The sequence below is a fragment of the Ciconia boyciana genome, chromosome 9 (genome assembly GCF_034638445.1).
Source record: "Ciconia boyciana chromosome 9, ASM3463844v1, whole genome shotgun sequence".
NCBI classification, from domain to species: domain Eukaryota; kingdom Metazoa; phylum Chordata; class Aves; order Ciconiiformes; family Ciconiidae; genus Ciconia; species Ciconia boyciana.
This window is the reverse complement of record NC_132942.1, coordinates 14,760,412-15,048,769: the sequence shown is the minus strand read 5'-3', so window position 1 is coordinate 15,048,769 and position 288,358 is coordinate 14,760,412. Positions and strand designations below refer to the sequence as shown.

Sequence of the window (288,358 nt, the reverse complement as noted above, 5' to 3'; positions counted from 1 at the left end):
GCAGTATTACAGTAACCCACTGCCCACAGAAACAGATGATCCAAATAGAAACAATGATAAAGACACATCTGTGGCCATAAAACACACCAACTCAGAACAGCACATGCACTACCTAGAATACCTGTAAGAGCTATGCTTTTTATAGCAAAAATGGCATGTCAAGCACTTAGAGGCACAGCTACGTCTCCACAGTTGTTCTCACAGCCTTAGTAGTCGCTGAAGTTACAGTAGCAAGTGCGTAGCAAAAGCATAAAGCTTCACACCTCAACAGTCAACTCATTTTACAACTTGGAGAAGTCAGAAGTATTAAAAGATCAGAAAAAAAAAAAGATTCCTCAAGACTCATTTAAGATTCCTCAAGACTCATTTTAAGTAAGCAGCTTAAACCACTATAATTCAAAAAAAATTAAGCTCATAGTATCGAAACAAGCGCAACAATTTCTCCTGAAAGTTTCTCAAGACAGTGACTTACTGCAAACGGAAGAACAAGCAGACAGTAGCCATGAACATAATCCTGAAAGAATCCTAAAAGCACATAAGCAGAAAAATTAATAAAAACAAACCTGCAACCACTCCCTCAAGCCTACACTGCCGAAATCCCACAAGCAGTCCTCGCCCCTCTGGCGGGCGGCACCATTTTGAATTCTAGAACCATCCCCTGGCACTTGCCGCGCACTGAGCCTGCCGGGGGAGTGGGTGCTGCAGCCGCCTCGCCGGGGTGAGGAGGAGGAGAAGGCGGTGGACGCGGCCTGACAGTGTGAGGTGAGCATCTCAGTTTTTACTTTTTGCTTTCACATGTCTCCTGTGCTGGTAGTTGTGGTGCACATTATGGGGTTTCATTCTCAGAAGAGAAAAATGAAAAAAACAATCTTGCAGAGTTCATCTTTTTTAACTAATTGCTGCTATGCAGTTTAAGGGGTAAAGATGACTTAGGCCTCAGACTTGAGGATTGGTTTGTACAAAAAAGTAGCTTCATGCGGGGAAGTAATTGTAAAGCACAACTTGAATAGAAATGCTTACAACATTACAGTCTGGCCAGCAAGAAGCAGGTGGTGTGTTTATTTAAACATTTTCTCATAATGCTAGAAGCCCCCATAAAACAGTTCACTTTGTGCTTGAGAACTAGAAAATGAGACTGTCAACTATGGAAGTTACTCTGACCAATTTAATTTCCCTGTGTAAACTGGGTGAAGCCTTCAGTGCAGAATTAAAATGAGCTTTTGAAGTTATTTCAGTTTTAAAGCTCCAGCTGTTCTAGTCATAGGACATCCCTGAGGAGTGCTGGATGCCTTGCTCTAGAAGTGCTGGCGCTGCCAGTAGTAAGGCCTTAAACAGGAGAGCCCTTATTCAGGACATGCCTTAGATGGACACTGACTACAACTGCAACTGAAGATATAAAAAACCCACTGGGGTCCAACCAGGGAAGAGTGTTCCAGCCCAGTCAAAGTACTCTGAGGTGAAAATGTCCCTGCTGTGCTCTGAGCTAAGTTCAGAATTTTTTCATGTAGAATAAAAGCAAAATCATAAGTGGCTGCTGGATGTGGAAATGAAAATGAAGATGGAGGCCCAGACAGTTGTGCTGGCTCCAGTGGTTTCCATCCCTGAGTTAATGCAACATGTGGTCTTAACACATGTTCCACCACATCCTGAAATGGGTGACTTAATTACTACCAGGGTCATTGATGCCAGGTTGGAGCCCTTCCTCTATTCCTAACTTCTGTGAAAGTAGATATTAATAAGTGAATACAGGATCAAGCCTCCACTATAGAAACTGCTGCAGTGACTTGGGTTACATTAGGACAGTACTAAAGTCAGTAGGGGTTACTTACATGCCATAGAGAGAAACACAAAGCCTCAGGGGTCCACTAAGCAGTCTCTGAAAAATCAGATGGAGAATTTTTGTAATAAAAGTGTTACATGATATTTATGATATTTATGCCTGTTGTCTCTACCTGCCATAATCCAGTCCACTAGCTATCTTTTCTCAGGCTATGTTTATGGACTTTGAAAATGAGTCATCTTTTGGTTTATGTAGGATTAAGAAATTTTCCCCTCCCTCCCCATAATCCAGATAAATGATATCCACTCTCTCTGTCCTGCCTACTCAGAGCTACCAAGCACATTTATCTTGCCTAATCTTCTTTTCCAGGATCCATGCTGACTACGCCTTAAGCAATTACATATATCTAAATGTTCTCTGTGCATAATTGCTCTCCATGTATTTTCTGCCGCTGAGACCAGATTTACAAGCCTGCAGTGTTCTCAATCTTCTTCTAGCCATTTTATTCTATTAGATGCTCACTGGTGCCTAATGCTGTGCTTTGTCCTTTAATAAATTATCAGTGAAATATATACTTTTTGAAGAGAAAGTCAAAATGGCCACCACTAAGACTCAAGAAGGGAAACTTTCTAAGCTATATGTCTCTACTCTCACCCAGCCTAGAGCCTTTTCCTTTCATACAGGCCTGACAATTTGGAAAAGCCAGGTTGACCATTTCTTGACACTTCCCTGGTCAGGGAGAAGCAGGAGTGGCTGCCCACAGGGCAGGCGAGCAGGCTGATCTCCGCATCCACTGGCCATAGCCCCTCTGCACCTGACAGGGAGAGCGGGCAGTGGGGTAACCGCAGTCAGCCCTGAAGGCAAAGGCTTCCCACAGAGCCTCTCCCAGCAGCCTGATCCTAGAGTGTGCTGCGATGTGCCAGGGCTGACCCTGCACTGCAGCCAAACCCAGCCAGGGTCAGGGAAAAGGGGCTGCAGGGCCAGTGGCATCCTCAGGGCCCTGACATCTAACTGCAGTATACCTGATGTTCTAAATCTGTATCTCCAAGCCTATCACTCCATTATTGAATATATTCCCTTGCATTTTTCGTATCTGTTCAGTATTCTTTCTGTTTCCTATATTGTCCCTAGTAGTTATTGCCCTACTCTTAGCTGTCTGTTATCTCTCTCCTTTCCCTACTGGAAGTCCTCTTCAAAAATCAAACAAAAGAGAGACCAATCATAACCTGAGATCTGAAACTAAAATAGAAATAAAAGGAAGACTGAATACAGAGGGTAATATTTTGCTGAACTTCCATCCAATTCCATATGTATTGCCCCAGAGAGAGAAGGAAATAAGAGTCCTTTGCTCTGTACTGTGAGGGGCCCAGAGCGAGTATTTCCAGAGTTCCCCTCCTTTTGTCTCGACTTCTTGTTTCTAACTAGCTCTCTTCCCTTCCTCTGCATTAGTGTAACAAGGACCGCCAGAAGTGAAGCCTGTAGATCTGTGGGGTATGCAGGCACTTACCAGGAATGCCCCTGTGGTCACAGTTTGATGAATCAGGTTTCTAGAAGCTGAAGAAGCTGTACTTTTCTCCTGATAGAATAAACTAGAACAGTTCTCAGCAGGAGGGAGGAGGGTACTGTGCAAAGCTCCCCACTTAATTGCAATGAGTAGATAACGAAGAGAGGGGATCTCAAAAGTACAAGGAAAGGTTCAAATAAGTATTATGCATCCAGTTCATGTTGACTGGATACATAATATTCTTTTTGTGCTTTTAAAAGTCAGGTTGAAATGAGCAGTACCCTTATGGAGTACTCAGGCCATGTGCGAATTGAGACAAGCACTGCCTGCTGCAGAATGGTTAGAGACTTAGTGTGTATGATAGGTATTTCCACTCAGTGCCTGGCTCCCAAACAGCCTTGAAATGCCTTTGTAAAAGAAAATTGTATAACGTGTTGAACATTACTTACTTCTCAGTATTATGAAATATCTCTGTAAGGCAGAGGTTTACTCTTACAGTATTGTTATCTACATCTGGTTTGCATAGAATCATAGAATCATTTAGGTTGGAAAAGACCTTTAAAATCATCAAGTCCAACTGTAAACCTGGCACTGCCAAGTCCACCACCACATGATGTCCCTAAGCACCACATCTACACGTCTTTTAAATACCTTCAGGGATGGCGACTTAACAGCTGTCCTGGGCCACCTGTTCCAGTGCTTGACAACCCTTTCAGTGAAGAAATTTTTCCTAATATCCAATCTGAACCTCCCCTGGAACAACTTGAGGCCATTTCCTCTCATCCTATCATTTGTTACCTGGAAGAAGAGACTGACACCCACCTCACTACAACCTCCTTTCAGGTAGTTGTAGAGAGCAATAAGGTCTCCCCTGAGCCTCCTTTTCTCCAGGCTAAACAGCCCCAGTTCCCTCAGCCGCTCCTCATAAGGCTTCTGCTCTAGACCCTTCACCAGCTTTGTTGCCCTTCTCTGGACATGCTCCAGCACCTCAATGTCTTCCTTGTACTGAGGGGCCCAAAACTGAACACAGTATTTGAGGTGCGGCCTCACCAGTACCAAGTACAGGGGGACGATCACTTCCCTAGTCCTGCTGGCCACACTATTTCTGATACAAACCAGGATGTGATTGGCCTTCTTGACCACCTGGGCACACTGCTGGCTCATATTAATGAGCCAGCTGTCAACCAACACCCCCAGCTCCTTCTCTGCCAGGCAGCTTTCCAGCCACCCTTCCCCAAGCCTGTAGCGTTGCATGGGGTTGTTGTGACCCAAGTGCAGGACCCAACACTTAGCCTTGCTGAATCTCATACAGTTGGCCTTGGCCCATGGATCCAGCCTGTCCAGGTCCCTCTGTAGAGCCTTCCTACCCTCAAGCAGATCAACACTCCCACCCAGCTGGGTGTTGTCTGCAAACTTACTGAGGGTGCACTCTATCCCTTCATCCAGATCATTGATACAGATATTAAACAGAACTGGCCCCAACACAGAGCCCTGGGGGACACCACTTGTGACCAGCGACCAACTGGAGTTAAGTCCATTCACCACCACTCTTTGGGCCCGGCCATCCAGACAGTTTTTTACCCACCAAAGCGTACACCCATCCGAGCCATGTGCAGGCACTTTCTTCAGGAGAATGCTGTGGGAAATGGTGTCAAAGGCTTTACTAAAGTTTAGGTAGAAAACATCTACAGCCTTTCCCTCATCCACTACGGGGGTGACCTTGTCATAGAAGAAGATCAGGTTAGTGAAGCAGGACCTGCCTTTCATGAACCCATGCTGGCTGGGCCTGACCACCTGGTTCTCCCGTACGTGCCATGTGGTGGCACTCAAGATGATCTGCTCCATAACCTTCCCTGGCACTGAGGTCAGGCTGACAGGCCTGTAGTTCCCTGGATCCTCCTTCTGGCCCTTCTTGTAGATGGGCGTCACATTTGCTAACCTCCAGTCAGCTGGGACCTCCCCAGTTAGCCAGGACTGCTGGTAAATGATGGAGAGTGGCTTGGTGAGCACTTCCACCAGCTCCCTCAGTACTCTTGGGTGGATCTCATCAGGCCCCAGAGACTTGCGAGTGTCTAAGTGGTGTAGCAGGTCCATTTCCCCTCGGATGATGGGGGCTTCATTCTGCTCCCCGTCCCTGTCTTCCGGCTCAGGGGGCTGGGTACCTGGAGAACAACTGGTCTTACTATTAAAGACTGAGGCAAAGAAGGCATTAAGTACTTCAGCCTTTTCCTTATCCTTTGTCACTATGTTTCCCCCCACGCCTAATAAAGGATGGAGATTCTCCTTAGCTCTCCTTTTTTTACTAATGTATTTATAGAAACATTTTTTATTGTCTTTTATGGCAGCAGCCAGCTTAAGTTCTAGTTGGGCTTTGGCCCTTCTAAGTTTCTCCCTGCATAACCTCGCAACATCTGTGTAGTCCTCCTGAGTTGCCTGCCCCTTCTTCCAAAGGTCATAAATTCTTTTTTGCCTGAGTTCCACCCAAAGCTCTCTGTTCAGCCAGACCAGTCTTCTTCCCTGTTGGCTCATCTTTCGGCACATGGGGACAGCCTGCTCCAGCACCTTTAAGATTTCCTTCTTGAAGGATGTCCAGCCTTCCTGGACTCCTTTGCCCTTCAGGACTGCCTCCCAAGGGACTCTGTCAACCAGTCTCCTAAATAGGCCCAAGTCTGCCCTCCAGAATTCCAAGGTAGCAGTTCTGCTGACCCCCCTCCTTACTTCTCCAAGAATCAAAAACTCCATCATTTTGTGATCACTATGCCCAAGACGGCCTCCAACCATCACATCACCCACAGGCCCTTCTCTGTTCGCAAACAAGAGGTCCAGTGGGGCACCTTCCCTAGTTGGCTCCCTCACCAGCTGTGTCGGGAAGTTACCTTCCGCACAGTCCAGGAACCTCCTAGACTGTTTCCTCTCTGCTGTATTGTATTTTCATCAGACATCCGGTAAGTTGAAGTCCCCCAAGTGAACAAGGGCTAGCAATGAAAAGATGAGTATTACGCATGTTAATATTTCAGTTATTAAGTATATCTTCATTTACACTAATGTTATTTAACTTGTTTTCACAGTGGACTTTGTTTACGGATACTGCTTATCTTGTACTTTCACTGTGTCTCTTTATACTTTTTTTCTTCTTAGTATCTGTTGCCTTTGTGTATCACTGTCATCAGTGTACACAGTTGCATTTATATTGGCACTAACTAGCCACTAAAGACTTGAAACAGTCATGCACAGACTTGGTTCCTGTTTATTTTTCCTTTAGCTAATCAGAGAAAGTATAGTCCCCCATAGTCCAGGAAGTATGGTGCTCTAGGTCTTCAGGGAGAAAATCTGAAGCTACTGCTTCACTTGTGTGAATCAAGCAGCTCTTCATAATACCTCTTTGATGTTCACACACCTGGGAGGGGCTAAAAAATACCTGCTGCTGTCACCCGCTGGGCTATGTGTGCAAGGAACAGTAAAACTATTGCAAGACTGTTGATTTACAATTTAGATTAATTACTTTGAGAAAATATACAGAATGACACACAGAGGAACATGTTTTGCTTTCATTTGGACCCTTTTCATTTTCACAAACTCCTCCCTTCCTGCTGTCTTCCTGTGGAAACTGAGCTTGGGCAAAATAAAGCCCCCTTGTATACAACACCATATTTGTTCATTTTCGGTTCTTCAGACCTCCACCCATCTTTTGAAGCTCTACTGTTGCAAAGCATGTGCTGCTCAAAATATTTCTCTTCCCACTTCTGCTAGAATACTGAAAACCATAATTCATCTTGACCTTGTGCCTTGTCAGCTTTTAATACTTTTAATTGCCTGTCAGCTCCAGCATAATCATAAAACCTTTTAACATCTCACTTACTCTAGTTTTCAGAATTTGACCTTCTTCAGCCTTTCTCATGAATGACGGGCCAAATAAATTTATTTAGGCTACTGGCAGTGCCAGCATCATTCATCTTCATCTTTTCTTACTGTGTTTCCCCCTGGCTGTTTGCTACTTATAAATACAAAACAGTGTTTCACTTATTTCTACATTTAATTAATTCTCTTAACCTTTTTCTGTCATAGGATCGTAGGATAATTTGGGTCAGAAGGGACCACAGGAGGTCTCTAATCTGACCTACTGCTCTAAGCAGGGTCAGCTCTGAGGTAAGGACAGGTAGCTTTATTCTGTCTGGTCTTGAAAATCTCCAAGGACAGAGACTGCACAGCCTCTCTAGGCAACCTGTTTCAGTGCCTGACTGTCCTCATGGTGTGAAAGGCTTTCCTTATGTCCAGTCTGAACCACTCATGTTTCAGTTTATATCCATTGTCTCTTGTTCAACAGCTCTTCAACAGCTCCCTGTCTGCCAGAACCCTTGGGGCTTTCCTGCAGAGCTGCTCCCCAGCTTGGATCAACTGCAAAAGGCTCCTCCTTCCCAGGTACAGCACTTGGCATTTGTCCTTGATGAATTTCATAAAGTCCCAGTTGTCCATTCCTGCAGCCTGTTTAGATCCATCTGAATGGCAGCCTTGCCCTTGAGCATACCAACTGCTCCTCACAATTTAGTGCCATCTACAAACTTGTTGAGCATGCACTCCATCACCTCCCCCAGGGTCATAGATTCATCCCATTTGTTTCTTCCAGCTGTTACAGAGAAGGACACCATTTTCTTCACTGTAGAAATGGTGCAGTTGGCATTGTCCTTCCAATATTTTTCTCAGGGCTGGCATTTGCCTCAGAGATTAGTTATTCAGGGTTATTGTTGAACTAATTGAACTTACATGGGATATTTGTGACACCTTTTTATATCTCCTGAGTCAACAGAAATAAGCAGCTAGGACTGGTATACAAATCCAAGCTTCTTTTTTAATGATTCTCTTCCCTTGACTCCTATTAAGCTTTTTTTCCCACACCTTATTTGCATCATTCAGGACTTTCCAAAACTACTGTCCTGATTTTCCTATATTCTAATGACTCAGAATTGCCAAGCCACTCACTATTAGGTGATGATCAGTAAATCTGAAAATTAAAGCATTTGCTTGTTGAGTTAAAAATAAAATATGCTGGTTGAATCAACAGGCGAGAACAGAACCTGGTATTTGAAATTGGAAAGTACAGGGCTGTTTTGGATACTTCCCACACAGGCAGCGGCAACAAGCACAACAAGCTCTGTGTCTAACATATCAGGCAAATAAAGTATATATATATAAAATGAGGATCAGAAACTCCAAGCAATTAAAATTCCCACTGATGACTAAAAAGATTTGTGTGCTGGAGTGCTGGCAGAGGGAGGAAGAGGGTAGCAGGAGGTCAGAAAATGTTTTTATGTACAACCAGGGATGAAAAGTACATCAGCCCTGAAGGTTCAAAAGAAGCTTTTCCTGGACATATGGGCCAAATGAGTCTTTTCTGTCTTCTGGCAGTGGGCCAACCTGAAGGACTAAGAGCCTGTTACCACAACTGCTAACCATGTAAGATGTTCCCTTAGGTCAAATGGTAGAAGCATGTGTGTTGGTACAAGAGGGTAGAAGCATGTGCGTTGGTACAAGAGGACCTTCTTCTATAAAATGTTTCTCTAATTTCTCTGCTCTACTACTACTAACTGTGTGAGCAACTAGCTTTCCCAGATTTCTTTAAAGTAAAATCTACAAGCTGTTTAGCCCCTCCCTTTTACCAACACAACAATCCCATAAAATGCAGTGCAAGCGCTATCTGCACATATTCTTACTAGTACAGAATTATCACTTGGGTTGGGGTAGGAGCAGTGGCTTTGGGGATCCGATCAGGTCCATCCCCCTGTGCTTGCACTCACTGCCATCGCTACCAGTTCCTAGACTGCAATAAAACGATTTGGAACTGCTTCACTCTTTGATACTGATGTGAATTACAGTAACCCCAACAGAGTACTATCAAAGCTTAAAAATACAGGTAAGGGGACAATCTGTACCCTTATTCACCTCTCATCAAGATACTCCCAAGCATTGATGTTTCAAAGTTTTGTGCCTGTGCTTAAATGTAAGCACGGTAAGGAGCCCTACTGAAATCAGTGGAAAATTAAGCACAGACAGAAATCTTTTCTGTAATATTTTTCTTAATGTAATTCCTAATCCCTGCTGTCTACACACTTTTTCTTTTTCCATAACTATTAAGGACAATTTTTCATGCTGGCAAATGCCCTATAACATTACACAGCAGTCATTATTTTGGAAGCCTGTGTCACAAAACAGCCAATCCTCCTCGAGAGCCCTTTCTCAGGTTATAAAGAAGCCATTTCAGACAGAAGTCTCATTTCTCTAAGGTTTTAATTAAATACAAATTCAGGCAAATAAGAGTTATAAAGTAAACAAACAACACTGCAAAGCCACAAGTTCCCTGAGCTCAAAGCTACAATTCAAGGCCCCTCAAGACAGTGCTAAGCTTACCATTCAATTTATCTCTGAACTCCAAAATCTCATCAAAAACAGTGTATATCGTAGGAGGCTAGATATTTCTATCTTATTATACAGTTCATCTAAGCTCCCGTTACACTGTAATTCCTAGATGCTCAAGCATTTTTATATGTGAATGACTGGTTGTAAAGTTAACACATTAAACCAACAGCTTAAATAAAGATGTACCACTTAACAAGAATATCCAGTTTTGATTGAATTTTAGAGCATGTGGGAACAGAATGGTTAAAAACTTGGATCATTTATGTTATTAGTGAGTTAGTGTAAATCAACCTCACATAAATTAGGTCAGAAATCACTGATATCATCTGAAATTAAGTTATCTGACAGGTATGCACAGGTCTGTCACAGTTCACTAATCTGTTTTCTCTTTTTATTTAGGATGTAAATTAGATTTAAATTTGGATTGTCCATTTTGGCATGTTATTCCAGCCAATAATCAAAGAGAGAAAAATTCTAAAGCAAAATGAAACACTGCTTTGAAACTTTGGTTCATGCCCCCAACATACACAAAGAACACTTGAATCCTCATAGCCCTGCAGCTTCTAGCCCTGTCACTGCATGCATGGCATGTCAGTCCATGCATGGCAGCACACGTGAGCATCCACTTCTGCCCTCATACCCCACTGACTGCTTGTCCTGCTTTTTGCCTGCTCTGACAGACGCCACACAGGCACACGTCACTGTGGAGCTCCTGCAGGTACCTCAGGGTGGTTTGGAGAAAGAGTTAGCCTGCTGCTGTCATGCTTTCCACATGCAGCACACTTTCTGAGCCTCCTGAATAGATGTGCAGCTCCTCCAAAGCACATACTGGGAGGGGGTGGAAATCGTCCTGAACAGCCGTAGTTATTTCTTGTGATATTAGCCACTGAAAAATTGGTTTCAGCCAACTGTCCTAATTAGGATGTCCCATATTCACCTCTATAGCAGAAAAGACTCAAATGCAATGAGTTCAGATACATGCTTACGTGTGTGTGATGTTGTTATATAGCTGGGTGGTGTCAGGCAAGGCTGAGTGAATTATTTCAGCTGGTTTTTAAGAGCTTGAGCACACGGAAGAACTTCATTCATAGGAATTATTTTTTAATGAAGTTTTTATGTGAAACTATATTAAGAACTGAACTAAAACATCACACAAATACTGAAGCAAAGAAAGCCTGGACAGCAAGATGACTGAATTTTATTAAGTAGCCTGCTCACTGTATTTCACAGAATTTGAGATGTTCTCCGAGTGGTATCCTTCTTGTAAAATACACACATGAAAATCCCCAACCCCACTGCTTCAATTGTAGTCCCCATGCTTCACAACAGCCTTTTAAATGGATCTTCTCAAAGGCCCATAATGGGTATGGGAGGGGAAAGCTACTGATTTGGTTGCATCCTAAGCCAGCTGTAACTTGATGAATCGGTATATTAGTTTTGAGTGCACTACAGAACAACTGTAGCCTAGTGGAGTGATCTGGATATCAGAATGTCATCTCCTTTGCTCAGGGACGCAGCATTTGGTGCAAATTGCTTCTGCTTTCCTTCAGCTTTAGTAATTTAATATGGAACTGACAGCTGCATTGATCACTTGGCCAGATCCTCTTCCAGACAGCAGACAGAAGATGGGAAAAATGCCAATCTGCCATTTTGTAACTCATATTTCTTTTTGTGTGATGAGAAATGTCACCAAATTCTGACAACCTGGTTTTATTTGAAATCTACTGTATAAGATACAGTAGAAAATGAGAGAAGCTAAAAAATAGTTTTGAACTGAAATTGTGTTTTCCTAGAGATTTTCACATAAGTTTGCAAAAATGTGGCTCTTAATAACCAAAAGCATTTCATGCATCCTCTGATTTTCCTGTTTCATTTTCATGCCATAAACTATTAATCCCAGAGTACCAAAGCAGAGTGGATATGTAGAGCTATGACATCAGTTCTACTTTTCTTTCAGTGTTTAACAGAGAAAATATTAAATTTTGGAATTTAAGAGAATCTAGCACTCCAGCATCCAGCAAGTTCAGTTCATACATTTACTTTTTATTTTTGGAATTTGTTTGCAAAGTCCTTAGCAAATTGGGAATTTGTCTATTAGCAAATTGGAAATTTGGAATGCAAGGAGGCAGTTTAAAGCTTCTTTTTGAAAAAAAAGGGGCAACAATGTGTTTTATAAATCTGATGGGCATGAAAGTCCAGCTGTGCACAAAAGCCCTTGGAGATTACATCACTGGCACTTCTGCTACAGAGCCTTCTACTGGAAAGCAAACACTTCTTATACCTTAGTGCTTCCCAAAACAACCAAGAAATTTCCTCCGATGACTCAGTCCTGAAGAATGTCAGGTTTCTACTGAACTCACAGGAGCCCAACTTTATGGAAAATTGGTAGTAGACATTGCTTCATGGCTTCAAGACCACTGGTCTAATAAGAATTCTCTACCTTTCCCTAATAGCTTTTCAGTTTATCAGTTAGGAGCAGAGAAGCATGCCATTTTTGGAACGAATCCATAATTTAGTTACTTAAAACAAACTTTAACAGCAAAATGGCGTCAGTAGAGAGAATGACAACTTTGTGAAGGTTTACAGTGACAAACTTTTTGCAGTGCCTCAGCCCAGCAATAAACCAGAAAGTACAGAGTTTAAAAAGAGTTCTCTCACTGTTTGAAGAACAACATGAAACTCTTCTCTGTGTACAGATATTAACAGATATCACTGCTATGAAGCCATGCTAATAAAATTAGCTTTAGAAGGCATAGAAAGGGCACAACACTAAATCCACAAGTTACATTTCTCTTGAAATGGAGTAAATAGGTTCTATTAATTTTTTTAAATTCCAATATTATATTTCCCTAGAACAATAGTGGAGACTTAGTGTCGTGGTTCAACCCCGTGGTTGAAACTCAGCAACTAAGCACCACGCAGCTGCTTGCTCACCCTCTCCTGCCCCAGTGGGACGGGGGAGAGAATTGGAAAAAAAAAAGTAAAACCTATGGGTTGAGATAAAGACAGTTTACTAGGACAGCAGAGGAGGAGGAAATAATAATAATAATAATGATGATAAAAGAATGTACAAGACAAGTGATGCACAATGCAATTGCTCACCACCCACTGACTGATGCCGAGCCCATCCCCGAGCAGCAATTGCTGCTCCCCAGCCAACTCCCCCCGGTTCATATACTGAGCATGACGTCATATGGTATGGAACAGCCCTTTGGCCAGTTTGGTGCCCCCTCCCAGCTTCTTGTGCACCTGGCAGAGCATGGGAAGCTGAGAAGTCCTTGCCTAGTGTAAGTATTCCATAGCAACAACTAAAACATCAGTGTGTTATCAACATTATTCTCATCCTAAATCCAAACCACAGCACTATACCAGCTACTATGAAGAAAACTAACTCTATCCCAGCCAAAACCAGGACCCCTAGAAAAGATCTGAAACATTTATAAAATGCTAACTTCGTTTTACTTTCATTTTGTCTAGGGACAGTTCTGTATGGTCTTTATCTCATCTTTATGTAGAAATAAATCAGAAGAGACCAGATGATATAAGCAGCTTTGTTTCATTCATGAAAATCTGTCCTTTGGGTTTAGAAGGCCTGGAGGAGAAGAAGTGAAGTGCATCTTTGCAGCCTAAACAGAAAAGGAGACTTTGAAAACAAGTGACTTTTCTTTCTTTATGCCCTTAACTGACAAGAGAGCAATGAATAAATGAATATAAACATCACATAACCCTAGAATGAGGATTCAAGCAGGACTGACTCTATAATGCCATACTTTCATAATCATTAAGCTGGCAGAAATTGGGACTGCTTCTGTAAAAAGAAGCCATTCTTTCCGCTACACACAAAGATTGTGTCTCATGCAATCACAATGATTTTGACCCTGAACATTTCCTGTGCTCTGGTTGACCAACACAAATACCTACAGAGCCATGGAGCCAGGAACACAAAGCCAGAGAAGAAAAGGGACCAATTCTTTCAACAGCAACATAGCTTAAAAGTGATTGGAAAATTACAGTACTAGTTCCCCTGTCTCTTGCCATATCTATAGTGGTCTCTTAGATATCTATAACCAAAGGAGGGAAATGTCATGAAAGGTGTCTGTCTAGTAATAAAGTGTCTTGGAGACTATGTTGTCCAGGGCAACTTCTACTATACTTTATGGTGGGGGGATGCTGAGGGTGCAGAACCCCTCTGACAAGATATAACTGAACAATAGCCTTTTCACAGAAACGATAGTTAACTAATTTTTCATTTCCTACTGGAACCCTGGAAATAATGATTCCTTACTCTTGACTTGGTACAAAAAAAGGGAAGAGGAACTGTTGTTTCTGTATTTCGGTTTAAATATTTATGTCAAAGATGATAGACTGATTTTTGTAACTTATCATATGTAAAAGCTATGATTTTCACCTTTTAAGCATCAAGAACAATTTTTCTTGGCAGGAAAACTATGTAGTGAACAGACACGACATTTAAGAACATACTTGCCTTTCGCCTTTGTAATCTGTCACAGCCTTCAGATTATGGTAGTAAAATAAAGAAATGATAGCCAGATGGAGTTTGGTGTTTATTTTTTATAGATTACATGTGGAGCAAAATGGAAAATACATTGCTAAATAAATATAGAATGCTAAAATTTATCATTAACTTACTGAAATAAAATGTATATTTATCTGAACAGAATCCAGGTCCTAACAGACATTTATACAGAAGGATTGAATATCTCAGCTTGGGACATCCCACATATTTAATTATGACAGCTCGATGTTCATGATCACCTTGCCAGAATTTAGACAGAATTACTCCAAAACTCCTGGTCAAAAGGATTAACATAGTGAAGCTTCAATCTAGGTTATACTTTTGAGCGAAGCTGTAGAAGTTAATGAATGAAAGGAGCTACCTATTTAACCCAGTTATAGTCAGTGTGACTTACTTCAAAACCTTTTAGGTTGATTTTCCTTACACTTCAAAATAAATTTTGAATTGTCAAAACTGCACCTAAGACATTTTTTAAAAGTACTAGTAACAAGACCCTTGGACTGCAGTCTAGCTGGGAATATAGTTTTCATTGAACACAGCCATTGAACATACCAACTTTTTGTGGAAGGAAAAGGCAGTAGGAGGTGGGAAAACTTGTATTGCCTTAACATTTGATTTTTCTGTATCTTTGGTCATCCAACTATTCAAGAGTGCAGCTAAGAGAATCACATTTTTTTGGTACACCTCTTGTTGTCTTTGTATCTTCCCGTCCTACTGTCATCCTTTGAAACTTACTCGAGTTACAGTAGTTTAGTGTAACTAGCTCTAGACCCTTCTTTTTAAAATGAATATATTCTCCCTCTTTTTGAGTGGAAAAATTAAGTATGGGCTGGGCAACAATGTATACAAGGTGCAACACATAAATGAATTAAATCATATTGCCAACACCTTATCCAAAAATGCTGTCTGGAATGCTGCTAAGGAAGCAGGAGTTCCCCAAACCACCCCTTCCTGTTTGAACAATTGTAGATTTTACTAAACACAAAAAAGATTCTGCAAATGTAGAAGAACTTAAGAAAGTGCTCAGTGTGAGAAAAATTCAAAATTCCAATTCTCTCCTCCCAGTAAAACACCCAACTCATCCCTATTAGGTACTTTATGTGTCAGAGATATGTCCTTTTTCCTCCCTGGTCAAACTGCTCCATTTACAATAATGGCTGCAGTGCCAATTAACTTATACCAGTTGAAGGGAATGGATGGTTAGAGCACTTTCCTTTACATGGAAGAGACAGTTTTGCATCATCTTGAGAAAAAAAAAAAAGCCCCTTTCATTAAAAAAAAAAGTACAGAATCGGATACTGCCCTAGTCAGTACTGTAACATCCACTTTTTTTTTTGGTGGATCTAGCAATAAGCAGTTTGAGAACAGTTTAACAAAAATTAGCAATAAATCCAGAATGGCATATACTGCCTTCCAAATATTAATGTATTTTCCCACGTTTTTAAAATGGGAACAAAATAAAAAGAGAACCACTTAGAGAATTATTTGGCTACTTGATTTTAATAAAAGTGTCACTTCTGATTATGTATGCCAAGAAAAAAAAAAAAACAAACCAAAAAACCACACGCACAATGGAATAGCAAGTCTACTGTCCACCTCAGTGTTCCTTAAAATTTTTCTTCTTGTGGTTTTTATTATCCCCATCTCTGATTTTTCATATCGGTTTTAAGTTTACTGTGATTTTTTAAAAAATATGGTGTTAAATTTAATAAAAACTTAGCTGCCTGCAAGTGGAGGGGATGTACTCAGAATCTTCCTGATCAAGCATTGAGGCACAGGACATTTCAGGCTCATATTTTCAAAACCTTCTGTGCCTTTTTTTTGTGTGTACATTTATCACATCCCCAAGGCAGTGGCACATCGACAGAGAAACACTGATCCAACCTAATCTAACCCTGTAAATATAGTTCACTGAATTAAGGAGGGGTGGGGTATCACTGAAGGGGCACACAGATTTCCAGAAGAATTGCAAGTTATTTATGATTCAGGTAAACAAATCCTGATGGTAAAGAAAGAATCAACAACTGTTTCTTATGCTGGCAATATACATTTATTGTCATTTTGGAGATAGGTTACCATGTGTATATCAGGAGTTCAGACTAAAATCAGGATTATGAACTCTTAGCATATGCCAGTTGGAAATTAAATGACTGAATGTAAAGCTGACCTTTAGAAGATCTTCAGTTGGTCTATTGTTGTGTCGTCTGTCCCCCTCCCCCCCTTTTTTAAATTAAAAGCTGAACATCTTCCCCTCCCCCTTCATTTCAACCTCAGAAAAATAAATGATCATCCAAATGCAGCTTTTCCTAGTTTTACTAATGCTCTGCTGGCAATCTCAGAACATTTATATCGTTGATCTGCAACTTCAGAAGGAAGCTAACCTTTACAAACCATGTTCTTCCTCCACTTTACCTGGCTACTGAGTCCAACTTTAAGGACTAGATTAAAGCAAATTAAAGGTTTGCTTATATTAGGCTATTGCGATTACATTATTATGGTGCAAACCTTCAACATATGTGCTTTGCTGTTCCAGAACAAGCTACATCAGTGCAAGATCTGAGAGTCTGTGCAAAAGAAGCCGCAGTGCTACAAATTCTTGAAATAGCTTTCCTCCTTTCTCACATGTACTAACAAACATCTTCCTCCCACTAACTTCACCAATCCCAAATACTACCCAAAGAAAAGAGAAAGATGAAGATATTTCATGCTTTTATACATAAAACAAACCACCCCTCACTTGAAAAAAAAAAAATCCTCCAACTCCAGTCCCCCCACTCAAAAAAACCCAGGTCAAAACTATTTGCTCCCCACCCTCCCAACACTCTTCTAGCTTTTATATGTCACCATTAAAACAAATGCGTACAACTTACTGTACAAATACGAAGCTGCAAGAATTCAAGTTACAGAACATTCTGAAAATATTTCAAGCATAAAAACTACACTTGATAATTGCAAAAATAAAGTTTCACTTTTTTAAAAAGCATTTTGATCAGAGCTCAAGCAAAACAAACATTTAATGATTCATATTTCAGTTTAACTTCATAAGAACACCACCTTCAGAAGTTAAAAACAAAGAACTCAGATTTTTGGTGGTAAAGTAACTGACCATGTCTTTTAATGAAAATAAATGGTATATACAACAATGGCACAGACCTTAAGCATCAACAACATATTTCAGCTGAAAGTAAGTCTACAAGTGATCTGAGTCATTCTTAGCATCAAATGGTACTGATTACTAAGAACCATAATCCGCTAGGAATAGACATTAAGTTAGACTGGTATGAATGGAAGGAAAGATCCATGACGTCAAATAGGCTCAGTTTTTGTCACTGAACTTTTTTTAGGCTAACAATTTCACTAGTGCAAGACCATATGTTTACCTGATTAAATGAAAACTCATAAATGTCACAATTTAAGAACACTCATACAAAACTATTTTTTTCTTTTAAAAAAGTGCCACATACCATACTTTTACTAAAAAAGTTACAAACTAATGGAAGACTGTTTGCCTCCATCTCTTGTCAACAAGGAAAGGCCAAAGTGATTCTTTGATGCCAGCTCGAAATGGCGTTCTCTGACCTATCCCGAGCATCTCCAACTTGGAGCAGTCTAGCTTAGCATTCCTCGGACGAAGAGCACCCACAACTGGACAATCAGTAACCTAAAAAGTAAACAGAAAAAAAAAAAACAAAACCAAACACCAATAAGTAATCAGAAATGACAGAAAAATATTTATTCTCATATATGCTCATTTAGAAGTTTTCCTTCATAGCTTTCTATGTAGGTACATTTCCCTCCTCCCTTCCAACTATTTTGAGGGGGTTTTTTGGTTTGGGGTTGGGGTTTTTTTGTTTGTTTGCTTGTTTTATGGTTTACTTTGTTTCAACATAAGAGATGTCAGGCAGAGCAATGTGAAGTGTCCTAAGTTAAATTTTTCTCACTCAATTACTGCTCACCATTTATGCTTTTCTATGTTTTATTCCTATTTTCACCCTATGACTATAATCACAAGGTAAAAAATGCTCTAAAATGTTGACAGAACCATGTCTTGATCGATATACTTGAAGAGAAATAGATTAGGGCAGAAAAAGTTCAGACTAACTTAGTGTTCTCCATTCTTCTTCTCTCCATCTTCCCAGCCACATTTCCGTTCCAGCCTTTATTAATTCAGAATCCTTGGAATTTATTTTGGATATAAATAAAATCTTATTTACATGTTATATTCTCACAACATTATCAGTATGTCTTTAAGAGCAGTCTTACTTTCAAGTGTCAATAAAACTGCAGGACAGGTGTTTTAAGCAAAACAAAAATTATCTGAAGTTCTTAAGTGTATGTATTCAGAAATAAACCTGGACATTTTAAAGTTCTCACAGATTCCTACCCTCAAGTTAATGTTCTGTCAATCTGTAAGCTTTTTTAAGGACAAAAATACAACAAAAAATTACAGATTTACTCGTGACTAAGGGGAACCATTCTGCAGAAATACCATTACACTACAGACTGCGAAACTGGTTACTGACTGCCTGACTGGGTAATTTTCATAATTCAGCAGGTCAAAGCAGCTGTTGTTCTCCTGAGTTAGATACCAGACAGCATCTTCAGCAATACATCTGATCTGCTAGACATACTCACACAAACCGTCCTGAAGAGGAAGCTTACTTGTCTAGCTAGCATGAGACCTACTGCTTGAAACGATAAAGCACATCCACCTTTCTACAGGTCAAACAACACATGACTTACTGGTCTCAAGTGGCTGCTGGGAAGGTTGAAAGCATCTGCAATTGCACATGCCATTTCATACTTAGTCATCTGTTCATTGCCAGACCAGTGAAATGTTCCTTTTACTGATGATGGGTCCTACGAAAGAAACAGGAAACACAGGTGAAAAAAAGCAGCTAGCTAGCCCTCAGCCTAATTCCTGTGCAAGAATTGTGCAGAATAATCTTCCAGCAAGATCCTATCCTGAAAGGCATGTTACAGCACCTCACTGATGTTCTGGAAATGTCTCGTGCATGTTCAGAGAACACCTGGCTAGGAATTGAAACTGAAAAATGGTGTTACATATATCTGACCTGACTTTTCACAAATAGCTTATATTCTGTAGAATTAACAGGAGGGAGAGGAGTGAGCCAACCAACCAACCAAGGTCAAATAGCTGGGGAGGAGGAACTTGGCTGTTCTATACTATTCACTTACTCAAAAGCAAACGTCAAAGGCACGACACACATTCTGAATGTTAAACCGCAAACCGTGTACAAGTTCTATCAAACAAATGATTGCACTACGCCTACCGTATGTGCATGGTCCGTTTTTTTCAAAGTTCTATGTATGAAAAATAAAGGTGGTTGTTTGGTTTTGTTACCTTGCAAAGGTGGTAATCTGAAGGTGCTGTGGTGAATAAACACAATAAAGTATTTAAGTCCAGTGGCTTTTTTTTGCTACCTCATCGTTCTTAATCGAATAAACAAGGGCATCTTTGCAAATTGCATTCAACCACTATGGGTTTTTTTTTAGTCCAAAATGGCAATTTGTAAAAGGCACATTAGAATAAGTTAGGTATTTGCATTTCTATCCTGTAAACTAAAAGACACATGGCAATTTTCAGAAGGATCTGTCCAATCACTTCACTCACTTTTGTTTCAAATATCAGAATATCCACACGCTGTCATGTAAAGATAGTGTAGTATTACAGCTAGTTCTTTCCTCCCTCCCAGTGTTCCAGAAATGCAAAGAATAATGAAGGTTATATACAGTTCTCAGTTATTCAGAAACAAAGCCAAGAACTCAAACTGTTTTTACCTTGAAGTGGCTTGTTTCTTTAAATTCTTACCAGCATTCTCTTTTCTGCTAGTTGTCTGCAAACAGTTGCTACATCCTTGACATTAGTAGGAAATCTTTGTTGCCAGTGATCCATGTTGGCAGATTTATTACTGAACTGCACTTTATCAAACATAACAGTCACAGCACTTTCTTCCAGTCTTTCTACCTCTCCATACAAGACAGGAATCCTAAGTACTGCAGCATCTAAAAGAAAGCATATTTTAACAAGTATTAACATTGTTATGAATACGTATGAATGCTGTAGCATAACCTGAAAAGTGTTTTGGAAGCGTTAAGAAATATGTTGGCGACATTAAGCATCTACAAATCACAAAGAAAGTGCAATTAATATCTTTGCCTTCAGAATATCAATTTATATCAATCAATATATATCAAAAAGTTTATAAACACTAAGTTTATATAAACTTCTTTTCATTTATGCCATTGATTTCTATAAAGTTAACAAGCTTTCATTAACACTGCAAGAGAAAAAAGGAGGCCTGTTTGGGTTAGAACAAAAATTAAAAAAAACAACTGCACTATGCAGTTACTCCAGCATTCCCCATCCTCCCTGGGTAAGAGCAAGAACAAAAATGCCTACCAGTCACAAATCACCATATTCAGGCATCAATTACAAAGATTTTTCGCCCAGCATGCAGAAGCCTCCTGCATAAATGTCCTGGTTTCGGCTGGGATAGAGTTTATTTTCTTCCCAGTAGCTAGTCTAGTGCTGTGGTTTGGATTTAGGATGAGAATAATGTTGATAACACACTGATGTTTTAGTTGTTGCTAAGGAATACTTACACTAGGCAAGGACTTCTCAGCTTCCCATGCTCTGCCAGGTGCACAAGAAGCTGGGAGGGGGCACAGCCAGGACAGCTGACCCAAACTGGCCAAAGGGCTATTCCATACCATATGGCGTCATGCTCAGTATATGAACTGGGGGGATTTGGCCAGGGAGCAGCGATTGCTGCTCAGGGATGGGCTGGGCATTGGTTGGTGGGTGGTGAGCAGGTGCATCACTTACTTTTTTTTGTTTTTCCCTGGTTTTTTTTCTTCTGTCTCCCCCTCTCTTGTTATTTTCCTTTTCATTACGATTATTTTTATTTTATTTTATTTCAATTATTAAACTGCTCTTATCTCAGCCCATGAGTCTTCTTATTTGTGCTCTTCAGATTCTCTCCCCCATCCCACCGGGGGCAGAGGGAGGGTGCGTGAGCAGCTGCGTGGTGCTTAGGTGCCAACTAAAGCTAAACCACGACAATAAAGGAGGATATTATTACCAGAAAAAAGACACGAACCTTAGAATGAATAAAAAGCTTGACAAATAAGGAATAGGTTAAACCACAACAGTCCTTTTTGGTGGCCAATGTGGTGCTCAAAGGGTTGAGATAATGACAGATCTGATCAGAGTGTGTTAAAACAAATTTGTTACAAGTGTTTATTATACTAGTTTAGTAGTAGCTGGTCACAATGTCGATTTACTCAGAGTTGTGTTACTTAACACCTTACTTGCCATATATACTGTTTATCAGTATTTGTGTGCTGTTTATCACCTCTGGGAGGTGGATTAAGGCTATTGCTTTGCTGTATTGTGTAACATTGGCTTATGCTATGATAAAATTGTTGTTCATGAAATGGATCTTGTCTTTGTACTCAGCACTGCCATCACCTCTGTGTTTTGGGAGCCACCTGTTGGAAATTATTGATAATTTCACTTTTTACCTTTTCTCCTCAGAGAGCCAACCTATGGGGGAGACACCTTTGTATTGTACTCTCAAAAGTTTAAGGTTAAACAACTATTTAAGAATACCATCCAGAGATCTGCCCCAAGGCTGGATAGTTATGGTTGGCAGGGTGTGTGGGATAGTATGGGCAAGTATCTAGGACAGTGGGCACCTCCAGCGTTTTGCAACTTCACCCCTGAACAAGTGCAGAATCCTGAAAAATTGGTAGAATATTTGGAAAAAGTATGCTGTCACCCTGGCAATTGCAGAGACACACAAATCACTGCAACATGCTGGGGCCTGGCCCATGCCTAGTGAGCCCTGTTCAACACTATTCAGTACCTTCAAGAGGAAGAGAAGGTCTCTGGATCTGATGACAAAACAACATGCACCATGGCTACTCCAACCCCCACTGCGACAGGTACTTCAGCTACTTGAGCCCTGGCAACAGATACTGCAGTGAAACCAGGGAACCAACCCGTGTCAGTATCAGTTGCCCCTATACACAAGAAGAAATCTTGGAAGTGAAAGTCAGCTCATTTAGAAAGGGAGGAAGAAAAAGCAGGGCCATCACAAGGAGAGAAGGAAGAAGAAGAGGAAGAACTTGTGGATGAGACGGAAACCACCTGATCCCTATCCCTGAGTGAGCTGCGAGATATGCAAAAAGATTTCAGCCATTGTCCAGGCAAGCACATTGTCACCTGGCTGCTCTGATGCTGGGATAATAGGGCCAGTAGCCTGGAATTAGAGGGTAAGGAAGCCAAACAGCTGGGATCCCTTTCTAGGGAAGGGGGCATTGACAAAGCGATTGGAAAAGGGGCACAAGCCCTCAGCCTCTGGAGGCAACTCCCATCTGGTATGAAGGAAAGATATCCCTTCAAGGAAGATGTTATATATCGCCCCGGGAAATGGACCAGCATGGGGAGAGGTATCCAGTACCTGAGGGAATTAGCCGTGCTGGAGGTGATTGATGGTGACCTGGACAACAAGCAGTTATCCAAAGATCCAGATGAAGTCCGGTGCACACGGCCCACGTGGTGGAAGTTGGTACAGAGCGCACCAGCATCATACACCAACTGATTGGCAGTAATGACCTGGAAAGATGGAGAGGGACCAACGGTGGATGAAGCAGCTAGCCAACTCCAGGAATACAAAGAAAGTATCTCTTCCTTCCTCGTCTCAGCTGTGGAGAAACTGTCCCGGGAGGTCCAACGATTCAAAGAGGGTATGTCCTATTCCCCACCTGTACAGACCAATATCTCAGCTATTAGGAGTCAGCGTTCTTCTGCTCAAGAGAGAGGACACAGAGGGTACACACCACAGGGCACCCTATGGTTTTACCTGTGTGACCACAGAGAGGATATGAGGAAGTGGGGTGGAAAAATCTACCTTGACCCTAGAGGCATGGGTACGTGAGTTGCAAGGAAAAACAAGAACACAAGGGGGTTCTTCCAGGAAAATTGCTGCTCCGGTTTCCAGTGGACAGATGCCCAGAGCAGAAGGGCTAATCTTACTCCTGATCTTAATGAAGGAACTCCTGACTCATATTTACAAGAAGTGGGTAACAAATACTATGATCAGGACTAGAGGGGCCCTGCCTCCAGCCAAGTGGAGGAAAGGGACAACCGGGTTTACTGGACTGTGTGGATTCCATGGTTTGCCACATCAGACCCCCAGGAGTATAAGGCTCTTGTATACACCGGTGCACAGTGTACCCTAATGCCATCAAGCTATACAGGGGCAGAACCCATCTGTATTTCTGGAGCGACAGGGGGATCCCAACAGCTAACTGTACTGGAGGCTGAAGTGAGCCTAACTGGGAATGAATGGCAAAAACACCCCATTGTGACCGGCCCAGAGACTCCATGCATCCTTGGTATAGACTACCTCAGGAGAGGGTATTTCAAGGACCCAAAAGGGTACTGGTGGGCTTTTGGTATAGCTTCCTTGGAGATGGAGGAAACTAAACAGCTGTCTACCTTGCCCAGTCTTTCAGAGGACCCTTCTGCTATGGGATAGGTGAGGGCCGAAGAACAACAGGTGCCAATCGCTACCACAACAGTGCACCAGCGGCAATATCGCACCAGCTGAGACTCCCCGATTCCCATCCATAAGCTGATTCGTCGACTGGAGAGCCAAGGAGTGGTCAGCAAGACTCGCTCTCCTTTTAACAGTCCTATATGGCCAGTGTAAAAGTCTAATGGAGAGTGGAGACTAACAGTAGACTATTGTGGCCTGAATGAAGTCACGCCACCGCTGAGTGCTGCCGTGCCAGACGTGCTGGAACTTCAATACAAACTGGAGTCAAAAGCAGCCAAATGTTACGCAACAACTGATATTGCTAATGCATTCTTCCCAATCCCTTTGGCAGCAGAGTGCAGGCCACAGTTTGCTTTCACTTGGGGGGGCGTTCAGTACACCTGGAATGGACTGCCCCAGGGATGGAAACACAGCCCTACCATTTGCCCTGGACTGATCCAGACTGCACTGGAACAGGGTGAAGCTCAGAACATCTGCAAGATATTGATGACATCATTGTGTGGGGCAATACAGCAGAGGAAGTTTTTGAGAAAGGGAAGAAAATAGTCCAAATCCTTCTGAAAGCTGGTTTTGCCATAAAACAAACTAAGGTCAAGGGACCTGCACAGGAGATCCAGTTTTTAGGAATAAAATGGCAAGACGGACGTCATCAGATCCCAATGGATGTGATTAACAAAATAACAGCCATGTCTCCACCAACTAGCAAAAAGGAAACACAAGCTTTCTTAGGCATTGTGGGTTTTTGGAGAATGCATATTCCAAGTTACAGTCTTACATACGTAAGCCCTCTCTATCAAGTGACCCGAAAGAAGAACTATTTCAAATGGGGCCCTGAGCAATGACAAGCCTTTGAACGAATTAAACAGGAGATAGTTCATGCAGTAGCCCTTGGGCCAGTCTGGGCAGGGCAAGATGTAAAAAATGTGCTCTACACTGCAGCCAGGGAGAATGGCCTTCCCTGGAGCCCCTGGCAAAAAGCACCAGGGGAGACTCGAGGTCGACCCTTAGGGTTTTGGAGTTGGGGATACAGAGGATCCGAGGCCCGCTATACTCCAACTGAGAAAGAGATACTGGCAGCATATGAAGGGGTTCGAGCTGCTTCGGAAGTGGTTGGTACTGAAGCACAGCTCCTCCTGGCACCCCAACTGCTGGTGCTGGGCTGGATGTTCAAAGGGAGGGTCCCCTCTACACATCATGCAACTGATGTTACGTGGAACAAGTGGGTCGCACTGATCACACAACAGGCTCAAACAGGAAACCCCAATCACCCAGGAATCTTGGAAGTGATCTTGGACTGGCCAGAAGGCAAAGATTTCAGAATATCACCAGAGGAGGAGGTGACACATACTGAGGAGGCCCCACTGTACAATAAACTATCAGAAAATGAGAAGCAATATGCCCTGTTCACTGATGGGTCCTGTCATCTTGTGGGAAAGCATCGGAGAGGGAAAGCTGCTGTATGGAGTCCTATACAACAAGTGGTAGAAACTGCTGAAGGAGATGGTGAATAGAGACAATTTGCAGAAGTAAAGGCCATCCAGTTGGCTTTAGACATTGCTGAATGAGAAAAGTGGCCAGTGCTCTATCTCTATACTGACTCATGGATGGTGGCAAATGCCCTGGGGGGTGGTTACAGCAATGGAAGCAGAGCAACTGGCAACACAGGGGGCTGCAGCACTGTGGCAAGAGATTGCTGCCTGGGTAGAGCACCTGATTGTAAAAGTACATCACATAGATGCTCACGTACCCAAGAGTCAGGCCACTGAGGAACATCAAAACAACCAGCAGGTGGGTGAGGCTGCTAAGATTGAAGTGGCTCAGGTGGATCTGGACTGGCAACATAAGGGTGAATTATTTATAGCTCTGTGGGCCCATGACACCTCAGGCCATCAAGGAAGAGATGCAACAAATAGATGGGCTTGTGATCGAGGGGTGGACTTGACCACAGACACTATAGCACAGGTTATCCATGAATGTGAAACATGTGCTGCAATTAAACAAGCCAAGAGGTTAAAGCCTCTGTGGTATGGAGGGTGATGGCTGAAATATAAATATGGGGAGGCCTGGCAGATTGATTATATCACACTCCCACAAACCCGCCAAGGCAAGCACTATGTGCTTACAATGGTGGAAGCAACCACCGGATGGCTGGAAACATATCCTGTGCCCCAGGCCACCGCCCAGAACACTGTCCTGGGCCTTGAAAAGCAAGTCCTATGGCGACGTGGCACCCCAGAAAGAATTGAGTCAGACAACGGGACTCATTTCCAAAACAACCTCATAGACACCTGGGCCAAAGAGCACAGCATTGAGTGGGTATATCACATCCCCTCTCATGCACCAGCCTCCGGGAAAATCAAACGACACAATGGACTGTTAAAGACTACACTGCGAGCAATGGGTGGTGGGACATTCAAACATTGGGATACACATTTAGCAAAGGCCACCTGGTTAGTCAACACTAGGGGATCTGCCAATCGAGCTGGCCCTGCCCAATCAAAACTTTTACGTACTGTAGAAGGGGAATAAAGTCCCTGTAGTGCATGTTAAAAACATGCTGGGGAAGACAGCCTGGGTTATCCCTGCCTCGGGCAAGGTAAACCCATTCGTGGAATTGCTTTTGCTCAAGGACCTGGGTGCACTTGGTGGGTGATGCGGAAGGATGGGGAAGTCCGATGTGTACCTCAAGGTGATCTGATTTTGGGTGAGAATAGCCAATGAACTAAATGGTATGATGTTAATTGCTATACAGTACTGTATGTCATCACTTTTATGGTTGTTATATACTGTATCAACAGCACTACAGTAAGAATCACCCAGATTAATGAAGAATGAACTCTGATGAAAGTGAGCAAAGTACAATGGCAATGGAACCAGAACTGGCTTCAACATGCAACAATCCAACACCACACACCATCTCTTCTGCCCTGAAAGACTGTTATGACAGATGGAGCCCAAAGTCATGGACTCCATGAACTCAACAGACATTTTAAAGGGATGGCCCATAGACCAAGGGAATGATATCTGTGTGTATATACCAAAAGACAGGGAAAATGATGGTGCTTAATTGGAATGTATATAGAAACGGTAGAACCTGGGCATGATGTAGATGGTATAGAATAAGGGGTGGATACTGCCCTGGTTTCAGCTGGGATAGAGTTAATTTTCTTCCCAGTAGCTGGTATAGTGCTGTGGTTTGGATTTAGGATGAGAATAATGTTGATAACACAACATTAGCTGTTGTTTTAGGTGTTTTAGGTGTTACTAAGGAATACTTACACTAGTCAAGGACTTCTCAGCTTCCCATGCTCTGACAGGTGCACAAAAAGCTGGGAGGGGGCACAGCCAGGACAGCTGACCCAGACTGACCAAAGGGCTATTCCATACCATATGGCGTCATGTTCAGTATATAAAATGGGAGGAGTTGGCTGGGGAGCAGAGATTGCTGCTCAGGGACGGGCTGGGCATTGGTTGGTGGGTGGTGAGCAGGTGCATCACTTGCCTTTTTTTTTTTTGTTTTTCCCTGGGTTTTGTTCCTCTCTCTCTCCCTCTCTTGTTATTTTCCTTTACATTACAATTTATTATTTTTTATTATATTTCAATTATTAAACTGTTCTTATCTCAACCCATGAGTTTTCTTACTTTTGCTCTTCCGATTCTCTCCCCCATCCCAACGGGGGTGTTGGGGTGTGTGAGCGAGCAGCTGCATGGTGCTTAGTTGCTGACTGGGGTTAAACCACGACACTTCTCCTAACCAAAGTAAAATATGTTTTTAAAAATATGCAAAACCCCAAATTGTTAGTGGAGATTCTTGCACTATACAACAGAAATGGACAGGGAAGTTCTTCACGCAACTACAGACATTTGATAGACTTAATTCTACCTATACAATATTAGCAATTTAGTGGTTGGAAGACTAATACATGTAAAATATTTATTTTTGTATGAAACAATAGAATTGGTATTTTCAAGCATCTTACTCAGCACCATCGTGAAATTCCTTCTGCTAATACCACCACTACTTCAACCTACTACTGCCTGACAGATCATGCTCAAAAAGGTTATGAAGCAAAACTGAACTGTTGAGTTGGGGGAAGGATCTAGCAAGATACCCACATGTACTTGAATTTGGTGCAGTCTTATCTTCATAACCAATCTAGAAGAGGGAGCAAACAGCATCACAAATTCAGAGATGATATTTAAGTAAGAGGTGGAGTGAATAAATTTTTATTTAACTTGATTTTTACTTAAATAAGACTTTTCCTATTGAAGTATTTTTTAGAAAGTTTATTTCTTACTAGTAATGACAAACCTGTATTATGGCCTATCCTTTTCAAATATAGTATATATTTACTTACTGAAAGACCATCACACTAATTTATCAATTTTTCAATTCTCTGGTTAGGCAGAGCAGAATCACAGTGTGAGTATCATAGTGACATATCAGAAGCCTCTTCTGCAAGTGCAATGAGATTATTGTCTTCAAATTCTTTTGAGAAAATAGAAGTGCTTCTTTCCTTATAATCTATGAATGGAAACTGACAGCTTACCAAGTAGAAAAAACCAAACCTCTCTTTTGTACAAGACATAAGTTTTAAATGCAAGGGAGCATGTTCTGTCCCAAGCTTTTTTCCTTTATTAACTAGAATTTTAAAAATTACATTTGTATATTTCGGATGCCAATTTTCATTAAGAAAAGATTTAAATAATTTTTTTTTTTAAAATAGTTGCTTAAAAACAGAACTATGTTACTAACCCTTTAGAAAGTGTTACAAACAGGAATCTGATGTGTGTGATAAGCTACGTGGGTAAAAATAAAATGGATAGCCTGATGGCTTATGTAATGAGAGCAAAACAGGAGATCAGGAGTAACAACAAAAGCCTATATTGGTTTTATCTGCATTATTATTGAATCGCAGGTCTGGTTTTCCTTTTAACATACATTTAGAACAATAGCAGTGCATCCCCCTAACTAACAGCAGTTATATATTAAGTGTGGTAAAGCTTATACCATTATAATACGTTGATGATATATTTTATCTTTCCTTAGGAATAGTTGATTCACAGTAGACAAAGGCTTGTGAATGTCCATCAGCAGAGACTAGTAACACAAATGAAGATTGGAACAAGTAAGAATCAAAGCTTTAATCCACCTATAAGCAATAGGAATAGTTTATGAGCAAGGAGACTGATTCCTAATCACATTCTTCTCTAAATCTTGTTTCCATGGTTTTGCAACTTTACCACTGACTTATGAGTCTACTAAGCTAATATACAACTAAGTAAAAATAGAAAGCCTCTATTAAAAATGTGTGAGTGTATTCTTACCTTCATTATTTTCCAGGACTGCCTTTTCACCCTCCAGTTTGGTTTTACCATATAAATTCAGGGGATTTGGTATGTCAGTCTCTTTATATGGAGGGCTTGTTCCATCAAATACGTAGTCTGTACTAATGTAGATCAGAAACGCTCCAACTCCAGCTAGGAAGAAAATGTTTATACATAGTCTATTTTAACTCATGCCTTGTTTGAAATCCCAATAAACCTTTAAACAAATCTCCAAAAGACCTCATCTTCTAGCCACATTCTTTCCTGCTGCTTTGTCCGTTCACTGATCCTTCACACAGACATGCATGCCACCTTTATAGAAAACAGACTGACTGCACACTGATCACAGAAATGACAATCAGTACTTTGAGTAACTTACTTCTATTTATGTTCCTGTATAAATAAATGCAGTATTTTAACAAGAAACCAAATCCATTAGACTGTCTCCTTACCTGCTTCTTTTGCTAAGTTCCCTGAAGCAGCCACATTGAGCTGAGAAGCAGCATCTGGTTGACTTTCTACAACATCTGGCCTTCTCTCAGCAGCACAATGCACTATAACATGAGGCTGGAAATTAAAGACTAATTTTAAACAACAAACACTGTCAAGAGATTGCAGTTGCACCCTAACTCTAGCGACGAACTCCCTCAGGCAAAAAGGCATTTCACTAAGTTGTGAGAAGTAATAATAGTAGCGGTATTATTTTTAATCATAACATTCTGAGGAGCATGTTTTCCTTAGGAAGTAAAATAGAACCAATACTGCTTCAAGATTTCGTATTAGAATACCTGATCATTAATTTTGCAATTATGATCTTCAGTAGCTTCAATTTTACAGCAAGGTCGAAGTTGTTGTGTTTTTTTTTCTTTTTAACTCAGTATAATAATATAAAATATAATAATAATATAATACATATCTCTCTCACACACATAATGGTACTTAAAAAAAATTAGCCAAACTATTTTTAGATAAGCCATTTACACATGGCTTATTTGACACATGCAGACTAATAAGTTATTTAAAGCCATTTTATAGAATGGCACCCTGCATAAAGTATTTCAGGTTTTATATATTCCCCTTGCAAATCAGACTGAAAAAACAGTCTGAACTTCTTACTGCGTTGCATGCTAGACATGCAATTACTGCTGTTGTATTCAAGTATTCTTCAACTTCGAAAGAACTGCTTCATAGTGCTATGCCAGTCACTCACATTTATCTTTTTCTTTCAACTATCAACGCAAGTGTGCTAACACGTACATCTGTTACCTGCAGTCTAGCTATGGTAATGATAGCAAAGTTCAGAACTATCTTTATCTACAGAGCAAACCTACACTCCAGATGTGGCAGAAAAGGCAGCCATATAATTTTTCAGAGCTCTGCCAAAGCATTAGCCCCACTAAAGCCACATGAACTCAGAACAGCACTGTCAGCTGATTACTAGATGCATAAAGTACCCTAACCATGTAGTTCATAGTCCAGAAACTTACCTGAAAATCATGGATAATGTCATGAACTGCAACAGAGTCCAGAAGATTAACCTGTTCAAATCTGGGCTGAGCTCTCCTGTATCCACAGCCAACTGCATTCCAATTATTTTCATTGAATTCTTTAAACACTGCTCTGCCAAGAAGTCCCGTAGCACCAGTAATCAAAGCTCGCCTACTGGGAATATCAACATCTTCCTAGGGAAATGAGAACAAGAAGAGTTTTCTTTATACTGTTATTTATTGCTGTTTTTTCTTTAAAAGTATGCAAGGCTACAGTCAGTGCTACTATATTAATAGTTTTCCCCGCCACATTAAGTGTTCTGGAGCATCTCGTGGAACACAAACATCCGGGAGCACCAATACTGTGCCTGTCAAGTATTTACACATATTTTTGAAGACACTGAAAACAAAACTTAAATGGGAAACTCATTTACTTCTACAACAAGAGGAGAAAATAAACCGAACCACTAGTGAAGACAGAATTTTAAGTTCATTCAAAATCTGATAACTTTGTGCAATTTGAAATGAGGGAAATAATTTATTTGGAAAATGGACCCAAAATATTTAAGATTTAGGGTCCACATCCTGCAACAAATAATTTTGGATAGACCGTGCCTGTTAGAGGCTGCAGCAATACAATACAACTCACTGTCAGCCTATCTACAATGATCTTGAGAATTAAAGATTTGAATTTTATTATTAAATAGAACAGTAATTCATCATTATTCAACACAATAGTCTAATAATAAGTAAAACCAAGATACAGCTTTCTCTTTTCGGTTTTACAAAATGCATCTGAAAGTGATTTGATAATTTAAACTCTCAATCCGTACAACATACTAAAGCTTTACTTCAGCTGCCACACATTTCAGTACTTGAGTTGTGTACATCAGTTCACACCAAGTTCATTCCTCTCCACCACTCACTAGACCATCAAGTTTCCAAGACAGCAAACATAAGGTTGATGTCTGTCTGTGCAATCTTTATTTTCCTTTCATGCTTTCCTTCTGTATGTATCATGGAACAAGAGCCTGCTAAAAACAAAAGTAAAAGCATATGCTTACATGCCAGCACAGAACAAAACTTCAGGTGTGCAGAATCCATAAATCTTGGATTTCCTGACCACTTTATACACAAGGACACTCTGTGATAATTTATTATAATTTTGTAAATAGTCTCTACTATGCAATTCAAATAGTACAGTCACTTCTGAGCATTCTTACCTTTTCAGCATTCTAACACACCACTACTTTTTGATTGCAGCACAGGAAGCAACAGAAAGCACTTCCAACTTACTGTCTGTCTTTCACCCTTAAAATTAAAAAGCTTTTGTTCCATAAGGGTATATGCAGAGGTGCATTGTGGAAACAGCCTATCCCAAAACAATTGCTTAAAGTTCCCAGCACACTGCAGGCATTTTCCTCAACTCTAAATCTTCAGGCAAAGGATAATTTATTCCTATCAGTACTGGATGACAATTCGTAATTTATATCTGGACAGCTTCCTGAAAATGACAAACTACAGCAAGTAATGTTTTAAAAAGTTACCTTTATCTTTACAGTCAATTTGACCTCAGAACACAAGTTTATTTACAATTTTTTAAGGCTGCCCATGTTTTCTGAAAAGCATAAGCAAGAACATGCAAGTACTGTTTTCTTGTTATGTACTTTTTATCTTAGCAAAGTCTGGATGGAGCATCATAGGACAGATTATCAGTGCTTCTATAGCCAGAGGGTACCTGCTAATAAACATCAAAGACTTGCTGCAGAAAAGATTTGAAAGGTTCTCCAAAAATGTCATGGAATATCCTTAATAAGTAGAAAGCGACCATCACAAACACACGGGTCATTTGTAAAATCTGACTTTTAAAGCATCATTCATCTGTTTATTCTACGCATCATAAAGAGGATGTTACACTAGCAGCGCAGCTTGAACTGAACACAATCACAACTTTTATCAAGTTAAGAACAGTTTGCATACGGTTGCTTGTCTGCTAGACTAACTGATTTTAGTCACTTGTTTCTGAGAAACCAAGATAAGTGATAGATGTTTCCCATAAATTCAACACAAAGCAACTACCAGTTTAATTGTATTTCACCTTGCCAGAAGTTAAACATTCTGGTAATACAAAACCTGCACAGATTAACTCTTTCCCTGTATGTTGCCTTGCTCCTTCGCAGAACGTCACCCAGCTGCAACAGCATTTCTGGCTCAGAAACTACAGACAACAGAACTTCCGAGGCCAAAGGACCTCTGAGGTTTAATGTTCCCATCACTGCTGTTTGCAGATGCTCTCACAGAGTTGCAGAAGCTATTGCTGTTACCTCACAGCTGTCCCCACAGACAAGTGAATACGTATTAACAGCACCATATACCTCAGTGCAGCAACCAGATCGCCTTTAATAGTTAGCAAAGCTAACAATTTAATTGCTGTTACTTGCTTTGTCTTGCAAGGAATTAATCACGGTCCTCTAGAAAAGAGGATGGCAAAAATCTGTATCTACTATCTAACAGTATCAGTGCTTAACTGAAGCCACATATGGCGTAGCATCTTCTGTTTGACTTCTGTTAATTTACATATTTTTTCTTAAATATGGCTGGAGTATTAATAACGTAATGCAACTAAAAGATAAGACTGCTCTTAACTGTTAGCCTAATGAGCTAGAAAGTACACTTTGAATTTGCCATCATTTTCTAGACAGTTACTATACATAAGAATAAAAGACATTCTAGAATTCAAAGGTTATCCTTTTGCCTGCAAGTTTTATAGGCTTAAATACAAGTTCTTGTTCAGATTAGCCTATCTGCTAACAAATCTTTTACATGTGTTTCTCAACTAAGAAGCAATCACATTCAGAGTCATCAGAGGTGCAAAAAGTTCTTAGCAACTAATTTTTAATAATACTACTTAAATGCACAATTTTAAGCTTTATAATAAAGCATCCAATTTAATTTTGCTTTATCTGATGATCAATATTCACTAAGAATTAACGTAATAAGAACTGTACCCATCAGTCTCATTCATGTAAAAATATATAAGTAACAACATCATAAGATTAAAAAATAGCATTTATGAGGCTTAAGATTACTTTGTAGACCCTACCAAAATACAAAATAAGAGTATCACTTACAAAAATAGTAAAGTGTGATGCATTTCAAGGTGAAAACCAAGATACAAGTACTCTTTAAGCTTTACATAAAAACTGAACTGGACAAAATCACGATGAACTCAAAAATATCAATTTTAAGGAACGCTCACTAAAAACGGAAGCTAACACAGATTTGCAACCATAATACAGTGACAAAAAAGTCACTACAGGAAAGTCACTGCAAGACTGAGCTCCTCAGTCAGCTCTGGCATCACTTACAGCAACAAAAAGCAAAAGGAAAACCAAGAGGCTTTCTTAAAGTGACAGACTGGCAAGTGAATACATATTAACCTTAAGAAAAAGTTGTCATGCGTTTAACTTACACGACAAACACTCACAACTGCGGCAGTTAACAGCTACACCTCTTCAACACGACTGATAATAAAACGCGACAACAGAAAATAATAAGCCTACAAAAGTAGCGACATGTAGAATTACTGCAGCGTTCCCCATTATAGACAAATCTTTTCCATGAAACAGGGCCGTTAAGATTAAGCGGTTTAACAATTAAGTGGGCTTAAACGACGTAACTTCCTGCTAGAAAACAAAAATATCCTTACGGTAATTAATGTAAAGCTAATGTAAAGCGATACAAAATTATCCAAACTTCCAAGGCCCGCGGGTAATCTCCAGCAGGGGAAAGGCAACTGAAATGACTTACAAACGACAACCCCGACGACAGAGCCTTAGCGAACGTGCTTCACCTTGCGCCGAGGGCGCACCGAGGAAGGCAGGGCCGCCGCAGCGGCACTGCCGCACTGCGCGTCAGCGCTTCCCCGCCGGCTCCGCGGGACGCGGCGCCTCTCCTCCCGCCACGGCGCTCCGCGCTCGGCCCAGAGCCCCGCTCAGCGGCACCGCCCGGGAAGGGCGGCCCGGCCCGTGCGAGGCCGGGGCGGCCGAGCCCGCCGCGGGTAGCCGGGAGCCCCCGCCAGCCGTCGTTGCGCACCCGGAGAAAACGGCCCCACCGCGGGTTCCCGGCGCCGCCGCTCACCTCCACCAGCTCGCAGCGCCCCGGCGCGAAGCGGATCTTGAGCTCCTTCTCCCGGCCGACCATGGCGGCGCCGCGGGGGCCGGCGCCTGGGCCGGGGCCTCCTCCTGCTCCGCCGCCCGCTGGGCTCGCCCGGCGCTGCGGGGGAGCGGACGTGCCTTGCGCCGCGCGCCAGGGCGCGCCCTCATTGGGCCGCGGGGACGCAGCCGACGCAGGCGCCTGCCGCAGCCGCGCGCTCATTGGCTGAGGACGCCAAAGGGGGAGGGGTCCGAGCGGGGGTTTAAAGGGGCGGCGGCACTCGCAGCGCTCCCGGCCGCGCCCCGCCCGCACGGCCCGCACGCCTCGGCGGGGCGGGACGAGACGAAGCTGAGCCCTGCGGGGCCTTATCCGCGGGGGAAGGCAGCAGTTCTAGCCACCGAGTGCAGCCGCCGCTCTGAGCCGAGGGCCAGGACGCGGGGGGGGGCTGGGACAAGCCCGCCGCTTCCCGGGGAAGCCGGGACCAGGAAGCCTTCGGAACGTTTCTGTCCGCAGCCAGAGCAGGAGGGAGAGGGTGACTAGTGCCAGCGGCCAGAAACTAACCCTCTGCTACCACTTGCAGTAGGTGGAAGTCATAAAAAAACATGTAAAAGACTTTTATATCAAATACATGACCCATATAATGTGCTTTAGCATAGGCGTACTGACGGTCGCAGCACCCTCCCTCTTCAAGAGAGAATTTAAAATTACAGTCTCAAGTCGTCTTGGGTTTTAGAAAAAACAGTCCAGATAATCAAAATTAGTAATTGGTATCTCACAGGAGAGAGGGGAAGAAGTCACCCTCAGCCCAAAGACCTAGTCCAGCAGAGAGAGAAGATCCTGGCTCTGTCCTTGCGCAGTCGCAGGCCGGGCAGCCTCACCTCGGCCGGCTGCAGCGCTGGCCCTGCGGAGCACCTACATTTTAACATGTTTATGTTGCTTCAAAGAGTAATCGCAGTTAGTGTAGCAATCGCATCTCTTTCAGAGTTTTAATGTCACGTTATTTGGCTGCTAAGAGATACCATTAATATAGCTCTGGCACATATTCAATAGAAATTACTTCATTTTCCTTTTAGAATGGTGCAAAATAATGCACATTGTCAAATTGCCTTTATCCTTCTCATAAAAAAGCTTCATATAAAAACTACTGGTAAAACCCACAGAGAAGGGGGGTTGCCTTTGGGAAAGCAATCACTGCTTATATTACTCATCCTATATACACAATTTTATGTTTACAAAATAAAGTTGGGGTTTTTTAAATGCAAGTCTTTGAAGTAACAAAGCTTTTTTACTGTGATACTTCTGACACACACAAAGGCAAAGGCTGCATGCCTAACATTGCTTTTAACAATAGGACTAAAGTTAAGCAGATCTGTAAGAATTAGTGGCCAAGACTTGTTAGCTATGTTCACTTAGATCTTCACTTGATAAATATTTCAGCTCGACTCTATTAAAACAGTATTTAATTAGTATTCAAGAAAACCAGCTGATACTACAGGAATTAACACACAGTTAAAGAGAAATCAGAAAATCTACTAAAAATTGAATGGAATCATATTGTAAATGACCTTATGACAAACAACTGACATTTACAGGACAAAAGAATATATATATATATATATATATATAAACCACTTTAGCCACTTTCTGCCTTCTTGGAATGCAGATGCCCTATTTTTCCTTGTAATAAGCTATGGACATTTAATTTCCTTTCATTAATCTTCAAATTCTATTAAAAATATCAGTAACTCATAACTTGAAATTCAGAAGGAAAACCTACAAAGAAATAGTGAACTGTTCAGCAGCACTAAGGTAACAACTTCACCCACATCTCACATCACACCCCTTCCTCCTGACAGACTGGAAGAGCTCATTGTACATCCTAACAGAAACAACGAAGCGGAAATAGGAGTTTTGCCTTCCAGGCTTAGAGCAAGAGAAAAATAGGGAAAGCATTAATACTGGAGTCTCAGGCTAGAACCATAAATTGGCCTGTAAAATCTCTTCACATTTTTGACACCAGTATAAGTTACAAAAACTATGTGTAATTTGTATATAGTGTTTTTTTTCTTAAATATTTACAATGAATTCAGTAGCATTCTAGCTTATATTTTCAATTTCTTTATTATCATTACATTCACTTCGTGAAACACTATGATTTCATAGAATAGATAAAAAATTTTATTATAGTCCATATGAGAGTCATTTAAGCATAATGCACCACTGGGTGACTAAATGCACCACTCATTAAATTAACATCTCAGGCTGTAATTCAGAGACTAAAGCGTAATTAAGTGTCTCTCCCTCCTCCTGTTTCCTTTTCCCCAGATTCTATAATCAAAGTGTAGCAGCAATCTATTAATGCAAATATCCAGAGCCTTACCTGCTCCATTTCCACTAGCATTTCAGGCATTGCCTCAAACTATAGAAGGAATTTTCAGCCTAGGAAATTATTGCAGTTCAGCTGTGCATTTGTCCCTTTGTCTGCTTTTGCCTGCAGAGAGCACATGGACTGGAAGAAGCAATAGCTCTGTTGACCTTTGAAACCAAAATGCTAATCCAAGCCCTATATCACGTGTGGCTCTGAATCCTGTTAAGCTTTTGGTTTATTCCCGGTGGTACCATTTAAGCAGCTCAGTATGAACTTAAATTTTTACTTCATAACAGCCAGCAAGAACAAGTGCAGCCATTGTGTGTATAAAATCTATTCAATGCACTGGCATTGAGTCTTAGGCAGTTAGTTTTCTGTTTATAGGGAACAGGAGAAGGGCTCTAATTAGGTCAGCCAGGTTGAGGATTCTAGCAGCTCTTCATTTTACATTTAAGCTAAGTACAACCCAGATCTTGCTACAATACAGTGAGATGGATGAGCAGAGAAATAATTTCTTATTTATATTTTTTTAATAAGAAAAGGTATGTTCCACAACATGAAAGCAATTGATTCCTGCAATGAATACTTAAGTCAGTTGAGCTACCAGTATCAAGGTTTCATTTTTTGACACGTATTTCCTATGTGCATGAAACTGGCAAAACCGCTTAGATTGAAGTTGACACAAAGCACTCAAAATTTTCCCTTTACTTCTCTCCCCAGTCTTCTCTACATTATTTATCTATATTTTAAACCTAAAACAAAACCCAACATTGCTGTAAGGCTAGCATAGTTATTTGCAAGAGTTTCTCCTATTATTTTTGTCAATATAAGCATGCTCCCAATAGTCTAAAAAGGATTTAAAATGACACCTAGGCAAAACTTCCAATTAAGCTAGAAAGTTTTAAGAATTAAGGCTGCATGAAAAAGGTATGTAGCCATCATAAAAGCATAGTCCTGTGATATCTGCAGTATTTTGCTTCACTTGGTATACTTTCACCCTTTGACAAACTTGCTAATTTGATGCAGGACATGCAAAAATGAGGTTCAGTTAAAAATGTACCTTAACTCAGTGTCCTCATTTCCATGTTTGAGTTTTGTGGAACCTTCTGTTAACATTCACTTGCCCTAATCTCTCTTGAAATAAGTCACTCATTTACATTTTTAAAAACACATTAAACTAAAGATGTCTTTCATTTTTTGGCATGAAGGCTTTTCATTAGACCTTGACATTCTGATTTATGAATAGTGATTTTGCCTTAAAAATCCCCTTACGAGTAGAACAGCACAGAAAGCATGCAACTTTCATCAACCCTGCATGAAAGATGAATACCATCGTAACAGAAAAACTCCAGTATCATTACTTGTGTTCTTCCATTTTCAGTTGTTTACAGACTTCCCCCTCCCCCCCCATTGCTCTTTCCCCTGCTGCTCCCTAGATAGAGTTTGGTTTAACCAACTGCTCATTTCACATCCACTGACTAGTGGATATGCAGGCTGTGCAACACCAGGATTTCTAGTAACACCATGTTCTCATCAAATGAGTTGGACTAATGCACATTTCCTCTACAATTTTCTTTTACCCCATTTACATCTTTCAGACAATAAAATATTTCTCTTTCTCCACAAGGAGAGATAACTCCAGTACTAAATACTTTCAGCAACTTCCTTATTAAAATATGCCTCTCAACACTTCAGGCAAACTGCTAAATGAACACTAAGTATTTCTCAGTTCAAACACCTGAAGTTAATCTTCATCCTCAGTCTTCAGAAGTTCAAGTAATCCAGCAAATACACAAAGATGACATTAGCAGACAAGACCTAGCAATTTCTTTCTTGGGACTTTATATGCATTTTTAGTATCTCATTTCCTACATATTATTGATTCTTTGTAGGCTTGTAATGTCAGTAGAAATGGCAATATATTTCACATACTAAGCTTTGTGTACTGCCTCTCCGCAGCACCCATATGCAGAATATTAGTAGATGCAATAACAAGAACACAGAGTTTCACGTTTCACTTACATTGCAGTATTTACTTTTGTATTAAAAGAAATTTACAGGAAATGAGAGGATAAGGGAATTGCAGGTTGCATGTATTGTACAGTTCAGCTTAAATAATGTCTTCTGTAAGAGTAGAAAATACATAGTCTTTGAGGCAAGACTGACATTGTGCTTTGTTATGAAGATTTAAGACTAGAACAAAGAACACCAGGTCAATTACACTGTGTAATTTGATTTTGGTTTTTATCTCTGGTTTGTGAAGGAAATAGACAAATTATTTCATTTAAAATTTTTATTGTGCTAAAACATTCTTAATTTTAGATGCAGTTAAACAGATTCTTTCCACCTTGCCAAAATTCAAGTCTGTAGAATGAATGCATGTACAGTGGATATCCTCCCACCCAATTAAGACAAGTTCTGTTATTCCCATTCACATAGCATTGATCAATTACAACAGCTGCCTACAAAGACATTAGGATAATTTAAGAGTCCAGTAAGCACAGCATTCATAAAACAGACATTTCTCTTAAGATACTAATCTTAGCCACAGTATGCAAACATGTAGGTAAATGCAGTCAGTTTGAGTTTGACCAGAAAAAACTCTTCTGAAGATCAACAGCTGCAATATCTAGCCCCAGGATTTAAATTAGTATGTCCTGAATATAGATCTCATTAAGAATATAAAAACTAACTGTACAGTCCAATTTTCTACATTGGTTCTATATTACATAGGCCACAGAGGAAAAAGGGTCTCTTAGCAGCATTCCTGCCATTGGTATTGAAACAGCCATAAACAGCAAAAGTAATTTAACATAAAATTGAAAGCATGAGATAGATGCAAAAACACATCTTTCATGAAATCAGATTGCATTTGTCACCCTTATTCTCCAGTGCTTATTCACCTTTTCTGAACTTAAGCTGCTCTATCAAAAACAAACTAAGCAGCTTGAGCATACAAAAAAAGTGAAACAGTGAACACTTTTCAGACTTCAGGAGTACAACAATGTTACCAGGAGTTTGGAACATACTGTCACCTATGGCTTCTTGGTAAGAGTATGACCAAGCATAGTTTTTCATCATTTAGACAGTTTCTCTAGTATTCCTACTAATTTGTATTAGCAAATTTGTATACAGCATCCAAGTTCACCTTGAACAAGTAGTCTGTTGAAGTCTTCTGCAGTATATTAATTTATTGGCAATTTATGATATTTTTCTTAACAGCAAGAAGAGGTTAAATTTTGTTTTTATTACCTGCAATGGGAAAACATTACTAAGTTTGGTTTTTTCACTGTTGCTCCCACCACATGAAGTGATTATTTGCCTGCTGGAGGAAGGAAGGCACTACACTCCACACAACAGGCAAGCCAGAAATTCAGACCCTGAAATATACTGTAAAACGAAGGTCTGGTTGAGATCTATACCCTCCCACACTCTCTCCTATGCTGCTTCCCCTCATGCACTCTTGATGGCACTCTTGCCATCCTTCGCTCCACTCCACATTGATCTGCAGGCATTTTGCATCTTACTTCTACACCTACAGCACTATAAGGTCCTGCCAGGTAGCAGCTAAAGAACCAGGGCTCAAACCTCAGGCTGAGCCACTTTTTACCCCTACCACCCATGCAGGAGACACTGCTTATCACCTGATTAGCTGTAGTGTGCAAGCTGTATGACAGAAGGAAAACTGTAGGTGATGCACAGTAGCAAAGCAAAGTTCACATCTTGCAAGATCATGCAAACCAGCTGATGCTCTGTAACCCACTCCTTCCTCTTCCCCCCCATCAAGTGCACTTTTTGTTGTCTGACCTGACATACCACCTGCTCAGGTCAGGTTATAAGAAACTGGGCTGGAAAGCACAATAGCAAACTGCACACTGGAAGTGCCCCATCAATGCAGCCTTCCAACATCTGCCATGAAACTCAGAAGAGATGCCATTCTCCTCCCTTCCCCAAACACAGCAGACCATGCAAGACTGTCATGCCTTCTTTGGTTAAGTTTAAGAGGTACAAGGACATGGTTACATCAATATCTACGCTTACCTTCTTTTAAAGGAGTTTTTGGAGGAATATTTTCCTTGCTATCATGCTGGAAAGCTTTGGAAGGATCAAAACGCCTAATACCCTGAATTGCATATAGTTGCTCCTGAAGATCTCTGTTGGCTTGCTTTTCTTTTGCTAGCAATGCACGCAGTTTTGAGACATCCTGAAGAAAACATAATACTTGGAAGTTAGATTAAGAACAGGAGAAAAGCCTGCTTCATCATTTATTGAAGTAGCCCTCTTGACTAATGCTAAACACAAACATACATACACAATTATTGATGGCATTAAAAAACAAACCAAAACCAAACATACAGGTGTAGAGAAACCAGCACCACTGCATAATTGCTGTACAACACCACTAAGTAGTATGGCAGCCTGAAATTTTCAGGTGTTGCTTTCAGCAGATAGTTTACTAAGTCTAGAACCTCCAAAAGAGGTAAGAAAACCCAACCAAGCTAAGAGTAAGAATAGTTATTTGCACTGGTGATCCCTCTGTATATCATATATTCAGTCAAAGCTAAAACATATTATCTTGGTGTTTCTGGAGATCAGTGGTTTGTTCTAATCTAGCTCTTGCAGGGAATTTAAGAGCCATAGAAAGCAAGTAGCTTGCAGGATTAGTCTATAAGTATTTAGAGCAACAAAAAAAAAAGGAATCAAGCAAATGAATAACTTACAGATTTATAACTTTTCATTTCACAAACCTGCTTCAGGTGGGTATTCTCTTCCTTCAACTTCATAACATGCTTGATTTTTTGCTTCTGGTTCTGGTGGCCAAGTAGTTTAGCATATGCATCACTTAGTTTATTCAGTTCTTCTTGGGCTGCACCATGCTCATTTAAGAGCGCATTCTTCTCTGCTTCAAATGCATCTAGTTGTTCCTGACATACATATTGAATCTTTTAGAAATATTTAATTAAACATAGCTTTTTACTGAACTGAAATCTATAAAGTAAGATTGGTTTGGGAAGGGGAACAGCTGGCTCAAGGGATAGTAACTTAGGAAACCACTGCAGGATAAATGCCTTAGAATGGGAAAGAGCAGGTCTACTTCTCAAGAGTAGAACTTGAGTCAACTGCACAAGTCTTACGTCAACAGATACTAATAAACATGTACTTCGTAACACACCTGAAAAGGCTTAGTTTTGTTATGTAAGTCTTCATATAGATTGCGCCAGGTCTTTATCTCTTCTTTTAAGCTAGAGTTCACATCTTCATTTATGGTTTTCCTAAAAAGCAAAAAGTAGAGTTTCATTATGTTCACTGTTAGCTCTCAGCACTTCTTCACAGCACAACTTTGATGTGCTATAATATGCAGCTTTAGTCTGAGAAAAGTCACCTTGCTCTTTCCACTTCGAGTTTTCTTTTCAGATCTTCAGTTTGCTCTTCCAGTTGTTCCTGAAGTTTAGTTATTTGTGCAAGGCAAGACTCTTTTGTTCTCTCTGTTTCTGCTTCTTTTAGTGCAAGCTTTGTCTGGACTTCTAAAAGCATCCTGAGGAAAATATCATCCATCCTTAATGAACCCTTAAAATTTTTTTTTTTACACTACTCTAAATCTGAAAACACAAGTAACCATGATTGAAAAGCTGTTAGTAGAAGAACTGAAATAAAGGTTTGCACAAACAGTGCCACAAGAGAAGAACAACAATACAGAAAGCAATCGAGTTCAAGATGTACAATATTTTTAACTTCTATGAGGAAGCAAGCAGTGCTTTTGAAGCAAGGAGAGATAGTATGTTTCTTATTTATGACTATTTAATGCCAGCAGCTTTTAGTGGAAGACACTTTAGTAGTTAGACTTCACATGCAGAGGTTTGGCTCAAGCAGAAACTAGTCAAGACTGTTCACTGTGGATGTACTCAAGGGTTGAAAGATTCTACACCTAAAGTATTGCCTTCCCTCTCCAACCTCAGCTGTTTGTTGTATCATCTAGGTGGAGACTAAGAATCCCTTCCCTGCCGCACTCAACCAGCAAATCAAACAGGACATAACTCTTCAGCTGTTTTTCTTTTACCAGCTCTAATGGAAACTGGAGGCAATATTAGGCAGGTGAGGAGGAAAAAAAGGACATAATCTTAAACAGCACAAGTGTTTTAAAATAAGCTGGGGTAAGCTGTAATTGTCCTTTGGACAATCTTAATATACTGGCTATGGGTGAACAAGACAGCAGAAGCATTACAAAGCTTTACAGAGGCATTTTATAAATCAAAGAGATAAATTTGGGAAGACCAGAAATGCCCAACTCATTTTGGCCCAAACAGCATTTTAATGCAGTTGAGTAAGTCATTTAGCCACATGCAACAGTTAAAAAGATTAGAACATAGTTGTTGACTTAAATCCAGCTTCAACTTCAGAAGCTAGCTAGGAACTACATTAAAAGAAGCAGGGAAGAATATCTTCCAGCACATACATAACATATTCTGTAATGCAACTCACATACAGGCTATTACCAGTTGCCTAATACACGTGATTGTACACTGGGACCTTTTAAGACCAAACTCCCCTGCTTCCTCAAATAGTCATTTACTTGCCCACAGCAAGGGACTTTTTCATACTGTGGGCAGTGAGCTGGAAGGAGAACATACACCACTAAGTTGCTGTTAGTCAGAGAAACAGGTCCTCAGCTAGTTGCCTAAGGAAACTCCTTGGGTGTTACTACACAGCTGCACTGTGGTGCTTCATATTAGGCAGAGAGAGGACCTTTGTTTACCTCACTGCAGTGTGGCATTTCATCAATTGTTAATTGGCAACTGCTTGGGAGCAGAATTTGAGGTGACACATTATTCAGAGCAGCAAAGGGAGAGCTCTGCATTAAGTTTTTGTTTGTCTGCCCCTGTGGATCTTATTTGTGGAGCAGTCACTGTAACTGATAATTTCTGATAAAGACAATACTCCAACATATTTCAGTTAAGTATTTTCCTTTTCCTATATGTTCCACATACAGGAAAGTCAAAGCAACTGATTGAACAGACCAGTTTTCTAATGCATATAAACTTAATGAATTTTGTCTGTCAATATTTTCAACCCTCTGCACTGGGAAAAGGAAGAAACTTAAGCTTACATCAAATACTGATTTTATTTGGTAGAATACCATGTTAAGTTTAGTTAAGAAGGCAAGCCTCAGTTGGCATTCTTTAGCTTAAGGAAAAGTTTGTCTGTCTAGTACCTTGCACATTCTTCTTTTGCTTTGTTTTTAGTGTATTCTGCTTCCTGAAGCAGCTGTAGATTATCTTGGCCTATTTTTTTTAGGTTGGCAACTTCTTCTTGCAGAGAGGCATTCTCCAGTTTAAGACTGCATATTTCTTCAGCTATTGTCTTCTTGTAGCTGGTATTCCAATGCAAATAAGAAAAATCTTGTTACTTTAGACAAGATACAGATTGACATGTTCAGGCCTTACAAGAGCAATACAAGCTCACATTAACAAGTGTAACAGATTTTATAATCTGGAGATATGGCAGTGTTCCAGCACTGATAAATCCAAAGTTAAAAAAAAACATTTCCATAAAGCCATAAGCAGTAACACTACAACAAATTCTGCGATACAGATATTTTCACATTTTGGTAGATATAGTAGGTCTTTTGTGTTTTAAACTATCTGAAGCTTATTTTAAACACCAAAAGACCTACTATCTACAGCTTGCACTGGCAAATATCCCATTGGATCCTTCATGGGTGCCTTGCATACTTAGCAATAACAGTATCACTTTTAAAATATTTCCACAACCTGAATATTTTGAGAAGAAAGATCTGCAAGCACTGTAGGAAAATAATCTCTATCCAGAGCAAGTTGAGTCTAAACAAGAAGTCTTTTTGCAGACATTTTAGTGCAAAGAAGACACCATCACTAGTTACAACTCTCTCTGAGATTCAAGAGCACTTGAGTATTCTACTGGGTTACACTTTGGAAGAAGAAACATTCAGTTTCCTGAACTAGATACTGAGTGTGTCATTATACTTGACTAGCACTCAAAAGGAATAAATGAATTTAATGCCATCAAATAGTCCATCACAAAATCCTCTGCTCTAGTACTGTACCAACGCTCATATACACTGTGAAGTACCAAGGTGCATGAATAAGCAGCATATTTTATTGTAATATTAGAGATAAGCCCTGTCCTAGATCTTAGTGAAACTTAAATACCTTTCAAACTCAGCAACAGTCTTTCCAAGTTTGCGCAATGTATTGCTATGCTCTTCTTGGATTTGCAAAACAGCATTGCTGTGTGTTTCATTGATTTGCTCCAACTCAGCATTCTTCCTGAAATAAAAATTCAGCATTCCACACCAGAGGTAAGTATGTCTGAACACATTACCAAAAGCTGTTATCAATTACAGAAGGCTTGCAACGGCAGCAATATATTAACTGTGACAAACCAGTAACTTCTCTGCCACAACTTCTCATGTATTAAAGCACAATCTTCACAGAAGATTTAACTAAGCGTTTCCCCCTCCCCTTATTTTCCAAGATAGCTATAGAATAGATTGGACACCTAATAGTAAACTTTCAATAGATGAAAGGAAGAAACAGCTTGCTTGAACAATCTTTCCTAGTCATTGCCCTCTCCAGGGCAGAAACATCCAATAGGACATGCATGTAGCTTACCCTTCACAGCAATGTCACATTACTACAGTACTGGCATTTCAAGCAAGTCTCAGCATGCTAATTAAACAGTTTTAAGACAATATAAAATTGATTCAAGTCACTTATCTGGATTAGGTCTAATCACTATCAATAATCAACAACCAGCAAGAAATAAATTTAGATCTGTTCAGGTCTCTCTAAAACCTGAATTAGGCAGCAGCTTTGTTTATGCTACTGATTTAACATTTTTCCTTTCAAAGCTCTAGAATCAGAAAGTTTATTTCACAAACCCTTTCAACTTTACTTCCATCTGTGCAAGTTCAAGAGCTTGAGATTTGATTTCTTGTTCCAACTGCTTCACCAACTTCTCAGCTTTCTTCTCCTTAGCATGTAGTTTATTCAGCTCATTCATTGTATCACTCAGCTCTTCTTCAAGAAGATGTCTCTCACTTGTTACCTCATCTTGGAACTCTAGTAACTTCTGCTGCATTGATGCGGATGACTCCTGCATGCCAGAGTATCACAGATTTTAAAACTACCAGTACTCTTCTAGATATTAAAGACTAATTTGCAGTGTTCAAACTTTAAAGCACAAGAATAAGGTCAAATCTACAGGAAGAACCAAAACACCCATCATACCAGCTATGATTCTTAGAGATATTGGATCTTGGATCACATGGTTTCTGCTTGCCAGCACCTGCTTGTACATTCCACAGATTAGACCATTAATAATACAGCAGTCTCACATGTAACCAAAATCAGAACCTTTAGTGCCAGTCATTGGGATTAAAGTCTTTTTAGACCAATTTATTGTCTGTATTTACCTTCTCTTGCTGCAGCTGAGAGACCACCTCCTCATGTTTCTGAAGCAGTTTTTGGTGTTCTTGTTCTTCTAAGCCGATTTTTTGTTTCAGGTCTTCTATTTCAGCATTCATACTCAGGAATTTTCCTCTGCTCTCAGATAACTCTTTCTCTGCATAGAGGAATTGTCAATATAACACAAATGCCATTCTCTGTCTTCCAAGAACTACAATATCTATTCTTCATAGTGTTTCCATTCTAGCTTTAAAGTTAGTTAGGCAAGGGAAACAAAAAAAACACCACACAAAAACCAACCAAAACCAAAAAACCCACCCCAAACCACATCTTTAACCCATCTGGAAACTCCTCAAAATCGGCTGAAAGTACCCCACTTCAAAAAGAATTTTAACAGCAGGAATCTTTGGATCAAGCAATAAGCCTTCATCAAAACAGCAGTATGGCTAGGGAAAAACAACTAAATGATTTCCCCAAAGCTTCTTCCACAAAATACTAGCACATACAAGCCAACTGGTACACAGAGAACTGAGTACCACTCTCAGGCTGCAGAGTTGCTGGTTTTGGGGGAGAGGGGGGGAAAGAGGTGAAGAAGGATTCTGAGACACATTCCCAATACCTCTTTGAACTTGTGCACAAGCTGCTAACAGTGGATTGACACAATATTGTACGGCTTCTCAATTAAGAGTAAGGAACAAGCCATTTCTGTTCAGCTTTCACACTAAAACCATTCCTACTATGTAAACAATTTTCATTTCTATACTATTACCTTAGTAACCTTCCACAGAAATACAAGTTTAGGCTTAACAGATGTCAGATTCAAGGTAGTTTCCATGTTGTTAGAAATATGCCTAGCTGTTTTCAGTTGGAGCTCAGAGACATGACTTAATGTGGAACAAACCAGCCTAAATTGCCATTTTAGAACAAACCTGTTTGAGATGCCTTAAGACACATCAGTGATACCACATATGTGAACAGCATACAAGCACTAACAATTACCTTTTTCTTGTTGAAGCAATTGACACCTTTCATTAAGTTCTTTTATCAGTTTAAATGATTCTTCTTCTTTTGTTTTGAGGGTATCCCTCAGGATCCCAATATCTTGGTCTTTCTTTATTAATGTCTCCTCCATCTGGGCAACACCTAGTTTGTATTTCTCAACTGTTTCTGCAACACTACTGTAGGAGAAAATTCAGATATTTGTTACTACTAAATTTTGTTTGTAAGCTTACACTTCAGCACAAAGGAAAAATGCTTAGGAATGTTGGTTTCCAACAGGAGGAGAACTGCCTTCACCTGCTTTCCCAGACACAAGTTTTTGCACATTAAGACAGGTTAATTACAATTAAAAGCAATTTATTTCAATGCTGATGATTTGTTTTAAAAGAAACTTATGCAATCACACAAATAAAATATAAAGGTTTGATTAAAGCAGAATTAGTCACTATAACTGATTTACAGAGGACCACTGCATCCAGTTCTTTTACAAAGCTGAGTTTTGACAGAAAAGCATACACATCAATAAACCAGATTTTACAAGAATAAGCAGAATCTTAAGATTAATGAGGAATCTCTTAATGAGTAAATTGACAGTGGGGGGTGGTGAAGAGTGAACTCATTAAATTTAAACACTTTTGTATTTTGTAAACCATGTTCTGAGCTAGGGACACATTACTATGAAGACTGGTTAGTTTCAATTGGTTACAAAGCACTGGATTAGTCATTTTTAGAATCAGACTGACACTCATACATACATAATTCATCACAACTCTTATATGCAAATTGGAGTATTGTAAAGTTCACCAGAAGCCAGGATTCAGGGTTTTTTTTCCCTACTGTACATTGTTTTACAAGGAAGGGCTAAAACACATTACTGCCAGTACCTTAGAGGAAAAGGATTTAGCTTGATTTATGTACAAAACTCAGGTAAAAACATGATTTCAGGACCCTGATACAAAACTCTTCCATAGTATTGCTTAGCTCAGAAAAGCACAGCGGCATTTAGAAAGATAATTAAAATAAGATATTATGACTCCTTTCCACTGTGTGGAAAAAATTATGATTTCTTTTCCCCCTCTATTTTAATATTGTTAAACAGAATTGTTGCCAAGGTTCTACTTCACCAGTCATAAATGACGCTTAGTTTTACTGCCTTTTAACTTACCCAGTCCAACTCAAGAACAACTGGTTGTTACCTGAGCTCTGTGATATATTCCAGGAGTTTTTCAGTGTCAGACTTTTCTTCAACTTTCTCTCTCTCAGTAGCAGACCTAAAACCAGTAAGTTTTAATGATGGATGTACTTAAACAAATTCAGAGTTACTTCTAAGCTATTTGTTTACAGAGGAGCAAGTAGAAGTAAACCACTGCATCATGACTTAGTAGTAATAAATACTTTTCATAATCCAGTTTGGCTGACAAACTAGTATTGACTCTAAGAAGTGATTCTACTCTCTTTTGATACTTGCTCCATATGGTCTTCTCATTTGTAGTAAAGATGCTGAGCCATATTCTGCCACAAGCAAGTATGCTAGAACAGCTGCATTAGCTAGACAAATTATCGTTTCCTCCCTTTGTGAATTGCACTACCTGCATTACTAGCTTTGTGTATTTTAACTCTAATATAAGTATAAAAATTCTGCTCATATTTGAGCACTTTGATGTTAAGTAAATGCAGAAAGCATAAGAAGGATGCTGCAGTGCCAATCATGCAAAATTGACATAATATACCTTATAAGTTCATCTATCTTAGGTCACCATCCTCAGAAATAGCCTATATGTTAGCACACTGTTCCTGTGCAGCAAATGACATTACTTGGGCAGAATAGAAAGTGTTGATTTGGAACTCTGTTCCTACATACAGCTGCTTCAGCCAAGACACTTTGCAGTTGCCTTTCTTCAGAGAATGTGGCTACTATGAAGCAACTTTGAAAGCACCACAACTGCTCTTCGATACACTTAGCTAGAGAACACACAGGTGTTAATCAAATCTGTGTAAAATGCCTGGCTACTGAATTAGGATCTCCACTCCTGGTCCAATGCTTTTTCATTCTTGCTTATTCCTAACTTACTAGTCTAAAGGGCCAGACACTGAAGTATCCAATCTACATGAATGTCTTGTTCCAAGATGAACAACAATTCTTTAAGATACGCATCTTCCCTCCCCAACCCATAGCCAAGAAAACCACTCATACCACACTGGAAGACAAAGGGTTGAGATTATATATTCTGTCTTTTGGAAAAAGGTTAGATACAAAATATTGTTCCTCTAGTGTATGTTCATTTTATAAGAATACAGCAGTTCCTAAAACTTCATTCTGTCAAATTTATTCCAGGTCACAAATACTAATAATGTCTGTTCCTTCTCAGTAGGGAGATGGCCTGTATTTTTCCCTAAACTACATGCTTACTATAAGGTTTAAGCATGTAAGCACAGCTAGATGATATAATGTCATCTAAGTCAATTCCTTTCCTTACTACTTACAGTTTTTCTTCTAACTGTGCTACTTTTCCTTTTGAATGCTCTAGATTCCTCTGCACTTCCTGCAGCTTCATTTCCATATCTTCCTGCTTTGCAAGTGCAGTCTTAAAAAAAAAAAGACAAATATTACCACCAAAAAGAGATTTAGTAAGAAACCCCCATTGTCTAAGAGACAGTGGTAAACTGAAATTACTTCATAACTACAATTTAATGATGGTGCTTGCTACTATGCTAAATGTGATTCAAAGTATGCCTCTGTAAAGATATTAGCCATTTGTTAAAACAACCACCACCACCCCCTGAAAAACGCAAACATGTATAAGAGCTTCAAACTATACTTCAGACCACTGGTTCTCAAATAAATCAATAGTCTGACCAACAGATTGATACTATTATAGAGGTATTTCTAGGCTTCCTTACTTGAACTCAGATTTACTCTGCACATCAACAGCAAAATTAAGAACATCTGTTGTTTGATCTTTCTTTATTTCTGTATTTTCACTCTGCAGAAAATAAAAGAATCTACCGAGTTGAGGACAGAAGCAAAACATGATCTGCAGTTCTGTTGTAAGCCCTTCATTGTCTGTTCCTGAAGAGCTCAGGATTACTATCCTGTGCAGTGCAAATGGTCATACCTTTTCCTTAGCATCCCTCTTGTTTCTGAGCTTCATCAACTCCATGCATAGGCTGCTCATTTTCTTCTGCACGCCATCTTCAGACAGCTTAGAGATTAATATAAAACCACTAAGCATAACTCCTTATATGGATTACTCTTCACACAATCTTTTAAGTGTCCCCCTCCCAACCACAACAATGATCTCTACCTGTCCTTGAGACAGATGTTAGCAGGTCCCACCCTGTGCTTTAGACAGAAGCACACAAGATCCCAAACTGGATGTGCTCTACACTTGTGTCAATGAAGGGGCACTGGGAATGTGAAGATACTGATCAGCAACTAAAGCTTCCTCTTGCCCAGGGAGCTTAATAACAGCAAATATGCACTTATTTGTCTGAATACCTTTGACTTTAGTAATTCATTGGTTCTTGTTAGTTCCAGAAGCTGTTTTTTTAGGCATGCAACATTTGCCAAAAGAGATGTTTTCTCCTGAACTGCAGCACTCAGCTTTGCTTCAATCTTAACAAAATCCTCATCCAGAGCCTGAAGTTTTTTGTCCTGCTCTCCACGCTCTCTCACTAATGCACGAATCTAAAACAGAAGGAGGTATTTTCTTTATTTCCTACTATTATTCTTCCTAAATAGCATAATTAGTTTATGCCTGTTGTTTTCTTGGAGAGGCTAAATATTCAAACTGTATTAACTTTCATGCAGAAAATATATCTTCAACTCTGTCATTCACAGGAAAGGAAATAACAGAATTACCACAATCTTCTATTATTATGCACCACAGATTTGCAGTCCTAGCATTTCATCTGACTTATTTTATGCTACTGAGCCAGTACAACATGTTAAAAGTTAGAATAGTCTTAGCTTCAACTTGCAACAAAAACCAACTCTCCTCTTTGGATATGGAAGAGAAAGACAGAATGTGACATTTGAGACGCATGAGGCACAGATTAGTACACAGAAGTGTACTGATAAGGAAAAGCTAGCTGCCCCTTAAACTATAAAATTGTGTCAATTAAACAGAAATCTCAGCAAACAGTTGTTAACTAACAGAACCTTTTTGGGGTAGAGAACATCGGACTAGGTTCTCCCTTTTTCTATTAAATAAAAAAGACTGGCTGCACAGCTGTTCACAATCAGTAGGAATTTATGTAATTCCATTAACAAACCCAATGTTTTCTACATACCATAACATTTGATAATCTCTGCTTTGCACAGAGCTATTTGCAAACTACTTGTATGCCATGTTACGCAAGAGAGGCTAATTTTACTAGCTTATATCTTTTATTATGGTAAGTGGGAAACATAAAACAGGATTGCACTCACATAATGTATTCATACCTCCTTCTCCAGAGTCTTCTGTTTCTTTTTCTCTTTCATAAGGATAAGATCTTTTTTAGGCTTCAGAGTCCCATTAGCTGGCTTTTGAAAACAGAGGTATTAGAAATATTTAAACTGATCTCTAGCTGCATACTAGTTTAACAACACAGTTAAATATAAGAGTGGATGCCTTCACATAGAAAATACTATTAAAGATACACACACACAAAATAAAAGGCAAATGTCTCTCTCCTGCACATAGGAGAGACAAGTATCAGGTTAGGATGGGTTTTACCATTGTACTTTCTCATAAGCATTACTCTGAATTACTACTACAGCTCATAACCATTGTGACAGGAAGAAGATTAAGAAAGTTGAAGACATTCGCACCCCCTGAACTCTGTAAAAAAACACCTTAATCTCTTAACCACAGGTTTGTTTGCAGAATTTTGTCCTACATCACAAGTACTAGTGAACTAAATTAGTAAATCAGGGTTATCATTTTTCAACTTGATAAACTATGCATCTTCACATCCATAGCCTCACACATTGCACTGGGAACCTGTATATACAGTATCATCCCCTCTTTGTTTCTTTTACCACTAGGCTTCTGCTCTGCCCTGTCCACCATATGAAAGCAGAAACAGAAACACAATCTTCTTAAAAAGAAGCAGCTGCACCATAATTACATGGTAAGCAAGAGACAAAAAACCCCAGCATTGTAACAGCAAAGACAACAAGCCACTCTGTAGTCCCAAGTAATCATCACATGATTCCCAAAGACACTGCAATTTCATTTTTCCTTCTTAGTTACTAAGGAATACAGGCACAATAATGCATTTCATAGTTTACTTAGGTAGGTTAACAGTAATTGCATAAGAGGGCTACACAGAATCATACAGGTTGGAAAAGGCCTTTAAGATAATCAAGTCCAACCATAAACCTAACACTACCAAGACCAACACTACAGCATGTCCCTAAGCACCTCATCCAAACGTCTTTTAAATACTTCCAGGGATGGTGACTCAACCACTTCCCTGGGCAGCCTGTTCCAATGCTTGATAACCCTTTTGGTGAAGTAAAATTTCCTAACATCCAGTCTAAACCTACCCTTGGTGCAACTTGAAGCCATTTCCTCTTGTCCTATCACTAGTTACTTGGGAGAAGAGACTGACCCCCACCTCACTACAACCTCCTTTCAGGTAGTTATAGAGAGCAATAAGGTCTCCCCTGAGCCTCCTTTTCTCCAGGCTAAACAACCCCAGTTCCCTCAGACGCTCCTCATAAGGCTTGTGCTCTAGACCCTTCACCAGCTTCGTTGCTTTTCTTTGGACATGCTCGAGCACCTCAATGTCTCTCTTGTAGTGGGGGGCCCAAAACTGAACACAGTATTTGAGGTGCAGCCTCACCAGTGCCGAGTACAGGGGGACGATCACTTCCCTAGTCCTGCTGGCCACACTATTTTTGATACAAGCCAGGATGCCATTGGCTTTCTTGGCCACCTGGGCACACTGCTGGCTCATATTAATGAGCCAGCTGTCAACCAACATCCCCAGGTCCTTCTCTGCCAGGCAGCTTTCCAGCCACCCTTCCCCAAGCCTGTAGCGTTGCATGGGGTTGTTGGGGCCCAAGTGCAGGACCTTGCACTTGGCCTTGCTGGATCTCATACAATTGGCCTCAGCCCATCAATCCAGCCTGCCCAGGTCCCTCTGTAGAGCCTTCCTACCCTCAAGCAGATCAACACTCCCACCAAACTTGGTGTCATCTGCAAACTTACTGAGGGTGCACTCGATCCCTTCGTCCAGATCATTGATACAGATATTAAACAGAACTGGCCCCAACACAGAGCCCTGGGGGACACTGCTTGTGACTGGCCACCAACTGGAGTTAAGTCCATTCACCACCACTCTTTGGGCCCGGCCACCCAGCCAGTTCTTTACCCAGCAAAGAGTACACCCGTCCAAGCCATGAGCAGCCAGTTTCTCTGGAGAATGCTGTGGGAAATGGTGTCAAAGGCTTTACTGAAGTCTAGATAGACAACATCCACAGCTTTTCCATCATCCATTAGGCAGGTCACCTTGTCATAGAAGGAGATTAGGTTAGTGAAGCAGGACCTGCCTTTCATGAACCCATGCTGGCTGGGCTTGATCCCTTGGTTGTCCTCTACATGCCATGTGATGGCACTCAAGATGATCTGCTCCATCAGCTTCCCTGGCACCGAGGTCAGGCTGACAGGCCTGTAGTTCCCCGGGTCCTCCTTCCACCCCTTCTTGTAGATGGGTGTCACATTTGCTAATCTCCAGTCAACTGGGACCTCCCTGGTTAGCCAGGACTGCTGGTAAATGATGGAAAGGGGCTTGGTGAGCACTTCTGCCAGTTCCTTCAGTACTCTCGGGTGGATCTCATCAGGCCCCATAGACTTGTGAATGTTTAAGTGGTGCAGCAGGTCACTAACCGTTTCCCCCTGGATTATGGGGGCTCCATTATGGCCCCATCCCTATCTTCCGACTCAGGGGGCTGGGTAACCAGAGAACAATTGGCCCTGCTATTAAAGACTGAGGCAAAGAAGGCATTAAGTACCTCAGCCTTTTCCTCACCCTTTGTCACTATGTTCCCTCCCCCATCTAACAGAGGCTGGAGATTCTCCTTAGCTCTCCTTTTGCTGCTAATGTATTTGAAGTATTTTTATTGTCTTTTATGGCAGTAGCCAAATTGAACTCTAGCTCAGCTTTGGCCCTTCTAATTTTTTCCCTGCACAACCTCGCTATACCTTTGTAGTCCTCCTGACTTGCCTGCCCCTTCTTCCAAAGGTCATAGACTCTCCTCTTTTTCCTGAATCTTTTTCCCCACCGGCTTGTCTTTCGGCACCTGGGGACAGTCTGCTCTTGTGCCTTTAGGACTTCCTCCTTGAAGAGCCTCCAGCCTTCCTGTACTCCTTTGCCCAATCTCCTAAATAGGCCAAAGTCTGCCCTCTGGAAGTCTAAAGTGGCAGTTCTGCTGACTGCCCCCTCCTCACTTCTCCAAAAAGCAAAAACTCTATCATTTCGTGATCACTATGCCCAAGATAGCCTCCAACCATCACATCACTCACAAGTCCTTCCCTGTTCATGAAGAAGAGGTCCAGCAGGGCACCTTCCCTAGTTGTCTCACTCACCAGCTATGACAGGAAGTTATCTGCCACACACATGATTTAACTAGTCACAGTGAGCTTTAGCTGGAATTTAACAGTGCTACAGACACCACAGATGAGTCTTACTGTTGATCTGAGAGATACAAGTCTCCTTCCAGTTACAGAGGTAGGTGCACTCTTCTCACTGTTCAGATTTGTCTCACCTGCAGAAGGATGTAGAAAAGAATGGTGAAGGAAGCGGGTGTGCACACAAATAGTGAGGGAATTTTAACCAAACTAGACAAGGTTAATCAGCTTTTTGTACAAAAGACAGAATGCCACTTGATTATTAGACTATCCACTTCACAACCAATGCAAGCTGTTTTCTTATTACAGTCAGGCAGTTCAATATCAGTTATCTGGGCACTTAAGAGTTTAGAGAGACTATCAGATGACAGTCAGTTTTGAGAATTCAGCTTCTGCCAAGTTTCCCCCCCCACCATCCAGATCCACACTGTCCATTTTCAACTGAGGGATGCTTTATATCTGAAAAGCCCAGGAAAATATCACTAAAAACCACATTAATGAAGTAGTTAAATCACTTATTTGATCTCCAGAGGTCCCCTTAATTAGCAGAAGTCACATATAAAGCTATTTTCAGAAGATTCAGTAAGGTATGTTTTTATAGCTGCTATACCCTTGAGCTGGAAGGTAGGCAGTGAGCCCCTGCAACAGAAAACAATTTCTAAACAAGAACAGAGCAATAACAGCATGTAAGCACTAACAATAGCAGCATTCGAAGATATTATGGCATTGTGTTCTGTGCAACTTTTAGGACTACTTACTCTTCTGTTTCCTAACCCGTTGACATGTTTCAGATGACAGAGAACCTTTCAGTGCATCTGAAGGTTTAACATCATAGGATCCTTGCAGTGACATACATACTAGAAATGAAATTTTCAGAACAGCAGAGAACTATTAAGGTAAACGATTGGGTTTTCAACTTCAATGAGATGAGGCTGGTAACACATTTAAGTTAAATCCACTTTAAAAAAGAAAAAAAACCCAACCACCAACTGGAGTCTCAGTTCTCCTCATCCTCCACATAAACATGAAGAAAACACACAGCACATCCCACTCCCCCCCCGCTTCCCACGAGGACAGGAGACCGCCGCGCACATACCGGAGCTCTCGTTGAAGCGCCGGAGCGGAGCCCTGGAGAAGGCCATGACAGCGGACAAGGCCCAGCACAGCGCGGGCCTCTCAGCATTCAAAAGGACCAACGGCCACCACCACGCGCCCCGGTCAGCCAATCACCTCCTCCCCCTCGAGACTCGCTCAGCCAATCAGCGCCCTCTGCACGGAGCACGCGCACTGCTGTTCCAGTGGTGTCCTTGGGGGCGGGTGGGAAGTCACGGTAGGGCTGTGCGCATGCGCAGGGCGGGCTGTCCACGTCCGGGTGGGGGCCGGCCGGAGGCGCCGGGGCGGTACGGTACGGGGCCGCCGTCTCCTATGTCGGCTCCTTTCGAGGAGCGGAGCGGGGTGGTGCCCTGCGGGACGCCCTGGGGCCGCTGGTATCAGACCTTGGAGGAGGTGTTCATCGAGGTGCAGGTACCGCCGGGCACCCGGGCTAAGGACGTCCGCTGCAGCCTGCAGAGCCGGCATATTGCGCTCTCTGTGCGGGGCCAGGAGGTGCTGCAGGTACCGGCCGCCCCGGCGGGGGGGCGCGGCCCGGGGGCAAGGGGCAGCTGAGGGCGCCGCGGTGTGAGGGAGGGGGCGGCGAGCCGCGCCCGGCGCGAAGGGCCTCGGGGCGTCGGTGGCTGCAGGGAGCTCCGCTGCGTCCCGAGGAGATTAAAGTACCTCTCTGCCGTGTTGCGCTTCTTTTTTTTTTCTTCTTTAAATATCTAGATTTTGATAAATTAAAAGTGAAATTTGTTAGAAACATTTTGTCGAACTACACGATCTTTTAAAGATGATAGGAGAGATAAAGACAACAAATTCACGTGGATTTGCATTCTTCTGTTGTAGGGATTTGGGCAGTGTTTAAGTGCATAGCTTCGATCAGTGCTGAAAGCCAAAAAAACAGATCAAAAGCAGATTTGCTTTCGCATTGGTAATGAACAGTTCTTCATAGCATAATGTATACACCTTGCACCAGAGTTGTACATTACCCTTGGCAGAAACACTGGCATTTTCATGGCAAGCCTATTAAAAATGGTATTATTGTCTGAGAAACACAACCCCTTTCAATGAATTGAGATACTGAAACAGCAACAGGTATTTTACCATATTAAATGCTTCATTTAAAAAAAAAAAGACAAAAGTTGTCTAACAAAAAATAATTCTTTGATCATCTATGCCAGTCTGTACTGATAGGGCCAGATCATCCTATTAATTTTCAGTAGAAAACAAGAAGGTAAGTTGGGAGTAAAAGTTCACAATCCAGTATGAACTGGAACTGAACGGATTTTCCTGTTTTGTAATATTGTACATGTCTTTTGCAGGGTAAACTTTTTGACTCTACAATAACTGATGAAGGAACGTGGACGCTGGGTAATAACCTACATCTGAAATGACATTATGAGGGCAGTAGAACTTCTCAAAATATGCTGCAGAAGAGATTACCCCCTTTTTTTTTAATGGGAAAGATTACTTTCTTCCCTGTACATAGCTTTGTAAAAAAGACAATCTTTATTGCCAGACTAAGGAACTGAGGTAGTACAAAAGCCCTAGAGATTAAGGTTAATGGAAAAATGCCATAGCGTGGAAGGCAGTAGTCAGTGGATTACAAACACTTCAATATAGTGAGAAGTTTTTTGCAAACCCTTCTTAAAGCTAGACAGTTACGGTACAGTTATGTGCTCTGTGCCTCTCCATAATTGTTACTTTTCTTGTTTTTTCTGCTTCTCTTATGCATTATATTTTTGGGATAGGTGATATTATATGTGTTATATTTTTGGGATGGGTGACAAAACCTACAGTCCAAGAGAATCAATAAGCGATCTAAAAATCACACTAAGGTACCTACAGATAATGAGCAAAAAAAGCTGCTCTGATCGCTACATCATGAATACTGTAAAGTGTTCAGAATATTGTAAAGTGTTCAGAATATTCTGGGTTTTGGCAATCATATTTGTGGACTGCGCCTCTCACTTAATGTTTTCCTATGATGGATTTTTTTTTCCCATTCATATTCATTCTAAATATTTCTTAATAATTTTGTAACTCAAACATGAAAACTAGAAGTGTAAACAAACATTGTGAAGTGAAGCCTACTCTTTTCCAGTATGCAAATAATCTTCAAAATACACTTTATAATGCTGTATGTATTCAATTAAGTAGAACTAAACACCCTACATGTAAACTTTGAAATGTACTTCAAATAAATATATTGTCTGTGGACATACTGTCTGTGTTTAAATAAATTGATTACACCTCTGTATGTTGCTAAAACTTAGTTCTGGCTTTTATTTGTAATAACTCTCTGTAAATCCTGACCTCAAATCCTTCATTATTCCCTTAGCTGTATACCTTAATAGATTAAGTCTTTTCTCTGTTGTGAACCTCTTGAAAAGGTTAGTTTAGGTTTGCAACAGAAGTACTTATGAACTGTGTTTTAATCCCTTAAAATAGCTTTAGCATTTTACAGGCCAGAAAGGGGAGAGATGGCTGTATAGGCTATCTTTGCTTCAGCCTTTCTGTTTCTTGTTAATGTTTATTTATTTATCAATAACCCTGTTGGCATTAAGAGTTTAAATTACTTCACAAAAAAAATTCTGTGCTTGTTAATGGTGAATTCACCAAAACAACAACAAAAGACTAGCACATAGGACTGAGTTTAGGGTTTGTTTTATGTGTCTGTTTTCATTCAACAGAAGACAGGAAGCTGATACGAATTGTTCTAATGAAGACAAATCGAGATGCTGGAAACTGTTGGACATCTCTGTTAGAAAATGAATATGCTGCTGATCCTTGGGTACAGGACCAGATGCAAAGGAAACTCACACTGGAGCGATTCCAAAGAGAGGCAAGTTAAAGGACGATAATTACTCCTTATATTTTGTGTTTGCACACTGAGGTTATGGCCATGAAAGCTGAGCAAAATTATTCTGCTGTCCAGTGCTGTGGAAACATATACTGTAGTTCAATATATATAGAACGCTCACGAGGCTTTATCAGTGTACTTTCAAGAGGTTATTCTGTCCGTAGTCTGTCTGAAGGTTTTGTGAAAAGTTAAGATGAGTTGGGGGGGGGGGGGGTATTGCTGTTTTAGGGTCTGTTGCATAATACTAACAACTTCACTTAAGTTAGGTTACACACAATTTCTATTATTATCTAGAATTATGGCATAGCCATATTTATAAAAAACTTCCAACACCAAACTCTATTGAATATGTTTGTTTATAACATCAGATGGTGTAGAATAGTTATCTGGAAAATATTTTCCTTGCCCTTTTACTGAAATTGCTTAAATTGTTTTGGTACACCTTTAGCACACAACTATTCCTATGCAAGTCTGCAGTTACAGAATTACGACTTATTTCTTAACAGCTGAATCAGCACACTACATATTGCAATAAAGAGCATAATTTTTATGAAAGTTGTTTTCCAGCATGGCAGGTACTTATATTTTCAAATAATAATTTGAAGGGACACCAGAAGCCAGAAATTTTTCTTAAACTTTCTTTAATATTTCTTTAGTGGGAGATCTAACCGTTTGCCAAATTGAGAACAGCATTACAAAGTCAATTCAGCAGTAGGCAACCAAACTGTGACAACTCAAGGTTTATTTGTTGATGCATTTTCAGTGCGTTCTTCAGATGCACTGAAGAATTTCAGTGCCATGACAAATGGATGACAAGTTGATCGTTATATGTCTTTGTTAGAATGGCAGAATATTAACAGAAACAGTTTTGGGCTTTTGTTTGTTGTTTTGCGGTTTTTGTTTTTTGTTTGTTTGGTTTTTTACATTTTTATTAAGAATAATGTATCTATTAAACTTTTCCCTTACTTCCATCAGAACCCTGGATTTGACTTCAGCGGGGCAGAAATTTCTGGAAATTACAGCAAAGGAGGACCAGACTTTTCTAGTCTTGAAAAGTGAACTGTTTTTATCTGTGTTCCTTGAGAGGAATTACACATTACACTTAAAGATTGGAATCATGTAATTGGTGCAGACTTCAGTGATCTCTTCAGCAGGTTGTTGTCAAGTCATTACTTCAGTGCAGAGAAAGAAGATCTCTTCCAGTAGAATGAAGACAAAGTGTTACCAGCTGATTTGTAAGCTGTGATAACTTTCTAATACTAAGGGACAAACTATAGAGAAAGGTGTACACAAAAAGTAACATCTTTAAGCAGAATGTTGGTTTTGGGTTGGTTTTTTTTTTTTTTAGAAACACCATAGTAAACTAGTCAATTATAAATATACCACTTGTCTTTATGCAAGAATATTTTACTCACCGTTGAAGAATAGATCTTATAAGCAAAATATTTAATATTTTCTCTTAACTTGCAACAGGAAGGATATTAGGATGGCTACAGTTACACTTTCGCTCTGTAGCAGCCCTCTGAGAACTCATGTCATTCTAAAACAGTGGTTTAAATAAAGAAACTACAGCATCTTGACTCAAATAAGGTTTTACAATCCACTGTGCTGTGAAATATAGCACTAATGACTAGTAATTGCTACTGGGTAAGCAATACTAGAAAACTGAAGGGTCAGGTGAGTCTGGATATAAATAATTTTATATGTTAATGTAATATAGCCTTTCAGTATAAATATTTAAGATTTTCAAAGTAAGAGAATATAATGACTTTTGAAAGGAATAGGAAGTCCCTAAGTAGGCAATGGTATCTTGCATCTATTCATTACCAACATATAGCACAAGTTGTTGATAGTATATCTAAGAAGCTCTGGATTGTTGTAGATAGTTTTAAATTTAATAGCCACATTTTAAACTCAGCTATTGCATTATATAATATTTTGCATGTGCCAATTATGTATCAGGAATTTCTACTCGTTGTTAAGGATGCAGGTGAGAAGCATTCCAACCACAGCATTATACAGGATGAATGCTGCATCAAACAGACCGAGAGGAAGAAAATATGATTGCCAAATCCTATTGTATTCTGAACTCTGAAACTACTGCCCATACTTCAGTCCTAAGCAGAAGTCTCACTGGAGAAAAATTGCCAGCAGCTGTCCATCATACTGCTGAGCCTTATTTCTAAAATTGCATCATTATTTCAGTTGGCATATGACAAAAATAAAGCAATAGTTGAGGAAAAATGTTTTAATTGTAATTATATCCGATGCTTTCTTGTTGCACAAGCAAGCAAGCACTAATAATCCTGAAATAATCAAGTGTACTCCTTCTACTACCCATGTCATCTTTACAGAATGTAAAGTAAGTCCATACACTATGCTTGGGTTTTAGAGGACTTGCTTTACTATACAAAGGAGTGTGGTATCAAACGCTGATTTATGGCTATGAAGTTTTGTACCCTTACCATGATCCTAGTATAGAAGGTGGATGGTATAGTTAAGAAATGAACAAGACTGCTGCAGAACTGAAGACAGAGGAGAGAGAAAACAGTTAATACTGCATCAAAATGCTGAAGTACTCCAGTGAAATAGTATTTTTTGTTATAGCAGTTGGTTTGCACAGAACGGTTTTGTACATCTTTTGCTTATAGCAGAAGTTTAGAATGGCATCTGACAATTCAGTGCATGAACTTACATTTACTATATGCACTTTCAAAGCGAAACTTTATTCCCATATTTTCTGCTTTATGAAGTAGCGTGGGAGTCATCCTACAGCTAACTCCAAGGCTGATGTCAAGGGAAGAGGACAACTGCAAAGTATGTATTCAGGCATCACAGCTCTGAATTGTTTTAAGAGAAAAGGTTTTAACTACTTGGTTAGCTACTTCTATCATCTACTGTAAGTTCCAGACCTCCAATTTTGGAAGAATCTAGATGAAAATAAAAAGATGTTGATACTATGACTTTCCTTAGTCAGTATCTACTCAGTTCTCGGTCTATACTTTAACAAATGGTGGTTTGTGTTCCATCTCACAACAGTCTCACTGGGATTCAATCCCTTGCTTCTTAGACTAACAGTAACAGGTATTTTGCATATGCATAGATTTGGGTATGTAATATAGTATCCAGAGCAACCCCCTCTATAGGAAATAATCCTGTGCACTTATTGAGTGCTACTCTGCTACATAAATGGGTGGAGGACAGTCTACTGGCATTTTTTCATGCATCTGGTTCAAGATCAGCACAGAGTAATATCACAGCAGTGCTCTCTTTATCAAAAGGACCATAGCTGCTCCAAGTCAGTTAGGCACAGAAATGTACAGCTAAACTCATACCTAGTCAAACTGGGATGCTCAGATCAGTGCAAAACCTCACATTTTGGGATTAGAAGTCCGAGTGCCAGATTCTCTTAAGCAAGCACCATCCATGTATTTACTGCAATGTATATAAACAGGTGACACATACTATTAGATAAATAATGGAGCAGGGTTGAAGTCAAATTTGAACAGTCTAAACTACTTAAGTCAGTCTTTTCAATCTTGACACTTTCACATCTCAAAGGAATTAGAGTAATCGTGGGCCAAGTTGAAATAATTTTAATCAAGAACCTTGAGTTTTTCCTGTTGGTTCCCCAGCCTTTTGCATGCAGCTTCAACCTCTTAAAAAATTTTTTTGAAAAAATCTCCATAATCTCTTACCTCCTGTCTGGAAGTTTTCCAGGTACTGTTCAGTTACAAGTCACTTTGTACACTTCCTACTAAGATGTTTTATAACAAACAGGAAAAAAAGTTACACTGTTAAGCACATTTCAATGTTTAATTGAAAGGTACATATCTTAATATTGAGACATGACAATTAGAATTGCACACTGCATCTTCTCCATCTCTCCCAGTAGGCTGACCACACCTTTGTCCACATCACTTGCATGCTTTTCAGAGGCCAGCACAATGCACAGATAGCACTGGCAGATGCAAAACCCAATTACATGTTATGAGGTGCAATCGCGTTCATGAGAAGGCTTGATTTGTCCAGTATAGAGCTTTGGTATGAAGTCTTCTGTGAAAGGTTTAATTAGTTTGAGATACGCAAAGAATGTTTTCCCCCTCAGCTATTACCATAAAGGGGAAAGAGTTGGTTGGCTAACATCTAAGCCCACACTATATTCCGAACATTCTGATCTCTCCTTCTCCACTAAGTCAGTTCATATGGCAATCCGTTATTAACAGCCTATCACTAACAGCCTCTGCTCCACAGTGATGCAGAATTCAAGAGGTCATTAGCAACATTCCCCCACCGCCTCTATTCATCTTACATACAATAATACATTCTTACTATTCACTTCCTTCTTAGCACCAGAAGCATGATATGCCTCAAGTACTGATCTGGTCTTCAGAAAAAACAGTTGTATTTTATGAAGCCTACCATTAAGGAGATCAGAGTTGAAGCAATCTTCAGTGTTTCTCAACTAGATTGCTCCTACGTACAGGCCAAGATGGGGCATTAGCCCTGCTCCTACTGTGCCTGTAAAAATGCACCTGTTCAGGATCAGCATTTACCTCTTGTACAGTAAAACTTTGGAAAACTGATGTCACATTTGGGGCAGGTAACCCAGTACTTTCCCTCAGCCTTCATTAGGTATCATGAAGTTTTTACACTCTATGAAATAATTCGTAATCTCAGTAAACTACACCTCTTACAAAATACAGGTTACTGATGCTGTATTAGTGACTACCTTTTACAAGGCAATGAAATAAGGTTTCTCTTTTCTCCTGCTCTAGCTGCCTGACGTGTTCAGTGGGTATCGCATAGCCTAGTTTTTAATGTGTGTCTATGGTAGAAGGCCAGTGCCCTGCCCAGCAGGAACACGTGGACACACGACACTGCCCTAACAGCATGTCAGGTGGACTAACAGGCATTTGCTATTGTCATCAATATTGAGCAGGATTAGTCTTTCATTTGATTGAGACACTGCAGCACTGTGCTACTGCACATGATGTTTTCCTAGCGTCACGTAATCTTTGGAAAGTGAACCAGATTTTTAAAATTAAATATATAATTCAGCACCTGCAGTTATAGTAAACCAAGGTTAGACTACACAAGCTGCTCTACAAACTATAAGGTGTTAAAATTCCTTTTATCACTATTGTGGTATTTCACTGAACAGTAAACAGTCTAACAAACAAGACTGAAAACTGACACTGAATATTGTTGTAATCATCATGAAAAGAATGTATTTGCTGGAAGGATCTTTAGTCTGAAATGTTACATATTCTTTCCATGAGTTGAGTTCTTCATTATTAAGATCGTGTTTCAGACTTTGTTTCTCAAATATTCATGTGTCTGTTGACAAGGTCACAGGATGGTTCTCGCCTCATTTTATTGTACTCCTGAAAAAAATCAAACAAACCACAGTTAACTGAAGGGCTTTCTATAAGAGCCAAACAAAGCATCAGACTTTAATATAGCAAGACAACAGCAAGACAGCTGTTACAGAAAATACGTAGCCTTTGGAAATAAAGTCTAGATAGGGAAGTAGTTCATAATTTGTACAGAGTAAAAAACCAGTAATATGAATAACTGAATTACAGTTTTTAGACTTTACTAAATGGACAGTTATACAAGTAAAACTATAAAACTGTCTTCCTTTTAAGTGGTTTAAGTGAATAATTACAAGAAACTAATTCTAATAGGCAACTGTTTCCTCTTAGCTGATTCTTTTTAGGATAGGAACAAGCCAAGTTTTTTCTCGGCCTTTTTACCACTTTTACTCCACATTTTAGTTTGAATGAGGGCCCAATGTCTGTAGAACACATTTCTGCTCCCACAGCACACCAGAAGATCAGTTCTTTCTCCAATGTTCATGTATTAGATTGCCACTTCTTTAGGTACAGCACTGGCTCAAGCATGAACACAAGAATAGACCAGCCTCTATGACAGGCCTACTACGTTTATGTTACATGTCTTCAAGAGGTTACCTATATAGAATAAGAAACTTTGAGGTAATTAACAGCTAATTACTTCTACATTATCAGTAGCTGATTTTACAAGGAGTTACCTATTATGAGCTGGTCTCTGGAATTGTAGGAAGGTGTGTTATTCTGTAGTAGCTATGTTTAAGCTGCCGTGCTGTACGTCCAGACACAATCCATTTTAATTTCTGGACGTTTGGTTTGGAACACTTGCTCGAGGAATATTCTGTAAGGCACTTTAACACCAGTTCCTTCCAGAAGGTCAAATCTCTGTTGTTTATCTAAATAGCAAGTCAGAATCTCATATGTTAATAAGTCATTAAATCCTTATTTCATACTTTCAGCTTTCAGCTTCTTCACGTAAGATAGGAAGCCAAAGATCCCAAGCCAAATGGAAAAAAAAAACCAAACAACCAAGCCACAAAAGAAACCAGTATGCCAATGGACCTCCCCCTTCCCCACTATTTAGGCCTTTGCATGCATTCTTCTTCCTTCCTCCCCTGAAACTTTATCTATAGATACCTTGGAATGCAACTGCAGAAATTCCAGAGCCTCTGTCAACTCCATTAGTTTTTGTTCTTCTATTTCTAGTGCCATAATAGACAGTGCCAAGACAGAAGGCTGGAGAGAGAGAAAACGTTTTTAAACACGGCTTTGTTAAGTTTCAGTAGTCTCATTGTCTTTGAGCTTTCAGGATGTTTACCTTGGCTTTAGAAAACATGATTCTGCAGTGACATGCCTTAAGCTGGGTCTCAAGTCTCTCAAAATTAAGGTATTTTCTCCTATAGTAAAAACAGACAAGAGAATGTAGAAGAAGAACGCAAGCTTAATCAAGGCAGCACCACCCTGGGAACTCAGAGAAGCAGTGAGAATATTCATTATCTAAACAAAGGCCTCATTTGTCCCGAGAAGTTCTACGGTTACATTCAAACAGGTGTTCAGTTTTGGCAGTCCTAATGCCAAAAATAAATCTTGTGTTACATTGGGGAGAGTTGCATTGTCAAAATAGGCTTACCAACAAGGAATTTTAATGCTTACTAGCAAAAGGAATCTCTTTCTAAGCCAGATTTTGAAATCTTTGCAATGAGGCAATACTTAGTGCAGCATAAGCAGAGATTTATTATACCATCATTATTGAGCAAGTTTGGTTTTCGGCTCAGAGAGCAATAATCTTTAAATCACTTTATGCAAACAAAATTTAAAATTAAAATAATATTAAACTACAGATATTCACATTTATGATACTTACCAATAAAGGGGGAAAGTTTGTGGTTTTTTTAAAGTACAGAATGGCCAATTACTCGAATAATTTCCCTGCTTACTTTTCTACATAGGCTTCTTGATCATATGCAGTCATAGCAAAATAAGTATTAGATATTTTACCTTTCACAGCTTAAATTCTCATGAATGAGTGAATGATATAGTTGTAGAAACTGGAAGGCTGTTGTAGCTTTGACTTTCCAAGACAGCTTCTCCAATATGATTTTTTCCATTCTCATCATATCAGAAACAGTGAACCTATACTGGCTTATTCGAATTAAGTCAGTGGCTAAGGGAACATTTCTCTCTTCTTCTGATGCCTTCACAGCCAAGTAGAAGCAGCTGAGTCCAACACAGCCCAGATGTTTAGGCTGTACCTAAGGAAAAGTAAATTGTTGTTACTTTCAAAGAGGAAGGCCTTTGATCAGCCATTTCAACATGTAATTACCAAACTATATAGGCACCAGTGTATTTTAGGAAAAAATTATGGGGGGCGGAGGGGCTGTTCTGTTTTTTGAAGATTGAGGAATCAGTCTTTTGTCTGCTTACATTCTTATCTTTAACTAAATGAGAAGACCGTTACACAGTACAAGTTCTGCCTCATTCATCTAAAAAGCAAGATTGCAGAACAATATATTTTGATTGAGGTAGAACTGGTTGCTTAATGAGATTCTATAATAGCCTAATCAGAAGCTTTTAGGACTTAAAGTATTTGTTGTACTTATTGGCTTACGCAAAAAAAAAAAAAAAAAAATCAGTTTTTTTTCTCTCTCTCTATACACACACACACATATATATGTACACTTATATATATAAACTCACCTATTTTATTCTATAGGTATTACAGTCCCCATTTTTAGTGCTAATTTTGGATTTAGAAGTCTTTCAAATCATCATTTTCCTATCCACTCCATGTAGCTTTCTCATTTTTCTTTTAACACACAAGGAAACCAAGCTTTTGTTCTTGACCAAATAGTATAGTGGTAATCCTGTCTCGTTAGACGATTAACAATGACCCAGGTCAGCCTGCCACTTCCAGATTCTAAGTGCTGAACAGCACCAAGGCTCTTGATATACACGAGGCTTACAAGTAGGTTGAAACAGCAGTAAAATAAGTAATTTAAGGTGTTCTTGTATACATGCAACAGGCAAGACAATCTATCTTGATCTAACCCATTAATATGTCCTGCATTTCCAAGCCTACGGGCATCCTCAAGTTGAAACTGATGCCCTCTTCCTTCTCTTCTGAAAGAGGAAACAGCTTTCTTAACAATACTAAAATCTGAACAGGGAAATCCATTTTTTAGCTCTTGTGCAATCAGAATCTCTGGAGGGAGCTTAACCTTTAGCCATGTAAAAGCAAGATGTTCTAACTTATAGTAAGAACAAGGTTGCAATGAACAGAAGCTAATGACTGAGAGGTTATACTTTAAAAAGCCATACCTTCATTTTTGACAAGAATCTATCTAAGAAATTCACAGCTAGTGAAAACGTCTCTGTATGGAAGCCAAAGAACTGAGTTAAGCTGAGGAGATCTTTCACTTCAAAGTCTCGCAGCCTTGCAGTCATTCGGAGGCCATTATCATGAGCAGATTCAATTAGTCTCAGGCCAGAGGCCTTTGGCTGACATCTTAACTCCTGTTCCAACAGGGCTGTGAGCTGGTACAGCAGTTCCTGAGCTTCAGTACTTACAAGTGTTTCAATCATCTGTAAGGAGAAACAAATGTCAGCATATCAAACAGCTAAAAGGGGAAAAACTTACAAAGTTACAGCTGTCCCTAGAGCAAAGACAGAAACTTTCCTTTCTCTGTTGGTATGTGGACTACTCATTTGTAAGTCGAAGTACTTTTGCCAATTAGCAACACGCGTGGAACACTTGGAACGGATAGGCTCGGGCATCAGTACTCGGCCCGGTCACCAGCCAGTCACACAACGTGTGCAGGCAGTGAAGCTCCCCCTGTACAGAGCGAGTTGGGCCTGACCAGGCCTGTCTGCTAGGAGGCTAGGGTGGGTGCAGTCACTCTTCTACTCACAGCAATAAATTTTTCAACTCAAACTTCAGAGTTACAACGCCCACCTCGGCGACTGGGTGACACCACAGCTAAGCCAGCACCAGGCCAGAGGGCTTCACAGCCGAGGCCCACCGGACCCCGGGTAATGCCACGTAAAGGTGCCCGCAGCTGTGGCCGGCACACCCCAAGCCCCGCAGAGAGCTCCCACCGCCTGGCAGGGCCCTGCCGCGCCCCCGCTCGCCCCCCGGCCCAGCTGCGGCGCCGGGGCCCAGCGGGGCCGCGCACCGCGCACGCGCCGCCTCCCCAGGACATGCCCGGGCCTGCTCTTCGCCTCGGGGGCTTTGCCGGGCGGCGGCAGCGGCGGACGAGTGACCTGTCAGCTCCATCGGCGGGACGGAGAGGCCACGCCCGCCCTACAGACGGGCCGGGCACGGCGCGGAGGAGCCCAAATCCGCTGCTGGTGGGGCCCGGCGCCGCGCCCTTACCTTGTCCCTGTTTCCGTGCTCCTTTTTCTCGTGGGGAGGGCCCCGAGCCGGTGTGACTCGCAGCGACAACCACAGCAGCGTCGAGGGGTCACTCTAAAGCGCTGCCCGGTTCCTCGGGCACCAGCGACCACCGGGAGAACGCCATGCAGCCGCCGCCCCGCACACAGCCCATCCGTCCCACCCCGTCCCGCACCGCCCCCGGGCTCCGCTCCGCCAAGCGCGGGCGGCGGGGCTGAGAGGGTGATAGACTTACAGGCAGGCCAATCACGAGGCGCGGATGGCGGGAAGGGGCGGAGCGCCGTCGCTAGGAGACAGGTAGGGCTAGCACAGTGGTAGATTCTGGTGGCGCCTCCGCGCGGTGCTCTCCGCCACGTCCCAGCGCCGCGTCCCGCCGAATCCCGAAGGCAGGCGGGAGGATGTCGCTTTTTCCCTCGTCCTCAAGCCGCCAGGGCTGGAGAGCACAAGGGACCGAGTCCTCGCGGAATTCCCGCGCTGCTGTAGCTTCGTCCTCTGAGCGCGAGGGCCGCAGCCTGTGTCCCCCTGTGGCAACGGCCACGGTAAGGTGTGGCCCCGCTGCCTCCTGCTTGAGGTAGCTGCCCCACGCCCGGGGCTGCGAGGGTCTCGGTACAGCCACTCGTTGGAAAGCTGAAAGCTTGTTGTCTGCGTACCCAGGCCCTTGTGTAAGCGACCTTTAAATACTTGTTACAGCTCCTTGCTGGATTTTCTGGTCAGGGGAGTTGAAAACGTTTTCCTGGTGGGCTGAGGACTGGTGGGAGTTAGCTGTGTGACTCCTCCCGCCTCCTATGGTGCTGAAATCTTTTAGGTATAGATAAGTAAGGTGGGTTTTTTAAACACTTTCCAGTCCCTCAGAAATAGTTTTTTTATATTCATGGAAGGTCAAGACTAACGGACCCAATCAACCTCTTGCTTAAAACAGCCTGAGTTGGCAAGCTTTGTTTGGGATTCAGGCAGCTATCTATAAATATGTCTGCCTTCATCTTCCATGTTTGTGTGTGTTTGGTTGAGTGAAATAACCAATATTCTTTCTGCTCAGAAAACTGACAGGAGTTACTCAGGGTTATGTTAAGGTGAATGTGCAGCTGGTGGAAGTTAATGCTAGTTTGTTGTAGCTATCAGGTCAGGTTGTGTATAAACTTTCTTTTTTCATTTGAGATATGTAGTTATGTTATAAGAACTGGAAAAGATATGGTATTGTTGAAAATGCTTAAAACAGTGTTTAAAACTATTCCAGGAGCAGAAAATATTCTACTTCTGAACTGACTTTAGGCAAGTAAAGGGAGTTGCTTACTATAGAGAGCTTCTGTTCAGGGTACGCTTGACGCCCAAGACTTTTATTTATTTATTTAATAAATATTCCATTACCTGTTATTTTATCAAAAGTGAATACTAGTGTCTTATCAAGGCTGAGAAATGGCTGAGGGAGGTATTTTGCAGACCTATAATGGATGCTGCGTCTTTCAAATGGGTTAAAGGTGCTTAAGAACTTGCTTTCCTAAAACTATTGGGCTGTTATTTCTACTTCAGGCTAAAACTTTGAAGCTGTTTTGTGATAATTACTATGAATTGGTTGAAAGACTTAAAATTCTCTTACGGAGTGAACTTACATTTTCTATAATGCAAGGTTTTTAGGAAGGCAAACAGCTATATTTGATTTTCTGACTCCTCAAAGAGAATATATGTTGATATGTGACTAATAAATGAGGTGATATGCAGCCCTAAACTTTTTTTACCATTAAATATATAGATATTAATGATATATGCATCTTGCAGATGGGAGATAGTTCTCTGCATCTCAGAAGGGCTTGAAAGAGTTCAAACCCAGGTGGGCTTTATGGCTTTTGGAAATTCTCTCAGGAAGTCCAAGACTTCAGTACAGCCTAGGTGATAACTACCCTGAGAAGAATGCTTTTTTTCAGTGAAGTCTATCAGCTTGTCTGTTGTTCAAAAATCTTCCTGAAGGGAAGGCTGAATGATTTATTAAGCCTTTAGGCAGCGTTCCTGGCACCACTTCTAGCTAGCTCTACTGATAGTCTACAACTGAATGCACAAGTCAAAGAAGTCATCCTGTGTCCTCTGAGACAAGTGTTTTTCTGTCTACGTTTTCTGCTTATGAATGTGCTTGTTTTGTATTTGCTGTAAGCGTTATTTCTAATGTGCTTTATGCCTATCTTTAAAAATGGAGGGAGGATGAGTTGCACTTTAAGTGGTGGCAAATTGCAAACAGCCAACACCTGTTCCAGGCAGTATTTTACCCTCCTCTATAGCACAGTGTTTTCTTTATAATACTCATAACATTAGAGCTTGTCACATCTGCCAGGAGTAGAGGACATGTTGAGTTTAAAGCCCTTTGGGGTAAAATTAGCATAATATTTGTGAGATTAAAAAAAAGGCATGTATCTACTCACATGAGACAGTTTAGCTGACAGATGTGATAAATAATACTGCAGTTGTTCAGAACAGGGTACTTTTGTCAGCCATGGATATGTCTAATATAGTTGCGCCCAACAACAAACTATGATCTGTTGTACATAAATTCTGGTCCCTTCTATGTGAAATGAACAGGGTCATGGATTTGCTCTCAGAGGTAGGTCTTTGCATTATAGCTAAGAGAAACTGCAGTTGTTTTCATTATATGTCTTGGAGTAATGCTGTGGAGTTACTTTCATCTTAAAGCAGACTGTGTGGAAAATAAAGATTAGCTGTAATATGTTTTTGTTCAGCAAAAGTTGTTTGTATGTGTGGGTGGTTTTTTCTACTGTTTAGGAACAGTGGCGAAATACTGGCAAGAGCATTATGTTTTTGCCAGGAGTGAGGCTTCCCAAAGCAACAGTTAGCCTGAGTTGCTCTAAATACAGTGATCCAAACTCTATTTTAAAAGCACTTTGCATATCCTCCCCTTTTCTGTGTTAATGGCTGTCATTACCAGTATTCCTTGGTCTGTTCTCACACAAGGAGAGGAAGATGAGGGAGCAGCTTTCCTGGGAAGCCTCTGCAGTTATGTTCCTTCATTTGAAGGAGTGTGAGTGTCAAACAGAGGGACCATTTCATGCACCAATGAGCTTTATCATTTTACTTAGTATATGCATCAAAAGCTGTATTCATCCTACTTTCTCCCATTGTACTTATCACTGATTTATTATGGGGTTGTTTCATTTTTCCCTATGACTTACCTTTGGAAATTAATTGAAGTTGGCTTTGTTAGAAGAATCTTTGTACTTCAGAAGGCTGGAATGAATGACAGAAAAGGCAAGACCAGGAAGAAGCGTGGTTAGAGATGCAGAGATTTTTAAGAAAAATGTGTTTTGGATAGTAAGTGCTTGGATTTCTAGAAGGCTCAGTGGAAGTCGGCATAACGGAACTTGAAGGGAGTCCTTGGGCATGAAGGTAGAATGACCAAATAGTGAGTCTATCTTCCCCTCTAAAGCACCATTCACTTGCATAGAATATTTTAGGTTTCCACTTGCTGTCTATTTAACTTTCTTTTCTTCCTCAGACCTTTGCTAACTATTGGTAGAGTGAATGCATCTAAAAATCACTGTTTTGACCCTCATTATAATGACCTTGATTTGTATGTCTATTAGACAAGAAAAAGTAATTTGTTCAAAAATGAGGGTGGAAGCATCAATCCCAGATCTCATGCCACAGCCCTTCTGAAAGAAAATGAATTGGCTTTCTGTGCTACAAACTCTTAACTATAAATCAATCTGTTGCTACTCTGTGAGATTCCTGTATAATTGCCCATGAATGCAAACTCAAGTACTTCAAGTATTCACAGATGTAGAACATTAGAAATAAAGATTATAGTAAATCAGATCTCATGAATATGCATATTTTTATTGCCAGTAAATAATCTGAGTTATCTAAATTAAAATTCAAAATTACATATTGCAAAGGAAGCGTTCTTCTTTTTTTTAAGAGTTGGAAAACATTTGCAGTAGTCTTCCTGTCATTACTATGCACATAATAATCATGTGAAGCAAATGATACTTCTTTTTATGCTGCTTGTTTTAAATAGCTTTTCTTTCTTAAATTGCTGTTAAAAATAGACTGAGAACTCTAAAAAGCAGTGGGCCATGGAGCTGCATGGAACTATTGACAGCAGCCAAAACCACTGGCCTGTTTTGTGTTCTTGCAATAAGGATTCTGGACTGAAGCGATACTAAGGAAAACCGATTTATGTCAATTAAGTGTAACGTACAGGTTTTGATTTAAAAACATTCCTAGGGCTTAGATGCTTAGCAAGTGGAAGCCCAAAACACCTTCATCAGTGTATGTTGTTAACATCCCTGGGGCAGAGTCTAGGCTGCTGTTAGCCCCTTGGGCAGCAGCTGTGAGAAGTTGCTTGCTCTAAGGTACCAGACTTTGTGCTGAAGTGGCTGAAGCGAGTGCACGTATCGCCATCTGCTCTGCAGTCTACTGTGCGTGGGTAGAAGACTTTTCAAGAGGGTGGGAGCAAATGGTGAGGGCACCAGTAAGTTCTTAAGTGTTGCAGCTGTTCCCTAGTAGCTCTGGCAAATATGAGATAGAGGATTAAGACTGGATAGCTAAAGGTGTTACACCTTCTCTTCTAGAGGTCTATTCTCTCTCTTTGCTGGCTGTCATTCCTGAGGCAAGAACATCCAATTTTCTTGTGAATCGGTCTGGTGGCTGAAGGCACATTGATCCCAGTGTATATGGCTGTGCCAAGCTGAGGAGTGTGCTTGTCCTGGGACTGTTGCAGGGATGAGTGCTGATCCTGCCATAGAAGCAGAGTGGATAGTTGCGGGAGTGGTATCTTCACCTCTTTTCCATTTAATCTATGTCTGTATGTCTTGTAGAAGTCTGTGTAAATGTCTGTTTAATCCCTACTGCTAGAGTCAGAGAGCACCAGTTGGTCTTAATTACCTGGACCAGCCTCACCTGGGACTTCCACCCACACTCCCTGCCCAGGGGTCCAGGAGCCTCACTTAAGCTCAGAGGTATGGTCTAGGAAGGACTGTGGTCAGCCCTGTCCCCTGCTTGTTCAGACTTGTTGATTGGACTTCCCAGATTGACCTTGGACTTGCCTTGTCACCTCTCATTTGTCTGGTAATCACAGGACTGTCAGTGCAGCCTGTGGCTGTCACCAGACCGGTTCTGCTTACTCTGCTGTGGGGTGGTGTCTTTGTTGGTGAGGTCCTGCCCTGCCTTTGCCAGGGTTGTCCTCAGCTTCTGGCTAGTCTTCCCTGGTGGAGCGATGCTGCTCCCTGGTGCTCTCATCTATATGAATTGGTCTTCAAAACTTTTGTCTGATTCTATAGAAAATCCTGTGTCCTTTCCACTTCACTTTGTCTAGAAATGCCTTGTATTAAAGGGAAAAATCCTATATGTATCTTGCTGTAAATAGTATCATTATAAACAAAAGAGCTTTAATCTAAAGCAGGTTTTCATAGGGAAGCCGTAGTACTTCTTAGTATATATCTTTCTCATTATCCTTCTACTATACTTATGTTAAGTAACATTCACAATTCCCCCTACATGTTTATATAAAGACTTTAAAAAATTATTCTGTAAGGGTATTTGCTGAAATGAATACGGCTTCCTCTTCTGTGAGATGTTCTGGACAAAATCAAGAGTTTATGGTTAATAGGCAGAGGACAGATCCTATAGTTAAGGCCTTTGGAGACTATAAACCTGTTGTTATCAGTTAGAGGAATTTCTACTGTAGCAGAAATATGATTATTTTGTGATGGCTTACAAACAGATATTGACTTGCCTGAACAACATCAGGAAGCAATGCAACATGGTTGCCTTAATTGGAGAAATGTGTGTATGCAGTCTGAGTCCTTGGGAGTGGGAAATACTATTACTTTTTTTTTCCCTCTGTGGAAAGAGGCCTGTGTATCTATTATCGCCCTGTTCTCAAGACAACTACTGAAGTTAATGCTGGCTTTTCACACTTCACCATGTAATGTTTTATGACTATAGCATCAGAATTAACATAAAGCTTCTTGAAACTATTTTTGCTGGGAATTCAGTAAAAAAAAAAAGATTACTGTAAGAGCTGGAAAGGTTTCTCCCCTGCCCCTTCTCTTGTGTTTCATATAAAATTCAGATAGACCCCCACACACAAGGAGAATCAGAGTTTTGATTACAGTTGTCAGTAGTTATGTCATGCTTGTTCCCTTATTGTAGTAATTATATTGAGTTAGTTCATGAACATAGTTGTAAAGAAGTGCACATGAGAAAGAAAGGGAAATAAAAGGAAAGAGGTGAAGCTTCCCAAGCAAATGTGAAGCCTTGTAAGAGATTTGCTTTGTCCGGTGTTACTCCTTTACTGAAGCTTGTTATATCAAATATGTCAGAGGAGAGAGCAGAGATCTCTTGGATGGGTTTAAACACAAGCGCTTGTGAATACAGCTTGGGAGGCGAAGGAGACAAGTCTCTAAGCCGTTTGGACCTGCTTTAGGGAAAGTCTGTTCATAATTTAAAAGTCCAGCATAGGCACAGGAGAACTGTGGGATTCTAATTTCAAAGGCCTCATTTAAGCTCACAGAGATCCAGGTTCTCAAAGGTGTTTATGCATCTAACTCCCACTCTCCTTAATGTAAAGGATTTAGATGTTTAAACTTAATTGGAGAAGAAAGGCCATGGAGATCAGAGGGGGCATCAGTTAGCCCTGACATTGATACATTGAGTGATTTGCCTGAAACTTAGATTAAATTATTTCAAAAGTTGACTGTGACTTTTGCTTTCCATTGTGTTCTTCAGCTTTTAAACAGAAAGAACTCTACAGGCCAAAAAGAAAGGCACTGAGCTCTGTATTTCCTTGCTATAAACCAATTAGGAGAAGGATGCTTTGTCAGACTGAATATGGAGATTGTAACACTTTCCATAAATACCAAAACCTGGAATGGATCTAGAAGTTGGCATTAACTCTTACTTGATGTTCTTCTACTGATCTTAGTCAAACATCGGTTCCATGCTTTCTTCTCCCCTTATTTTCTCAATAAAGAAAATTTAAAAGGTAGTAACAGGATATCTGCTTTTTCAAACTGGAAAACTTATCGCAGCATACTTATGTGAAATTGCTGAGCTAAGTAGACTATTGTGTGTTTCTGCACCTTGATTGCAATGATAATGCACAAACCCCTGTTTTGGAGAGGGATAATAGAAGTCTGTTAGCTCTTTTATTAGTGTATAGAAGTAACACGTAATCTAAATGCCTCAGTCTCTTGTATGTATCTGGCATCTGTTTTGTATGCTTGCTTATGTTTATTGTGATCTCTTTGAGTTGTTTTTGTGATGCATTGATTTTAAAAATAACCTTCTTTTACCCCCAAAGTATTTGAATTGAAAGTAATTCAGGAAAATTCTTTGCTGTTTCACAACCCTTCCCTCCAGCCTTTGTTAAAATGATCAACAAGCATCATAAAGAGGACTAGTGTGTAGTTAGCTGTCCTAGAAGAAAAGGGCATGAAAGGGTATGAAAAAGGGCATGAAAGGGTATGAAATCCTAGATGCTGTGGTGGAAACTTAAAAAATCTTCTCTGCCCTTAATTTTCAGCTAGGTGTTTCCTCCCATTTTGACAAGATTCAGGACTGCTTCTCTACGAAGAGTAGTGTCAGCTGGATTCAGAACACAAAGTAATTTCCTGAATAGACAGGGAAAGCTGAGACCAGGGACTTCTGATTACTAATAAGCCTGCAAAGGTCTGTGTATTTTTGTTAATCACCCTGTGAGGAGCAATCTGAGGCCAGTGTTAGTTTGCTTCAGAGAGAACTGTTTGAAATATTTTGGTCATTACATGACAGCACAAAGTCGTGTTTCATGTTTCAATTTTTTTTTTTGCTTGCTGACTAAATGTTTCTAATAATTTTGTGAGTGCTGCACAGTTGCTCTAGGCTTACTGATAATGAGCTGATTGTTCCTGACTACCCTGGAACACCAGTTTGTGAACCCTATTAGCTGCATCTTGAGAACATGGAAATATGTGTTTTGTCATTTTCATTAAGAAAAAATATTAGGAAGCAAAGTAATGAAATTCAGAAGCTTTTTACAAAAAAAAAATCTACTTTTCAGTAAATCCCAAATGAATGCAACTTGAAAGACTAATTGAGGGCTCAGGGGCTTAAAAATGATTGAAAATAATTTGCTAAAAGCAATACCTGGGGATCTTTTGTTCCATGCTTGGTTGATGAACCCAAAGAGAGGGACTGAACAAATATTTTTGGTTTTTGAGTGGCAGGTCACTGATGGGTCATGTAGTACTTGGAAATAAGAAAAAATACTTAGAAAAGGTTGTTGGGGGAAAAAAAAACTAATGGGCTGAAGGCATTCTCCCTGCCACACCCTCCAAAAGCGAGGTAACACCCTGGCAGTACTGTTCAGGGGAATTCACATTTATTGGGTTTGTGTCACAAAGATTAGGTGCTCTCTGAAGCCCTGGAATTGAATGCATTGATATGCGGGGTTAGGTTTCCCACCATTCAGTCATGTTCTGAGCTGATCCTCCTCCCCACCCCCAGGATCTGATCTCTCAGCCAGTTTGGTTTTTTTTTTTAGTAATTAGTGCCTTGATTTCACTATAGAGTAATATTTACAGCTTAAAGCTTTTTCCTCTGACTCTAGTTCTATCCAACCTCGAGTTATTAACTCAGATGTATTTGCAAATAAATGAACTAAATGGTGAAATTATTTTAAGTTTTTTTGATTAATGTAACTGTCTCATGATTCTAATGCAAATTCCTTTTTATTACCTTTAAAATTATGGGATTGAGAGTGTGTTTCCACACAGATGTGTTGGCTGTTGTTCCTGGTTGCACGTGAATGGCCTCTCTTGGCCTAGCTTTAGCACTTCTGTGGCAAGTTAGGCTGGAGAGGAGATTCAGTTGAAACTTATTCTTTTTCTAAGTCATTGAATTAAAGTGACAGTAGAACAGTATATTTAAGAGTTGGATCCTGTGAATGTCTTACTTAGCTTGATGGAAAGGAAGAAGCCTCTCAAGTCAGGCCCATACCTGTACCTTGCTGAAGACTCCAATAAATCTTGCTGCTGTTTTTCTCAAAAGTGGAGCTCTGTTACGCTCTGCAAAGTGTCCCATAAATAATCTGAGTATACAGAAGATTGCTTCATGTCAGATTGGAATAACTCATTCTCACAATGCCTCAGTAAAGTGATACATCTTTTTTTAACAGGAAATAGTTTGATTCCTGTTATCTGTATTGGATTTTCAAGATAAGAGGGTCTACTAATTGACTGTAATCACTACTGTGCTTTACCAAATCATTGAGTTAAGTACTTCAGGTAGTAGTCTAAACAATTAAGAGTCAAATACCTTTTTCCAAACCATAGATTTAGAGTGCAGCAGCTTGCAAGTCAGTTAGCGTCCATGCTATTGTGGGAACTCGGTGGTTAGTACACAGCTCAGAACATGAAGCATTAGGATATTTCAGTTCATGTGCAGAGCTACATCCTTCTTTTCAAAAGCTGTTTTAGGAGAAAAAATGGACTGGTTTTCACAAAGGCAGAGCTGTGCTTAAAGGACAGTCTGCTTCCCCAATGGACTGTTTTGGTTTAGTAGGGGAGATCTTCAGCTAACCTAATGAAGCAAACTTTTTCTTGCAGTGGGAAACCATAGCAACCTGTCACTTTAGAATGCATGGTATATAATCTGTCTGTCCTTCAGATAGTATTTTGCAGTCCAGAAATAGTCATTGTTTCCTAATGTGTGAATGTAAAATGTCACACAAATATAGCTGGAGTGAGTGTTATCTGAGGTAAACATGAGCCCTGTTGTCCTGCTTGTCTGGTGCTCCACATTTGGAAAGCAGGTTCCAGAGGGGGCAGAGGTAGTCTATTTTTTTATTTTTACTTTTTAATAAATAGGTTATAGAGGTGCTCTGAAGATTGGTAATTGAAAGAGCTTGCTGCAGTCCCCTTAGTGCCACCCTTACCTTGCCCTCCAACCCATACATGTCCCTACTTATTTTTGGCACAGTTTTCTTAAATTACAGTATTTGGAGTTCAAAGTTTTTTGGTTACTGGTCTCTCTGATATCACTTTGTTCAGGCTCAAATAACCGTAGAAGTACTTGGTAATTATGTAGTGGTTTAAGTGCCCTGCAACTTGCTTGCAGCTGGCCAAAGCTGCTGGCTGTGCTTGTTGAAAACACAGAAAGCATTCTTCCTTGGTTAAATAAATAAAATGTGTGTGAGCAATCTCACTGACTTCTCTCTTTTTTGTCTCCCTCTCCCTTATAAGTTCTGAAACAAAGCTGAGAGAAGTATTTTCTGTAGAAACCAGCATTGGTTACTAAACAGTTAAAATTTAGCTTGTGGGTCTTAGAATCTGCTGCCAGTTTTAGAGACTGGACTACCAGTCTGGAAAGGGATGATTTAATCAGTTTCTGTGTGAAGAGGACTGAATGAGTAGTGCATTGAAGGAATAAATGGCAAATATTTAATGATATTACTAGGGACTGATTTAGACTAAACACTCTGTATTTCCTTTAAAATATTATCATGACTCCAGCTTGTTTAGGAGTGTTTAGAAATTGACTTTAATAGCACAGAATACTGTTTATGAATGTACATTTTGTGGAATAGAGCCATTTCAAGTGTTTTTTTCTATAAATCAAATATTAGTAGCTGAATTTTATTGTTTAAAATGCAAAATTATTTTGATAGGGCTGTGATTTACTGAAGAGGAGAGCAGAACAATATTTGATAAGCATTTCTTCTGTTGATCATTCTACTGTTTCTGTGTCGTAGTGGGCCAAGGCTATTAGACTCCTCCTGCTCCTTTAAACTGATCTGGCTCCTTATTGTTTGACACATCAATTTCTTTAAAATTACAGTTAACCAAATTTTTCTTGTCACTTAAGCCTCCATTTCTCTGCCTTTTCTGATACATTTTTTTAAAATCATGTCTGTTCCATAGCAGTTTTGATCCCCCTTCCCCCCTTAGGTTTGTTTTTCATCCACCTTTGAGTAATTATGCCTTTATGAACAACAGTGGAGCATATTTAAACTATTCCCATTGTCATTATTTGTTCTAATACATCTTTCTGTGTGATCTGAATCCAAGTTGCTTTCAGCTTTTATTTTGTTTTAATATATTTGGTACTTGCATTTGTGTGTAGATGGATTCAGCACTGAAATCACTTGCTTGTGATCACTCGTGTCTAAGCAAATGCTGTGGGTTTCTTGGTTTGTTTTTGGTTTAGTGTACCTAGCAGATTTTTCTCCCTGTCTTGCTCAGGGATCTAACAGAAACCCCTCTTCTTAGGAGAGGACACTTCAAGTTCAAAGAAAACATAAATGACAGTACATATGCTCAGATCTATACTATCAAAACTAATAATAAAAATAATTGTGTGGAAAACCATAGTCTTTTGAGAAACAAGAATGTGAGATTCAGACTTCTCCCGAATGAGGGCAGTAGTGGCACACGATTTGTATAGTCCTTATTCATGTTTAATGTAACACTCATTAAAGACTGTGAGCTTTGGTATATTTATATTAGGTGTTTCAGTGAATATGTTGTGGAATTACTTTTATAAATTCAGAGCTGAGAAATAACAGAAAAGACTGTGAAGGGAGATATTTTTATAAAGAGGACTTTCAACTTAACCTCCCACTAGAATGATTTTTGAGTTCCCAAGAAAAGCAAGACAACTTGCTGAAGGGAAGAAAATGCTATCACTTGACAAGTAGAGTTGGCAAATCTGCATTTAAAGTTTTCTAGGTTTTCAGGAGATGGTCAAGTTTTACAGGGATTAAACTTAGTTTTTACTGAAGGATTTTTTTCCATACACAATGTTTAATTTTATTGTTTAGTTCAGTACCCACCAAGTCTGTTTACATGTACTTAAATCATGTACTTCTAATTGTTACATCCTCAGGTGGCTGCTTTGCAGCAGCAGTTATGGAAGTATTAGTTGAATAATTACCCCTCCCTGTGCCTTAATATGAGAACTGTCATGTTCTCTTAATTGGCTTTCAGTATTGAGTAGCATTAGTAGATTTGTGAGAGAACAATATATGTTGTTGTAGGTGTCTTAATGAGTGTCATCTTCTGAAGCATGACTTCTCTACCAGTTGAGGACTTTTTGATATGGCATCTAGTGACATGATTTTTGGGGCAGTTAATATAGCAGTGAAGATAAGATTATAACTGGACAGGTATCTTGCTGAGGTGGCACAAGGACTGGCGTAGTGGATTGAATAATAGAATTATGTAATTGGGTATTATGGTTTTAAGAAATTGCTGATACAACGTCCAATCTGCTTTTGTTTGTTCTCCGTGTCTGCTCAGCATAAGCTTGTTGTCTGTGTGCTCCACTGAGTCTGGAAACTCTGCAATTGCAAGCCAATAATCATGCAGAACAGTGAATTGAGGTCTCTCTACAGAAGACTCAGTAGATCTAGTAAATGAAGTGGAAAGAGTAACTCCATGCAAGCACAACTGCTGCTGACTTGTCAGTGGCGGGGTGTTTGTATTTACATGCTTGCTAACACCAGTGCATATTACGAGAGTTTCCTGAAGGCTTTGCTGAAGCAATGTGGAAGATGTATGCCTGATCTGTGGATGATGAAAAGTGGTAAAGTGGAGTTACCGGCTTTGGTGTGCCGGGGAGCAAACACCGCAGTTCTGTTCAGAGTGTTAACTGTTAGGCAGAGCTTTTATTTTAGGGTGAAGAAAAACAAGTGTATTGCTTTGCTTGCACATAATTTCAACTATAGTTTAAGAAGTTTGTTTAGCTTAACTTTCCTTTGGATTTATCTGCTAGTATGCCAATGGAGTCTTAACGTACCATAGAATAATTCTTCCTGCTTTCTATGCATGAGAAGCAATAGAATGGATGGACCTTGGAGTTAGGAATCTAAACTAAATCTGCATAAAAACAAACTGGCAAATATAACATCATGTTTTCAAATGTATGTAGACAGCAAAATTTTGATGGGATTAGGAAAACATTGAGGGTGGTGTCTGTAGGCTGTCAAAGGTGTAACTGCAGGCTACATGTTGTGCTGTAATATGTGGCTGCTGCCTTCACAATGTGTAAAAGAAGAAAGTGGCACTTTTTAATTGAACTGTGCACTCTTGTGTGGGAATTTATTCTTAGTACAAATATACCTTGTGTTCTGAAGCTGCTGTTTTGGCACCTGTATGTCTTCAGACACTCTGTAGACCTTCTCTTTATAAGGAAAGTGTAGGTTATAGCATCCTTGCTGGTTGCTTCTTGTGCCTGAAGTAATGTGTGAGGCAGTCTGCTGCATGTGCACTGGAGCCAGGAGTGACTGGCTTGTTCCTTGAGGCTTGTAATACGTGCATGGTTACAAGGACAGAGTGGTCAGTGACAGGAGTATGGGAATCTTTTCTTAGAAAGTAGACAAGGAAAACACCCCTGCCTTGTCTTACTGAGGTTTGTGGCTGCCTGGAGAATCTGTGCTTCATTAAGCACACCAGCTGTAAATTGTCAAGCCAGCTGAAACAGAGAACCTAAATTGATTAGTTAAATACTTGTGGGCTCCTGACTGGATGTTTGTTACATTGTAACATGGTGCAGTTTTCAGGTTAAAACTGTGAAGTACAATTTATCCTTACCTTTGCTTGGGAAGCCCTTCCTAGTAGGCATTTACACCAAACTAGCAGGTGATCTGAATCTAGCACAAGTATAGGTCCAAGGAACTGCAGCAAACATGGAGAAACTAGGAAGGCTAAAGTCTTGTGCATGCTTGAGTTGCTTTTTTTTGAATTGGGGTGAGGATAAGTGGTTGGTCAGTTTACTGGAGATTTGGCTAGATCTTGCTTGTGTATTACCACAATTAAGGTAGTGTTTTGCTTGCAAACCTTCTATTTAACATTTATCATGAGGTTTGTGAATATGTCTAATGGCCAGAAACCCTTGTACCATGTTCCATGTGCGGTGGGGGTTTGTGGGAGGGAAGCCTGCATTTTGGAGCTTTGACAGGTTATCTGTGGGCTCAGAAACAAGGGCCAATACTCTTTCTTGTCATTTTGGCTGCTCTTCATTATCTCTGGGAAGTGCAATTTGCAAATTAAAAGGCTGTTTATCAAATGTCTGCTCTAAATAAAGTTAGTTTTCCATAAGGTTAAATTTCCATGATGTTATCTATCTCGACAAAATTACTGTTGCTTCTATCAATTTCTTCTGTGTCACTTCTCCCTTGTAGATTTGTTCCTTGCTTCCTGTAAATGAGCTTATACATTATGCATCTAGAAGCTATTTTCTTGGTGTTCCCATTCAGAATAACTTAAAATACATGGCAATCAATGCCGCTCAGGAGAACTGTCATATTTGTGTTCCCGGACATCTTGGAAGGTTAAAACCCTGTAGCTGGCTCAAAGGTGATAGCATTCACTGTAATGGATTTCACAGAAAATCAATAGGAAAGAACCATTGTTTGAAAATGATGTATTTTTTTAATCTGACATTAGATTGAAGTAAATATCAATAAAGCCCCTTGTATCATCTGGTGACATGAGAATGTACGGTTTATTTAGTTACTCTGTATGCAGCTTCATTTTTCTTTCAGAGTAATGAGCATCTTTAAGCGTCTATGTCTCTAGCATCTGCTTTTTTTGTATCTGATTTAATTTAATAGTAACATGAAACTTTTTTCAGATTGACAGAAGGAGACCTGTAGAGGTTGTCTTCATAATCATTGCAATGAGATAAAGGCCTGCAGCATGTTGGAAGGAGTTTTTGCTTTTCTACCCTTCTGTGCTCACCCATTGAGTGTCCCAACTCCTACTGAGGAAAAAAAAAAAACCAAACATTTAAGGAAGAGATGAGTTACCAATAACTGGGGGTTTTTTTATTATTTTTTTTAATCCTGGTAGACCTAACCTGTAATTTCTTGGGTCCTATGGTGCTACCTGTGTTTCCCTGTTTCTGGCAGGACTAAGTAGCCAAGGTGGTGTCCTATCAGCCACCTTTGCCTCTCCTGGTCCAAGACTTCTTTTCAACCTCTTGCCTATACTTGTGATTTCCAGTGCTTGTTATGCTGATGAATTTGCATGGACCCATATGCCTCAATCAAGAGCCACTTTGCATGGTAGTGCAGGCCTGCCCTGCTACTGGGAATGTGACAAGGATTTCTGCTTTGACAAAGATTTTCAGCTCTGCCTTTTTATTTCCTTTCACCTGGAGCTTTACTCAAAATCAGTGTGGCTGCTTGTCTGCTAAGCAGCAGCAGCATGTCAATGTGCTGATGGCATGCAGTTTGTAACCAGATAAATTGGCCATAGATAATTGAGAGTTTACTGAAGTGAAACAATTTTGGACACTTTTATTCAATTCTTCCCTGTGCATGGAAAGTTATGGACATCCCAGGATCCAGCCAGGAACTATGATACTTATATCTGTAGTCCCATCCTTCTAATAATACCTGTAGTCATCACTGTAGCAGGCATTGACTAGGCATAATACAAGAATTCCCATCTTTAATAACTGGTAACTAGTCAAAACTTAACTATGGGTGAAGTAAAATGGCAGCTTTTTTGTGAATCCTTAAATCCTCATTCAGTGTGTATCATCAGAAACATGCTTTGCATTTTTTTTAAACCAGTGTTTCTACTCTAGCAATCCTTGTACCTGTATCCTAGTTTACGGATTTTCATAATTAATGAAGAAGCGAGTCACTCTCACTTGGTACATCTCTGAGACAGTACTGAAAATCAGTAGGTTTCATGAAGTGCTCCAGAGAGCTTCTACGCTATAACTCATTGCAGCATTTAGTTTGTAATTAAGAAGGCTATTCTTGATGGGCAGGACAAAAGGATTTAGAAAGGAAGATGTAGATGGGGTTTGGTTTTGTTTTTATTTTAAAATAAAACTCTTTGAACAGAGAACTGTTGATAATATTGAGAAAATCAGAAGTGGTTTCCCCATGTCATAGAAATCACATATTTACAACATGTAGTTAATGGAAATATTTTTACTAATAGGTCCAGAGAACTGAACTCCCTGCTTATCTCCCCACCCCTTAGAAATTGTGCTTTGAGGCTTTGGGATACTTTAATACTTTAAAAAAAAAAAAAGCTTTGTATGGTGCCTACCATGTTCTAGATGGTCTCCTACATGCTTTAACGTAAATTCTCATGTAATAAAAATAATATTTTAAGGAAAAAACTGACACAGTCGTCACTGTATTGTGGTTATATGCAAACCAAATACTGCAGAAGTACCTTCAAAGTACGTAAGTGCCTTCTGTGTGTTTTAATGGAAACAAGAATTTCAAGAGAAGCTGGCCGTCTTTGAATGGGGAAGAAAATGTAAATCATGACTTATTTTACCCGTAAGCCAGGAAAAAAAGAAAAGGTTTTGCAGCAAGCCATTCAGAACTACATTGGCTTTTAAGGTGAGTATGTTGAAATTCCCATCTCCCCATTCATAATGTGCTTTAGTTTATAGAAAAGAACTTTATTGGATCCGTAATTATTTTTGGAAACATCTGATAGAAACAAGTAAATGTGGGCTGTCCTTCTGCAAGCCTACAGTCTGCACTTAGTTTTCTTGATTTTTTTGTTAAAGTTTTCTCGGTCACCATGCTTCTCAGGGCCGTCTTCCATGTTAAAATAGTTTTATGCTTCTGTGACTTCTGTAAGGTGATTATGTGACCAGTACAGAATTGTTTTGCATGCTAAGGACTTGCTCTTCCAGATGTGTGTTGCTGAGCATTCACAACGACAGCTGAAGTCAACACACATCCAGCATGTCTGAAACTTAAGCCCTGAGGCCCAGTCAACCTTTTGCTGAAATCAGTGAAAAGGCTGGCAGCAGTGGGAGCTGGACTGAGGACAAAAAGTCTTTTGCGGTAAAAGTCAGAGCAGGAACATCATGAAATACTGGGTTCCTGCCCAGCTCCAGTGCTGGCTATTGTCCAGAGTTAGTCTGTGCTTGCCTGCCCTCTGTGCCTGTGTTGCTTTGCTTTGTTTCTTTGAACAATCATTTTAGGAGTTTCAAATGTAACATTTGAGAGCTCCCTCTGGCACAAGCTCTGTAAAGTGCATGTGTGGCAATGTTTTGTTTGTGTCTTTTTGATGTTGTTCTGTGAAAAATGATAAAACTTAAGTGTGCTGTTTGGTTTAACAACTGTGGACTTCATAGGATTTTCCCTGAGAGACAGAAGCACACAGGCCCTTGCTATAAAGTGAGTGAATATGTAATCACGTGGAGACTGTTTTGGACTTGTTCCCCTCTGCATTTTCTCCAGGTCTGTCTTCGATGTCCTGTTCAGCACACTGTGTCTGAGCCAGGTTTTGTGGTTAGTGTTCAAAAGAAGTAATTACAGGAGATGAACCTGAGAGAATTCTCCTCAGTCCTCTTGGACAGACCTTTGAGTAAGTGAATACCCTTATGCCTCTTTTGAATGCAAAGCAGCAGGGCAAGGGTTTTTGATGCAGGCAGTGAACATTCCAGTGTAACTTTGGAGTTCTTTTAAATAGAAAACAGCTCCTGTTTCATACCCTGGGGAGCTGAGTTGCAATGGGACCCCAGTCACTTGCAGACACAAGTGTGTTTTTGTTTTTGTGTTTTTGATTTGTTTTTGAGTCAGTGTTTTACTCCAATATCTGATCTGGATAATTCCAGAGCCCCAAACCATAAAAGCTTTATAACTCTGAACCACAAATGAAAGGATATTTGGCCATTCTGAACTGATTGTCAGTTTTGGTTCCTTTTGCTTATTTAGTGACGTTTAAACTTTTAAATCTATGCTTCTTTACATTTTTGTCAGCTATCAAAAATAAATCTTGTTTTTGTATATACAAACAGCAACTGCCAGGCTCTTATTTCTCACTCTTTAATGTGAAAATGCATTATGCTCAAGTGTGTGCTGAATTACTAGGCAGTTGTGCGAAGGCATGCTAGTAAGTGAGTCTTGAGATACTTGAGTGAAATAGGAGTATTTTACTGAAGGTGTATGGAGTATCAACAGAAAAAAAAAATCTGCCTTTATGAAACTAGGTGCATAACTGGTGAGCGAGAGCTGGTTAAGAAATTTTTGACAAAACTCTTCTTAGGATAGGCCAATTTCAACAAAAGCTTGATTTGAAAAGGTCAATGTGTTGCTTCTGGTCAGAACTCAAAGGAGAAACCCTATCAACAGCTCATATGCTCTACTTCTATACTTATGGGGAACTTGCTAGGACTGTTGGCTGTTTGGACACTTTTAAAGTAGAGGTTTGAATGGGTCTTTTCTACATCCCTGCTGATAAACCAGAAGAATGTACTAATACTGGGTCCTTCTAGATCTTCAGAACCAAATTCCATTACTGTTTGTTAAATGTCTCAACTTTAATGATATGAAGTCTGTGTTGGCCAAATATAGATGTGAAAAACTCTACCCCTTGACCGCTGTATTATGTGTGAATATCAAGAGATGTTAAGCAGTACTACCTCCCGGTACTTCAGTGCCTAATGATGGATCCTTCCCTAGAGTACCAGAGGAAGATTGGGAGGCAAGTTATCACTGCTCTGTTCTTTTCTTCTCTCCTCTCTTCCTGATAAGCTTCTTGATTACCAGAAGCAAATGTAAGTAAGAACTAGTGCTGCTTTAATGCATTAAATCCCATTCATCTCTTTCCTATGTCTGGTTGTGTACTCTCCAACTAGGAGGGATCCCCCAACAAGAAAAGGTGTTCCTTGTGGATGCTTCACTGTTGGTCTTGCTTCTGGATCTTGTGGAATTCAGTGACCATAGGGATAATGTATCTGCAAAATAAGTACTGCTTGTTCAGGAGCTTAGCTAATGCTTGTTAAAGGGCTGTATAGTCCTCCTAAAGGTATTCCAAATGCCTGAATTGCTTGTTCTGCTTTGTTCAGCATTTTGCACAGTCTGGAAGCGTGATGTCGTGGTTTAACCCCAGCCGGCAACTAAGCACCACACAGTCGCTCGCTCCTTCCCCCCTGGTGGGATGGGGGAGAGAATCAGAATAGTAGAAGTGGGAAAACTTGTGGGTTGAGATAAAGACAGTTTAATAGGGAAAGCAAAAGCTGCACACACAAGCAAAGCAAAGTGAGGAATTCATTCACTCCTTCCCATGGGCAGGCAGGTGTTCAGCCATCTCCAGGAAAGCAGGGCTCCATCATGCATAATGGTTACTTGGGAAAACAAACGCCATCACTCCGAATGTCCCCCCCTTCCTTCTTCTTCCCTCAGCTTTATATGCTGAGCATGATGTCATATGGTATGGAATAACCCTTTGGTCAGTTTGGATCAACTATCCTGGCTGTGTCCCCTCACAGCTTCTTCTGTACCTGGCAGAGCATGGGAAGCTGAAAAGTCCTTGACCAGTGCAGCAACAACTAAAACATCTCTGTATTATCAACACTGTTTTCAGCACAAATCCAAAACATAGCCCTATACCAGCCACTATAAAGAAAATTAGCTCTATCTCAGCTGAAGCCAGGACAGATGAGTAAAGCTATTAGAGGAAATTGCCATAAAATGACAAAGTCACTGAGATGAAAGCAAGGATAACAAAGAACAGTGGAAGGTGGAGTGTGGGTAGGGGAAGCATGAAAATAATATTCATAGTACTCAGTGCTACTGCAGCTCAACTGAGATAGGATAAGTGTTTATGTGGGCTAAACAAAACAAAGTCAAATATGCTGGTTTAAATGGTGTTCATGATATAACCATAGGTTGATCAAATTCTGCTTTGAGTTTGTAATGGACTATAAATATGCATGTAACTACTAAACTGACCATCATAAGTCACTGAACTGTAGAAACTCTACTTGTCTGTAGCTTTTCTTGATCATGTAGTAGATCTTAATGTTCAGACATATTATCCTGCAATATTTTGAACTTTCCCCAAATTCATGTAATCAATATCCTTCTAAATCTACAGAAAAAGGAGGTTTTAATGTGTTGGCTTCTTCTCACTAGTATTGGAATCATTAACAAATTAGACCTGTATTTCAGATACCATAGAGTAAGACAAAGAAATTATTTTAAGCCTTCCAACAGCTTCTGCTTAAAAATCAGAATATGATGCCAAGTGGCATCCTGTGTCATTTGCTGCCAGATATCATTTTGCCTCATAGAATTTGAATCCACTCAAGTGGTGTGAAAGCAAAATTAAAAATCAGCCTACCACTGTTACTTAGCTTTCAAGTGTACTTGGAAAACTGAGATCAATGGAAACCTTTACTGAAATACCAAATTAAAAATAGGGATTGTCTCATTTAAAAGCTAATTTAAAATAAAACTGAAATTTTAAAAAACTAAAATAAAACACATAAAACTGAATCTTTAATGAATGGTGTTATATTCTGATAAAATCCTTTGTGTGAGAAGAAAAATATTTCTCTAAGGTATAGAAATCTATAAATCAGTGAACCTAATTGCAGGGAAGGGATCCGTGTGCCCAGAATTGCCACAGAATGCTCTTGAATGTGTGAGAACTTTCAGCCAGGAAAAATTATGGATGCTGCTACATGTCTGACAGACCAGCTTTTGTTTTATGCAGTTGTGCTTGGATGGGAGTTGGGATCACTACTCCTGACATGCGCTGCCTGTAGAGCTCTTCTGGCTCCATCTGCATGGGCACAGAAAGGAGCTGTGGGATGGGAGCGTCCAGCTGAGGCCACTCTGGCATATCTCTTTGAGCATCAAAGTGAAAATTGGGAGATATGTAACATTACCAGCAGTAACCATTGCTATCATGCTATGCATAAGAGACCAATGTCTTATTTTGCTGTATAAATTGCTCAGTTGAGAAGTAAGTGTGTGCCAAAGGAGTTGGAGAGTTTACCTTGGTGGGGGGGGCAGGTCAGGGCAGGGGCAGAATGCCATGCTAACTTCATGTTAATTCAACATTTTCTTCTGCTGTGTGGGAAGTACAACACTTGATAGTTGTGCTGTTTGATCAGTGGAGTGTCTCTGGTACTGACATATGGAGTTATCAGACTTCAGTGTTGAAAACAGGAGTTCTTACTGTAAGCCAGAAATGGTGTTTGGTTCAGTTCATGTTAGGAAAATGTATTTTGCAGAAGAACAGAGTTCCTTGCAGAGGGAGACTGTCTTTTTAAAAGCTATGAAACTAATGTAGAGCTATTGAGTTCTTAAAAGGCATGAGAATTTTAAAAGTAATCTACTTCATTGACTAGCTCTGCTTGCTAGAAAATAAAAAAAATAAAAATAGCTTACAATTTGTTCCCATAAAGTTACATAAACTTATGCCTAATAGTTGTGTTAAGTGGAGAAAGAGCACATTAGCACCTCTTTCTGTGTTGTGAAAGAGTGTGTATGGGAAAATGTATTCAGAAGAGCTTGCACAGAGAGGTGACTTTCTGGAAGGTAAAACATTCCCTGGGAAAGGTCACCTTCCTCTACTGTCTTCTGTTTTTGTTGAACTTCAGTGTCACCATAAAGATTTTACAGTCCTTGAAATAGAATTCCCTTAATGTTTTTCACAATTAAGGGAAAGATAATCGCAAGCAAGATGTAGGCATTGGGAGGGACCTCACACCCGATCGTGGATGTGGCACGTATTCTATGAGTGTGTTTGATTTAAGTTCCTATCTTTTTTCTCTCCCCCCCCTTCCCCCTGCCTTCTTCTAGCCTAAACAGTCTGTAGATACCCCAAAGTGTGGCTAAAGCTCAGATCAAAAGGGAGTAGCCATTTAATAAAAAGCTGATGTTAGAATCAGGTATTTGGTTTCCCTGAACACTTCCTAACACTGCAGAGTTCAAAAGCCTCTCTCTGCTTTTCTTAAAACTGAAGGAATAAATCAAGGGCACAGGTGGAATAAGCAGTTTTAATGCTTATTCCACCTGTGCCCTTGATTTCTTCTTTCAATATTTCTATTTTTGCTCTTGCTTCTCTTGTACAGATCTGTATGGTTTACCAAATTACATCACCTTTGTCCATCTGTGAACCAGTATTAGAAGCACCTACTTTTTTTTTCTAAAGGTTATTATGTACAAGTAATTTAGAAAATAACTTCTGATGCTGGTTAACTGAACTACGTTATTCAAAAACTTTATTAGCTTGCCAGTCAATACAAAATTTTGACGAAGGCAAAAGGAATTGCTTTAACATTTGCAGTAGACGTCACAATTTCTCAGCACTTATAATCATAGGAAGCTTAGAATTTCTTTGGCTTTCCTCAGTATGTAAATGTGAAGTGGATATATCACATATATGAATGTTTTTGTAGCGGGATGGCTTGTTGGGTTCTCATTTGTTTTCAAATTGATATGCCAGTTGCTTCTGTAAATACTGCATTTTCCTTTTGATTTGTATGGCTACTTCATTTATACTCTTTGCATCTATTCCTGAAAGAGCCCTATTATATGATGGGTGGAGCATCAGGAGTATATAGATTAGATGCCATTGGAAAATGAGCGTGTGGGATTTTTTTTTTTTTGGAGAATAGTGGTAAATTTCAGGTAAAGTTTCATTTCCTGCTCATGCCACATAGCAATATTAAGTGTTTTCATGCTCCATCACTCCTTTTTTTTCTTAACTTTGTATTTAGAGTAAGTTTTTTGGAAAACATTTTATCTTAATAAGAATAACCTACCAAGCAAGAAAGCCAGCAGACTTCACATTATCACACTCTCTATACAGGAGTTTATCTTTTTGCTGCCACTACTGCGTTCCACAGTGCTCTGATGTTGGAAAATGGATTGTTTTTAATGGTTGATATTTGACTGATAAAGGCTGAGAGGGCACCAGTGTCCTGTCACAAAAATGATAGGATTAGAACCAACTGAATAGACACACAAAAGGTTAAAGAGCTTTTGGGAGAAATATGCTGTACACTGGCACCTCTGATCAGCATTAGCATTCTCTGCCTGTTGCAGAGACTCTTTAAAATGCCATTTGCATTGATGATGGTATAATTGACATGGCTCCCCAAGGAGCTGTAGGGATTGTAGGAAGCTCAAATCTCAGGAAAAGTAATCTGTTCTTGGGACTCTTATATAGTCTGAGGTCTTGTTGGTAGCAAGACTTGCATTGTTGTATGCTATCATTCTAAAAATAAAGGGCCATCGGTATTATGGCTCTTCTCAAGTTCCCAGCAGTATTTTTGTTAAATCTAATTGAACATTAACTTGCTAATTAGCATTAATGCTTCATTCTATTGGGTAATTGACTGCATAGTTTTGTTTTGAATGGCTTTTCTGGAAGATGTAGTGTAATAAACTTTTACAATGAAATTAATAACTTAAAGAAGGTTTCATTATTTCAGCACTAAAAGTAGTAGGATGTGCAATAAAAGTTCTATATTTGCTTTCTAGAGCTCTGAAGGCTAGGTGGTAAGGCAAGTGTACAAATCAATGCCTAATAACTACAGAAATAAGTAACTTAAAATACCTGACACTATATCAGTAAGCACTTCTTTTTTGGACTTCTATATATCAACGCAGAAGATAGCTGAGGGAGCAAAAGTTGGTTGCTTACCTAGGAACTGAATACATGATTTGTATATCCATATATGTATTTAGTGAAAAGATCATTGTAATGGAAACAGTATCAGAAAGAGTAGGAGAGGTGCTGACTTAATAAATCTGTAGAGTGTAAGTGTGATTACTTGTCTTTGGAAACAAAAGCTTTCATTTGACTTCAATAAAAGATATTGGATGAAATTTTGATCTCATACTTAGGAGCAATTTTGTAGTAATTTCAATGAAGGCTTAACTTAATTCTACACTGAATCAGCACTAAAAATTAGATTAGATTTTGTCAGTCCAGATTTATTCTTTTAACCTACAATTTAGGTGAAGTCCATTGCTCTGAAAGGAGGTACTGTATGTTAAGGTAAGCTCTTTGAGGTGAATATTGGGCATACTGGTAATTTTAGGCACTCAAAAGAGAAAATGCAACAGTGAATGATTTTGCACGTTTATTTTATGCTGAGGTTGAAATGCAATTCCTGAGTAGTGAAGTGTTAGTGTTAAAATTTTCACCTTTTCTTATCAGTAAAAGAGGTTTGAAAAACAGTTACTAATTATGTTTAGAAAGCATTTGTCTTAAGTGTGCTTAAGACATAAACCAACCATGTTACACGTCAAATTGTGAAAGGGAGGTGGGGGGGGAAGATCTTTAAGAGATTGGTTTTTTTGGATGCAAGTTTTCTCATGATTTTGCCTTGAATTCCAAGTGTTTTGTGTGAATACTATCAAGTAATGAATTACTGAAGGCTTAGAAGTGGCTGTAGAGAGTAGACAGTAGAGCTTGACAGGATTTTTTTTTTCTTGCAAGTGTAACTGTATGAGGAAGACAGTGTTAGAGGAATGTGGAAAGAAAAGCAACCAAATTTGGACTAACTTCTATTAAGGTGAATGCAGTTTAAGACACAAAGGCCATGACATTCTCTCATAAGTTTCCTTTTTTAACAATCAAAAGAAAAACACTAGTGCCTGTTCACAGTTCTAATAGTGATTGCACCATTAGAAAATAAAATTGAGGATAGAGGCATAACATAAACAGTTCAAGCCCTTCACAAAGATTGCATCATCACATACATCTGACACAAGGCCAAGTGGACTACAAAGTTAAGCCACCTTGCTATTAATTCCTCTTTCTTTCTCTTTCATACACATTTGCACTGTACCATTATTTGTCTCTAATTTTGTGTCATTTCCCTTCAGGTGGAAGACATCTACAGAAACACCAGCGTGGGGTATAAAATGATTTAATGTTGGTGCTTCCTATCTAAATAGTTTTTTCTCATTTAAATACTTTTGAACCAATTTACATGCCAGAGTAGGTTAAAGGCGATACTTGAGATTGGAAAGTTTGATTCTGCTTGTTTGTACTTAAAAATATACAGATGCTAAAAAAAGATACCTGCCTAGAAGCCGTAATCTTTCAGCTTCTGAATTACACAATAAATGCAGATGGTCACAATAATCCAATGCAATGCGCTCTTTTCCCATTTTTGTTCAAGTAAATGCTGGCATTTGCAATTATAATTCTCTTCTCTCATCTTGCCCTGCATTTTCAAGTTGCTGGTGCTGAAAAGAATGACCCTCAGACCATTATTAATAATGAAACATTTACCAACAGTAGCATCTTTGTACCTTGATCAAATTCTGGCTCTGGTAATTTCATTCCCCTTGCCTCAGGTATCCATATAATTTCCTGGATTGATATTTTTTTGTGTCTCTTCTTGTTGCCTGTTGAACAGTTGCTGTATTCCACCCTAGCTGAAGAATGTATTTCAGTGGGGGATGAAGTGTTCCTGACATTTCTCACAGCAATCTGAAAGGTCATAAGTACCTTTAGGAATTTTTAGAGTTGATGTTCTGTAAATACCTAAGAAATTATTATTCAAAGCTTAGTCTTCTTCCAAAGAGGGGGGAGAAATTCAGTCATATAACTGGTACATCTTAAGCATAGAAATTGCTTACCAATTTACATTGTACAAAACATTCCCATGTTACTGAAGTTATATCTTCAGTATTCCTGCATGCTAGTATGGAAATAAAAGTAACCCCCTTTTTCCTATCTTTATGCCACAATGGAGAGAAATTCTCTGTTCTTTTTCCTTTTTGTTTTCTTTGTATAGACAACTGTTTTAAATTATACCTGATTTTCAGTAGCCTTGTCATAGGAACTATATGAATTTGTTTTTATCAAATTATGAAATGGCTCTGTTTAAAAAACAAAACAAAAAAAAACCAAAAAACCCCCAAACAACACACACAAGCCCCTAAACCCCCATCCAAACCAGCCAACCAAACAAATGCTTTCACTACTTTCCTTCTATGGCTGTGTGATTAAAACCTGCATGCTGTTGATATCGAGGGATAACCTCTTGTGTTTATGCAATGCTGGTTCTGTGTTTGTTTCCTCCAGGAAAGAGGAAATTCTGGAAATATTACAATGAGTATTTTCAGGCTTGGCCTTTGTAACAGTCTGATGACAAAACTGATGCTTTCCAGGCCGAGGATATTTTCTCCAGGATAGGATGTATCTGCAAAGTAGGAATTTTGGATTTCTCAAAGAATGCTATGATAAAATGTATTAAAGGTGTGAGAGGTGTTAAATTTGGAACTGGATGGAGAGCTTTCAGAGTCTTCACTTGAAATTTATGGGTCCTTTTTGTCCATAAGTACTTGGGAGAAGCTTGGATTAACTGTTTGCCCTAACCATGTGAATTTTGTATGTTTAATATGTGGTTTATCTGGTAACTGTGGCTCATGCAACTTTCTCGGACAAAACTAGAGGATATAGCTTATTCTTGTTGCAACAGGAAGAAAAATGAAATCTCATTACTTTAAATTAAAAAGAGTGTATAAGTATCCACATCAAGAGTCATAGTTTTCTTTTTCAATCCAAACTCCATGCTCCATGTAAGGAGCAGTGAATGCAAACTCTTAAATTCCAGCCTCTCTTTATTATTCCTTATGACAGGAAGTTGTCATGTACTTGAGAGAGCAAGGCAATCTTCTCAGTAAATGAAGATCAGGGATCCTAGCTGAACAGCTTACAGATTCGCTTTAGCTGACTTAATTTAATGTTACAGAGAAATGCGAGAAAATATTTGTTGTTCCTTTGTTGCGGTTACTGTTCCACATCTTGTTAGAGAGGAGTTCTTTATTCTTCCCTACCAGGGTCTAATTTCCTTTCCACTCTTCCCCCCTGTCAAATGCAAGCCTATGCAAGTCACTTTTCAATTGATTTGCAAGGTCCAGCAGAGGAAAAATGAAATCCTTTGGTGTTTTTTCTTTTTTTTTTTGTTCATTTAGATTGCTGCAGGCCAACCCTGATCTAGAAGTAAGTTAGTTTGCCTCTGTCCGTATTGCAAAACTGAGAGTAAGGTTTCATTGACCTTGATAGTCACCATTTTGATAATTCAAGGCCAGTTACTGTTTCCTCCAGATTCATACTAAATATCCTGGATGGTGACTGTCAAGTGTGGAAGAGCTTCTTTGTTTCACTTGGTGAGCTGAAAAAAGTTAATTACTTTTTTTGAGTAGTCTTTCTCCTTGAATTTTCCCCTTCAATTAATTTAATTGATTTAATTACTGCCTTGAACAAACAGTAAATATCACTTCTGTTACACTGCACTAGTACATCTCATGTACAGAGGAGCTGGAGGGACATATGGGATTAAGTTTTGCCAGATAGTAGCTTCAATACAAAGTATTTCCCTCAATTTAAAATGAAATAAGCATGTAAGGGCTGTGAGGTGAAAATGAGAACTGCAAGTTCAGCACCTCAGTTGTTTTGAGTTCCACATCTACAGATAGGGACACTTACTAAATGACCTGAATGCGAAACCAGGAGCTTGTCTTTTTCAGCTTTGACACTGACTCAAGGCAGCCATATGGCTTTGCTTGACTTTGGTTTCTTACTTGACCCTTCTCCCCTTCTGCTCCACCTCACCTCTCTTATCTTTAGTGACAATTCTAAGCTTTTCAAAATCTGATTCATAATGTAATGGTGGAGGTGTCACAACTGGATTATGTCCAAACAAAGGTCACTTGTGAACAACTTCAAAAAGTCAGGCAGGACATGGGTAACACCTCCCTCCTGTGTACCTACAAAGTGGTGATACTTTGTTGCATCCCCTAACAGATAGTTGTGCACCAGCGATAAACTGCTACTATTTCTGATATCTATGATGGAGATCATGGATGTCAAATACCGTACTGCTGAACAGCAGTGCAGTCTGTATAGGTGCCATTCAAAGATGCCAAAAGTGTGCAGCACACTGAAAGCTGTACCAAGCTGTGGCTTGGTGATGTCTGAGAAGAGTAGCTGCTTTTCATAGAACTGCAATTGCCTACATGCTGACCTAAAGTCAACAACAGTTTTCAGAATGGTTTCTATAAACTTAACTTTGTACCTGGTAGCTGTTTCTGGCTCTGTCTCTGTCAGGATTATTATTATTATAGTTGGATGACAGGAATGTTACTTCTCAGGAAGATGAACAAATCTGCTGTACTACACTGTAAATGAGCATGGTTAAAAGAAAACTGGGCCTGGATTCTTCCTTGAAACTTCACTTCCCTTTTTACCTTGCAAAACCAAAAATGCAAGGAACAGAGTATTACTAAGCCCCTTGGCGGAAATGCAGATGTCTTGACACTGGAATACACGTCAATCCAGAGAGAGAGAAAGTGAGCATATTTTGTTGCCAAGTTGCTAATTATTCACAGAAAAGATTAAAGCTGAGCATGGCTTTCCCAAATGATTTCATATCATACTCTGAATTAAAAATACATTAAATAGAAATGCTGATGTAGTAGGAAGGATCTTTGTCATTACAAGGCTACAAGACAGTCATGGAATTTAGATTAATAGAATCTGGGAGAACAGGTAGAATGGTTGCAAGAAAATATACTGCAGCAAAGCAAATGTTCTCATGGTGTCTATCACCTGTGCTCTGTCATAGAATGAATGGCTTATTGCTGACCAGTCCCCCTTTCTTGGAAGGTGTAGTAGACTTTGGTCTCTGATACTTGGGAGTAATTTGTATGTGTAGCCAGGGTTACTCTGCAGTTCTACCCATGTAGCTGAGGTCAGTTTGACTCAGAACTAGTTTATGTAATTTGTATTTCTCAGCCTGCAGTGCCAGAAAGTATTCATTATGATCAAACCTGATGTTATGAGCAAAAGTTTTGGTTGAATATCATCTTAGGAAGACATCTGTGCCTTTTGGCTCTTGTTACAAATTATGCAGATTGTCTAGAAGATGTTTCTATAAGTGTCCTAATAGTATGCCTTTTTTTGCTGAATGTTACATAATATAATTTTCTTCTTTTATATAGTGAAAGCTGTTGTATCTTGAAGACACTATGTTCTTCTGTAAGAAGGCAGAAGCAACATAGTTGTCTTACAACATAATGTAGTACTATTATAATGTGTAGATTGTTCCACTCTACACTGCACTGGTGTGGCCCCACCTGGAGTAGTGTGCAGTTTTGGGTGCCTCAATATAAGGACATCACACTATTAGAGTGTGTCCAGAGGAGGGTGACCAAGATGGTGAAAGGTCTCGAGGGTGGTCAGTCACTGCAACAGGCTCTCCAGGGAAGTGTCATGGCACCAAGCCTGTCAGAGTTCAAGGAGCATCTGGATGACGCTCTTAGTCATCTGGTTTAGTTTTAGGTAGTCCTGCAAGAGGCAGGGATTTGGACTTGATGATCCTTACGGGTCCCTTCCAACTTGAGACGTTCTGTGGTTCTACAGAAAGAAAATTTTTAAAAGTGGTATAACAAAGAACAGTGATATCAATCTGAACTGCAAACCAATTAAGTTGTACAACTCTCAATACAAGCAGAGGTTCTCATTCCATAACTGCCTCACTCTTCTATATCCAGCTTCAGCAAGGTCCCAAGGTCCAGGCTGTCTTCTCTACAAGAGGTCGTTGTTCCTGCTTAGACAGTTTTTCTCCATCATTTCCTTAAACAGCTTGTAAAAATCAATGTTGTTTTTTTGAGCAAGCTACCCAAAGGGGTCTGCTTTAGTCACTGGGTGACTTTAAAGATGTTTGTTATCAGAAGCAATGCAATGACTGGATCTTCTGGCAGCCTCTCAAAGATGTGACTGAAGGGTGTACATTTTTAAGTGGTCTTCCCATCCACCTGCAGGTTAGCAGTCTCTATTCATATGCTTTTGATATGGTCATTTGTATTGGGTTTGCATGGCAAGGTTTTGGTAGCAGGTGGGCTACAAGGGGTGGCTTCTGTGAGAAGCTGCTAGAAGCTTCCCCCATGTCCAATAGAGCCAATGTCAGCTGGCTCCAAGATGGACCCACTGCTGGCCAAGGCCAAGCCCATCAGTGATGGTGGCAGCACCTGCAGGGTAACATAGGTAAGAAGGGAGGAAAAACTGCTGTGCAACAGCAACTGGAGCCAGAGAGAGGAGTGAGAATATGTGAGAGAAACAACTATGCAGATGCCAAGGGTCAGTGAAGAAGGAGGGGGAGGAGGTGCTCCAGGCGTCAGAGCAGAGATTCCCCTGCAGTTTGTGGTGAAGACCATGGTGAGGCAGGCTGTCCCTCTGCAGCCCATGGAGGTCCATGGTGGAGTAGATGTCCAACTGCAGCCCATGGAGGACCCCAGCCGGAGCAGGTGGATGTGCCTGAAGGAGGCTGTGACCCCGTGGGAAGCCTGTGCTGGAGCAGGTTTGCTGGCAGGACTTGTGACCCTGTGAGGGACCCATGCTGGAGCAGTCTGTTCCTGAAGGACTGCGCCCCATGGAAGGGACCCATGCTGGAGCAGTTCGTGAAGAACTGCAGCCTGTGGGAAGGACTCACATTGGAGAAGCTCGTGGAGGACTGTCTCCAGTGGGAGGGACTCCATGCTGGAGCAGGGGAAGAGTGTGAGGAGTCTTCCTCCTGAGGAGGAAGGAGTGGCAGAGAACACGTGATGAACTGACTGCAACCCCCATTCCCCATTCCCCTGTGCTGCTGGGTGGGAGGAGGTAGAGAAAATAGGGAGTAAAGTTAAGTCCAGGAAGAAGGGAGGGGTGAGGGGAAGGTGTTTTTAAGATTTGGTTTTATTTCTCATTGCCCTACTCTGATTTGATTGGTAATAAATTAAACTGATTTCCCCAAGCTGAGTCTGTTTTGCCCATGATGGTAATTGCTGAGTGATCTCCCTGTCCTTATCTCGACTCACCAGCCTTTTGTTATATTTTCTCTCCCTGTCCAGCTGAGGAGGGGAGTGACAGAGTGGCTTTGGTGGGTACCTGGCATCCAGCCAGGGTCAACCCACCAAATCATTCCACAGAGATTTTGGGCTGTCTATTGTTCATTCTGCTGTGACATTTATAGCTATTTTACAACCACCCTTTGAAAACATGCATAGTGTTCTCTGTCTCTCAAAGATTAACCACCTTTTAAAATCTTTACCTGTTAGTTCAGATTTCTCTGTTTAGACACACACTTTTCTGTGAAGGGTAGAGTAACTGTTATCAGCTGGTATTAATGTATTCCCTTTGCTTTGTGTTGGGGCTTACCTATGATGCTCATTAGCACATCCTTTTCCAATTAAAAGGACAGGATGGCATACTCACTTGTTTGTCTCCTTTTGCTAACTCTGGAGATTGATTGTGGTATGAAGGGAACACATGACACCATCTGATATCTTCTGTACTGATTTGAATGTCAGTCCCTGTGGGCCTGCAACTAGTCTCACTGTGCCTGAGTAATAAGGAGAAAGCCCTGCCAGCTTAGCCTGCTTTTTCAAAACAGTCATGTTCTGATTCTTTTTGTGAAGGGTGTGAAAAAGAGATCCATCAATATAATTTCTTATGATCTCTAGTGGGCAAATTCCTGCCTTACTTCCACACTGTAGGGCCAACACATGTCCTTATCTCTTCGTATTCTGATCCTGATATTCAGTATCAAGATGATCAGTTGTATACCATGTTACAGATCTACCAAATAGCACTTAACATGAAACATACTCTGGGTACCCAGGCATTGCTTCTCTATTTCTAAATGTTCTGGTTTTCCTTTCTCTCCTCAGCCCTTCCCTTGCCCTTAAAAACTGAAAAAAAACCCTACTACTTGGAGTATGGCCTTGAAGGCGGAGTGTTGTCTACATTAACAGAAATTATTCACTAGATATTTTAAATTCCAGAATTCTGAATGATTGGTGGGATACCTGGGGTCTAACTGAAATCCCTACAGAAAGACCTTGATAGCTATATAGGTAGTTTTAATATATGGTGATTTACATGATCATCATTATTGCTAAGTCCTGTAATAACAGTGGAGGGTTGTACTAAGTATTTGGCCTCCTAGAGTATGACAAATCATAGCTCGCTCTTCATTCAAACCTCTAACGCTAAGTAACACTTAGCGATGGTTTTACTAATGGGATATAGTATTTCCTTAGTTTCTCTTCTGGGTGGTGTTAGGAGGCGGGTGTGAAATTCTTTGATAGAAATACTTTTATGGAATATTTATTCCCTGGAAACTTGAGCTGAGCAGGAAGTTCAATATATTTCAAGAAAAATTGAGGTGATCAGAAGCCTTGGATGTGAAGAGGAAGAGGCAGCTGGCTACCTGGGAGGAAGGGTGATTTGATTTCTTGGGTTTTTCCTCCCATTCTGAGATACAGGGAGCAGATCGTTGTAGGAAGAGAGAGAGGCCAAGCAAGCTAATGCTGAGGGAAAATGAAAGCAATTCTCAAGGAGAGGCAGGTGAGATCTCTTGGGACCACAAAGTTCATAAATCTGTGTCATGCACCCTTTGTGAATAAGGCAACACAGGCCTTTCACAGATTTGATGTTCATGGAAGTGCTTTACCAGCTGTAACTAACTGCTGTAGCCCTTGATCCCTGCCCATTATTTCCAACTATGGCTCTTGAGAAAAGAGCAAAGGTCCTTGATATTCTAAAAAATAGTAATAGAGCTGGGAGGGTGGGGAGAGGATCTTTGCTTCCTTCCTGGCAAAAGGAGAAAAGTAGAAGAAATTAATTTGCTGCTTATGCATTATTATGTAAGATAGAGTTACAGAAAATATTTGGATACTACCTATGTTGTGTTAAGAGTTACTGTCGCGTGGAAGTCTGAGGAGTGGCTGGGGGGGCAACCCTCCCATTGAGTCACAAGGTTCAGACAGGACCCCCTTGCTTTCTAAACTCCTTCTCAGAGAGGAGTCTAGGTGCGTCTAAGTCCAGTCTTAGTCTCAGACTTGGTCAACGGTTTATTGTCTAAGGACAGTATAGGTAGCCACCCATCAGAGTCAACGTTTGCCTGTCAGAGCCCTCTCAGGGCTTTCACTGAAACAGCTTTGCAAAGTTGATTAAGGCGACAGCGTTAATTTGACAACATTAGAAGTCGGGTCATGTTCAGCGTACTGAACTTCATGATTACGGGTTCACAAATAACGCGATGCACCCCCAGTCTAGTCATGTTGGCATGAACTATCATGGCCACACTTAAAGAGTTTGGTCATGTTTGGTGAGAACTACCACGGCTAGATTAATGAAGAGTGCACTTTATTAAAGCAACAGACACACAGGTTCTTTTGGATTACTGGTGATAAATTCACTGTCTGCAAAGCACGTGCAAATAACGAGAGTATGAGTAATGCTGCCAGCTACAAATATGTTAAAAGATAATAAAGCAACTCTCTATAGAGATTCCTGAGTTTCCCGGGGAGGCACTTGGTGTAACTAAGTGTTCAAATCTTACCCAAAGGCATCCCGATGTGGAGGAAGAGAGGCTCAGCCCATCGACTGATCCCAGAGGTCAGAGTGGTACACGATGGTGTCTTCCCTAACATTCTCTCTCTCTTAAGCTATTTTATACTATTTTTCACCTTTCAGGTGGAGCTTGAGTGACTCTAGTCATACATACCTTTGTTTAGGATTGGTGTAAAGTTTTTCTCGCTTCTCTTTTAGAGGTATAAACTAGGAAAATTCAAAGCGCAAGCTCAGTGAGGGGTGGTCGCACCTTGGAGGCGGGTAGCTCTTGGGGTGGAGGTGTGTTTTGGTATTATAATGATATTATAATGAGCAAAGTTCACCAAAAGGACATCATTTCATCAAAAACGTGGCAGGCTGTTGGCCCAGGGTAGTAAATATGCAGCTTATCAGTTCCATGATACCTTCAAGTTCCCATGTTATCACAGAGCCTAGCTGCAGTATCTCCGCACCGCTCCACCCTCCAAGCAGTTCCTCTTAGAGCCAACACACCAAGTTCCCCTCATGTTGACAACATCTAAGGTTGCAGGCCTAGGGAACTTCCGTGGAATGGATTCCCTGCATGTCAGCCGCACTCCACCCAGGAAGCTTCTTCAATGCTGTGCCTTACCTAAAAGTGTGAATGTAAGTTTAATTTATAAGTCACCTCCAGCAATTATTCCACAACCTAGTGTGAAAGGACTACTGACTGAAGGTGGTGCTTTTGTCAGAGTATTAATTATGTAGTCTGTGTCTCATCCTGTGCTTCTGTCATTCCTGGGTATTTTATAGTTTTTCTGATGAACACCAGGAAATAAAAGAATAGTTTAAGTTGCTGTAATGGTTAAACATTAACCACAGATTTCAATGGTTGACCAGAGCTTATTAGGTCTAGTTTATAGGATGAAGCATGAGTGCATGATAGCTGCGAACTAGAGGCTGTGCTGGAGGACTACAGCTGATGTACACACAAAATTCTGAGCTTTCCTTTTCTGTTAGATATTCACAAACAAATGGAGAATGTATTCCCTTTGAAGTTAAACAGAATAATCTATTCATGATGAGTATGAGGAAAACCTGGTCCCAGGTAGTACTGGGACATAGGCAGTCCTATGTCAATCCAACCTATTTGCAAACTCTTGCATACTTTGCTTCCCCTCTCCTCAGAAGATAACTTGCTTGGCATTGAAAACTCCTAGCATCTAGAAGAAGAATGAACTTGTTAAAGGCACAGGGACTGCGATTCAGAGATCTTTCGTTATTTTTCCTTTTCAGTTAAACCCCCCCCCCCCCCCAAAAAAAATGTTTCTTGCCTCTTGTAATTTTTTCAGTCCCTCTGAGCATCATGTCACCTCTCTCTCAAAAAAAGGGTAATATTTCTCTACTTTGAGAGATCAAAGAAAGTATCATGACTTTTCCAGTTTCAGGGCTCTGTACTGTCACTAGTTTGGTCCATCTACGATGATGTCTGTGGGATGGGTTTTCTGCCCACCACTACTTCATTCCATTATTTGTGCATCTCTGATTCTGATCAGGCTTGTCTCCTAATAACCTGTTCTGTGATTTCCATTTGCAATTGCTAGTAGCAATCACTCAGTGCTTCTCTTTTCACCTTATTTCTGCTTGGTGCATTTGGTTAGCGTTCATGTTTTCTGCTTTGGGCTGTAGATGATGGCTGGGGAAGGAAAGGAAGAAGTTAAAGTCTTCCTTCAGCCAGAAATAAAAAACAATAATGGCTGATAATGATACAGAGCTCACTTAAGGTAACTTCTTGCAACCTGCTTTCACATTGGCGATTTCTCTTGATATTGTCACTGCTCAGTTCATGGTTTTCTGCTTTAAGAAAGGCTGCTATTCAGCTGGTAAGGCTCCTTTTCCTATTGCTTTCAAAGATAGAACTTCCCTGCATTTATTTCTAGACCAGGCAGGGGCTTTAAGAGGTGATCTTGGAAAGGGCTCAGCATCACCATTTATTTCAGCTGAAGCTTTGTGTGTTCAGCAAGTTCTGTCTCTTTCATGTTCTTGTTAGTGTTTCTCTGTTTGAAAATGAGCAAGCTATCAGAATAAATGTGATGTAGGAAGAAATTCACTGAGCCTTCACTGAGCTTTTCACCACTTTCTCACTAGCCACTTGCAGGCAGGTCAGTGTATCCAGGAAAAAATTGCCCCAGTTTAAGTTCACCAAATTAAACCAGTGCAAATTCCCCCCAAAACCTAGATTTGCAGCACTTTACCTCTCTTTAAAGTGGCTTAATCTAAACTGGTTAAAACGTTATGCTGAAATACACTTGAATTTGGACTGTTTTGTTAAAATCATATTGACCATGTTATGCTTGGATCACTGGTTTGTTGTACATGATTGACTGCAGACTAAGTCCAGCAGGATGATTTCAGTGTTTCAGGTAAGCTAATGGTTGTCTGGAAACTTACAAAACAGAGTGAAAAAGGAACTAGAAAATAGACCGAGTTAAATGTCACTTTGTCCCATACTTCTTGACTTCAGAAAAAGATGTTGTCCTGGCTTTGGCTGGGATAGACTTCATTTTCTTCCTAGTAGCTGGTATAGTGCTGTGTTTTGGATTTTAGTACGAGAATAACGTTGATAACACACTGATGTTTTAGGTGTTGCTAAGTAGTGCTTACACTAGGCAAGGACTTTTCAGCTTCCCATGCTCTGCTGGGCACACAAGAAGCTGGGAGGGGCCACAGCCAGGACAGCCGACCCAAACTGGCCAAAGGGCTATTCCATACCATATGACATCATGCTTGGTATATAAACTGGGGGGAGTTGGTTGGGGGGTAGCAATCGCTGCTTGGGGACTGGCTGGGCACTGGTCAGCGGGTGGTGAGTGGTTGTATCACTTGTGTTTTCCTGGCTTTTGTTCCTCTCTTGCTCTCTTGTTGTTTTCCTTCTCATTACAATTTATTCTTTTGTTGTTGTTGTTGTTCCAATTATTAAACTGTTCTTATCTGAAGCCATGAGTTTTCTTACTTTTGCTCTTCTGATTCTCTCCCCCATCTCATTGGGGGGAGGGTGAGAGAGCGGCTGCGTGGTGTTTGGTTGTCGACTGGGGCTAAACCACAACAGATGTGTAATGTGCTTGGTGAATTGTTGCTATGTGACTATAAATTATTTTCAGAATGGTAAGATTTTTGCACATCTTTAAAATTTAAAAAAAGCTCTGTTTGCTGAAGGCACTTACATAGCATGTAGACATTTCACTTTGAATGTACCTTTTATGTACAGTGCCTGGTCCCTTATGAAGATGCTTTAATTTATTTGTCAAGCTTCTGGATTTTTAATGAGGTAGGTAGATATGTTTTTGTGGGTTGATTGACCTTTCTTCATAAAGAGGAGAAATACAGAAAATACAGTTCTCCAGAAAGTCACTGTACCATTGTAAGTCTAGAAACACCAGCTGGTTTGGTTTTGCTTCAGACTGAGTTCGAAATTACTTGATGCATTACCAGTGTACTTGCTTACCTTCATATGGTTGGAACCTGTTAAATGTAGTTAGTTTAGTTTTCAAAATCTGACATTTGTGGGGCTTGGTTTGTAGAGGGTATCGGTATCCCTGTAATGTTTGTTTTTCTTGAGCCCCAGGATATGCTCCAAGCCATGACTTAATGTAGCTCTTTGCCTTAAGGGTTAGAACTGCCCCTGTCAAGGGCTTTTCCTCCACCTTGCTTGGTCACTGAAGCAGAAAAGTGTTCAGTATTTAACTATTCCTTACGTATGATGTGTGTAGAATTGACCTTTTTCACTCCTACATGCCCGCTACTAAGCTGCGCACTGGTCATCTCTTTGCCAACTTTTTCTACAGTGTCTTACTGAGAAAAGTGTAACAGTAAAAATATTTTTCCAAACTTATGTCCACTTGAAGTAAACAGATCATATATGAAACAAATCTCTGGTGCTTTTTCCTCCTTCTGAATAATATTATGTGGAATTGGTATTCACTGTGGGTATACTGGGATATAGGCTTTTGTCTGTAGAGGCAGGCATGCTGATACTTTTTGCAAAAACCATTTCAGTGTCAGTCCAAGATAAAAGTAACAATAAAAAACTCTTTTCCTTCTGAAAATCAGTGTGGACCCAGTCAATTTTACGATAATCATGTCTGCCGTGCATGAGAGTCCTGGTGGATACGTTCTTAGCTTCTGCTTTATTACCAAAATGTGAACAGGGAAAGTAAAACTATAAAAAAATTAAAAGGCAAGAGCATATCACAATCTCCTAGAGCTATAAGAAAATGATAAAGAGCTGGGCCATGAATATATAGAAGAATTCATTGAAAATGTAATAATTTTTATCATGTCTATTTAATCTCTCTGTGCCGCAGCACATAGCCCTTAACTTTTAGTCTACTTGCGAACTGTAGATTCATGTTCTGAGTCAAAGTATTGAGACGGGAAAAAAAAAAAGGCCTGAGTTTGTATGGAGAATACAACCTGTTTCGTGCTTATTTTTCTTCAATTTCAGGCTGTTGTCCGAGTGGAGTCGTTCTAGTTCCTGAGGCCTGTAGGTGGCAATCTTGCGCTGTAGTGGAGAAGCAATTCCGAACCCTTCCAAACTACAGGTAGGACTGTGTGGGTTAGGGGGAAGGGACAGGGGATGGCAGCAGATGAAACGAGAAATTTTTTTCTTTTTTTTTTTTTTTGCTACTGTTCTTCAGTTTTTAAGACTTGCTTCCCTCAATATTTCCTCACAATTTCTTAATCCCCAGGATTTAGTGCAGCAATTAACTTGTGATGAAGTGAGGCAGTAACAGTGCAGCAGTTAGAGCAACACTTCTTAGCAAGCCCAAGAAAGCAGAGCTGCAGCAGTGATGTTCTGTTCCTGCCTGAGCACCCAGACACTCCCTCCAATAGCTTTTCAGGGCTTGAGTGGGATCACTAAAGGAGTCCTGACTTTTTTTCCATCATGGAGCATGGCCCTGATGTTCAAGAAGTTTGGAAACCAGTTTGGCACAATATAAACAACTTCCTTTAACAGCTCTGCCAAATACATAAATGGATCCACAGGAGGATGGTTGAGGAGGAAGTGGGCCACCCCAGTTCTCGGTTTTTATGATTATTCATCTTCTGACCTTTATCAGCAGGACCTAAAATAGTAAAGGTCTAGAATTTAGAGTACGCTTTGGAAAACATAGTAGTCTTCTGGATGAAGCTGAGAAAAGAGAAACTTTCGATGACCAGTTTTTAAGAGAAGCAGGACTGAACTGACATTTTTAACACTGTATGCACAAGTTATGTCCCGCCTATATTATTTTATAATAAAATATACTTTGCTGGCTTTTCTGAACTACTGAAGTTATATGAATAATTTCCTTTTTTTGATATTATGGGGTTACACTAGTATTAAAATCTTAGCAACTGTGATTGGATCTAAAGACTCCATTGCATCTGAAACTTTGTATTTGTGGATAATTTTCCTCTCCCAATTACTTCAGGGGGAGACCCCGCAAGACCCCCAAAATCTATCTTTTAAATTCATGCTCTGCAAGATGCATGTTTGCTTCATGCTGCATATTTCAGCAGAACACTCAAATACACTGGGGAAGGTGGGGAGAGAAAACCCATGACTGGAAACTGCAGAACAGTAACTCCAGTTCAGTACAGGGAATGCAATTTATGTGGCTGCAGGGAAATGAGTGAGTTCAGAGCTCAGATTAAGGAAAGCAATCCTGTCTTGATGTAAATCGTCCAGTAATATATCATCAGCCCTGCTCACATATCAGTATTTCACTTAAAGAATTTCAAAACCTGAATGGCATAAGCACGTGACTGACTTCATTTTGAGATAAAATGGGGATGTAATTCTGGAATGAAAGCATCTAATAATCTGAGCACTTGCACCAATAATCTTTAGTTGAACTAGGCAAAGCAAAGGGAATCTGACAGTATGGACCTGCAGTGGTTTAAGCCCATTTTCATTTTGTGTGGTTGCAGGTCCACTTTCCCTGCCAAATGTTCCTTTTGGCTTTGACATGCATATGACTCTAGGGTGAGCTGGCTTAACTGATCTAGAACAAGACTTTCAGTTTTCTCACTAGTAATTAGTTCTCAGCTGATCAGCTCCCTGAGCTGCTTATTGCCCAGTCACATAAATGTCACTTCTATTGAGAGAGGAAGAGGCGAACAGTTTTGTTAAATTGACTGTTATGGAAATGCACCCTACTCTTTCCTCTCATGCACTAGAGCAACACAAGTTATAACCTATGGTCACTTTGTTTTAAACTTACAGATAACCCCTTGAATGAGAGGGTGTAAAGAATTGTAATAACAAATATCTGCAGTGTACTGAACTCTTGAGTCAGAGAGGCTGGCTCACTAGAAAGGAGGAAGGAAAGCTGCATGATGCAGTATTGTTATTGTTTAGAACTTCCCTCAGGCTGACATCGTTCACTCCTGTGTTTTTTTTCCTTGACTAGCTACAGATTCAGATCTAACCCTAATCTAGCCTTTAGTGAAAGTTAGATGGCAGCTCTCCACATGAAGAGAAATCAGACCCAGTTTTAAAGCTCTATGGGAGATGAAGACGGGAGGCTTATCTTACCCTAAGGCAGACCGAAGTGCTGCTGACTAAAAGCTTTTTTGGAAGCCATGCAATGAATTATCCCAATGCACAGCTCAGTTGAAGGGAAAAAGATCTAACAAGTCCAACTAGGTAATTTTTCGTTAAGTGTTAGTGAAGTTTGACATTCTTAATCTCTTTGTTACTTCCACAACAGAACAAGTACTTCTGGCATAAACTACGTTCTAGAGGAAGGCTCAACAGGCAAGTCCAAATAAACTGTTAAGAAACTTGCTTTTCTAGAAGACCAAATCTGCAATCATCTCTGTATGAATTTGGTTTTCCCCTCATAGGAAATGAGCAAAAGAAAATATTTAGACGTGAAGTCAGGCTTTACCTGGTGTGCTACAGCAGTCAATTTATGCTATGCTAAGCAACTTAAAGCTGAAACAGTTCTTAACTGAATTTTTCTTAATAGCTGTTCTTTACTAAATAGTGAAATTTTTTGTCTTATGGAATGCTTCTGTGTCTTTTTAAAAGAAATTCTGTGTAAGAATGTTTTCACCAGAACATATAGATGACTTCTTTCTTCTTTACCTTGTTCTGTCAGTTCATTGGCTCTGAATGGTAAGAGAATTCTGCCTTGTAACTTAACAAACATAAAAAAGTGTACTTTTTAGTGTGTGGATTCTGGGGATGGAATGCCTGTCATTCTGGGGATGGAATGTCTTGCAAAACATAAGTGCAACAGTCTTCACACAGATCTCTGAGAGGGAAATACTGTCACATTTTAGACTGGGGAAACTACAGAGCCCATCCGTGTTTGTAGTCCAAATGCATCTACGTCCAGTATTGAAACAGCATTTTATATTTCTTCTGCAGTTATGCAAGGAACTACAGTATATTCAAGCTAAAGGAAAATTATGGTCCAGATCAAACAAAGGGCAATGAAATAACCAAATTTCAGGTAACTGTCCATGAACTAGAAATTAAAACTTCAGTTCTAAGAACTGTTTCAAATTCGTTAACTATGATGGTGTCTGTCCAGGAAATAGGATCTTGAACTTCTTAGATGGAGAGAGCTAATTTGAGTTCTGCTTACTGGTTGATTGCTCGGACCATGGAGTCACTTAAAAAGGGTTGGGCATCACTGCCAGCTGCAGTCACTGCATTTCAATGACAGTGAATTCTGTAGAGTCTTAGTGGGGCATCCAAAGGGTAATCATTGCATTTTTTCCTCAAAGTGTCTTTAAGTGGTTGAGCTTCTGAGAGGACTTGGTAGTGATCCTTTCACCTAAATCCTAACTACATATCAATAAGAACTGTTCAGTTTGGGACAGTCTTGGGCATCTGAGGATGATACAGAAGCACTAATGAGTTTAGTTGCCCCTGATTGGGATTTGTAAGTCCTTTGTTGGATCTGGTCATAACTATCTTATGGAAGGTCATATGCAGTATAAAATATGACAAAATGGAATTCCCTTTCTTAAGAAAGGCAGCTGTAAAGCATTGGTGAAAATAGGTGAATTATGGGTTATCTTACATATATTGAAAACCTTTTAAACTTGAAATCTGAAGACCTGGCAGATAAGGGCTATATTCCCTTATCTGTAATTATGCTTTGCCTTGTTGGAAAGATGCTATGGCACTTGCTTTTCTTACAAAAAAAGGTTTATGTGCTTGTGGACTGAAGGGTGGTTTCCTGTGTCTGAATGCTGTTATAGCACTGATACTTTCTCTTTCTTACGGTAGGCTAGAAGGCAGAGATTGTTTTTCTGTAATGCAAATCGCTGTTTTTAGATGCAAGCTTTAATTTTTGCTCAATGCCAGGCACCTGTAAATGAAACTGCCAACACTACAGGGAAGGAAGGAGTTAACTTCTGAGGTGAGGAAGCAATGTACCTGCAAACCTTCTGGCTTGGTGAGACAAGGATCTGCACTCAGCCTTTTTTCTTTTTAATAAATCCAAACTTGTGAGTGAAAGAAGCCAGTATGCTTTTTGCTCTACTCATTGTCTCATGGAGAAGAGGTGAATATAACTTCCCTCATCATTGGAAGCATGAATCTTTCTGCAGCCACATAATGTGGCTCAGAATTAAAAGGGCAAATGGGCTTCAGACTGGTCTTTCTGATAGACATTGGAAAGCCAAACTGACAGCTGCTGGGTAGTCAGTGCAACTGCTGAGGAGGTTGGAAGAGGGTGTGCAAACAGGTCTTCTTGCTTCTGTTTGAAGCAACTTTAAAACTTCAGCAGCTATGAAAAAAATATGCTGGAGCTATATTTTATTTCTGGTTAATGTTATTTGGCATATTTGTTCTTAAAACAGAACTTCATGTAATTGGATATCAGAGTTTTCTTTACAATATAAATGGATGTGGGAGGTTTTTAAAAATATTTTCTGATTCTTAGTGATAATGCCTGAGCATGGCAGCTCTCAGGAAGGTGTGTCTGGCTTTTAGTTGACTTGTGTTATTTCCATAATTTTAAAAAGCCATGAAATCTAGTAAGTGATAGAATGTGGCTGTAATGACCAGTTAATGAAAACCATTATGGCTCATTTATGAGATCTGTTAGTTCTTATAAAATACTTCTAAAGCATCTGGGTGCTTATGGTCACAAAAATAAAATGGCAGTAGAAGAGATTTTTTTTCTGTTTTGAATTATCATTATTGGGAAAACAGTGTTTTTACTAATGCTGCTGCCAGATTTTTCAGAGATGCTGTAAAGCATAGGACTTAAATATGTCTATAAAAAAACCCCTCTCAACTTCCTCCCACATGATCTGGATTGTATCTTCTGAGACTGTGTTGTCTTAGATGTAGAAAATTGTTTCAGCTGGAGCTGGTAAGCAATAAACAATTTACTAAGGCGATTTACTTCAGCTGTAGGAGTATCATCTGTATAGATAATTCATGAACTTCTGGGAGAATTTGCCTTTGCTTTTTTGATAGTTTCTAAATGCTTCAGCTATTACTACTTAAGGACTGTCTAGTTGCATCTTCTATTTAGCCTGAATTTAAGCTGCATAACACTATCTGCATTTTATGAGATGTGTGTTGATATTTGGATTGGTCACTTTTGATGGAAGTGATTAACACTTGCCAGCATAACAGTCTAGTAAGACTATTTGGTTTTGCCTTGTGGACCCATTTGATGTATCCCCATTGTGTTATCACTTCTGTCTTGTGAAGATGTTGACTGTTTGCTGGGATTTAATACCTGTTGATCAGATTTTCAACATCCTTTGCCATCCAAGTTTCTTCTATGTTGTTGTTTACAAACAGCTTCTGCAGAATTCTGTAAATCATATTGCCCTATTTGTTCTGTATTGCTATGTGTTCATACAGCGTCCAGTAAAATGGGTTGAAGTTATGTTGCCAGTTAGACAACTGTGCAAATGTTAGAAACAACCAAGAAACTTTGTGGGAGGCTTTGTCGCAGAAGTTTATTGTAATTTTGCATGGCAAAGAAAACCTCAGATGCTGTAGTCTTCCTTTTGTGTTTTACCTCCTATATCTTCAGTCTTCTTTTAGAGGGCTCTGTGAAACTGTTTATAATGTCTGTACCTTCTTATTCTGTTCCTCTGCTTCCCCTACCTAGATTTTGGCCAGATCTACTAATAATGTTTTAAGTGAAGTATAACCATCTGAATGCAGCCTTAACTGCAAGATTTAAAATACTTAAGGCAAGAAAATGATAAAGTTTGAGTTGAAGTTCAGATCATGTCTCAGTGACTAAAAGGAGGAAAAAATAGGAGACTGAAGGAAAGAAGGCTAGGCTTGCGGCAAGGCTATTTATAGGCCTTAAAGAACTTTTACCTCATGCGCTCTGTGTGACTGTGGGCAAGTTTCTGGGCTCAAGTTGTAAGTTCATGCCAAAGTATATGCTGAGGTTAACAAACTGCATTTCTTTTCCATTTTTATATAACTGTGGATGCTTTTTATCTTTCTCTATGGCATGGGAGGGGGGCCATTTTGAGAGCTCGCCTAAAGAAGTTTCACTATTTCAAGGTCCTTGACCCTGGTAATGCCGTTCCTTTAGCTCTCTGCTGGGGGGTGTTATACTGGCCCCTTTTGTCAGATGCCTCATGTTTATTGTAAGGTGCTCGAAGCCACACTGAGGCCTTTTATAAATTGAAATGTATGTGGGGTGGATGATCTGGGGACTCTTTATAGATAAATCTTATTCCTATTTTGATACAGAATTTGTCAAAAATAGCATCTTTAACAGCAGATTATTAGAAGGTTGAAATTGTTGCTATTTGTCAGTTGAGAGAAAGAAAGCAACATACCCTACCTCTTATTTTCAAAGGACTAGAGTATTATCTCCCATGAATGGTCTTTCTTAAACATGCCTATTGCATACAGCCAATAAAAATAAGTCATGAAACATCTGACTCCAAGAGGGGTATTTAGGGGGAAAGAAAATGTGAAGTCTTGCATCTTTTGGGAAGCATTGGCAAAAGACAGGGAAAGTGAAAAGCATTGCTAATTGCTGAAAATTATCAACATCTTTTTCATGTCCAAAACAATGTAGGTGAAGATGATTCAGACTCTTTTTAATTAAATTTAGGTCTATTAATTTTGTAATAAGTTTGATGAATGGTAAAGATTTATCTTCTAGGTTTTTTCCCCTAATCAGGCTTTTCTTTCTCTTGGTAATGTATAGGAAATAGTGTCTGGTGTTTTCCTTAATAGTGTTTCTTCATAAGTTATCAGGTCTTCATAAATTGTCACAATGATTTGACAATAGGTAGCAATTAAAGGCCCAGCAGTCCTCTGACCAAGTCACAAACACACCGTGGTGTTTGACATGATTGAACAAATAGCTGGTCTCTTCCCTGGAGGTCGTTGGTAGGAGAAAGCAGAGATGCTGCAGGTTCTGGTTAAAGAGTTTTGGCACAGCTATACAGACAGAGCAACTCAGAAAATTTATTATAAGAAAAAGAAAGTCTAATATAAAGTCGTGAAGCAAAACATGAGTCTGAGTGATTCTGTGTTTTCAGTAGGGAGCATCTATTTAAAAACACTAGGTCTGCACAGGTTTGGGTCTGAGTAACTGAAGACTTGAATATGTGCAATTTTCCAAAAGCAGGCAGTGAAAAGTTACTTGATGACTACTGGCACAAAGAGAATAAACTGAGTTTGTTTGTACTTATTTCTGTGGCAGCTAAGAGAGGATAATAATTTGTGTGTGGAATGACCTACTGGGCTACACTTGTGCCTGGCTTCTTTAACACCCTCTCCTTTTTTTAAATTGGCTATTTTATGAATTAGGTCTCACCTTTTTAAAGGTTGCAGCTTGGTATTTGAGGAAGGATCTATGGGAATTTGGAGAGAGAATTAAAAGGTGATTGTCCTATAATGTACTTTATAATTGTTTTCAAGAATATGTTGATGATGGGAAGATTACTGAAGGCCAACAAGTGATTTTTTTTTCTATTTATATATTTGTAGGTGGTAGAGAAATGCTAATTGAGTTTTTAATGACTTTTTAATCCTTGAAGTCTTACTGTTTCTGTATAAGTTCAAATTAATAGGAATGTAAACTTAAAATAGGGTTTCCAATAGTCCAACTTGCTTTAATGTTACTCTTTTTAAAACCCCAGTGTTTGTTCCTGGAACAGACCTAGGGCACAGTGATCTACCTTTTATTACCAGTTCTTGGTGAGCAGAGTGGGGAGTACAGTGAGAGCAAGGTAAAAATATTTTTGTGCTTTGGCATTTGCAATTAAATGTGTAAGCCTGTATTGTTACTACTGCTGCAGTAATGTCATGTTGCATAGCAGCACTAGGTTTGATAAAAGCCTGTTGTATTAGGACACTTCAATATCTAGCACTGATACGCAAACATCAAAAGACCTATTAGATGGAATCAGTTTGTGTCGGTAAATCCAAGAGATCTTCTATGACCAGCCAGTACACAGAGAACTTCAGTTAGTGGTTGCACTCAATTTTTGTAGGTTTCAAAATGCAGCTTTTGGTGCTCTGCCAGGGAGAATCTGCAACCTGATCTGGTGGAGCAGGACAGGATCCTGCCCTGTCTCCTCTTACTACATCAGTCTGTCTCCTCAGCATACTCTGTGCTCAAGCTATTTATGGCACAGCCCCACTTCAAGAATCGGATGTACCTGGTGCATATGCTTCCCAGGGTGAAGGTGTCGCTCCTCCAGAGGAGCAGTGCAGAGCAACGCAGAGCATGGGGATGTCAGTGGGAACAATTGGATGATGTAATATTGTCTGCTTGACTATGTGGACTGAAAACTAATGATGAATGAAGTTACTCTTATTTTGAAAATTATAGACAATATTTTTTTTCTGGAAGAAAGATACAAATGGCTGAAGGAACTTAACATGTCCAAGTTAAGGTTTTATTTTTGACCTTAATAAATTCACCTCTGAGAGCTGACCTCTGGATGCATTCCAGGACAACCTGCAAAGATGAACTGTATTCACTCTATAAATAGGGAAGATGGCTGTTTGAAGACGTTGTGTCCCCTTATGCTCTTAGTAGGAAGGACGTTGTGGCAGTTGATATATCAAGTTATCAGTTTCAGGGCTAGTAAGCTGATTATGAGCCCTGAATAATACAGGCATTTAAATTATGTGAAATCCTGTTCTGAGACTGGTCTAAGGAGAAGGTGGTATTTCTGCACTTCTTATTGCTTGAGGGAGTAGAGCTGTGCCATAATAGTGGTTTTAAAAAGTACTAGTACTACACCAAGTACTAGTGCATTTCCACCACAAAAATAAAAGTGGGTTTTTGTTGTGATTTAAAAAAAAAAAATTATTACACTACAGGAAGCATATTTGTTTAATGTTAATGGAAATTTAATCTCATTGTCTCTAACAAGAAGTAGGGGGGGAAGGCAGGGAATTAAAATTGGCACAGAGAAAGTACTCAGTTTTGAAGTAGCTAATAATGTATTAGCTTAATGAAGTAGCTTAATAATGGAATTAAGACTAGATGGATAATAAAAACATTTTGAAAAATATCAAACTGAGTTTTTGGTTTCATTCTCTATAAGCTTGGAACCCCCAAGTTCCAAGTGATTCTTTTATTGTTTCCACTTCCTTCCATAGTTTAAATAAGATTTCCAGCTGTTCCAAGATAAAATGTGTTTTTCTTTCTCTCTCTCTCTCTGCTCTTCTCTGAGTATCATTTACATCAAATAAAAGAAGTTCAGTGAAAACATGAGGAGAGAAAGACTCTTGGTGTGTGTATGTGCGTGTGTTCAGTGATAAGGGCTCAACTGGGATGTGGCAGTTTTGCATTCAGTTGCTGGTTCTTCTGGGATGGATGGGCCATAGTAATTTTACTTAAATTCCAGATCTTCAAGTCTTTTTTTTTTCCCTTCCCTCTTCCTTCCCCAATCAAAACATAACTTATAAGGTATTCGTTTGAGTTTCAGCTAATTTTCTATCAGAAAATTCCTGACTAGCTCTGATCGAAACTGGGGTTAGGTCTCAAAAATGGCTTACACTTAGCCTTACGCTTGTTCATTTAAAGCAATGTGTTTGTTCTTGATGTTAGGAATCATTTACCTCATGCATTGAGGCACGTATGCATTGATTTAGGTGAAGTCTCTCGCACCTTATAGCACTGCACAGTTTTCTTATTTGTTATGCTGGTCCCCCATTGGCGGCATCATCAGGAGCTGTATGCATGGACTAGGTATAGATTACAGACCTTCTTTCTAATAAATTGTTGTGATGCAAAATGAAATAATATTGTATGAGGGACACTGTGCATGGGGAATATTTGAGTATGTATGGTGACACTGGTGTATGAAAAAGAATAGAAAAAAGCTGTACATAACATTCAGGTTACAGTATTTTTGTTTCATTTTAAAAAAGTCAAGAAAGCATGGGCAGCATGGATACAATAGGACAGTGCAATACTTTCATTAAGTTTACATGTTTTCAGTGGTACAGCTACCACAGTGAAGCTTCTCTAGATAATTTTGTTAGGGAAAATACTTCATTCTGTTTTAATGTAGCTGGAATTAAGATTAGTTAGACATGAAACCATTGATCTATTAAACAGTGGCAAAGTGTGTAAATCAATTCAGTTTGCTAAGTGGGGAAATATTCTTTGGTGTTTGAATCCTGGTCATAACCTCCTAGATCTCCAAGAATGTCTATTAATATGGTGCTTATATTGGAGTTTCAATTAATATTTTTTTAAATGTAAGCAAAATCCTTCTGTTATGTGTGTGCATAGTCATGTGTACTCATCTGAATCAGCCCATAGTAGTCTGTCTGAGGAGTTTCAGAACGTGCTGAAGAAACTTATTCCCACAAATGCCTTTGAAACTGGAGTCTTTGAAGGAGCTCTAAAAGAAAAAAGAGTTACATGAGCTGTATTTGGGATCAGTGAGGGAGGGAGAAGTATGTTGGTAATAATCTGTCTGGTAATAGTCTAGCAGAATTGTTCTCATCTTTAATTGATTCATTTTAAGTGATATGGGAATTATTTCTCTAAGTATAACACATATAGTACTGTATAAAGCTAGTAAGAGAGAATGTTGCAGCTCCAAAATAATCTAGTATTTTGATCAAATTGTAAATTAGTACTGTAAGTTGAGTGACTTGTATAAGAATCAAATGCAACAACTAGCTCAGTTAAAAGTAGGTAGAACTTTATAGGTATCACTGCTTCCTTCCTACTCATATACCTGATCTTGTTTGGAAATCTCTCCATTGTGAAGAGAGGGTGCTGAAAGTTCTAGGAAGCATTAAAGATGTGGGTGTTTTTTAAATTCCAATAAATTTTTTTGCAGAAAGAAAACTTCTCTCCCTTTTCATTCATATTAAACTGGGAAAACCAGCCTTTGCTGTGAATTGCAACAGTGGTACATCTAGATGATCAAGGTCCTTGATCTTTACAGCAAGAAAAGACTGACCATTTTGAACCCTATTTCTTGTGATTCTTTAAGTAAATAAAATGTTAAATCTGTATATTTTTTTTTCCACTGGAGTAGGCTGTTTCTTCTTGTTTCTTAACTTGTGATGTTAATGTTCTGTTTGACTGTTTCTTTAATTTTTTTTTTTGTGAAGGCAGGGTTTTCTTCAAGTGTCCTTTTGGTCTTTCTTTTTGCTGATGGATGTCTGAGTTTGCAAATTAAATTATCTTATAAAGCTAAGTAGAAGTGGGTGGAATGGCTAATTTTGGATGCCATGTTTATTTCTCCTCTAACATGAGCTACAATAAATTGAAATGATTAAAATTGATAGATCAGTTAATGGCCATTTGAAATGCATTTTTCCTTTAAAATTTAGGGAACAAGAATAATCCTTTATTTTGTCCTTCTGAGAGATTAAAAGCTTCCTTAACAAGGCTGTAGCTTTGACTTTTTTTAAAATGTGGCTTTTCTTATTTTGCTAAGGAAAAAAAACCCCAGAACTGAAGATCTAGTCAATTTGAAACCATTGCTTTTTACTCCTATATTGTATTATTTTATATTATTTGGTGCTTTATCTACCATCTTGAACAATGTTAATTTCCACAGTGTGGAAATGACATTGGCAACTTAGCTGCTCACTGATTGACTGTTGCTGAAGCATCCTTTCTTTTTCTTGTCAGAAGAGCATCTAGTAAAAAGATACAAAGATAAAATGAATTATGAAGAAAATAATTTTCAGACATCACTGACTGGAGGTAAATTTTGCTTTCAGGAGGCTGGGAAAATAAATGTAAAAGGCACCTTTTGCCTTGTGGCAGTGAATCATGATAGAAAATGCCACTGTAAGTTTTCAGGGTTTATATCCTGTGGTACTCTGGGAAAAACAAACTCGGGCAGACCTCTGGAAAACTAGCTTGAACTATTTACAATGTATCACACTTTAAAATAGTATGCTGTATCAGCTTTCCTTATTCCCCAGGCAGTACACTTAACTGGGGACTCTAATAGCTCTTCTAGTTAGGTGTCACACCTGAAAATGTATGATTTCACCTTTCAGGTAATCTTTTTGCTGTAGATAATGTTGGCTCATATATCATTCTGGGATTTGAGATATAGTAATCTGATGACCTGCCTTTATGATTTTGGATGGCATGTACTGAATAGCTTTCTTCTGACTAGGTTTGCAGTAAATGACTGAAATGTTTTCCACTCCAGAATCTATCATTGGACACAGAAATCAAATGGAGAAATAATCAGAATATAAACAGGCTGTTGTAATTACATGTCCATCTGCTCTACAGGTATAGTTCCAGAAATAGGATTTAGGTCTTGATTCAGCAATAGTTTAGTTTTGTATGAGCATTCAAAGTAGGAAAACTGTGATATCCAAACCGACCATTATGAATAGGATGCTTGTGTGACTATGGGCATTATTAGGGGTCTTAATTTCTAAATTCTTTAGGCAGGAATTTTATAAAGAAGTCAATGGAGTACCCTGCTGGGTGATACTAAGTCAATAGTAATGATATGGATATTACACAGGCTTAGAGTCAGAGCAGAGATTTTTTTGGCCAATGACTATGAGCTGATGATAGCCACGAATTGTTAGAGGATGTTGAAGAGAAAAGGGGAATGAAAGTGCTAATTTCCTCCTGTAGACAATCCATGTTAGAGGGGAACTTAATCAAAGCGTCATTACTTTAATGAAATTCTCATATAAAATGCAGGACACTTGATATAATTTATCTAAATTAATTACTCTCTGCTGCTAAAAGGAAGTTGTATGACAAATTATTTGTTCTGCCTATTCATCCATTCTTTATCAGACCTTTTCCTACTCTGATGCAACATAAGGAGCAGAAGCAGCCTTTTCATGGTGCTGAGTGGATTAATTTGCATTGATCCCAGGCTAATACATGAGTTATTCACCCAAGACAGCACTCAGTGGTTTTAATAACATAATATTTTTCTGTGCCTAAATTAACAATCATTTTACAAGTAAGCAAAACACAAAGTAAATTTTTTTAAATTGTAGAAATTAAAAAACCCCAAACAAACGGACTTTATTGGTGTGCATAATAAAAGCACATAAATCTCAAGTAGCATTTTGCATTCACATTACAAATAAGAAAACTCCTAGCATATTTCAGATTATAAATTGTAATTACACTACCAATTTATCTGTAAAAATAAGATGCATCAGATGAACAGGTTCTGCATCCAGTTAGAGTAAATGAAAACAAATGCCACAGAAGCAAGATGAATCAGCTTTAAAAATACTGAATTATTGCCATGTTGGACAAGATGTATGAATCCTGAGTAGAAGCTATATCTTAAACTTTACTACACATAAATCTGTTGTTTTAAAAACTTACGGATGATCAACAGATATAAGCAAAAACTGAATAGCTTATTTCTGATCTAACTTTAAAGGTTTTAATTTTGAGCTTTATTCATGGCAACAGCAGAAGACTGCAACATGGTACCTTTCTGGATTTGAGTAGAAACGTATCCAAGTTATTTGTTTTGGATTTTGATTCAGAGTAGTATCCAGTTAGGGAATTCTTTACTCCTGAATCTGCATTCCTACTCCATTCTTGTCCAGAGATGAGGTGAACACAGGCAATAATTATGATTTGAAACTGTGAAGTCTCAAAGTCCTCAGATTGTTGGGATAATGCCTGCCGTGTTGTGCAGCGCGCACACGAGTGGTGTGTACTACAGGGCAGCGCCTCGAATGAGTGCCTCTGCGTGATGCTGGCTCAGCATGGTGTGCTTGCTACTGCCCCAACTGCCTGGCCCCGCTGGTTCTGAGGGACAGCAGTGCTGTATATCCAGTGTATCTTGATCCAGATCTGGGATCAGCTGTCTGTATGTTCCCTTTCACTTTTGTGGTTCTCTCATGAAGGTACTGAAGATCGTCTTTCGTTGCGGAGCTATAAGGGTATGTAATATGAAAATCAGATTGTCATTACAGAAATTGGCGTGTGGGTTTTAGATGCCATTGTCTGTTGAAAGCTTGCTCACAAAGCAGTGCAGGCAGAATGGATTGTGTGAATGCTCTTCATCTTGTCTGAGCAAAAAGTCTTCATTTTCTTAGTGGGAAGTGACTAAAAAATTTTTAAAAAGATGACTCACTTTGATATGTACTGAGGAGCATCCACATAATCTGTTCTGCTGGTTCTTCTTTAGCTGTTTCAGAGGCATGATAGGCATTGTAGCGTTACCTAAAACTGGCAGTGTTTGGCAATGCAAGCCTGATCTTAAGCCTGTATTCAAGTATATAACACACAGTGCACTGCTGCACAGAGAGAAAACTTACTTTTCAGCAGAGTTTATCTAATCTAAGTGGGGTGCTGTCATAGTATAACTAGTATATTATAGATGCAAAATCATTTAGAGCCAGTGTAAGTATCTTGAACTGTGTCCTTATGTAGGTATAATGCCATGATGCCAAGAAGCAGGTGGAGGGTTCAGCGTGATTTTTAAATAGGCCAGAGGTATCCATTAAAACAGTCTTTATTTCTTCAGTAATGTGGGTTTTTAAAAACAACTAATGGAAGTATTTCTAGTGTTATCTCCTGAGTTGTTCTAATACTTATATGTACTTATAAACTTACTTATTATCCTGGTTATTTTTTCCAGCATTTTCACTTTATCTGGGAAACTTCAAGCAAACTAGAAGATAGCTTATTTGTTCCTCTCACTAGCTTTGAGTATTTAAGTAGTTCTTATCAAAATGTTATGTTATTATTCAGCCTATGTTTGTAAACCTGCCAAACTTTGCTTTGCTCAGGTTTCATGAACTCTTGATTCAGAAAATGGAAAATTAATTTCTCTGTGTGTGCGTCTAGAATGCCCAAAGGTGTGCTCCCAGAAACAGGCCATACCTGCAGAGGAAGGGTTTGTGGTACATGTCAAGTCAGCCTGGTGGCTACCATGATGCTTTGTGAGTGGGCAAGCCAGTAAAAACAGAATAGTGTTTGGGGTCTTTTGAATGAATGTATTTTTACATGCACAAGTGCTGTAAAGGAAACATTTAATAGTTACTTGTGTTTCTTGAGTTGTGTGGATAGCGTCTGTAGAGTCCACAGCTATACCCAGTGGGTTTTCTCTCTGATTTAGTGAACAGGGAGGTAGAGAACAGTGAGTAGGAATAATAAACTTCAAAAAAGTCAGCCTAATTACTGTTCCAGACTTAAATTTGAGGATATCTGGAAGAGTCTGGATAAGCATCTGAACTTCACAGTGCCGATTTGAACTGTTTGAAGTTAGCTTGCTGGTAGCTGGAAGTTCCTATCTTATTTTTTCCTTTATCTGTGAGACTCATATTTTTTCCATGCAATTGGCTTTGCTTCCCATTTAATCTTGGCAGTAGCAGCTTGCTCACTGGCTAATTTAAACATGCTCTAAATAAGGTGGGGAAAGCCATTTTAGGCATACAAGTGAAAACCAAGGTTGAACTGACATGATTGTATATGCTGGAAAAATAGGACAAGCACAAATTATACCAGCTTTGTATAATCAAAGCTTCTAGGCAGACATAGTTAGCAGCTTCCAAACTTCCTAGTTTATATTGGTCACTTTTTTGTTTTGTTTTTTTACAAACATAAATTAAAATGAACACAGCAGCATCCTGAAGTCACCCTTTGGCTTACTTCTGAGACTTGATCGGAGCCAAAGATATGCAGGTGGCTCCGACAGCTGCACTCAGCAATAGATTCTAGTCTTGTGCCCACAGAAACTAGGTTAATCCACCGCTTCTGGCATCGTGGGTTGCAAGAAACTCTGAAAATACAACTGTGCACTGAAATGCTGTTTCACTTCCCACTGTTAAAATACATTTAGTGAGATTTTCTTCTCCTTTCTTAGCAATTATTAATGCTAATACTTACCTTTATTTTTACAGTGCTCTTTACTTCAAAACCTGAGTTTGCTAAAATAAATAATTATGTTTAGGTAAGTGGTTTTTTGGCAAATGGAATCAAAGTACTTTTGCAAATATTTGTAATCATTAGATCTATGTGGGAACTTTTGTAATTTATTTCTATTAAGAAAAATACAATCACTTCAATAAAAGCAGCCTTTTAATTGTTTCATTTTAGATTGTTTTGTTTCCTTTATTAGCATTTGTAAATGGCTAGCACAACTACTGGGCAATCTAGACTTCTAGGCAAAGATCTCTAGTATTTTTTAAATGTAGACTACAAACAAATATGCAGCTGAATTGAAATGGAAAAATCTTTTGATCGTTGCTTTGTCATTATCTTTTGACAACATGTTCAGTGTGTCCCTGTGAAGCCAAAAATATTTGCGGAGTATAACACAGACTATAAACTCCTCATATAGTGGTTGGGCTTGTACTGCCTGTTGTCTGGTATGAATGAGAGATGGCTATGATTTCAAATGAGATGTGCTTAATATATGTACTAGAGATATATCAGTCGAAAGTGGGCAAAATCCACATTGAACACTTTAAACATTTATGATCTGTATACTTATGTGCAAAACTGTTAAGGTTACAACCTGAAAACATCAGAGAGGTCAGCAGCCTTGAAACCAGAAGGTTGTTCCATTCTATGGAGTTTGAATTGTTAAAGTAAGCTAGAACATCACCATTCCTTCATATGGCTTCAACTCACTGCCTATCTTGCTTAAAAATTTTTTTTGCTAACACCTCATGTTTTCTGGAAAGTAGACTTTTCCTCCCACCTGTCTGTACACTAAAAATGAACATTTCACCTGCTGGTACTGCTGGTTGCATTTTAAAATGTGTTCAGGTGACAGCTAAGTAGTCAAAACTTTTTTTTATTAATGTATTCCTTGTTCAAACAAAAGAATTTTTAAGTATGTGTAACTTATGGCCTGAACCTTTTTTCACTTGCACCAGTTTCATGCCATGGTAAGGCCACTCTTACACTGAGGTAAAACTCTTCCATTGAGTTTTTTCTTGACTTAGTGGTAGATGAGGACAATGAGATTCTTAAACACTATCAAGGTCCATGAAAGAGCTTACATCTTCTTTTACTGTTTTCTTATTTTGGTGGAAATATTGATTTGTGCTTCCAAAAAGGAAAAGTGGAATTTCCTCACTTCTAAAAGTGAGGAAAGTGTTTGGGCAAGTTAGGTACCTATTTTGAGGTCTGATGAGTTGCGTAAGTTTGTTTCCACCCAATGTAAATGTAGTTTCGGATTAGAACGCATGAATAACAAAAAGGCAAAAATAACAGGCACATTAATGGGCACTGAATAAACTCAGTAAGACACGCATGCATTATTCCTAAGTTATTAACTTTCTGACACAGTTTAAATTGCCATAAATTAAATCTGCATGAATGGTTTAGACCCCCTGTAGCACAAAATGTTTGGTAATGATAACAGGGTAGAAGGAAATTTAAGTCGAAGGTGAAATCTTAACTGATGAGAGTTGATTAAATTCCTTATCTATGTTGACAGTGCAAATTCCTTGTGTTCTTTGGGTCACCCTAATGGGACTAAGCATCATCACAGTAATTAAATCACCCTCCAACACTTCTCTTTCTGAAATTGAGGCTACAGTCTGTTTGGGTTATACTTTTATTTCTGTGTGTATGGGCCCCAGAGTAAAAAAAAAAAAAAACCAACACTGAAAAGTCAACAAAGGGATGGAAAAGCGGTGCAGGCAGAAAGAGTTCTACATACTTTTTTTTTTTAAAATACATACATGCATGTGTTGTTGGCTGCTATGAACTAGACTTTCTCCACAAATGGGATCTGAGTATTATAGTGGAGTTTTAGCTAATAAGATGTTCAAGTCCTCTGTGAAAGTGGAGGAAAAATTTAATAGCTATATATGACCTTATGAGATGGAGGACTCGAGCAATTGTTATTTAATCCAAAACAATGTTGGAAATGTGTGGGTTAGGAATTTTCTGGGGAGGGATTAGCTCAATGAAGAGTGCATAATGGGTTTACTGGAGTTTGTGAGCTCTTGTATAGGATGAGTATAGGTATTATTTCTTAATACAAATATGCCTCTTATTAAACTCTGTTATACACATGGAAAGCAGGTGATCTGATTCAGCAGAAATAAAACAAACTGAAAACTATAGGGAAGCAAATGTTTTCTTCAAAGTATGTTCTGCATTGAGAACTTGCCTGGTGTGGAGGCTTGAATGTTGGTCCTCTTGCCTCTGCATAGTCTTTTCTTCTCTAGTAGAAAAGTCTGTCCCTGTTTTCTTTCCTGTCCCTGTTTTCTTTCCTGTCCCTGCAAAGAGGAAGTTGATTTCCAACTAGTATTTTGGGTTTTGTTCATCCAGGTGATTGCTCCATCAGGATGAATTTATTTGAAGTAGTTGGAGATGCTGAACCTCTGGCACTGCTGGTTGATTTACTTGCAAATTCTCATTAAGTTTTTCACTCTGCTTTTTTTTGCCAACCTAGCCTCTTTCTGGCAAAGGAGTATTCCTGTATGGCTAGAAGGTATAGCTTTACTTTCACTTTATAGGTCTTTTGTTTCTTACTAAGTGTGAATGAGACCTGACATTTGCATTTCTTCCATATTTGTGTAAATTTAGTCAAAGGAATGAAACTTGGTTGTCAGCATCAAGCTGCTATTATCCATTTGTTTGAGGTGGCTCTTGTGTTTACTAGGATAGGAAGGTGCTGTTGTCTTTGAAATGAGTAGTTTTGAAGCCTGTACTCAAGAAGTCACCTTTTGATACTGATGAAGATAATTCCATCAATGCAGTGGGCTGAGGTTCCTCACGTGGCGGATATTTGCATCTCAAAGATGCGAGAAACCTGCTGTGTGCTCTTATAACAAGCCATTTCCCATTGTGAGCTTCTATACTTCTCCCCTTTTTTTTTTCCTTGTTTACTTGATGGCAATTATTTCATTATGTGCTGTGTATGACAATTGTTTAAACTCATTTTTTATCTTATTTGATTAAAAAAAAAACTTTCTCCATTTTTAATCCACATTACAGGAAGATCACTGGGAAAACTGGTAGAAATTATATAAATGTTTGAAACTTGCATCCTCTTTTAAAATATTTTTATTAACTATTGCATAATTAATTTTACTTAGTAATAAATCTCACTAGTGGCAACATTTTCTAATTACCAAAGAAAAAGGTGGCCAGCTAATGTTCTGGAGGCTAAGAAAAAACTTTCTGATGGATTGGGTAAATGCTTATTATCAGGAGAGAGGAACAATGACTATTAATGTGGGCAGCAAGAACAAGTGAAAGCAGAGATGAATTATTCATGTGGTCTGTTTCAACACACACTTGTTCTTTTGCTTTCTCACACATTTAGCTTTGTGACTCACAGTTAATGTGTTTGGAGAAGAAAGGTGTGGAGAGAACAACCGTCTAAAAAGGCTACCAAGAGAACATTTGCCTGGTCAGTTGTAACTGTGCAAAAAATACATGTGGAGCTCCTGAAGATATTAGCTTATATTGTAACATCATGCTGAGTTGCATCTGTTCACGACCATCATATCATCAGAAAATGATGATATGACAATGCATCAGAAAATTATGATCAAGGTTTAAAATGGAGTTATATATTTGGGACACTTAGACTTGGTATTTCCAACCTAAGGAAACATTAAAGAGAAGGTGCACAGCACTAAGAGTCAGGCTTTGTGCAAGTGAGTCACACCTCTCACTTTTGTTGCTTCTGCTGTGTGAACTGTGATGGCCCTCTTCTTTAGAAGGTATCGTTGCAGTCTGCAGACATCAGATTTTCTTAGTCTGTGAAACTCAGTTACCAATTTTCAATCTTACTGTCTTTAGAAACTATGAATAAAAATTATCAGAATAGCCTATGTGGCTTACAATATTACGAAGAAATTTGTATATTTTATGCTTCTGATATTAGTGACGAGCATTGTTGATTCTTGAGCAAAGGCATTAGTTAAAGTATTTCCAATAAAATTATTGCTGAAATTATTTACAGCAAGCACCATCTATTTCAGTGGTTAGGTATGCTTGTTACAGCAAGGCTGCAATTGCAGAATCATAGATTCCTTTCTGTTGAAAGAGACCTTCTGTCAAAATAGGGTCAGTGTTGAATGTAGACCTGATAGTTCAGTCTTATGCTAGTATTGAATGGCTTTGCGTTTTTACTGCTTTGGTCAAATATATTGATTTAAGGCACACTGTAAAGGTTATTAAAGGTTATTTAATGTTGTTATTACAGTTATATAAGGTACATTTAAAAGCCTACCTGTTCCTCTGGACTTCCAGAATGCCTAAGACATGTTGAATGAGTTTGGAGTTGGAGCAGCAATAGCAGGATACTAGTTATTGCCGTATGGTTTTGTTTAACAAGTTAATTGAATATTGTCTTGAAAACCATATATATGTTCTTGCTTAAAAATGTATGTTTTTGAATAATAAGGGGGGCTCTTTTTGTTTTTGGTTTTTTTGGTGTGTTTTTTTTTTTTTGCACTGATTGGGAGCTGAAAGGAAGGTAGCTTAGGTCCTGTTTTAACACTGTTGCTTTTTTGAAGCTCTAGTCTGTACACATGCAAAGCATCAGACTGAGATGCAGGAGATGTGGGTGGAACAGAAACTGTGCAGGCCTTTCCCTTCTGTCCCATTACAGAAGCAGATGGATGGATGAGGTAATCTACCTAGCTGGACTCCAGTAACAGCCACCTTGCTGGTCTGGGCTTCAAAACCCAACTTGCTGCTATGACAACAGGATAGTGATTTGGTCATTTGAAGGAAAGTATGTGTATAGAGTGTTTATAGAATCTCTATAGTAACTAGAAATACTTAGAATATATATTGTGAAATAAATTATAAAAATGGTAATGTACATGTTATAATCAATATAAAGTTATTACACATCTAGTGCTGCTTTCTAATATATGGAGAGAGTATTCTAAATAATGTAAGGAATTAACAATTCATTAAAAGCAGCCACTGTGAACTTCAAAGAAGTCATTAAACACAACCTTTCACATTTTTTGGCATTGTGAAGTTTCAGTATTCAAATAAAATAGCTTCAAATGTATGTATGCATAACATTCATACTTCTGTATGTATGCATAACATTCTGCTTCTTGCAACTCAATCAACAGATGAAACATTAAGTGAAACATTTATTTTTTCTATTTAAAAATGTCACATTTTCTTCAGAGCAGTCTTCTCAACATTTCACATGGTGAGAAGAACTTGGTATATATTAACTGTTAGAAGAACATACCCACTGGAATTAATAAGTTTATTTTTGTTTTGACTGTGTCCCATCTGTTTTAAGCTTTATTTAATCTTGAATATATTATAGCTTTCTTTGAAAGAGGTGTATCCAGTTTCTGTGTCCTACTAGCTGACTTTTAGAATAATTAAAAATGGATCAAATGTATTTGGCATAAGTTAGTATTTTTCTCTGTCAGTTCAGACATCTCCGTGGTTAGTCTTAGGGGCAATGTTCTCATGTTCTTCTGTCCATGCAAGGTCTCTTGCATAACCAGACCCAGCTCTTGAAAATTTATGAGGATGTGCTGTTGCATCTCTGTAGTTTTCAAACCCACTAAAATTCAGCAGAATTTTTTTTTTATATGCTCCAGAATAGTTTGAGGGTTTTTCTTTTTTGTGGTAGTAGTTATCTTTTTGTCTTGTGTGTGTATATATGTGGTGTCTAGCATCTAAGACCTCTGGATGCTACTGGACAGTATATGTTATACTAATCAGAGATTTCTGTAAAGTGACAAAGGGTATGAGAGTACTGTTCTGAAGATCCTGAGGATGCCATTCTGTGTTACGAGGCTGCCTTTATTGACTTTACGTAGATTGTGCTTTTATATGTTCTCTGAGTTCTCTCCTTCACCACTTCATAGTTGAAAATCTTCCCTAGTGCTTTTTCTATTTTGGGCAAAATTGATAACTTTTATCATCTGAGACTTAGTATTGTTAGATTGGGAGTGTACTTGTCTGCTTGCAACACCTGTCTTACTGTTGGCTTTTGAAGTTGCATGGTATGTCTGAGGTTTTTTGATTCTGTAAAACATTAGTTATAAATTGCTGGGGAAACAAGGGTCTAATATTTGAGGACATGGGGAGCTGATCCAGGGGACTTTATTTCTAAACACTGAAGCAGCAAATTCTAAGCTTCCTGAGATCTTAAGAGATTCAATATCTCACTAAGAGCTTAAGCTTTTCTTAACGAAATGTTGGCCCGTGTGATGCAAGTCTGTAGTAAAATTTGGAGATGAGAGACTCCCAGCTTACAAAGGGGAGCTCTTCACTGTAAAATGCAATGTTACTTATACTTTTATATGTCAGAGTTTTTAAGATTTAAGTGTATTTTAACATTTATGTTATGGCAGGTATTAAGGACCTATATAAAATGATTTACTGATATGGAACCATTTTGGTAGAAACCCTAGCAAAAAAGTTGTTTGTGGGTTTTGGGAATTTTTTGGGGGGTTGTTTTATTGATTCTGCCTTCTGGTTTCTTGCAAAGTGAGCTAGTCTGTGACAGAGTAATAGAGAAGATGAGATGTAAGAGAGTACTGCTAAGTAACAGCTCTGCTGAAACCCTTGTTCTGAGAGGAAGTTATGCTTTCTTCTAGTTTGTCTTGTCCCACATTCCTTGAAGCTGTCTGCCATAAAAGATTGTTGAAGGACTATCCAGAACATTCAGAAGCTTCTGCTTCCTTAACCATTGTAATGTAAATAAAAAATAGTATTAGCAAAGATTTCATAAATCACTCAGGCTGATGATCTTCATTTGAATGCTTTCTCTTTCAGTATTATCCTGCTAGAAAATACTGATTTAGAGGAAAAGAATACCTGTGTAAGAAAAGAAAATTTTGACCAGCTCTGCTTTGGGCTCGATCCAGATTCTGTTGTGAAGCAGTTCTTGCAGTAGAAGAGCAGGTGAGTGATGCAGGTTCTTTACACATGATTCTATGTTTGTATGTTTTTGTTGTATCTCTGTCTTTTCCTCCCCCTTCTTCCCACTCAGACAAGTGTGTGTGTTTGTGTGTGCAATCACATCTACCTGATGCACACATTTCCTTATTTTAAGACTAGAAGATGTGCAAAGAACAAGGAAGATTCTGCCCTGGCTGCCTTCTGAGTTAGTATGTGTTCACAATCTAGCATACTGCTATATTTTTCAGTTACAAGTAATACTTGCAAACTGAATTTTAAAAATAGCTTTGATAAAGTATAAAGACTAGCATGGTCTAATCGGATTGGTTGGTTGCTTTATTTTTCTATAATGCTCTGTTATTCTAGATTATATGCTCAAAATAGGTGCGATAGTATTTTTAAAAATGGAAAAAAAAAAATCCCTTCCTTGCTTTTGTTGCTTAAAGATCACTTACAATGTAAAACTGAGAGAGGTTAGCTTCGCTGACAGAGACAGGTCTATACTAGCATTCAGAATTTCCAGTCTGACTCAGTGGGTTGTAACTAATGGCACATTAACTATATTTCCCCTGGAGAACATATGCAGTAATTATATTCAAGTGCTTCTATTTTTAGAATGTGATGGGGTGCCTTTAGGGCCTTGTGTTTAGCCCAGCTGTTGCATTTTTTTGCAACTCTGATTTGCTTTTTTTCCCTGGAATTCTAGCAATTTGTCAAATTAATGAAAGCATTGGAGTAAGTGTGGTATGTCTTACAAGGCACCATAAAGACCAAAAGTTTTTTTCAAGATCTGCTTCTGTAGCAGAGTGCTTGAAAGGGATAAAAGTGAAGGATTAATCTGAGAGAAAAAGGCACAAGAGTGTGTGAAATGCTGTGGTTTATTTTTCAGAAAATATTTTTGGTATAACCAGGCTTGAACAATGTCATGGTTTAACCCCAGCCAGCAACTAAGCACCACACAGCCGCTCACTCACTCCCTGGCGGTGGGATGGGGGAGAGAATCAGAAGGGTAAAAGTGAGAAAACTCGTGGGTTGAAATAAAGACAGTTTAATAGGGAAAGCAAAAGCTGCGCATGCGAGCAAAGCAGAGCAAGGAATTCATTCACTCCTTCCCATGGGCGGGCAGGTGTTCAGCCATCTCCAGGAAAGCAGGGCTCCATCACACATAATGGTTACTTGGGAAGACAAACGCCATCACTCCGAATGTCCCCCCCCCTTCCTCCTTCTTCCCCCAGCTTTATATGCTGAGCATGATGCCATATGGTATGGAATAACCCTTTGGTCAGTTGGGGTCAGCTGTCCCAGCCGTGCACCCCCAGCCTGCTCGCTGGTGGGGTGGGGTGAGAAGCAGAAAAGGCCTTGACTCTGTGTAAGCACTGCTCACCAGTAACGAAAACATCCCTGTATTATCAACACTGTTTCCAGCACAAATCCAAAACATAGCCCCATACTAGCTACTGTGAAGAAAATTAACTCTATCCCAGCCAAAACCAGCACAAACAAATTGTGTATAGTTACCCAGTATTTAGACAGTTGAAAGATTGTTTGCTTGCTCGTATCTACAATATGTAGTCTGTGTAAATTTTGAGGTATTCCCCTTTCCAGTTTTGAGAGAGAAGTCAGCTTTTTAAAGGAAGGCCTGAATGCCTGTAAGATGTGTACCAGGTTCTTAGTAGTATGCATATTGTATAGGTTTCTTCACATACTAAATTGTTGCAGAATGCGAGTATTTTTGTTATAGTTTGTTATAGTTATAGTCCTCTTGTTTCATACTTGTAGCTGTTGGTAGTGACAAATGCATTGAAGTACTATGTGCAAGAGGTAGAAGAAATGACAATGCAGAACTTGGATGTCAGAAGTAGGATTTAAGTGAAATATAAGGGTCTTTTATGCTTCTGAGTGCAGAATGTACTGTACTGCTGCTTAAATGGGATTTTCACTTTTGATCATTTCAGCAAAGATATGTAGTCTGTGTAAAGCCACTAATCAGAGTTAACTTGAGGGAATCTAGGATGAACCTGCTTGGTTTTAATTAGAATTATTTAATAACCAATTACCACTGCTGTTCTCATACAGAACCAAGAAGGGGGAGTGGTGTTTTAGAGTTTCTCCTGAGGAACGAGCTAATTCACATCACAACACTGTGACTCAGCTTCCTGCTTCGTTGCCATGTAAAGAAATAAGAAAATTTTGCCAAATTTGTTGAGATGGAGTGAAAATGTAACAAATGTGAGCAGTGAGAGGGTGTTATCTTACGGCTTGGTGGCATTTTGTTGGTTGATTTACAATTGAGAGAAAGTAACATTATTTTTTTTTCAGCTCTTAAAGTTAGATGACTGAACTGGGGTGAAAGTGTAACATCGGCAGGTTTTGTTTTCATGGATTAAAAAAAAAAAAGAAATGCAGGGACAGGATAGTCACACCTTTTGTCCCTCAACTTCATTTCACTTTACTAAAAAGTTATACATTCTTTGAAGGGATAACACCCCAAGTTGCTATATTTGTATCTTCTGTAGATCTGATAAACCTAACGTGACCTTGAGGGCTTTTTGCGCTTACCCTATGTTTTGTTGGATGTGTCAGCGCAATTTAAACATACCAGCTGATATTGTGAAGCTATTTGTGAAAATATCTGTATCATGAATGCATCTATCAATACCCCCAATGCTACTTGAGGGCTAAGGGTCAACTGTTAAATCTTAATATAGGGGTTTTAAGGTTAAAAGGTTTTAACTGAGCTATAGCATTTTAATCAGGTCCATCTGCCAGAGGAAAGAGTTTGAGGCAGTGAGATGTTATCAAGAGCCAGACAAAGAAGGAAATTTGACAAAGAAATGTTAACAGAAGTCTCCCTAGGAAAAGAATACTAATATATGTAGAGGCCTGTGGGTAGAAAAATCGTTGGGTTCTCTTTTGCAATAAGATCATCTGGTTTGGATGCAAGAGTGTTCAAAGTTAGAAAAAGCAAAGAAACAACCTCTTTGTTTTATGATAGATGAAGCCTTATGGATTTCCAAGAAAAGAATGAGATTTATTGAACCACTGTTATGGAATTCTTAGGATTTTGTGCTTTTTCTAACGTGTTGTAAACTGTTGTGTTTTATCTGGTTAGAAGTGTATGCTTCCTAAAGTCTTGAGCTAAAAGTATCTTTGGTGACAGTTGCAGGTGACAGTATGAGGAAAAAAAAAGAGAGGGACTGGACCAAAACCAGGCATCATTTTGGAGAAGGTCTGCTACAGAAATGTGTCCTCTGCATACTCTATGTATGTATGCTGGATGCTGAGCACAAAGGAACACGGGACATGCAGGCAGAAGTGCATGTCTTGTTACCATTAAGGATAGCTATTCTTCTTTTCCTATCCCTTCTAACTAGGTTTTATGAACTCTAAAGTAATTTTGTTGTAGGTTATGAAAAGCTTGTGTAGAAAAAACATTCGCAAAATCTACAGAAAGAGCTAACAGCTTCATGTGTAAAAACTTTACATTTCTTGTATTTGGAAAGCCATTTTGACGACTGAAACTGAAGAGTTAAAATACGCAAATGTCTGGTCAGTTTGATCATCTTTTAGATAATCCCTGCTACAGTTTCCCAAAGGCTGGGACCCCAGCTTTGAGAGCTCTTCCTTCTTCTCTAGATGAGTATTTAAGTGATTTCAGAACCAAATTCTCAGTCTGGTATCTGTTTCTAGGACTGGCTACCTGCTCTCTGGGAGTCCAAGGAACAAAGCGGGTCTTCTGTTCCTCAGACTTATTGTTATTGACTTGTTCTTAAATTAAAAAAAACCTTCCTCTTTCTTCATACTTATGTGCCTACTAAAGCTGTTCAAGGACTTTGTATCTGATTGGACAGAAATCTCTAGGACAGTTCATTTTATGAAATTATTTTTCTTTGTGGAAATTAAATATATTGTTTTATGTTGTGTTGATCCAAATACAAGTGGTTTTCACTTGTCAGATGAATTTAAGTATTTTGTTATGGGGTGGTTTGATATTAAATTGCACATGTATGAGCTGTGATATCTCACAAAAGATGCAGCTGTGGTGTGCTATGCTTGGTCTCCAGTGTGAGTTGGGCTCGCCGTATGCACTGCACTCTCCAGATGGACTTTAGGTAACTAATATTGATGCATTATCAGGAATGAATGTGCTCTGCTTATGTCATGGCAGAGTCAGTTGTTCAACTGAAGCATGGCCTTCTTTGAGACTTGCATAAATGATTCAGATCAGTAACTCATGTTCATATTGAAAACCTGAAGGCATTTCAGGTATCAATTTTGAGTTCTCAAGCTTTCTGAAATCTATCAGGGAAGTTCACTGTGTTTTAATTGGTTATGCAGATGGTTCAAGTTTTTAATGAAAAAATTGTTACTTGTTAATAACAAAGCTGAAACAATAGATAATATTGCCTACATTGAAGCAAAGATTAAATTCAGATTTGATATTGTAGTGTAACTTTACATTGAAGGTACTTTATGTGGGGGAAACATTCCTTTTTGGTCTCCCTGATACCTCACTGAGGGAAAGAAAAGGCAACATGATGAGTAAAAAAAAAAGGGGGGGGGGGAGGGGAGGAACAGGGTTATATCATCTCATTGTCTCAGGCTTGATCTTGCAATGAGATGGAAAAGGCAATCTTGTCTTCTATGGGCTTTTGTAGAAATACACAGAAAGGCAGTTACTACCATTAATATGCAATGTACTGAAGTTATGCTGGGTGCAACAATTTGCCTGCAGGCTTGCATTAAGGGTTTAGAACTTTATTGTTTGACACAAAATCATGATGCTGAAGTTTCAGAAAAGTGGAAAAAAATGTAAGGAAATAAGAATTACTTTTCCCCTGCTGGGATATTTAAGATCAATTATTAAATAACTCAGTAAAAAATTCACACTTGCTTCAAGGTACTCTAATTGGATTTACTTTAATGTACTGTCCTATCTCACTGGAAGAAAAATCAGAGTTTTTTTGGCAGTTGGAGTTTGACTGTAATAATAATAATAATATAATCATCTAAGTGATATACAGTTAACCAATATGCACATAACAGAAATGAACAACTAGTTTCATGTTGTGAGAAATACAGCTGCAAAATGGCAGTTCACTATTTACTGTTTTATTTCAGGTATCTTTGGCCACTACACTTGATGGGAGATAGTTCTATAACCTCATTCTGCTTGTAGCTTGGACTTAGTTTAATTTCCAGACTGAATTTGTTCAGAGACAGTTCTTGTGGTAATCTTACCATATTTTGTATGCTAACATGGTCTTAAATAGTTTTTACTGCTGTTTTTTTCTTTTCCCCTATGAAGAATTGTATTTCCCATCACTTCTTAGAGCTTTGGAGGGTGCAATAATACCAAGTCCTAAGGGATACGGGATATTTTTTGACAAAGATATGACTAGTGATATTTTAGACTTTAGTCAGTACTTAGCAGACATAGAAGGGTCTTTGGGTCTTTTTAGTATCTGCTAAGAGATGAGCCATCTAATAAATACTAGCTCACAGCTTCACAGTATCATGTGATGCTTTTTTAGGATGCTTCATTAACACTAATGACATTTTTATTCACTACCGTACAAGATTACTTTTTGTTAATGTTGAGAGAACTGGTTAGTGTTACGTACAGGCTGGTTTTCCTTTGTTTAGAAAATGCTCAGGTGGAATTTTGAAAGGTTTTTGGTTTTCTCCCTACTGTCTTATGTTTACGTAGAATATTTGTAGAAGGAGACTGCAAAATTTCAGCACACAGCAAGTTTCTAAGAGCTGTGAGCCTATTTAGCATACATTTTTTACTGGCTTTAAAGTACTATAAAATAATGTTAGGCTGTTCTGTGCCATCAGTTGTGTTGCCATCAGCTGCATTTCTTGAGGATTCAGTGAAAAGGCATTTAAAACCTTGTAGTGCTGTTGTGTGTGTCCTATATAAAGTACAAAGTGATGGAGATCATTCTTAAAACTTGTAACTTTACTGCTGATCACAGAAAAGAAAGCTAGCTTTTGTCATATGTTTTTCTTCAGGTCACTGATTTTTAGTGACAGTTAAAGGAGTTTCACCTTTAAAGCTCAACATGTTAGTCTTAACATTTCTGTTATTGGCCATAATTACTTTTTAGACTAAAATAAAATCTTTTTTTTATTTTGCAAGTCAGCCCTTTTATTTATACTTAGGATGAGTCTCTGTCTCTGTTGCACAAGTAAAGATATCTTACCTCAAGCAATCCCTGCTGTGCATCTGTAAGAAAACATTATTCCTTTGAAGTCCTGAAAACTGTGTATCCAGCTTTTTTCTTGTTATCCTTCTTTTAAAGTATTTTGTGTAGTTCTTTCTCATAGTTGAAGCTGATTAATTATGCAAGTTAAACACTACAAAGTGAGAAGGTGAACATGCTTGAAACGAGGAAGAGCTGAAGTTTGTATTCTGGAAATAAAATAAAAATTAATCAGTATAATGGATTGTTTCAATTTTCAGTCATGTGTCCCTCTGTGTCCTTCCCCCCCCCCAGTCAAACTAAATGTGCTTTCAGTGGTAATGGTCTGGTGGAGTCCTTGGTGATGTCTGGATAGATTTCACCTGTCCTAAGAGCTCAGTGGAATAATGTGTTCTTGGCAGTACTTTCAGACCAGTAATCAGTGACGTAGATCTTCCAGTTCAGGAAGAGAACCTTGTTTTTTCAGAAGAGGTTGATAACGAATAGTAACTTCAGGGAGTTCATGGCATGGAGGGAAAACATGCTCAGTTCAGGAAGGTTCTTTGTATCAGTAAAATTATTATTCTAAGTAATTATTCTCTCATTGTGTTAGGCCTCCTAACAGCAAAATATATTAACAATCTGAAGTAGGACTTTGCACATGGAGTCTTAAAAGCTAAAAGGGGAGGAGGAATATGGTATTTGATTTTTTCAGAAGTTAGGGGCTTTACATTTGCTGCTTGATTTCCCTTTTCTAGGACACAGACTCTCACTCAATGGTTGCTTGTGCTCTTATCTGCTCAAATGCATTTTCTTTTTATTCATTGCCCAGCTGAATTCAGGCATGCACATAGAAGCTGATCTCTGAAAGGCTAGAATATGTTTAAATGTTCAAAGGTTTGCTAAGTCAGGGTGTGAGGGGTTGCAACTTTTCTGACTGCCTTTATAGACACCTGGCATATGCTTTATATTTCTATTTTTATTTATATTCCTGCTTTTTTCTATTTCAGAAATGACATGATTAGCCTCATTAAAAATGAAAACTATCTTATCTAACATACCTTAGTTGCAAAAAGAAAGCCAAATGCTTATTTGTAACTCAAAATCTGAGTTCATGTCATAAGTACAACTACAGCGGAGAAGATTAAGGGGGGAAGATAAAGGAACAGCACTTGAGACAGTTTGATTCCAAGAAGGGAATTGAACTGCTAGGAAATCTGGAAAAGAAAATATTAACCTATATGAAATTATTATTATTTTAAATGAAAACATAGTTTGGAAGCACCAAAACACAAATTACAACATTGCTTTTGATGATTTCATATCAGCCTGTCCTTTAAAGAAAATTAACAAGTCGTTTTGATCCATCATGCAAATTATGTGGTGCAGCAGGGGAGAATGGGGAAAGAAACAAGGAGCTCGAGTTAACCTGTGAACTTTTTGACAGCCTTGGTTTTCTTATCTACAGGGAATGTAGAATTACACTGACATGGCTTTTGTCACAATAATTAATTTTCTAATTAAGAAAACTAAAGAACTTCATTTCTATCCCATCGTATGCTTTGCTAGCACTTCTGTGAGTTAGTTCTTGTATTAGGGGAATGCATTGAGGTCCCAGTTAAGATGTACATCAGTGCTGGGTTTTACAGAGCTATGTATTCTTTTCTGGAGTAGGGAATAATTTTCAACCAAAATCTTTCTGGCAGAGAACGTAGTTGATGATACTTGATGTTTCATAATTAATTTAGGTTTTGTTGAAATTTCCTTTAAAGAAAATGAAACAAAAGGGATCTGTAAAGTTCAGATATTTCTTTTAAAAAAATTAATTCAAATGTGATAGTTCAAAATTATTTTATTTCAGAAATCTCAGTTTTATTTTGTGGGGGGGAAAAAAACTCCCCCCAAAAAACAAACAACAACGTAGAACAATGTTTGAAATGGAAACAGAATACCTTCTTTATGTTAGCTTTTCCATATTCAATGGACTAGTTATTCAGAGTGCCAGCACAAGTCAAATAATGCACTCAAACAACAAAATCATTCTCCCACAGATACTTCCTAGATATCTTTGCATCAAAAAATCACTTTGAAAAAAAAAATTACTTTTTTATCCAGCTTATAATCAGGTAACAGGAAAAAAGGCATCCATCTTCCATTGCAAAGAAAATATCTGAAATATTATCTGCAAATATGGTATGGAATGTAATGCTTCAATTTTAATATTGCAGGTGTTATTTGACCTGATCCTTGTCTTTTTGTCCTCTTTTCTACTCCTGTTTTGTCCTGTTTTCTACTCTTTTACCAGATGCCTAATAAAAACTTATCGCTACTGTTGTGAAATTAACAAAAAGATCCATCTCTCTTTCAATATCTGCCCTGACAATGTTTTTCTAAGCCTTGATAGTCACTTTTTAAAAACTCTGAATTCCTCCAATTTCTTTAACTTGTCACCGCTGCCTCCACCTTAAGGTAAATGCTGAAGTCCTTTTGGTGTTCCCCTGGGTTCATGCCATCCTTGTGTCCTTTTGGTTTGGCCAAACACAGAGAATGGTAAATATGATATGAGTTAATAAATGGTAGGGTGTGCCTTTGGAGTAAGAAGTTGCAGGGCAGGAAGGACCTTCATTAGTGCAGTTAGAGCACTTGACTCACTGCTTTGTTGTTTTTTAGCTGTTTGACTTTTTTTCTGGTACTGCTCTTGGAATGGTCTTCAGCTACTGCCCAGGTGTCCAGCTCTTTTCCTGATGCATTCCTTAGCAGCTGTACCTGTTTCTACTCCAAGTCTGCTCTGCGATACAAATACAAACCATGTGTCTACAGTGTGTGATTGTTATGTGCAGTGGTTTGAGCTTTTGGTAAGAAGGAGAAGTTTTTTCTTCTTGCATAGAATTTTGGATTAGTGGTGAGATCAGAGAGGGTGCTAGCACCAATATGAATACATTATGATGAATAGCATGGGAATAATACCTGCCAGTAAGATAGAATGTTTCTTGATTTTTAGTTTGTATTTTGCAGCAATATGTAAACGTTTCTTTACAAGAACCTAAGCCAGGGTAATTTTGGGGTTTTGGTTAGAAACAGAAAATATGGGTTAGGCTTTTTCAAAGGTTTAAAACCTGAGTGAACTCAGAACTGATCTGCAGTATAGCCTAATCTACTACTGCTTGTTGAGTGAAAGTATTCAGAGAGAAATAGCATAATGTTAGAAATATTTTTGTTTTGATATATCTAAAAGTAACTCTTTCCTAACAAGAAGAGAAAAAAACAGGCAAGAGAAACTTTGACTTGTAACTGCCTCACCATATAAAAAGCTTCATGTAAATTATCTTGAGAGAAGATGATGTTTGTCGTAAAACACCTAAGCTTATTTTGAACTTTGTGACTGAGATTTTGAGCAGCTGGTTGTTGCTATGTACAAAGAATAATTTTTTGAGAATTTTGTGCCATGTTCTGTTAGTAAAAGACACAAACTTTTAGCATATTTGGACACGCAAGGTCATGTTGTTTTCTTTAAAAGTAGTCTTACGTTCAACTACTTTGTTTCACCATTAGTCCCGGCTCTTCAGATTTGTTTCTGAAGGGGCACATTTGTGACCTGAGACTAATTGAACCAAGATCCTCTGCAGTAAAATACATACTTGAGACAGGAGAGTGCAGCTTGAACTAACCATGCAAAAGATAAGAATGAGATACTAAAGCCTGTTTCTTCACTCAATAAATCAAACAAGGTACATATGTGTGGTGATGACTTTGTCTCTTTCAGTCTTTTCTCCTAGGTAGATAGTCTGTTCTGAAATATGGTTTCAGGAACATCACTGTCAGGTTCTCTGTTTTCAGTATGTTCTTCCATGCCTTTGGGAAACTACTGGAAATCTTTCCAGTAATTTCAATTATGTTTTATTTTATTAAATTTCTAATTTTAATTAAATGTGAGTGAAAGTTCCAACCTTGTTAATTCAGTAAATTTCAGTGTATAAAAGGTTGTCTTGTACATATGATCATCTTTAGTATCTGTATGAAAATTGTACCAGAAAGTAAGATCCACATCTTTAATAAGTTTATGTCCTTTTCTTAATTTTTTTTCATGCAGACTTGCTATACAAGTTGTGAAACTTTTGCTGGTGAGAGTTTTTGTTAGCCTGTAATATATTTTTACTGAAGGCAGAAGAGGAGAGATAGGGAGCAAAGGATTAGCCTCCATTAAAAAACTTAAATTAAAGAAGGAAGCTTTTGCAGTTCGCTCTGAGATGACTGTGCTTCAATCATTTCAGATTTGTATTTTGTAATGTGTTTTAGCAGGAGGGTGGAACTGAGTGATTGCTAAGTTTCTTAGGCAGACACACAGACTTCTCAGATCTCTCGGTAGTATTTAGAAGAGATGATTCGTTGTTGCATTTTTATTTTTAACTTCTTCCTTTCATATATAAAAATGAATAATAGCATAGCTTTGAAGTATTTTCTTGAATTTATTTGTAAGAGTGACTATAAAATCTAAAACATCATTAAGAAACTTTGCTCAATTGAAACTTTCTAATAAAAATAATTTTTCTTCGCAGTTTTGTTAGAGGAAAAAATATAAATGTCAAAATCTATTTCCAAATAACATAATTTTTACTTGTTAGAATGGGTTGTATAAGGGTTTATGTAATGGGGGGGGAGAGGAAGGGGGAAGAGTTTTTGTTTCATCTTATCACCTTCCTGACCCCTGTAACTAAAAGATGAGAAGTTTTGATGAGTGTTTGTCCTGGTACAAAAGACTGAGATTTAGATTATTTTTCTCTGCTTTCTGTGGGAGTTTGAATAAAGATTTCCTCCATCTTGTAAGAATGCCTTTAAGGATGCTCTTAAATGTTGCCTTCCCTCTGTCCAGCTAAAGATTTTTCAATGTCAAAATTAAAAGTTTATTAAGTTACAGAGAAAACAGAAAAACAACTTTAATCTGGCTTTCAGGGAAATCCAGTTATCTATCTTGCTCTAAAAAAATATGAAAGCGTTTAGATACAGCTATATCTATACCTACAACATATCTGAATTCTATTTAGAGGTGTGTGTCCAAGTGACACTAGCAATTACATTTGCAATTTGAAGGCACAATTGTAGGCCCTTAGCAAGGAAAGAGTAAGCAGGAGAAATGTTCATATGCAATGTATTCTCTCTGGAGAGATTAAAGAACCAAGCAGATTCATTGCAGAATGTCTTTAAGAATTGCACCAGGTTTAATTTGGGGGGGGGGGATTAGCTGACTAAATTTTTCCCTCAAGAAGGAAGGTCAGAACAACATTTTTCTCCTCTTCAAAATATTCCCTTTGTTTTCTTTTAGTGTTAGTGAGTTTGGGATTTGTGGGAACATAAGAGTGAAAGAAGCTGCCAGGAAAGGCAAAGTAGCCCAGTAATGTAGCCTTCTTGATTTGATGGGGATCTTTTAGACTGTCATAGATTGTGAATTTTCTATGGAGACTAATGTACAGTAAATGAACTCATTTGTACACTAACCAAAGGCTTGTGAAGGAAAAGAAAAGTATTTGTGGGTCACTTAGATCAGCTTTTACTCATTGTCTGGGTTCAGGAGGGAACTGAAGTAGTTAGATGAACTCATTTATACTGAATAAAAGAAAATAACTTTTATTTCCTTTTCTGCTACAGTGTCCCTACAAACTAATGTGTTTTGTGGTATCTACAGGAGATGTTTTCTTATATTAAGAGGTGTGTACTTCTGCTTTTCAGCACTTGTTCCAGACAACATGATGGCAATTACCATACAGCTCTGCTTTTCTAAAATGTGTGATGCCTCTGTGTTCTCATGAAATCGTTAAGACTTTTACTATCATCATTATTTAACAAAATATCTGGCCCAGCTTTGACATAGCTGGCCAGATCTAAACCTTTACAGCATGTCTTCCCACGAGTATCATTTCCATTGATTTTGCTGATAAAATGCTGTCACTGAAAAGAGCTGCAATCATATTTTTTTTCTCAGGAAGAGACATGTCCTGGTTTCAGCTGGGATAGAGTTAATTTTCTTCCTAGTAGCTGGTATAGTGCTGTGGTTTGGATTTAGGATGAGAATAATGTTGATAACACACTGTTTTAGTTGTTGCTAAGTAGTGCTTACACTAGGCAAGGACTTTTCAGCTTCCCATGCTCTGCCAGGTGCACAAGCAACTGGGAGGGGGCACAGCCAGGATAGTTGATCCAAACTGGCCAAAGGGCTATTCCATACCATATGATGTCATGCTCAGTATATAAACTGGGGGAGCTGGCCAGGGAGCAGCGATTGCTGCTCAGGGATGGGCTGGGCATCAGTCAGTGGGTGGTGAGCAATTGCATTGTGCATCACTTTTTTTGTACATTCTTCTATTATTATTATTATTATATTTTATTTTCTCTTCCTCTGCTGTCCTATTAAACTGTCTTTATCTCAACCCATGGGTTTTACTTGTTTTTTTTTCCCAATTCTCTCCCCCACCCAATGTGGGGGGAGAGGAGGGTGAGCGAGCAGCTGCGTGGTGCTTAGTTGCTGAGTGGGGTTAAACCACGACAAGACATTAGTGAGACTTCCTGAAAAGAGGTGCTCTGTCATTTGCTTGTCTGTATGGGAGTTAAGGCAAGGAAAATGTGGTTAAAATTTAGAAAGAAAGAAAATCTTCTGATTGAAAAGGGAGCAGCTCTAGAGCATATTGACCCCCCCTAGTACAATGAAAAAGCAAGAAAATCAGCAATGAAAAAGTATTTTTGTTTGGATCTTGTTGCAGTGTGGAAAATAAATGGACTTGGATATCGGAACTCTTTGATCAGATATATGAATTTTTATGAATTGCATGACCTTCCTGTTCTGTGGCAGAGAGGACGTGGTCCAGAGAAAAGCCAAGTGGGACAGTGTAGTGGTTCCAGCTGGGCTAGCAGGGCCTGGGGGTGTTTCTCTTGTGTCCCTGTCCCTGGAGTCTCTTGGGTTCACTCTCTCCACACGTGGCCCTGGAGAGCACCAGACATAGTACTTGGGTAGAAAATGGCCAATTCTGATTCATCTTGTTCAAATTCACTTGGCACCTAAGAACTTGCTGGCTGTTACAAGCATCTCAATACCTTCATAACTTTCACAGTGGGGTAACAGGTTGCTTATTATCAAGTTATTTCTCTATTCTTATGACTGAGCAATTACCTTATACTATAGTGTTAAAACACTGTTGTCAGCTAGACCCAATCTATTCCAACCCCTACAGATCCTTTGCAGATGTTCAAGTTGCAAAGAATGTGAAATAAAAAGAAAAAATAGTTTTGGTATAGTTTTACTAACATTTATATAATCTGAATACATGATATGGTGTTAAAACGTGGTGCTTAACAGTAACAAGCTGCTTGATAGTTTTGGTTTTTTTTTCTCGTTTCTAATTCTGCTCAGCAATGGACCTGTGTCCAAATCACTGATATCTATAATGTCCGTTAAGAATATCTATTGAACAAAGAATTTAATTGTATTCCTCAAGGACTTAAGATTTCTTTTCAAGGGAAAAATTGTTTAATCTGAAAGAGTAATCAAAATTTGATACAGAATTTTCAATATACTAACTCTTAATGACTAATGTGGCATCAGGATTCAATGGGAAAAGTAAAAGTAAATCCCCTTTATGAAAGTGAAATGTTCCTTGCTCCTGAGACAGCTGGTACTTTTAACATTTTTGTCTGTGTAGCATAATAGGCAAACAAGTCAAAGTAATACCATGACAAAGAATGGTTACCATTTCTGGTATCTAATGTACCTTGCACCTTCAGGAATTCAGGAATCCACCTGAATGTAGACATTTACTGGGAAAGTGAAGAAGATGCTGCTGCTGAGCCAGCTAAGGCAGCTTAGCTCTTTGTGGCAGTAAGATGATGATGGACTAAGGAATTTGGTGAACGTTTCCAGTGTGTCAGCTCAGTTTATACAGGAACTTTAAATGTCAAAATGGTGTACTAATGCAGCTGCTGTATTAGCTTAAATATGGAGTCAGACAAAAACCCCTCATCTTTCTAGACTTCATGTATGCTATAGCAGAGCTGGCAAGAGGAATAGTCTGTCTTTTAACCAGTTCAAAAGCAGAGGATCGGATGCTTAAACGGAATTGTCCCAGGGATCTGTTAGTATGTGCTTTCATGGCTACATCACTGGCTAGGGTTCAGGAGACTGATATTAATATTTCTGCCACAGATATGCTGTGTATCCTTGGGAAAACTGCCACACCTTTCTGGTCTCATGGTCTGTTTTTCACCTAAACTAAATTCTGGGGACAGAGGCTGATGTTTGCTTTATTTGTAAAATATGTGGCACAATGAACCACTAATTTCAATTTGGTGCTACAATGATTTGGATAGATATTGGATAAACTGTACTAGAAAATGAGCTGTGTCATGGCAAGATTTACAGTTAGGAAGACAATGATTTACAGTGGTAGGCATGAGAGGTACAGTTGGGTCCATGAACCAGTATAATTCATCAAATCAAGCTACACACAATTTTGTATTTGAAGTGTATAGGAACCATATTTGGCTACAACTTAGTCTGCCTGTCTAGAAGTAGCACACACATTTTGGGAAAAGGAACTGCAAACAAACATCTGAAAACTGTTGTCACAATATGTCTGAGTATTTACACAGGAAAATGTATTTAATACCATGCACCTGGAGAGGAGAACATGTAATAATTTCATACCATTGGCTATAAGTAAAACTTATGTAGCAAATGCAGGTCAGAGCTGTCTAGAATCAATGTCAGCCTTCAATATTATGACTTTACCAACCATATTGCAATCTTAAATATTTATGAATTTTGAGCTTGAAGACAAACAGTTGGGAATTCTCACTCAAATTTGGTGCATTTTAGGTTATCAGTATATACAGTGGATAACCTTGTACATTCCAGAGTTCTGTGTCTGGTAAAAATTTGTTTGCACTATGAGCCAATAATTTTAGACAAGGTATTGTGCCTGTGGCATAGCTGGGCCCTGAACCAGAAATGTCTTTCTCTTTAGCCACAAAGCTGCTGTTCTCCTAGCTTATTATGTTTACCTGGGGGGAAAAAAATCCTGCATCCTGTGTTTTATGGGTTGCTTTCAGTAGAAGCTATTTTTCTAGTTTTGAATGCATTTTTACTCCCAATAGGATTTTTTTAAATATTCTTTATGAAGCTTGAATATATTTTCTTCTCTTCTAATTTTTTTCCTTATCCATCTGGCAGCTCTGGCTTTTTGTGCATCTTTTTTCTGCAGCTGAAATAGTTGTGAAGTGTTTTCTTAACAATTTTTTGTAATATTGTATTTTTTGGTTTTGTATGCCAAATCAATGCTGCTAGGTCAGCTATGTTACCTGTTACCTAACTACTTCAGAAATAGAAGTGTCCATTGGGCCCTAGATTACAAAAATAATAGTTGTTAAATTTAAGGGCTAGAGGCTTTCCTGTTAGTTTCAGAGAAAACTTTTGCTGATTTCTGAGAGTGTGAAGATGCTTTTTTTTTTTTTTTTTCCTCTCAATAAATGGAGAACTCCCAATACCTCCCCCCCACCACCACCATGTGGGCCCTATATGCTTTTAAACTATGAGGTCCTGAGTTAGATTTGGCTTAGATAAAACTCTCAGAGAAGTTGAGCACAAGGAACTAGAGATGAGTGAGAAACCACTACTGTCTGGGAACAGCCTAAAACTCAATCTTGTTTGCGTATCTGGTCTCTGAGAGGATAAGACCCCACTCCTGCAGTGATGCAGAGGCAGTAGTCTGTAGAGCTTTCTTGGCTTCACTGTCAATGAGACTAAGACTGAGGCCTGGCTGTTTGCTTTTACTTTTGCACATGGCTGCTTAGCTGAAATAAGTACAAGCTATTATTGCTTTCATACACATGCATGCGCACATACACATACCTGTATAATGTATGTTTAGCATGATTTAATAAAACATTGAATACAACAAATAGTGGCAATGAAAATTACATGCTCTTATAAACATTTTTATTTTAAACTAGGTTTTGTGCTGTGATGCTGCAGAGGCATCTACAACATAATCAGCTTGGTAATAGAAGAAAGTAATTTCTTACAATGATCCTAGAGCCCTTTGTTAATGTCAAGGATAATTTGGGCTGACTGATTTGATTGCTGCTCTTTTCCGGCAAGAGGTCTCAATAAATGAAACTGCTTGCCTGGATAATTTAGGCTTATATGATTGCCAGCAAGCTAATGATGCAAACACAGCTGAAATAAAATTTCCACTTTATATTGGAGGTTAAAAAAAACAAAGCAAGGGGAAATCGACTTAAACACCTGCAGTATGGACTCTGTCAAAACAGGGAAGAGCTATTTGCCAATCTCAGGATTGAAAGTGGCTTGTGTGTATTATGAGACATGTTTCAGACAATTGGCCTTTATAGATCACTAGGACACTATTTTATGTTGTTGCAGTCAAGTTATCTATTCCCTTTTACTTTCTGCCCTGGTCAAAATGGGCTGTTAAAGTTTAAAGGTTTTAAGGTAGGGATTTTACTTTAAAAAAGAGGAAGAAGGTGAAGCTGCACAGATATTTACACTAAACTTAGTATTCTGCAGTGATTTATTGGAGATTGAAGCTACAGCTTCTTCATCTAGAAGATTTATGTATGAATTGCAGTACGTTTGCTCAAACCATTTTTTTCTGGCATGACTAGTTTGGACAAAGAGTGGTTCTGGTGCATGTATTGATTCTATATGTTACATGCAGTTCTGCCTGGGAGTAACTAGAAAAAAAAAACTATATCAGGAAACAGGGAACTGAGTCTGTTCCTCAGCTGCACTACTTAATCAAGAAGTATTACACACCTTGAGGGGTAGGGGGAAAGAAACCCAAACCTTGTTATTGTACTTGGCTCTTAAAATGCTTTAGAGGCCAATTCATCATCTAATTCTAGGTCAGCCTGTTCCTTGCTACTTGTGTTTTTTTGTATTATTATTTCCTGTTGTTGTTTTTACGTTCTTTCACAAGTCCATCAGGACTTACCAACCGTAAGCAAGTTTTCAAATTACTTAGGTTCAAAGCAGAATCATTTGTAGCAAATCGTCTTTGCACAGATTATTTCAAAGCTGTCTGTGATGAGTTTTCTTCACTTCTTCAGGTGCTTTCATTGAAGACTTGCAATTTTGGGGAAAAAAGTGCACCTCATTATGAACAGAAATCTTACATCATTAGGAGTTAGGCAAGTCAGAGGGAGATCAGCCAGTGGCTACATTAATCAATGAATGATGTAGTTCTATCTCTACCTAATTAAGTGGATATACAATGATAACCTTCAGAGTTGATCAAGCCATGTTATTTATACTCTTCACTGTCGTTTATTTTAATCTTCTTATAATGCTTCCAGTTATTGTCAAATCTTACTGTCTTACATACTGTAAAAGAATATATTCTTTTTTGATGTAGCATAGCTAAAATAAGTTGGTTTTTATTAAGGTTTAATTCAGTTCTTCATGGAATTTAAGGGGATGGCTTTAAAGAAAACAGTAAAATGCATATGGGTGATATAGGCACATCATAGACTAGACACTGTTTAGGTTAAAACAAGGTGTGTCTGTGTGTGTACAGAATGAATATCAGATGGTTTATGAATAACTTTCCAAAAGGTAGAACACATCTATTTTGTAGCTTGCTTATTGTTATGGCATACGAGGGATCGAGGAGACATTATTTTCTTGCAGAAAAGGAAAATTATAACTTCTTTTATGTTCTTATAAATTCTTAGTGTTCTTAGTTGCCTTTATCTTTGAGTTTTAAATTAGAAAGTTTGAAATAAAAGTATACACATGTAACTGAAAGCCCAATATCACAGATAACAGAATCGTAATGAGAAGAGCTATAGTAAATAATAGATTTAGTGGATACATGGGTAAAATGATATGGTGAGTAAGTCAGCATTAATCATTTGAAGTTCATAAGCAAGTGGATGAAGATGATCTGGTTGATGCGGATAACAGTTCTATTACTAAATAAAATGGCCAGGAATAACTGCCAGTTCAAGGGACTCAGTTGGCAGTTCAGTTTGTTTCCTTGGAGCTAAACCTTCTTAGCTTGTAGAGAAGGCTATCTGCCTGCCATTGTGTCACGAAACCAGCTTTCTGTTGTGTGTGGGCATTGTCTGTGAAACTGCTAGCTTTGCTGGGGCAAAACTGTGTCTGTCACAGGCTGCACTAATGATTTACCAGTGTGGGCAGTGCTTAGGCCTGTTCTGTGCCCCCAGCTGGTTTACTGGCTTACTATAAAGAGATGCAGCAACAGTTTATGAAGATTTCCAAAATGCTTTTGAAAGGGTCCTTCGGTAAAGAACGAATCTGTCAAGCAAGAGAGGAAGTTGTTCTGGATTATTAACTGACTAAATACTGGGGAGGATTTGCCAGACAAGGCAAATGTGGTTTGCACTGACAGAAAGAATGGGCAGGGTATACTGATTTTATTTTTTTTCCTGAAATATTTTAGACATGAATTTTGCTGTTGTTATTGTCATGGAGTTGTAAACACTGTGGTGAAATCATACAAAGAAGCCAAACTTCAGATGGGGGGGCAGTATCTTTTATTACTTATTTGAGCTATAGATAAATTTTCAGCCACAAGCATATTTTCAGGCTTAAACCTAAAATATGTTGATCAATTCTTCACCATCAGATTGGAAATCTGAACACTAGTCTGGATTTTCTCTACAAATTTAATAGCTGTCTTTCCAGCTGAGTATGGCCAGAGTAATCCTACACAGATTTTATTTCCTAGATGCAAGCTGTAATATACAGCTAGGCTCTCAGGTGCCACTACGTTTGTTCAGGAGAGGTAATACCATCCCAAAAACCTAGAATACCTGTAGGCAATAAGGATACTGTCTAGGGATATAACAATATTTTTGAATGAACAACTTGGATGAGAGCCTCAATGTAATAACAAAATTGACCCAGCTCCTACACCACTTTCTTTTCCTTAGAGATTCCAGGTTAAGATAGGATGTGAAAACATTACAATCTGTACTTAAGAATGAATGAACTTGATGGGTTTGTATTCTCAGAAGCATGAATATTTTTTAATGGCATCAACTGGTTTAATAGAAATTACAATGTTTCCTTAGAAACCTCACCTTGTTTGACATACACAATTAATCAGCAGACAGCTCTGGGATGAAATGCAGCAGCTTAATGAGGCCAAATCCTGATCGTGCTGATTAGTAACTAGAATTGGTCCAAAACTAGGATATCTGATCAGCGGGGTTGGATCAGAGTGTTTGCATGCACAAGTGCATGTGTACACATGTGGGGGGGGAAGAAAATCCAACTTTTTCCAAATGCCTTGTTGACTAGGAAGTGTAAAAGATTACTACTACTCTGCCAGCCCCACAAGCCTCAAGTGTGCTTTGTAAACACTGTCATTTTGAATGGAGAATGTTTCCTAAACTTTCGAGCTGGTTATGTGCATACAATGACATTTCAGCTTTACTGAAGATGTTTCTTAGATCTCAAGTCCTCCAACTGTTGCAAAAACTGGGGATCTCCTGACTTCGGACTCCTTTCTCCAAAGCAGACTGCTGGACACTGTATCACATGTGGTGGCCTTGGAGGCCTGAGATGGACACTGACGATTTCCTAGCTCTAAGGAGCTAGGATGGATCTGACATTAAGTCCTTTTCCTTTGTCTTAGCTGGCAAGGTAACAGGCGGAGATTTTAAGGAAGCCTGTGGAACCTGAGAAAAAATGTAGATGACTGCTTTGAGATCAGCAAAACACCTATATATAGATGTATTTTATTTTTCTTCCTATGAAACTTGGCCAAATCAGAAAACCTTGCATCAGCTGTCTAGGATCAGGAACAGAATTTATTTCACTATTCACAGAGTGTTTTAGGACAGGTGGTGAAAATGAATAACGGTAAGGGAAATTCATGTAAGAGAATATAATTACCCAAACTGGATTTTGGCCAGGACATTAAAGCTAACAGTTCCATTTCTGTGGAAAATGCTGTGGGATTTTTAAAGGTAATTTGTTTTTATCTCTTATTACAAATATTGCCTGGGTTTTATGGCTGTATGATTTGAAGCTTGTATTTGAGCCTAAGAAATATGTTTCAGCAGATTCAAGACTGGGGAATAGCATATAAAACCCATGGTACCTGTGTAATCAAATTTTATAAATAAAAGTGTTAAATTTTGTTTGAGCCTCAACTGCTATACGGTAATTTAAAATTCTTAGGAAGTGTGCTTTGTGGCTTGTTCACTGTAGATCTAACCCTTTTGTGCTGACAATTATCTTTTTGTTCTTGTAGCAAGGTGTGTGAGTAATGACTAATACATAAGCATATTTAAAGAATCTTGACATGGGTGTGGCTGTCAAGCAACAGTGTGTGTAGAAGAAAATCAATCATCTGCTTAGAATAAAGGGAACCACGCTGTCTAAATACCAGTCTGTACTAGACAATGAACTGCAGTGGGGCTTCCTTCCAGCAGGAGGAAATGAAAGGCTAAGAGTAAGAATGACAGCTAGTTGGTGGGCAAGAGCTATATTATAATAAAGACTGGCCTCTCCTGTAGTCTGCTCTTCGTCTGTGTTCTGTTTGTCTTAGTTTAAATTAGTAGCGATATTGTAGTCAGTAGCTCTTCTTTTTTAGGAGCTGAATTGAGCCCTTTGGTTACAGGATTGATTAAATTAAACAGAGGCACTAAGGTTTCAGTTGAGAACCTACATAAGGAAGGCTGCAATGAGAGGCACTGTATGCAAGGAGTTCCTAAAGTTCTTCCCATGTTTCTGGCAACTTTCTCTGGAATCTTAACTGTCATGTCAAATATGGTGATAGCCTGAAAAAGTGTGAGAAGACACAAAAGCATCAGAACAGTGTCAGATGGAAACATAAAAGGAAATACTGTGGCATTAAGGCCCAGTACAGGGCACAGAATTTTTGAGAATGTAAATATATAGTAATTTCTTTAAACAAGTTTGCTAAACAACTTTTCCCAAAGCCTGATTTTTATAGCACTTTTTATTGCTATAAACCACCCTCCAAATAAACCCATTTGGTTTTGTCAGTTCCCTAACACTGGAAAGTTTAATAATACATTTAACATTTTAAAAAATTTTGGAACAGTTGGTATTTGCTTAGTCTTAGTTTGGAGCATAGCATGTTAATGAACAAGTGATGCTTGAAAGGTCACAAACAAAACAAATACTTCAAGCTTTTGTGATTTATTCTCCTTATTAAACATTTTGTTGAACATTTTTTCTGAATGCAATGTTTGCTGTGTGGTGTAACGGCCTGTGTTCTTCCAGTTAATGATATGAAAATACTCTATTCATTTCTGAATACTGACAGTATTTAACTTCTTATAATAATCCTATCAACAAACATACCAGTGAGCGTTTTATAACCGTTAGGTAACCAAGCTTCTAAGTTCTTCTGTTTTGTGAAAGCATTATTTAAACTTGCTCTTACAGCTAGGTACAGTGCCATACAAATGAGTCTGTTTCATCTCTCAAAACAAAGCCCTGAAGCTTTCATGCACAGTTGTGCCAGGCATATTCTAGGCCTATAAGGCAGAGGAACATCCAATTACATTTATTCTCTGAAGATGATTGTGGCAGATCTAAGGTCAAGGGGAGTCCATAGGGAAGAGTGGTAGTCTGCATGCAAATTTTTTTTGTTCAAATCAAGATGATTTTTTTTCTATTAAAAATGAGAGGTTTTATCTTTTGGGGAGGAAGGAAGATTTCATGGTCTTCCCCTTCAGAAGTTCTGAATTTATTCATGGCTAAAATATATTCCAGGTATCAACTGAAATGCTAACTCAAAATCAAATTTGGCAACTTTAAAATATTAATTTTTGACATTTTGGGAGAGAAACACTGATTTCTTTTGAAAACAAGTTTTTATTTACAGTGATTAAAGACTGTAAGATTACATATTTACATAAATATCTGTACATAAATATCAACACTGAATGGAAATATTTGTCTTTTTTTAAAGACCACCTAACTGAAATGTAACTTGTTCTGAAAATTTTTAAATTTCCCAAACCATCCAGGATAGAGAGTTTCTTCAGAGACAATGTAACAATCTTAGTAGTTGATTTTTATTCAATGACTAAGCTACTCTTGTTCATTTATTGATCAATTGCAATAAGACACCAAACTGCATTATGATTTTTTTTAGGAAGGTTTTGAGGTTTTTAATAGCACAGCAGCATAGTTCACTCTTGTTGCCATGAGACAAAGTTTAATACTGAACAGGTGGTACCAAGGTAAGTCTGATTCATTCTGCAAGTACCCAACTAAAAGTCAAATCCTCTAGCAATGATATGTCCATTTGGGCACCCCTCAGAAATGTGTTTAAATTTGACTGAAGGGGAGAAAACCTTGGTCTGTTTCAGCTTGTTTCCTCTCTTCTCCAGATCTGATGCAGTTTGGATTAGCTTTTCATATAGCACACCAAGCAAAACTTGAGTAATACATAGCCTCAGACTTTCTGTATCTCTATACAACCCACTTTTCATTAGTTTGGTTATGTATTTTTTAGACTTGTCTGATGTTACAGCTGGTTTCTTTTTCAAGAAAATGATATGAAATCATGTGATATAATTTTTGTTCACACTGTACTGAAAATTACTTATCTTCTCTTTGCTTTTGGCTTAGCTGCTATCAAATCTTTTGGAGATCCATTGTTGAATTTTGGAAGAGCTGAGTTAGCATGGAGTACTCTTCAAAACTGAATTTCTTTTTGTATAAGCTAGACTTATTTTTATATTAAATTTTAGGAACTGATAGCATATAATATCAGTGAAATAGTGCCCTCATATCTAAGATGGAAAAAAAAATAATCAATTCTTAATTCATTTGGTTTGACCTCAAAGAACTTAGAGTTTAAAATAAAGACATGGTTGAAGCTACAACTAAGTTAGTTTGCAAATTTAGGATTTAATGCAGTAAATGTAACAGGGAATTAGATTAGTCCTATATGTTTCTATGTAACATGTATTTCTACTATTATGGCATAAAAATTATACCTTTATTAAAATGTTTTGTGATCTTTTACCTTAAAGCAGATCTTTTCACTAAGAGTGAGTGGAGTACATCACTGCTGGCCATTTTTCTTACATCTGGGAAGGATGTTATTTTCTTATTTGAGGAATATAATTAATATTTTAATGAGTGAATAATTTCCATCCAAATTGGCAAGAGAAGTTGAAGCTGGGGGGGGGGGGAGGAGAAGGAATAAATGCTTGAGTTGGGCAGAGCATCCAGGGTTTTAGGGAGTATTATCCTTGTGGGATATTAGCACTGTGTAGTATTGTGTTGCAGCTTTTATTTCTCTATAAGGTAAGTTATAAATGCTAAATATAATAACATAATGAAGTGTTATAAGCGAAGGTCAGTCATTTTGTCCTGTAACATTTCCTACAAAGGGCTGCCAACTATCATACGGTACAGGAGAATTTACCATAAAACAGAGGAAACAAAGTTGTGAAGATAACTTTCCATCGTGCTTGGAAGCGCTCTGATACTGTAAGATATTCTGATAGGGATGAGTTCCTGTAGTTGTCTTCCTCTATCATCCCCAGTACCTTTAAAGGGAAAGTTGGAAATTCCTTTCCTAGGATAAAAGAAACATATGGAAAAAGTTAAAAAGAAAAAAAGCCAGAGACAAACCCCCTCATGTTGCATTATTTCAACAACATGAGGAGTTTTAAAATTTTAAGCTTCAGAAGTGAACCAATGATATAAAGCAAAATGCAGAGGAACCACATCAGCAAGTATTTTCAGATAAAATGTGGTGTAGAGAGAGATCAATTCCTGCCTTTTAATTATTGAGCAGTAACTGCCAGACAGTGAAAAAGGCCTCAGTACATCATCCAAATCCAGAAGCTTCTCATTAAGCAGTCTGCTTTAGTGTTGTGAGCAACATACACATGCACCTTGGAGGTGGAACACATAAAAGCATTCTGTTGATAACTGAATTTTAGAGCAGAGTTGCTGAAAACTTTATTAATAAAAAATTGCAACATTGAGTGCTGAACCCCTCTACACTTTATTTATAAACATTTTTCTGTTGTTGATTTTTGGGTGATGTTGACAGAGCTACCATCAGATTGTATAATGGTCTTTCGAAGGTATTTTTCAGATGTAAAACAAGCTTAAAAATACGTGGTGTTTGACCTAACTCTGCAAAGGTAAATTATAAACTTCTGTTGGTTATAAAAGTGTAGTAAGGCGTTTCAGAAAAACCAGCCTTGATATAGTTCAGTCCTTGGGCCTTTAGGATCTTCATAAATTCCAGATTATTCTATGAGAATAACTAAGAATGGCCTGAGGGGATAGAGAGAAAAGAGGCAGCTTTTCATTTCAAAGAGGTGAATCCATTGGAAAGCTGATTTATGTTACAACTTGTCTGGTGGTGAGACTGAGCTACGAGGTTCCTGTCATTGCCCAGAGTGCTGACCCCATCTCTGCTGCACTTCACAGCCTCTCAGTAGTAACCAACTGTATGTTTATTTGACTCTGCTCCAAGTTAAATCAATGTAATGGTTTGGGTTTTTTTTCCCCCCAGCCTTCAAACCTGCCATAAAACTGTAGCTATATTCATATCATCATTCATTAAAAAGTAATTTATAAGTAGATATACAAGCTGCAGGTGCTTCTGTAGGTGTGCAATTGATATTCAAGGGCAGTGGCAGTTTTAAAAACTTGTTGGTCTTTTGGGCATGGGTATGCATTGAACCACACTGGATTTTAATTCAACAGCTGCATTGTCAGCCTGCAAAATACTGTGACTACTTGAACTGGGACATTCATAAAAATAATTAAAAAAATTGGTTTCTCAGTTCATACTTTAGTTTTAAGGCTGTGCTCAAGTTAGAAAGAGTAAACTAGACATATAACGTGCATCTAATTGGAAACACTATGGCAAAGTATCCAAATGGGCACAAAAATGACAAAACATATTGGTAAGTGTGTGAGAAGATTTGGCTGAAGGGAAGAGGGACAGAAAACTTCCTTTGTGCTCAAGCTCATGCTTGCAAGAAGAGAACTGCAGCTAATGCTTTAAATAGTTCTTAACAGAAAGAATGACAAAATGTATACTAAGATTATGGGCTACAATTTAATAAAAATACATTAGATTCCAGCATTCCCTTTCATCTTGCAATTCTTCACTCTTATGATACTGCATGCTTAAATCACAGTATATTTGTTAAAAAATGTGTTAGTTGATTTCTCTTATACTTATTGATAATTATTATTAATTGTTAGTTACCATAATTTTGTGTTATAGAGATAGTCTCTTGAAACTTCAGTTCTGTAATTAAAATTATTTTTCTTTCTATTAAATGCTCATTGAAAGTTTTAATTGAAAAAGCATAGTTTTATTATACAGAATTACCATTTGTGAAAGGATGGAATGTCAGAGACGAAGGCCTGTGTGGGAAAATACAAAGCAGTCTAAAGATTCCATGAGTATAGGTACTTTAAAGACTAATCAAGTTCAAACAAACCCCAATCAAGCAAGCACCTACCCCCTCCCCCCACATCGTTGACTATCTGCCAATAATAGAAAAGGAGTGGAGAAACATTCCTCATCAACTTTCTCAATCAAACCTTGAGAATAATTATTAACAAAGGTCTTAACATCTGAAATTTTAATATGAACAATGGATCCTTAACCACTTAAAGAAGAAATTTTTCATTTCCTTTCTATGGACCAAATAATAGCAGATAAACTAACACTATTCTGGATCACTTTTGGTTCTGCCTTGATACACTGCTAAGCAGGTCCTGGTAATTTCCTGCAATTTAGAAGTGATAAAAGGAGACTGTGATTAAGCTTTAGTTGCTTGTATAGTACCTTAAGCTCTGCTAAGGTACAATGTAGCTTGTAATTGACCTTGACCCACTTAAAAAGGAAATACTGTACTTGAGTCACTTAATACTAAGAATGATATAATATGCTGTAGCATAGATGAATCTGGATGTAATGGTCATTCGATTTTGCAGATTTTTCATTTTCTCAAATCTAATACACTATTTACAATGCCTTGACTGTAGTGCTTCACTGGGGCTGTGTAGCAAGACCTGGTAACTGGTCCTTCAAGATTAGTCAAGCTTTGTGCAAGATGAATGAAGATGATGTAAATTCATTTTTATTACCATCAAATCCCTCTTTCTACTCCACTTCTGTGGTTGGGAAGCCTCAGTGTTTTCCTGTTTTTAAGATGGTTTCCTTTAAGTTATGCTGTTTTAATCAGTGGCTTGTTTTCTTCTAGTTTTGCAAATATTGTTCTTTCTCTTTTTCCTTTTCAAATTTTATACACAAAATTAAATAATTTACTCCATTATTGGATAGCAACTTTTAACATGAGCGCTTTAGTGGTTTCTGATCTTATTTTTGCAATTCCTGCATGAAAACACAACTATTTTGATGCTAAGCAAGGACTGAAAGGAAAATGGCACTGTTTACCCTAGTTTCATAGCTTCAACTGGCTGATTCTTTTTTTATGCCTTTTTCCCTCCTGCTGTTTTGGTAAAGCCAAGCTAATTTTTGAAAATATTACTTAAAAACTTTTTCCCTAAGGTATCGCAAGTCCAGGGTGATTTTATTTTTTTCTTAAAATGGGGAGAAAGTGAACGAACATTCTCATAGTGAATGTATTTGGGTTGTGGAAAAGTGTTTCACCTGGGATTAGTAGAGTTTTAAATGCTTTTCTGGATTAGCAGTTGCCAATCTATGCTTGGGGTGGAGCTTTCAGTCCCAAAGCTTTCCTCCCAAAAATGTTGAAAGATCTCGTTTGCATCCAGACGTGGAGCAAGGCCATTGTTGAACTCTTTGTTCTCACGCAAAGATACTTGTCTCTCATTGTGTTTTACAGCTAAGTGTAATCATCATCCTTCTGACTATAGCTCAGTTCCTTTGACTGCACTGGTTTGGTTTGGGGTTTTTTTTTTGTAGTCTTTTTTCTTTTTTTTTTTTTCTGTTAGGTTGCTACTGTAGAAGCTACACAAGTTATAGTTATTTAGGAAATATATTTGTATAGCGTACCTGAAGTAGCCACAGGATGCTGTCTTTGCTCCAACCTACTGATAGTGTCTGTACATAGTTCAGTGATATATTCAGATGGTTACTGTTGTTCAATTTTGTTAGGGTCTTAGATTAAAATTATTCACGTCGTGTACATTTCTCTGTGATACTGATATAAATTCTTATAATGAATTTCTTATCTAGAGTGTGAGTTGCTATTTTCAGCCTGAACTACAGAAAATAAATGAAACCAAGTAAGTGTTTTTGTGTGTGCGTGAGCCAGACTTGTCTGGCTTTGTGGCCAGAGAAATCTGATCTCTCTGCATCTCTAACAACTGATTTCCTACTCCCCCAAACTGTCAGGAAGAAGCTAAGAAAATGTATCTTTGCTTAGATTTGTCTTGTATTTAGATCAAATGTCTGTTCCAGAATTAATAGGAGATGGCTCTAGATACCTACTTTATTGAATATTCAGAATTCTTTCTCCCAAATGCAAATCACTTATAACTGGCATTCAAATAAGATGTATAGAAGGTACCATTTAAAAGTGAAGTCAGAAGCAGCAAACTGTTGTTTTATGGCTTGTGGAGTGTGGGATTTGGATCGTGGTTGCAAGCTTGCTTCTGACAAGCTTTCTGCTTTCACTAATTCACAGTAGTGGAAAATCCTTTGCCATTTTGCGTACAATATTTTGCCTCTATTAAACCAGTTCAGTGTCCAGGACTGTGCAGAAGATAATTAGTTCTGAAACCCCACTACCAAGATTCTTCCTTGTTGCTGTTTCCTCTTGTGGAAGACACGCTGTTCTGTCTGCTCAAGGCTGTAGCACCAGTGCTGCCTAGGGGGAGACTGGGTCCCTGCTGGCACTCTGCCTCTTAGATCCAGCTCTAGCCCAGATCACTGTATTCCTCAGTTTGTTCATCATCATGATTTATGCTCTTTAGAGAGAAACAGTATATATTCTTAGGACTAGCTAGCAACTGGGGTTGCTAGCCCAGTGGTGAGCCCTAGCATAGATGGCAGAGGCCTTTCTGTGCAGGACGGATACCAGGGTGACTTTCATGCAATGCCAAGGTATCAAAAAAGGTTGCCCTTTGTGCTCTTTGTTACTAAGCGTCCGGTCTTTTACCGTGATGATGTGTGGTAGCTGTTACACCATGTATCCTGGGGTAGGGTAAAATACTTGGTGGGAGGTTGGGGGGAGGAAGAAGAGGATACCAGCCTATGGCTCTGCCTGCCGATGTAACAAGTATTTGTACTGCTGTACTTACATAGATGGCTGAAATTGCAATTATGCACAATCTCATTCAGAAGAGTTGCTGACAATTTACATCAGCTTTGAAGAGAACTTTTTAAAAAATACTGCATGTCAATAGCATTCATCTTTTACTTCAAGGTATCTCATAGCAGTGTGGACAAAATAATCAAATGACTGAAGTTTGAGTAGTATTTAAATGACTTAAGCAACCAAGTATTTTTCCTGAAGACTTTTATTCCCTAAGCTGTGCATACCAAGTTTTGCTGCAGGCTGCTGTGAGCTTTTCCTGTCACTTTTTAAGAGCTCCCTGAAGGATGCCACATTTGGAATGAAACCTGGAAGCCCAAAAGGTGCCATTAGCTTCTCTTTCTTATTTTGCTTTCCAAATGTTTGAGTGGAAATTGCAGCACAGTAATGCATCAAGCAAGCATGTTCTTCTGGGACCTAGTTTATGCATAAATATTGTAAAGGTTCTGCAAGAAGCCTATAGTCTAAGTGCTTTGGAGAAGCATCCAGAAATGTAGGTTTTGAATGTTGCTTTGCAAAAGAATCCAAAATTTGATCTTTGTTATAATATGGAATGAACTTACAAAATGGAATTTCTTTATGGATAGATAATTCATTCTGTGGACTGCTTAAATTTTCTCATTCTTGCTTTTTGGACAAAATAGCGGAGAAAGAATATTTCTCCACGAACTTGGGGAATGTAGAATTTTCAGCAAAATGTCTGTTAGGTTTTCATTTCATGAAACAAAATTTGGAATTAGCTGTGAAATAGATATTAAGGGTTACCGTGGTTCATACCAAGGATATCCTCTATGAATGATGGCAGGGGCAAATCATTCAACTAATATATTTCTCTGTAGCTCCTATAAAGTCTGGAAACTAAACAGCTACTCCAAATTTCTTCTGCAGTTTATGAAGCTTCAAGCAGACCTCAAAATAGGGATTCTTCTGTTGCATTTCTTTCAGCTTTTAATTATCTGATGTAGTTTACATCTGTTTTGCAATAAATGCATATGTTTTAAATGTGAGTTCGTGGAAATGTGAATGTGAATCTTTTTTCTTGGTTGGCTTGAAAAGTTGCACATAAATGAAAATTCCATCCAGGAAGATCAACTTAATAGTTAGCATAGTTTTTAATATCAATATTATAACTGAAATAAATCTGGTTAGCCTTTGAGGTGAAGTAGAACTGCCTCTAAAATACCATTAAATATTGCCAGTACTGAAAATGAATGTGAGAACCTCCTAAAGGGGAAATCTAACAAACAGTAGATATAATCTTCAGATATTTTTCTAGTTCAAACTAATTTATAGCTTTTTGGATCAACAACATAAAGTTGTCAAGGCCTATAGAAAAAAAGTCTTATTTCTCATGAAGAAAATCAGACAAGCTTTCAGATGCACAGCTCTTCTCTTTGTAATGGAATCCACAAATGAGCTCGAGAACAATTGCTTTGGATTTATTTTAGTTATGTAGGTGATATGAGTGAAAAAAGGGTCATTCATACACATTAAGAGGGCATGCTAGTAGGAGAAGATGTGATAGGTCATTTGTATAGATTTAAATGACTATGAGAGAGACTGATAACCTCTCATTATTCTGTAGGTGATAATTTTCTGGACATCATTTTTAGGAAAAATTGTAGTATGCCATAACCACAGTATCTCTATTATGGCCATGATTTTAATATCTAGCAGAGCTACGCGATTTAATTCTCAGGCTTATCTTTTGAAGTAGACTTAGAGATCTTCCGTAAGGATCTGGAGAAAAGGTCAGAGTTGCTGTTGTGGATATTTTTTTTTTGGTGGGGGGAGTATTTTGTGTTTGATTTTTGTGAGTTTGTGTGTGTGTTCTCCCACTGTTGTCTTGAAGTTTCTTGCTTTTATTGAATATTTCTGAGTTCATTCTGGTGTCTGCTTCTTGTTCACATAATATTAACGTGACTAGTAGGTACTCTGAGTGAACTATATCATGTTCTGGGAGGCTGGGAAGGATATTTGTTGTTATGGTTTGAAGAATTATTAGCAAGTTTTGAATGTATTGCTATGAAATGGCATGGTTGCATTTGAATACGTATTGGTCTGTGAGAAACTTGCCTCCTACAATGTGTCTGGAAATGTTAGGCTTTTTTGAAACCTGAGAAGCTAATTAAATAATAATAAGAATAATATGCTGTTAGAAAAATTATTTACGGGATATTCTCTGACTTAGAAAACACATCAACATGTTTAATTTTAAATTATTATTTAATTAGTTATTAGGAGACAGGCAATATGTTTTTCAGATTTAGGATGACTATCATACTGTTACATAGGTAACCTCACTGAAGCCAGGACTCTCTATATGTCAAGATAACATAGTGAAATGTTTTGAGTTGTTGGAACCTAGTTTTGTAAACCAGATTAAACCATAAGTAATAGTTTTATGGTCTTCAGTATATCAAATGTAAAGCACCTCTTGTCTGTAAGGAAAAATAAAAAGATGTGTAGTCTCTGTGTCAGCAGGTAATTAGTATCATGGTGAAGCTGTAAGATCAACATTTCCAAGTAAATATGGAAATATCATGTATTATTACAAATCCTTTTCTTTGGCTTTCCCAGCCATTATCCACCAGGCAGGCAGACTTAGATGAGGTTTTCTTCTCTGGCAGAAAAGATGAGCACTGGCTGAGTGCCTTATTTTTCTTGGATGCATTACTAAGCTGCTGTGCCTCTTAGGCTAACTAGTTGATGGTAGGGCTGAGAAGTGTTTCAGATTAGCAGTAATTCAAATTGTCATTTTGTAATGCTGTGCCTCTATATCTACATTCATTTTGTATCATGGCTTTAAATCACATTTAGGAGAGAAAGGTGCTGGGGTATACAATGGGAAATATTACCCATAATAGAAGTCCCCTATTAAGAAGTGCTGTGAAAATGAAATCCATATTGACGAAAAGCAATGCAAATGGGAGTGGGGGTAAATGGGTTAAAAATGAAATTATTTCTTATTTCTGATACACATTTTTTAAATGTTCAAGTACTTAGAAGTTTTTTACTGAGAAATAAACTTAACATTCTCCTTAAGAGAAATTAATGAATTAATGCAGACAGGTAGTATTCCAGCCTGTTTTGTTAAGGTTACATGCAGCAGTAACCATTAAATTGAAAATATTCTAAAATTTCATATTTACCTGTTAAAGTCTTTACTGAACAGACAGAAAAATACAGTCTGGATTGCCTCTTTCAAACTCTCTTCTGATATAGTTGGGCTGTGTTGTTCAGAGGATTGCTAGTATTTCAGTTCTTGTTGGTCTTACAGTCTGCTTTCTCTGAAGTCTCAAGCAGTAATCTGGGTGCCTGCTAGCTGGATTTTGCAACTTACTTTGACCTCCTATGCTGAAGGAACTTTGTCTTTAAAAATAATTGGTATAATTTACACTCCTCTAAGGAGTGTGGTGTGATAACTAACTCTGGAATTGTGGCATTGATTTTAGGAGATACAAGTTCGTGCTGTAAATTAAAAATAACTGTATGTTAAGAAAAGTACAACAGTATGAAACACATGCGATACAAGAGGATCATTGGCCCCACAAGTCTAAATAAGAATTAATGGCATTGAAGTCAATTAAAATCAACATAGATGAGATAGGTATCATACCCAGAATCTCTAAGACAGCATTGTAAGGAAATGCACTGGGCCATTATTGGTATAGTCTCTTCTGGGATTAATGATCTTTGCTTATGTGACATGTCCTACTGAATCTCAGGCTGCAGCTTTAGTAAAATGTAATACTTATATGGGCTAGAAAGCATCATGTTTTCATGAGCTGACTTTAAGCTCTTGAGAGCTAGGGTGGATGGTGTGCCAATGATCCTGTGTACAAGGTTAGCTATCACAAGCTGAAATGGTGTTGAGTGATGTTAACCCTCCTCCTCATGCCTGGTCACTCTTTTTTTGACCCTGCAACAGCGTCTGCCTTGTGGTAGCCCTGGCACTTGTGTGGCTGCAAACTGGCCTAAAGGAAAAAGGTTTAAGGCGTATATCAGTTCATGGTTTGCATGCTCACAAAAAATCATGTACTGGTGAGAGCTTGGGTGAGAGTGAATAGGACTGTTTCTTTCAGGAAAGAAAGAAGGAAGAAAGAGTAACTCCAGTTACACAAATACCTGTTTTCCTTCTTGTGGACCAGGGCATGGTAGGTGCCAGCTGGATAGCACCTTGTGTTTTGCATACTAGCAGGATAACCTGTCTGGTATGTGACACTACTAATGAATACTTTTGTCTTACTACTTTCCTTTGTGCCAATAGCTTCAATGATTTATTTTTCCACACTAAGTCACCAAATCCTTTTTCTAATCACTGTGCTGAATAATTGTCCCATTTAGTACACTTTCCTTAGCTTACTTGCTTGCTTCCAGGCAAATTATTTTGCAATTGTGTGTGCTGAAGTGCTTTTGCCATCTGTTGGAGCAATTGCTTAAATGATTGAAGTTCTTTTAAAACTGCTTGTGTTGCAATTCATTATTTTATCTTTCTTAAATTTTTGTATCACCTACAGACCTTGGAAACTTGTTCTTACTACCGCTGCTACATATAATCTGTTGTGAGAGCATCCCTAAAAAATGAATGAGAAATTTCAATGGTTAATTTTTGTGGGGTTTCAGCATGTTACAAAAACTTAAATCACAACATTTCATCTAAAAAAAAAATAGAAGTTTGTTTGAATTGTGATTACAGTTATGATGGAAATTATATGAGTAGTCTACACTAGTAAATGTTTTCTGAGGAATTTTCAGTCATAGACAGAGGTGGATAAAAGTAAATAGTCTTTGTCCTGTTTTTCAAATTACTTTTCTATTTTTCAAGCTATTTTTCTTTGTGTTTACATTGATAAGTCTTATAGTTAAGCAAAATGATAATAAAGGTAAGTGGTAATAGTCTTTGTAAATATGATGACTGGCATAGGATATATGAACACTTTTCAAGGGAAGAAAGAGAGCTCCAAACCCTGTGGATTTACTTCTACAATGTTTTATTGTATTAATGTCTGCTGAAGTCAAGTTACTTAATGAGATGCAGGGAATGTACTAATCACTGTATATCTGAGGCTGTATTCAACAGTGTAATAGCTGGCCCGATGCTTTACGGATGTTCTAAGAGGTAAAGCTGAAGGAAAGTTCCTTATTTAGCTGTCATGGAGGTGTAGTCTAACAGTGTAGTCTAACAGGAGCTGGTGGAAGGCCAGGGCTTACATAAAGTTGATAAGGGGGATTCAGACTAGAAAGCAGAACGTCTAAACAAGAATTACTGTCCTTGGGAGTAAAGCACATCCTGGAGAAATACGTAAGCTAATTAAGATATTTTGGGAACCATCTGAAACAACTAGTAGAAGTGTGATAAGAAGCACCCTCATGCGAACTATCCTCATTATAATACTGAAAGTCACACCCCTTGAGCTGGAGACCCCGGCCCAAGCAGAGACCCCTCACCTTTGAGCATACGCAGAATATTAAAAGTAGCACTGTAGCTTTAAGTTGAAATAAGAGAAATGTAGACCAATAGAAAACTGCTTTGTGTAATTACTTATGCATATGCATAACTAGACTGTATAAATACTGTACCTGTATAAATACTGTAACTGAACTTTGTGCTAGCTTTGTGAAGTTACCACCTAGCACCCATCTCTGTGCAGACATGAAATAAAATACCTCTGCTCTGTGTGTATATTGGCATCTCGCACACCGGGTAAACGACCTCACACTTGTGGGATAACAGAGGCATAGTTATCTGATGAATCTTCCATGCACCAAAGTTCAGGGTGTATTTACAGTACAATACGTTATTCGGAAGGAACAACTGATTACTTATAGCTAATTGCAAATACAAAGTAATATGAAGCTGTTAACTCACAATAAATGTGAGGTAGATTACCACACTTTGACTGTAAAGTAAAGAACAGTGTGTAAACTGAGACCAAAAAAATCATCTGGTAACTTGCAGTCATTGCCTAAGCGTCTGAATTGCCCATCCAGTAGAATACAGGATGTGTCTATAGAAAGATTTGGAATGATTTACTTTTCTACCTTGGTCTGGCCTGAGAGAAGCTTCGTTGTATGTTTAACTGGCCTTTAAACACGGTCTGGTTTTTTTGTTTGTTTTTCTTGCTGAGAAGCAAAAAGTGTTTACACTTTAGTATATCCTGTAAAGTGTTTTGAAGGAAGAGATGCATCTGCTCGATGTTCTGGTCATTAGGAAAGTTTCCCCAGTCTTGGCTCAAGTGTGATCTATGAAGCCTCAGTTTGAGGCTTCATTAAATACAATGTCTGTTCACTTTGCAAACAGCAAACTACTAATTATAAACTTGAAATTCAACAAAAGTCAGAATTCTTGACAGTATGTCTAAGGCTAATTAGTGAGATAAAGATTTTTAAAAAGTCTAATGAAGGACACAACTATTTGTTATTTAAACCACTTATGATTATTAAAGAATGGCCCTATTGCTAATGCTTGACTTCCATGTTTACAGAGTACTGCTATGTATACTGGTAAGTGTGTTTAAATTAGCGTACCAACTGCAGTTTTGTACAAATGTAAATTTGGCAATTATCAGATGACTAAGACTCGGGACTGGAATGATATCCAGTGCTATTTTATGTAGCTGGTAATGGAACCCTGTTCGATGACTGTTCTCAAAACGAACTTACCCAAAAGAGTCTTTTAGTATTCATAGATTTCTTCTAGTACTTAATAGTCAGTTCATCACGTAGAATGGAGAAAATTCATTCTGAAATTTCCTTTTTGCCTAATTTGTGAAGGGGAATTGAAACCAACCCAGGTTTCCTAATCAAGCTCTCTAGGTATTTTGTTGCAAGTAGTCTGTAGTAAAGGTGTTTCAGCCTGCCCAGAGGGTTGGGACAGTTTGCTCAAGGCTTTTGTTCTAGTTCCTTTCTGCCCAAGTCTTGACAGTAGTGAGAAATTAATCGAGTAGTGTGTTGCTTAGGGTATAGTCTACTATATGCACACCTAACAACTCTATTAATCTAAAACATAATAGAAATATATACTTCTAAATAGATGAAATCTGAGTAGATGTGCACAAAAAACCTGAAATGAAGGAACTGAATGATTCACTGGCTATAAAATCTCATAGCCATGCCTTCCAAGGGTGGTAGAACATTTGGGTTTGCCTGATGCAGCAGACCTCACTTTGAAGGACCTGTTTTTGTTTTGTTCTTGAACTTGTGTGCAGAGTAACTATGATAACATTTCAAGTTATAACATCTCTTCAAGATATGAAACCCAAAGAATACATTACTGAAAATCATAATTAATATTAGTCAGATTTTCTGATTGCTTTTGCAGAAGCTAAACCAGATGAGTTAGAAGCAGATCTTTTAGTCTTTGCTGTAGGATTCAACCCTTTAAAGGTCTGTGGAATATAAACTTATTTTCTACAGTGCAAAGAAAAAGAACAGCTTGCTTCAAGAGAAGAGACATTGTAAAACATTTCAGTTTATTAAAGAATATTTTTCCATTCCTTGTTTTTTTCACAAGAAAAACATCTGATATGCCCGCTGTGTGCCTGCACTTGGTGTGATAGTACAGTAAGATACTTTAAGATACTGCAGGATTAAGAGAATTACCCAATAGCCTGTTTCAATAGATCTAAATTCCTGTAACTAACATTTATAAAGGAAGAAAAGAGTTTCCAAGGTTTAAATTTGTTCAACTTGCTCTAGGAAACTTTCTTTGGTTTGAGGTCAGCCACAGCAGTGTATATTTTTACATAGGTAAGCCTCTTTTTTTAAGTACTGATCAAGCATGTGCTTATCATGAAGCATATAACTAATTCTGAAGAGGTCAGTTGTTGACAATATGTGAATACAAGAGAAATCTCAAATAATATCACCTGCTGATGATAGCTGGATAGTGTCCCAGAGGGGGAATGCCTGTTGTCAGGTGAATTGCAGGCTTCGCTCCACATGTGAGTGGGAGGGAGACCCAGGGCATGGGAGAATTGGGCTAAACTGAAAATTGTCCATTTTATCACCAGAACAACAGGAATTTGCAGATAGTCATCAAGGAGGAAGTCATGTTATGAGACAGTGTTTCTAAGAGCAAAGAGGGTTGGTTTTTTTTGTTAAGAATGTAACAACTGAATTATGGGAAAATATTAAATATTTGTGGGGTCTATCATAGTGAGATGGCTATGACTCGGCTATCAGGGATTAAAGGTATGGAAACAGACTGGGGAAGTCTGAGCTATGGTTAAGGGCCAGTTCAAAGACTGAAGAATTTGCAAAAGAATTAGAGTGACCATGAACCTTAAAAGAGCAAAGTCACCTGTAGAACCAGTATTTAAATATCCCCACCGTATGAATGCAAGTCCATAGTCATGCAGCTGACAATGGGTATACCTTGCTTGGGAACTGTGGACTGTATAAATAAACTTGAAGCCTTTCCTTTTAATGATATGTTATCTTCTGTGACAGAGAAATGGATGTAAGCTTAGGCCTATGCTTAAGTGCCCAGATAAATTGGGGCCCTATTTTTTTTTAGGTGTTAGTACTTCAGTTATGCGAGTACACCATGGTCAGACCTGGGCAGGGATGCCTATTGAATGGAGTTGTGAGAAAATGCCATCTGACTGATCTGGTGTTTTGTGTTGAATATTCAAGTTTAAACGGGAAAATTTGTCTCATGAGCTATTCTGTCATGGAGGGGAGCAAAAAGACACACCTTCCCCTCTCACCTATACCTATGGTGAAAGCATGAAAATGAGGGCAGACTGTGAGGATGGAGGCAGTGCTGATAAGCCTGTAGATTGTTGAAGAAGGTAACTCTACCATATGTAGCCTTGGATGTTTGTTCCCATTCCTTGTATTGTGTTGAAACAAGAGCCTGTGGGACATAGAATGAGATTTTGAAAATGAGTAGGTTTTTTCTTCTGTATTTTGGCTTGGCTTATTTTGGCTCCTTAAGCTCCCTGGCCTCATGAACGTGAGGGTTGGCACAAGGCAGGGGAAACAGACTGGCCGAGGACTGGGAGATGACAGGACTGTCCCTTTCAATTCAACACAGACCTTAAACTGGCAATATTATTGCAGGTTGGGGGTGCCATTTGAGGAAATTTAGCTTGGGTACTGAAGAAATTGTTTCCTGGTCTAGACCACTTGTCCTCATTCGCATGTTGCAGTCTGCTGACTGTTAGTTGTGCCAATACAACTATCCTGGGGCTGTCCTGTAAAAATAACTCCTCTGCACAGTCAATCTTGCTGGCTCCCTCAGCAGGAATGTCTGCTGGGTCACGCCAGAGCAGGTGAAAGCCTTCTGCTGGAGTTGGCTGCTTCAGCAGCCGCTCCTTGTTTCTTGTCAGTGGGAAACAGGAGGACACATAGAAGTGTTTTGTAGGGCAAATCCAACCTGCATGCTTCCGCACCTGACCACACTGGTCTGGTCACAAGAAGACCAGCCTGTCTCACAATGCTGTGTGTTTGTGCATCACACACAAAGGTGCTGCTGATTGATGAGGTGTCAATTAAATGCAGCAGTGTAAGCCAGGCTGCAGGACTTTCATTTGGGAAGGGGAAAATGCACAGTTAAGGTATGAAGATAATAACGTAGGTTTCTCTGACTGTTCAGTTATCTTGTCCACTCATAGTAGCCAAATGTAAACCCTGGGAAGCCAAGAACAAATTAAATATTGCTTTAAATTTTTTTAAAACTTAAATTTATTTAAATTTAAATATTGGAAATACTTTACAAGGAGTACTAGTCTGATCATTTAACACATAATCCAGAAAACAAGGTTTTCCAATTATTGATAACATATTTATAAAAAATTCAGTGTTAGGTGGGTTTTAGATTATCTTTTTTGTGTGTGTGTGGACACAAGACATAAATATTATTCCAGAAAGCCTTGTAGGACTGTGTTTAAAAAACCCCCCCAAACAAAAACCAAAACACAAAACAAACAAAAACAACAAAAAAACCAAAACAAAACAAAAAACCCCAAGCCCCCAAGACCCCAGAGCTAAACCCCCCCCAAACCCTTTTTTGCTTTCTGCAAGTAACTTGTGTCCAAAATATTTGGATTGGTATTTTTGAAAATTTTCTTTGGTTTTGATGGTGCATCCAAACAAGTGTCTTCCCTCACCCAAATGTAAGCCTTTGGAACTGCTGTAGATGTTTGGCAGCTGGGAAATGTTTTATTCTGACATGTCAGACTCTGCAGCTGCTTGAAGTCATCTAATTTCTTGCTGTGTTAACTGGTCTCCTACCAGTTGGGCCCAGGAGTACCTGTGGTGTAAAATACCTGTCTGCAGAGCCTTAGCGCTCAAAGCGTGTAGAAAGAGCGAAGCTGTAGACTGTCCTCTCATGCAGAATTTTGGTCGCCTAAACCAGAAGCATATAGTATATAGGCCTGCCTGGGAATCTCTGCCATCAGTCTGGCTCCCATGCTTAAATGTTCTTAAATATTTCTCCCCACCCCAAGAATGGTGCTTCACTCCTGGGTTGCCCTTGAGGCAAGCCAAGCACAGCTGACAGGACAGTCTGCTCCAGTCAGGTAGCAAAAACCTTGACTTACAAAGTTTGGCTTTGTCTGCACAGAATAGTATTTTATTCCAGTTGAAGTCTTCATACTCCAAACACCTTATGCTGTGCTGTGCCAGGCACACAGCATGCCCTTTGGTGTCACACCATGAATACACCTTTCTGGCAAGCTTGACCAAACAGCCGTTTCATTATCTTAGATCTGTTGACCTGAAAAAAATACACAGGGAAATGTCTCTGGGCTACAGGTCTCATATGGAGCCTGGATGAAATCAGGAAGAAGTGCTGTGCATAACGCACATGCCACAGTGCTCAGGGGGAGGATGCCAAGCCAGGGCAATGCCACCATTTCTGGCAGACCAGGGCTCTTCCCCTGCTGCAGCCCACAGACTGCAATGCAGGTTAGGATCAGCTGTCATGCAAGATTTCTGCTAGAAAGTTTTTTGTATGATTCTAGGAAAGCATTTAGTCTCTCTTGCCTTCTAAAAGGTGGGAAACTTAACTCACAAAAGTGTGTGCTGAGGCTAGCGATCATAAGGACTATGAGGGATTGAAGTGCATAAATGGTGAGAACTGTGCACTTACCTAAGTACCATTTAAAACTAAATGATTGGCTTAAGCAGGCTGTAGCTACTAACAGCAGAGAACTACTAAGTGAATTTTAGTACCTGCTAGCATTGTCATATGCAGTTAATGGGGATTTTGTTGTTATTGAGATCCCTCGGAGAGTAGCAGATAGGCTTTGCATTGCATGTGGAATGAGCAGAACAGGGTGAATTTCCTCAAGTAGATCTTGATTGAAAACCTCCCTGGAGGTTCGTCCCTTGTTTCAGAAGCTTTGAACTGGACAATGAGTTATTTAGAGCAAAGTAGGAAGTGCAGGTCTCTGAGAAGCACTCAGCTAACTCTACTAGTCTGAAATCCAGGTGTGTCATTTGAGAAGAGGCAATACCAAAGTATCTTGTTTGACCTGTTCTTAATGTTTAATTTTGGACTTAGAATAATTTTGTGTAAAAGAAAAAAAAAAAAAAATTTAGTCTTCATGGTTCTTTGTTTTTATATAGTCACTTTGCCTGAAGTAGGTATTCCTGAACAATTTTGTGTATTATTTACCACTCAGTTACAGGGGAGAAAATAAGGACTAGGTATAAACTTCACTGTATGCACATAACTGCATCAAAAGCTGCAACTTAGGAAATGCATCTATTGGCATTAAGGTGTATATTTTGTATGAAATCTCCCACGTATAATACATTTTCAAGCTGTTTAAATGCTGTCTCATGCCCCATGAATGTGGTAGGATAGGGACACTGGAGGGCACATTTTGCCCTTTTTCTGAAATAATTAAATTGAAATTGTTGGAGGAGCAATGGGAGAGCAAGCTGTCCGAGTAGGACTTTAAAAGCCCAGTTTTGTGTTTGAAGATCTGCCAGAGAGAGGGGGGGCAATTGAGGTATATGCTGCATAATTGGCTTGACTTAAAAAGTTCTGTAACTTGGCTTTCCAGGAAAATCTGTCCTCACCAGTAGCATTTCCCATGAGAATGAATGGGAAAAGTGACTGTGACAGATCAGTGCGTTTGAGTGAAATGTGGTTTAGGCTTGACTTGCAAATATTTTTCTTCCTTCTTTATTGCTACTTGTGTTGTTCTGTTACAGTAAAGGCATGCCCTCCCCCACAGCCTGTCTGTCCTTACAGCTGCTCTGTATGGTAAAGACTATTGGCTCCATTTTATATTGATCTAACAAATAAAGAGACTGAGAGAAGATGGAAGGGGTTTACCAGCAGAGAAATGTGCAGTGGTTGATGTGTTGCCCAATGCAGAAGGGTCCGCACAGGTCCAGATGGCCGTGTCACAGCTGTATTTGGGGCAACCCTCTTGCATATAAATAACTCTAGATAAAGCTTAGGACCTGGGGCCATTTAAGCAGTTAGATGAGGATTTTGTGGATCCCCAAAGACACTTAGGAAAATTCCCCAAGTGCTTTAGCCTATTTCTTGGTGAGGCATCTGAAGTTACACAGGAAATCTGTAGCAGAGGAGAGCTCTAACCCCAAGTTCTGGATAGCTCTCTATTGCTTAGAGAGACCTGTAAACTCTGAAGGCAAAATACAGCGTTGCTATGCTTAGCACAAACTCTTGTGCTACAGGTGAGTTCTCCAAATGATGTTAAAATTTCAATCTTGAATGTATGACAACTTTTTAATAATAATGATAAAACAAAGCATTCACTTGAATTGCCAATACACTAGTAACTGGACAGGTTTATTTTTTCCATCTTCAGGGGTTGGTGGTGGCTCACTCAGTTTTCTTTAAGTAGAAGTTTTTGCAAGTTTTTAATCTACGTCTTCTATAGTCAGCACTAGAATTAAACTTGTATCATGACAAATTTGATTCCTAGGTTTATCACTTTCATGTCATGACACTCCGCTTTAGGTAGGTAAAGAATTGGGTATTATGCTGCTTTTTATTTAGTCTGAAATCAGCTTATAGTGATATTAAGTGTGTTTTTCTTCTCCTCAGCAGGGGAGAAGGAAAAGTGTGATGTGCCAGATTTTAATTATTGTGCTATTTTTAATTTGTAATATCACCAACAATTGTAGCAAGTAATTCTGAGACAAATTACAGGAGACATGTTTTGGGAAGGCAGAAGAGGAACAGGAAATAAAGTGGAAAAATAAGTTGAGTGTACCTCTGACACTGAAAAAGCTACTGTTCTTTTTTATTCTTTATTCTCTTAAATGTTGGCCTTGGTATTTGCTTTTAGGGGCATTTGAAGACGTCAGTTAGCCCTTCCAGTTCCTGACATTTACTCTTTCTTCATGAACAATGCTGGCAGTTAAAAATGATTGTAAAGTTAATTTGCTTATAAAAATTACCAGGGATTACTAATTTAAGCAAAGCATAGAGCTGAAGGCAAAAGCCTGCTGCATATCCTTGCTGCTGATACTATTGACTTATGAGGATGAAGAATTATGTACTGAAAGATTTAATCATATGTCTCTTCAGTTCAAATATGCAAAAAAATTGTGCAGTTGTTAGGCCAAAGTCTCGCTCTTTTCATCAAGGAGAAAAATAGGAGAATTACCAGAGAAAATGAGGAGATGATCAGGAGACACAAGTGAACCTGCAGGGAATTACAATCCATTGAGAGATTTCTGTCTGTCTTGGAGGAAGTAGCAAGTGGTTGCTATTAGACAAATATTTTTCTTTATAACAGTTGGGTACCTTAGAAAAGACCATATCTCCATAGTTTAAAATTATTATTCCCGTATATTAGTATGGTGGCTAAGAGTTCCAATATGGATTTCTTTCTGCTGAGCATTTTATAAACACATGGAAATTGTTCCTGATGTAGACTTTATAATTTCTTTTATTGGTTTCATACAAGGAAATGTTAAAGATTTTCAAAGGTCTTTTTGTAATTACGGCTAAATGATTTCTCAGACTGTGCTTTCTTCTTTCTCCTGCACCCCATCTTTCTTCGTAATTCGCCAGTTTCTTCATAGTCATCCTTGCAAGATGAGGATTTCCAAGGCCAGTTCTTAGCATATCTCTTCCTGATTCAACTTTCTCTGAATATGGTTTGTTAGTAGTTTTTTTTAACACAAGGCCTCAAATCCAATCCCAGTCATACTCCGTAAAGTAAATTTACTGTCAAGGCTGGAATGTAAAGAAGAAATCAGAAGTAAAACCAACTTTACACAAAATATAAATACAGCTGGACTAATCACTGCAGTGATTGTAAGATTGTTGCAGGTGCAGAGCTTAATTACATAAAATACTAGTCTAGCAAGATGAAAAATGCAGATAATGAAGCCCTTTCTGACTCAGCTGCAGAGGTCTTGCTTAGACATCTACCATGAATTCCTTCTTTTGTTTTGGAAATGAAATGTTTCCTCCAATTAAACTCCCTATTGTTTAGAAATCCAATTGTTTTCTGAGCCAAAGCCCAGTTTATTATTTCTTTGGTGCTTATTCTGGAGATTGCACAGGTGCTTTTCTTATAAAGTTTTTTCATTTCTTTTCCTGATATTGTGTTTACAAGTAGATTGAGTTGCATGGAATCAAAGATGTGCTTGTTCTGTTCCACCAGCTACAGTTTGACTCTCAGGTACACACAGGAAAATTCATTAACTTCTTTTCTACATGTCAGGGAAAGAGCATCTCAATCCATACATATGGAAATAAAATGTTATTTTGGAGGCTAACTGTTGCTTAGCCTGAGTTTTGAGAATCGCAGCAGAACCTGAAATAATAATTTCAGTGTTTTCATTCTCAGTGGGCATTGCATCAACTGCTCAAAGTAGAAATACGTCCCTTTCAAATATTTTAGGGGCAGGGGCTAGAGGATCTCTGTAAAGTGCCACAAGAGGGCATCTGTTTCATCTCCTTGACCTACAGCTTTCCTGGTGATACTGCTTCTTTGAAATTTTCCCCATAAAGAAAATGGGAACTACGTGGAAATATGAAGTTCACAGTGTTGAACCAGCAAGTAGAAAGTTTGAAAGAGGATAACAGACTTTGTGTTTTTTCAGATCCATCTAGACTCTCTTGTAAATATAACAAATCTGTGAGCTTTGTTAACATTTGACTTGAGTGTGTTTTATTTTTCCTGCATTTTTAACTTGCTAAAGTGCAGTTTCGGTTAACAGAAAATATTAGTAGATCTGGGTAAACCTAAATGAACAATTTCAGCTATAATTTTAAAGACGGAGAGGTGCGAATGGTAACTCCCTTTCCTTTGCTGTATTGCCAAGTAAGGATGTGCAAGACGGGCTTATGTCTCTGCTCTTCTCAATGAGAGAAATACTGAGCTCTAAGAAAGTACGTTCTGTCCACTGTGCTACAGAATATCCTGCAATGGATAACCTTGAGAAAGATTACTTTCCTTGTAGCTGCTGACTTCTGCAGGTCTCATGAAGTGTTTCACCGGCCTGAGAGGAACCAGCCCTTTAGTGGTTATATGGGATGCACCATAAATACTCTGAACAGAATAGTCACCCAATTAGCTTAGTGTTAAGTCATGGCTTGATCAGCATTGGGTTCATTGTGTGAAGCGCTTGGTGCTGTTCAAGACTGTAGCTGTGGCTAAGGAGTTCAGTGTCATCTCTTTTAAAGCATAGCAGCATTCTGGATCCCAAGCTGAGATTTTTATCCTGCTACAGCTACAAATCTTTGTTTTACCCTTTGCTTGATTCTGGGTAAATCAAATATTAAGAGTTAAAGACAAGCAAACAAGCAGAAGAGTCAATTATTCAGGATTACAAAATCATATCTCTGGTATAAAAGGCATGACCAGAACAAATACAGGGAAGAAAACTAACCCATACTGATACAAAATTTGTCTTTATTGTAAAACTGCTCAGGAAGAGGATGGATGTGTAAAAATACATTTATGAAGAATGTGAAGAGTTTATACACATACACACCCCTGTATAAATATACAAATATTAAAAAAAAAGCCTGCATAATCAGTACTTTCCTGCATTAAGACACAACAGAAAATCTCCACATAACAGACATGTAAATGGAAAAATAATCAGTTTAAAATCATACTATAATTTAGGTTTCAATCCCACAATTGTAAGTAATTTTACTTACGAGTAGTCCACTGAAAGCTGGCTTATGCAGTTATTTCAATTAGCTGCGTTCTTAAGCGATTGTAGAATGAAGTCATATATTTCAACAGTCCTAAACACTGCAGTTTTGCTTGCTGAAGAGTTTTGTTCTTATATTGGGTTTTCCCTTCATGAGTTCAATTTTACTTATGCCGTAAAGTAGTCAAGCTGCTTCTAGTACACTTTGGCATAGCTGCGCTGAAGTGATAATTGCCATAAAGAAACAAACTTTGTTACATTTCTTTTCTATCCAGGGAGCGGGGCAGAGGGGAACTATTTAATATCTGTTAGAATTTGAGATTGTATCACTCTAAATGTATGCTCTTTATAATCTGGATTATGATTCAGTATTTTAGCGAGAGCAGAAAAAATGTCAGCAAAAACAAGTCCAGAGTGAAGCCCGTTTGGCAATGTGGCTCAAACCTGCAGGAGGCCAGCCTGCAGGATGAAGTGGTCAGCACTGTGAGACACTAATTTTGATAAGACTGGTTAATGATAGGTGGCTTTCTGTGGAAGCTGGGCACGAGCTCTTCTGGCTGCACTAAAACTGTTCTAATAGCTTTCTTTAAACCATTTTTTTAATGACAGCTCCAACAAAAGAATGTGGGTTATTTGGGGGGGGAGGGAGAAACATGCCTAGAAAATAGCTTTCTGAAATAAGAGGAATTACATGAGGGTGGCTGTGTCCTGTTAGATTTCTTTTCATGGAGTTTTAGCCACTGTTAAGAACTACAGCATAGCTGTTGCTTAATGTAAAATGTAGAGCAATTTTAAACAACCGCTATCTAATCTTCATTGATTAGTTCCTTGATTTCTCTGAAAGTTTGCTACAATACTGAGTGATGCTTTGAAATGTGAGGTATAAGTGATCTGTGGTAAAAGCAAGGAGTAAAAAATAGGTGTAAACTCAACCAATTGCTTTTAGCTGAACAATGTGAAGTAGTGCATACAATTTTAATGTTTAGAAAAGTGAAATAAAACCTGTTTCTCTCTTCACGAAATCCAGCAGAGCATTTAGATTATTTTATTTTATTTCATCAGTCTTTTAGTTCTATGGTAGTCCCAAGCATCATTAGGCAGGGTGTTAGATGCTGTATAAAGATGGAATTAGGAGTTTATGTAATTTTTATTTATATATATATATATAAAGTGTGTTTGCTGTATGGTGTGGAATTCCCTCAGTTATAAGTCAGTTTATTAGGTTCAAGGGAGCTATGCTTATTTATACTGGCTGGAGATCTGTCTTTGTGTGCTTTTATCTAGGTGAAGATGCAATAAAGATAAACAATTGCTTAGTGGCCTGGTGAAGATATAATATTCTCATGTGTTTCATAGTGGTTTCTGGCATGATGGGATAATTTCTGCTTAGGCTGTGCTTCTCTGACCCTTTTGGATAAGTGACTTGGAGTATTCTTCGCTGACTGAGAACTGTACATGCATCATTATGGCTAACTGATTTAAAAAAAAAATAGATAAATTTACTTATAAGTATACATGTACTTATTTCTTTATTTCAAAAAGGAAAAAATGAAGAATAATTTTAAGTAGAAAATAGAGATGTATCATTATTGTTTGGAATGTGCATCTATATTGCCTTATTATATAGGCACTTGAAATCTGTGAATTTTTTCTTTGTTCCTGCAGGTATAGCGCTGTCTGTTTTCAAGTGCATGTTTTTGTGGGCATGCCAAGTAATATATAGCATAGCTTATGGTTTTTTGGGTTCAGCTTTCAAATACCACCTGCACACAATTTGGATATGTCAGATAACATTACGGTCCAACAGAACTACTTGGCATAACGTGGTTGGGTTCCAGGTGATCTGTCTGAGCATGGCTTGAGAATAATCCAAAAAATATCCTGGAAATCTGCCCATAGAAGTCCTTAAAATGAGAAATGTATCTGACAACCTACCTGCTATTCAGTGAAGTAGAAATTGTTCTCTCCCTCTTTTGTGGTATACCCCTGCCTATTGAGAGACAAAAGATACAGCTGTTTCATATACAACATACTGAGTCATAGTATAAAGAACTCTCTGATTAGAAAACTATAATATCTGCTTGGTAAAAGAACTCGTCACAGATATGCAACTATGGGCTGCAACTGAAGCACTGATTTTTGGCTATGGATATGCAGACTGGCTTCTGATGCCAAACACTTCCATGTGGAAGTGCACCTCCTCCAAGTTGCATGTGGAGCCCATCAGCAATGCTGCCAGGATCTTTAATTTTGCATTGTTACTTCCCATACAAGTAAAACTTAGTTTATGTTTAAGTAATGAGATGTTGTCAAGAGTACAGGGAGCTTCTCTTTCTCTTTTTATTAAGGAAGCAGACAGGTGATGTAGCTTGAGGACAGCTGCCAAGGAGAAACACTGACCATGAGGACTCCAACTGCAGTCTGCCACGTCTTGATTCGGCCCCCTCTGCTTACTGTCCTCTTAGCCCCATTTATATTCTCACTCTTCTAGCTGGTAACTTTCCACTGCTCTTTGCTCACTGTACATGTTCTACTTTATTTCTTTGTCTCAAATTTAGACAGGCAGAAGTGAGTGTTACTGTTCAAGATCAGCAGGATGGGTCATAGCAGATCACTCCGGTTCCCTATGAGACACCCTGATGGGGAGGTCCTGGAGCAGCTGCAGGATGGGCAGGCAAACTCAGTAGAAGCTGGGAAAGCATGAAAGGAAGGGTCAGTCTTATTACCTCGCTGTGTTGGCTGAGGTTTAATGCATATTTGACAATTGTGTGGAAGACATCTGGTTGAGAGAACATGATTTATTTAAAAGCTTTTTATGAATGAAATCATCAGACTTGGTAATTCTGTGTGTTCTGTGTGCCTGCACTACAGTTTTGAAATTTCATATTTTTTTATTTAAATTTTTAAATTCAATGTAGAAGTTACAGATTGCATGTCAGTCTGGAAGGAAGGAAAGTCCTGTATACCATAAAGAACTTGAATTCTTGAATTCTTTTTATCTCTAGATGTAACCTTAGTGTTGTCATGCTTAGCTATATAGCTCGGGAGTGTATTACAGCCTCAGAGTTCATTATAAGGAGTTTGTGAATGGCAGCACTGTTCAGTTCCTCTTGAACTATGTTACCTCACCACACCAACAACTGTAGTGCTTCAGCTTCCTACAGCTCTGAACTGTAATCTCAGTTTGAAATGTTTCCCTTTCTGTGATCCATCAGTCTCAGAATTCTTTGAAAACTACTTGCCTGTCCCTTTGTCTGTCCAGGCTTTGCAGGACGAAAATACTATAGTGGTGCTGAGACAGAAAGCAGGTATTAGGTTTTTCTTCTGTGAGTAGTGTTGTTTAGTGTACTGTATTTAAGAAGACAATTAGGACAGTAAGGAGGAAGAGTAGTATGAATTTGATGACTCGATTCATTACTGGATCCTGCAAGTCTGTAAAGCAAGGATGAGGAGTGGTCCCACCAGAGTACAATGGGCTAATATTAGTTTGGCATTGGGTATAGGCTGGCAGTTGGTTATGACAAAAATTAAGGCGAAAGTTTGGGGTTAGGGTTAAAATTTAGAAAAGTGCAATTGTAGGCTCATGCCTACAAAGGATCTTGTTAAAGATTAAAGTTTTTTGATTACTGGGTTCTTCTAAGGTTGCAAAGCTAGGATGAGGTTAGCTGAAGATTGGGTTTATGGCAAATTATGAGATGGTTAAAATCACTTCAGGGTAATTGGGTGGCAAAGTTTGTGTTCCTGTTAAGGGTTGGGGCCACTTTGTAAATCAGGTTTCTTTGCTGGCCTCTGCAAGTCCTGTAAAGTTGGGAACAGGATTGGAACTAACAAGCAGGAATTATAGTGAGATCTGAAGTGTGTGAATTGACTGATTATGGTTGGTTCAGGGTTAAAGTTTGGAGTTGCAGGGCTGAAAAGCTGGCTTTATTTCATGATTCTACTAGAGTCACAGGGTGCATGTTAAAAACAACACAGAAGATCTGGTAATTTATCTTCATTATCTGTGCCATGGAGTGAGCTTTATTTCCTTTACTTTGCATCTATGTTCAAATTTTGTGCCCACTGTAGAGAGTTGGCGGCATTCATACTGCACTCTGGATGAAGCCTACCTTGGCAATAGGTATTGCGCAACCTTTGCCAAGGGCTTTCTGGCAAACATCAACAACCGTTCATCTCCCTCACCCACCATACAACCAGGGCAGTATAAAAGGCAGTGGTCTCTATGAAGTTTCCTAGTCACTATTTAATGGTGAAATGGAAAAGCATGCTGCTGCTGCCGCCTCTGCTTAAGAGGAGGAAAGTGGGACTGTCATAGGTCAGGCTCATTAGAAGAGGCTTGGATCTGGCTCTCCTAATAAAGTAGCTCATTTTCCTAAGTCTGCTGGGGATTGAGGCCATCCTTCAAAGGATGTTTTCCATCACTGCTGCTGCTCTGGTAGCATCTTGAACTCATATCTCCTAGTAAAAAGGAGCCTTTGTCAAAGAGAACAGGCCAGGCTGACCAAAGAGTGTTATGGAATGGCATATTAGTGCTACCAGTTGGTGAACACCAATTGGGAAACAAATTGGTGCTGGGGGCTTTGCTAGGAAGGGCCACCTGTCCTTGAGCCGGGACTTTCTGGCACCTAGTGGTGCTGAGACAGAAAAGCACAAACAATCAAAATGCTGACCAGTTTGAGCAGGCAAGTTCACCGCAGGAATACCTGGAATCACAGTCTTCAGTCCCAGTGTCCCTGAGGAGTCTGCGTGTGTTTGAGAAGAGGAGGAACTGGTATAATCTACATGTGCTTATCACAGAATCGTATAGGTTGCAAAAGACCTTTAAGATCATCAAGTCCAACTGTAAACCTAACACTACCAAGACCACCACTACACCGTGTCCATAAGCACCTCATCAAAATGTCTTTTAAATACTTCCAGGGATGGCGACTCAGCTACTTCCCTGGGCAGCCTGTTCCAATGCTTGATAACCCTTTCAGTGAAGTAAAATTTCCTAATATCCAGTCTAAACCTCCCCTGGTGCAACTTGAGGCCATTTCCTCTCGTCCTGTCACTTGTTACCTGGGAGAAGAGACCGACCCCCACCTCTCTACAACCTCCTTTCAGGTAGTTGTAGAGAGTGATAAGGTCTCCTCTCAGCCTCCTTTTCTCCAGGCTAAACAACCCCAGTTCCCTCAGCTGCTCCTCATAAGGCTTGTGCTCTAGACCCTTCACCAGCTTCGTTGCTTTTCTTTGGACATACTCCAGCACCTCGAAGACTTATGGTGGCCTTCAGGGCACAAACTAAAGGAGGGGAGTGAATTTGGGATTTCAGAGATTGAGGCACTAGCTTCATAAAGGTTTATTTGATTCTTGATGCTAATGGGAATAAACATCTTCTTACAGATCTTGGGATCATTAGCTCCTTAGACATCACTGGTCTAAAAATAATGCATATTGGAGCAGTGTGATGCCTAAATAATGAAGACAAGGGAAGGGGGGCTGCTGCTTCTGTCCTGAAAACATGCTTAAAGCATATAGATCCTTAAGATACCACAAAGAAATGCGTGTTAATGTGTTATGTTGATTTCATCAGCAAACTAGTGATCGCATTGCAAAGGAACCAAACCATAACCTCACCAGCTGTCTTAGTGTGACCTCCTGGAACCCAGCACATTGTTTTAATTTAATATCATACTTGCATTATGTTAATCAACAGCCGTTAAGTGCTAGTGATAATATCTGTCCCGATGTAGCTGCAAGACATTAGGCCATTTGGCCAAATATGTTTTTTTATTTAACTGAGTAATTACACAGAATCATATAATTCATATTGATGTGTTGTAGACAATTGGCATCTAGAGAAGTGCAAGACATTGGTTAACTGTATAAATCAGGATTTATCATCTGAAAAAATAAAAAAATCTTTAAATACACATGAAATGTTATTTACTAATAGAAAATATGTAGTATGTTAAGTTATAGTGATTTTTCTTAGTAAGTCAATAAACTAACCAATTGTTCTTCAGTGCACCAGCATAAGTAAATTGCTTCCTTGTGATTCACTACACTGAATGTCAGGTATATGATTACCTCCATCTTGTTTCCTACCTACCTGCAAATGTGTGCATAATTCTGAAAATATCACCCATTGAAGGGTTTTTATCCTATCATGCTACAAATTGCTGTATTTTCATCTCATTTGAAAATTAATTTTGTGTTCTGCAACTTAGAATAGGATTTGCTTTGCTGTTTTCATCTCAGAAGTCTTGAATTCTGGCAACAAAGGCTGACTTCTACTGAAATTGCTAAAAAGTGATATATGTCAAGCCCTTACAATGCACTGTTTCAGCTTGAAATGAGAACTTCTATCAATCAGTGTCCTTAAGTACTATTTGCCTTGTTTATATGACTGTTAAAAAGGAATAATATTTCCAAGCATCATTGCAAGACTCTATATATACAGATTTTCTGCTATGTATGGCAAAGGTGAGGCCTACAGAAGTGTCCTCTAGAGTAAATGATAGTCAGTGACACAGGCAAATGAACCCAGAGATCATGTTTGTTTGTCTTTTCATAAATTAAAACTGACAGTAGCTTAAAAACCTGCAGCCAACACATAAAAGCAATAAATCTGTATTTACATAAAGTGAAAGGAGATGGTGTTTGTTCTGTAAATTCATAATCTCTGTAGGCTGTGTGCCTGATAGCCTAGAACTGGCTGAGCGCCTAAGTAAATGAGTGGGAAGGACAATTTACCTTCCTGTGGAATATTCCGCAGAGGTGAAAACCTGTGATTTTTCCAATGTAAGTCCAAAGGCACCAGCTGTTTTTGATTCACTTTGTTTCTTTTGTTGAAGAAAAGATAGATCACGATGATGTTAAATTTTTTAAATGGCAATATTTTTCAGGGACCTTGTTTATTTACTAGCTTTTTCTTTATTGAAATTTAAAGAAATTTATTTTTTTATTTGCCTTGCAAAATGTCTGTGCGGCCTGCTGGCAAGAAATCATTAAGATTTATCTTGAATTATCCTTGGACAGTATCACTGTATATCAGTAAACAAGTGTGCTGGTTTTGGCTGGGATAGAGTTAATTTTCTTCACAGTAGCTGGTATGAGGCCATGTTTTGGATTTGTGCTGGAAACAGTGTTGATAGTTCAGGGACGTTTTCGTTACTGCTGAGCAGGGCTTACACAGAGTCAAGGCCTTTTCTGCTTCTCACCCCACCCCACCAGCGAGTAGGCTGGGGGTGCACAAGAAGTTGGGAGGGGACACGGCTGGGACAGCTGACCCCAACTGCCCAAAGGGCTATTCCATACCGTATGACATCATGCTCAGCATATAAAGCTGAGGGAAGAAGGAAGGGGAGGACATTTGGAGTGATGGTGTTTGTCTTCCCAAGTAACTGTTACGCGTGATGGAGCCCTGCTTTCCTGGAGATGGCTGAACACCTGCCTGCCCATGGGAAGCAGTTAATGAATTCCTTGTTTTGCTTTGCTTGTGTGTGTGGCTTTTGCTCTCCCTATTAAACTGTCTTTATCTCAACCCACGAGTTTTCTCACTTTTACCCTTCTGATTCTCTCCCGCATCCCACCGGGAGGGAGGGAGTGAGTGGCTGTGTGGTGCTTGATTGCCAGCTGGGGTTAAACCACAACAACAGGAGAAATTTCAGATGAAGTATTAAATAAATTGAAAAAGTCCATGTCAACAGCTGGATAGGGACAAGTAAATTAAAGGATATGTGTTGCAGTGGCTGAACTTGGATGATGCACATGTGCCTTATGCTCCCAAGCCCATTCCCTGGGAGCAGCCAGGAACTACTGTTGGAAGCATAAAGACAGCCCTGAGAGTCTTGAGGATCCCCTATTATAAGGAAAGCCACCTTTGGAAAGACTGATCATACATTTGTGCCAGCAGAAACAAAACAGAGCTGACCTTTTTTTTGGCTATGTATGAACTAAGACATTTTGATTTGGCCAAACCGAAGAGATTTCTTGGAGTCTCTGCTCATCCAAAATTGGTTATAGTGCCAACCAACTAGTATTGAGGTCAACAAGGTTATGTCACCTTACTGTGAATTGATTTTTTGAGGATAAGATTCCATCCTGTGTTAATATGCTCTAAGCATCTCCGCTGGCACAAAGGTGTGCCTATATGTGCCAATTGTAATACCCTGAGTCAGTGTATGCTGTTAAAGCAGAATGATTCATCCTAAATTAGATAAAAATTGGCATAGATCAGTAGTAAATTTAGTCTCCTGGATCGATGCAAAAATGCTTGGGTGGTTGAATCTGATCTGGCCTCCCGGGTCAGTCACATTACCCTGCTCATTGCTTGGTTGACTGTGTGGGACAAAGTGTTGAACATCTGGCTCACAAAATGCTGTATACGAGGTAATGTTGACATTTACATACTCTTTATTAGTTGCTGTTATCTTTGGAACCTTTTTCAGTGGACATACTGAAGTCAGTGACTGATTATTTGGTAGGTCATCTTTGAAAATGAAATTATTATACCAATGCTTCTCTCCTTGAACTAACACTCAAGTGATGGGGGAGTGAAGGAGAGGGGAATTATTTAGGTTACAAGAGCAATCTTCTAGAAAGCAATGGGATCGTTTCTGCTACTTGCAATTTCTCAATTTGTGACATTTGAGAGATATTGTACCCGTCAATGAACTGGTGATTAAAAATTGTACAATTTTGAGATGGTATCTATAAAAAGTATCTGTATGAACTCATAATGTAAGAACCGAAACATTGTTAAGAGAAATGACTTCTGGGATTTTTTATTTTAAGAAAAGCAAGTACTTAATTTCTGGCAAGCTAGAAAAACAAATGATGTTGTCAAAATAAGAGATAGATCCAAAAGCTAAGAATGTACCTACATATGTAAAAGGAATGTGCCCACAAACTGTTGCAAAACGCTTTCAGATTGGAGGATACATCACAGCTTTGCATCATTTCGGGGACAGATAATAGAATCTTTCAATTTGCATTTGAAACTATTAATTATCTGCAATGCCATAAATTCCCACATGCCTCATGACATTATGTACCCTTCACACCATCTGTACCCATGAAGTATCTATACATCAATATAGATAGGCGCATGAACAGTGCTCGCATTGCAACTTGCTCAAGAATTTATCCCTCACTTTCAGGACTGACAATGAACACATTACTCTCTTCTCTGGCAGGAAGAGGACTTTCTACATGGGAAGTTATTACACTGATGTGAAAATTCAGTTGTAATATTAATTATGCAGGAGAAACATGCTGCGCAGAGTTACCATTCTGTGGTTTCTTGGTCTTTCTAACTGAAATTCTTTGCTCTACATGAAACGTATAGAGAATAAAGTTTTGCCAACTTTTAGTAAATGATCACCCATGATATCACCTCATTGCCCTCTTCTGTACTCTTCTATCCACTAGCAAAATGTCATCCTTCAACAGCTTCTTGTAATGGTGATCAACAAAATAATTTATTTTCTGTCAACACAGCTGAAGTGGTGCTTTTCACTTCACATGGAAGGAAAAAGAAACCAAGCAAGATGCTACCAAGGGCTTTTTATATTCCTAAAAAGCTTTTTGCCTGTATTATTCATGTTGTTACATTATTATTTGCTGTTCAGTCCTGTATCTCATACAAGTCTAAAGCATTAAAAAAAAAAAAAAGGCCAATTTCACTTCCAGATGCTGGGAGATACTTAAAACTTGCCTGGACAGTCAGATCTCATTGGACCTGCTGTAAGCAGGGAGTTGGACTAGGTGACTCCCAGAGGTCCCTTCCAGCCTGGGCCTTTCTATGATTCTGTGTTGCTCAGCGTGAAACATTAGAGCTGCAAGCAGGCAGAATACTAGGTGCTTTAAGAAGGTGGGGGTGATCAGGACACGTTCAGGGGCATAAGCTGTCATTTGGGGGATCTTAGGAAGTGGCTAGTTGAGGAAAATTTGCACATCTGTTAGCCTTTTAAGGAAACTTCTAAGCACAAGATGCTGCTGGAAGAAACTAACAGCAGACACTAATTGCTTACAGGGTATAAAGATTGCCTCTTTCTTCAGCTTACTCAAAGACTTGTACTTGCCAACCAGTAAGGTTTTTTTTAAGTGTTGACTATAGCTCAATTTCTGAGAGAAAGGGGTGACTTTACATTTTCAATAACGCTCAATCTGTATTTGAGAAAAGCCTTGCTAGAACTTGTGAAATGAAAAGACCCTTTCCCACTGACCCCAAGGCCTCTTGCTTGGATCGGGGTCTGTGGGTGTGTGCATGTTGCCCGTCCTTTCTTGGCAGCTCAGAAGCAAATATAAGTGCTGCAATGCAGGTTGCTGCTGCTGAGGAATCCCTCGTTCCCGCAGCAGAAGCGGGCTGTGGTGAGGTGGCACATTCCCTTAGCAGTGCCAGAACCTTCATGGGAAGAGTTGATTGTCATTGTAATTCAGTTTGCAGTCACAAGCCTCATTTGAATGATCTAGTACAACAGGCTGTTTAATATAAAAATGCACATTTTTTGTATTTTCTTGGTAAAGAAGTGTACAATCATTTTCTTTTAGAGAGATGGGTATTTCCTTATGTGGTAAGCATAAACTTCATGACAGCTTTAGCTGGCATTTCTTTTCAAGGACTTTTAAGTCCTTTGAGTTTGAAAATAATAGAGCAGGGCAAGTGAATTACTATCATTGTGTAATTTGGCTTTTGAAATAAAGTTTTTGCTTTTGAATATAGAAACATATGCATATTGTATGGCACTATATGCATAATCTGTATGCATATTATGTGCATATATTTACATTTCTGGCATAATATGGTGGGATTGAAAAGACCTGTGCAACAGCAGTCAATGGACTATTATGGGGAAGTAGACAGGATTTCCTTACCAAAATCTAATCAGTTTTTACATGACTTCAGCATTTTCAAAATGCAAGACGTGTAATAATTACTTCAGATGCTACGCATAGTTAAATTATTTAAATATATTCCACTTTCCAGGTTTCAAGGTCACAGTGAGATGTTAGCTATTCCTTTTCTTTTGTTATCATGTAAGTAGTACAGATCACTTACAGAAGAAAACTTCTATTAGAACAAATGAATACCTAACCAGGCAAGCTTAAGAAATACTCATCTAAAATAATTACAAAGTAAAGCAGAGCCTGAAGTGGACACGTCAGTATTCTTTGTTTCAAGATGGTTAAAGATGTTTTAAATGCATTATTAGTGTCATATCCTTATGACACAGTAATTGTGAAATTATTTTTATAAATCTCATTTGAAAAAGTGATGCATTTTTTTAAAAAATAATATTCAAGTGAAAATAAATGTCACCTTGACTAAGCCTGCTCAATGCAGCATAGAAATGAAATGCTCATCTTATTCTCATTCTGACTACCAACGTCCTTTTTTTTTTTTTTTTTTTTTTTGTCTGGAAAGGGGACAAAACTCATACTGTCTCATGACTGCAATGCTGAAAAGAGCAAAGTCACTAAACTCTGCAGGATCCTTCATTTTCTTAGCTGTAGGTATGTTTATTGAGGTCATTTATTTCAGGATAGGTCTGTATTATACTTTGACAAACAAGTTCACTGTAATCTTTTCTAAAAATCTAATCACCCTTGTAAATGATGAAGTCTGTGCTTTCTGTTGTCTTAATATGCCCCCAAATTTGGTAACTTTGAACATTAGTAAAATGTCTTACTGTGTGTGGTATTTTGAGACAGATATATTGATAGACATTAGAAATTAATGATAGTAGCTAGAGACGTACAGTTATATATTAATCAGAAACTGAAACTGGTAGGATTGTTTATGTACTAACAAGAGATGACTGATACACTGTGGTGTTTTCTAGAAGATATGGAAAGGTGTGTGCTTTCATTGTTAATAATCAAAGATGTATGTTCCTATATTGGTTCCTAAGACAATCTGGATGCTCATCACAGACCCTATCATAAGATGCCTTACAGGAGACAATTGGAAGTGTGCTGTTTGGAGAGAAAATAGGTGAAGATCAACCACTCTGGGCAGCTCTGGTTACAGACAATGCAAAGGAAGGCTGCATACTTTCAGCTCCTTGTGATTTTTAATGGCTCTATTAAATAATGTGCTGCACCCTCCTCATCAAAGAACCATGACGTTACATGTTTCTCTACCAGAAATACATGTTTCTATTCCGAACCATGGAGAACTAGGGCTTACTAAATACTCACAGTCTCTGCTTTAATTTTTGAACAGCTAGATGGTGCTGCTTGAATATTTAGTATAGAATTACTGTTTAGCTTTATTATCACAATGTTAAGTCAAAGATCAAGACTCAGATGTATGAGAGAGAGAATGCAAATTTCCTGCATGTCCCAAAAGGCTTACAATCCAAGTAAAAGGGTACATCTTCCCTGCACTTAACCTGCGTCTTTCTTCTTTTGATGTTGATAAAAGCCACAGCTGTACTATTTCCAATATTAATATGAACTAATTGAAAACTAGTAAGGGTTTTTCTATAGTATTCTGTGGTGTACTTACTTGTATGAAAGTGATGATGACAGAGATAGACTGAGAGAAGTGTGAGTAAACTGAGCCAGAATGGAAGGCAATGAGCAGAAAAAGCTGCTGAATTATTTTTATAAGAATCACAGCAAAAGGGGGGCTATAAGTAGGATATAATAGCAGAAAATGAAATAGTTTTGGGGTGGGTTCCTCCACAGTGGGAGCAAGGTTTGGAGAAAGTATATAGAGATACTTGTTGAATAATATAACAAGTGGGTTAAAGTGCTGATATTAGGGCAGATTGGAAGTGAGGTTTTGTTTTTGAGCAATAAATGAAAAATCATAACTGGAACGAATGTGAATCATGAAGGGCTGTGCAACTGAAGTCAGGCAGGTTGTGTGTTAGAGGACAGCTATTAATGGCTGCCATGTAGTCAGAGTTGTAGACTAGGAAAATAAGAATTAGTGAGAACATACATAAGCAACTGAGACACGACAAAACCTGGATTATGTCGGAAAGTTTAGTGTAAGACTGAGGGGAGTTTTCACTTTTTATTTTGAGAATCATGATGTTAAATAAATGTTTGTGTTGAGGGAACAGCAAATGCTTATATCTGTGCACTTTATGAAAAAGGACTCTACAACTTCCTGAAATTAATAACAACTTCATTTTGTGCAGAAGATCTTGAAGCATAAAGATAAGAGGTAGTGGAATTAAAGTGAAGAAGGTGTCCTAGGCTTTGAGGTTATATCAATAGCAGGTACAGAAGATAGGGAACTGCCTTGTGAAATAGGAAAATGGTCTTTCAAGCTGCATTGTCAGGACTGGAATGTTTTCAAGGAACTTGTTTCTGTTTATGTGCAAGAATTTTCTTTCATATACACTTCTCTCATACCTTCTGATGTAAAGCCGTGCCTCAGCCTTCTTAGTGTTTAATATTTCTCCTCCAGTGGTAGATGCGTGATAGATAAAAAAAATATACTGTTATTACCATTGGCATCCCATGGAGAATATCAGATAATGAATTCTTTCTCTTTTTGAGAAGCAGAGAATAACTGAAAATGGCAGCATTTTAGTACTTTACTTTCATTATAGCATTTCTATCTACAGGGCATGCTATTTATGTCTGTAACATTTCTTCTTACTGCTTAGCTGTAAAAATGCTAGATAAGACCAGTACAATTACATGCTATAGCTTTATTTAAACTGCTGTGATTTATGGAATATATTACTGAATTATACAAGTTTCTTGTTGAAGTAATATTCAAGCAGATATGTTTTTTTCTGATATTTTTAGCATTAGAATACTGATACTTTACAAATTCTCAGTTATATAAATAAATTTAAAACTTCATTTTGTGTGTGTGTAAATATACATGTTCAGGCATGTACAAGCATATATGTAAAATGTTCACTAGTATATTTGTAAAATAATAGATCAAGACTAATAGATTTAAAGCAGAGCAAGAGCCTAGGGCAGTTTCTTTGGTATTGTAAACTGTCACACCTTCAGTGGGTTTGACTAAATTTATACTATCTGGATCACATAGAGCTAATTCAGTCTTCCTCCTACATGGGCAAGTATTGACATGTAAGTACTTCAGCTTGCTAATGCATTGCTGAGAGGTCCCTTGACTTTCAAAGGTAATTATATAGATATGAGAAAGAAGAGAAAGTTTTTCACACTTATCTTTATCATATTTCTGCTGAAATGGAAAATATCAAGAAACATTGTGTTTTCATCAAAGATTGTCCTGTTTATTAGAGGGTATATTCTGATTCTCTTGACTTTAAAAAAAAAAACAAAACCCCAACATTTTGAAAGGTATTATTAATTTATAGCTTTTGCACTAATCCATGGTATTGTTTTATTGAATTCAGCTTGTTGGAAATTAATTCTATAGTAGGTGTGTTTCCACCATACATTTTAATAATTAGGAGTTTATAGGTTTTATTTCACATATTAGAATTACAAAGAGAGCAATTAAGATGCAAAATAAGTCAAAATGTTGACTGTATTAATATTAAATATGAAAAAAGTGACATTTACTGGGCTTTAATTTAAATGTCAAAACAAGGGGATAAAAAAAGGGCGAAAACTGGTGGTATTATTCAAATGATCATCTTAAGATTCATAGATGGAAATCTAGTATTGTTTCATGAGTTTCACTTTCTGTAGGAATACAAATCTCAAAGTAATATACTCCTTATTAATTTTATTTTAAAATGTGAATTTTTTTAAATGGGTGGCATTTCTAAAAATAAAATAGAAAACTTTCCCTTTAAAATAATAGTAATCACCCAGTGAATTTGTTTGATCAGAACTGGAAGTTTGGATACTAAATAGGTTATAACGATTGCTTGCTCCTATAATATTTAATTCTACTTAAAATCTTCTGTTTAATTTATCAGTCTCAGTGCACTTGGAATACACCACGTTTCTGAGGACTTCTCACAAGTCACTCTTCTTGAAATCCAAGACATGTCCATATGATTCTCTTTAGGAACTACCCAGACAACTTGTGAAGAAAGACCCAGCTATTTCCACCGTTTTCTTCCATGAGAAATATAAATGTTTGACTATCCATGCAGTTCAACTCACTCCATTATGCTTTATCCACAACTAAGAGTTTCTTTGTTTAAAACTTGTTCACCAAACCCTGAGATTTCACCTTTTGAGAAAAACGTGTCAGTGTGGAAGACTTCTCACTTGTTAAAGGGAAGGCTCACTCCACCTTGTGTTGTGTGGCTCTAAGAAGTCTGTAGAGTAGACTCAGGTGTGCAACAGGTGTGGCTCTCTTAATTGTATGGTATTGAAATTTAATTCTAGGAGTCAAATGTAATGAAATATTCTCCTACTTCCCGTACCCTACAACCCTCCACACACAATCTGTGCAGCATTAGGGAGTTTTTAAGGCATTACTCTTTTTAATATACCCAACTCTGCCTGTAGATCTTGTAAAAATTTTTTTTCTTCACCTCTACTCTCTATTCAGTGAGGAACCTGAACATGTTAATGTAATCCATGTCCAGAAACCTCTCTAAATGTTCAGACATATAAGGGGTCTGGTGATAGCAGCTTATTATTAATTCTTGTTAGGCCGTTCTGTAAGTCTGAGTTTGCAGCCCCCATAGGCCTCCCAGAGCTCTTGCCAAACGCAGAGTTAAGAAGCTCCAAGAATGCAGCACAGAAATAACAAAAACCTATAAGAAATAATACGAGGGGAAAGGAAGTTTCATGCAAATATAGTCAGTTATCAGAACTAATGCCCTGAAGTGGTTAGAAAAGTTGATTTGCTAGGAAGATTTTTTTTTTCCCCTGCTTGATGGGAGGCAATGCAGTTTAGGCATAGTGTAGCACTGCATTACAAAAATGTTATAGTAGAAAACTTCCAGCTATGTGGATGGGCTTATGGTGGGATAGGCCAAGTGGTAGGAACACAAGTTTGGGTACTTTAAAACTGAGAGTGCTGAGGAGCTTTGTGGCTTGTGTTTAGACTTGTTTTCTTTTTGTATATTTTGCTTTTATGATTTTCTGTTGGCTTAAGCCAAAGTACATGGAAGTTGGATTGAACTTAGAAATGCCTAAGGAGTTAATGGGAATTCTGCTTTAATGACTTAGAGAAATTCCTTTTTTTTTTTTTTTTTTTGCATAGCTTTAAAAGTTCTCTCGTGAAGGGCTCTTCTTTCATTATGCATCTGCAAGCAAGATGATTATGATCTTATTTAAAGCTACTTGTTTGTAGTATGTATATTGATGTGCACATTTGACATGAGGCCATGTAACTATGTAACTGTTGTCACAAGGAGAATGTTTCAAAATATTCGTCGCAGGTCAATTGATTGCCATGATGCTGAGCATCTAAGGAGCAGTCCTCAGCCAAACTTCCTTCTTGATGTCCAGGCAGTTTTCACCCTTGGTTTCCATGTTTCTTTCCCTGGCAGTCTCCAGAGGAGCAGTGCAGAGAGTTTCCTCTTCCTCTCATTTAATGTAACTTTTTGCTGGGGAGATTAACTAAAACCTTACCTGTGCTGGATTCAAAGGAAATTTACTTGAATGTCATGAACACTGTTTAACACACTTTGGAATTGAAGGAAAAATTGGTGTGAAAAGTAATAGTTTCCAAGTTCTAGAAAAGGGCAAGTGGCTATTTTGATAGATGTTCATGCTTACCAAAAGAAAAGACGTTCAACCTGAGAATTTTGTAGTACTTCAAACTACAAGATATTAAATAGTATGTTTGCATGAAGCTATTTCTTTTATCTTTAAGCTTACCTTGTGTTTGGCATCTTTTCCGATGTGTTAATGAAAATGCATCTGATCAGAGAAAAGGGGCACATTGCCTAATAAAATTATTGTTCATCATTAATTTTATGATAAATTATTCCAGTAAAGACTGCTTCTAAATGTAATTTTTAGTATTTTGGTGTTAAGGAGGGGTAGAATAATGTTTCTGACCAGAGGAAAATTTTATGACCTGACCTCTATAGATGTGTGAAGGGAATGAACCCTGAACACAGGGAGAGCAGCTTAAGGTAAAATGTCAACAGCAGAAACAGCTATAAATTGTCTGTGTGGAGGTTAAAGATTAATGAGAGAAGAAAAGTTCTTCAGCATCCCTGAGCAATTTGTCTGCTAGGCCACAGATTATCTCAGGTGATACCGAAGGATACTACTAAAACTTCTGAGAAGTTTTATAGACCTTTTTTTTTTTTTTAATGGTAAATGGTCTTTTTTCAGTATCTTATTTGTAAGATGGTACCATTGGGTTCTCTCTAGCACAAAATGAGTTAAGTTTTCATTTGCTGCTTAGTGAAAGCTCACCTTGTCATAAACCTCTCAAGCACTGCATCAATTCCAGCTCACCAAGATTTGGCTCAGGTTTCTGTCCAGAACTGACACTCATTTTAACCTTTTTAAACTCACTATCATATTTGGAAACATGTTTAATGTTTTCACTTCTTACTCAGGGCGGAAGAGATCTAGCAAGTCTATTGTTTTTTTGCCATATAAAACACAAAATATCACTACCTTCAATGTGAACAATGAAGAAATTCAGTTTTCTTTCCTAGAATAAATAGTCTACAAATCCTTATAGTGTGTCCTATAGTATTGAATTAGCCTTTACCTGACATTTAAGTTTAATCATTTTCACTCCTTCCCAGTACATAATTTAGTAAAATGGAAATAAAATGGCTTGCTAGAAAAATATATCACTAAGCTCTGTTAAACTTAACTGTTCAGCTGCTCAGAGATATCAAACACACTACATGAGCAGTTTCTTCAGTGTGTCACAGGATAATACAAAAAATCTTTGCCACTCTATAATAAAGCTATATATTTAGATGAAATGCAAAATATTTTTCAGTGAAGTTTCTCTGAAGTAATTGTGCTTTAATGCTAAGATGTTGCTTCACTTTATTTTTCCACGAGTTTATTTACTAGGATCATAAAATCATTTCCCTTTTTAACGAGCACTAGAGCTGAGAACTTGAAACTCAGTTTAATATGAAATATTAGTTTAACTTCTGCTAAGAAATGGTAGAATATATTTTGCAACAGACCCAGTGGATCTTTTTTTTTAACTCAAATATGTTTGATAATCATAACAAACTGGAGCAAGAAAGCAATAATCCTCCAAAGGAAATTCTCATTAAGGAGAGTCACATGGAGAAATTTTCTCACAAAAGCAAATACAGCAGCAGGCACGGTACTTCTGAAGTGCTGTTGGTCTGTAATGGATATTGTAGAAATGAGCAGAATCAAGCAAATAAGGCTGTTCACAGCTGAACAACTACTGGAACCTAAACTTGTGCAACTGCTGCTCTAAAGTGTTACTCTAGCATTTGCTTATTAAAGATTCTGACTTGCTGGTATATGATCAAACACATTCTATGTATGAGTGAAAGGTAGCGTTAACTGTACTGAGGGCTACAAAAGGCTTGTGCTATCAAAGTCACTATGCTTGCATATATATTGAGTGAACATGACTTTCTTTATAATTCCTAATGTCTGTTTATCTCAAATGCCTAAAAAATTATTTCAATTAAAATTTGTCAAGGCAAAAGGAAAAAGACTTTGATACAAGTAATATAAAACTTTTTTTTCAGAATATCAAAATGACAAAGTTTATTGTCACAGAATGTGATTTTTTTCCTCAAATTAAAAAAAAATCAAGAAATTTTTAAAATCAAGACATCAAGAAAATCAAGAAATCAAGAATGTAAAATGGGCTTTAAAATTGTATGTCTGATAGGAGTGATTCATATGCTATAACAGAGCAACCCTCCCTTTGGTTTCTGAAGATTTGTATTGAAGTGGCGCTGTTCCATGGTGCCATGGAACTCCTACAGCACTTGTCCTCAGCTTGTGAAAATTGTTGTGTTAATTTGCCAAAGGAAACAGTCCGTAATGTTAGCTGGAAAACCGCTCCCCTGACTTGTAGCTGAGTGTGCCCTGTGAAGATTGAAATGGAAAGACAATGAGAACTTTTAGTTACAAGTAGGGTCCCAGTCTAATGACCAATATTTGCAAAATGCTATTTCTTTTCCTCCTAATTAGAAATTGTAGAGTCACCACTGGAGAAAGCAGCTAAGCAGCTTTCAGGTTTTCCTGATGTCTGGGTCATATACAGTATATGCTTCCTATGAGTCTTAGATTACTTAAACCAGTCCTTTCAGTAAATCAAAGAGGCAACCAAATCCACTCTAAGGCTTCTCCATCAGAAGATACTTCATGATTAATGTCAGGAAAAATTTGCATTTTATTACATAGGTTCTCTCATCATCTCCCTTTGAAAACTTAACACCCTTCTTTTCCAGCCCTCAGCTGCATAAGTAGCTGTCAATGGCACTCAAATTTAATAGCAAATCAGCTGATATTTTGTATTTAACAACCCCTGACATTGACCTGCTGTTAAAGTACCTTTTAATTAGGTGCCAAAAGATGTGCAGTCTTGTTATTGTCACACTTTTCTAACATCCTCCCCCTCCAACCAAAAGAACCCTCCAACCATACCCTTTCTGTCTCAGGAACCACCCATGGGGATCAGTATTTTGGGAGAAACTTTCTTGGACCGTCTGTCACAGTGTTATGTCCACAGATGCCGGTTAGGTTGTTGCTATAGTGATGTTTCCATACCAAAGAAACAAGACCTTTGATTTTAGCCATCGTATTAGATCTTCTCTTTTCATTCTCTCTTCCTGGTGACTTCCTGCAACCATGTGCTGCTTGCTTTCTCATACTTCTGTTGGGCTTCTTTATATTTGGGACTGGAACTCCTTCTGTGCAGGTTTTTAAAACATTTCCAGCCTCAGAAACACAGAAGCAAAAAAAATGATACTTGAGCATTAGCATAAGTGTGGGGGTTTTTTCATCAAGGTGTATTAAGGTTCCTCCAGCCTCATGTCACCAGCTGTAATGTGAAGAGGCTATTTTACCCTAAAATCATGTCAGAAGCCACTCCAGGGTGTCTGTGGTACCCCTGGATCACTTGAAGTTGTTTTCACGAGGTTGAACTGGGAGTTGCTGTAAGGCTCTTAGTCAATAATGGGAACATACTCTTGTTGTGCATATGTTCTGCCTGTCACACTGCATTGCCTCAAGCAGTGCTTTGTTGCCGGCTCTCCAGTCATCTCTGGGTTAGATTTTGATACAGGAGGAAGGAGCAGGGCTGCAGAAATCCTGGGAATCTGACAGAGTGCAAAATATTTTACAAAGACAATTTAAAACATGTGCAAGGAACAGCAAAAAGGAATACTTAATCTGCCAAAATAAAGTTAATTATTTCAATGGCAAATCTTGCAGCTTTCTATTGAACCTTTCACTTAATCTTTCTGTCCTTGTGTTTATCATTCCTCCCTACTTCTTACTCTATATGCCTTTTGAGGCTGGATCTTATTTATGGGGGCTGATTTTAGTTACATGAAGAGCAAATACAATAATATGATCTCTCTCTTTCTGAAGAACTCCGAAAGATAAAGACTTCTGCCCACACAGAAAAGGAATGCTGAATCATTTTCCAATTTCACACATCTTCATGAGGATTCATCAAACTGTTCATTTAATCTAGAGCTTGAAGCAATGAGAGCTTATGAATTAAACTCCCAGGACCAGGATCTTCCCTACCATATGTCACTGCTTCCCTGAAGAGAGAGGGAGATTGATACATGAAAAGCTGTTTATAAAACAAACTAATCCTTGGTAAATTGTGGTTTTGGCCCAGAAATAGCACAGGCAGGCTAAGTCATTGAATAATTTTCCTGTTTAGGTAGGACCTTTAAAATAAGCACATACAAAAAATGTATACATACAGACACACAAATATATGTGAGTAGAAATGTGTATGCTATCATTAACTATTTTAAAGTAAACAGGAAATTTTTCTAGAAAGTATCTTTATAGTTTGACTGCAATTCCTGAACTAAAGAAAAGTTTTATAAAGCACAAATAGAGACAAGGCTTATCCATATTTTTACCTGTCCATATTTTTCTCATCATGATTTACTAATTTTATTTTTATATCTCTAAAAAGCCTTTTAGGTTGCTAACAAATAGGTAGTTGATAGTCATGGTAGTTTCTGTCAATGGAAAACATAAGTATTTAAATGACAGAAAAATGTGTCTGTGAGAAAGAGATTCAATCTATAACAGTTTGGCTGAAGACTGTCAACTGTGATGTATTGGGGTCATGCATGATATGTTACTGAACTTGTTAAAAAGATTTGAATGGATTTATTTTCTGATTTTATGAATGCCAACAATTAAACTATGCTGAATACTCCAGATTAGAACTGAGATAAAAATTCTGGATCAGCACTTGCAAATGAGATCATCTTGCAGGTGTTTTTAAGGAATTTGAGTTTAAGATCATTTTTGTATTAGACCACAGAAATTCAATTTGTCAGATTACTTATTTTGGACCAATTGTCATGAAGAGATTTTGTATGAGAGATATATACACAGATATATTCACAGATATATTCTTAGTCATATGGAGGAAGAAATTGAAAAAAATCAGAGTAGATCCAGAAGCAATGGTGTCCTAATCTCCCCTTTCCTGTTTCAATATGCTTTTTCTTCTCTTTCTTCTCCTACAAATTCCTGAATTTCAATTTAGTAAACTGAACAGCCTTCTCCCAGTTTCAATCCAGCTATGAATCTAAATCTGTACTTCTGTAAGTGGTTTGTAGCAATAGTGAATTATAATGAATTGTAATAGTATCATGCTAATGAGTTTAGTCCTGGAAACCTGAGGTAAAACATGTTAGACCCATTTAGGTTTTGAATAAAATTGTTTTCAGGTGTTTTTGACTAGCATAGATTCAAATAATGTTTTGACAGTCTAATCTACCAAGTAATACTGCAGCATGAAATGAAGGTTATGTTGCATTGCCAATTCATGTGGTCTCAGATGAATTATTTTTTATTTGTTTTTACTTGGTTTTGTCTCCTTCCTTAATGGTAGTTTGAGGATAGTTCTTCTCAAGTATTAGCTTATTTTTTTTTTCCCTAGGCAAGCAGTCATTTGTCTGTATTTTTTCAACAGAGCTTTATTTGACCTAGCTTTTTCTAGATCTAAAAGATGGAGAATAACTTGATAATAAATTGTGTTGAGACATTTGTCTTTCATAGTATTGCTATTACAGTAATGGAGAGCACAGCTTCAGTTTATACATTAACAGCAGCTCTGCTGACAAGAAATACACATGAGACTAAAACATAGGCATGACAAGAATGGAAATGGTTGAGCAGAAAGCATTATAATCAACGATGAGTAACTTGTAGAGACACGTGCTATCAGTTGGCAAAGGTTTCCGCTCTGCATATTTACTTTGAATGGGGCTGGAAGAGATTATAATTTGGTGCCTTTTACCCTGTAGCTATATGAGTCAATTCCCTTAAGGCCTGCCCGTATAGGTAAAACAACAGGCTGACCTCATTCACACACGATTTTTTCTATTCTCAGTAAAGCAAAGTTGAGTCAACAACTAGCTGCAGTATGCTTCTAGAACTTCTATCATGGTCAATTGTCCATAGCAGGAAGTTAGCAGCAGAGTTTTGGAAAGAGGCACAGCGTATCTAAAATCCACCACAAACCTTTAAGAGTTGGTGTCTGTGTAGTCGCATGGAGTATAAATCAGGATGTTAAATGGTCTACAGTAATGTTTAAGGAATTGCAGATGGTATAAGGCAGGGCGAATGAGCTAGTAATTAAATGTTAGCTACATTGAAATTGGCCGTAATGGTATAGAATGTGTATTTATCAGATAATTTATTGATACCAGATGAGTGAAAAGTAATCTAGCTGGGAGATATGTCTGGATTCTGAGGCTATTTCAATGACAGCTGTAATATTCAGACCAAATATAGGGATAGGATTTAAGGAATAAATTTAATTTTAAAAGACGTGTAAATTCAGAGTAATTTCAATAAACTTTCAGAGATTCAGACAGATGTGAAGACTAACCTAATCTAGCCTGAGTTCTCTGTATTTGGTTTATTTAAAAACAAGTAAAGATACCTTTATTTCTTTCAAAAACTATCAGCTAAAGGGATTTATCAGAAAACCCACAGAGAAGACTCTCCAAACAGAAAAGTTTTAAATGCAAGCTTGTGCTGTGCAAGGTCATTTTTAATACCTAGTTGACTTGAAAGACACTGAATGTCAAACTGTGCTAGGAAAACCTTCATACATAATTAGAGACTCATATTGGCTGGAAGGACTCAGTGGTGTCTTTTATTGCCAAAGAGAGTGATTTAATTACTGTCCATATTCCCCGTTGGGCCTGGCTGAAGCCCCATGTTGCTTGAATAGACTTGAATAGTGGAAGTGTTTCTACAAAATGAACATCTTTACCTTCCTCAGCCAGTCTTGGATGGGGCCTTTTTCTGCATCTCCTGCTTTTCACTTTCACAGTGATATACTACAAACAGAGAGACTTCTGATTCATCTTGTTGAGGCATTAATGACCCAATAACTCAAAACTTATTTTTAATGGTTAATTTTGGATTGCATTGAGCTTTGAAAAAGCTTTTTCAAAGCTTTTTTGATGAAATAAAAATTTATCATATAACAAAAGTCTCATAAAAAATTTTCCCTGCCTATATTGATTGTTATAGATTTTCAACCAACATTTAGATGTTTCTCTTCTCAATATATATTAATGAGTATGTTGTAATTCCTATTATACAAGTAGGGAATTGAGGCTCAGGAAAAGTCCACAATTTTTGTGAGGTCACAGAAAAGACAGGACTGAAGTGAGGGCTCTGACAGATCATCACAAACCTGCCCAGCTTGTGTCTCCAAGAATCATTGTACATCATTCATTCCAGCTGTGGAAGCATTAGCCCTCTCTTTAGGTTTGAGGAAGTAGTAGCTTTGTTTGTAGCTGCTTTTAAAAATAGATTGTCATTTTTATTTATTAATTTTTCATATGCCAAACACAGGACTGTTAGGAATACTGGTTCATTAAGCTTCACAGTGCCATCTGTAACAGGTAGATACTCATATCTTTATAATACAGCTTGTAAGAGCATAAGAGGAACTTCTCGTGAGAGGTAACAGTAAATTAGTCTGGAACAGAATTCACATGGCAAACTATAGCAGTGTTTGATTAAATCTTAATATCATATGAACATAAAAAGCATTTTCAGTTTAGCACTTCTAACATCAAAAACAAATTTGAAACTAGATTTTTTGGGGGGGTTGTATGGCACTGGTCAAGGAAGATTATGCTGTGAACACCAGCAAATACTAATGAAGATGTGCAATACTGTTAGCATAGTCGTTATTGGTATCATGACCTCTGAAATGAACTGTAAAAATACTGGCCTAATCCAAATAACTATAAAGAACAGCAAGTATCATAAGGCTTGCACCTGTTGCCAAAAGACATGTCTTTTTTTACTGAATGATTGAAGTTTCCTTTTCTGCCTTTGGGTACAAGTATTGTTTATTACTTTTTGTCTGCCTTTAGTAATGGGCCACTACTTTTCTGCACTCATATTTTTGTGCAGTATAGTTTATCACCTACTGATTGCACAATTCACACCACAAAAATAAAAACCAAAACCACCTCCTTGTATTTCCATGGTTAAAGCCATCACATTAATGCCTGAAAAATAATTTGGAGCTTTCTAAAGGAAAAAAATAATGTTTCCCATTGTTATTAGTGTGATTAAAAACAAACAAAACCAACAACCAAAAAAAGAAGACAGCATTATGGTTTGTAACTTTTAGGGATTAATGTTAGAACTGATTTTTTTGGGGAGGGTGGTGGTATAAAATTATTTATGCAGTTTCAATACAATGACTTCTAAATGTACCTTTTCTAGCTACCCCTGGGAAATCTTAGGATGCTTATCTTTGGGAAGTGATAAACGGAACTGAGTATCAGAAGAGAAATCGTAGATAAAGAAATTAATAGCTGCCGTGATTGTACTGGATCACTCTCTGTGGTATATTTTAGCCTAAACCAGAATGATCCCAAGGAAAGAGGAGATCAGGAAATCAGCAATTTTTATGTCACAGGGACATTGTAATTTACTTGCGCAAGTTCAAATTTTGCAGCTTGCAATTATGCAGGCTAAAGTGTAAAACAGAGTCTAGAATGAGTCTTATTAATCACACTCTAGACCACTGGATAACACTGTGTTTGTGAACAGACACCATTAACTGGTATATGGTATGTCTGCTCTGATTAGCCAGGCATTTGACAAATAGGAAACATTCCCTGCTCTTAAGTAATATTTGTTCTGTCATTTACAATTTTCCAACTTTTTGTATTAAACAAACTGAAATAAAAAAGTTGCTTAACCACTAACTTTTTTGCCATGAGTTCATAAGACCGTAAGTCCGAAGGGCTGCTTTTAGCAAAAATATTTGCATAAATATATTACTTTCCAAATACTGAGTGTGCATTTGGGCAAATAATATGTGACACAAGAAACAGCTTTGATGGCTGTCAGTGCTTTTTGGATCCATTTGCTGAGCCTTTTTACTTCATCAAATGATACAAACAGGATGTCTGGGATAAATAAAATGGTAAGTTTGCAGGGTTATATGCTTTAAGAGATTGCATTTCATCAAGGAGTTTAGTATCCACAACCCTCAAGCTGATCTTTAAGGACCCTACCACCTCTTGTCTCTTGCACAGAGAAGTAGTGTACAGCTGCAAAGTCTGAACTCAAGACAAAGTTGGGTCTTGAGCAAGGAACCATGCAAACGCAGAATAAGCATCTCTGCCTAATTTTGCTTGCAACTAAGGATGTGATCGGAAACAACAGAGGCAGGAACATTAAGTACAGCACCTCAGGTGATGCCCCGGCTTTACGGCAGTGCTGTCTGTGGAGGGGCAGGCTCTTAAATGCTGGTTTTCTGTTCTTGCCACTAATGAGCAACTTCCTTATTGCAAATGTTTTAGTTGACACATTCTAGGTCATATTAGTCTGGCTTTCTTACAGCATTATATTGGGAGCTCATAATTGTATTGCAGACATTCTTCCTTCCTATTGAAGAATCCTCCTTCACTGCTTCCCAGCAATGAACATCTAATTGAATAGCAGAAAATTGTGTTAATAATCTTTAAATCAGTGCTGTTGTGCTTTGCAGTATAGCGTTCATCCCACCACTATTCTTTGGCTACCAGAGTCATTGGTTCTTCTGGCATGGTGCTTTTACTGGTTTCATCTAATACAAGATTTCAAGCTGGATTAATTTTAATTTGAAATTTACTGTTCTACTCTTTCAACAATGTCAACCACTTCATTCCACATATCTTCTGTTTGTCTTTCACATTGTTTATATTGATCTAAATTCTCCTTTCATGTTCTGTCCTCAGAAATTGTTCAGCAAAGCATAAAATTTATATAATGGACCACCCACACTGTCTTTTTCCTGAAATTTAAATAATGAATCTGGCTCTTTATTCATGACAGAAAAATTAGTAAATTATATTTAGCTGGGCAACCCTTTCATTTCTTCTCAGAAAATTACACTCAGAAATCATATTCCTGTGGAGCTGAGTTACAGTTTGCATATACCAGACTTCTGTCTGGATTTTCAGTTCTGGGAAACTCGGAGATCTTGTGAGGTCTATTCTGGGATAATTTCCATGAGCAATGATTGAAACATTTTCCTAAAATTTTTAAGATTTATTTGAAAAGTTCCTGCTGATAAGTCCAGCCATTTGAATGCTTGAATATGTCCTTTTGTTACAGGGATAACAAATTATCACTCAAACCCTATTTTAAGTTCACTCTTCTCTTTGTGGATAGTTTATGCTGGAAATGGTAATTCGGAAAGCTTGATCCATGGTAACTGGCTCTGAGCTTTTGGCCTAAGAGGCTCTGAAGATGAGGAAATACTAGTAGAATACAAGCATTTAAGATGAGAAGGCAGCATTGGCATTTTGCATTCTTGTAGAGCAATGTTCTGTGTAATGTGTTGTGATACAGAGTTAGACTTCATAGTTTTCTTAGAGATGTGTACTTCATATTATAATTATTGAAAAAAGTGTCTAATTTCTGGAATGATAATAGGCTTTCTGGCTATTTAGATGCTGGTTAACTACAGCTGCATGTGAAAAATGGAAATTCATGATGTTATGCCATACGAGCTTTTACCAGCATGCGTTTGAGATTGCCAGGAAATTTACAAGAAGGGGAGTAACAGAAAATTTGGCAGGTCATCCAGAGGAAGTGACAATAAAACCTTTCCGCTGTACCATAAAATAATACAGAAAAGTTTCTATGAAATGAAAATTAACTTTTTTTTGATGTATTTGAGAATGTACAGCCATAGCTTTCCACAGATTAGAAGAAATGCTGAAGTGATGTTTTGCATCTATACAAAAGTGCCTGAAGTAGATTTTATGTACGAAAACAACCTGAGGCTCACAGAAATCTTGGGCAGAGTTTACAGCACCTGCTTCCTGTTAATCCTCTTACGTGTCTTTCACCTGCTGTCTAACTTGGCATAGCACAGTCACCGTAGCCTGGGGTATTGAGTGTCTGTCCTAGGTGTTCATCAAAAAAAAAAATCAAACCTCGAAATATCTTGGAATCCAGTAAATGTAGAAAAGAAGTTGAAATGGAGAGGCGGGAATGTTTACTTCTGAACTGGTGTGTGAGAGGAAATCAGAACTCAGATTTCTGTACCAAATACTATTCACGTAAAACTTAAGGGTTTTTTTCTTTCTTTTTTTAATTTTAATTTTTGTGGTGAAGAAACAGAAGATAGCACTCCTCTGTTCAGGTGGCTTAATTGTTTTGAGGTAGCAATGTAGTAGCTCTCACTGAAAAATCTTGTAATATTATAGAGGTGGTTAGAGAGCAGATGAAGTGGTCAAAGGCGAATGATACTGTGACTGTCAAACAGCACTTTAAATCCAAGCACGTGTGTTCCTGGAAAAGTTAAAATCTGAAATGAATTATAACTATTAGTATTTATCTGTTGGCCATTTATCTTAACATTTAAATTTGTACTTTTGCACTTCAGTATAAACTGTAAAAAGATGTCCCTCCCCCAGCAAGCTCTATTCTTACTGTGCAACATCTTTATGTTACTTCACAAGCAAGAATGGGTCACCTAATTTCAGAAGTTACATGTGACTCTAGTGAAGTTCTAATATCAAATTTCATTCAATCTGGATGTTTTATGTTTACTCTTGTTACTTGCATATACTAATCGTTGGTCTCATATTATTCACTGAATTTTAATAATTTTTCATCTACTTTTGAATCCATCTATTTTTAAAAGAAATGTAAACAAAAGTTAGTATTCAAAATTCCCTTTTCATTTTTAGGAGAGCACAACATTTCAAACTCTCAGACATGTTTATTCGTTGGGAATCTTGTGAACAGATCTTTCAAGCACTATTAACTGAGCAGAAAATACAAAATTTGGCAGTGCCAGGCAGGGGTCATAACAAAATCTGTAACAGATCCAGTGGCATGGAATTTTCAAAACGATCTTTGATTAAGAGGTTAATAGGATTTATGAACCGTACTCTCTTAAATTCTTGTAACAATTTGCATCGTGATTGCCATAGATGTATCACAAAAGGTTCAGGGGTTGATTTAATTTGTGTGAGTATCCAAAAGTTCACGAGCTTATCCAGGGCACACACACATCTTTTAAAATGGCAGATTTGGACTTAGAATCTTAGGGAATGTAGAGATTTCTGGCATGTCCTGGGATAGAGTTTATTTTCTTCCTAGTAGCTGGTATAGTGCTGTGTTTTGGATTTAGGATGAGAATAATGTTGATAACACACTGATGGTTTAGGTGTTGCTAAGTAATGCTTACACTAGGCAAGGACTTTTCAGCTTCCCATGCTCTGCCAGCTGCACAAGCAACTGGGAGGGGGCACAGCCAGGACAGCCGACCCAGACTGGCCAAAGGGCTATTCCATACCATATGGCGTCATGCTCAGTATATGAACTGGGGGGAGTTGGCCAGGGGGTAGCGATCGCTGCTCGGGGATGGGCTGGGCGTTGGTTGGTGGGTGGTGAGCAGTTGCATCACTTTTTTGTTTGTTTGTTTTTCCCTGTTTTTTTTCCTCTCTCTCCCCCTCTCTTGTTATTTTTGTTTTCATTACAATTTTTTATTATTGTTGTTATTGTTGTTGTTGTTGTTATTATTTTATTTCAATTATTAAACTGTTCTTATCTCGGCCCATGAGTTTTCTTACTTTTACTCTTCCGATTCTCTTTGCCATCCCGCCAGGGGAGCAGGGAGGGTGAGCAAGTGGCTATGTGGTTCTTGGTTGCCGACTGGGCTTTGGGTCAATATTTCTATCATACCACCTCTCCCACTCCTGCCTGGGATTTTAAAGTACAAAGGGGGATATGTTTAGACAAAAAAACAAACCAAACCAAAAAAAAACCCCAAACCCACACCAAAACCTAACAAAATCAAAACATTCAGAATACCTGAAAAAATCTTCAGAATTCTAAAAAAAAGTAATTTAGATCTGTCTGTAAAAGGAACTTCTACATTGTCATGCACAGACAGCTCTCGTTTATTCTCAGAGATAATGCAGCATTTGTGTATACATATAAAATACACTACAGTTTACTTCTACAGCTTTCCATGCCCAGTGCTTTAACAATGTGGAGTGATTTATATTCTTGTGTGATTTATCTCCCATGCAGCCATAGTCCAAAGTGGATGTAAGATGTAGTTCCAGGCAAAATATTTATATTCTGGCTTCTTGAAGGAAATATGCAAATGCTAGGTAACAGATTGTTGTGCAGAAGTCCTGCCTTCTCTAAAGCATCAGACTGCAGCACTTTATAAAATGCAAACAGATGAAGCAGGCATTGTAAATTGATTGGCTTTGGTGTGCTTCAGGGGAGGGCGGGGGAAGATTGCTTAGTGATGGGGAAAAAAGTTAACTTGTATTCAGAGAAGATTCTCTGTATTGATCAGTAGCTTGTTATACTGCGATAGAAGTGAGTGATTTGAACTGGGAACGGTAGATCAAGGCAGTCAGCCAGGCCTCTAATAAATAGGTTTCATAAATGGTGCTGGATAAATGATTTGAATCTCTGTAAATGATTCCTTTCATATCCAGACTATCAGGAAAATACACTTTTACATTCTCAGATGTGTTTTAAAGACATAAAAGCTAAGGGTATCAAAAAATGAAGATTAAAAATCCATGCTACTCTTGGCCATGACGTATACATTTGCTACGAAAAAGTAGATCGTCTTTAAGTGCTTTTCCTATGTTTTCTCTATAAGCTACTTGCAATAAGGACACTTCAGTGCTCAGAACTTTTATTCTTTCTGTCAGGAGGTACTTCAACACACTTATGTAGTACATCGGACAACCTGAGTGTACTGATCGCATTTTGGGATATTGTACCTTAAAAAGGTGTAGTTGTTTTTCTTGTAGATATTATAAGATGTTCAAATGTGATAGTAGTTTCATTTAAGTACCTCAGGAAAAAATTAGTGCCCGTGGAAATAAGGGAGAGGGTGCTGCTCAGAGATGGCTGGGAGGTGTTACTAGAGCTCAGGGAAAGGACATGCAGAATAAAGGTAAGAAACCCCCTGTTTTCTGAAACTATATGGTAAACTGCAAATTCTGGAGACTGTGTGGAAATTAGCTGGAAATGAACACCAAAGGAACAAACCTATATTATTTAGTTTTCAGTGCAAGCCACTAAAGGATTGACCATCCCTAAAGTGAATAACTATCTGTTCTGCAACAGTGGTTTTCTGTAACATTTATATCTTGCTCAGGGCTACTCAGGGGAGGTTTATAAATTGTTGAAATCACTTTATAGCACATTTAGAGCTCATTTCACAGCAGTTTAAGGGGCTGCAATGAAGCTAATAGCCTTCTGCATTTCTTAAGTGTTTGTGATTTAAAAAATGATATAACATTTATAATACTTCAGAGTTATTTCCAAAAATAACATGGTAAATCTAATCATTATACAATCAGTACATGATAAAAATCCCAGTGTTGTGAAGGTCTATTTTCAAGTATTTTTCACCATGCTGTCCAAGATTTCATATATTTGGCAGGGTGATTCATGCAAAATAGCCCCATGAGAAATACAACAGACCAAAATGTTTATCAGGCCTAAAATCCTGATCAGGGGAGAAAGAACTTTACAGATTTGTGACAGTAGCCCTTCTCTTTTGCTAAGCTGATAGGTTGGAAGAGGTTACAGATTATTTTGTCTTGTCAGCCACCTAAAAGCAAGACCAATTAACCTGAAGAGACTGCTCCTTGGTCTGTACCCACATTTAATATAACTTGTTATAACTTCCTGTATTGAACTGTCAGAACCATTTAGAAATGAGAAGTGCTGAACAGTAATCAAGTCACTTATAAAACAGTCACACAATAGGAGGAGATGGAAATAAAGTTGGCTTAGATCCTTCTTCACATAATTTAGTTGCAAATTCCCATTGGTAAAACTGAGAGGAAAATCTCATTTACTGATATAAAACATTTTTATTGGAGAAGCAGCAGTTGCATCCGTGATGATATTATGTACTATCAAGTATTAACCATTATCCATTTATCCAATTGTCAATGACATGATCATGTATGTCAATGACATGCATGTAAGTGATGACCTCAATAACTGGAATGTTAGTGAACCAATCCTCTCATCTTTTTTTGTTGTCCAGGAGCAAACCAAGTCCAGGAGCCTGTAAGTTCAGTGATGCCACAGAAGATCCCACTGGGTTTTTATTGATTGGGCTAATCAGTTTTTACCTTCGTTGCCCTATCTGTGTTTAAATTACATTCCTAGTTCAGATTTGCTGAGATCTGGCTGGTTCCCACAGATTCCCAATTCAAGACCTCAGATACCTTAAGGTCTTGATAAAGGAACTGTGTCTGTGACGTTTTCCTTAATTACCATGTCAGTCAATGCAGTTATATATTTTCCCTAACCACCATGAGGTGTGTGGAAGTAAAGGATATAAATAGACACCCTTTTAATAATAAGATCCAATGACATAATGCCAAACAGAATGCCTGTTGAGTCTCTTCAGTCACCTTGAAAATTTAAGAGCTGCTGTTTTCTGGATTGTGATTACTGTTGATTCACTTTTTCCTACCATGTATGCATTCTTTGTCTTGATGACAGGCATTAGCAGTTGTTTGTTAAGGATTTTTAATTCTATATTACAATCTTTTAGTCTTATATCTATCAAAGGCTATGAATTTTCTGCATTGTCAGTGCTGTTTATTCATTAATCCTCAAGGATTGATGTTTTCCTGAGTTTGGAACTACACAGTAGGAATTTATATCCTTGAGCATATCAAGGATATAAATCAAAACTGGTAGTTAATGGCCACTGGGTCAAGATATCATATTTAACATAAATATTGTCCTGATAATTTTCTGCATAAGCCTGGACTTATTAATATCTGCAGCTGCAGTTCTTATTTTGACTAACATTTGACTAGATGTGAGAATCGGGATTTGTTTACGGCCTCAGTGATTCGTTTACAATCTAAGTGGCAATGTGCCTAATATGGTAGTGCTGGGTTTTATTGAATAAATATATTGAATAATAATGGGATGGTAAATATTACAATTCTCCGTGACTGCAGTTGTTCCACTGTACTATGGAGGCTATTAGGATTTCTAATCAGATGCATGTCATAAACTATAAATGGGAATTTTACGTCCTAACAAAACTGTTGAGACTGAGAGTATTCAAAACACCTTTCGTCTTCAGCGTGACATCGGAGCTACTTCTCATTTCAGCGGGTCCACTGTAGTTAATTGTATCATACTGTTACTAAATATGCATGAATTTATAGTAAATTATTCCACGTACAAGAAGACATCTGTTAATTCACTGCTTGCAGTTTATTAGACTAATACGTGTAAACTGCTTTGAGCAATAAATTACAAGATTAGGGTTTTTAATGTTTAGGGATATCATTAGGCATTGTATGCTGGAGGTAGATTTGACAAATGCTCTTTGCTAATGTAGTATATTTAAAGGAAAATCTGTATGAGTTAATTTTAATTACTGTCATATTAAAGAATATAAAAACAACTAATGTCAAAGGTGTACCAGTGCTGTTGATTCAGTGTTATCACGTGTGTATGATTAGAGAACCCTGTTTACAGAAATATTTCTGCAAATAAACAAACATGCAGACTTTCCTTTGAAATTGCAACTATGCCATGGCCTGAATTTTTCAGGCTTTTATATCTTTTTGAGCTCTGTATTGAAGTTTAAGTATTTAAACATTAAGAAGAAGCAACCAGTTGGGATCACTGAAGCAGCTGTATGATAAATAGCATGAGAACTCACAGGCTGAAGGCATGACAAATCCAGCTGTTACTTGTGTTTGGGAAAGGAAAATGTTTTGTCTGGCTTTTTTTTTTTGTAAAGAGCAAAGGGAAATTTTAACATGACACAATCATTTGTGTCTCAGGATCTGTCTGCCACCTAAGATACTATTCTTTATCTATTATTTTGTTTTCTAATTTACCACCAAGATTACCATTTTTAGTAAGACAAAGGCAGAAAAGGGAATGGGAGAGCTTCAGACAGCCCTACTTGCAATATTTCATAAACACTGTCAGTAACTAACTTTGCAAATATGGAAGGAAAATGACAGCAATGGAAGAGCACTAGTTAGCTTGGATTTGGTGCAGCTCGAAGAAGCTCTGATGAGCTATTACAAAACAAGAAAACTTACTGGCAACAACTTGCCTTTTCAAAGAACAATATGAAGGAGGTCTGCGATCCGTGCAACTACTTAATGGACTGCCATCCATAATGTGCTCTTTCATCTCTATCTTGGAAAGCTGAATATAGAGACCATTTCTTATACCAGCAAATACAGTTTGCTGTACAAATAAGTGGTTTTACTCATTTTATTTTGTTCATTTTTCCTTTGAAAAAGTTTCTGCTAATGAGCCTTGCTTAAGCTGTATGCTGTAGTGGTACTCTGAAGTTAGGAAAAAAAAAAAGATTTGCCTTTATCTTATTAAATAGCTGGCTGATCTGTGGCTTAATGATCTAGCAGAACAGACAGGTTAGTAAGGGCCATGGCAGCCAGTGGCTCTGGAGGAATTTATGACTCACAACTCCGCCAAAGCACACTCTGAAGTAGAAACTCCACCGACATTTGAAATTATGCTGTACACACTCTCTCGCTTCTGGGCAGTGAGTGCTCAGGTCAGTTACCCTGCCCTTTCATGCCTCATTCCTACTGTTCTGGTAGGGTCTGGAGTAGGTGGCAGCACAGAACTGACTGTTTTTTCTTCTTTTGTTTTGTTGGTTGGTTGGTTGGTTGTTTTTTTTAAACCTTTTTGATTTGCCACCCTCTGTGTTTTGAAAGTGCCCTGACTTCTGTGGGAAAGATAGAATGCATTTAATGTCTGGTCTATGCTTATGATTTGCAGTGGATGAATGATGCAGCTGTGTGGAGATGTCCTAAAATGGATTTTAGCGTTCCTGCCTTTTTTTTTGTTTTGTTTCAGATATCTAATGTATTTCTTTTTAAACTCCGTTTTCTGCCCCTTCTGTCTCCCTGAAGTTGGAAAATGTCTGGAATCAGATGCATACAAATAGGCATTAGCAAGTGTCTGCCTCTGAAAACTCCAGCATCTACCGAGGCAGGAAAAACTCCAACTCTGCTGTATTAACTGTTATACATGAATAGTCCCATCATAGTGCAGTAGGGAATAGTGACATATACACAAAAACTATTATAGCCCACCATTCATTTTCCAGTAGAATAATTCATAAACATTCATAAAAGTTTAGCTATGCCAAGTGGCAAACATCCCATCCTGCTACTCTGAAAAGCCTAAGATTTTTCATTTTGCAATGTAAACATTTTATTATGACACTTTTTGATTAGAATCGCATAAATCTCTCAGCAGTGAATTCATTGCATATATTTCGTGTTGAGAAAGTAGCTGCAAGTAAGCATCCTCTGATATTCTTTATATGTAATTTACTTAGGGAAGGTAGCAGAACAACAATAACACCACAGAAATATTGGATCAAAAATTATACAGAGAGGAGTATTTTCAAAGGGAAAGAGAGCATAACACAAAAGGAGCAAATAAAGGTTTATTTGCCGTGTGTTGTTTGCAAAATGTTTTGAACATTTTATTGAATATTTCTTCCATGTGAATTATGCATGCACTCCAGTGCCTTTGGGAAGATGCAAAACACTATAAATGACGAATGGAATACATGACCTCCTGATGGTTTCTAAGATAGTGCTTTAAATGGAAAAATGAACAATTTCATATCTACCAAGGATTATTTTAGTCCCTTTCAACATGGGTAAGCAAGAACATTGCAGTGAAGGGAAGATTTTTGAATGTGTTGAGGCTCTCACTGGAGCCTGCTGCATGGCATTGCAGGGAGATATTGCATATTGGTGCACTGAAATTGAGTTTCTGTAGGCTAAAAATTATCTTTCCAGTAAACTGCAACTGAAAGGAAAGTGTGTCCTAATTTCTTTAATAATTCTAGTGAAGTCTAGTAACTTTTTAAACGTTTATATTTCCAACACCTGACTGGTGTTGGGTTCAAACCATGGATCCTTCTGGTGGACCAACTACACTTGCCTTTTGAGACAAGCAAAAGCTATTACCATGTGAGTGACTAGCCAAGGCTGTCACAGAGACAGCTTTTCAGATATGGTGGTCTTACTCTCACTCCTGTGCTCGCTGCTTTTTGGATTATGTCTTCTTCCCGCTTTTCCATGTTAGATATGAGTTTGGGGCATAAGTATCAAATGTATATTCTTTCCTCTTCATACTTTCAAGAAAATATTTCACTTTCTAAATGTAGTCTTACCTGTAGCTTCATAATAAGACATTCATCCACTCAGTGAACCTTTACAAGACATTTCAAATAACAAAATATCAATTATTCTCTTTTGGACTGTATTTTAAGAAAAAATATGATGTAAACACCTTTTTTTCTTTGTAATTTATGTAAATCGTAAATACTTAATGAACGCTTGTGCAAAATTAGGTTAGTGAATCTCTGAAAGTTAAGTTAATTCTATGAAAAGGAAATTAAGGGTACAATGAGAACTGGCATCAGCTAAAGTGCATTGAAATACAGAATTTGGGAAACATGCAGTTCTCTCACTGCTGGTATCAGAACATGAAACCGAAGCAATATTTATTATTAATCAGTTTCATGTATAAAGGTACTTAGTCTTTTTACTGACATCATGCTTCTGTCATGTAATTCACCTTACCAAGAAAAAAAAATCCATATTGTTTAGAAACTATCATCATTAATTATATAGAATACTAATAGTAAACCTCTTCAGAGATAATAATTTCTCTGATTTATAGAATTTTTTTTTTAAATTTAAAACGCAGCTTTTGAACCTGAGTCTCGTTAATATATGGTTAAAAGTGGAACTAAGCAACACCCCCCCCCCCCAAAAAAAAAACCAACCAAACAAACAAACAAAAACCCCTAAACACCCCAAACTAACAAAAAGCAGTGACAAAAAGTTAATACAGTACTGAACTCATACACTTGCTATACTTAAAAGCAAGAGGAGTTTTACCTGACTCCTTAAAAATGCTCAGATGGTCATCTCCTACTTGGGTGCCTAACCACCACTGAAGTTCACAGGCATTTGCTAGAGCTCTGCAACAGTAAACATGGTAGAAAATTAACAATGGAACAATTGAAAAAAAAAATCAACTTTTTTTGTAGCAAGATTTTTTAAATTATACTCTTTTAATCATAGAGACCAAATTACACTTAACAATAAAAATAAAAGTTATGATTTAAAAATTATTATTAAATGTTTTCAGTCGGTGGGAAGGATTTCTTTTAACCTAATTAATTAGAATAAGGTTAATGTATGTGGGCTCTAGTAGAAGCTCATCATTTGGATGAGACAATTAGTTGCTGAAGTGTAACATACTTTCAGTAACAACACTGTGCTAGAGAGAGTCTGTTTCTAATAGCACATGGCAGCGCTGTGCACCTCTGTCCTTCTGCAGGACAGTCTCCAAGATGAGCAAGTCTCAGATAACCTGGAGGTGGAGCTGCAGATGTGAAGGCTCTCACTTGCACTGAAGGTATCTTTTCCGAGAAGAGGGGATGAAGGTCGTGGTACTGTACTGGGGGTACCTGCCAGCACAGCTAGTAGAGGCGTCACAAGTAGCAAAAGCGACCTGTAGTTTGATTTAGTCAATGGCAGAAAACCTGGTGAGGTCTATGTCGTTATTCTTGCCCTGGGAAGTGGAGGGTTAATTTGCTGCGGAAAGGTTTCTGTATGCTAAGCAGAGCCATAGTTAAAAACTGTTAAAATGGAGGAGACTGGGAGGTCAAAACTGGCACAAGCAATCTCTTGTCATTAGGACTAGAAATGCAGAGAGTATTATTGATGCCTGAGGATGGAAGGAGATGGGTATGTATATAGATACAAAGATAGGTGTAACTATTTTGTAGGGGAGGGTAAAGCATGTGGAAAAAGGGCAGAAAATAGCTGGAACTCTGCTTAGAAATTGCATGTAGTGTTCACTGTCTATAATTTTTCTGGTAAGGACAGTTGCCTGAACAGCATTGCTTTGCCTCCTGATTGTTCCGAGGGCAACCCAGAGACAGGAAATAAGTGTGGAGGCAACGGCAAAACACTGGACTCATTTTTCTGACGTTGTTCTGTTGTGATTATTCCTCTGCAGGTGCACTACCAAAAAAATCCAAAGCAATTCTAACTTCCTTCCTGTCCTCAGAAGTCACAAAGAGTATTCAGATCAGCTCAAAAAGTCAGATTTTGAAGCTAGTCATGGGAAAGAAGGGATGGAGAATTTTTTAAATATAAACATATATTCGGTTACAAAATCTTTATCAAGTGCCTAACTTAGTGAACATTCAAGCTGTTGTCAATGAAACTATAAGCACTTCAACAGTCAATACAGGGTTGCAGTTCTTGCTTTATTTTCACTGTGAAATGTGGTGGTTGAGTGAAATTTCCAGGTTACATTCTTGTTTGTTTATTTACTGTAATGTAGATTACTCTGATGCTCTTTTGCTCTGAGCTGTTCAGATTATAAATCTTCATTGGAGGAGTTAGGGGAATATAGTATCAGACTATCTATAGAAACCTCATGTAAGAAAGAGCAGCAGTGTCTGAGAGGTTTGGTTCCCTTCCCTAGAAAGAGATGAAATACATGCATATATTCCCTGAAATACATATAACGAAGTTCTTGATGTTGATCCATACTTTTAGGGCTATCAGTCTTTTCTGTTTAAGTGATTAGTGTTCTCATGTAAATTAATACCCAATTCTGACAAAAAGGGGAGTATGAGGAGTCAGATGGTCCAGAAATTCAAGCAATTAAGGTTTCAAATTTGGCTATTCATGATCTCACGTCCTCAAGTTAAATTGCTTCCAGGGCTCCAGTTGCTTGGTGTGCTTTTGTTTTTCATCCATTTTCCTGCCCTTTTGTTAGGGCAAAGGCTGTCTTCTGTATTTTTGTGGAAATCCTTGCTCCTCTGGGGCTCTAGCCTAGGTGAGGATCTACAACCAAATAATAATAATGTCAGATCTCAAGGATTAACAGGGTCTGGTTTTTAGATACTCATTTAAAGGGTGCATATATGTAAAGAAAGTTATAGAAGATGATACATCTGTTCTTTAGAAAAGTGACTACATGGCAAAAAATGAAATGAAAGATTTGGATGGTGAATATATAACATAACCTGAATTATTTTGCCAGAGGAAAATATTGGTTTTGTCATTCATCTCTTCAGTAGCCTGTTCAAGTTAATTTGAGAAGACAGACAGGCCCCTGAGATACATTATATGATGAGTCAGCCAGAGACTTAGAGACGTAGTCTAAGGAAAAAAAATAAATTTATAGGCTCCAGATCAGAAAATTTGGTTGTTATTATTATGCAGTAGTTGGAAAAGGTAAGCAAAACCGAATGTTCCTGCTGTCCATACACTGTGCTAGAAGATATCGAGTTCAAAATGTTCAGCATCACCACGAAAATAGTGCTTCATATCCTGAACTTAATTTCTCTCTTAAACTTTTGAAAGGTCAGGTAAGTAGGGGCCACACTAACAAAATCACCATTCCTCCTCCCCGAAGAGCAACAATAAGAAAAAAGTCACCTGTAAAACCAGACAAGTTCTTGTATTCAGACATCATTGGGTTGAGAGAGGTATGAATCTTACATTGTGTGTGGCTTGTGCCTGGTATTGAAGGAAAGTTTGAAAGCAACGCTTACAGGTAATCAAGAAGCATTACTGAGTATTATTGAGCCAGATCTTCCTGCCTACTTTTTGGAATGGGGTTTACAGTATAAAGAAAATACTGAAAAAAACAATTGAAATTGTGACTTACCCACCATAAAGGCACATGTATGCATTTTAGATGTAGGATGCAGTATTTTCTTTTGTACACTGATCTATCTTGATTTTTTGTTTCCCAAAAATGACCTTATCCTTCACCAGCTTATTAGACACATTGTCCAATCCTGTACTATCTAATGTTATTGAATAATTTGTTATTGAAAGAGTCAATTAAAATGAGTGCTACATCTGTGTTCCCCCTTTTCAGTTTTTCTTAATGAGGATAAACACCTCAAGGTACTCATAAAGAGATCTAAAGTAAGCACCAGAAGAAGCATTTTGGCATAGTTAATAACTAGAAACAAAGTTTATCTCACGTGGCTTTTGGAAAATGCCTTTGTATGAATGGGTCTAAATTCAGTTCTTATGTGTTTTTATCACACATTCCTCTCAAACATCCATGTTTAATGTAGCTAGTTGGTTATTTGATATTCAGACAAAAAATTCACACCTTACTTCAGGGTCGTAGTACAGACATGGCAGGAGGATTTTTAACTGGTATACAAATTGTTTAAACACCGAGGCTAATACTAAATGAAATGAAAGTGTTTGTTTTGCAGAACCTGTCACAAGAATTGATAAATTGCACCCTAACTTCCTTCTCAGATGATTACTCTTGTGGCTATGGATCTCTGAAAGAACTCACTCAACTGCAGTATTTCAGAAGAAACTGAAGTACAGATCTTGAAAGCTGAAAGTAAGTACCAGCTTTTGCCTTATTGTTATGTTTGTCTTTCCACATCAACAGTAGGGAAGCCTGGACAGGAGGAACCAACTGAAATATTCCTGATAGAGATTAAAGGGATAATTAGAAGCTTCCAGATAGCAAAGGCACTTGCCTTTTTGCCTTGATGCTTTATAAGCTTTGAAATAAGATCAAACACGAAATGCTTTAGTGTTTTTGAGGCGTATCAATAATAGTGGCTTCTAAAAGGGAGATTATCACAGTTTGTAGTGGATTCTCAGTGAGCTGGCTATGCAAGAGGTTTTCATACCACGGAGTATCAGCTTGGTGCACGAATTTGGAGCTGAGGTTTTCACTGGATCCTCCAGAGAGTGATTCAGAGTACTCCTAAAATAATTTTAACGCCTCCATGCAGATTCGCGGCCTTTTAAGAACACCTAATTACCTCCTGAATATTCAGTAACTATGTGGGGAGCTAAGCTTTAAGTCTAGACCTCTCAGTTAGATATCTCAAGTTACATGGTGTGAGCTACCATCCCATCTTCTCAAGCTTAGGCATTAATTCAGATGAGGTTACACACACACTGTACCAATCAAATGTACAAAAGACTGGGCATGATCAAAGAAGGGGATCACCATGGAAAGATTTGGATCCATTTAGAAAAGCTACAAATACCTACCTGATGTAGGTAATTATTTTAAGACTTTTAGATTGCAGGAGAAGATCAAGATTCAAAATTATCTGAATTATGAACATCCTGATTTAGAGAGTAGAGGGGTCTCAGTCATCAGAAACACCCATTCTCCAGTTCACTGAAACTATTCTCTCTTGTCCCTGTCCTCAAGATCCTTTCTATGCCCCAGCTTCTCCAAATCTTTAGTAAGCAAAGACACTATATGAGTTTTATCTTTATCTGTACCAGTTTAGCATGTTGTGTTTGGTTTGAATATCATCAAGTTCTAAGCATATCTAAGAATATCATCATCTCTAAGCATTCTCTAGAATTGTTTTTAGTAGGAATTTACAGTTTCATTCACCCAGTCACCCAAGAAAATATTTACATAAGGACCTTATATACTTTAGATTTTAAAAGATAATATTTACTTGAGGAAGAGATTAATAAAGAAATCAAACTCAATAACTAGCGTGTCATCACTGCGTCATCATTTTTTATTTCTGCTCTGTAGAGGAAGAACAGTTTTGTTTTGCAGCTGTACTACATTTACACAAGAAACTTGAATAGTCTTTCCACAGTGTTGTATTTCTGATGAGTGAGGAAAAAAAATCCTGCCCAGGAAAAAAATTAAACTACTGCAGCATCACTTATTCCCCTCCTACCTCTTCTACACATACTGATATGCCTACTTCTGTGGCATATTGTCCTGGTTTCAGCTGAGATAGAGTTAATTTTCTTCCTAGTAGCTAATACAGTGCTGTGTTTTGAATTCAGTATGAGGATAACGTTGATAACACACTGATGGTTTAGGTGTTGCTAAGTAATGCTTACACTAGTCAAGGACTTTTCAGCTTCCCATGCTCTGCCAGCTGCACAAGAAGTTGGGAAGGGGACACAGCCAGGACAGCTGACCAAAGTTTATATACTGATGTCATGCTCAGTATGTAAACTTGGGGAAGAAATAGGAAGGGGGGGACATTTGGAGTGATGGCGTTTGTCTTCCCAAGTAACTGTTACGCGTGATGGAGCCCTGCTTTCCTGGAGATGGCTGAACACCTGCCTACCCATGGGAAGGAGTGAATGAATTCCTTACTTTGCTTTGCTTGCGTGTGTGGCTTTTGCTTTCCCTATTAAACTGTCTTTATCTCAACCCATGAGTTTTCTCACTTTTACTATTCTAATTCTCTCCCCCATCCCACTTGGGGGGAGTGTGCAAGCTGCTGTGTGGTGCTTAGTTGCCGGTTGGGGCTAAACCACGACACATATCTGTTCTTGTGATTCATCCTTCCATTTAATCAGGGCTTTTCTATTCTGCAGGCCTTCCTAAGATAAAATTTGTCAGTCCCTAGGGAAATGAAAGGGTCTGGACCATGTCCAGAACTGAAGGAAATGTTTTATCCCCAGTTCCTCCTTTTCCTAGGAGGGCTGCATTGACATTCCCTATATTAGAGTTTCTGCTAGAGTCTCCTGTTGGGGATCACAGATTGATCATTTGTCCTTATTCTCAAAAGGGTCAGGGCAAAAGAGGAGAACAATGTCTCCCTAGGTGCAGAATGCATGGCATGTGCACTCTTATGACCATACTACTTTTGAAGGTAGAGGGAAAACAAGTAGGAACAGTTTGTTCTCAATCATTTCTTGAGAATCTTATCTCTTGTAAGTGGTTTTCAGTTATTGAGTATAGTAGAGCACACTGTACAATTGCATTCTGTTAGCATTTTAAATTAGAGAGCTCACCGTCAAAGAATTAGTTGTGATTTTACCCTATGTGCTGTATATTAACCATATATGAAGCCTTATCACCGAGAATCGTTGCATCCTTGAAGCTTTACCACTTGCTGAAGGTAACTTTTTTGAACAAGCAAAAAAGGTTAGTGTCTGGTTTATTCATTGTAAAGTTTGCTTTAATTAGCTTGAAATCGGGAAGTTTGGACATGTGTTTTTAACTTTCTACTTTCTCAATAGATATATTGCTTTGAAAAGGTGATGGTTTGGCAATGCTGAGAAATTTAGTAACTGTCTTACCATAAACTGCATCAGTTTTAAAGCACTGTTACATAACTGAAAATGTTACTTGTTTTGATACTATGCCAATGAGGAAGATGGTTCTACTGAAACCAAAAAGCTCAGAAAAGGATTTTGAAGCAGTTTTAAAAGAAAGTTGAAAAAATTTTAAAGTATCAAGTAAAGTTAACTAATTCTCATGGTGAAATGGAAACCTAATTTTTTTTTTATTTTTTTTTTTTAAGGTAGCTCAAACTAGGAGAATTTCTGATAACTCTGATCCTCAATTGATTGTAATTATATTTCACAGGACATGCTCCTCTGGTATTCTGAAGATAACCCCACCTAGCAAATGATGAAAGATAATCTCAGTGAGTATGGCTAAATGAGAACCCCCAAATCAGGTTTTTCATACCTTTTATAGTAAATGTTTTTGTCAAGGCTATAACAAAAACCTTGCCCTGATTAATATTTTAAAGATACAGTATGCAGTATGGCTTATAGAAGTGTGTAAAGTTTATCTGTGTTGGTTCCTTTATTCTGAGAAAGTGGTCCTTGAGACTGAGGTATAAACAGCAGTCTTTTTTTTTTTTTTTTAAATATGGAGACAGCTAGTACAAATGAATGAAAAAATGCTGAATGCAAAGCCATAAGTCTATTTAGGAATAAACTATAAGAAATGGACCACCTGATAAGCTGCATAGCTTTTCCTGAGTTGTGCAATTCTGTAAAAATGCGGTAATTTCAACTCAAATATTTACTAGTTGGAGGTATTAGTACTGGAATTTGTGTTTAATGGTGTTTTCCAACCAATATTTGCTGATGATTGAAATTAATTATTAAGCATTAATAGATTAATGAGCAGGGAAACTTGTGAGGTGGAGCTGATATAGAATGACTTCAAGTTTCTAATACCTATAACAAAAAACAGATAAGAAATTACAGAGTAATCTAGCTACAGCTAAAATATAGGCAGAGGTCAAATGATGCCCAAAGAAGCATCTTAAAAATACTAAAACAAAAATAAAGAAAATTTATTTATGCAATGATGGAAGGATCTAGCTTTAAAATTAGATCTAGCCTTCCTTTTCACGTCTCAAAAATATTTTCCAAGATGTTTATACAATAGATAAAAATAACTATGAGTTTCCTATGCAATAGGAGGAGTTACATATTCTCACAAATTATAAATTTTAACTTTTTATATTGTTTTAAGTTTCTTGGTTGATGTGCTGTGGAACCTAGATAGGTAGTTTCCAACAGAACCCTTAGAAAAGTTGTTATTTTTAAGCCATTTGCAGAAATGTTATTCTTACTCATTAAGATTAAAACCAAGAACATATCCAAAATGTCATGATCCAGAAAGCTAAGTTTTGCAAGTCTTGTTCAATAACGTAACATCTTGGAAAGAAACATAGATTGCTTTAAGTTCCTCAGAGATACACGCATGAGAGATTATAGAGCAAGTGGGAGTGGAGGATCTGTAAAGAATATGGCTTTTGTTCAAGAAAAAACGTCCATCTAAATAACTGAAAATTTTCTTCTGGGCATTTTTAATACTGCTACAGCAGAGAAGAGGGAATTGCAAGGGGTTTCTTAAGTCCCCTGCTGCTGCATAGAAACCTTTTCAGAAATGTAGTGATATTTACCTTAAAACTAGTTAGATTTCTTTTCTCCAGTACTCTGATTAGAATATTGATTTAAAACCCTGCTGCTCTAAAGGCTCGAATCCTTTTCCTAATTTTCATCCTGGTAATCCATGGGTGATTTACATTGTTCCTTTGCCAACTTTGTCCTTTATTGTAAGAAGCTCCTCTTTTACAGAGTTTAGAGGATATCAATCTATTAAAAGCAACCAAATTATTTCCTAACCTGTTCTAAACCAACTAGGGTAAATCTCATTTCCTGCTACATGTTTGTTTTCTCAGTTATTCAAGTGGCCTTGTTTTTGCATCTGACCTGTTTGAATTAATGTTATTAGGCATGTCTCACTATGATTGTATTCTGGACAGAGAAGTAGGAGTGTGTTTTTTTTAAAACCCTTAATACATCTTTATGTATCTGTATATTACACTTCATGATGTACATATCTGTATTTATCCTGCATGACATCAGGAGCTCATGGTCATTCTGTAATAAGCTACTAGAGTAAATTCTTCCCTTCCTCAGTCTTGTTCAGACAGGAAACTCCCAGAATACGGCAGAGCTTGTTTCTAGTTGACCTGCAGCTGATTGAGTTGTACCATTACATTTTATCTTATTTCTGTTCAATGAAATAGCCCAATCTTTTTCATATTGCAGTACACCCTAACATTATATCATCAGTAAATGTCATTGGGACCGTCTTATGGTAGGGTTGAAGTCTTTAATGAAATACTGATTTTTAAAACTTATCCTCTAATTTAAGTAGGTTTTTTAATTGCTTTTGTCATAGCTACAGAAATACATGAGGGCATAAGCATCTTTATATATTACACAGAGGCCTTTTTTAAACTTACTGTTACACTGTTAGAAATATACTCACAGGAATAAAAAAAGCCCAATATGTGAATGAATACAATACTGAGGAATGAAGCTTCTGACAGAGAATGTAGTAATTATTGTACCGATACTAAAGTATCTTAGTACCTGTTCAATGGTTCCTGAAGCAGGAATTGAGTATTTGTCTGCATCTTTAAGATGGTATGAAATACTGAAGAGATATCCTTTGTAGGCAACAGACTGTGTCTATCTCAGGACAAAAAATACTGTATAAATTTTGATTATAAGCAGCATTGGATTTTAGCTTTCATCCATACTTAGCTTAAATGGTTCAGTCTTTGCATTTTGGTAGAGAGGTTTACTGGTGCTAAACTGTGTTAATTTTCCTTTGCTGATGTATTACATTCATCATCTTAATCTCTTATGCTGTAATTAAGTTCCTTGCAGTTATCTCTATTATTAATAAATGTTAGGTAACAATCTGGCAATGTCTTACTAAACAAAAAATGGTCACTTCTGTCTACTCTTTATTTTCTCTCCTGTACAAGTTTTTAATTTTCCCCAAAACTTTTGCTTTTTCATTATATTTAGTCTTAATTTTGTGCTTTCTCATTTGTTCATAGGTAGGATTTTTGATGTTGTTTCTACTACAAAACAGAAAATGTCCTTGTAAAAAGGTAATCTACTTGGGGTAATGTCGTGGTTTAACCCCAGCTGGCAACCAAGCACCACACAGCCGCTCACTCCCTCCCCCCCGCTGGGATGGGGGAGAGAATCAGAAGGGTAAAAGTGAGAAAACTTGTGGGTTGAGATAAAGACAGTTTAATAGGGAAAGCAAAAGCCACACACACAAGCAAAGCAAAACAAGGAATTCATTCACTCCTTCCCATGGGCAGGCAGGTGTTCAGCCATCTCCAGGAAAGCAGGGCTCCATCATGCGTAACGGTTACTTGGGAAGACAAACACCATCACTCCGAACATCCCCCCCTTCCTATTTCTTCCCCAGGTTTATATGCCGAGCATGATGTCATACGGTATGGAATAGCCCTTTGGTCAGTTGGGGTCAGCTGTCCCAGCCATGTCCCCTCCCAACCTCTTGTGCACCCCCAGCCTACTCGCTGGTGGGGTGGGGTGAGAAGCAGAAAAGGCCTTGACTCTGTGTAAGCCCTGCTCAGCAGTAACGAAAACATCCCTGAATTATCAACACTGTTTCCAGCACAAATCCAAAACATAGCCCCATACCAGCTACTGTGAAGAAAATTAACTCTATCCCAGCCAAAACCAGCACAGGTAATGATAAAGATGACATCTTGGCTGTATTGATGTGTATTAAGGGAAAGTTCCTACTGCCTTCAGTGACTATGGGATTTTGCCCTTATGGAATAAGATCCTTTGGATATGAACCACTATTACATTTTCATTGACGATGTCTCATGTTATTGTTCTCCCCAATGTAATATTGTATCAATAGGGCTATTATAAATATATAGTTTTGACTTGCTTTCAAAATGAAAAGCTTTACTCATCTTTTCAGGGATTTTTCAACTGATTCCTCTTGCTTATTCTGCTTACTTTTTATTCTCTAATCTCTTTTCACTCCTTTGTGACATTTTAAAGTTGATCTGAACTAGAAAGGAAATGCAAAACCAAAACGTTCTATTGCTCTCTATTCTGTTTTTCCAACACCTTGAAAGCTAAATAAATCTGTGGGCCCATGTATAAAAGGAATTTGCTTTCATCTCACTTCAAATTAGGAATACTGGCAACATAGATTTAAAGCATGTCTATAGCACTTTGGAAGTTATGCTGGCATACTTTAACATGTGGGAAGTTTTTAAGGTAGCCGGAGTTCCATTTTACAAGTGTCAGCCCTAACTGTGTCTCTTTAAATAGCCCATTAGAGTCCCCTAATAGGAAAATTTGCAGCTCTCAGCTGCTTTTGTATATGCATAATGCAGAAAGAAATCAGATATCTTGTGTGCCCTGTGGCTCAGAGACTTTTCCATTCAATTAATAGGCATTGAAGTTGATGACAAGGTTATTAAACAACTTTTTAATAGATGAAAGATTTTATAGATTTATGATATGAATTACTGACAGAGCCAAACATTATTCTGAAATAATGTATCTGTTATTTATTGAGAGGTAGAAAGAATATTTTCTGTTGTGGCCAGATAGCTGATCTTCCACAGTCATATACTTGCAGGTTTGCATATATGTGCACATATTTAAGAATGCATGCATACTTTGCTTCTCCTTTTAACTAGGAATAACTGTTAACTGGCACACTGACTTTAGTCTTCCACCATCAGTACTATGACATAGTTCAGCACTGGATCTGAAGTTTGCCATTATTGCTCAGTTTTGACTTAGCCTCTTTGTTTTGGGCTATCTGGTGGAGTTACTCATCCACGGGAGGTAGACCACAAGTACAGGCCTGCTGAATACACTTCTAATATGACCAAAATATGAATCAAATGTCCAGTCACATTAAAATAGTCTCTCTCCAATGCAGTGATTGAAAACAAGGTCTGTTTTTAATGTAAGAGAAATTTTAAAAGTCTCACACGCTTTATGGAACTATAGGCAAAGGTTATTTGCTGTTTACCTTGTAAACTCAGGTTTTCAGGAATTTGATTGCAGTTAGTATTTTTTAGTGTGAGGCTAATTAATACCTAGCCTGAACCCAGGAAGGAACCAATGCCATAAGGTGAGGACAATTGAGAGCCAGAGGTCTTAATATCCACCTCTTCTAACTGATATCATATCGATGATTGGAGTAAGAAGAAAGGCAAGAAAACAGGAAATAGATAAAGAGCCAAGAGATGATGTAAATGTGATGGAAGCATGAAAAATGAACTGTGAGAACAGGAAGAGAGCAATAAGATTTGATATGCATTATGGGAAGGTTGGTTTGCTGCTGTGGGGATTTTTCACTGCTTGAAGAAATTGTACTGGGAGATCTTTGTGCTCAGTGGTGTCTGCAGTTATCTACATTCGGTCCACATTAGATTGAGATGGAGTGAAGTTGTTTAGATTCTTCAGTTTGAGCTCCCTAAAATGGTTTGTTGCATTCCATAAGGATTTTTTTTATTTCAGGTAGACATAGGAACTTTGTGTGAGAAATTCTTGAGCTATTTCCACTAGAGAAACTGATTTTAAGGGCTTTGGTCAAAATAATAGAATTGAATAAGTCTAGGAATGGGTATGAACTTTTTCTAAGCCTCTGAACAACCTTTAGCAAAATGTAATCTCTAGTTTTCTGTTGTTATTCTGCCTTGGGACTCCAGATTGGGGGTCAGGGATCTACTTGCTTAGCACTTTTTTTCTGTATGTCCGTAAGATTCTAGTTGTCTTGATAGACAGCTTTCAACCTAACAACTGCAGATTGCAGGGGTAGGATGAATCAAGGGCAAAGGATGTTGGGATATAAAGTGTGATCAGGCAAATACAAGAGAAGGAGGAGAAAGTTCAACTCGGTGTGATCTGTGCAGCATTTGGTTCTCTTATTGCTGTATGCCGTTCAGCTCTAACTTCTCTGAGCTTAGCACAACTCCATATCTGTGAATCTGTGATGCTGGATGGATTTTTTAGAAAATACCAAATCCTTTTACTGAAAGTGTTGTTCCAATAAAAAGCATCTAATATGTGCTGCTTGACTGAAAATTTCTAATTGATGATCTCGCAAGAAAGTTGTCAGCTGGATTAATTTATCTCAGCCAGTGAAATAAAAAGCAATCAATAACAAAAGGTAAAATAAATGACTAGTAATAGGTGTATCTGATTGTTTAAATGAAGCATACCATATGCATTATTATGCCTAACAGCATGTGAAATGCACTTCAGATACGACATTGGTGCTAGTTTACTAAATTATAAAGCATAGCAGAGTGAACAAGGCGACAGTAGTGGACAACATTATTTAATCTAAGAATCTATTTTAAAAAAAGAGATTTACATTTGTTGCTTTGTGGTAATTGTGACTGCAGATTTCCTAATTTTTAAATTGTCTTTTTCTCTCATTCATCAGAGGACTTGAGCTGCTGCTCAATTCAGCTGTGTTCACAGCACAGTGACAAAGCTAGAACAATTGCTCCCTGTGAGCTCTAGGGCACTACCCTGAAGTTCGTCTGAAAGTCACAAGAATATCCAGTTCCTGTCGATTCTTATCGAGGGAGGAAATGAAGAATTTGCAAGACAGTAACCGATCTTAAATTGTCTTCTCCTTAACTTTCCCTGCCTGACAATTTGGTTTATTGGTTTCCCATGCCTGTCTGGAATGCCCACTGTTGTAACACTTTAAGCAGGAAATTATAACCTGCTAAAAGCTAATAAGGCTTTTGGCAATATAAAGAGGAATGAAAACCTACCTAGAGAATTATCTTCAAACAAGGACTAGAGATTAATACAAATGTGAAGGGATTAGGTGTTCTTAACAAGCAATCAATCACTAACAAAAATGACCCATGGTGAGGATCCCCACCGGATCCTACAAAGGGATTCCCAGTCTTTGAAAAACTGGGACTTCTAATCTGTTCCAGAATTTTTATCTGTTCAGCACTCTTGTTGAAATACCAGTCAATCTCAGATTACTAGGAAACAGCATGGGAAGAGAATGTCCTTCATCAACTATAGTTGTGACAAACAGGGTATCAACTTGTTTTGATCTTCGTCTGGTGCTTCTTTCTGTTAGCTCACGTTTACTTATGATCATTCTTCGCTCCAACGTTTATGCTGGACCTACGTGTGGCCAAGTTGCTGAGCTGCAGAAAACATTGCTTCAGACTACATGGAACTTGTATACCAAGAAATTGGCTGGTTTAAAGTATCATCTTTCTTGGAAACCTTTGTTCAGTTGTGGGAGGAAGAACAGAATTTCTTGGGAGTTGCTCTCTGAGGAGAGACAGAGCCACTTGTGGACATGAATCTCCACTTCTTGTAGAGCATGCTGTTGTCAATAAAAGAAGTTCTCTTAGAAGTTGCCAGAAGAAGCCTGACAAAGAAAGTACGTATGCCAATATTTTCCTCTGCTAGAATAAACCACACAAGATTGTTTTCACCATTGGTGAATCACACTCAGGACATGAAGATGGAATAATTCTAAAAGCTTTTATTATACGACATGAAAAACACAATTTGGTGGGCTGTTTAGAAGCAGACAATTACAGTTTACTGTCCCTTCCAGTTCTGTGTCTCATGGTTGAGATCTTCCCACGTTCTCAACCAGGCTGAGATTCAGGTTTCTCTTTTGTTTTTTTTCATTTTTGGTCAGTATATGTTTTGGTTGTTTTAGTGTTTTGTCAATGCCTTAAAAAAAAAAATAGATTTTTGAGTGCTGAATGCATTTCAACAAAATCGGCCAAATCATCCAGAATGAAAAGTAAAGCTGAAACTTAAAATGCTTTGAGAAGCCTTCAAAGATACCCTTTTGTCATGTCAAACTTTCTTTTCTACAGAGTTCACAGTCTGCTCACTACTATCTATTGAGAATGTTGCTTTTGGGAATTTGCCTCCCAAAAGAAATGTTTAATACTTTTTCTATTCTATTGTTCAGTAAATGTCTTCTGCTTCTAAGAATGGCTGCAAATTAAGCTTGCAGATGTTAACAGAATACCGACCACAGTTTGGAGAATGAACAAGTTTGGAGAATAAACAATCCTTCTAAAAAAAGGACTATTTGGGTAGACTTTTTCTTGATAATCATTTCAGTTCTTAAAACAACAAACAGTAAATTTTTCTCCCTGTCTTTAAGGTTAAACTGAAACTAGGAATATTTTACTTGTATTTCTTGGGTATAGTTTTCTAAACTATTACTTGTCCTTGAGAACCATTAGATGCTAGAACAATTCTTTCTCTTTTTGTTCTTCAACATGGGTATAAATGTTTATCTTCTCAAATCAGCAAAATATTCTTAAAATATACAAAGAGATTTAACCTCAGCCATGACTTTACTATTATTAATGCACATTATTTGCATAGGAGCAGTACCCATGAGCTACAGGCATGGCCTACATTTTATACAAAATTAGAAATAGAAAAGGAGACATATTATATAGCTTTTATTTTGAAGAAGATGATGAGAGTCAGCAGGTGGACAAAGGAAGATGAAGAAATGGGAGACTGATATCATTTTGTCAGTATGGTAAATTATGTTCTCAACTTGCCACCTGGTCAGCTGGTTTATGTATTTGAGGATGCTAGAACAAAAAGTAGCTTTCCAAAAGAGATATGAAAAGATAGGCTTTCAGGTATTTGCAGGCAGCTCCTTCAATCATAAAGTACAGGAAAAGGCCATTCCATCTGAAATTATTCCTTCTGAAAATTTAATGAGCAGGAGATGGGAGTTGATGCCACGGGCTGCTCTGAGTCAGCATCTTGTCAGTGAGTCAATTCATTGACCTCTTCCAGTTGAGGGGAAAGGTCTTTCTGACTTTCATGTAGAGATGGCTCTTTCTCACATTGGCAGAGGTCTTGGTTACAGTAGTTTTACATTGAAGGTACTATCCTGAATTGCACAACATTAATCTAGTTGAGAACAGGGTGAGAAGAGAATCAGGCTGTTTCTTGACACTGAGTATGTAGATGGAATTGACTTTAATGTGAAGGCCTGACACATATAAGTAAATTCCTCTAACTTCATTTGAAGACCATATGGTTTTATATAAAGTAAATTTGACAGCATTGTGCCATTTGCAGATTTGGAAGACAATGTATGCATCAATATCATCAGTGCTTTAATTACCTCAGTAAGTATGATGCTTAGTGGCATTTCTGGTTAAAGTCCTAATTAGCCTTCTCTATCTAATGAGCATGTGAAGGTTTGGCTTGTGGCTTGTTATCCTACTCATTATTATGAATGATAGGGAAACTGTTTAAAGCCTCCAGTTTTACACTGCGACATAATTATTTATGAAAAGGCCTTGCCCCAGAAATTGAAATAATGATAATTACATTTAATCTTTTCATGGTTTATGCATTTTTTTTCAGTGAAACAGATGCCTATAGGACACTAATTACCAAGAGGGGAACTGCAGTACACTACCAGACAGGCTTATTGAAAATATATGAACATGAGGTTACATTTTTTCATATCCTTGGTATCTTTAATTTTCTTCTTCATGTATGTACTTTTCATGTGTTTGGCTTCATGTCATATGCATATTTTATAAGCACATTTATTGCTCAGTTTTAACAGCTTACAAAGATTGACGGGAGGACTATATAAAGCTGTTTGTTTAGCACCTCTAATTGTGGCTACTGTTGCTGTTTCAGCACTAATAAGGGCACAGAGACTCCTCAATACCAGGTATGCCTCAGAAGTGTGTTTAAAGGTTAGCACAAAGGCAACTGTTAGGCTTACACCAGTTAGAGTAGTTGGCAATATTCTGACGCTTTCTGTGTACTGCCTGAGAATGTCTCCATTGGCTAATTGACTCTGCTTTCCTCATATATTCTGCCAGCACTTTATATCCTTAGTAGGCACCAAAATGGGAATTTTCTTTTGTAATTTCATGATTAAGCTGATTTATCTATTGTTGAAATAGACTTGAAAAAAGTAAAACTGTTTAATGGGACATGACTGTCTTTTTGAAAAAGACTGTTTATGGACAACTTTGTAGTTTGTTAAAGTTTAAATAAAGTTTTAGCAAACTCATGATGAACATATTTTTGTGCTCTCAACAGGAAGGGTGGTGAAATGGCCTTGTTACAGGCTATGTTTAAGCTGGAGAGCTGCCTGGTTTTACAGCATTTCTTTCTCCACTGTTCAAGTGTGAATGGTGAATAGCAGCATTCTTAAATCTGAGAGTCATTGCTAACGACTTCTTTCTAGTGCATGGGCAATGGCCCTGTGCTCTGGGAGTTAGGCAGCAGGCCACAGTGCTGGCAAGACAAGGAGGTTACAAACAAATGGATGAAGAGCCGTTCTGATTTAATCTTAGGTAACTCTGAGTTTCATTTCACCAGTTTAAAACAGTACCGATTGATCACTTTGTTCACTGAGAGCATGTGGATAATAAAATGGAAAGCAAGAGGCAAAGGGCAGAAAACAAGAATATGCAGATAAAAACATTGTTACCATATGCCTCTATTTTTGTTGTTGGCACTTAGCTTTTATAAGAAAATGCAGCAGAACTTAATGACAGGAAACATTCTAACAATTATTCCGGTTCCTCAAAAAGGAAGGGACCTTGACAGCACAAGGCAAAATTGTCTCTCCAAGACTTTGAACTTCTCTTATGTGAAATGCATTTGAAGGTATTAAATAGAATCTAGTGTATATTGTACCATGGTAACGTAATTTTAGCCCAGATGTCACAAAGAATTACACCATTCCCAAACAGTGATGTTTTGATCACTCCCTTATTACCTTATTACCTTATTACCGATGCCCGCTGCCCTGATGCTCAGATAACCATGTATCTCTTCTTTTCAGGCAGTTACCCCAAGCTATGCATATAGCAAGCTCATTCTTCTTTTTGCCATGGTATTCTGCAGTCTGCAAAATCTTGTACAATGTCTTTCTTCAGTTGCTGAACTGTGGCACAATGTGACTTTGGTCACTAGAGTTACAGTTTTCCTTTTCAGCAGTATTTTTAAAAAGATACAGAAAAGAGTTAATGGAAGAGATTATTAGACTTTTTATTTCTCCATAAACCTGAGTCACAGTAAAAGGAATGCTTTGGATATAACATTTTTATCCTTATCTATTAATAATGTCACTAGTAGTGTTTTAAATCCTGTTTTTATGAGTGGAGTATTATGAAGGAGAATGACTTCTTAAGTAAAGACATCTACTTCATTATTGAAGTTATGATCTCCTCTTTCCTCACACTTCTCTTTTGTGGTTTGCTTTTGTTGACTGGCTTTTTTATATGTTCTAAATGTACATAGCTTAGTTCAGCAATTCTTTATAGCAAGGCAGGTAACTAGGGAAGATGCTGAATGTGGGATACTTTTGTGATGGAAAAAAGCCCACTCATGACAAAATGGAGCCATGCCGAGTAGTCCTGAAAGCTTAAATAGGTAATTGTAAATGCGGATACCACTTATTCAATATTCTGATGGAAATAGAAACTTTTAATTTCTCATGTTTATTTTTTGCTACTAATTGGACATCTTTGGGTTTCTTACTATTAGTGAAATAGAAGATTTAATGGAAAAGAAAATGAGGTTTTTTGGTAAGCCTTAGCTACTTTAAAGTATTTGCACTGTTAATTCCTTGCTTTATATCTGAAGGTGCATAAGGCTGAATCAAATATTTATTAGCATGCTCACAGCCCAAGTTGGATCCTCAGCTGTTCCGAGCTACCTTAATGAGAAAAAAGAGGATACATAGCTGTCCTAGAAACAGATATTGCTCCTGCTACAGTGAGCTGCATGACATTAAGGGCTGTGCAGAATTCGACTATTCTTCTTGGATAATGTTTCTAGGTGGTTACAGTGGTTAGTAGTGTCTGCTGAAACATGTTGCTGAACTATATGCTGTGGAATATTCCATTAAAACAGTATATGAATTTGCAAGAGCTTCCTTGAACATAGCTACATAGTTTTCTACTTCTAACTACATGAACTGAATAAAAATAATATTCTATTGTATCTTCCTAACACTATGTGGCTTATTGAAGATGTTAATATATATCTTTTATTTGCAAGATATTTATAATAATTAGTTTTTTAAAACTAGGTATAATCTTTGTATTCATGTATTAGAAGCTGAAAAAGGAGACTAACAGGAGCAACACAGCTTATGAGGCAAATTTTTTCCCTTAGGATGAATTCAGATCAGTACGGGCATGATCAATTCACCTGGCTGCAGTCAAAATTCTGATGAAATCATTGGAAATATCATGTGTATATGAGATGTCTAAAGGAGTTAATCAAAATGCACAGTTGAAGTCTGTATCATTACATAAGTATTACAATGTAGGTTTTAAGGGATTCTTATAGTGAATGAAAGATATGTGTAGAGCAATATGCAGAACTGCTGATAGGGCAATTAGTGTTTCCAGGAAATTAGACATATTTCTTTGTGTTATTTATTTTTATGGAAACTTGCCTGTTTATTACCTCTTCATTTCCAGTACATTTCTGTAACCCTTCTTTGTATATATAAAAAACTGAAACTCCTTCCTGAATGACATTCTCTTTAGTAAGACTATTGGTAAACTTATAAGATGTCAAAAAAACCTCTATGGTATTTCTACGAACGTGTCTGAAAGCACATGTATTTTTATTTTATGTTTCAGTTAAGAATTACCTGTGGTTAAGCTTCTTCCAAAAGGTTGTTTTATAAAATCACACAATCTGCTACAGAAAGAGAAAGATATGCTGCTAAATTGTTCTACTGTCATCACCATCTGGATAGAAAGATTATTGATATTTTTCTTATTACTCATGAAAATCTACAAAGAACAAATGTATCCTTTGAAAAAAATGAAATAAATGACAGCTATAGCTAGCACACTCAATAATGAGAACTCAGATGTTGCTTTCTGTGCTTTCCATGTTAACTTAGTTCAGTTCTGTAGGAGATAATAAGATAGGAGATAATTTCCTGTGAAATAAGAAAATTCAGGCATGATTATGTGTGTAAGACTGGACAGACAAAGCAAAGGAAAAATGATAATTGATAGAGGCAGTGTATCCTTAAAGGTAGCGTCCCCTGTATACAATAGGAGATTTTAATATGTATTCTTATTGCCTGAAATCTTTTTTCCATGATGCAGCATTCAAATGCTTTGAAATAACACACCTTTCTAAGAAAAAAGTTGCAAAGGAAAATACACTGAAACCTTTTCCAAAAGCTTCCTTATTCTTTGAGGTACAATATGAACCTGATGCTGTACATTGCCATTCGCATAGTAGTTTGAAATTGCTTCAAGGTTCCACAATATTTCCACAGTAAAGACACTTAATTTTCTGAATACTCTCTTGGGCCAAGTTGCACTTTGCGAGCCATGTTGTTGTATGTATAGTATAGATGGTAAGTGTGGCCAGGTAAACTCTGTTTCTGTGTATTTTCTGCATTTCTTTGCAGAGCTACAAAGGATAACTTAACAAAGTTTATAGCTATGAACTGGAGAAGGGTATTTTTTTTCCCTACTGTTAGTAGAGCAAACTTAAGAGACTAACCAGCAAGGTACCATTACTACCATTGGATGGGAATGACTTGTCCCAGATCACCGAAGTCTGAAGAAGAACTGGAACCTGAACCTGACTATTATAGAGCCTTACATAAAATATACAAAATTGGTCATGTGTGGTCCAGCCCTAGGTTTATCTGGTCCAGTAGCCTGTCTCTGACAGTGGCCAAAAGCCAATGTCTGTGGAAGCGGATGGGAACAGAGCAGGCATGGATTGGTGCATCCTTAGTCTATTCTTCCATCTACAGGCACTCTAGCTCAGAGGGAGGTGGGGTGTCTGTATAGTTTGAAGTTGATGATTTATGTTTCATTAATTTGCTCTGTCTCCTCTTGAGCCTATGTAAACTTTTAGAGTACCGTGGCAGGAAGTTTCACATACTAATTGCATGTGTACAAAGCACCACCTCTTTCTGCTACGTTCAACCTACCTTCTGCTGACCTCACTTCATTGCAGCCGGTGCCATATTAGAATGATTCTTATTCATGGTAATCATGGCTTAGAAGTCTCTCCACGATTCTCCCTGTTTTGAGCTGACTGTCCCTCTCGCCCTTCTCCATGTTGCACCATGGAGTTATATAGTGGCACAAGATGTTGTCTTCTTTCTTTTGTGATCCTTTCCTAATCATTCCCTAACAACTGCCTTGTCTGGGAAGTCAGCTAATGCTTTTATCAGCTGATGTTTTCATGATCAGAAGTTCAAAACTCTTGTTCGTGAAAGAGTTTGGATCATTGTGCATGTGAAATTAGGATTTTTTTTTCTCCCCACATGCATCATTTTACATTTCTCTACAGTGTATGTAATTTCCCTATTTGTTGCTGAGGCACTCAGTCACGTAAATACCTTATGCAATTCTGCATGGTTCCTCATTTTTACTCCCCAAATAATTTGATATCCTCAACCAATTATTTACCCAGTTTTTTAGATAGTTTGATGGATTGGGTGTCCCTGTGCAGGTGTTGGCAGTGGGGGGGCCACAGGCACCTCTGTGAGGACAGGACAAGACTGCCCTGTGCCAGACACGGCCGGTTCTGGCCAGTTCCGGCTGGTTCCAGCCAGCTCCACTACAGCCCCACCACAGGGCACAGCTGAACCAATCAGCCAAGCTGGTGGCACCTCTATGAAAATGTATTTAAGAAAGGGCAAAATGCTGCATGGCAGTGTGGAGTGAGGAAAAAAGTGTGAGAAATGGCCCTGAGACCACCAAGGTGAGAGAAGGAGGAGGGGGAGGAGGTGCTCCAGGCGCCACAGTAGATATTCCCCTGTAGTGTGTGGAGAGACCATGTTGGAGCAGGTGGGTATGCCCTGAAGGACCTGTGGCCTGTGGAGGGCCCCCACGCAGGAGCACGGAAAACTGTGAGGAGGAGAGAGCAGCAGAGAGGAGCTGTTATGGACTGACCGCAGCCCCCCATTACCTATCCCCTTGTCTGCTGGGAATGGGAGACAGGAGATAGAAGAGCTATGAATGAAGGAGTGAAGTTGACTCTGGGAAAAAGGGTGGGAGAAAGTGTTTTAGTTTTTGTCTTTGTTTGTCACCATCTACATCTCTTTTAATGGGCAATAAATTCAATTAATTTTCCCCAAATTGAGTGTGTTTTGTCCATGATGGTAATTGGCAAGTGATCTCCTTGTCTTTGTCTCGACCCACAAGCTTTTTCATACTTTCTCCCCCCGTCCTGTTGAGCAGGGGGAGTGGAGAGAGCAGCTGGGTGGGCATCTGACAGCTGGCCAAGGTCAACCCCCACATTTGTGAATGTGTTGAATAGTCTCAGTATTAATGTAGATTGTGAAATTTCACTGGTGACTTCCCTGTACTGTGCAAGCTATTTACTCCTATTTTGTTTCCCATCTTTGTATACATATTGCAAGGTAAATACCTTTCTTCTTATCTCAGGGCTACTTAATATCCTGAAGAGATATGGTGCAGAAGCTTGCATCTCCCTTATTTATTCATTCCTGTGGTTATCAACCTCCTGAATGGTTATCTGGATTCTGTCAAACTATGTGCGGTTGATGAGTTTTCCCTAAGTTCCTTCCTTGAGAGTACTAGTTTTGCTTTCTCTTCTTTTCCCAGCTATTGATTATCAGAGGAAACCAATTATCTTTGATGCTTTTGGGCTCTTTCAAATGAATGAAGTTTGCCAACGAATTCCAAAATTATTAGGCAGGGAGGGAGGAAAGGAGAGAGGAAAGGCAAACAGACTGAACGCAATCATGAAGGCCTTTTTTCATTTGAAATATGAACTAAAACCATGAGCAGTGACATGTAACACTGATTCTTTTTCTTCCTTAGATAAGCTTTTCCTATAATAAATACAACCTGGAAATTGGCAGTTATGTGGTTTTTGTACAAAGCAAATGCAATGAACACCTGTGATGCAACACATTACAAAGGATGAAGACCACTTCTGTTTATGCAGAGCTTTGGTGACAGTTATGTATTTCTGAGGAAAAAAGTTTATAATAGGAAGTATCTATTATCTATTAGTTATGTAATTAATTTCAGTGTTTGTAGCCTATGGCACAGGAAAACATCAGGATGACAAAATATTTAAGGTATTTTAGTTTACATATATTTTAATTTGTGTAATAATGTATAATATTCAGATGGATATGTATCTTTCCATTTACAATGGCATTACTGAAGAGGTGGAAGATACATATTGGTAGTCTAATTTTGCTTGGCAGTTATGAATAGTTATAAATAGTCCCAGAGAACGGATGAAAGTATTGTATGCATTTTAAATTTTATTTTTCTGGAGTAGGTATTGATCCTATTATGAATATTCTGTCAGATTTTAGCAACTGACTCTGTAGCAGTTTTCTATGGAGTTTATTGAAATGACAGTTTTATGAAGGCAATAATTTTAAGAAGGAACAGCTGTAATAAAGACTTTCATAGTTTATCAGAAATATAAATACTTCCAGAGTCTTATAATTTCTCATAACTTGGTGGAAAATTCTGAGGAAGATTTTTAAGCCATAGTGTTGTAAATTTAGAAATGTAGTCTTGGTTTTAAAATAAAACATGTAACAGAATGTGACATGTTCGGTTGTCTTTCACTGCAACAAGTGAAAAGCACAGATATGAAGTTTAGGCTGGATAATTCTAATTATTAGCTACAGAGATTTGAAATACAGTCCTCTCTCCTTTAACGCTTTATAAAGAGATATCTCTCCTGAATTAAGAGGTATCAGATGATCAATGAATCCAAGAATAATCTGTATTAAAGCTGAGTTGGTGATCTAAAACCTACTGGCTTGACTTCAGTCTTACTTGCTATGATTTAGCCACTATGCTGATATACCCGTCAGCATACGCCAAATCTACACTGTGCAGGTAGGATCAGAATCAAAATCTTTCTGGGGATGTTGCATTGAAGGACCATTTTCTTTGACTTGAAATTTCTCTATTGGTTTCCAGTCATCATACCTATAGTGCTGGTTGCAGATTACATGCAGAACAGCTTTAAGCATGTGTTCTACAAATCCATATGAAAAATAGCCTCTTCTGGAAACCAAGAGGATCACAAGAATGTTATGGCAGTACAGCAGGGGATGGAGACAAATATTGTGATGGTTGGAACAATTGTATATCGCACAAAGTTGAAAGATGGAACAGAAAAGGGTCACAAACAGAATAGTGGTACCTTTTTTTAAACGGTCAAGACAAAAAAAACCCAACCAGAATATATAAAAAGGGCAGTCTTGTAGGAAGCTGATTGCTGTTAATTGAGAATTCCATGTGAAAGTATATAATTATTATTTTGCATATTTTGCCTGATGAACTTTACTAGCATGCCCAACCAAATGAGCTTGACAGTTAAAAATCACTGAATTTAATGTTCCTAAAAATAGTGACTGAACCCACAGATTTCCTTAAGAGGAGGGTAGAAACAGGAAGAAAATATATATGTGGATGAGATATTTCGGTATGATTTGGTTTTCCACGTACTAAAAACAGATTTCAGATTTCTGATATTTATTTTTTTTAAACAAACTAAAAATAAAATTAAAAAAAAAAATTTCTTCCATAAGTCTTAATGACTGGTTGCCCACAGTTTTATGTCTTGCAACCTCCCTTAAAAAGCTGTCTGGTCTCCCACTAGTCCCCTAACTGCGTGCATTTGTGCTTTTGGCTGGCAAAGAGCAGCACATGCCATGGTAGCTTTGGAGCTACTCATGGTTGACCGATCATCTGATTACTGCCCTTTAGCTGACAAGTGAAATGAGCAGAACAGCTAAAATTTGAATTCTCCCTGCTCTCTTCTGTCAGGGCACTAATTGGTTGCAGTTCTCTATTCAGTCATTAGAGTTCACAAAGTTGAAAGTTAAATTTGTGAAACCTTAACCTCATCAAATTTGGTTGAAATGGTCCAGTGAATTGAAAAGCTATTGCAGGGAGAATGAAGGACTGACAAATGATGATGGACAAACAGGGAGTGCAATATATATGTTTGGGTTTTTTAGAAAAACAGGAGAAAGCAAAGATAAAACATAAGTACTTTCTAGTCTGTGAGATAATCTCTGAAATAGTGTAACCATAATGGCAATAATTATCTTAAAATTGGATGTTTGTCTGATATACTCAAATCCTTATATCTCTGTAACTATACAATGTTAATTTGTTCTTTTGAGCCACTTTGAGTCCTCATTAAACTAGACATTTAATTTAGAACAATGTTCTTGAGCAGCATAAACCTCAAAAAATTAAGATTTATCTTACTGCTATATTTCTGTTCCTTAAACAACAACAGTTGTTTTAGGACTATAATCTGTCTGGATCTCTCCTGCTGTGAGTGTATTGAAGCTGTAGGGAAGTTGCTTGGAAAACCTTGGAGATATGCAACTCTTGAATGTTACATCTAAATATAATATCTAACATGTAAGAGCACACACATTGCATAGAACATGATTCAGGTTTTTGGAGGGTATCTAAGCTGGGATCTTGAGAGTTCAGAGAAATCATACCTGACCAGCAAACTCTTTCCATACAACTGGAAAATATCATCAAAATCTAGTGCATGAGAAAGGTATTCAGTACTCCTAATTTACAAGATCTTAACCTGAAAGTTATTTTAAAAATAATGAATGTTAACTTTGGTGACAAATGGATGCTAAAATTGCATATCACTAATGCTTGGAAGAAATAGCGTAGGTCTGGTGGTCGGATTGTACAGCTGGAAATTGTAGTCTCCCACAAATTTCCTAATGGGTAAATATGGGGAATTCTGGGACAAACATTTGGTAGGTCTGTTGTTTCTGACATTTCTGTGGTATAAATAAGGATGAACTCTGCTGAAATCAGCGGACTTATACCAGGAGCACATGGAAGTGAATTGGGTTCATTTTTTTCTGTGCTTAAATTGTTCCACAGATTTTAATTACTAGACACTCTCCCTGCATGAAGTGCAACTAGGCATTATGGAAACGTTATGGAACCTTTTTTGCAATCATGTTATTTTAATGTTTTCTACAGATAAAAAACATACATCTTCAGATATGTAAGAGCATACAGTGTAAATATCTTCACTTGATTTTTATTTAAGAGCCTCAAAGAGTTTTCAAACTATCAAAGACCAAACATGGCATGTAATATGCAAGATCCTCAGTATTCATACAATAAATATAGCTAAGTCGAATTCCTTCCTCTGCTGTAAAGAAAGTTGAGCAGGGGCTAGAACCAGATGACCTCCAATAGTCCAGTCAAATCTAAATTATCCTGTGATTCTGATTTTAAAATTTAATGAAACCTACTCTCTGTTATATCTAAGTTTATTAATAGAAGCAAAAGTGCTCTATATTGGGAGAAAGGATAGTGGCACTTGAAATGATGAAATGAAGGATATCTGAAAGAATCCTAAACCTTGCAAGTAATTAGGAAAAATCATGATCAAGGCAGTTGGGACTGCCTGAGAGAAAGAGTAAAAGCTGACCTGGCATTAGCTGCAAAGAACATTATAGCGGCTAAAGTGATTTTTGTAACATTGCAAAATGTAGACAGCTCTACAGACAGAAATTTTCTTATATGACCGTGGACTATTGTAGGTCAGACTAAGGCAATGTAGTGGAAGTATGACAGTCACACGTGGTTGAGTGATGCAGTGTGAGGACTTAAGAGAACCAGGTCTCCTGGCTTTTGGTCACAAATGCCAAAGGCATTACACTTTCAAATCATGAAACTTTCAAAGGTTAAATATCTGCAAAAAACAAAGCACATACCATTGGTTAAATAACTGCAGTGAGCACAGATTAATACTGTCAGTAAAACTGAAGTGATGATAATTGAAGTACTGAATAATGTTTACTTTAATGTTCACTCTGCCAAACACCAAAGCACTTGATTTACATTCTCTGCATATAGAATATTTTATAAAGTACCTAAAGAAGAACATATAAATTTTGCAGTTCAGGAGTATGAAAGAGGAAGGTAGAAGACTATAGAGAATGATTTTTAGACATTTTCAAATAGCTGTTAGTGATAAAAGGCAGGTGAACTTGAACTCCAGATACAATGCTGGAAGGAGGCAGGTAAATATATTACCAGGGAATATTGGTGTAAGGACATGTGGAAGTGACATTGGGGACTTTCAAACTGTAAGGGTCCTACAATTGGTTTGTCATTGTAAGAAGACAACTGAACGCAGCAGGGAACATGGACCCATGATATGGGAAAGGGGACCACTGGGCTGGGGTTCATAATCAGTTGTCAACCCAGTGTAAATATATTTAGCATTTCTGTGGTAAGACAGATACTAACTGAATTGCTGACTTAGTATTTAACTATTAAGTAGTGACGGAATTGCTGATTTATCATTAACTTATGTAGTGGATTGCTGATTTAACATTTAGAAGGCCATAGGATAAACAATGCAATAATGTTGCTGTTAAGGTGAAGTGTCTGGTTCTCTCTTAGGTCGGTTTTAGGAGGCGACTTCCCAGTAGGATAGCTGCAGGACAAGGACAGAGTGACCGGTTATCTTTGGGTTGGTTTTGGAACTGGCTCTCAGCAGGGATGAAGAACAGTCTGTTTGCACAAAATGGGAAGTACAAAAAGGCACAGCTCATAGAAACTCAAAGAGATATGAAGGTAACTTTAACACTAAGAAGTGCAACCTGCAAAAGATGCTGCAGCATTGATGATCCTAGCACCTGAGAATGGACTGCTGTGGAGGTGAACGTCATTCTGTGGGCCACCTAGACGTGCCAGGCAAAACACTGCTGAACCCCTGTGCTGTGACTGTGGATTGCATGGACCAACAGAGGGGTCTCAAACCTTTGTGGGCTGGGAGATGTCAAGGATTTGGGAGCATTTGTCATGCCAGTAATAGTCATTGTTGCTAAATTTATCTTAATAATACACAGCTGAGTTTAGACAAACATAACTGACAAAATTGTATGCTATTGCTAGACTTGAGTTATCACAGTTATATATTATAAGGTATAGGGTATAAGCTATGGAAGATTTGCTACCTGTACATCTCAGGTGGTCACAGCCTCTGTCCTTACAGGGTAATCCTGCTCACATTTTTGCTTTCCCACTAATATCACAGAAAATGGTTCGGAGAGATTCAGAAGCATCCACTGGAAATCAGAATAACTGACTTGTAGTGAAAGTTTTAATGAACTGAATTTATTTGCATAGTCAAGTGAAAATGAATATTAGTTGATAATAACACATATAAGGGGAGTAATATTCTAGTAGTTGATGGCTTTTCAATCTAGTAGAAAAAGCAGGCATAAAATGTTCTGGCAATCATAACATGACAACAGATATACTTGGAATGAAACCCAGGAGCACATTCTTAGCTGTGTCACTAGTTAACTTACCCATGGGAACAACCTACCTGAGGATGTGGTGAATAATTGGCCATTATCCAAAATCAGGAAAAAAATGTAATTTAATCCTACATATTTAAATGAATCTAGAAAAATATTGGGGTGAAGGCCATTCAGAAAGTGAGTAAAAAGCATTTCAAAGTAAAAGGTAGTCACGTGATATTAACTGGTTATTGCTTGTTTCTGAAATACAGTAGCATTGCACGTTTTTTATTTTCCCCTGGAGTCAGCTCAGTTAATCATTATTGTTGCTAAATCTGACATGTTTTCTACATTGCTATGGAAAATGGAAAGATTTTGCATGACAGTGATGAATGCTGTAGTTGTCAAGATTTTTTTTTTCTCTGGTAGGTGGTAGGTGTTTATATTTCATCATATCTGCTTTTGGGGCTGCACTTGTCAGATTCCTACTCAATTCAAGAAAAGAGGGTCCTGTCCACCATTTTATAATGTCACTAGATAATGTAGACAAGACAGGCAAAGTCTTTGCTGAGATGATTAGATTAGATACTGCTTTGTGCTTTCCAAAAAGGACAATGCTTGCTTCTAATTTTATCTTTGTCTAGACTGTGCTTCCAATGGCAACAGCTCAGCATTGAAACACTTTTCAGCAGGAGCTGGGAAGAAATTATTTCCAGGAATAGAGCTATCAGACACAAAGCATTTTTATTGTCCACAAAGAAAGGAAAGATCTGGCAAGTGTTTTCTTGGGATCCTCATTGAAATTGCCAGTTGTGAGTTTACTGTCCAAGAAAGAGGAAAATATCCCAGATTGTAAAAATTCAGACTTTTAAAATACTCTCCTCCCCCCCCCCCCAGCAGTACACTTTGATTTGTTTTGGAATTTGCACTGGTGTTAGGTGGAAATATAAATTCCAGAGGCACTTGCGCAACATATTACTAAAGAAAGGCTTAGTTGCTTCATTCTCTTTCCCTTCTGTTTTTCTCTTGGCTAGAGGTCAGGCAAAACACTATTTCATAGGACAAGACCTGCTTTTTTCAAACACAGGGACAGTTTTTACTAAGAATGGAAACAATAGGTAATCTGTTATATTGCAGGTGGCACAAAATCAGTAACCAGTATAACTGGTAAGAGAGGTCATCAGGCATGCTAGCATATTCTGCTTGAGCAATGTGAATAGCTGACCAGGGGATATGCTTTCAGTATATCCCTCTGAATGTCAGACATAAAAAATGATGCACTATTCCAACTATATGTAGAAAGTAGATCACTAGCTTCTTGAGAAGAACTTTTAAAATTCTAAAAAAGAGAAAGTAGGAAATGGCAGAGACATAACTCAGTCTGTGGCACAGGAGAACGAGACCAATGTTTTCTCTATAGTTTTTCAAGAACCACTTTTTACAAAACTCATCGCAGATGATAATTTAGTCCCTGCAGAAAAGAAAAGTTGGATTTCTGCAGGAGAAAGGATCAAAGTTTTGTCAGTATACGTAAAATAAGAAAATAGACTTGGAAGCTAAGGGAAGAGAGGATTGTCCAGCCTGGGTGAAACAGGGTGAAACAGAACACATCACAAAATTATATTCCTCTCTTATGGAAGTCCTATAGGAAATGAGTTTCCTGATTTTTATTCTTATAAAGGTTTAATTAATTTCCATTATATTTGTTGTGTGGCTTTCCTTTTTTATTAGTTTTCAGAGTATAAAGCCATATTTCTGCTGATATAAAATAATAATTTATTTGATATGTACAACCTGGACAAATGAGTAGTTCACTAGTATAGCTACAAAAGACTTCTAGAGCAGTAGGACAAATTAAACTTTACTCCAATTACATAAAATCAGGTGATGTCACTAAAATTAAACTTCCTTTTCAAACAGGTTTGACCCACTGATGCAGTGAGACAAAAACTGGATATCCAGCGTGAAAGAGTGTATGCGCTTTGCATGCTGTAAAAAGGTTTTCCCCCTCATTTTTACTACTACATTAATGAAGCAGAAGCAGCAAAATGAACAGTTCTACATTTGCAATATGAATCTGATAAATTTTCCCATATCTTCATATGCACTTTAACTTGAATTGTGTATGCTATTGCAGATTGCCTCCTTCCTTTAGGTGATTTATTTTTTTTTCAATGGTTTTATAGCTAATCCTTGTTTATCAAAAGAAAGCATCTTCGATCACAACTCATTTAGGCTTTCATCCTTTTAGATACGTCACCCATATTCTGAAATACACAAAATCAATATGTAATATGTGAAAGATTTGCTTGTGGTAAAAGGTCAAGAAGAATTTTTCTCCTAGCTATTGACTTAAACACTTGGAGGTGAAATATTTTTCAAGGTATTTTGTGTCACACTTGAAGTCACATTGTGTGATATAATAATAAAGACCACGATGATAATAATTTCATTCTGTCTGTATCAGTGCTTATGAACATTACTGATAAATCTTCCGTTGGCTGCTACAGGGTTGGTTAGCTGTGGTTACCAAACAGAATGTTTTATTCTGCAAGCATTTTCTATTTCAATCTAAAATTATAATGCTGAAAGTATTTTTTAATTTAAAGTAGAAAGAGAAAGATATAATGCATTTTTTCCAACTGATAAGATTCAGTGCAGAAATATGTAAGTTTCAAATTTTGCTCTAAGCAAAAAATAATCTGAGGTGTTTTGTTTTGTTTTGTTTTGTTTTTACCTGTGAGCTAATGTCAAGCATTTACTGTGCTTGAGAAACTCTGGTTCTCTGACATATGCTGTGAGATTTGAGATACATACTAGTTGTGGAATAAATCATAAAAAAGGTTGTTGAAGTATAGAGAACACCAATCAGCTTCAAAAAGGACTGAGGGTTTTAAGAAATGCTGTTAGGTGAATGTAGTGGCAATGTATTCACATTTGTGGAGAGACTGAGGAATTCTGCAAAAAGCTTTGCTGTGTTCTGCAGAAAAGGATCTCAAAAAACTCCCCCCAAAATCTTATGGTTTTTAGTGGTCATTACTTTGGTTCATTCTTAGACTTACATACATTTTACATACTGGAAATCAAAATAAGTTGACTAACTTGGATGATTGTTTTTTTAAAAAAACGCAGGAAGCTGTACAGTGCTTTAAATGCAAGCGTTAATATGACACTGCTAGTCTGACATAGGCTGTTAAAACCATAATAATGTGGCTGTTGGTCCTGTAACTACGAAAAAGTACATGAGTTAGGAATTGGCTTGATATTGTTTCCTTATTGAAAACTGTGTAATGAAAAATTACTGATGAATAGTCCACTGAGAAAGCCTGTATTTTTTCTTTATAATATCCTGAGCTTTCTAGTGTGATTTAATTTAATCTCTTATTTTAAGTTGCCATCTCTATAAAACAATTGATCTTTACAAACCATTCAAAGCAGTTGTCATAGCATCATAGAATAGTTTGGGTTGGAAGGGACCTTTAAAGGTCATCTCTAACCCGGAAGAGACTAAGCAAAGATATTAAATCATGCAGAAAATGCTGCTTGAATTATGCATTTCTAAAACAAAAAGCATTATAATTACTTTACTCAGATATTTTGATAACTGTATCATAAAAAATGAACTTATTTTATTCTGCTTTATTTTGTAGATGTACTGAAAATGAAGTTGAGAACTAAGCTCATGGTGCTGGCTGCAGGTCATCACGTTAAGGATTGAAATGAATTTTGGAAATCCATTTAGAATGTCTTGGCCAGAGAAGGTAAGAACTGAAGTGATTTGTTGTTGTTGTTGTTGTTGTTTAACTGGTGCCAAAGTATGAAGGGATGATGGGATAAAGGCCATAAACACTCTATAGAAGAAGGGTGTTATAGTCTCACTCAGTGATGATTTACAGAGACTGTGAATTGGTATAACCAAAAGCTATAGAGCATTTGGCCTTTGTTCAACCAGCAGTAGTTCATACTTTAAACTCTAGGTATGCGCAGAAAGCCAGGCAAGGACCCAGATGTAACACAGTGATTTTGTTTGTGTTTATGATTTAAGCTGAGGGGAAAAACCTCTTTTTTTTCTTGGGGCTAAAATGGGACTTGAACCTACATCAGTGCAGTTTTATAGAAGGCAGCATGCATTCACTGAAATAGCTAGCATTTTTTTAGACTGTTATGCAGATCATATAACATACATTATAGTTTTATATAAAATCATTATGCCTGCCTGGAGACCATTAAATAGGCAAACCATTAAAATGCTCCTACCCTTAACCAGATTAAACTTTTCCTGACAAATTTATTGTAACAGTCAATGAATGACCACACTGCAGTTATCCTAACACATCACTTTTGTTGGAATATAGAAAACAATTTTGAGAGAAAATGGTAGGCAGGCTACTGGAAGAGATGGTTTTATAAAATATCATAAGCATTAGGTAACTTTTCAATAAATCTGTTTATTCTTGTTAGTGTGTTTCCATAACAGCATCAGAAATACATATTTGGAACTAGAAATAATTAAGTTATAATGACTTTAATTCATTAAAAATGAAAGGAACACCATACTATGTCACATTAGATTGCTGTAAACCTATTGCATTGTACCTTTATATTTTATATCTCCATTTCAAAATACTAGTAAGAAATAGTTATTTAATGATAGCAAAAATTAATCATTGTGATATATGAAGTCAGACATAGCTCCAACCCTCCTCATTTTCTTATTGTAGACTTTATTCACATAGCAAAAGATCTATGTTTTTACATGGACCTGTGAATAGAGATGTTGAAAAAAAGACAATTACATGATAAGAATATTATCAAGATCTCAAACAATATCAAAGGACAAAAATATTTCCTTTTCAACTTTAATACACAACAATTTGGAGAGTTGTCTGTAAATGCAGATACCAAATCAGGACTATGAAATAGATATACATTAAAATAGAAAAAAAATCCATTTAAATGTAGGAAAGACTAGTACAGAACCTCAGCAAATTGTACTCTCCAGTAGCAAATACTCAGTTCTGATATAAACTGAATGGCTACTCCTTTTACTGGTCTTGGAGGTCTACTCACTTTACGTGACTTGTATAGGCAATATAGACCTGAAGTCCCAGTTGCATGCAGAAGCACAAAGATTAAATGCCCAGTGTCTGCAGAAGGCACACCTCAGCACTTCAAGTGCTCCAGACTCTCAGACCAGTGAAATAGTAGGCCAAAATTCAGTCTTGAAGTCTGCTGGGAGATTGAATGCAAGGAGAATATTGTTTCTTATCTATAGGCTGAGATTCAATCTCATCTAACTTCAGACTTCTGCAATACAGATAGCTGTATCTTAGCTAGATTTCTTTTGAACTTGCTGAAGATAAATAGGCACTTCTAGGGTGTGATTCATCAGACCTATTTTGGTTTTTGTTTGTTTGTTTTTTTTTTTTTAGGAAAAGATTAAGTGACTCTATTGTAGCATTCTGAGCTGGGTGAAATGACAGATTTTGCCCCCTAGGAATTAATGACATCTCAAGCTGTGTTCTTCTGTGGGAATTTTTTGATGAATAATTTGAGTTTAAGCAACCTACTGCTCTCTTCCTGTTTGAACTAGAACTTTCAAAGTGGGCTAATCATTTGAATCTGTAATGGTAGGTTTTATGAATAACCCATATTTGAGAATTTTGTGGTTAAAATCTATGAACATGAAATACTGTAGCTTGCAATCACATTAAAACTTCTCTCCTTCACTGAAAGACTGTGAAACCCGATGAAAGAGTAAGAAGAGCAGAAATTATGTTGAAGTTTAAGCCAAAAGTTAATTACTTATTAGCAATTAAAATAAAACCTCATTCAGTCAATTTCCTGAAATTTGTTGATCAGATGTCTGTTATTACAATACCAAAGTGGTACCTCACATCTTATGCTATTTCTCTTTTTCCTCAGTGCTGGTTATACAAGAGTGGTTAAATTATCGCAAGCTTTCCTGTAAATACACTTGATGTCCAAAGTATTATCATGTGTACTGCTTTTGGCTGGGGTAGAGTTAATTTTCTTCATAGTAGCTCCTATGGCACTATGTTTTGGATTTGTGACCAAAACAGTGTTAATAACACAGGGATGTTTTAGCTATTGCTGAGCAGTGCTTACACAGAGTCAAGGCCTTTTCTGTTTGTCATACTGCCCTGCCAGCAAGTAGGCTGCGGGTGCACAAGAAATTGGGAGGGGACACAGCTGGGACAGCTGACCCCAACTGACCAAAGGGATATCCCATACCATATGACATCATGTTCAGGAATGAAAAACAGAAAGGAGGGAGCTTAGGGAGGTTAGCCATCTTTTGCTCAGGAACTGACTGGATGTTGGTCTGCCCATGGGAGGTGATGAGTGACTGCCTTCGCGTCACTTGTTTTGTTTGGTTTTCTTTCTGTCTTATTTGCACTTCTCCTTCTGATTTTACACAATTTTTATCTCAACCCACAAGTTTTCTTGCTTTTATTTTTCCCTTTCTCTTCCCCTGTCCTGCTCTGGTGGGGGCGATGAGGGGGCAAGTGGGTGGCTGTTGTGGTGCTTGTCTGCCTACCAGGGTTAACCTATAATCATGCAAAGTAATTTTTCACCTTTTTCACCTTTTTCACCTTTTTCATCTTTATCATAATTATCTAACACATCTTAATTTCTGGCAGGAGTTTCTTTGAGTGCTGATGACTGCTTCACTCTCAAAGTTTGCATTTTGACAAAATTATTTCATTTTTCAGCTACTTAGAATGAAAGCTGTCATATACGTATGTGTGCACACATTTATTAAAGGACAGTAAGACACAATTATTAAAGGACTCAAACTTGTAATAGAATGCTAAATGATGTTTAGATTATGTTTTATTTTACTGATCATTGGACAATCAGAATTTTGCGTTTTGAATTCCTTAAAGCTAGCTGTATACCATGTTTCTTTCTATGGATACATTGGAACATGTCATATCTTCAGGACTTTATTCAGTGTATTTGGATATCACTTCGTTATATAAGCAGTGTACTGATGCCCAAATCTAAATTAATTTACCTTACAATTCCTGCTAACTTCTGGATGATTCTTATTGACTTCAGTGAACTTTGTTTTTCTCTAATAGCTTGTGCAGTAAAAAAATTGTCAAGAACAACGTATCAGTTTCAGTTTAGTGCATTGGTAGCTATTTTTTAAGATAACAGGTTAGGACAAAAAGAGGTGGTATGAATATATCCACACTGTCCCTAAAGGAATACCTAGGAACATTTTGTGAATTTAAATATATTACATCAAATGAAATAAAAAGGCATATGAGTGCTGAAAGTTCATCCATTTTGTTCTGTCCTGCTGTGGCACTGGCAACTCGTGCACACTAGTGCAGCACTATAGCTTCCCTCCAGGTTCGTGGGTCTGTATGCCAGATACATAGACCAAAGTGAAGCTGATGCAGTAAAGAGCATTAGGGGATGCTGTGTGTCTTTTCACAGCTTCAGCTGGGCACAGCATCCGCTTCTCTGAATCCAGGCCCATTGGGCTGGGGAAAAGGGAGCACTACTCCATGCAGCTGCACAGTTGTGCTACTCCTATTAAGTCTGTATACATTTCTACAGTGGAGAGGCCATTGAAATTTTACAAGAGACGTACCTAAATCCCCTAGTCTGCTATTGCAAATATCAGCTCTTATCCTTATTTTTGTTCATCCTCAACTTTTTTCCCCACCTTTGTTTATGTGCTATCTCACTGTATATTTGTCTATTTTCACCATGGCTCAAAGCCAGAATTGAGTCTTACTTTTGCTTCTCTGCAGTATGTCATATAAATATATGCTATATAGACAAATATATACACCAACTCAATTATGTTTATCATTTCTCTTTTCCTAACCAGGATGACACTGTGATCTCTTTAGAATTTTTCTGTTTCTGAGATGAATATGTTAGGAAAGAATGACCAAATGCTCATGTCTATATCACACTAATTTCTGATTATTACCAGAGGCGTGAAAGCTAGAGAGATGTTTCCTGGTGAGCAGACACAAGAGTTGAGAGGAGTTGAAATAACCAGCATGGAGAAACTACATGAGGAGAAAATACATCTTGTGGCAGAGAGAAAGTGAGCAAGACCAGTTTGTTTGTACTGGCAGTATCACCCACAGAGTATCAATGCTAACAGGGAAAAGGCCCACACTCATACTGAGAAGATCCATAAGTGGAGAGACCAAGAACACATGTGTAGCACAAAGAAGAATGTTCACTTAAGACTGAGATGTTTCTGTGACCTTTGACAAAATCTCAAGACCTTCTGAGATTTTTATATCACTCATGATGATTCTAGGTTGGTTAAAAAAAGCAGTAGGAGCAAAGAAACTCCGGGAATTTAATATCTTGTTCATATGAAAATATATAGAATCATTAAAAAAGGAGTTGGGAAGTTTAAATAAAGAAAATTAACAATAATGCACTAAATTAATCCAGGAAAAAAGGTAATTATTATCCCTTTACAAAGTGATGCAGCACTGTAAAATTTAGCTGCTTAAGTATTTTTTCGGTAAGAGACATAGTTCTGTTTATCAGTATTATTTATTCTAGTAAAATATACTATGGAAACCTGCATCCAGTGCAAAATTGCACTATTTTTTTGCAGTTTCTGGTAGCTCTTAAGCAGATCATCTATTTACTCATTAGCATGAATATTAAAGATCTGAAACACATTAAGCTGTTTATGTAGGTATTTTTAATTAGGTAGCTAATTGGTTAAAACTTGACTAGAGAAGTCTTTTATTTGGGGAACTTACTGATCTATTCTTCATTCCTTGTCAATAGCTAAACCCTATAATAGGAGTATCAGATTAAATATTTTGAGGAAAGGGAGAAAAAAACCAAAACATTTTCAGCAGTGAAACAAGCCCGTTCCTGACAGCCAGTAGATGTCATTCAGTCTCTATTTTAATGCCAGTTCCTACTGTTCTCATGATATTTTTCCAAATCACAAATTGCAGGTGGGAATGGGGGGAAACATTTATGTTTCACTTTCTTCTGATTAATGCACAAGTTTATATCTTTCTTTTCAGTAATGTAAGGTGTCAGAGTGTGAAATTGAAACTTTTTGATGCAACAGAAGCTGATAAGCTATTGTCTTTCAGTCAATCATTAGTACTATTTTATTTATTTATTTGTTTGTACAAGGGATTTGTAAGCTTTGCACTGTGCATGGTGTTCCTTTCTTTCCTTTCTTTTTTCTTTAAAATTTCCTTTTTCTTTCTGAGCAGGTTTGCTTGATGCTGTTGCTGTAGTTCTTTTCCTATCACTTCTCCAGATGTTAAGGTCACATACAAGAAGAGGGTTGTAACCTTAGGGAGACACATGGACTGCTGCCCAGAGTCACACAAAAGAACGATCTGACACCACATGGAAAGAGAGGTTTGATATTTGTTTTCTGAATAACTATATTGTTAACTAGAACCCAAACACAGAGAGAGCCCTGCTGACAAATGTAGCAAATACAAAGAATTTAATCTACAATAGGGATTTTGCAGTCTTGCTAAGCTAAGCAATTTCAAATTAGTCATTTCATTTCTGTCCACAATTACACAGTGACTGTCTGGAGGATAGTGTGGGCAGAGGGGCAAAACATTGAGACTGTGAGAGGACTGAACTGCACTACCTTTTAAATGCTCACAACAGCATGATCTAGTGAAAGTAGGAGGAAACCAGACAAGCAATTCCTTCTATAGCTGAAGTAGTTCATGAGCCAGGACTGTGAAGCTGACAGTTTTAAAAATACTGAACTATTATTTTTGCTCTTTGGCAGCCATTGTTCCACCTGGTCCTGTTCTGTCACATCGGGACCCCACGTGTTTTGTTAGCCATTGAGCTGAGGCAGATGCTCTCCAAAGTGCATTAACTGTGGTTCAGCACAGAACTCGCAATCCATGGTCCTAGAGGAGCAGTGAGTCTAGCCCTTGCTGTGTGAGAGCAAAAATACCTGATTTTCTGCAGAATTAATAATAAGCATATGAACAGATGAAAGACAGGCCTAACAGGTGAACTTTAAGATGGAAGAATCTTAATTGGCTTTACAAAAGTAAGGTTTTAAATGAGGGTGGAAGAATACAGGAACTATAAAATCCTCACAAAGATACATTATTTAAAGCCTTTCTGTCTCACCTCTTCTCAAAGGGTTTACAATATACATTACCTTTGAATCAAAAATGTTAGGCTAAATGGCAGGGTTAGTATCTTGGCTTGGGTCTCATCTATGCTATTGCAGTTTCTCTCCTGGCAGTCATTGAAGTGTAATCAGGTGGGGGGTGGTGGCATGAATTAATCTTCTGGTGCTCAGAAGGAATCCAATGCTCTGGGTGTGTTCTGGGTAATATATGCAGGGAATAACAGTTACAAACTACTGATCTGGGTCTGGCAGTTCCTATTGCACTTGGGGCTCTATGACAACCCGTGCTAGCTTCCCCCATACGTTAATACCACACTAATATCACACCAGTATCACACCCTTACTGGAAAGAATTCGACACAGCAGAGTTGCATTTCCTCTGGATCTTGGAGTTGTGATCTTAGATAATTTTTCATCATTGGGAACTACCGTGTCAAGCAAATCAGGAATTAAAGCTAATAGGAATAGGGGTACAGGGTGCAGTAAACCACAAGTGTTCACACTACTGTGTGTCTTATAAGCACATTATTTATATTAATGGCAAAAAAATCACAGTAACGTGCTCCTGCAGTCGCAGAAGGAAAAAAGAGTAACAAATCTATGGTCAGCAAGCAATACAAAAACAAGGAAAAGAGTGACTGATAATGTTTTTACAGGTACTGACCAGCAAAATGTCTGTCTACTGAAGACTATCACAATCTTGGTACTGTTTGCACAGCTGAGAAAATCTGTTATATAAGTAAGCAAAGTAAATACTACTCACTTCTGCCTGTCTAAAGAGGAACAAACAAATAAAAGAGATAAGTGTGATGGGGAAGCTAAAATGAACTGAAGAAAATAAAGATACTACGAATAGAAGGAATCAAGTGCTAGTCAGTTTAAATCTATCTTGTACAGCTACAAGGAAAAGCATGGAAACAAATCACTCACAAACTGACAAGGAAATAAGAAAAAGGCTCAGGAAACAGGGGTTGTGTCAAAGGATCTAAAGGACCAAAGATATTAAAGCTCAGTTGGTTGGACAGAGGGCAAAGCTTTTGTTGTTTTGCGGTGTGTATCTGTATACCTTTTGCTGAATTCTGCGCATTTTTACTCACAGCACGAAAAATAATGAAATTGCATTTTACCTTTTAAGCTGTGACTCGCTTCACTAAAGGGTCATTGCTCAGACAGTCTGAATGTGCCCAGCAGACAGAGAATACCAAAAGGGAATAGAAATTTACATCATGTCTGTGTCGTGACAAAGGAAAATATAAAGATCTCAGCTTCTCAGGGGGATGCTAATAGGGATCCTTTCAATCTGTGCCAAAAGAACATTATTCAAAATTCATATTAGGATGTGGTTTGTGACTGACAAAATCTTTAATACTGAGTATGTCTACTCATCGGCTGGAGTATGCTGTATCCCATTGCTGCATGGATTTTAAAAAAGGTTGAAAGAGGAAAAGGTTGAGAAGAGCAAGGAAAGGTCTGCAAGGTGCAAAGCAAACAAAGGGAGCCTCTAATAATTTCCTAATTCCTCCTCTTTTCACCCACATGAATCATGCCATGCAACACTGAGTTTGTGTGCAGACTTAGGGGTAAGGGAAGGGAAGACATGCAGGTATTTTTGCTTTAATCTGTCACCTAACCCCATTAAAAAGGCAGGATAAATTGGATTCACAGAAATTAGCACAGTCTGACTGTGATGGTATCAGAGCAGTCTCTAGTGAGAAATACAAGAACTAGGTGCTTAGAGAGAGGATGACTGTTCAGCTGTTTTTTCACAAAACTGTGAACCTGGCAGCACAGCAGGCCCCATCCTCTTCACATTGCACCTCCTGCATTTCCCCATTCCTGTAAGGACCATCAGGACATCAGTGTTAAAGATGTGTCTGCTCCACATACACATGGGTCAGCTCAGTCTGAAACACTTAAAAGGGAAGAAAAAAAGACCTGCAGTAGGCTTTCTCAGAAAGCTGTTTTCCTCCAGAATCTGCTGCACAGGGGTTTCTTTTACTTCTGAGGGGCGACAGGGATAGAAAGAGGCTGGCTAGAGGGGCTGCTGCTCCTCTTACCCTGTTCTCTCTTTGAGTTTTCATTGAACTTACATTCAAGTGGACTTCACAGGTTTTCAGGTATGCCCAGTTTGTTCTTGTCTGTACATGTGGGAGAGTATGCAATATTTCTAGATGATAACAACTTATTAATGCATCCCACTGTGTACTTCAATAATTGTGTCCAATGATTCTGCTAAAGGAAAAAACTGAGTTAGCGCCTTCATTTGTGCTGTGAATATGATCCACCTTTTATGTGTGTCCGGGGCTCTTACTGCAATAATTAGTTCACATAGACCATTTGCAAATTTGAAACGATGATATTTTGTGATTCTTTCTTTGCTTTATCTTTCTGCATATTTCAGCAGGAAGCATATGTCATCAGCTGTGGTCATCAGTTTTTACAAATAGATGACTCTCTCTTAGTGTGCACTGTGGTGCATAGATATCTTAAGGTTACAGATGCTTTGTGGTTTGTAGGTCCTACTCCTCCAAAGCTGGTGCTTTCTGAAAGCACAGAGAATTAACCTTTACTCATCTCCCTTTCTTTCTGGCTGTAGTGTAGGCTGGTTGTAATCTTTATATGAAATGCCTCAACATGGGAATTTCATTATTCTATGTATATCACAAAATCAAAGCAAGCCTTCCATTCACCTCTCCCTCCCCCTTTCCACTTGTCTCTTTTTTTAATACAATTGATGGGATTAGTCTTCTGTTATGGAAAAATTAAAGTGATCAGCTGAAACATCATTACATCAGATGAAGATCTTGTCCTTTCTAAAGTGTTTGTTTTCAGTTCAACATAGATGTGATATGTTGTACTTCTTCACATGAAAATTTCTTCTCATGTAAGCCTGAGTCACTATTGTATGTGTCCAGTGGTGACACAGTAGTTCGCTACGAGGGACAGATTCCTCATTCCAGTTTACTCAATGAAAGTCAAAATCAGGCACTACATGTTAACTACCACTGGTTTTGTTTGTTTGTTTGTTTGGGTTTTTTTTCCATTCAAAGATGATGTATTTGGAATAAGTGGTCTTTTCAGAAAACAATACTTGTCATGCTGCCTAGCTTCACCTGGTCTTATATAACTCTTTACCAAATGCACATAACTAAAAAAGGGATCTACTCACATTTTAATGTTTTACTATTTATTTTATTATTATTTCTTAGCAGTCAAGGAGATTTTATATGTTCCTCTATGTTGTTTTTTAGCTTTTTATGATGCACTAGAATTATAATCTCAATAGGCAAAGAGTATATAATTTTGGGGGTAAATAACTTACCATTATTTTAGGTAGAGTTTAAATGTTGTGAAATAAATAATTTTGAAATACTCCTTAAATTGTTGTACTTTTTATTGGGAAAATATAAAGAACAAGCATTTGAGGCTCTGGTTTTGTTTGTTTCTTAAATAATTTTAAAGCTGACTGGTAATCTATTAGTTATGTTGTGCAGGATTTATACCTAAACTGTCAATTGCAATAAATAGGTTTTGTTTTGCCCATTCCTTTTATGAGGAGAAATACAATAGCCTGAGGTTCTTTCATTTTTTAGCTATGTTTTTTTGCTATGTATAAGTAACCTGAAGAAATGACACTATTTACATGCTCAGTTTAAAAAAAAAAAAAAAAAAAAAAAGAGCATTTAAAATTAGCTGTCTTCTAGTCTTGGTCACAGGCTAGTTGTAGATATAAGAACATTGTGTATATAATAAAATACCCGTAAAGGACCAGTAGCTATCCAAAATGACTCTGCTTGGAATAACTGACAGAAAGGTCACACTTGAGATAATAAATATTCATGTAATTAGGTTATATGCAGCTACACAGAATACAATAGCACCAATCACCATAAGTGATTGGAGTGTTTTCATCAAATTCAGTGATGAATGAGAGACGAAGAAGTATTGCCAAGTGGAATGTGTTCTTTGAATACCCTATGGTGGTTGTTAAGAGTGGCTGTTCAAACTGTTGGGATCATTTAAATCTGTTTGCCAAACCCTTGCTTTCCTCTTGTCTTTTGTATAGTGCAGTACTCCTTGGCAAAGCATGGGTAAAGTTGCTCCCATTCAGCAGCTTTTTACATCCTTTTGGTATTAGAAAAAGATATGTGTACATAGCACAATACAATAGAGCACTAATCTGCTTTTACAGTTTTTGTTACAGAAACAAGTCAGATAAATTAGTCACAACTTTTCCCTGTGCACACAGTGATGCTAGCTGTATTCCTCCCCTTTCTTCCTTTTTTGTAAAGGTTAAGGCTAGTATCTTGCCTAAGTTCTAGTGCTAAGTATCTAAGTGCTAGTATCTAAGTGCTGGTATCTTGCCTAAGTTCCATTTTAAATTTTTACTTTCTGCTTCTTAAACTCCTTCTGAAATTTCAGCAGGATTCAGCACTCATCTTCATCTCTAGTCCTAAACCATTGTGTCATGTGTAACAGTGCACAGCAACAACTGTCCAAAAGACCTCTGATTTGTAGTGATGCTGGTTTCTAATGTATAGGTTACAAAATACAACATTATTATTCACCACATGTATTCATTTATCTTACACTGCATTACAGTAGTTTAAGCTGCAAGCTTAGCTCTGCAGGCAAGATACCATGCAGGGAGATGGACAGTCCCATGGGGCTCTCCCTACATTTACGTTGTCTGAGGAAAAACCTGATGTTCAGCACTTGGAGTGACAGGAGTTTTTGCCTAAAACAGCTAATTTGCTTACCAGCTTGCAATGGAAAATTGCAAGGTTTTTATAGAAGAAAAAATCCCGAGCAAGGGGATTTGGTAGACATGTCCAAACATGCCTAAAAATACAGCAAAAATTAAATACTTTGCATAAATATACAGCTGTTCCTTCTTGGGATGAAAAGAGGAGTGTTCTATCCAAGGCAGTCTGCTGCAAGTGAACATCACTGCAGGAGTTATTACATTATTGGTTATGTTATGGCTGTGTTAAACTCTGCACTAATGTGTAAAAGAACACCTGATAATCTGGGACCTGGATTTTATTATCCCTCTTGGTACCTGTTTTCTAGACATGTTGCGTTACGAGAAGCAGCATATGAGGTACGTTAGTTACCTATCTGCAGTCAGGAATCAGACTAAGGGCAGAAGGAATCAGGCCCTCTGTACTGCATCGCATGTACTGCATATGTTGTCCTGTCATCTAGAAGCAGCCTAACTGTGGCAGTCGAAGGCTGTTTACAGTGCTCTAACAGATAAAAAATCTGCCAGAATCAGGAGGGCCCAAAGGAAGTTTATATATTGTGTTTCAAACACATCATGACTGAGATCTGACACTTTGTCCACAAAGCGCAAGAGGATGAGGGCTGTGATCTAAGTAGGAAAGTGAAGGAATTGGTAACAGGATTGCAAAGGAGTTTTTGAACAGACCAGGCAATGACTAAGCACCCATGCCTGCTCAGGCAGACTTGCCATCATTGCAGGGAGTGGGGGGATCAAATGGGTCACCTCTGAAAGGTTTGAAGAGAGAAGATATGTGACTGGTTGTGATTGCCTTCAGCATATATGGCATTTATAAAAGCCACCAAAAAAATTATGTTTTGGTATATTGGACATGAAAAACCTCAATTTAAAAAGGTTCTCATCAGAGACAATGAAAAATGTTAAATGAGAGAGAAATTTTTCATATTCACCTATCTAGAGGCAGTAATACCTTTCAATTTCATCTTGTTCTACAATGTGGGAATATGAAGAAATTCTAGTTTCTGCTTCAGGTGAGAGACTGTTGACTTGGATGAAATCTTGAGCTATTTTTATAGAGAAATTTCTATCTGTAACTGTGTTGATTTCCAACTAGAATCAGATTATAGCTTCTTTCATTGTTTTCTGCTCTCAGAAGCGTGAATGAATTTAAGATCTCCAGTGAGAAAGATCTCCAGTGAGAAATAAGATCTCTTATTTCTTCTCATCTAGTGCTTGTTTATTGTCTTAAAAGCAAAGCAGAATGAGAAACCATGCAATACATCAGCATGCATATTTAGTTCAAAGACTACTTGCTCCTACTTGGCTAAAACTAATAGAGCACAGAATATACTAAGAAAAGATTTCTTTCTGTATTGTTCTCATGCTGAGTTTTCATTCAGATTTCGTCAAAAATCCATTAGAATCCCCTTGTCTCATCCTCAATAACAGCAACAAGTGCTGTTCTTCCAGGGGCCCAGAAAGTCTGGTGTTAAGGAGATCAAATTCAGCCTCCTAAGAAAGAGTTTACTAAGGCGTTTAGTCTTTTTTCTCTGTCTTTCTTGAATGACCTGATTGGGTATTTTTGTTATATTTTAGGTTGTTTTAACTAAATTTGTATTTTGTTTGCAATTATATGTGTAATTATTATTTTTTAGGTTATCTTGAGAATGAGGAAAGTGAGGTTCTCAAGCAGGGAATTTGATTTTAGGATGCAAACCTAACCATCAGTTGGTACTTAATGGAGTTTCATGCCTATGGAATCCAGTTCATAGAGAAAAGGGTAAGACTGAGTGTTTGGGAATGTTTCTTATATGGCAACCTTTACGGTACCATATGAATTAGAAAACCCAGCAGGATCCGTGCGTGAGACTACCATAAAATTTGGCTAGATGATGATGAATAAATCATAAATAATATCTTTATAGGGCATTTCCATCTCTACAAGTATGTAATAAATGTCTCTGCAAAGCTGGAGAAAAGTAGATGTATTTAAGAACTGAAAATATGGCATGGCTAAGATCTCATGTTCTTCATCATATCTGTTTTATGGTATCTCAAGGTTCAGGTCTCTAACTGGAGAACTGAGAATGAGGAGTTTGGGCCTGTAATCCAACAGCTAAAAAAGCGGCTGATTTTAAGAGCTATTGATCATCTGCTGGGCTTCTTTGAAGCTATATTCTCTATGCTGGTTTGCAGATTGGTCAGCTGTATCTAACTCATGCCACTTTTCTGCCAAGCTGTCATGATGTCTCTATATAGACCAATAGTTTAAAATTCACATAGATGGAAGTGCGTAAGTAAACATGAATTTGAGTTGTTAAGAAAGGAAAGTGTTGTTGGACACAATAAGATGATGTCAGATAGAAAAGGTTATTTGTCCATGAATAATGAAATCTTTCAGCACTGTTTCAGAGTATGTAAATCAGCTATTTGTTGACATATCTTTATGGACATCTCTTTCAAAAGGAATTAAATAGTGATCATCTCCCATTTTTAATGCACTGTTTTCAAAAGAAAACATCAAGAATGCAAACAGATTTACAAAGATGAAAAAATATTTGAAATCTGCTATAAGAAGAAGAGAAAATAATTCGTGTTTCCCATATCTTCAAATGAGAAGATTTTTAGAGACATCTTGTTACTTTCATATTCTTAATTTGTCCTTTCTAGTCACTAGCAACTGTACTAGCCACTACTAGCAACTGTGATTGCCATTCTCTGCTCAGTCTAAAACCTTTGCCTATATTAGAAAAATTAGATGATATGTTCTGTCTCTCCAAAAACACTTCTCTCTGAATTTTTTGTTTGTCAGTCAGATAAGGGTCATTCAAAGCCAAATTCATGTGACCAGTAATTTTATTTTGTAATAAACAGAAGGAGAAACTTCCATAAAAGGAATGGAAAGATCTCGTGGACTCACTGAACACAGGACTGGAATATCATTTACCTGATTCCTGAGGGATTTCATCAGCAAAAATCTCTCTGACATGCTTCCATTTGCTTGCCTGTCTATATCTAGGAACATGTAGGCACCCTTCCCAGAAAGTCAAGTCTAGCCATTGGAGCACTTAGAGGAGAGTGAACAGAATTTTTGTTAATGGACACTTCACACATTATTAAGGTTATCTCCTACTCCCAGCAGCTGAATGAAAATCTCTGTCCTCTCTCTCTTCTTCCTCTATTGTAGATTAAATTAACTGATTACTCACTTGTGGTTGTATTACTTTATTGAAGAACTGAACACTGAACATATATGTCTAAAGTGTTTTTTGAATGAAAGATCTTGCTAGGAGAAAAAGTTTGGAGACAAGTAATGGCAAAAGCATCTTGATTTTCCTGGGCTGGGTTTAAGGCTTGTATTTTGGGAGAGGATGATTATTTACCATGATCTGGAGAGAGATGTTTAGCTCAGACACAGGACACCAGCTAATACCAGGAATAATTAAAGAATATTCTCTTATAGGTGTTCAGTTACCCAGTCTTTATGAATGTCCATTTAAATAGATCTGTGTTTTGTTGAATACTGGTTCAGCTTCTGCTTTCTGATAATGGTGGTGTACTAATGAGAGCTAGCTGCAGTGAAGTATTGTGGGGGAAGGAAAGGTAGTGGGGAACATACTTTTCATCATGTAGGTAGTTTTTACTGTGCGTAGCACTGTAAACTGAACTGCTTTAGTCCAGAAGTTAAAAAGAAGAAGAATTCCCCAAAACCTTTCAACTTACCATCATAGCTTCAAGGGACACATGAGAAAGAAGGCTCCTCCTGTTTCACACAAAGGTTCTAAAAACAATTCTTGGTGTTTTGAACTCTCTGAGCTGTTATGAAGTCAAAAAAACAATGCTTTTAGTGCAGAAGAGGTAAAAAATATTGGGGCAGATGTTAATATCGTGTGACTAGAATGCTAAATGGGTTATGGTTTTGGCATGTTTAGATATGGCAGACATTTAAGAAACAAGCACTGCCAAAGTTTAATTATTGCAAAATAATTACAGCTGTTGAAGTTGAAGCTCAGGAAGTGTGAAGTGCATTCAAGAATTGCAATTCCCTGGGGATGTGATTAGCTCACAATCACCACCCTTATAGTTCTGCTTGGAGTTTTTTTGTGTAAGAAAAGACAACAGGATTGACAAACACTGGTTTCATCTGAGTTGCAAATTGTCACAGGCTGATTCACCTGAGTAGAAAACTGACCAACCAGTCAAGAATAGGGTCTTGTCATATAGAAAATTATAGAGAAATATTAGATATTTGCCTGGAAAATGGGATACAATACTCTGCAGTGCTGTATACAGAAATGTACATCAGTGATTGTGTTCACTCCTTGGCTTATAAAACACAAGAGCATAAGACTTTTTATGCAAGCCTGTGTTTCTGTCACCGAAATCGGGAATCAAACTCCTTAACACCAATGTAGTATTAAGAAGCAGGCATTCTTTATTGCAGCACTGGATGCACGGGGGATCGCTCCTCCTAGCGTGCATACCACAGTTCGCATCAACCATAACTTATATTCTTCAATCCCATACATATACATCAAATTTCCTGGAATTATCATGCATATTCATTCTATTTCCTAGAACTAATTATCATATTCGCGTGGTCATTACGCATGCGTCCTTGAGCTCCGAGGGGCTTCCGTGGGGGTCTCCGGCGGTCTCTGGTGGTCGTGCAGCTGTGTCCCCTTGTTGACCCCTTTTTCTGCACATGCGCAATCCCACCTGGCTGATGTAACCCATTTCCCTCTCCATGGTCCATGGCTTCTAACAATATGATTGATGCTTGGCTACCCCTATTCCTATTCTAGTACAAACCAACTGTTCTAGTGGGTCAGCTAGTCCTCGACCTATTGTCAAGATGGGCTGGGGCTGTACTGGGAACATAGCAGCATTGTTCATAACCATGATTTATTATGCTCTATTCTATGTTATTCTCCCCCCCCCCCCCTTGATTACAAAAGTTATCAATTAACTACTTCGGTTACATTTCTGCCTATGTGAACTTGATATTGACCTCTGTCTCTTTGTGCATAATACTCGTGTCGATGCTTTGTTATCCCTGTGCACTGGAGTTTGCAAGCACTCACCCTGGTGGTTTTTTTGTTTTGTTTTGTTTTTTAAAGTTGCAGTCTTTTAGCACACAGTAAAAGAATATTTAGGATGAGGACAGAACAGAAGTATGCTATTTAACCTGTCAAACTTACTTGTGCTCTTCAAACTGTTATAGTGACAGGAAGTTTCTGAGCTGAAGGCCTCCTCACATGGGGACAGTATGGGGCACTGGTAGCACATTTGAAATACTGATCATAAAGCCTTTGCATACTGAGAAGAAGTTACCCCAGCACAGTTATTAAGCATGTGCAGACTCTTACCTCAAATCACATTTTCAGCGAAGCAAATAAGTAGTATTCCTTAGAAGCAGAGAAAAAAGAAGCAACAGAGGGAGTTAGGGGATTTCAGAGACAGAGGAGTAGAATTCCAGTTTGGGTCATTGCATTGGGACCTCCCTGAATTTTTTCTCCTTTTTGCTAGCCTTGCAAGTAGGTGTGATTTAACATGAACTTAGAAAGCTTAATAATGAGGAATGATATGAGGAATGATATGAGGAAATAATGAGGAATGTGGCAGGAAAGGATAATAATCTCCCTTATCTGTATTAGAGTTCTCAGCTTTTCAAGATGTTTTCTATTGGCTAAGCAAGACAATCTATCAGCCTTCAAAGCTTATTAGAAAAAGCCTTCAGGGCTTTTTTGCTTGCTGCATAGTACTAAGGTGTTTTAGAGCTGTTAAATATGTTTAGTTTTAGTTCTGTTGGGGCTTCTGGAGTAGCCTATACTTCCTAAAATGTGCATAGGTGCAAGACAGTAAATAAATACTTGTGCAAATCAAAAGACTTTATAAATAAGGTGACTCAGGATTAAATTCTACCCTAAGCTTTCTGTTCTGGGTGAATATTAGTGCAAAGCATACCATGAAGCTCTGTGTACTCAGAGTCAAACCCTGTGCTATGATCTGCCAGATGCATGAAGTGAGAATATATATGCACTTCATAAATTTTAAGAGAGTATAAATTATAGAAAGTGTGTGTGTGTGTGAACAGGTTTAAATTTTTGCATATAAACCCGTGGTATGGTAAGCCTCTCCTCACACACACCTTCTGTACCTTATCTCTGTTCTGAATAGTTAGAAGCACAAAGCCTAGTAGTAAGGGACATCTCTGGCGATTTAGCTGAATACAAAAAGGAAAACACAGGGGGTTTGTGTTAAGACCAAGAGTTTAATCAAAGTTTGACTAGTCTTTTAGCTATGTCTGAAGATAAGAATAATCTCTGGAAATACCTGTTTGGTAACTCAAGTTGAGACCTATTTTGAGTCTACCGAAACAGCATCTTACTCTCTGTGTTCAGAAAATAATTCTGTATACAACTTTCTGTGAATATCCACTACAATCTAGTCATTACCTGGTCTAAAAGGGCCATTTTGGACTGTCTGAACTCAATAAAAGATATATTAAACAAAATATCAATTGCAATCTGAATACGTTGGGGAAAACTGGACTATCAATCTTTTTTCTGTTTTTTTTCCTTGTTTGATAGGTGACAAAGGTCTGAACCCAGCAGCTGCAGGAATGTTTCACTTGTATTGACAGCATTATTTTTTGCATGAAAGAGGTTGCTGTCTTCTCTAGGGACTGTTTTTCATGAGATGCTGTGTTTGTGATGCAGCAGATGCATGTTAGATATTAAGACTCCTAGCTCTCTATCTGTGCCTCTGGAAGAAGCATGGTAGGAAACAAGGACTGGAAAAAGCTTCATGGATCAATAAGTCACATTGCCATTACTGTTTCATAAACTTCAGATCAGACTTCACAATAGTTAGTCTTGACTGCTTTACTTGGAAAACTATTCAGGAATGTCATTGTCCTGATGGCTAGAAACCTCCTTCTAATTTCCAGTCTCAGAGAATTCAGTTTATATGCATTTCTTCATCTACCTACTTTAATCTTAACTTAAATTATTCTTTTAAATCCCTGGTGTTTACCCTGAAGTGTATTTATAAAGAACAGTCATATCCTCCGATGAGCTTTTCTAAGTTTCTTTTCATATAGTAGTCTCTTCATTCCTCTGACAGTAACTTTTTTTCTGTGCATGTTTCAGTCTCACTTAACTTTTAAAAATATGAACAACCACAGCTGTACTGAGCATTCCAGATATTTTGACAAAGATTAATGTTTTCCAGTCTCTCCTGGAAATGCCTGGCTTGATTCTCTCTAGCTTCTCATTTACTTTTTTTGCACTAGCATCACATTAGTGGCTCATCCTGTGACTGGTGACTAATATGCCCGGATTTCTTTTCTCTCTGACATCTGCAATTGATGAGCTCATAGCTTCCAGCAAAATTTCCTGTTATTAGTCCTCTAGTGAGCTGAAAGGTATCGACAGCTGAATGCATAGGAGTTGGCTCTGTCATGTTAGTGACCTAGATAGTGTTCCTAATTTTGCTTGTACCAACTTTGTAGAACTTCTCGGTTACTTTATTTGTAAATCTGGGAGAAAGAGAGGGATTATAGTTGTCTGCTTTCTTAGCTAGGGATGAAGTTAGTAAATTGCATTGTAAAGGAGTAAACCAAGAACTCAGGACTCCAGAGCTGCAGTTAAAGAGAATTACTGAGAGGAAGAAGTGTCACACTCCCATATGCATGATAATTTGTAGGAGGTGCATGGCTCTTAAGAAACTTAGAGGTGCTAGAAAGGAGGAATTGAAGGCATATGAGGCTTCCCACAGAGGTGGCCATTTTGACTACCTTTTACAAACAACTCTCTGAGCATCTTCTAAGCTTCAAGGAAATGTTAGAGTTTTAATTACCACAGTTTATGAAGGTTTGTGATTGAAGACAAAATATTTTTCATTTTGTGTCTATCTTCCAATGAAACATATGAAGATAAATAGAGATATTAGCCTCTGGGTACAGCCCTCAGTTGTTTGTTACAGTACCCTTTGAACTTGAGTAGAATGGAAGAAAAGCTGAACTGATTAATATTAACGAGTTTGGCCTATGCTCCTCTTAAATACTGGGAGACACAGCCACTGCAGTAGAAAAAAAGAAGCAGCTGGTGGGCAGGAAAAATGATAAGGCAATGAAAAAGTGAGATCTATGAAAACATCCTTCTATATTTAACTTAGGTTTTCAGGGATGTATCAGCAGGGACTTACCATACCAAAATCACCTTCAGCTGGGGCATCAGTGCAAATTCAGTCATGTTTCTACAAACTTCACCTAAGGCCTCTCTGAACTTTTTATTAGTTGAGAATTCCCTGTGCTGTGCTGCACTAATGACTGTATCTGCCCTATAACTTATGAACACAAGGGGCAACAATGATTGAACACTGTTCATTTAATTTATTATTGGTAGCTACGCTAATTCCCCAGAACATTATATCCTGCTACTTAGCAGGCATTTGTACAGTGCTGTATATTTAAAAGACCTTCAGGTTATGTTTTCAACAATAAAGTGCACGGGGGTAGGGTGGGGGGAGTGATTGGCAACCAGAGTAAGATTCAAGTGTTTGTTGTTTGTTTGGTTTTTATTAAAATATTCAAGGCCAATATTTTCAAAGAGTAACAGATTTTCAAAATTTTCAAAGAGTAACAAATTTTTCAAAGAGTAACAGAGTACCTGAAGATTCTAAGTTCTATCGGGAAGAAGATATAGAAAATGAAGGGCAGGTAATTTCAAACACTGAACCTGGCAAGACTTTTGCAAATGATACTGTAATGTATGAGGTAAATGATAGGAAGTGGAAACATTTTGAAGGGTTACTGATTTTAATTCTCAAGCTCATCACTTTGTAAAACTAAGATACCAAGGACTTTCTTGAACAGGGTGTATGTACTTTTCCTGCAAATCTGAAATGTTATATGTAGCTTTCCAATGATGAAACTAGATAACTGTGCTTTTGTTGACATCTCCTGTCTATACAGAAATAAACAAACAGCCTACTCATTTTCTCTTAAGAGTATGAAGAGTAGGCAAAAAGTTTTGTGACTAAGGAATTCTAACAATATAATATTAAAATGCCATTAAAGTTTGACTGGCTAAGTATCTAAAAAAGTTTTATCTACCATAAAATTGTGATTGTGTTCTTTGTCTTTAGTCTACTGTCACTTCTTCTTGATGTTGTCATTAATTACCTTCATAACTATTTCTTCCATTGTTTTTAAGGCCAATTTAAAATTTCAGTTCATAAATTTGAGAGACAGATGATTGCCCCTAATTTTGGTTCTGCATTCTCAGAGGTTTTTCAGATGAACTCAGAGAGACATGCGTCACAAACATTGCACAATTTTCGAATATGAATCACTTTAGACAATCTCATTTTTTCTCATTCTTCCTCTTTTTTTTTCCCTTTCACTATTTGTAAACTCACTGATACCTAGAAAAATGAAGGAACCTGTATAATCAAAGCAACGAGCACTGCACCTGCATATAGAACTCCAGGACAGTTATTTTTGTTAGACAGAAAATACTTACTGGGAATCAAAGCACTCTGCATTCATAGACCTCATGTCATTCAACAACATTGCACAGCAGACAAGAGCTCTAGGATCTGAGTTTCCATGTGAAAGACTATATTAGATATAAACTTGAAAAGTTTACTAGGGGAACTGGTACAAAGAGTGCATGGAGGCAGATTTCTCTTTCCCATCACTATTTCATTCTATCCAATTGGGTCCCCCCAGGATCCATCTCTGAGGAACCTTGAGGGTGTAGTAAAAATGATGGGGCAGACTGAAAGCACAGTACAAAATAAATCTTGATGTATGGTTCCACACTAAAATGCTGAAATGTTATAGGAGCCAAAGAGACTGTTAAGAAACAGAAGGCAAAGCAATACGAACAAAAGAAGGCAAAGTTTTTATATGAAAGTTAATGTAAATAAAAATCCAAAATACTTAAAGGCTGATTACTAGGTAGTTCCTTTAAATAAAAAAGGAATAAAAAGGAAAAGGATCATACTTTAAAGAAATTATTGAGAGGATAGAAGAGGAGGACACTTACTTTACATGATGCAACAGGAAAATAAAGTGAGAGAAGTTAATGGAATAGAAGTAATTCATTAATTTGTGGAATATACAATTCCAGGCAGTTAGTGAAAAGAGATCAGGACCTGTAAGCCAGAGGGAGAAAATAAGGCATAAGGAAGTCTGTGGGAAGGACAGATCACAGTGGGGTTTAATTACTTTAATATTGATTAGATAACTGGTTACATAAGTATTTTGGAGGGAATTTGTGTTTCTAAACAGGAAAGATGTATTAGTAATCAATATACTGTGGAAAAAGTAGAACTTACACAAGAATCAAGAAGATTCTTCATGGATGTTACGGGTCTACGATCCTCACCTAATGCAGTGAGACGTGGAAATGCAGAATGCCATTGAAATCCATGTGTGTATATGACACTTGAAAAACAGCCCCAGAGAAGTTCCAGCTGAACAGTTTATAAAACAAGGAGGGGAACATAAGTACACTTGTAGATCAAGATAGAAAACAGGCATAAAAACAATTTGATGTTTTTGTAATACACTTGCATCATTGCTTTGTATTGTCCATTCCTTGGAGACAGTAGCATTTGCTACTGAATACGTGTTAGTGTATACTATATGTATAAATTAAATGCAGAATTTGACATTTATTTAGCTTGGACAACTTCTGCTACCTTTTCAAACCCAAAAAAGAACTGTGTGCTTAATAACTTATCTAATTATTCCAAAGCTACTCTCTGGTCTAATAAAAGACTTCCGCTCTTACTCTAGATTATCTGTTTATCTGTTTACATATTTATATATATTTATATAATTATTTTGATTTCTTACTATTTTTTTCTGGATTCACTATCATAATTTTCCTAAGTGATATTCCTTGATACAAACCCACTTGCTGGATTCTCCAGAAGCTTCCAACAGGAATATAGTTAGTGCCAATTCTTCTTCCTCACATCACAAAGTAGATGTTACTATCAGGTGGTTTCACTCTCCCAGTTGGAACCTAATTGAAACTTCTGACATGGAGCTGGAAGGAGTTCCCTAAATCTTTCATTACAAGTTTCCTAAAGCAGCCATTTGTTTCAGTAAAAGTACCTTTAGAAGTGTGTCATGTAATAGGAATTTTTATTTTAAATATATGATGCTTTAGAAACTATTAAGACACTATTAATAACAGGCAAACTTGCAGTTTGATTCCTTTCAATGAGATTAAATGTGGATTGTGTAAAATTAAATTTTAAAAAGCAGTGAAATTAATCAATCCCTACATTTTAATAGTCATTAGAGAGGATATTCTTTAGCATATTTTTAAGAGAATAGTATGAAATCTTATTGTGCTACTTAGGAGATTCTAGACAGCAGCATAAAGATCTGGATTGGAGAGAGTTATAACAGGTGATTTTGGGGGGATGAAGTTTACTTATTAAGTGCTGATAGCTGATACTCAGAGTGATAGTATGAAGATGGGAACAAATTATTTCTGGAGTACAGTAATTGTCCCTCTCATCAGAATGAAATTTTTTCCTGTGGTGTCCCTTGAGGCTTAGAAATGTCTGGCTTCTTGAGCTTCAAGTTATGTTTTTTGTCTGACTTTAAGCAAAGGTTCTAAAGCTTGTCCCAAATCAAGCTGAGTAGATCTCCCTTTTAGCCTTGAATCTCTTCTATTCCGAGTTAGTGTCCTGATACACAGGTTATCACAGAGGCAACTGACATTGCTCTTTAACCAGAAAACATCAAGGACAAAAACTTTGCTAAAGCTAGCACAACTCTCTGAATTGTTTTTTCTTACGTGAAATTAACTTGTTCCTGTCCTAATGCAATCTTCAGTGTCACTAGATCTATCCACACCCTGGCAAACTTCTAAGTGGCACCGTACCTTGTATCCAGGGGGAGGCTACTTTGCTTACAACTTTTTACACACATTCTGGAAACAATTTCCCTTGTTTCTGCAATGTAGCCATCCCGCAAGCAAATGAAGTTGCTCTTAAAAGTATAAAGTTTGAGAATAATCTTTCTATCAAGTAGCTTACTTTGCTCAAGGTTAGCACAATTAAATGCTGGTTGCAATAAAACACATCAACAAAACCTTTCTCCAGCTCTGTTCTGTTAGCCTTCAGCATTTTACATTTAAAACAGCAACTCAAATTGGTATCACCTGAACCATGGAATTCTTTCTATTTTATATGGTTATTTTGAAATTGACCAACAGGGATGGGAGTGTGGGTTTGGGAACACTCAAACAACAGAATTGTTTATTCCTTTGCTGAGTTCAGAACAATACCGTGGAGAAGTTCTTGGCAATATCCGTGGGTTTTTCCCTCCTCTGTGTGAAAGATGGTGCAATATCTAACACAAGTAGTCAGGGAAGTCAAATTTTTTCAGTGCTGTGGGACAGATGCTAGTTTTGGATGACCTCCAATGGACCATTCTCTGGAGTCACGTAAGTAATTCTTGAAACTGACAATTACAGCAGTAAGCCACAGTATATCAATTAATGCTTGAAGAGTTGCTCAAGAAAATCCTTCATACAAAATGTTCTTTTGGTTATTAACTGAAAGGATAATTTTTCTGTGTTTAATTAAGTCAAATACATGTATTACTTAGGAATAATGCAAAGTATTAATTGTTTTTCTGTCTAATTTTAATTATAGCATGTACAGAAGCTTATAATAAAAATATTCACCTGATAAATGCTTTGTTTTCCCTTTCTCTGCTTTCAGTTCATAAGAATATAGAAAAACAGTAGACACTTCAAGTGATCTGGGTCAGATTCTCATCTTCAGCAAAACCTCATAGCTCCAGTGAAATCAATAGACTTACGTGAGTTTACTTTGAGAATCCAGTATTAAAAAATATCCTCAAAATTGGATTTTTTTCCTTTAAAAGAAAAAGTGATGGTGAAATATATAGTTCTTCTGAATTTTCCTTCATGCAGGATTTTAGGCCTTTTTGAGTTTCTTCCTTTGGAACAAAGCCACATTGCAAAATCCTTTGTGAAACTGAACAACTTTTGGGTTTAGAGTTTTGATTCTTCTGACTTACTCACACATTAGAGTAAGTCTAGTAAATTTAATTTTGACTCTTGTTTTGGATCAAAACCAAGCTTCAACTCTTAGTGAGGAGCACATTGGCAGGCCTGTGTTATGAAACAGAGGTGCTCCATGATGTCACTTGCTTTTTTCAATGTTCGATGGTTCTGGTCTTCTGTTTGGCCCTCATGTCCCTCTCAGTTCTCACACCTGTACTGGGTACTCTGGGGGAAAACAACAACTCATGGAGTCTTGGCTTCCTCTTGATGCGGGACCAGAACTGCAAGGTGCACTCTAGGCTCTGCCATCATTGTGTATGTGCTTACCAGATGAGAAATTGCAGCAGCCTAAATATTATGTTAAAGCCATCAGTAAAATTAGTCTGATTAGGCCAGGCATACAGCAGGTGATTTTATCTCCCCACAGTGTTCAGGAAGAACTGAGTCAAATCTCCAGGGCCTAATTCTCATTTGCACAAAGGCCATATTGCACATCAGGAACACCAGTTTTATCTGCCTAATTTTAAAAAATGATGACTTGATTTTTTCAGAGAACAGATATTTTACAGGTTTTTGTATGTTCTGAGAAGTCCTCTCCAATTCTTTTACCTTCATTTTTCTTTGGTTCTTTTCTCTCAGCAGTATTGTCTTCCTCAAAACTCAGGCTTGTCTGCCATGTATCTGGGGTCACACTGGGGAGATGCCATAGTCCAGCCAGTCTTCTCTCTCCTTTGCAAGAACTTTCCTTCTAAAAATATGAATGCAGAAGACCTGTAACACAAAAGCAGTTCTCAAAGATTATTTTGCTTTGGTGTTTTAATGATCATGCCATTTTCCATTGCTTTTCTTTGTTCAATACTTTGCTGAAATGTTTGTTGATCTTACTGATAGTTTCAATGTAACACATTGTCAAACTCACGCTGATAATTTAAGATTTTGCTTTAAGTTTCTCCAGGTTCTATCTGCTAGATTTCTTTTTGCCTCTTCACTTGTGTTACCTTTCCTTTATTAATGGATTTTTTGCAGTGTTTTGGGGAAGTTCATGTTTTCTGCTGCTTGTTTCTTTTCCACATGCTTCCATATATCTATCTTTATCTTGGTTTCTCTGACTAGAAGGCACCTCTATATTTGTTAAGGCGTTTGTTGATTCTGTCACTAAGACTGGACTTTGACATTTTAATGCTACTTTCTTGTAGTGGATCTCTGTCTAGAAGCAGCTGAACAATCTTTTATATTTTCTTTTAAAATTGTTGATTTTTAATGTTGCACATGCCAATTCTGCTGCTATTTTTCTTGATCTTATTTTATTTTTTTTTAAATGTGAGTGTTAGCATTTGGGTATATATATATATATTTTTATAATGTCTAACACCAGTTTCCCCATTCCTTGAAAAGTTGCTGTAAATATACTTCCAATCATGTACAGTCTGTCTGGTTCTAGAGAACATAACCCAAAGAATTTTGATTTACTTTTGGGAATAGACTATGTTGGAAGTATGCCACTATGCTTTGCTGCACTGTGTCATGTTTACATGAGACAGATGAAAAATTATTTATAGGGAAATCACACAGTAGAAACTGTTCAGTACCACACAGCTACTATGAATATTTTTGCTCTGTAAATCACCAACTGCAAATTACTCTAAATGACACTGAAACAGTGAAGAAGTTAAAAATGTGACATAGTTTATGTTAATCTTTCAAGTGCTTATAATATATTGGGCACTATAAGATTTCTGTTGTGATCTCTCTATTTTAGCTGTGAGTTTTGCTTCAGTGTCAATAAAGAAGACAACATTTTATTATATAAGAAAGTAACATGAAATGCTGGTGTGGAAACAGACTTTTTCACTTGTTGATTGTTTTGTAGAGGAATGTAGGAGACAGAGAAAATAAGAAGTAATATGTGCTTACAGGTATATGTGCAACCTCCTGTAGTGAACTACAGGAATTGTTATAGAATTATTTCTTATTGCTCAATCATCCTAGTAATTAATTTCCCAGAGATGAGGCCTTGTGGTTCTGGTTCCTGATAAATTATTTGAAATTATACCATCCTAAGGTGTAGGCTGAGACTTTTGGTTTGAGAGGGGAACCTTAGTTAGGTCTGTCTGTACAATAGAATAATAGAATAATTTAAGTTGCAAAGGACATCTGGAGGTCTCTAGTCCAGCCCTTGCTCAAAGCAGGTCAGACTAGATCAGGTTCTTCAAGGCCATGTTTAGTGGAGTTTTGAGTATCTCCAAGGACAGAGTGTCTACAGCCTGACTGGACTTCTGTTCCAGTGTTTGAACACTGTAATGGTTAACTTTTTTCCCCCTAATCTGTAGCAAGAATTTATCTTGTATGTATTTATGTAGATATGCAATATGATATATATATATATGATATATGATATGATATATATATAGATATCTGTAGTACTACAATGTGCATACATACACATTCCAGGTACCATGGGCCTTTGTTATCAGAAGGTGACTGAGACTCTCTGTAGATCCCCTCACTTTTTGGAGCAACGGAGGAAGTTTGCTCCATTATGGACTGAACACAGAGTTAATGCTCCGTGGCCTTTGTTCCTTCATGCCAGTTTTGGTTGCTAACATACTTTTTCTCTGCATCCACCTGAATTAACTCAAAATACCTGCTTAAACTGTTTTATCCAATTAATTTGGCCTGAGGCAGGTTAGTATCACTGACTACCTTTCAGAAGAACTAACAGAAAGTTGTAGAAGGACCATCCTTCTTGGACAGCTGTAGCTGGTAGGAATATCAGTTTCTACCTCTTACTTTGGACTTGGCCCCCTAAATTTTGTCACGAAGCTCCTCAAGAAAAGTTAAAATGTAGAGGCATCTGCAGTGCTGTTGGGAAAATGCCATAGCAGCTAGCACTGCGCCAGAGACTGTTTGTATGATTAGAAGTTAGATTATTGTTTCATGACACTCACCAGTTTGGATAAAGTAAAAAAGAATATTCAGTTTTGGTTACAAACAGACAGGGCTTTTTAAATCATTACCTTTAAAACAGCTGTCTGTTCTTCACTGAATTTAGAGAAAGGCTTTCATTAGTTTCATGGTATGTGCACGTCAGTGAGAAAAGACAAAGAAGCTTTTGCTTATCAGCAAACCCAAATATTCCGTTCCCTTGCTGAGCTCTGTGAAGCCTGGATCTGAATAGTTCTTCAAACATAGACACTTCCAGAAGGTCTTGCATATCTACGAGGAGTTTTCTTCACCTTCTACAAGTCCATCCCCCCACCTCATCACACCTGTCTTATAAGACAAAACAAGCAGAGTCTACTGACCAGCATTTCTCTTGCTACACACCTTCATTAATGTCTTCTGCCAAGTTTAAGCATTATTTATGATTTAAAATATACACTCTGTACAGTATTGTAGGAGTTGGGGGCAATATTAACATTAATGAACACTCCACTTTGTTAGTCACGAAACAACCTTAGGGTTATGCGCTTTAATAATCTTTGCACAGTGGATTTTGACAAATTATCCAACTGTGAAGTCTCTTTCTTCAGAAGCTACCTATGTAATAGATGATTTACAGGTCACCATTTTTCTTGCTCTGTATTTTTTTGCTTGCTTCAACAGTTCAGTATAATCAATTGATTCAACTATCTATGGAAACAGACAGAGTAGAAAATACTTAAAAACATAACTCCTGCTATCTCCAGATACCTCTCATTTCATAGTGAATGGTTTCTATCGGTACATGTTAATCAACAGAGAATGTAAATCCAAATGGAGGTTACTCAAAATGTTACACAAGCTTGCTGAAGTCTGCCTTATCCATGTGGTATTAAAAAAAAAACCAGCAGACTAGGATTCAGCTTCTTTCTGGCAACGATAGCTCTATTTTGAAGGGGAGCACTTTTTTTCCATGTATAACTAAGGAGTTATGCATCTGTGGAGATCCAGTTGTTGAAAATCTGGCCCAATATTAAGTGAATGGAGAGTGACAACACAAGCTTCTCTTCCAGTGTTCAGTTATATGTGAACAGTGGGTACTTAAAACTTTATACAGTTAAAACTGTGGTTTCAGATAATTATGTTTTCCACTGCAGCCCTGATATGGGAACTGTGGGAAATCATGTAATGATTCCTAGACATGTGCAAACTGAGTGAGAGAGAAATGCCTGGGAATTGGCATTAAAAAAATGTGACACAGAAATTGATACTTCATCACTTATATAGTTTAATATAAGTCTAGCAGAATTTTTGGAGTTACTGGTAAGATGATTTCATCATCCCAGTGTTCATGAATCTCATTAGCTTTGTTTATTCCTGCTGCATAAAGAAGTCCAAAAGCTTTTGAATGAGATTTTATTTTTTTTTTAATGAGCTGCATTTTCAGTGAGAGGTCTGTGGTCCTCCTCTCTTCCACATTTATTCTCCAGTTCCATCAGTATCACAGCCACATCCATCTCCTCTAGCTACAATTTTTAAGTGACCCTTCTTCAATCTCTTATTTCTTCACTTCCACTTCCAAAACTCAGGTTAGATCTATCCCTTTTATTAAATCTCAGTGTTTCCAAGTTGCTATTCTGTCACTTTTGCCTTCTTGGAAATTTGCTGCAGGACCTGTGCATTTTTATATAATGCCATGACAGTGATCTCTCCAAAGGATCATCCGTTAGTAACTACAGCGACAAAAAACCACAGAGTCAACAGAGAGTATGCTCTGGAGAGAAAAAAAGAAAACAAGACACGGTAACTCTCTCCCTGTATTTGCTATCCTGTTTCCTACTGCCCCTTTTTTGCTCTTCTAGCACTTTTACCTGCCCTTTTTTTTGTTCTTTATTCACCCTTTTCTTTTCTTTTTTGTAAATTTTTTTTCACTGTCTAAATTTTCTACAGATGTGCATTTTTTTGTGTTATTACTTTTTTTTTACTTGTCCCTGCTCACCCTTACTTTCCATAGTTTTTGCCTCACCTCCTCTTTCTAGGGCTTTTGCTCTTTCCCCTGTTCTTTCATCCATTCTTCTTCCTCAGCCTTCCATTAAGGCTTCTCTCTGTTTCTGTGAGAAAGAGAACTTCTATCTCTTTACACTGAGTAATTGCTCTTTCCTTTCTCAAGTAATCTCAGTTCTCCTTTTCTTCCCCTCCTCTAATTTTAGTCAGGTGGTAGTTTTACCATTGTAGGCCAAGGGAGTTGTTCCTCTCCCTTTTTGAGGGACAGGACACCAGATATATACTCAGAGAAAGGGATGAGTGGAGATCATGTGAGAAGCAGGCAGTGACCTGCCATTTAGTAACTGTCTTGCTCATGTAAAGACTGGATTATATGAAAAAGGCAGCAAGTTGTCCATTTCCTTTTTATGCACTTTGAAAATGAACACTTAACTGTTTCTTCTAGGTGTTTAGAGACACTGCTCTTAGCACCAAGATAAGCAGCAGAGTGGACTGTGCTCACATATATTTTAATCTCCCTTTGACCAGATCCAGTGTTCCTAAGTTTAGAGAGGGGGAAGGGTACAAGGGTTAAAAGCTCTGGCACATGCCATTAAGTGCAGCATTGCGCAGGCAGAGGCTGCATTGCTCTGTACCCTTTTCAGTTTGTGCTTTTATCCACCTCTGCCTTATCATCCTCTGAGCAGGATCGTGATATAGTGGTTAAAAATGTTTTCAGGTTGCCTGTGTCCATAACTTTGTAACATTTCATTTACATCATTGTTGGCAGCTGAAGATGTCTAAATACTAATCCTGTTAGTGTCGATACGCTTATCTATGGATGTTGCATGAACTTAGAGGGTCCCTTAGCAGGAATGGACATTCCTGCAAATCTAATATGAGAATTATTTAACGTGTCATCTCATAAAAATGGAGCAGGATTCAATTAGTCCTGCATTAGATCTGTGGAGGCAGCATATGCACTGGCAGTACCTCGCTTTCTAGCCTAAGATCAGAGTTAATTCCCAGTGGAAAAGGCTTTTTTGTTAGATAAATGTTAAGTGGCTATCACAATTTCAGCAACATTCGATTCTGTAAACTGTATTGCTAAGGCCAATGATGATTCTGGCAGAAGAGGAAAAGTCAGTTTAAATCCACTTTTGCATTTCCTGGTCCCAAAGGCAACTAGCAGGTAAATAGTTAGTAATAAGCACTTGCTGCCAAAGGTATGGTCTTTTCAGATATCTTTTTATTTTTGCATGTCCTGACATTATTGTTAGCACCCAAGTGGACCTACATCAGAGGTTTCAACGTATCCCAGAGCAGCCCAACAGCACCAAACAGAACTGATATGCAAGTAGAAATAACTTTATATTTGTCCTTTCTCAACATAACTTTACCATCACCAACATAGGCTGATTTGGTTAATGTTATTCTGTTGTTAAAATTGTGTGGTAAACAAGCACACAATAGAGTACCTTTCATGGATTTTGCTGTATAAAGCCAAAAACAAGTAAAAGCTGTCATATTTAATTTTTCTGTTTAATATAATTGAATATAACTACTGTGAAATCCTTATTACTTTGATTTGTTTAATTGTGTTTTAGAAAAATAGATATTTATTTCTATTGAGCTGCACCATTTCAACTCTTTTTTAAAAAAAAATGTAAAAATTGAAATCCGGCTACCAGGCATAGAAAGAGAAAAGGTTTCTGCAAAGAGAATGGGTTTTATTCTTTTATTGAGACACAAGATAATTGCATTTGCAGTTGACTTACTGGAAATATTTTAGTTTTGTAAAATGTATCTTTGAATTGCAGTGCATATAGGAGGACTCTTCCATTCATTAGTATTCTGGGTGGTTGGGATGTGCCAGCTAAATACAGCCATCCTATGGGAGCTTGCTGTAGTCATAGCAACTGGATTGCAGTTTCAAATAACTGTGTAGTGGAGGTCTGGCATATCTGAAGCACGACGTGTTCAGTAAATGGTTGTCTCACTAATTAGTCAATGTGTTTCTTAAAAAACAACAGTAAAAATCACTCAATAAATAGACTAAGAAAACTCTATGATGATTTTCAGTCAGTTTTACATGACTGATGAATTACTGGTAGTTTTAAGAGCTAGAAGTCTTGCTTCCTGTTATGCCTACCAAACACTCAGCATTAGAGCCAGTCTTGTTGGGTAGCTGCAGCTATGCGTAGAATCACCAATAGCTCCTCTAAGTCGTGAGAACACTGTAAATGAGAGATACAGTGCTGCAATATCAGGCATGACAGTCTCTCAAGCCTCTGATGGTTGACTGGAAGCTCACTGAAATCACTGCAAATCTTAAAAAGACATCTGAATGTGATCTGGGTTAGGCTCAAAGTACAGGAGAATGATGTAGAGAAAATATAGGGAAGACAGGAAAGATATTTCCTTACAACATTCAGTAAGATTTGATACCTAATTCCTTTGAATTTATCTGGAAGTCCCAGCTGAATACAGTTCATTTTCTCAAACATTGTTTATGATGAAGTCTTAAATTAAATCATAAATAAATCACTGGAATGAATTATATGGGGTTTTCACTCTGAATTGGATCTCAACACAAATGCATATCAAGAGGGAAAAATGAAATAGGCATCATGAAGAAGACAAAATGGTTATGGCCTACCAAAGAGTGACGGATGAAGAATTAGAAGAATCATGAAAAATCTTTACCTTCTAGTGAAAAATAATTATGATATCAATGAGAGTTAATATGTATCAGAAATCTGTACTGACTCAGAAGACAAAGCCATAAAAATCATTGGTGATGCACGGAATGATGTGAAAAAAATATTCTGGATGCTGGAAAATGTCCCAAGTAATAATGACAGATAAGTCAAATAGAGAAAGTATGATTAAAAAAGGAAGGATAATTATTAGCTGGGTCAGCTGTGACAAATGCAGAATTGATTAAGAATTAAAGGAAAATATGCAAAATGTGTTAAATCCAAGGATATTTATTTTGATATGAAAATTTTACATATTCTGAAGAATGTGACCAAGAACGTTTGCAACTTGAATATTTGTTTTTCAAGGCCAAATGTCCAATTTGTTATCCAAATCACTTAAAAAGATATATAGAGAGATAGATAGAATTATATGTATGTTTTATATGTATATGTATAGTAGTTATGGCTCTGCATCTGATAGAGGCTTACCCTTTAAATCTGGTAGAGCTGTTGTCAATTTTCTTGAACCCAATTATTCAGAAACTATAGTCTGCAGAAAGGATGAAATAAGAACTGCAGAGTTGAAAACACACTTACTACTTTCTATCCCCTCCCCCAAAAGACAGCAAATGTATTTTCCTTAAATATTTGCAAGATATTTAAATAAGAGAATTAATGTCATTCTAAAGAACTTGACCTTCCACGCAAAAGAATTTGTACCGACCTTCTTAAAGTTCTGCTCAACAAAAAGAAAACCAAATTTATATCAGGTTTAAATCACCGAAGCATAATTAAAACAAGCAGAGGAATCTGAGAACTTTCCCCTTTTTATTGACATACTATGACTGCCTGATGTTTGGGGAGATTTGTGCAAGTTCCAAAACATTATGTGCCAAAAAGTTTTTCATTGAGCGAGAGATTTAGCAAGAGCACTCAAACGGGCCATAGTCTCCCCAGACCAGCTCAAAATGGTTCAGAGCAATTGGTTCAGAGTAATGGTTCAGAGCAGTTTTGCAGCCCAGTTCCTCTCAGTGTCTCCCTGCAAACCAGGCAGGGGCTGCATTTATTTCTGATTTAGCCTTCTGGTTTAGCTCACCTTCTGTCTTTCTCCTATGGCTTAAAGCTGACTTAGTGAGGGCTGTGGAAGTCTTACCCCAGATTTCATTGGGAGTGGTATCATGTTACTAATTCCAAACCTTACTTGCCATAGTAAATTATGTTGGCATTCAAAAAATATCTTTATTTTCAATAAAGCAAAATAAAATTGGCTTTACAATAAGTTGCACTAATTATAATTACTTTTTCTTTTTTTCTTTTTTTTTTGTAAAAAAAAAAAAAGGGTGCTGAGAAACCTGAAGTGTCATTGCTAAAAGCTAGTAAGTGATTTATTTCATTAAAATCTAAGGCATCCACATTTTTAGTGAAACCACAGTAAAATGCAGGTCAATTAAGTTGAAATCACATTTTTGTTTGAGTTTTATTAGATAAAGGAGAGAATATTGGAAATAGTTTGGATTGGAGTTTTATTTCTGAAGGCAGATGCATTATGTTGTTTTCAATATGGTTATTTCAGTGCCTGAGAAAGATGTTGTGTAGGCACAGAAAGCTACACTAGCTGTTCCGATGTCTGCGTAATTACTCTTCAACAATACATAATAGTTCTTTTAAAATTATTTTCATAGAGCTGCAGGAACCTGCAGAACTTGCCCTGTCCTTCAGGTTCATAAGATCAATCTTCTTTCAAAGTAGATCTTCTTCTTGCTTGCCTTTCTTCAGATAAGTAGTCTTTCTAATTTTTAGGGAGAAAAAGTCTCCCTTTCTAATGCAATCTGTAATGAATGAGCTGCTTTTAAGTAAGTTCTGTCTTACAACTTTTTGGGTTTTCATATGTAGTAGATGTCTGAGACTTTTGAACACAGTTGCTTTCAAACCAGCAAGGAGCAGAATTCCAGATCTGAAATTGAATCTAGTAAATACTGTACCGAAGCTTAACAGGCACTTAAAAACACTAGTAGTCATGTTTGTTTGTATGGCTAGTGTGTGAAAAGGTAATCTCTAAAATCAACTTCTTGAGGATACGGAGGCCCAAGGCATCCATAAAAACAATCTGGAGGCCTTGAGCCAGTAAAGCTTTGAATATATGCTTAAGTATACCCCAGTGACTTTGATTGCTTCCTCTGGACTCAAGTGAAGCAAATCCTTTGCATTTATTCTAAGAAAATTTTACAGCGCTTAGTTTTATACAGTGATTGATCCGTTTATGCTTTACCACTTCATGCTCCACCTCCTCATTGGTGTAAACAACAATATGACTACTACTTCATCCTTTATGCTTATCTCCACAGTAGATGATTAGTTAAACAAACTTGCATTGTGTGAGTTTCATCTGCCTAATTTATGCATTAAGATTGTTTCTGAGGATAGAAACTAAATGAGGGCAGACACTGCTGATAGGGTTGTCATCAACCAGATGCCTTGGAATTAAATCTGAATTATCAGTATTGCTACATCCCAACTATCACTCACTGAAACTCCCATTAATTAATGCTCAAGTAGGACACATGCTCACATGCTAATCACACTTTTCCCACAAGATATGTCCTGGCAACCCCATTTTAAGTTTTTGTCATAATCAGAAATTTATCTCTCATAGTGCCTGTCTTCAAGATAATAATTAAATATGTTTATTACATATATTCTGTGTAATATAATGTAATTTTTATTAGACAAAAATTTCTTATTAGCTGCACGTAAATAAGCAAATGTAAAAAAAACTTTGAGTACAGAAATGTCTTGGTCTTATAAAATGTCACATGAAACACTGAAAGTATAAGCACATAAATAAAGAAAATATAGTGTGCTGTCTTGTATTTTAAGAATATTAGGCCTGTTATTTCATTATTGTAGCTATCATGTTAAAACAACAGAATATTGCCTCTGCTATTTGGAAGTCCCATAGGTCTTGGAATATCTTCAGAGATGAGGGTCATATTCCCCTAACTTCCAATAGAAATCATTAAAACTGCTACAAAATAACACTTTGAATTCTCACTAAGTTTCTTCTTTCTGGTTTTCCTTTATGATTATGCTTGCTGTTGCATATTTTATTTTTTGTTTCTGAGGAGTCATAATCTAACCTGAATTCTGACATCCTTTCACTAACACAGAAATGTTTACTCTACAACTGTTGTCTAATGAAATCTAGGACAAAATATGAAGAAAATTAATTATCCACTAATGTGAACTATCTGCAGCTAATTCAAATTACCTCCTTTCATCAAATCCCAGACCCTCTAACGAACAAATATTAATTTTTCTAGACATCAGGTGTCTAGTGCAAAAGATTCTGTAATTAATTAGTCCTTTCTCTAATGTTTACAACTGAGATAATTAAAGATTAATGCCATAAAGAAATATCCATGAAGATGAAGTTTTCTAAAGCAGTATTTTTGCAGACAGTAACATAAAACGAAGACGGTTTTTCCCATGTTTCCTTGAAAAGTTGCACTTTTACTTGTATGTAAAGGAATTCACAGCCATGAGATGTTAAAAAGCTGATCGTAGGTGTATCATTATAGCAAATAAAACCTTCTTCTTTGTGTTAATGTTTTAAGATATATTCAGATTCTTTTATTTATAACATTAAATGCTATTGGAATACTATTTCTGTTGGAAACATAATACTACTTGTCTGGGACAGAAAACATAATTAGTAATTTCAGTCTCTCGTGCTATCTCCCTTTGAAGGCCAGTGAGCAAAGATGCAGTCTTACAGTCCCAGTCCTGCAAGCCTTGCTTGGCTCCTTTGCTTCTCCCTGGTTGCTCTGTGTACAAGAATAGAAGATGACTGAGCAGAGGCAAGATGGAATTATGACATTTTAGCATATTACCACAGGCAAGATGTATATAGCCATAAGGCCAGAGCCTGGAGAAAATTTGAGCCATTATAGTGCTGCTGTAGCCCAATATTAACTGCCTAAGTGTCCACCACCAGGAACAGCCAGAGTTTAGCAGTACTCCGGGTATGTTCACCTTATGCAGCAATTGATTTCTGTGGAGTAAGCTGACAAATGTCAGCTGCATGATGAGCCACAGGGTTCCTTCCAAAGTTACATATGGCCATTTCCATTGACTTTGTGCCCTGTTTGTAGGTCATATCATAGTTTATGCCACTGATCAGGCAAAGCAGTGAACTGTGTCAGTGAAGATATTTTTGGAGGTAAAAAATAGTATAAATAAGGAAACATAAAATGTTTAGGAACCCAGAAATGTGAGAGAGTAACAAAAAGTATTTCTGCTTAAGGAAAATTTATTTTTAAAATAGTAATCTAAAAAATCATAATGAACTCTTATGACTGAAGCTAATGAAACCATTAAAATGTAATCACTGCCGAGGGAGGCAAAATTATGCTGTGCAAAATCAAATTAGGGTGTTTCTAATTGTCTTTCTTTGTGTTGTATGCTTGCATAAATTATATATTTTCTATATTATATTATTTACCATTACCAAAACTTTACATAAAAACACAAAACATATAATTTAAAATTCTGATCATATATATGGTGGAAAGAGATACTGTATTGATTAAGATGCTACTTTGAGTTACATATATTGTAAAATAGCATTCTTTCTACTAGCTGTAACTATTTACATCATATATAGATATATCATTTGTAAGATAAATCAGTATGGAGTTACTTTGAAATAGTACCTTAAGCACAAAGTGGTATAAAAATAATATTAGAAGTGTATAATTGAAACTGCCTCATTTTTTACAATCTTTTTCATTAAAATACAAAATATGAAAATATGATCTTGCAGTATTTTAACAACATTTATAGTTCTACAGAAGAAAAAATTACTTAGTTTAATATTTTCAAGGAAGATGGTTCTATGTCTCAGTTATAATTAAAGGATCATCCCAGGGCTGATCAAAGTGCAGAAAGACTCCTGTTGGAGTCTTGAAAGACTCCTATTGACTTTATGGATTAGATTGCCAAACAGAGAACCTCAAGATAAAATTAGATGTTTGTTTTCGTATTTGGATCTGTCCAAATTCTTCCAAAAAAATCTATTTTCAAGAATTAGTTACATTTCCTCTGTATTTACTTCATGATTTACTCGTGTAGAATTGCTATAGAAAACTTCCATAATATAGGATTCGAAGGCTTTTGGTGGATGATGCGTTTGTGGTTCCCATATTACCACCAATCTAGCCAGGCCACAAACTATTCCTCCTGTCGTTCCTTACTAAAACCTCCCTAGGCAGCGATTACATTTTAGTGGTTTCATTAGCTTCAGTCAATTTATATGCTGGGTTTGCCTTTCCTCATCACTTCAGTATAATCTCTTTCTCCTCCCTCTATCAGCCTCCATATGCTGTTCCTCAACGTTCATGACATTCACTTTGCAGCAGGGAGGAGGAGCAGTATATTCTGTGTATCACAGCCTTTGGACTCAGAAATTAATCTTCAGGATCTAGCCCAGACTTCGTAAGCAATTTCTGAAGAACAACAAGGCCTGTTCCATCCTTGCCTGAATCCTGCAAACTTTACATAGCTTGCAATGCTGTCATTCCCAGAGAACTTTAAATAATGGAAGCCTCTAAACTACTTCCGTTCAAAGCCATGTGCTCACTCCTAGCTAAAGGGTGGAATGTCATTGCTAAGTATGCTCAGAATGTGGTGATCAGGGAGAAATTTTACATCACATTAATAATAGGGAAGGCTTGTCAAACTTGAAGTAATGAGGGGTTTGGGTTTTGTTTTTTTTTCCTTTTTGCTGCCTTGAGAACATAAAGTGAAATGGTAATATTTTGGACTGGACTGAAATCATGCTACGTGGAAAAAGACTACATTAAACCTCAGAGGAACTTCTGCCTTTAAACACATTGCTGAACTTTGCAGTTTGGCAAAATATGCTTACTCACCCACTTTAGTTAAAAAAGACAGCTAAAAATAAATACAATCTGAATATGCATAAAATAACTTTAAGGTGTCAAGCTATCACCTCTGTTGGATGAGAACTGAAATGTAAGCTAAAAATGGTAAAGGCTAGACTATGACACCCTTCTTAATTTTGCAAAGTAATGCAGGTAAGCGGTTTCTGAATTTTGGGATTTGTCCCACCTATGTGTAGCTATATGAAAGTTAGTCTATTTAATCCAAGAAAATTGGCTAGAGTCTGTACATACCAACTGAGATATTTGTCCCATCCCAGGAGACTCAAATGAGTACAGGAAGCTGCAAGTTTGATGAATAAAGTCAGGTGGGGAGGAATCACAGCCTAAATACTTTTTATTGTGGGTCAATTCATTAACTACAAGAATGTGCACAAAATTATCAGTTCAAATTAAAAGTCTGTTGTGAAATCTTTCAGGTGCAGAAATTTATTGTAGGTAAACAAATGAGAGAACATGCCAGATTCCAAGTGAGATGATAATTCAGGAGCTAGGGCATCTGTATAGGACGCAGACGATCAGCATGGAAGTCTGGGGCCTAAGTGCTTGTTAAATATTTATTTGTCTAGGTAAAAGCAGAAACTTGATGCCAGAACCCCTTTATTTTGTGCAAGTACCTTATCTGTTAAGTTAATGACTATTCTGGATGGCAGAATCTTGGAAAAAGAAATCTGGGAGACCCTCAAGGCAGAATAAATTACAACTGTGTAGTTCCTGGCAAATGTGTATTACCTGTTCATAAAATCCTCCAGTTATAGTTATACTACAACTAGCCCAGGCAATTAATTTCACTGTTCCTTCATTACTACCATAATTCTTTCTCAACCTCTAAACTGGTTCGTTAGTGTAGTTTAAGCCTATTACTCTTTCACTTATCTACTGTAACTATTGAGTTGACGCATTCCCTGTTCTTTCAGTCTTTCCTTTGTTATGTTTCCTAAATCTTTGATATCTCCTTCAGTTTGTCCATGTCTTTGCTAAAGCAGAGTTGACAGCTTCATTTGCTTCACTGAAGCAACAGTAGTCTTGCTGAAACCTTGCCCATGGTGGCTAGAGGAGAACCATTATGACAAGGATTTTTCACATTATTTATAGTGTGTATGTATATGTGTATGCTTACACACTGTGGTTTATATGTTTATATGTTACATATATATGTTTTTGTGTTATATATGTGTGGCGGTGTGCTCCCCCCCTGCCCCGCTCCCTGCACAAGCAGTAACCATCAGTGGGAGTCATCCTGATAGCTGCATCCAGCTTATGCTGGACCTTGAGGACGAATGGCAATAAAGTAGCCAAGGGCTGCCTGAAGCAGGGATCTAAACCTCTTGCTGATATGTAAATATGACCATAAGTCAATCATCTTACTCCTTAAATAGTGGACAGCCCAGGGCCCTTTGAGCTCTCCTGCACGGCAGCGGGCTGCATGCCAGGATCTCCCCTTGAGCAGAGATGCCTCTCAAGGTTACTCCTCAAGGTTGAGAGATTCCTTGCCGCAACAGATCCTCGGTAAGTGACTAATAGCATGCTAAACTTTGAAATCTTAGCTAAGTGATATAAAGGATTGATTGCGCATATATAATCCTTTAGACATAAACCGTTGACCAAGTCTGGGACTAGGACTGGATCTAGCCGCACCTAGACTCCTCTCTGAGAAGGAGTTTAGAAAGCAAGGGGATCCTTTCCGAACCTCATGACTCAACGGGAGGGTCTCCCTGACAGTTTTGTCTGACCCTGTCCTCTATGCAGTAAATAATCAAGTGTGCCTCGCCATCGAATCTTGTTAAAACACTGTCGCATTGAACTTTGTTAACTCCCTATTCTGTATCAATAAACTATATTTTTACTTCTCTCTTACGAGTGAAGTGCACTCTCACTCCATCTGCGACAATATGTTTATTAAAACAGGCACAAACATTTATAACATTTATTTTGTTATATGTTTGTAATGGCGTGACATTACTGTCTCATGCTTCGCTTGTGAACAAATTTAAGTCTGTTTTTAAACTTTATCTATTTAGTTTCGGATTGTTTTTCAGTTTGTCAAGATCACTGTAAATTCTAGACCTCTCCTCCAATGTACATGGGGTTTCTCTTATTTTGGTGGGAGCTGCATATTTAACAAACATAGTTTTTGTTCCTTTATCTAGGATAATAATGAAAATAGTGAATAGAACCAGACCTACGAATAGGCCTCTGTATCTCCAGTGAGTATGTTCTACCATTTGATGGTAAAACATTATTAACTATTTCATAAGCACAGTTATCCCAAACATTTTTGTACCTATTCTTATTACTTTTGTGACAACTGTGCTTCCCTGGTTCACCTATTAGAATATATTGTGCCAAAAGCTCTACTGAAATTGAAATACACAAGATTTCTTCCTCATCCACATAATCTGTTGCCCTGTCAGAGAAGAAAATTAGAAAATTAGTTTGACATGATTTATCCTGGACCAATCCATGTCAGTTCTTAGGCATAACCATATTATTTTTCAGATGCATAGTTATTTGCGATCACTTTGGGAGTGGGGGGGTATTCAGTTATTTCAGTTATACTTCCGTAGCTGACGGGCGTATGGTTCTGATATTCCCTTTTAATGATAGACACCACATTTTACCTTTTTGGGTTTTCAATTCCTCACAGGTATCTAATGAGCTGAATTGTTGCAGCTAGTTCAGTAAATTCATCAGTCAATATGAGCAGCTGAATTGTTTTAACCTGTTTTTCTTTATTCCAAGCTGAGATTTTACTCTTTTCTACAGTGTTAATTGTTCTAACCACCTGCTTGCAGTTAACATTTTAAAGCAAAAATATGCAGCATGTGAGCAGTCCTGGCATTCTGATAGCTTTCCTTCTCCAATCAGTACTAGACTGATGCTTAACTTCTCTTACTGCTAACATTTGCAATGATTGCTTGTTGTCTTTGATTTCTTTGCTGGCTTCTTTCCATCTTATGCTTTGACATTTCTAATTTTCTTTCTACACAGTCTTCCTATATTTTTTGTATAGTATAATATATATTTTGTATTGTATAGTATAATTGACCTATTTCCACTTTCTCTGTGCTTCCGTCTTTTGCTTGACACTGGTGAGGAGCTTCTGATTTAGTTATTTTCAGCTTTTGTATTGGGATAGTTTGTGCTTGTTCTTGCACCATTAGTATTGTTTGTGGAACTGCCACTCTTTGTAATTCTTTTTTCCCGCTGTATGACCTCTTACCTAGAGATTTGTTGAATCTATTGAACTCTCTTTTCTTAAAGTCTATTTGTTTCTATTGTGCTATCCAGCCTCCTTCCTTTCCTAAGTTTCATTAACTCTTATCATACCATGGTCATTGTCATCCAAGCTGCATTTCACCATGAGCTCAGTCAATTCGTCTCTATTGATTAAATATACAAAAGTCTTTGCACTGATTGCTTTTTTCTACCTCCTGTATGTGTATGTGCATCTGTAATATTTATCATCACTGTAACTTCCAGGTTAATCCATGTTGTACTGCATTCATTTTCTTTTTAAAGATTGTCTGGGTAGTGTAAATCTCCATTATTACCTTGTATTGTGCCTTGAATAATTGTGGTATTTGCTCACAAAAGTCCTTTCCACTGCATTTTCATGGTTTAGTCATCTGCAATGGACACTAACATGTTTAACACCCAATTTCAAGTTCCCAGACTTTCAGCAAGGATAACTTCCCAAATTTGGATCTCAAGACAGCTGTCATATGTGAACACGCTAGCCTTTTCCATTGCAGTAAAGTGTCTAATTTACTAAGCTTCTGTAGTGCTAGTCATTAAGTGCTTAATATTAAGAATTCCTATTCAGCTTCTCTTGTTTCTTCCCCACAATTCTTGCATTAATGTACAGGTTTCCAAAGCGTTGGGCAGATTGAGCCATCATTTGTCTCATTTCCTTCATACAGCATGTCCAAGCTGCTGGGTTTTATGCTTATATATGTTTTTATCTTCATTATTGCAATCCAGGGCTATGGTAACCAAAGATGAATTTGAAAATCTCTGATTAAAATCTCTATGAGAAGTTTTTGATCCCAGCATAAAAAATATTGTCATAAATCTCCTATTTGCTGTCTTGACTTCTGGACTTCACTAACACAGGGCAATGTCCAGAAGTTCAGAAGCAGGTTCAGTCTTTGTTGAAACATAAAAGAGGGAGAGACTGTTCATGCATAACAGTAGTACATTATGTGAGACTACACCTTGTAGTAACTGAATTTAAATGGTGGTGGTGGGAGAGAAGAGGGAGCTTTTAGTCATGGTTTTTAGACTACTGCTTTAAATTTGTGCCTGCCTCCTTGGACTTTCAGAACAGCACTACTTTTAGTGCTGCTTTGTAGTTACATTATGTTATCATTCAAAGAGAAGTAGACATTTTCCAAAAGAAAGGAAAAACATGTCCCTAGAATTACACAGTGCTCAATTTATCTTCATAGATATATGCATGAATTTTGATTTTGTGTATAATTTTCATTTGCCATATGTGCAAGCCTGGTTAATCATCAGTTTATATTATGTGTTGTCATAAACAGGCCTCTATTAACATGCTTTTCGTCTTGCAAATATGTGCTTTTCTCTGCTGTTCCAGTCCAGAAAAAGTAGTCGTCTTAGCACTTTCTTCAGTGAACATCACCAATTTAAAATAGTTACGTAGTGCATCACAGTGTGACAAATGCAATATTGCTTGGCTTTAACAAAGACATTAAGTGACTTAGAAAGTATAGATACAGTATGAACAGCTGGGCTAATGCTGTAATTTTGAAGACATGGCATAAACTTAAACTGCACTGTGTCCCTAAGTATTTACACTCTGAGGAGGTATGAGAGCCAAAAGGCTGGCTGGAGTTACAGAGATGAGAAAAACACTTAGAACCATAGAATCAAAGAGTGGCTGAGTTTGGCAGGGACCCCTGGAGATCATCTAGTAAAAAACCCCTGCTCAAAGCAGGATCAATTAAGCAGGTTGCCCATGACTCTGTCCAGTTGGGTTGTGAATATTTCAAAGGACAGAGAAGCCACAGCCTCTCTGGGCAACCTGTTGCAGTGTTTGATCAACCTTGCAGTAAAACACTTCCTTACATTTAAACAGAATTTCTTGTATTTCCATCTGTGCCCATTTCCTCTTGTCCTATCACTGGATACTGCTGAGAATAGTCTGTCTCTGCCTTCTTGACACCCTCCCATCAGGTATTTACACACACTGATAAGATCCCCCTGAGCCTTTTCCTCAGGCTGAACAGTCCCAGCTCTCAGCATCTCCCTGGAGGTAAGATGCTCCAAGTCCTTCAGCACCTTAGTGGTCCTTTGCTGGACTTGCTCCAGTAAGTCCATGTCCCTCTTGTACCAGGGAGCCCAGCACTGGACCCAGCACTCCAGATGTGTCTCAAGTGGTGAGCAGAGGAGGAGGATCACCTCCTTCAACTTCTGGCAACTCTAATGCAGCCCAGGATGCTGTTGGTCTGCTTTGCTCCAAGGGCACATTGCTTACTTTTAGTCAACTTGTTGACCACCAGGACCCCAAGTTTTTTTCCATACAGCTGCTTTCCAGGTGGTTGGCCCCAGCCTGTACTGATGCATGGGGTTATTCCTCCCCAGGGGCAGGACTTGGCACTTCCCTTTGTTGAACTCCATGAGGTTCATGTTGACACATTTCTCCAGTCTTTAGAGGTCCCTCTGAATGGCTGTGCACCCATCTGGTGTATTGACCATTTCTTCCAGTTTTATATCATCTAATAAATAGAAAGGGAGCCATATAAGCACAGTGAGATTCATGTATCTATGTTTTCAGACTACATGTACCAAGGAAAATTCAGCTGCACAGATACTCTGCTGTTTTGACAGAGTTCTGAATTTTCTGAAATGGAGAAGACAGTGAAGGTCACTGTCCAGGTGACAAACTCCCCAGGGAAACACTCCCAGTACCTAAATGCTTGAGAACACAATCCCCCCATGCTCTGCTGTTCAGACTGCTAGATCTGGTTGCTTTCAGAGAGAGCACTCTTTTGTTCCTGATCTAGTGAATGATGTCCCTGTCCATAGCAGGGGGGTTGGACTAAATGATCTTTAAAGGTCCTTTCCAACCCAAACCATTCTATGATTCTATGACTGGGGACAGACTTTTTAGCAGGGTTTGTAGTGATAGGACAACGGGTAATGGTTTTAAACTAAAAGAGGGTAGATTCAGACTAGATATAAGGAAGACATTTTTTACAATGAGGGTGGTGAAACACTGGAACAGGTTGCCCAGAGAGGTGGTAGATGCCCCATCCCTGGAAACATTCAAGATCAGGTTGGACGGGGCTCTGAGCAACCTGACCTAGTTGAAGATGTCCCTGCTCACTGCAGGGGGGTTGGACTAGATGACCTTTAAAGGTCCCTTCCAACCCAAACTATTCTATGATTCTTGTGGGAAATTCCATTAAATGCTTCTCAGTAGATATATATAAATTTTGCATTGGTTCTCATGCTGATCATATTTAAACAGCATGGGATATAATATGTCCAACATGACACTATAGTTAAAAATAATCCTAGTTTTGATGATGCAGGGTATAGATTGTCACCATATCTTCTTTACTGCTATTTAATTCTCACTCAGGAGAGAGTATGACGTATCCTGGTAATTTCATAACACATTTTTTGACTTGATATGTACTGTAAACTCAGCAGCTAGTGTTATAGTCCCATGGAGTTCCACCTGAGCATAGAGAGGCCCTTATTCTTAAAAAATTGTCTTTCCAGGTGTGGGATAATGGCTGAGGTGACTTAAAAATTAGAACTTATATTCACACTTTTAGGTAAGGCACAGCATTGAAGAAGCTCCCCAGGTGGAATGCGACTGACATGTAAGGAATCCATTCCATGGGAGTTCCCTAGGCCTGCAACCTTAGATGTTGGTAACGCCAGGGGAACTTGGTGTGCTGACTCTAAGAGGCGCTGCCCGGAGGGTGGAGCGGTGTGGAGATGCCGTGGCCAGGCTCTGCAATAATAGGGGAACTTAAAGGTGTCATGGAACTGATAAGCTGCATATTTACTACCCTGGGCCAACAGCCTGCCACGTTTTTGATGAAATGCTGTCCTTTTGGTGAACTTTGCTCATTATAACATCATTATAATACCAAAACACACCTCCACCCCAAAAGCTACCTGCCTCCAAGGTGCGACCACCCCTCACTGAGCTTGCGCACTGAATTTTTCTAGCTTATACCTTTAAAAGCGAAGCGAGAAAACAAAGGTATGTATGACTAGAGTCACTCAAGCCCCACCCGAAAGGTGAAAGATAGTATAGAATATCTTAAGAGAAAGAGAATGTTGGGGAAGACACCATTGCGTACCACTCTGATGTTTGGGATCAGTCGACAGGCTGAGCATCTCTTCCCCCCCCCCATCGGGATGCCTTTGGGTAAGAGTCGAACACTTGGTTATATCAAGTGCCTCCGCGGAAAACTTAGAAATCTCTATAGAGTCGCTTCTTATTCTTTTAGCACGTTTGTGTCCGGCTGTGTTACTTATATTCTTGTCTGGCCGTGTTATATACTTGTTCGTGTCCGGCCATGTTATTCATACTCATATTCTTGGTATTTGCATGTGCTTTGCAGACAGTGAATTTATCACCAGTAATCCAAAGAATCTGTGTGTCTGTTGCTCTAATAAACTGCACTCTTCACTGCTCTGGCTGTGGTAGTTCCTTCACCACGACCAGACTGGGGGGGTGTAAGACTGATGCTGTCGCCTTAACGAAAGCCCTGAACTAATGAGTGGCTATACACACAGTCCTTAGAAAATAAACTGTTGACCAAGTCTGAGACTAAGACTGGACCTAGCTGCACCTAGACTCCTCTCTGAGAAGGAGTTTAGAAAGCAAGGGGGTCCTGTCTGAACCTCGTGACTCAACGGGAGGGTTCCCCCCCCCCCCCAGCCCCCCTATTTGTATGCGACAGTAACTCTTAACGCAACACCAGGTAACAACTGCTGTGACTGCTATAAGTGAAATAAGAGAGAAAAAAGGAAAGGATGCTCTGAAAGGGAGTGCTCTTTGTCATATGCTTAAATTGGGAAATCCACTTATATCTCTTGGGAAATTAAAAATGGAAAAATAGGGACAAAGATTGATACAGTTTTTAGATTACAAACAACTTCCGGGAAGAAATTCAAACTAATTCAAATGAACAGCACAGAAAAAACCAAGACAATATTCAAGGACAACTAAGTAGAACAAAACTGCAGGGTAAGGTTAATTGCTATGGGTGGGAAGTCTTTATATCAGGTTTAAGCACTGAGCACATCTAAATAATGCTGAGAAAACTGAGTTAGAGAGTGTACACACAATATTAAGGTACCATGATGATTGCATTTCTGCTTAAATGTAAGATCTAGCTAACAGAAATAATTTTCCCATTTATTCATGTGTGCATGAAGAACGGACATCTAGAATTAAATCTGAAGGAAAGCTCATGAGTTCCTGTCTGGAGCCTTCAACTTCAGTAAGAGGACTGGGCCCTCAGAATTTCTGGGCTGCTTATGGTCCTGGTTTATTCTGACTATTAACTCAAGAGAACTCTTTGTGGTTTTCCCTGAGAAAGCAAAAAGTAGAAGACTTGGCAACTCAGACTTATTAGGATTGTGTTTTTTATTTTAAATGAGCAGAATTTTTATTTGAATTAGATTTTTGATAACTATTTTAACAGCAACCCTTTGACATGAATTTTATGAAAATGAATACTTTAAATCATAGCTGTAAAGCACTGTTTTATAATTTTAAACTACGTGTAGCAGACAAAACCATCATTATCCA

General features: G+C 38.1%; 4 protein-coding genes and 1 long non-coding RNA gene across 9 annotated transcripts; 2 read left to right on the top strand and 3 right to left on the bottom strand.

Moving 5' to 3' along the window:
- Window positions 1–16,464: 16,464 nt before the first annotated feature.
- Window positions 16,465–34,947, bottom strand: MAT2B (methionine adenosyltransferase 2 non-catalytic beta subunit). The gene is made up of 7 exons (XM_072873293.1): window positions 34,778–34,947; window positions 30,638–30,832; window positions 29,603–29,717; window positions 29,151–29,303; window positions 20,066–20,259; window positions 18,976–19,092; window positions 16,465–17,893 (listed from the first exon to the last, which is right to left on the bottom strand). Exons 1-7 carry the CDS (start codon window positions 34,838–34,840, stop codon window positions 17,723–17,725), a joined length of 1,008 nt encoding a protein of 335 aa, XP_072729394.1. The 5' UTR covers window positions 34,841–34,947; the 3' UTR covers window positions 16,465–17,722.
- A 3,624-nt stretch (window positions 34,948–38,571) lies between these two features.
- Window positions 38,572–56,418, bottom strand: HMMR (hyaluronan mediated motility receptor). Of its 3 annotated transcripts, none has more exons than XM_072873288.1 (18): window positions 56,321–56,418; window positions 55,983–56,081; window positions 55,285–55,361; window positions 52,050–52,130; window positions 51,102–51,290; window positions 50,719–50,805; window positions 50,087–50,187; window positions 48,799–48,873; window positions 47,603–47,781; window positions 46,612–46,760; window positions 46,078–46,292; window positions 45,347–45,463; window positions 44,371–44,529; window positions 42,544–42,696; window positions 42,334–42,433; window positions 41,909–42,085; window positions 41,202–41,364; window positions 38,572–40,550 (listed from the first exon to the last, which is right to left on the bottom strand). In XM_072873288.1, exons 1-18 carry the CDS (start codon window positions 56,364–56,366, stop codon window positions 40,534–40,536), a joined length of 2,184 nt encoding a protein of 727 aa, XP_072729389.1. In that variant the 5' UTR covers window positions 56,367–56,418; the 3' UTR covers window positions 38,572–40,533. The 3 variants fall into 3 exon arrangements, with proteins under 3 accessions (XP_072729389.1, XP_072729388.1, XP_072729390.1); XM_072873287.1 differs by having other exon boundaries at window positions 38,572–40,412; XM_072873289.1 differs by lacking the exon at window positions 55,983–56,081 and having other exon boundaries at window positions 38,572–40,412; window positions 56,321–56,391.
- Window positions 56,419–56,580: 162 nt separating this feature from the next.
- Window positions 56,581–60,564, top strand: NUDCD2 (NudC domain containing 2). 2 transcript variants are annotated; one of them, XM_072873292.1, is made up of 4 exons: window positions 56,581–56,748; window positions 57,642–57,690; window positions 59,013–59,164; window positions 60,158–60,564. In XM_072873292.1, the coding sequence occupies exons 1-4, from the start codon at window positions 56,650–56,652 to the stop codon at window positions 60,239–60,241; spliced, it is 384 nt and encodes a 127-aa protein (XP_072729393.1). In that variant the 5' UTR covers window positions 56,581–56,649; the 3' UTR covers window positions 60,242–60,564. The 2 variants fall into 2 exon arrangements, with proteins under 2 accessions (XP_072729393.1, XP_072729392.1); XM_072873291.1 differs by having other exon boundaries at window positions 56,582–56,838.
- A 2,420-nt stretch (window positions 60,565–62,984) lies between these two features.
- CCNG1 (cyclin G1) lies at window positions 62,985–69,136 on the bottom strand. Its single transcript, XM_072873290.1, has 7 exons — window positions 68,909–69,136; window positions 67,855–68,118; window positions 66,535–66,788; window positions 65,855–65,933; window positions 65,674–65,772; window positions 65,238–65,432; window positions 62,985–64,569 (listed from the first exon to the last, which is right to left on the bottom strand). Exons 2-6 carry the CDS (start codon window positions 68,116–68,118, stop codon window positions 65,241–65,243), a joined length of 888 nt encoding a protein of 295 aa, XP_072729391.1. The 5' UTR covers window positions 68,909–69,136; the 3' UTR covers window positions 62,985–64,569; window positions 65,238–65,240.
- A 37,427-nt stretch (window positions 69,137–106,563) lies between these two features.
- LOC140656955 (uncharacterized) lies at window positions 106,564–224,260 on the top strand. Of its 2 annotated transcripts, none has more exons than XR_012044181.1 (5): window positions 106,564–106,613; window positions 129,204–129,332; window positions 213,868–213,958; window positions 216,938–216,998; window positions 223,802–224,260. It is a non-coding gene; the product is annotated as an uncharacterized lncRNA (long non-coding RNA). The 2 variants fall into 2 exon arrangements; XR_012044180.1 differs by having other exon boundaries at window positions 213,822–213,958.
- Window positions 224,261–288,358: the final 64,098 nt, after the last annotated feature.

Bases quoted from the DNA above. Each gene is read 5' to 3' on its own strand.
- MAT2B (XM_072873293.1), bottom strand. From the start codon at position 34,840: ATGGTCGGCCGGGAGAAGGAGCTCAAGATCCGCTTCGCGCCGGGGCGC. The intron at 20,260-29,150 runs GTAAGAATACAC...GCTTTCTTTTAG, and splicing joins AGTCCTGGAAAATAATGAAG to ATGCTGCAGTACTTAGGATT. The intron at 17,894-18,975 runs GTAAGTCATGTG...TTTACTTTTTAG, and splicing joins CCAGCAGCCACTTGAGACCA to GTTACTGATTGTCCAGTTGT.
- HMMR (XM_072873287.1), bottom strand. From the start codon at position 56,366: ATGGCCTTCTCCAGGGCTCCGCTCCGGCGCTTCAACGAGAGCTCCG. The intron at 55,362-55,982 runs GTAAGTAGTCCT...ATCCTTCTGCAG, and splicing joins ACGGGTTAGGAAACAGAAGA to GTGAGACAAATCTGAACAGT. The intron at 40,413-41,201 runs GTAAGCGTAGAT...TTCCCATTGCAG, and splicing joins AAAAACTCCTTTAAAAGAAG to GTAATAAAAACAAAATTTAA.
- NUDCD2 (XM_072873291.1), top strand. From the start codon at position 56,650: ATGTCGGCTCCTTTCGAGGAGCGGAGCGGGGTGGTGCCCTGCGGGACG. The intron at 56,839-57,641 runs GTACCGGCCGCC...TGTCTTTTGCAG, and splicing joins GGGGCCAGGAGGTGCTGCAG to GGTAAACTTTTTGACTCTAC. The intron at 59,165-60,157 runs GCAAGTTAAAGG...TACTTCCATCAG, and splicing joins TGGAGCGATTCCAAAGAGAG to AACCCTGGATTTGACTTCAG.
- CCNG1 (XM_072873290.1), bottom strand. From the start codon at position 68,118: ATGATTGAAACACTTGTAAGTACTGAAGCTCAGGAACTGCTGTACCAG. The intron at 65,934-66,534 runs GTAAAATATCTA...TTTTTACTATAG, and splicing joins GAGAATTTAAGCTGTGAAAG to GAGAAAATACCTTAATTTTG. The intron at 65,433-65,673 runs GTATCTATAGAT...CTTGCTATTTAG, and splicing joins TTCTGCAGTTGCATTCCAAG to ATAAACAACAGAGATTTGAC.